The sequence below is a fragment of the Dermacentor albipictus genome, unplaced genomic scaffold (genome assembly GCF_038994185.2).
Source record: "Dermacentor albipictus isolate Rhodes 1998 colony unplaced genomic scaffold, USDA_Dalb.pri_finalv2 scaffold_14, whole genome shotgun sequence".
NCBI classification, from domain to species: domain Eukaryota; kingdom Metazoa; phylum Arthropoda; class Arachnida; order Ixodida; family Ixodidae; genus Dermacentor; species Dermacentor albipictus.
The window spans coordinates 6,287,162-6,575,519 of record NW_027225568.1 but is presented as its reverse complement, the minus strand read 5'-3'; the positions used below and the strand labels follow the sequence as shown (position 1 = coordinate 6,575,519).

General features: G+C 47.2%; 2 protein-coding genes across 2 annotated transcripts; both read right to left on the bottom strand.

The window, feature by feature from the left end:
* Positions 1–84,482: 84,482 nt before the first annotated feature.
* LOC139051796 (uncharacterized) lies at positions 84,483–110,884 on the bottom strand. The gene is made up of 3 exons (XM_070528786.1): positions 110,703–110,884; positions 99,561–99,768; positions 84,483–85,413 (listed from the first exon to the last, which is right to left on the bottom strand). The coding sequence occupies exons 1-3, from the start codon at positions 110,882–110,884 to the stop codon at positions 84,493–84,495; spliced, it is 1,311 nt and encodes a 436-aa protein (XP_070384887.1). The 3' UTR covers positions 84,483–84,492.
* Positions 110,885–156,624: 45,740 nt separating this feature from the next.
* Positions 156,625–276,689, bottom strand: LOC139051757 (uncharacterized). The gene is made up of 6 exons (XM_070528757.1): positions 276,625–276,689; positions 276,450–276,509; positions 260,674–260,830; positions 199,432–199,631; positions 158,777–158,990; positions 156,625–157,332 (listed from the first exon to the last, which is right to left on the bottom strand). The coding sequence occupies exons 3-5, from the start codon at positions 260,803–260,805 to the stop codon at positions 158,810–158,812; spliced, it is 513 nt and encodes a 170-aa protein (XP_070384858.1). The 5' UTR covers positions 260,806–260,830; positions 276,450–276,509; positions 276,625–276,689; the 3' UTR covers positions 156,625–157,332; positions 158,777–158,809.
* Between the last annotated feature and the right edge of the window lie 11,669 nt (positions 276,690–288,358).

Here is a 288,358-nt window from a genome sequence, read left to right as displayed (position 1 = left end):
GCACTGTATTCTTGCACATAGAAAGAACAAACAGCACGATGACGTGTATGCTGCATTAGTGTATTTTTTTATTTTCATGGTCCAAGAGTGGCACAGGTTGTCTTACGTTTTTGCCTATTTTGAAGGGACACCAAGTGCATGTTACAAGTCTCCTAATATGCACAGCACAATGTTTACTGCAATAATTTTATTCATGTTCTTGAATAATAAACAAAATATTAAACTGAAAGCTCCTTTATAAGGTGCCTTCTGTGGGCTCGACAGGAGAGCAGTGAGGGCACCGATACTACTGTTGCAGAGCAGCCCTCTGGACCTCTGCCACACTCTGAAGAGCACGTGCCTGGCGCTCGCCTACTGCCACCAGGCGGTTGAGTGCCTCCAGCAGCAGAATGTTTTGCTGCAAAAAAGTGTATTATAATGAATCAGCCGCATACAAACCATTATTTACAAAGAAAAATGCTCGTTGCACTATTAGTACAAAGTGCCCTTAACTGTGGAAGCCTCTAGTATAGTATGCATAATAAAACAATGCGTTGGGACAACGTTGCTTTATTTTTCATAACTGGGGTTTTCTTTTTCAGAGCCAATTGTCATGTTGATTAGTGTGCCAGCAGCTGAGGTGGCCCCGCACCTTCACAAGTCTCTACTGTCAGCACCACAAACCTATTTTTGTTCGCTGCAAAACAAATGCCTCACCCTACAATCCCGTCTTATACGAGCTGATTGCATCCTATGCCTACAAACATCATATTTTTGTCCCATTACGCAATTTTCTACCATCCTCGGCTGTAGTTCTCTCTCCTTGACATCCATTCTGTCATGCTTATGTAATCACCTGATATGAATTGGCAACAAGTGATCGAATACGTGCATGGCCTGCCTGCCGATACCTTTCTTTTTTCTTAATCTCAACTAGCATATCAGTTGCCATGGTTTACTACGCCACTGTCTTCCTGCCTTAATGCTATCTCCTCAAACAATTTTTGTTACTTCGCTTTCTGCACAGTCCTTGACATCTCAAGTTTCTTTGTTAACCTCCAGGTTTATGTCCCATATGGCACAACCGGTGGAATGCAATGATTCTAGACTTTTTTCAAGGATATCGGTAACGTGGCGATCACGATTCGGTAATGCCTTCCATGTGCTGTTAAACCCATGAAATTTTTGTATAAGTTTCCTGCTTTATATCAGTACTTGCTATTGATATTTCACTTGGATAAAGATACTCTTCCATAAATTTTGCTAGCTTAATGTCACTCATGAATTTCTGTTATCTCACCAAGTTAGTGAAGGTTACCTTCATCTTTTCCATATTTTCGCGGGCCCACTCGCATGTAAAAGCACGAACACTCATTGGTTCTCACTGCCTTCTTTAAACTGCTGGATACTTAGTTCGTTACTACGAAAGTGACACTTAATCCATGCACTCTTATTATGCTAAATATGAAACAGTAGAAATATACTTATCTGCAGTTTGTCGATGTCTCCTTCACTGTGTTGGTAGCGAGATCCATCGTCGGTACCACCTCCTTATCGCATCGTAGCTATATGGGATTGAAATCTGGGCCAGTTGGTACATACTTGAACGAAAAAACCAGTGAAAAACACAAGGACAAGAGAAGAAGTTCACGACACAACGACTGGGAAAAAACCAGTCAAAAACACAAGGACAAGAGAAGAAGTTCACGACACAACGACTGGAGGACAAGAGAAGAAGTTCACGACACAACAGGACAAGAGAAGAAGTTCACGACACGACCAGTCGTTGTGTCGTGAACTTCTTCTCTTGTCCTTGTGTTTTTGACTGGTTTTTTCGTTCAACTATATAGGATGTCTGCCTTTTGCCCACACAATGTAATGTTCGTGACGCTCGCAGTCACGCAGAGTGGAGGAACTCAGCGCACTCGCAGAAGCAGCACCGGACAAGTTGTTGCTTCAGCACTTCGCCGTGAACAGTAGGTGCGCGTTGCGATCTGTAAAATCGCCGAAGCTATTGGCAGTCTTACCGGGTGCACGGCAAGATTGCCCACGGAGGAACAGAACTATCCAAGAAATAGTGGCCATCGTCGAGCCTGATCACTACGTCGCGCACTGCAAGCTCGTTGTACGGGTTGTACGGGTTTGTTTACACTGGGCCTCTCTGATACTTAGCCGCCATGCTTGCCCGGTGAATGGATGTAATGACGCCACTACAGCGTTCCCTCGTGGTATAATGTGAAGCGTACTAAATTACAAATTAGTCTAAGACGCATTCAGTGCACATCTCGTAACCTTCAAAATGCTTCTAAACCACGTTAAAGTAACTAATAATATTGTACTAAATGCATTTGTTTTACAACTTGCTTCTGCATGTAATGCACTCGGTGGAACGACAAACAAGTGAAAGAAGGCACGACCATGCACCGACGGTATGATCACGTGAGCCCCAGTTTGTCGACCGCCCAGAAGGCAACGCCCAAGGAATGATAGCCAGCCAGAGTGAATCTAGATAAACCAATGAAACTGGAGGCTTGTCGAAAGATAAACTGTGTCTCGGTACCATTCGTGCTTTCATCTTGGGGTGTCGCCAGAGCTCGTGAAGATCCCGAGTTTCGCCAAACTCGGCGCATCCTGCATAGCTGGGCTAAACTATGCGCTCTCGCGACCTCATAAAAAAAAAAGCAATGTTCATCCCACGCCGACGAGAAACCAAACGACAGCAACTGGCAATCAAGATGTCATTAACACATTAAACGTGTCATCATTTATTGGTCATGTGGCCAGTAAAGCGGCATCTGGGGCCCTATAACATAAAACTATTCCAATATGCTTTTATTGAATTCTCCTGGCGTCAAATTTGCGTAACCGCCGACGCAGGCATCGAGCTGTCACCCACAGGGTTGTCTGAACAGACCAATCAAACGCTCTTGTCGTTCATAGGAGCTCACTTTCGTTTGCTTGAAAAACGAATAACATTGTCTAGCTACACTGAGCGGCTTGTCTTATCTAATTGGCTGACAAGAGGCGAGGAGCACGCTCAAGTGGAGAGGGATTCGATGGGGCTGAGTCACTGCACAGAAATTCATAACAGGAGGAGGAGGGTGGTGCCAGCGTCGGCGATTGGTCCGCTTTCTTTTGCATAGCTTGCGGTGGCTGGTTGAAAATTGCGGCAGCATGCAACGGAAAGTTAAGAATGCCGTCAAAACGGATCCTCAGCAGAGAAGAGTTGGCAGAGCGAGGTTGTAAACGTGCCGAAAGTGCTCAAAAGCGTTAGACGTTTACGCAGGAAGCTTTATTAAACGTAAATAAACCCATGCTCTCCGGCAAGCACTAGTAGCCAGTGCCTGAGCTATCGGCGGCGGCCATCTTTTATTCTTTTTGGAATGGGACAGCTTGCGGCTATTCAGAAGAAAATTCTGATTTGTTCGGTATATTTATGCATCTTCAAGGCGTACACGTCACTTTGACGCGGCGAGTTTTTGTGGCTGTGTGACGTCGCGTGACAGGCCGGTGAAGTGGGTGCAGCCCGAAAAGTTTTCACCAATAGCCGAGGGCTAATGGCGAAAAGGCGTCGCATCATAAGTAATTATTTTTCGTTTGTTCTGTCAAATCATGCATAATCAGTGTGTACACGTCATATCAGATGGGGAGCTATCGCGGTTTTCGTGACCTCGCGTAACAGACAGACGAAAGGGGGGGGGGAGTCCAAAACGTTTTTGACGAAACGCGGGGGGCTGATTGCAGAATTGGAATAGAAAAGTTTGGAATAGCTTTACGTCATAGCGCCCCTGCCTAACCTCACTCCTACCCGCGCTGCGCGCTGGCTCGTCCCGCTCCCCGGGGAAGGAGCCCTCCGTGTCGTGCTTTGTGGTAAAGCATACGAGAAACATGTACTGCAGAGAAGTCAAAGGCCAAAAATTATATGCAGGTTCATAGTAGTGCTGGTGCCGTTTTCGACGTGGCGTCATTAGAGTAGCAGCGGCAGAGCGATCCTAGGTGGCGCGTACTGATATATATATATATATATAAATATATATATATATATATATATATATATATACAGAGAGAGAGAGAGAGATGACTTGCCCCCCACTCGAAAAATAGAAAATAGTTGGTAGGTACGCCACTGCTTTCAAGCTCCGAGAGTAAGCTGTACACTCTTTCACGGAATAACTAGCATATAGCAAACTCGGATGTTTCGAAAGGTTCGACCGGGCTCACACGCACGCGTTATGCAGTATAGAATATGGTGTTATCACTTATCTTGAGGGCGCAGTAAACTCGCGTTGTATATGTGCTCATTCAACGCGTGTAGAGGACAAATGTGCTCTATACATCGGTATCCCATTTGTTCGACGCGACAGGGCCGTTGGCTCAAAGCTCGCAATGCGACATTTTTTTTTTGCTTAGCACTTTGGTGACCGTAGGAAAATCGTTAGTTTACGGGTGGTCTAGGAAAAGTGTACGTTATCAAATTGCAGAGGAAGGAATTATCTTTCGAGCGGTATTAATTTCTAACAACACATTTATGAAACATAGTAAAAAACTGTAGCAGAAGCGAGAACGATCGATAACAACTTGCTGTTAGAATGCTGCTTTGAACTAAACGAACGCACACACAAAAATCTGAATATGTTTTTTCAACACAAGGGTCATATCCGATAATGCTGCAGGGTTACGCTCTGCACGTAAAAAATCTTGTTTTCATGCGTGGGTAAACATTAGCGCTCGTGAGCCGGCTAGCGGCAAAGCGGCGTGCGATGCCAAGCTTCACTGCCGGCCGTCTTGGTGCACAAATCCCCGCTCTAAGCGCAGCCGGCGGCCCTCAGTTCCGTCGTTCGGTTCCTCCCGAACGACGTTCACAACCTGCAGATCAACGCGCGGCAGCCATGAAACGGTGCGAGAAGAAAGCGAAAATCACCGCCGGCTACCTGTTGACGTTCGGAGGCGGTTTGATACACTTTCGGCGTCCGTGCTGAAGTACGTCTGACAAATAGAAGGGTTTGAAAGATAATTAGTGAAAAAAAAAGAAACGCTGGCGAGAACTTCTGATAAATCAAAGGAAAAGTAAACGATATATTTTAAAATTTAGCAATGAAATTGTCTTCAATAGAATAGGAATTTCACCCCGGCTGCGCAAACATGCCTGTGTCAATGTTCCGCCCTCTAGGAACTCTCGCGCACGGCCGTTTAGAGCAGGCGAAGTTTCACCCTCTCCACTCCAAGGTGGCGGTGTCCGCCCTGCCGGCAGACGTGACAGGTTTCACCGCCGCGGCAACAAGGTGGCGTTCACTCAGCTTGCCGCCAGACATTTGACAATAGTGGCAGCAAGCGCCGAACCTTGACAGTCGCTTGCAGCACAGGTCAGCATATGCAACCTTTTTCAATGGGTACTAAGTTGTGTTTGTAGTTCTACCAAGTGACCTTAGGGACGGCGATCCTATATAACACCAGAACATGGGACTGCAGCACCACTATGGTAGTCGCTAATAGGTTGAACTGGCTGTCTTACTTCCACATTAGTGATACAACGGACAATAAGATATCCTGTCCCCAAATAATCAGAAACAAAGCGTAACCGTCATATTCATAAACGTTAATTTTGCAAATTCCTTGTGCAGTGTAGACAATAATCGAGTAGATGGTTAACGCTACTGAAATTTAACTTTTCTTACTGCTCGGAGATAAAACAGGACTGCAGAGCTTCGGACGCAGGACACTTTCCGAACGAATACTATCAATAATTCGCCCCACGTCTGTGAATGTATGTTCTCATATTTCGCCTCTACATGTGAATCATCGCCCGAATTCACAAAACGAAAGTTCTTACGCGAAAACTGTTAATAAAAGCAGATGCCAGCACAGTCCTGTAAATATTATAAACGAAGGCGAAGGGCGAGGTGCGCTTACGAACAAAAAAACTTCGTGAAGTCGACCCAGATTCGCAGTGCAGCCTCTCCTGGTTTAGGCCAAACCACTCGATGGTGAGTGGTTGGCGCGCCGCCCGTTGCGCTCCGGTTCATATCTGTCTTCGCCATTAGTCTTCCTCACTTTACCAGATGCCCTTGCATTACTAGATGGCTCTTTTTACCAGATGTGCTGTGACGGGCTTCAGAGCCTGCAGCACTTGATAGGTGGCGCTTGGGCAAAACAATTGCCGACAGGTTTTGCAAAGCCCCTCTGCTGCAAGCCAGAATCGTACTTCTAACAATATGTCTCTTTCCTTGTCTTTGAAAGAAAGTGGGTATGCGGGAATCTTCGGTTCTTCCTATCAAAATTAGGGCTCACACATTCAAAATCAACCATGCAGCAATAGTGCCAATATTCAGTCTATATAACCCCCCACATCAACCATTCCTGTTTCAGTTATCCCGGTATCATTCGTGCAATATCCACCCCGATTTGTCCTGGGTGCAATTTTCGATCACGGCAGCCGCATGCCGATGGGGGCGAAATGCAAAAAAAACTTTCGCGTAATTAGGTTTAGGCGCACACGAGAGAACGCCAGGTGTTAGAGGCGCCTTACTTCCGCCTCTCTCAGAGTCCCTGGGACATCTAAATTACCTCAGTTGGCATGTTTATTGCGCTGCCTTAATGCCACTCCTTTACAGCTAAGCACGCGAAGTTATGCCTCCTGTGTAATCGACTGCTTTCACTACAGAAGGCTACAAGCAATTTGTAACGAACTGTACACTCGCAGGTCGTTGATTGTATCTCAAACCATTTGTTTTATCGCTATCAAAACAAATATATATATAATGCAAGAAATTTCGACAAAGATATCGTTATAGGGTGGTGTGTGTGTGTGTGTGTGTGTACGTGCGTGCGTGCGTGCATGCGTGTGTGTGCGTGTACGTGCGTGCGTGTGTGTGTGTGTGTGTGCGTGTGCGTGTGCGTGTGTGTGTGTGTGTGTGTGTGTGTGTGTGTGTGTGTGTGTGTGTGTGTGTGTGTGTGTGTGTGTGTGTGTGTGTGTGTGTGTGTGTGGGCGCGCGCGCGGGTGGAGAGGGGTTAGGAGGTTGCCATGCTGAATGTGCGAGAACTCTGGCAAGTTCCTTGGCTAAGAAGGCCTCCGATGTTGTCACTGGAAAAGGCAGCGGTTTCACGAATGCACTGGCGCGACGGAACGTCGTTCTACTTTCCGTTGCGGGTTTTGTGGGCGTAGCTACAGGCTATCCGGGCAAACTGGCACTTCAGAGAACAGGGCCGATCGCCCCTTCTGCCGTAAACAAAATGGATACGTTGTTCTTGCAGACAGAAGTGAGACCAGGCGACCTCGGTGTACGAATAAAATCGTGAAGAGAGGCACATGGTGCACGGCCTTACGCCCAAGACCGGCTGCGTGAGGGATGTCATCAAGAGTCCTAGGGGCATCAGCGATGAGCAAGGCACCCCGTCGACTCCACACGATTCTCTCTGTTTATCCCGAGCAGTGCCGACGCAAGGCACAGCAGTGGTGTTGTTGCCTCAAAACATGGCTCGTACTCACAGGGGGGATTGGCCACATTAGGTCGATATTTAAAGAGCATCGAAGTACCAAAAGGTGTTCCTTGTCGAGTCAACAAAATGAGCTATCGTTGGAATGCACGCGTTCTTCTAATTCGTGTTCTTTGAAGGCACGAACTCGCGCGCTGGCGCACCGCGCATGAATTGATGTCACGGCGTCGTGTCATTGTTGTTGTTTCTGTTCTTTCCTACAAACATGGTAGATAGCCATCAGGACGATTGGCTCAGAAGGAGAAACGAAATTGCCAGTTGTAGATAACAAAACTTGGAAAAGAAGTGAAAAAAGAAGTCGCAGTTTAGACCGAAAGGTGAACCTTCGCTTGCGATGGACGGCTACACGAAATAAGGATAATAGTTTTATCGGCCGTATCGAAGATTCGCTCTCTGTCTAAATTAACAAGCATGGTGTCAGCGCGCACAGGCAAGCGTGAACGCATCACACTCGCTGGCCCCCGGATGCTCGCTGTCCGAACGCTGGCGCGAGCAAGCGCGTCAGCAGCAGCAAGCGAATTGTCCTTCGTGCTGTGTATTGCAAACTGAGCGGCGGGAACGCTGCACGCACAAAGGCAAGAGCTGCTGTCGCACCTAGACGCAGCCCCCGACGCAGTTGCTGCCGGGGTGCAACGCTGCCTACCCTCCCCCCATTCTCCCAGGCGCCACGCACGCGACGGAAGACGGCGGTTTTAACGCGACATCGTTAAGGGCCCCCGAGCCACAGAATATCTTGCGTCGGCGTCCGGCGTCGGACGATGTTTCGGCAAAAAGAATTTCGTACCACCCATAACCAGGACTTCCGTGTGCCGCAAGGAAGTTATGGAACGAATTGAATTTCTCCAGCTGAAATACGTAGAAAAATCGTGACGTACGACTTACACACAGCCTGCAGACATGACAGCGTCGTATGAACCTTAATGATATACAGATACTCGAAAATCGTCGTTCTATTTCACTTCCGTGCTAATTTCATAAATATGTTCGCACCCGCACTTCATTTTTGGATTTGGAATCGCCTCCCCGATCTTCACAGCGCTTACATAATCATCTCTGCTTTACCCGCGTATATGGAAAAACTCAATCATTCAATTGATCTGCATTGCCTAAAGCAATTAAGCTCTGGAATAATCTTACCGACAAGTTAATCTCTTTTTCTCACGCTGGAGAGTTCAAAAAACACATCTGCCAGCATTTCTCGCTTTAGTATTGCCATAATTGCGGTTTTCTGCTGTAGTACTTCTTCAGCTGCTATACATGTTGTTTTATTTTTGCACTACTGTTTCACTTGTACTTGGCTATCCGTACTTGCAATTTTCGCGTTTGCTTTGATTTGTAATCTCTATGTTAACATGGTATATTTACGCCCTTTTTTTTAATGAACTTTGCGTTTCTTTAGTGTATTTGCCTTGTACCGCGTCTCTTGTACCGTTACTCTGATTTATTATTTTGTACTGTATTTCTAACGATGTGCCCCCTCACCCAATGCTCTTCGGGGCATGTCAGGAATAAATAAATAAATATTGTAATTTGAATACACGAGAAAACATAATTTCGTTACGCAAAAACTCAAAGGAACCCCTTTCCTAGCGTTTCCACCATGCATAGACCTGCCACGGCGTCCGCCGTTTGCGAGACGGCACGCTAATATCTTGGAGGCCACGGAGTGGCGCGCCCGGCCGGTTGCTTGCAACACCTCCACATGGCGCTCGCTTCCACCGCATCGCGGCTCACGCAAGAGGCCGCGTTTCTACGAAAAAGCCTACCTTCATGCATGGCGTTCATCGCCAGCGTTTCCCAGTAAACGTTACGGTTTCATACGCTGCAGTTGCCCGGAAGCGGGAGAAGCAGGGGGGGGGGAGGGGGGGATCTTTGAATGCTATCGGGTTCCACTCTTAAAGGCGAAGATTAAGCGTCCTCCACATTTTCTAATCAGTCATGCAGAAGCTGAGTTTACATTTCCCAAGCTTGAAGCGTGCAGTTTGATGCGAAGTTGAATCAACACTCTTAAACAAAGTTACACCCTTTGGGTCGTATTTTGCCACACAATAATAATGGTCATCTGTCTTGCCCGCATTTCCGCTCTTTACCGCTCAGAGCCCGGCATTTCCAAGTCACGAACGGCATGCGCGTTATCAGCATGACATAGCATTCTCGACTGGAAAGTAGCGAGCGCAGCGTTTTCAAGAGAGGAAACGCAAGCAAGGCAGATGACGATTATCGTTCTGTGGCAAATATACACCCCAAAGGGTGTACACCTGTCTAAGAGTGTCGCGTTGAAGTCATTCAGCCACCATATTGATCATTGGTAATATATGAATGTTTCCGCCATCTGTCACGGATTCATTAAGAAAGCGTGTTGCTGATTCTTAATACGTTCTTTGTGTTTTAAATGTGTTGTGTCTTAACAATGCAACTTTTCCTTGGAGCAAAGACTTTTACGTTAGCAATTAGCACGCTTTATTGCATTATTTGTCTGGGCATGCATGTGTCTAAACATTAATGATGACTCTTAAGCAATAATGGCCATGTGTGACAATTTCTTACATACGTGAGAAATGTTTTTATCGTAACATTCTGAAAACTAATAAAGGGCATAAATAAGATCCTAAATCAGACTAATTAGAACGATAGAAACATCTTTTGTCGAAAAATAAGATTAGAAACGTAATTTACACTGCCTTGACAGTCACACATCACGGCACAACGCAGACCACCGAGCCACATTTTCACTCAGTATTGTAATGAAGGTCCGCGCTTGAATCTTCACGTTTGTGCTCAACGACACCGTTCTTATTGCCATTGAGCGCTGACAACCGCGGGGTATTACTATACTTTATACTTTCATTTGTGTCTACAGGATTTGTGTGCTACTTTACAACAACTTTTATTGTTATATGACGCAAGAATAAGATGTTCTTAATGTCTATGTAAGCACACATGCGTTGTCTTTTCGGCCGCAGAATATTGTAAATAAAAGAATAAGTTTATGTTGTTTCCGTCATTTACATGCTCGGCAAGACCGTAATACCGTCGGGACCTTTTCTCTCAACGTGTCACGTTTCGTCCAAGCTTCATTTATATTAACGTCAGGATAAATAATATCCTTAAGAAACTAGTCTTTAAACCAAGTTTTTGACCGGTATCTTTTCTGTATACGATGCGAGGCCATTTCACTTGATAACTGATTATAAGATAAAATTAGGATAACATCATCCAGCAGTAGATGGATATGGCGATGAAAGTCTCTTGAACTTTCAGTGATGTCGTAGCTTCCTCCGCACCTCAGTAACATAAACGTTTCCGCGGGGGAAATCGGTTCTGAGATAACAAGTGAGAGTTGAGATATGGCATGTGAATTCACAAGTGGGACATGCCTCATCAATTGTGCATAAATTGTGCAATCTTGCAAAGTGCGTAGTTGCTCTTTCATTCAGGAATTGTTCAGCTCGCGCTCAAAGACAGCAATGTATATTTTGCACTGACTGGTCGTAACGACAGAAAAACGTGTTAAAGCTGAGAGTATTTCCCATTGGTTTCACTGTTTTCTTATAGGAGCATAATTTTAGCATAATCACTTCTCTCAAAATTCAGTCAATTGTGGCAGCCGTTAAAGAAATTTACGTTAACCAGCTCACCCGATTGTCAATTTGAGGGCCGGTCAGGTGCGCTTCTTCATATATTTTAGTTACCTTTGCGCTGTTTAAAAAAAATGAATAAGTTAAGGTGTATGAAACAATGCACATTGAGCTGCTGAACACTCTCCATTTCCTCTCCATCCTCCCTCTTCTCCAGTTTAGGACGGTGAAGAAAACGAAAGCTCCAAGTCCGGCAGGGGGAAGGAGTACTCTGCTCAAGGTGCACCCAGCCAACGGAGATGCGATTTTGTGGATGTCAAGCATACGCATCAGGACCGATAGTAGGGTACTAGAGGCATTTATGAAAAAAAAAGAATCAAGTATGGTGTTTGCATGAGTGAGTATAAATACAAGCGGATGGAAGTTATTTGTTGATTTTCTTTTACTCGAGAATGAGCCAAAGACCACTATAATTATTAAGTAAATAATTGCACGCTGGAACTGATAACGCAGCTTTCTATATTACGAGGCTTAGTACGAGGGTTTATTATGCTTACGCAAATCATAATGCTTTTATGAATGGACCTCGCATTTTATGCAATCGCTGCAACCTTGTCTGTGCATCTCGGACCACTTTAGAGAAGGGCGAATTTCACTTTGTAAATAATAGTTACTGTTACTTATGGGCTAGCATAATACTCAATTTTATCCGCAAGAACATGCTGTTCGCATTGTTTCTATAGGCTTCTGGGAATTTTCTTCCACTGAACCTTTGTACTGTTTTCAGCACGCTTTGTCTTAGGTTGGCATAATATCACGCGACAATCACTAAAGCATTTACCAACGAAGAAACGTAGGGTGAAGGTCATCGAAACATTGAATCAGGTTGTTTTTATTTTTCATTTTCCTACCGCCAGAGCAGGATGTTATTTTCAATTTTGGTTGGCAACAGTAGTTGACTGTCGTCCTTCACCAGATTGTTAAACATATAATCAAGGGATGTTGCCGGCGCTCTAAGCCAAATGACTCACCGACTGCACCGTCACGGTTCTCACCCACGCTTCCATGTTAGAGCTTTACCTTGAACCTCTCTTCTGGAGCCTTGATCCCATCTACACCTCCCCACCTCCGGTTATTCTAATCACAGTTCTTCAGCTCGCGCATCCACACGCAAGAGAGCAACACGTATTTTGGATTAATTTTACCTCCGTCCTGCCTAAGTTGAAGAGGAGCGACGTAATATGTGGAGTAGTGGCGCTAGACGTGCACAAAACATAAGTTACAAGAGCAGAGGAACTGCGACCTTACGACCGGAACGGAGTACGACGTCTCGAGAAGCTTCTGGCTCGACTGACGACGTTTTCCCTTAAGGTACCGATATTGCAGGCAGAGTTCTGCATTTCAGCAGACATGTTGCGGCCTTCTAGGCACAGAAATCAAACATTTCCGCAATATAACGAAAAAAACAAATAAAAAGAAACGAAAACAAAACTAAAGGAGCTGCTGCCGCCACAGTGCGGAGCAGTGCAAACCACCCCATTCTTGGCCAATCCCCCACGGTGAGTATGCGCCACTTGTGCTGAACAACAACGACAGCAACTACGACGACAACAACAACAACAACAACAACTATAACAAAGCGATAACCGGTGCAAGATTATATACACACTACGTTAGCGGATGTGACACTCCTCGGTCATGCAGAAGTGGAGAGATGCGGACTCTTTGTTCTGTTTCCTGCCTTGCATTCCACTTCATACATCGTGTTCTTCATTATTATTATTTTATTTCCAATACTGTGAGCCCTGCCGGGCTCTTACAGGGTGGGAATATCGAGCACGAAGTGCACGCAAAGAGCGCAGTCAAGTTTTCTTCAAAAGAGTCAACCATGTTATTGCTCGGGAACACAAACGAATTGAAGTTATTCCACTCAACAGTTGTCTTGACAATGATAGAGTGCTTAAAAGACGTCAACTCTTGGCACATAACGCATTATAGCGTAATTGTGATTACTTCGTGGTAAAGCTTTTCCAGGAGGCTTCAAACAAAAACTGGAATTAAGGTTCAGCTTATTGTTATAGAGTTAATATAAAAACTTAAGGCGTGCGATTTTCCTGCGCACAGCTAACGTAGTGAGACCAGCCCTAACCAGCATGGAGGTTACCGAGTGCATTTTGCCGCAATCAGAAAAAATAAACCTAACCGCCATTCGCTGAATGCGCTGTAATTTATCTGTTGTGTATTGTTGATGAGGGTCCCAAATTATACAAGCATACTCTAAATTAGGGTGTAGCGCTGGCGTAGAGGTAGAACACCCGCCTCGCGTGCAAGAAGTCCGTGGTTCGAATCCCGGTGCCGCGCAATTTTCCACCGGATTAAAAAAAATCCGCGTGTTGATAAAATTGTCAAAACCGGCCTGGAGTGTGGCCTGATCCCGGTTACCAGAACAGGTAATGCACTCCCTCACCAGAGCAGGATTGGCCACCCTGGTGCAGTACTTGGCCACAACCTCCTATATGAAAAACACAATCAAACCCCGGCCCTCAGTCCCCAGCAGCTGCGACGCAACTGACACGGCGTCGGTCAGACCTGTGACGCAGTACAAGGTGCTAAGAATCCTTGGCTGCGGACAGGCCGCCATGGGAATCTGAACCTGGCAACGTGTAACGTTAGAACGTTATCTAGTGAGGCGAGTATAGAGTGCTATTGGAGGAACTAGAGGGCAGTAAATGGGATATAATAGGGCTCAGTGAAGTTAGGAGGACGAATACAGTGCTAAAAAGCGGGCACGTCCTGTTCTACCGCGGCTTAGCGGAAACACGAGAACTGGGAGTCGGATTCCTGATTAATAAGGATATGGCTGGTAACATCAGGAATTCTATAGCATTAACGAGAGGGTGGCAGGTCTTGTTTTGAAACTTAATAAGAGGTACAAAATGAAGGTTGTACAGGTCTACGCCCCTACATCCAGTCATGATGGCCAGGAAGTCGAAAGCTTCTATGAACACGTGGAATCTGCGATGGGTAGAGTGAAAAGAAAATACACTATACTGATGGGCGACTTCAATGCCAAGGTAGGCAAGAAGGAGGCTGGAGACAAGGCAGGGGGGAATAGGGCATATGCTCTAGGAATAGCAGGGGAGAGTTATTAGTAGAGTTTGCAGAACAGAATAATATGCGGATAATGAATGCCTTCTTCCGCAAGCGGGATAGCCGAAAGTGGCCGTGGAGGAGCCCGAATGGCGACACTAGAAATCCAATAGACCTTATACTTTGCGCTAACCCTGGCATCATAAAAGATGTGCACATGCTCGACAAGGAGCGTTGCAGCGACCATAGAATGGTCCGAACTCAAGTTAGCCTAGACTTGAGGAGGGAATGGAAGAAACTGGTACATAAGTAGCCGATCAATGAGTTAGCAGTAAAGAGGCAATATAGAGGAATTCCGGATCAAGCTACAGAAGATGTATTCAGCTTTAACTCAGGAAGAGGACCTTAGTATTGAAGCAATGAACGACAATCTTGCGGGCATCATTAAGGAGCGTGCAGTAGAAGTCGGTGGTAACTCCGTTAGACAGGATACAAGTAAGCTATCGCAGGAGACGAAAGATCTGAACAAGAAACGCCAATGTATGAAAATCTCTCACCCTACAGCTAGAACAGAACTGGCAGAACTTTCGAAGCTAATCAACAAGCGTAAGACAGCTGCCATAAGGAAGAATAATATGGATAGGATTGAACATGCTCTCAGGAACGGAGGAAGCCTAAAAGCAGTGAAGAAGAAACTAGGAAGTGGCAAGAATCAGGTGTATGCGTTAAGAGACAAAGCCGGCAATATCATTACTAATATGGATAAGATAGTTGAAGTGGCTGAGGAGTTCTCTAGAGATTCATACCGTACCAGTGGCACCCACGACGACAATGGAAGAGAGAATAGTCTAGAGGAATTTGTAAAGAAGTAAAGAAAGCCTTGGGAGATATGCAAAGGGGGAAGGCAGCTGGGGAGGATCAGGTAACAGCAGATTTGTTGAAGGATGGTGGGCAAATTGTTCTAGAGAAACTGGCCACCCTGTATACGCAATGCCTCATGACCTCGAACTTACCGGAATCTTGGAAGAACGCTTACATAATCAAAATCCATGAGAAAGAGGACGCCAAACACTTGAAAAATTGCAGACCGATCAGCTTACTAAGGTAATTGCAAATAGAACCAGGAACACCTTAGACTTCTGTCAAGCAATCAATCAGGTGATAGAGAAATCTGCGGAATATAACCAACCGTTATAATAGCTTTAATTGATTACGAGAAATCGATTGATTCAGTCGAAACCTCAGCAGTCATGGAGGCATTATGGAATCAGGGTGTAGACGAGCCATATGTAAAAATACTGAACGATATCTATAGCGGTTCCACAGCCACCGTAGTCCTCCACAAAGAAAGCAACAAAATCGCAATAGAGAAAGGCGTCAAAGAGGGAGATACGATCTCTCCAATGCTATTCACCACGTGTTTACAGGAGGTATTCAGAGACCTGGACTGGGAAGAATTGGGGATAGAAGTTAATGGAGAATACTTTAGTAACTTGCGATTCACTGATGATATTGCCTTGCTTAGTAACTCAGGGGACCAATTGCAATGCATGCTCACTGACCTGGAGAGGCAAAGCAGACGAGTGGGTGTAAAAATTAATCTGCAAAAAACTAAAGTAATGTTTAACATTCTCGGAAGAGAACAGCAATTTACAATAGGTAGCGAGGCACTGGAAGTGGTTAGGGGGATACATCTACTTAGGGCAGGTACTGGACGGAAATAATCAGAAGAATAAGACTTGGCTGGGGTGCGTTTGGCAGGCATTCTCAGATCATGAACAGCAGGTTGCCATTATCCCTCAAGAGAAAATCGTGTAATAGCTGTGTCTTACCAGTACTCACCTACGGGGCAGAAACCTGGAGGCTTACGAAAAGGGTTCTACTAAATTGAGGACGACGCAACGAGCTATGGAAAGAAGAGTGATGGGTGTAAGGTTAAGGGACAAGAAAAGAGCAGATTGGGTGAAGGAACCAACGCGAGGTAATGCCATCTCAGTTGAAATAAAGAAAAAGAAATGGGCATGGGCAGGACATGTAATGAGGAGGGAAGATAACCGATGGTTATTAAGGGTTACGGACTGAATTCCAAGAGAAGGGAAGCGTAGCAGGGGGCGGAAGAAAGTTAGGCGGGCGGATGAGATTAAGAAGTTTGCAGGGACGACATGGTCACAATTAGTACATAACCGGGGTTGTTGGAGAAGTGTGGGAGAGGCCTTTGCCCAGGAGTGGGCGTAGCCAGACTGATGATGATGATGATCTAGCCAGTCTTCCCGCTCCCTTAGATACGACTGCAAAATTGCGTAAAGAGAGTATATGTCACTAGCCATACGAAAAAAGGCACCGTCATCAGCATAGACGTAGTTACTGACACCTGGATGAACGGGGATTCTGCTCAGTAAAATATTAAACAATACTGGTGAAAGTACCGATCCCTGAGCCACACCTCTTGTTTGCTTATGTTTACTAGAAGAATAGCTGCTTCGAAAACAATAGAATTGCCTGTCTTTTAAAATTTCATGCACCCATGCTACAATATAGCCTGAAAAGCAATATCTCTGTAAACGATTTGTTAAAATTTTATGTTGAGTGCTGTCATAGGCTTTACATATATCTAAGGTAACTAAAGCAGCGTATTGTTTTTTTTGTGTTTGGTGATGGGAATGCGACTTTCAAGAACAACATGCGCGTGCCATATTGAAAAGCCAGATCTAAATCCAATTTCACAAGAACTCGACAATTGATTTTCGTCAATAAACTCTATTATATGCACGTGAAGCACTCTTTCAATAGGTTTCACTCTGTTTGATGTCAACGCAATTGGTTTTTTGATGTGTTCGATAGTATACCCTGCCCCTTGCTTTTTAAGTAACGGAATAATTTTGGCGATCTTCCATTCTTGTGGAATTCATGCATTACTAACAGGGTACTTTAGCAACTTCAGAAGTTCACTTGGAGCTTTTGGAAAGGAAATCTTTAACATTGCATTTGTTATTCCGTCCGGGCCAGGCGCTGTACTTGGCAACCGTAACATGACCTGTGCTGCTTCCGAATAGAATATATCTTTGGAGTCCGAGGTTGCAGGAGTAAAAACAGCAGTTTGAAAGCGCGGTGTGAACTGACTCTCCAATCCATTAGCCAATACGTCTAAGGGCTCCTGCATTTTCTGTGAGGTATATACGATTGAGTCTACATTGACGCTCATTGGGAGTCTGTTTCTAAAACGAAAGCGATTAAATAAAGCACGTTTGTTGTTGGATGTAGATAGATAATCAAAATGTTTTTTTATCGTGCTCATATTTTGAGTGTGTAATAGTACGTTTGAAGGTTGCCGAAATAAATTAATAATATTTCCGATCTTGTGGGCTCTGATTATGTAGAAGCTTTTTCCAAGCAGCTTCCCTTCTTGGATAAACTCGTGTGCACTCACTGTTCCACCAGGGACTACAGACGTACGCTTAGCTGTCTGATTTACGAATTCAGACTTTTGTCGGGACACCTTTAACGCTGAACAAGTATTCAAGCCAATTTCTTTGTCATTACTATTAGTTAATGATGCAATGGTGGTGCGTAAGCAGTCTAAGATTTTTGCAATTCACGAATATTCTGCCTTGTCGCGCAACTGATGTTAAAGGGCATGCAATTTCAAAGTATACCGGGAGATGATCGCTGTTTGTACAGAAATCAATCGTAGTCCAAGATGTCATGGCGACACTTGTGGAGGAAAAAACCAAATCGAACGCTGGGCGAGGTTGCTCACGGACAAATGTAGGTCTTCTAATATTAAGGTGAAGTATTAAGATTTTAGCTAGGGTCCAGTCCCATAGACGTGTCCCCCGTGCATGTGTTCTGTAACCCCATGACACGTGATGCGAGTTGAAGTCTCCTGTAAGGATGACTTCATTTCTGAAGCTGGCAATTGATATGTACTGTGTACACGCCCGTAGGGAAGTAAGCATATATGATCGAAAATTGATGGTAGTCTGGGATGCTAAGGTGCACTGCCAAAATTTCACATTCCAGAGACATTAACTAGAAAACTATTTTCGCCTTATGACAAAATTTAGGTGTCCAAAAAATCATTAAACCACCTCCTAGTGAAAGGCGATCTAATCGAAAATGTCGAAAATCTTTAAAATGATTTTTCTCAGGAGTAAGCCAGCTTTCTTGTAAGATTATGACGTCAGGATTAAGATGAGTTGTTAAGCAATTTGAGTCTGTTCAAGCAGAAAACAACGACAGTCCCACTGTAGCATTTTCTAAAAAGCTATGGCTTTGATCTAACTGATACATTTACTTCAGCGACTACCGCTGCAATGTACTTTCTTAGATGCCAGAATGAGAAATAGGATTGCCCTTTTTGTTTTTCGTATATGAACAAGACGCAGTTACTGGAGACTCAGTTCGCTTTTGCGGCCTGGTATCATGACCTGTATCCATGTCAGCCTGTGAGTCTGACTGACGCGACGGACAAGGATCGCATCCAACAAATGTTTGACCCGATGTGGTACTGGGCGCTAGGACTGAACGGACTACCTGTTCTGCAGCTCAAGATATCGATTTGGGGATTCGTGTTGCAGCTGGTTACAAGAGCTATCATCTGCGCAGTAAACACTTGGGAAATACATTCGGTAACACTTGTGACAATATCTTGCATAGCCTTTGTCATTGCTTTTTTTTACTGCTGATTCAATGAGTTTAGACAAGTTGTCTTATGTAGATTGCCTCGCAGTGACGCCAGAGTATCCAAATGCTCTTTCCTCGACGACTGCAATAGCTTCTCGCCGGGAACATCCTCGCCAGTCAATTATCTCGAGTACCTGTATTTCATTAACTTTTGGCGAGCAGTTTACATAGTGAGCCACATGGTTTTCTCCCCATAGGCAGCACGTTTCGGTTTCAGCTGTGCACTCAATGGGGGAATTATCTTCACCACAGACGCGACAGCGTGCATTTGATTTGCAGCCTCCTGCACTATGGCCAAAACGCCAACAGTTCCGACACTGAAGTGGACGGAAAGCGAGAGGTTCCGCTCTGAGAATAAGTGGCCACACTTTCAGTTCAGAAGGGCAGGACATGCCAGCAAACGTATCAATGACTGATTCTGTGGCAAGTTTTTCCACATCGGTATACAGCTATGACGCCAGCATAAGACAGTTTCTCCAGAGTCACAGCTGGGCTCAATCGAGAGTCTACGCCCCGGACAATGCTCCTAATGTGCATGCTAGATGAGGAGGAATAAACTCACTCACCGGGACAGATGCGAAAGTCTTACATTTTAGGAGGTTTTCAACACAGATCCAATCTGATGGCCTACAAACTATCCCACCTCTTCCAAATTGTCGAACATCGCTTATCATCTGGAAGTGACGCGTCATGGCTTGGAGCTCGGCCTGGACAGCCTGTGGGTTGCTCAGCCGGATGAATCTACCGCTCGAGGGCACCAGCGCGACAGGGATGCTGCTAACACCGCTGCGAAAGAAGGATTGCAAAGGTAAGTCATCAGGAGAAAGGGAGGCTGACCATGGGCTGGGCCCTTCCCAGTAGCGTGTTTAGACATCAGCGCTGCTTCAATCCTATATACGTCCTACAAAAATAAGATAATTAAGATAACTAGGTCAAATCCACCCAAAACTCGGCCAAACCACCAAGCAAATTTCAGCTTGGGCACATCAGGGCGTAGAATGAGGCCCTTCGTTTTCGGTAACAACGATCAATGGGGACACGTGGATATTTCTTCCTCCTTTTCCCTATCCTACCTATCGCATTTTACAACTGGTTACGTTTGTGTTCATTCTTAGTTTCTAGTTATGGATTGCAGAGCGTGACGTCAGCCAACCAGCGTTACTAACGGCAAGACCGCGGTCTCAAGGCGCATTGTGCTTCTCTACTGTGACATCGTTGGAGTGGCTGGGTGGTAAAGCCTCAAACTGCCATTCCACGCTGCCGAAGTTTGAATCACACAGCTCACTGCGCATTTTGGCTTGGTCCTTTTAATCGCAAAGTGCTTGGGAAATCGTGCGACAGACAATGCCCGGCCTGTGGACATCAAAATGACTATAGAGGAGCGAGCTCATAGCAGCTATAGCGGTAAAAGAGAAGGAAACATTAGTGTACGAGATAGACATGGAGACGAGGCGACCTGGGAATTGTACAGAGCTCTATTTACACAAGGAAGAGCGTCGGTGTTCCCGCGATCGAGCGCCATGGCAACGCGCCGCCATGTAAGTCGTTCTGTGCCATGCCCTGGCCAAGGTGTGGCGTCCTGCTCGGTCGCAACCGCACTGATAGAGACAGGTTCGTCACTGGATTGAGCGCCCGTGAACTCCGGCCTCTGCGAGATCCGAGGGCATGGGCGCCGTCGCCATATTCACCATGACGTATAGCTGTCGGCGCTGCATGACCCGTGCGTTGCTTGTGCTTGGCTCTCGCAACACTCGGGCTGCAAGCGGTGTTCGTTGCGGACGCGGAGTTGGAGCCGAGGGCTTCCTGGACTGCTCCCACCGTCCGGAGGAATGAACGCCGCGTGTGTAGACGCGCACGGTCTATCGCCTAACGACCTGGACCATCAGACTGAAGGACGTACAGGGCCTTCTTTCTGACGCATGGGCGGTGCGCGAGGCCCTCGGTCGCCTCTGCGCGAAGTACTCGCCTACATCCAGAACCTCACGACGCGAGTTGAAACACCAGAGTTGTGCGCAGAGCTGCGAGGTTCCTTTGCCGTGGACATGCGTGCGCTCTTGATCCTATACTTCGTTTGCTTTGAACGTGCGGAACTCGCGCACTCTCTCGCGGCGCGTCAAGTGCGGTTATGGCGACATGTCTTCGCTGGTCAAAATCCTGCACACTGATCAATGTTTTACAGCGAAGCTGTTCATGGGCTGGGGTTCCGTGAAATTTTCATGTGGGCGAGCAAAAGCTATTGTCATCAGCAATGGCTCGTGCCAGTGCTCGCGCGTTCGTCGCCCTCTTCATCCACAGCTGGCTTATTGCCGCCAAGGAGGAGGAGGAAAGAACTTTATTGGGGCCTGAGGAACCCCTTCCCACCCACTCTTGGTTTAGTGGTCGGCAGGGGTCGCGGGCCGCACCCACGTTCGTACGGGAAGCCCGTGAGCCTCCGCCCTTTCGTGAGCCCTCTGGACGGCCCGGAGCTGGGTCTGGTGGTCATCGCTTCGCAGGGCGTCCATCCAGTCTTCTTCTTTGCTGAACACGGTGCCGCTTAACGCGGAGCATTGCCAAAGCATGTGCGATAGCGAGAAGTACGATTCGCCGCAATCCGGACATTGCGGCTCTACGTCCGGTGAATAAAGGCTCATTCTGCCTCTCGAGGGGAACGACCTTGTTTGCAACATTCTGAATATAGATGACTGTGGTCTAGTAAGTTTAGCGTGTGGGAGCGGGAAGGTCCTCCTCGACAGCTGATAATGCGTTGTTATTTCGTTGAAGGTGAGCAGCGGGTCTCGGTGCTCCCCTCCCTCCCCGCCACTTCGCTCACCACGATCGCCGCGGTGCGTGAGTCCTCGCGCGCGTCCGTGTGCCAGCTCGTTGGCGTTGAGAAAGTCGGGGTGCACGTCGGCCCCCATGTGGGCTGGGAACCATTTGAGGATGTGATGACCCGCGGCTCCCTCACTGCCGAGGACGGCCACCGCTTTCCGCGATATCGAGCCCGAGGCGAATGCTCTGGCCGCCGATCGCGAATCTGTGTATACGTAAGGACGTTCGGGGTCCCTCATTGCCATGGCTATTACCACCTCCTCGGCCACCTCGGACGTTACCACCTTGACAGGTGCTGCGTTGATGATCGTGCCATCCCAGCGTATCGAGACGGCCGCGTACCGGTCGCTGCGCCCGTACTGGGCCGCGTCTACAAATGCCGCCAGTCAGTGGCGTAGCTAGGTCGTCTGGCATCCGGGGCCCATAGGTCTTCGGTCACCCCCCCCCGCCACCCGGTTGCAGCCGGCGGAAAGAGACGTATATGACACCCCCCCCCTCCCACTGGCCCCTTGCACCCGGGGCCCACGGCCCCCCGGCCCCCCCTGTTGCTACGCCACTGCCGCCAGTCCCGGACAGCTGGCGGTCGATTTCAGCAGTGCTCGGGCCCTCGCCTTTCGGCGCCCCTCGTTGAATTGTGGGTGGACGTTTCTCGGAAGCGGTTCTACCTTGAAAGTGCCCCTGACCGCCGCGCTGAGCGCGACGCTGCGTGCGGTGCACTCTGCCTCGGCATTTATCCCTGCTTCTTCTAGGATGCGTCTGCTGGCCCTGGTGGTCGACAGCCGCACGACCTGTGCCTTGGTCTGTGCTTCGATGATATCTGCTAGCGAATTGTGCACCCCTAGCCGATCGAGCCGCTCCGTGCTTGTACTGATCGGAAGACCTAGCACCCTCTTGATGCTCTTGCGCATGAGTGTGTCTATCTTGGCCGCGTCTCTCTTGGTCCATTTTAGCGCCGAGGCTACGTAATTTACGTGACTCATGAGGAAGGCGTGGTAAAGTTTGATGAGATTGCTCTCGCTGAGCCCTCCCCTGCGGTTGGTCACCCTGAGGATCAGCCGGAGCATGATCTCCGTTTTGGACGTGAGTCTCATGACCGTTTGGGTGTTACCGCCTTTTGCCTCAATTAGCAGCCCCAGGATTCTTATAGTGTCCACTCTGGGGACCGGCTGGCCGTCACTCGTGTGTAATTTGATTGGTATTTGATCAATCGGCATCAAATTCCTCATGCCTTGTTTCGAGGGCCTGTAGAGCAACACTTCCGATTTGCTGGGTGACAGACGGAGTCCCGTTTCCTTCAGGTACTCTTCCGTTGTGTCCAGCGCTTCTTGAAGAGCCTGCTCGACTTCTGCGTCGGACCCTCCCGGGCACCACACCGTAATATCGTCTGCGTACAGGGCGTGATTGACGTTGGTCACTTTCGTCAGCCGCTCCGAGAGCCCTCTCAATGCTAGATTGAATAATAGCGGGGAGAGCACCGCCCCTTGTGGGGTGCCTTTCGCGACCAGCGTGTACCAATCGGACGCGGCCTGTCCTATTTTGATCGTGGCTTTCCTGTCTCTGAGGAAGGAGCCTATGTAACAGTGGAATTTCCGGCCGAGCCCCATCACCGAGATCGTTTCCATTAGAAATCTGTTTCACCGTGTCGAACGCTTTCGTTAGGTCCAGGGCCAGTATGCCCCTGGTGTCTCTGGTTATGCCGTCGATTATGTGCTTTTTGAGTTGTAACATTACGTCCTGTGTGGAGAGGCCCTGTCTGAAGCCCACCATGTTATGTGGGAAGAGGCCCTCTCTCTCTATGTACCGCGATACTCGGTTGTGTACGGCATGTTCCGCCGTCTTGCCTACGCACGAGGTCAGCGATATTGGCCGCATGTTTTCCGCCGCAAGTGGTTTACCGGGTTTGGGTATTAGTATGACCGAGGCCTCTTTCCAGACCTCTGGTACTTGTCCCGTTTCCCACGCTCTGTTGATTTCTTCGGTGAGCTTCTCGACCGACTTTCCGTCTAGGTTTCTTAACAGTTTATTCGAGACCCCGTCAGGGCCCGTCGCGGAGCGTCCGTTGAGGTCTTGTAAGGCATCCCAAGTTTCCGATTCCGTGAAGGGCGCGTCGAGTTCTCCGACCTCTGTGCCGGCGTATTGCGGATAGTCGCCATCGCCCGACGGGCCCAGTGGCAGATACGTATCCGCCAGCTCCTTTAGGAACTCGCTCTCCGTTTTTCCGTGCTCATTTTGTTTGTGTAAAATCCTATCAATTGCCAATCTCTGATTGCCTTTAGATTGCTTGTCGTCTAACAGTTTCTTTAGGAGGTTCCATTTGCGCCCTGTTCTCATTTGTCCGTCTACCGACGCGCACACCTCGTTCCACTGTTGCTTGGAAAGCTCGATCGAGTGCGCTTCGATTTCCCGGTTTAGTGCCGCTACTTTCTTTCGCAGTCTGCGATTTAGTCTTTGCATTTTCCACCTGGCCGTGAGGGAATTCTTTGTCTCTGATAGGTGGGTCAATCTTGCGTCCATCCTTTCCACGTTCAGTTCAGTTTGGACAACCCTCGTCGCGATGCTAACGTCCTCTTTGAGACTTCTAAAAAGGCTGTCTAGGTCGGCATATTCGCTTTTGCCTTCCTTCCTTATTTTGCGGAAGGCGTCCCAGTCGGTGACCTTAAATTCTCTCGGTGGTGTCGCCTTGACGGGGATCGTCACCGCCAGTATGCAGTGGTCGCTGCCGAGGTTCTCGTGCAGGTTGCGCCACTCGGCCCCTCGCACGTTCTTTACGAAGGTCAGGTCGGGCGTCGTGTCCCGCGCCACCGACTTGCCTAGTCGAGTTGGATAGCGGGGGTCGGTCACCAGCTCTAACGAGCACATAGTGACCGCCTCCAATAGCCGTTCTCCCTTAGGCATTGGCCTTGCATAAACACAGGCTCCGTGGGGCGCGTTAAAATCTCCTGCCACTATCAGCGGTGCCCCCCTGGCCATTGAGGCCGCCTTCGTTATTATCGACGTGAACGATTGTCTGCGGTCAGACGGCGGGCTGTACACGTTCACTACGAATACGCTGTCTTTCAGCCAACTGTTCAGTATGATTTCGATCGTGGTCACCTCCGCTTTCACGTTGCCTAATTTGAAATCTCGTTCCTGGAAAGAGCATTTGTTCGCGACGAGCGTTCCCACTCCGCGCTTTCCCTGTTCGAATTTCGACGAGGCGACCCGGTAGCCGGGCAAGGTCGCCTCGCTACCCAAAGTTTCTTGTATGATTATGACGTGCGGTTTGTCCGCCTGTGAGGCAACGAACTGTAGCAGCGGAGCCTTGCGCTTTTTGATGCTAGCGCAATTCTACTGCCACACGACCAGCTCTCTAGTTGGGTTGTTCGCCATGATTGATACATTGGATTTGTTTAGCACCTGCAGGCGCCATGTGTGCTTCGATGCGCGTCGCTCTTGCTGCGAGCGCTGCTATGCTTTCCGCTAGTTGCTGGACCATTAGCTGCAAAGAGCTAATCGACTGCTTAATTCCCAATAGGATGCTGCTGGACTCGTGTTTCGCTAGGTTTCCCTCTTCCGTAAGGGGAGGGGCCCTGTGTTTGACCGAGCGAACCGACTGCTCCCCTTGCGGGGTCGGTGTACTTTGCGCCACCTGCTGCTGCTGTTGTTGTTGGGCTAGCTGAGAAGTGGAACCTTGTTTCCGAAACGATTCGAAATCCGCTCTCATTTTCTTAATCTCCTCTTTGAGGCGCGCGTTTTTTTCCGCTAGCTGAGCTATTCTAGGGTCTTCCTTGTTATGCTTTGGCAATGCTACCTGCGTTACCTTTGATTGTGATTTCGGTTGCGGCTTTGGCCTGGCCCGGTCCGCCCAGGTCGGCCCCTCTTGTATGCGCACTTGGGAGCGGGAGCGCCCCCTGGAGAGGGAACGGCCTCTCGATCGGCTGCGCTGTCGTAGTGTCGGCGTTGTCGAACGGCCCCGTCTGGGGGCGCTTGCCACGCTGGAATCACGTGATCTACCTTCCACCTGTTGCGGCTGGCTTTGCAGCCGCGATTTCTTGGCATTTCTGCGTTGGCGCCTCCTGCGCCGCACGACGTAAGGGATTTGGTATCGTTGCTTGCACTTGTTGTCCGCCGTCGGGTGTTGGCCCCCGCAGAGGGCGCACTTGGGCGAGCACGCCAAGGAGCTTCTAGCTATTAAAACCTCCTTGGTTCGCACCCCTAGCGCAACCGCGCGAATGCGCTCGGGCCACTGCTCGCGCCTTGGTTGTCGTCGTGCTCTTCCACAGCTGGTTCCGATGCCACTCATCATGCCAGCGTTCCCATACGGCCCTTGCCTCTGCAAAGGCGTTGAAGGCACTGGCCCACTGCCAGTCGGTGCGCTGATTTCGGTCTCAAGCCTCGATATATAGCGAAATGAAAGCGTGAATGGATATGCCGAATATATACCACGAGTGAACATGCGACCTGTTGCCTTGAGGTAGCATGTGTGGTTTTATTTTTAGCATGTGTGGTTTTATTCACCGGTTGCCTTCACCCAAAAATATCGCGTTCTCTAGACGCCTGCGGCAGAAAGGATGTTCCACGTCCGCCGCCGTGAGTGGTGGCGCTGGCTAACACTTCCAGGGTTCTACTAGGAATCATAAATACCCAAGAAAGTGGATGGGGAAACGGCGCCGCGGTAGCTCAACTAGTGGTGCATCGCACGCGATATGCGAAGGTTGTGGGATCGTTCCCCTCCTGCGGCAAGTTGATTTTTCATCCACTGTCATTTCCATTAACTTAATGTTTCTTTATTTCATTAATTAAGCACAAGTAATTCACCCTGCGTTGTCCTTGGTGTCAGTGTTTCTTGACTGCATATCATATGACTAATAAAAATCATTATCCCCCTTTCTTCTCATTTATATATATATATATATATATACATATATATATATATATATATATATATATATATATATATTGTTCAAATAACACACAAATATAGCAAATATAGCACAAATAACGCGTTTCACTGCCGGATCGTTTATTCTAAGAAAGGCAACGCCCCACCTCATGCGCGAAGAAGTCGAAGAACAGGGAAGATGATTATGGCTACGTACAAATGAAAACGACGAAGTACGTTAATAGCACCTACACTAACTTCCCCCCGTCACGGAAGCGGCCAGCCTAGCCGCAGATTAGAGGTTATCTAAACGGGGAGTGAAGGGCTTCATTCGCGAGACATGAACAATTTCGACATTCCGGCGGCGCAGGTCAGTGACGGAGTGCACTAGGCGGACGAGATAGTTCTCTGCAGATGTTTGTGGCGCAACAGTGTATGGGCCAATGTAGCATTGACGGAACTTCTCACAGAGGCCTGGAGTCACGACTGGAGTCCAAAGCAGGACTTGGTCTCCAGGGTGAAAACGGAAGTCGCGTCGTTTGTTGTCGCAGTGACGTTTGTGCTCAGCTTGGGTAGCTTTTGTGCTTTCCCGGGCGATTTGACGGCAATGTGCAATTCGGGCAGCAAAATCTTCCGGAAGTGACGCGTGAGGCGAAGAAGGTACTAAAAAGAATTCTCTGTCGAATATGGTGGATGGAGATCGTCCATATACAAGGAAGAAAGGGCTGTAGCCGGTAGTCCGTTCAATAGCATTATTATATGCGAATGTCACAAAAGGAAGAATTTTATCCCAGTCAGTGTGGTCAGGACGGATGTACATAGAAATCATGTTAGACAGCGTACGGTGGAAGCGCTCAGTAGGGCTGTTGGTTTGCGGATGATAGGTAGAAGTAGATTTGTGGACGGTATTAGCGGCCCGAAGACCTTCCTCGAGAACTTGGAATATGAACGCCTTGCCACGGTCACTGAGAAGAACGCGAGAAGCCCCGTGGCGCAAGACGATGGAGCGCAAGAAAAAGTCGGCGACCTCCGAAGCGGTACCAGATCGCAGAGAGGCAGTCTCAGCATATCTTGTTAAATGTTCAACCGAGGTCACAATCCAACGGTGACCGGAGGGTGTCAATGGCAAGGGACTATACAAATCAACACCAACAAATTCAAAAGGTGCGTCCGGGCAAGGGAGAGGTTGTAATAAACCGGCAGGAGGGGATGTTGAGCGTTTGCGGTGCTGACATTACGCACAAGAGGCAATGTATTTGGCCACCGTTGTGGATAAGCCAGGACAGAAGCAGTGGGTCTTGATGCGGTCGTAAGTCTTGTGAAAGCCTAAGTGTCCAGCCGATACGTCGTCGTGAAGTGCCTCTAATACTCGCAGGCGAAGGCAGCGAGGCAGAACTGGGACCCACCGGTGACCTGTTGGGTGGTAAACGTAGCGATGTAGCACGCCATCTTGAAGGCGGAATTGTCGAAGTTGGCGTCTCAACCGGCTGTTGGGTGGTTCGGCGAACAAACTAAGGCGATCCATGAGAGCTCGACAGTAGGAGTCGGCCCGCTGAAGCGACACGAAATCAGACCGTGATGATGGTGCGGATAAGAGCACGTAGATCTGGAGAATGGGGAACCTGAGGATCGCTGCTGTCATGTGGAAGACGAATAGACTGCAGCTCGTCTAGGCGTTGACACGTGGAAGTGATATCTTGGACAGAAGCCGAATTTCGCACGATTAAGGCGTTGAACGAGACAGACCCAATGCCTTTTAAGATGTGGCGAACGCGTTCGGCTTCCGTCATGCTAGGATTCGCACGGCGGCGCAGAGCCAAGACATCCTCTATGTATGAGGTGTTAGACTCTTGTGGAAATTGGAGGCGCGTTCCCAGCTTCTGTTTGGCGACTTCTGCACGGCCAGACGAGGAAGCGAAAATTTGCCACAGCTTGTACGTAAACGTGGACCAATCCACGGTGTCGGATTTGTGGTTAAAATACCACGCCTTGGCAACACCGGCCAAGTAGAATGCGACGTGCCTCGATTTCTGGGTGTCGTTCCACTTGTTGCAAGAACTCACGCGGTCGTAGTGGTCGATCCAATCGGCGACGTCATCACCGCGGAGTCCCGCAAAGACAAGGGGATCGCGCTGTTTTCATTAATTAATTCTGTTTTCAATAATTTCGCGGTAAGAGGTTCATTACCAAATAGAAAAATGAGGCCTTGGGCGAATAAAGTGCACAAAAGTATGGACACGGAACGGAGGAAGAGGTCAAGTTGTCAAATATGTAGAGGTTAAGTGAAAGTGTAAATGTGCATCCCAGAGTCATCCGAACGAAAGTGAGAAAAACAGAGACGATGAATTGTATGCAAAGAATTGTAACAAACAAGAACACGCAGATTTACAAATACGGAGAGAAAGAAATCAAGTAGGGAGAACCTGTACGATAAGAAAAAGGGCGATGGCTTGCTATGGGAGGCCCGACCTGGTTGCTTGAGCGCAAAACATTATGGAGCAAATATTCGCAACGGGCTGATGAATGTGTCTGTTGCAGAAAAAGCCCGGAAATGGTTCAGCACATCCTAATGGAATGCCCAAGATATTCTCCCAGCAACAGTCATAGGGAACGCCCTTCTTTCAGATATTTCAGAAGCGCTGGTATACAAAGCGAATGGAAGCTTTAACTGGTAAGCAGTCGAGATAAGCAGGATGCGCTTGGAGTTTTAGTGGAAGAAAAGAAGGGAAGATATTGATAGAAATGAAATCGTTGGAGACACAGGTAACTCTAAGATTTAGAGAGGCTGGTTCTAATGAAGAGAGAATTATCAAGGAGAAATCAGAAAAATGTTAGGATGCTGTAAGTGCATACCATGTGTCGCGGCTAACATTAGCCAAGCCGTCGAAAGAAAAAAAAGCAACATTTAAAAATCAAGCAGCAAGATGCGATTATAAGACCTACGGTGTTCGGTCATCAGAGGCCTGATCCCTGCTAACGTTAGCCAAGTTGTTCCCACGCGCACACACAAAGAAAGTAAGGAAAATATTAAGGAAACACTGTGCAAGGTATGATTTTAAGACCTACCGTGTTCGGTCATCAGACCTCTGGTGAGCGAACACCATAGCTGTTAAAATCGTATCTTGCACAGTAATATCCTAATCTTTGTTTGTGTGTTTGTGTCTGTGTGTGTGTGAACAATTCGGATAACGTTAGCTGGGACACCCTATATAATCGATTAGCTCAAGCAGGCCAGGTGACAATTTGCAGCCCCACCCCGTTTCGAAGGATATAACAAATATAAATCATCAAAGATATAACGAATTAAATCATCATCATCATCACCACAACCATAACCACCATAATTTACCTTGCTTGGGGCGCTGTGGTGCATTGGATGTTCAATCAGTGGCTAACACGATGTGGTCCATCTTTACCGACAAAACGTTGGCCAGGCCCTCGCAGCCGCCGTGAAAAACGCCACGTGGACTGGTTTTCTGAAGGCGGGGCGCCCTCAAGCACCTTTAGTTCTTGCGACTTTTCTAGCTTATATCAACCCTTTCCTTAGAGAAGTGTGGCACAATTATGTGATTACGTTTATTCGAGCGCATAAAAAAATTACGAGGGTTTCGGGTATTGACAATGCTCAGCGAGTGATACTCGGCCCCCGCGGCTATTGTGCCCCCGGTGTGCGATGGGGGCCACATATGCATTTCCGATGCGTCAAAGAAGAGGCCCTTGTCGCTGTTCTTGCACACCATAATGCTTCGGTTCGGTGTCTGCAGCGCGCCGGTGGTAGCCATCATACCGGTGGCGCAAGATGCAGCGGCCGCCATGAGGGCCGAGTAGCGCGTTTCAATCGCCGAGCACCTTACGGAAGTCTAAACGGATGTCCGAGAAATCCCAACTATGGCGCATTGTACTTTTAAGTGAAGCTCTCCTAGTGAACCCTCCCGGAGTTTCCTGACCATATGGCTGCTTCCGTGTGGTTGCTGTCTTGCTGAACTGCTCATACTAAAAAAAACAAAAAAACAAGGAATTACGTGTCCGATGGTGTGAGGAGGAGGAGGAGGAGGAGGAACTTTATTATTGCAGCAACCATTGCGCAGTTCATTCCTGGGTTGTTCCCTCTGACAGGGCTCCACTTGCGATCGCGGCTCGCCGGGCCTGGTCGAGGGTTGCCAGTTGACTTCCCAGGTCCAGTTCGGAGAGTCTCGCCTCCCAAGACCACGTAGTGAGTGTGTGTGTTGCGACTCGTGGCGAAATTGCGTCGCCCGGACGGTCGGTGCATTCGTGTGTTATGTGCGCGAGTGTCGCTGTGTGGTTTCTACACCAGGGACATGTCCGGGACGTATAACTGTCTGGGGAGATTGCGTGTGGACGAGACAAGTGTGGGTATGCGTTAGTTTGCAGGCGGCGCCAGTCCCTTGCCTGGAGTTTATTGAGAGCTTTGTGTGGGGGAGCGTATTGTGTTTTTCCGAGACGTTGGTCCTGTAGTATTTGTTGACTTGTCGTTAATAACTCGTGCTCAAACCTCGATTCCCCACCATAGCAGCCCGACGCTCTGACCTTTAGGCTACAATCACTTCTTCTTTCACGCGTGGTATTTAGCGCAGTGAGCTAACTTCGCATATATGTATTACACAATGCATGCCAGTTTAGAAAGAACCAAAAAAATGAGTTGTTATGTGGGTAGTAGGAGACAAGGATAACGAGCATGGTTGCCTATGAATTAGCTGTCTGTTGTTGCCTCTCTATCGGGCCACAATCAGACGTATACTTGTATCGTGCCAACGCCAACTGGCTTTTTGAGATGGTTGTCGCGTGTGTCACATTCCGCATTGCACCGGTGCGCGAGAGCACAAGGGCGCCGCGCCAGTTTCCTTTACGCCAAAGACGGAGCAATGAAATGGGCTGAGATTAGAAATAGATTCCAAGATGTACGCTTGATGCGAATAACTTTTCTTTCATTCGGAAACCACTACGTGCTTTGGTATCTAGGCCCTTGCACTGGAGGTTATTTCACGTTGGCAGAAATTGAAAGAAAACCAACCGATGGGACGACAAAGATTGTATGCGATGCTCAAACTCGTACGTAGTTGCCCATCATGACAGACAACGGCGAAGCCAAATATGCGCAATCTGCTATGGGTTTATCCAGCACATCACAATATTGCAGCCTGCAGCCACCAAAACTAGGTGGGAACAGACGCAAAACTAGCGGATAATTGTGCCAGTTGAGACCCACGAACGTCTCCTGGACATCTGCAATTTCACAGAGCAGACTGAAGTAACACGTATAATTTGACACCGCATTGCCTGTTTCCCTCCCCCTTCCCACCTTCTATGTGACGACTGCTTTATTTATTATGCATTTGTGTTCTTTGTGCTTCTGCCACCACATTCTTCATTTAGGTGAAAAAGCAATGTCAATAAAATAAATGGTTCATTCATTCATTCATTCAGCCATCATATAATATGCAGGGTAACTATCATTTTTGCAACATCCTAAAAACCACTGGATGATAGAAATTAAATACGCATGGCTGAAAATATTTGCAAAGACATTACGATGAAACATGAGCTTCAGGAAGATTGCAAAGGAATGCTATAGGCTTCAATTATTCCCTGCATATCAGTTCAGCAATCCCATTCTCATTGTGATTCCAAAGACCCTTCGGTTGGTCCAGGTAACGAACCGTGCGTTCTATACGAATACTAGGCCTACAAGTATCCTAGCAGTAAAATACTGACAGACGCAGTTACATTGACTGGCGTCTGTTATCCACCAAGAAGAAAGCCACTTTTATGGAGCCCTTTCCTGGTTTTTTACAGGACATGCCAACCACCGACTACTATTCCGGCCCATTTCACGAAGCGATTTATTTGGATGCTTAGGCCAGAGGCTTCATTTCGAGACCTCTGCCTATTCTAGGGTTCCCTAGTGTGAGTCGTGCCAAACAGGGAAGTATGCGCAGTCTTTTCATAAGCCCCAACGATTTCTAGATTCATCACCCCACCTGCTTGATATTAAAGGGGAAAGTTATACGTGAGCGTACACTGGATATGTTTGAAATACCAAAAGCTTTTTGGAAAGAAGACTTATTTTCTTGCCAGTGGAACGGAGGAGAGCTTATCATGATTTCTCTGACGCCACTCACTAGTAGAGGTTCAATGTGCCGTTAGCGAGGTCGCAGATGTAATGCAAGACTTAAGTAGCTGTGGCCACTTAAAGTAATGAGATAATGTTATTGTTCTAGCTAGACAAATTGCAAAGTAGTGCTGCGTCGTCATTATAGTAGAAATGAGACAAAGTAGCCTAGGCCTATGGCCGACCTTTATTGACATAGTCAAGTGCGTCCATGTAACCGCCATGAGAGCTCCGTTGCGTTGTGCCACCATGGGAATTACGGGTTGCAATGCCTGGCTACGGAGTCGCACCTTGCTCGGCCCTAGACACAAAGCAGGGTACAGTTCGGTACACACAAGAGCCTCCTTGAACCGCAGCAGCCACGTCGTCTGAGGGAACAGGCTTCGCCACGTTTGCCTTGGCAGCGTTAGCGCATGAGCATGGCCCCTGCCCTCACGTTTCCGGCTATGGGTAATACATTGGACAGCATGAGAGCTGCCAGAATGCGGCCATCTCCACGTCCGCACACACTGTTCGATGCGGCCGCGGGGAGTTAGCCGAGAATGTCATTAGCCGCTTCCGGCGTCCGGAAAACTGACAAAGAAGAGGCCGGTTGCAGGATGGACCCCGGCACACCTCCTCGGCGCAGCGTTGGCGAGCGATGGCCTAAACCGCCTCCTCTAGCGATATGCCTGCCTTCATCTGCGCAGGCTTTCTGGACCGCTCCTGGCATCCGGATGACTGACATACTCGAGGGTGGCTGCGGGAAGGATGCCGGCCCATTTCCTGCACGCACAGCTGGCGAATGATGACCTCTGCCATGCCCACTAGTGATATGCTTGACTTCTCCCGCACCAAGCTTCTTTGTCATTCCTGGAGTACGGAGGACTGGCACCCTCCAGGCCGACACTGATATGGATGCCGGCCCATCTCCTGCCCATGCAGGCGAAGAATGATGAGTTCCGCTGTGTTCTCTAGCCATATACTTGAGTTCTGCCACGCCGACTTTCTGGGCCGTTCCGGGAGTCTGGAGGACTGGCATGCTCCAGCCAGATCTCGGGATGACCACCGGCCCACGTCCTGTGCGAATACTTGGTGACTGGTGACCTCTGGCACGTCCTCTAGCGATAAATTTGATTTCTCCCGCACCAGCTTTCTGGGTCGTTCCCAGAGTCCGGAGGACTGGTGCGCTCCAAGTTGATGATGAGACGTACGTCTGCCCATTTCCTGCGGGTGCAGGCGACAAACAATGACCTCTGCCGCGTTCTCTAGCCATGCACTTGACATCTGGTAGGCCGAATTTCTGGGCCGTTCCCGGAGTCCAGGGGACTGGCATGCTCCAGGCCGATGCCGAGATGGACGTTGGATCACTACCTGCCTGTACCGGTGACAAACAATGAGTTCCGCCGCGATGTCTAGCCACACCCTCGATTTCTGCTACGCCTACTTTCTGGGCCGTTCCCAGAGTTCCAAGGACTGGCATGCTAGGGACCGATACCGGCATGACCGCCAGCCCACGTCCTGGATGCGCGGGCTTCGAATAACGACCTCTGCCACGTCCTCTAGCAATATACTTGACTTCTGCTACGCCGACCTTCTGGGCCGTTCCCGGAGTCCGGAGCAGTGGCACGCTCCAGGTCGATGACGGGACGACCGCCGCCCCAGGTGCTGGGTGCACATGTGGTAACTGATGACCACTTCCACGTCCTCTAGCGACATTCTTGATCTCTGCCGCGCCGACTCTCTGGGCAGCTCCCGGCGTCGGGAGGACTGACACGCTCCAGGCCCTCTGCGGGAAACACGCCAGCCGGCCTCCTGGGAATACCGACGGCGAGGGAAAACCTTCAACACGTTTTGTATCGATGCATTCACATTGTCTAGGGCCGACTTCCTTTGGAGCTTCAGGCGTTTCGAGGACTGGCGAACTCCAGGAAGTCTGCAGGAAGGACGTCGGTCCACCTCCTGTGAGCACATTCCGCGAGAGATGATCTCTGCCGCATTCTTTAACGATGAGCTCGTCTTGTTTCTCGCCAACTTTTCGGGCCATTACTGTCGTCCGGAGGATAGACGGGGTACTGGCTGTCTGTAGGAAGGACGCCAATCCGCTTCCTAGTACAAATGGCGATGAGCGTGAACTCTCACCCCGTGCTCTAGTTATATACTTGCATTGTCCCAGGCTGGCGATTCCGGTCGGCCCCGGCGTCATCAGGCCTGGTCGATGCGACCAGATGCTCACAGTGCATCGCCTTACGCTCGGTTGCTGGTTGCAGATGTAGCACGAGTTGTTTTCGGGGCAGCGGTGATGGGTAAGGCGGCCCGCCATCTCCGTGCTACGCACCTTGCTTTTCACCCAGACCGCCCTGATGCTACGCTAAGCACGGTGCTCTTCGTCGAGCTGATACGCTGAGGTGTACTCGGTATGATGGCGTTCGTTGTTGTTGCCTTCGTCCTCTTTCAAAGCATAGGCTCCCAAGGTGGTTCACGGCACGCGCTTGCTTTTCCTTGCTTGCCGCTTCCACCATGCATGGCGCTTACCCTCTACCGATATTGGCCAAAAAGCTGCCTATTAAGGGAGGATTCGGGGCTAAATCACGATTTTGACTTTAAAAAGCGCATTTTCATACTTGTCTTGTTTGGGATTCCTCCACTAATAAAGGAACTCCTCGATCAAGTTTGGATACTATCTGCGCTGTATAAAAGAAGAAAATGATACTTTTCACTTGGTGGCGCGTGCTTGTCAGCGAAAGCGTCGGTGAATGCTGTTGTAAAAGTGCGGCCGCCAAGCACGATAAGAACTGCACGCAGTTCTGGTTCGAAGAATTGTTGTTTGCGCTTTTTAGCCAAAAGAGCTTTGGCACACATAGAACGCACCAGAAAAAAGTAACATTTTCGGCTGTGGCGAGCAGGGATTAAGCGGGCAGGAACTGACGATAGTAAGAGAGTCCTTCACTATAGCCTTAACACTATACTGACGGGTAATAGGAGCCGATGCAGAACCTATATAATAACTAACATGACCGTGTGGTTTCATGGCGCCACATACGAAAAGTTGTGAGAGGATGCGGTTCCTTTCCAAGTCAGTTTACGAACACGCTCAACCAATGGCGGTGCGGTTCCTTCCTTTCAAAAAGACAGCCAGTAATCCAACACATGATTTGTTTATGTTATTAGGACTCTATTCATTATGGAGGAGCCGAATGATCGACTGACGTGCCGAGCCACCTCCCTCGACAAAGTCTGTCTTTCAAGAAGAGGCTGCTCAAGTGCGTAGTGTCTTTGCAACCTTTGATCCCGTTCCTGAATGAATTTCGCATATGGACGCTTGTTTTTGTTTTGCCATATTTTGTCCTTGCACTGGACTGCGTAGCATGTGTGCATTTGCGTTTCATGTGTGTGTCCAAGTGTAATGTAACGATTTTCGAATGACGCTACTCATCATTCCATGCAATAAAGAAAAAAAGCGCTTTCATGACGCACATGCTCACACACACACACACACACACACACACACACAAATATATATATATATATATATATATATATATATATATATATATATATATATATATATATATATATATATATATATATATATATTGCGGCGCGACTGGCCGCTCGCGGCACATTGCGTATGATCGCGGATCGCGGGCTTCTTCACGCCCGGAAAAACACTTCTACGGAGCACGTGTTGAGCAACAGAAAGCTGTATTGGGAGTTTCTAATGTTGCTCTACAATTTTATCATAGAGAGTTTTAATCTAATTATAATAATTACGAAATTAAGTAACACTAATTATCTAATCAGGCGAGGCCTGTCTCTTCTCGTCGGAAGCTCTTCCACGGACTTTCTGATGGAGTGTGAGGTGGAAGGGGAGTTTTTAGTCCCCGAGGACTTCACTAAAGACTCCGGGTGGTAGCTTGTTGCTTCCAGACGTTCAATGAGAATGAGAAACGCCCCCGATGCCAGTGCGATCGACGTTCAGCATAACTCCGGCTCCAATACTTGGGGCAGCGCCGACCGCGCGGGCATTAAAAGCAAGATCACTCGAGGGGGGAGGATGCCTCCGCTGCCCAAGGAGTAGGCAAAGTTGGTCGTGCGGCCCAGGGGAGGCCTGTGTATCAGCAAGTTAGGACCTACCGCAGTCGCCGACACCATATGGCAGGCTGCCGGGTTAGGTTCGGCATCGCGGGAGACCGAAACGATGTGTGCGAACTTTCAACAAAATATAATGGTGATCAGCAGACCAAACAGGCACTACGCTGAACGCTACGTCGGCATCGAGGGCATCTCGGCGGCCGGTCAACAGTTTGAGGTGAGCGCTTGCGAAGCCGCCCCCCACTCCACGTGCAAAGGCGTCATCCGAGGCATCTCCCTTACCGACGGGCCCGCGGCGATAGACAAAAAACTCGTCAACCCGAGAAATCCCACGGCGCTGCTTGCCAAAAGAATCAACAACACCGGCACCGTCGTGGTCCTGTTCGAGGGGTACCGGGTGCCAAATTTTGTATCCTACGGCGGCACTATTGTCAGGTGCACTTTATTTCGCAAGCAAAGGGAGGTGTGCTACAGCTGCGGCAGATTCGGGCACCGCTCCAACGTCTGCTCTTCGCCCAACGACGCCACCTGCAGAGGATGCGGAGAAGCAAACCCCCGATGCTCAGCATCGGTGTGCTCCCAAATGCAAGCTGTGCGGAGGCGACCACCTTACCGCCGCCAAGGGGTGCAAGCGGAGATTTCCCGCCCATGGAGGGCGCGAATCAAACCCGGCAAGCTCAAATTCTGGTTTCCTATATCAGCGTTGGTGAAGGCCATACGGTGGGACGTCACCAAAGGTCATGTTAACTTGTCCGAACAGCCTGTATACCGATTGTGGTAAGGCGTGAGATGAAGTAGAAAACCGGAGATACTGTAAAATTATTATTGCTTCAGGGTTACATGGCGTCTATAGATTGAATATAGACAAAAGTCGTTAATCTCGGCCTAACCCGTGTACGCTGTAACCAAGCGCAGGTACCGGTGGATAATACGGAGCTGTGTTTGATATAAGCCACTGAAGTTGTATACTGCTGAGGTTACTGTAGAGCCCAATTGTAGTATACACACAGTGTATATCTCCGCATTTGTTGAGCACATGATATGATCTACGTAGTCGCTCTCGGCATTCCAAAGACAGTCTTCACAGTTGCCATGGCATGACTTTTGCGGCAGTAGAACAAAGAAAACAAAACGCCGAGCCAATCGTGATAATAGCTGTTATGAACGCCCACTTTAGCTACAAGTATATTCCAAACAGGCATCAAGATAACAGCACAGAGACTCGTAATATTTGTAGCTGACAACGCAGGCTTGGCGATTGTGTGATGAACCAATGTCGCGCATGTGGTGTGCGCGTTCTGTGTCGTCCGATTATCAGATACCTTTCACATTGTCCTGATATCTCGGCTGCATCACAAACATCGGGTGGTTTTTCGTTGGCTGATATCCTGCACTATACAGTCATGAAAGTTTCTCCTTCACTTAAACTATGCGCCAAATCCACTGAGCCCAGGCAGTATTTCGCAGGCGGCATGCCTGCGCGGCCACCTATATGAGTACGTCATTGCTGTATAGTGATTGCTTTTACCTGTCATTGGAACAGAAAATTTACACTAACATACGTGCGGGTATCACATTTGGCGGTACGCTGGAAAATATGCTACAAATGCACTGTATTACTCATCGTTGCTGGCGATAATACAAGCGCCGGAAGGGCCTTGTAAAGGCTTTTACAAACAGCGCATTCATCCATGTAAGCGTTCCAGTTTCGTACTATAGGGCACAGCGTTTGTAATACAACTTGCCAGCGCATTTTCTTCATCCATGAAAAAAAACGAAAAAGGGAGAATAAAAGCAACCCATTCCGTGCGCATGGCGCGCAGAGAAATAGAAAGAGACACAAAAAAAATGGAAAAGGAAAAGGTGCTCGGACTTCTCGGAGAAATGCGCAATGGTGGTGCGCCATCTGTCCGCGTCAACTTGAACCCTCGAGGAGCGCGCGCCACGTAAACGCTTGTAGAGGTGTGCAGTGTCTGCCTAAACCTTGGTGCCTGCGTATGCGTATCATCTTTGTGGCATCACACGTCAACTACACTGAACGGTAAGTTTTAGCAAAGATGTTTTCCGTCAATTAGCGGCCAGAATTAGCAGTGGCGCCCTCTCGCGTGTGACGTCACGGCCAGGACGGCGCTCGCTCCGGCTCGCTCGGCTGCCGCGCGCGCTCGTTGCCTTCGTGTATGCTCAGGGTATGGGTGGCCCGAGCCTTACGTATAGAAGGACACGTCGGCTTCTTTTAGCTGTCATGCCTTAACCACAGTTTCTTCTTCAAAAGCGCGTGAGTCGAGAAACTTGCGGCTTGGATATCGCAAGCTATGTAGCGTTAAAGGGGTCTACTGGTTTTGCAATGCACATATGCGCCGTGACAATCCGTAAATATTGCGTAAAAAGAAGGTCTGAAAATTCAACACGCGAAGTTGTGTATGATGCCTCGCTGAACACTTAACATTCTTTTAGTATTTAGCTATGAGAGACATTGCATTTTACATGGAAGAAAAATCTTGGTAATTGGCGTCAGCATGTTATCCAATGTTAGAAAGACACTGCTCAGCGAAGCTGTCATCATGATTCTTATTACTCCGGTGTGGTGTTCTATTCAAATATGGCCATTCATTATTGAGTAAAAAATTGGCGCGCATTTCTTATAAAAAGTTTGCTGCTACTTTCATCCTCCTCTGAAACAGGCCTCCAAAAAACGAATTGCTCATGGCTGCTAACACGACGGCGCGTCATGTAGAGTATTTACATAGTTAATTCACAAACACCATAGTAGCAATCACCTGAGAGAAAAGTTTCGTTGATAAGATCGACAGCCAATCAATTGAAAGTGATGAATCGTTTCATAGTGGCCGTCAGTAGCCTTTATCGACAATAGGGCACACCCCTGATCAGGTAACGGTAGCAATCGACCGTCGGTATGGCGCGGCGCGCTATGTTCGCGAAACTCATCAGTTCACTACAACTTCGAATTGAAACCATAAAGCAGTTTTTGCAGCGCCAACTGGAATGGCTAAAGTATTCTCGAGCTACTACAGCGCAGCTTAGATTGCCTAGAAAAGGAAAATTCAAGCACCTTCTGTCTTACCATGTCTCGATCCACCGTTCTTTAATTATACAAACGGATAACTATTCGCTTCGTCGGTACATAAAAGAGAACCTTGCCCAAGTACAGGCTAAATAAAAGTTGCTCCAATCCAATCGCAAACATTCATAAAGAAAGCACCACAAGCCTTGCATATACTTTCACTTGATTTCTGACCCTCCACCGGGGGGGGGGTGAATTTTGATACCTTAATATGTCCCATACTACTAATGATTGACGCTTCAACTTTTTTCTGGCTGCAGCCATGCGGTCCAACAGGCATACTTCACTAAAAAATTTGGGCCGAGCAACCTGAGTCAGTTCGCCAAACAGATTCGTCAAGTATATTCCTCCAGCAACAAGCACCAGTAAGTTTCTCGAGTTGAACGTGTATCAAGGGAAAGGAAACATATATTGATACATTCCTATTTGCATTCTGTAAATAGCTGTAAGCATTCATTAACCTTACTTCAAATTTCCACCGCCTAAAATAAACACGGAAAGAACCGCCTAATGTTGACAAGCAGTTAAAGAAGCAAGTGCTGCTTGTAGAATCTAAACTGCAGTATTAGTTAAGTCCCCGTGTTACTCCCGAGCGTTTCTGTGAAGAAATGCAAAAATTTGATATTATATCATGAACTATTCGTCGTGAGCAAACCTGTTTTAGCGGATTAAAATCAGCGTAACTGTTGTAGAGGTTATGTATAGCCAGCGTTTGTGACATAGTTGTTGCACCGCGGCAGGTATGGTATCATAACTAGATTCCTGTATGCTATGTTTTTGCGATTGTCCATCCGCGCATGAAAAACCCGCAATGGTCTCTTTTGCGCTTCTTCGGCTGGCACTGTAGCGTTGTCTTTGAGAGCTGCATTGTTGTCTAAGACATTAGCTCTTTGAATAAATGTTCGCAAAGGAAGACGTCATAAAAATATATTTGAGACGACCACCATAAGTATACAAGCAGAGAGAACGAGGGCGAACAAACGAAAACACCGCAGAAAGCGCCCGGACAACGCCCAAACTGTAGCAGACGATAGGCGCGAGTCCTTGTTCTGACGTCACGCGAGCGGCGCTCGCAGCGCCCCTGTAGTTCGTTCTCGGGGCTAATAGCTCATGATTAGGTGAGCGCATTTTGTAGCGCGAACCGGCTGCATGTAGCGCAAGTGTCTCGGGCATAGTATCGCCTTGTCGTTCTCATGATTTGATAACGCGCTCTTGTCGCTTCTACTATACGAAATGTTTTACGGCAAGCGATCGCTCACGCTTGTTGATTTTAGCGTCATAGCTGATGTGCATAAAAAAAAGAAAATGCACCATGTTTTACTTTGATACCGAGCTGCCACTAAGCGGATTGTGTGTGCTGAGCAGCCAGTGTGTAGATCTCGTTTCGTGGCGTTTGATCCGGCCGCGATGAATGCTGCACCGCACGTGTAGTGAAATTCTCGTGACACGCTTTACGTATATATCTCGAAATTGTGTTAGCATGAAGAATTTTCAAACAGAGACGTATAGTTGAATAAATGCTAGCGTACTCGGATGAAAGGCAGTGTTTCAGGGAATGCATCAGCAGTGTGTGCGCTGCCGTTTTCGTATAGTTTAAGAGTAGCAGTAATTTTAAGGCACCTAGCAACCAATCTAAATAATTCTGGGAAGCTACCGCAAGCAAAACCCGAGACTTGAAAAAATATCTAGATTCACCCAATCTAGATATATGCACCCACAAAAGCTTTTGGAGCATGAAACCTGCGATAGGCTCAGTCACTCGCAGCTTCGCAACTTAGCCGGAAAAATTAGAGAACAATAAATTAGTCGCTCGGATAAGCACCTTCACACGTTTCAAGCTGCAGGCATTGCGTTTGACGAAAGTTGGAAGATTCCATTTCTTTGTCTCTTTTATAAACAGTTTACAGGGTGTCTACCAACCGGAAAAACCGGGAAAACAGGAATTCTCAGGGATTTTGAGTAGTCTGGAAAAATTCAGGGAAAACTCAGGGAAGGTGTGCCTCTATCAGGGAAAATTAGCTGTAAATTTATTGAAAGGGTCGAAAGCCGCGGTAATGTTGGCTTGAGTAACAGACAGGATTCGTAATGAATTCTCTTTGACGTCATGTCGTCGGCTGGAGGAGTTGCCAGTGTACAGTCAACGACCGATTATCCGGATTCCCGACAACTTGGACGGCTTCGCGGCACCACCCCGTGCCCCATAAAGTCAATGTATCAGAAGATCTAAAATTCTTCGCCATCCGATTTTGCGGATGTTTTCCCGTGACCGCAGGTCCGAAACGTTATTAACGCCACCTTTCCTGCCATTTTGATTGCCTCGTCGCGTCAAATCGGCGCTGTCGCACGCAGATACGCTGGCAGCCGTAGCCACCACTGCGGCAGCACTGCGGCCTAGCTGCTTCGACGTTCGCTATGAAGCTTCTTGCCGTTGGGTGCCGTGTTTTTTTATTGAAAGAATTCGCTGCTGTCAGCAATGGCACGGACTCCGCCTTTGCGGTCCTCGCGACTGGCTTAGAAGCTTGGAAAATGCGGTGCGTTGCATAATGCCAGTTCCCGAAAGCCAGCTTTGCCTCCGTACAGATATGTTACTTGCTGAAGCATACGCAAAAGTATTGCAGTGAAGCATAACAAGCGTGGGAGGGGGCTATTGCCACGGGACACAGTATGTATTCCTTAATTATACACGCGTGCACCCGGTATTTCCTGTCACAGTACGAGCACCGATATGCCTAATACGTGTACCGACAGGCTGTCAGAGCGTTTTCGAATGTGCCTGTGGCGGTTTGAGCCCTTAAAGGAGTACTGACACAAAAATTTGAAGTCGAGATAACTTGTGAGATCGATTTAGTGGGTCACACACACATCGTGTGTAAAATATAGCGGCGAATATCGCTTAGAACATATTTAAAATCAATTTTAAAGTACGTGCGCGCAGCCAACCGTAAAACAGAGCACCTCGCGACATTGACATCTCCCGGCTCTGTAAATAGCCAAGAAAACGCTACGTCATGTGGCTACGTCACGAATTTTCGTTGGCTGCCATGCGGCTTTACAGCGGGAGACACACGGTCCGATTTGGTGTCCGATCCGGCGTCCGACGCGCCGGAACGGCAGCCGGAATCGAGGTGTTTTGCCGTGCCGAAGCGCCGGATCGGACGTCCGGCGTGCGACAAACCGGGCAGATTTTCATCGTCCGACGCGTCCGACAACCGCACCGTCGTCTGGCCGCAGCCAATGACAGCACGGCTGGCATGTGACGTTCCCTCCACGGAGGCGGCGCTGGCTGGCCGGTTTCTCGCAGTGTTTTTAGAGCGCATCTCTTTGGCGTCCGTTCCTGGGTTTCGCGTCGTCGTCGGCGTTGTCGTCGGCCTCGTAACCAGCTCGCCGACGAATCTGCTCCGCCGCCGCGCATGCGCGCTGTCGGCTTTCCGGGCGAGGGAGGATGATGGAAGGGAGGAGGAGAGACTGTGGAGGAGGGCTGGCTACACAAATGGCTCTTTGGCGTCCGTTCCTGGGTTTCGCGTCGTCGTCGGCGTTGTCGTCGGCCTCGTAACCAGCTCCGCCCCCCTTTCATCCCCACAGCGCTAGCAGCGACCGACTGATACCGCTTTCGTGAGTCCGCTACCGCACTCACGAAAGACGTCGTGCACTTCCTGCAACTCGCATTAACCGTCCATCGATCCACACCGATGTTAGTAGTGGGGGACTTTAATGTTGACATAAAGACAAACAGCAATTTCCTAACACTTATGCGGGAGAACATCCTGTTCCTCTCGCTCGTAACGCGTCCCACGGCTGTGACAACCTCGCGAGGCACTTGTATAGATCTCGTCTTTGAGAATCAAGCATTCGTGTACCAAGTCTAACATATATCAGTCTATTTCTCCGACCACAAAGCTTCCTTCATGACTGTCAAGAACTGTTAGTGGAGTCTTTGTTAAAGGAATACGTGTGAAAAATAAAAAAAAATTCTGTGATAGCGCATACATGTGTTGCTCGATTTCTTTGCCTCAATCTATCGAAAAGGTGAAACAGCTTATTTGCTGCGCTCAAATTTCGCATTAGGAAGTAACGTAATCGTCGGTAATTTTTTTTTCCTTGCCTGCTGCAGTTTGTTTCCGACACGAAATAGTTACCAGTTCAGTAAAATTATCTCGACGTGTGCCTGTTATTCAAAGCAACGCCTAGTACACTAGGACTAAGCTACTGGCGAGATCAGGAGACGCGACGCGAGGGCATTTCGCGGGCAGACAACACACACCGACCGTCTGAGCGAGGCTGCTCGCTTTGCTTGCACGTTTGCCCTTCGCAACGACTGCGTCGAGTAAACCAATTGCATTTAATTACGGGCGACCTAAGTGTACAGTGTTAATTGTTTTGGCAAACATAAGCGCTCTTCGACGAGCTCGGGTTGGATCGTAAGCGCCGTCGGCCGCGGCGTCTGCCTAGCTAGGCCTACCGGCCCTATCGCTGGCTGTTAGCGGAGTCGTCAGTGGACGACGCGCCGTCGTGAAGTGTTCTGTCACTCGCAGGGGCATAACGTTATTGGCAGTGTTCGCGTAAAACGACGCAGTGTTGTGGAGAGTTGTTTATATTGCGTTTCTCGACGTGGCTCTGAAGTCAAGCTGGAGGGCTGGATCTGGGCGGAGCTTACGCGCCGCTCAATCTTTCGGATGCACGCACCGTGTGTCCCGAATCATCGTATGCCGCATGCCGGAGCATGCGGCGCCGCACGTCGGATCGGACGCCGAATCGTACCGTGTGTCTCCTGCTTTACACGTGCTCGCCGTCGCCGGCCGCAATATCCGAGTCGCTGCTCTCCAGTGGGTCAAATTGAAAATGATTGGCCACGTCTAATACGGCGGCGACTCCCACATGCAGGAAATCGTCGCCGCTGGACGACGAAAACGAGGACGACGACGACGATGATGGCGAGGACATGGCAAACCACGTGCAGGCGTAGCAGACGACTAGCAACACGAAGCTCGCGTGCCGGCGCGCCGCACGCTGGCTGCGTGGCAGAGCATACGTCATGGCTTTTTGCGAACACGTGACCACTTTGTTTACACTCCCGGTGGACCGTTTCGTTGCTCTCTGAAACCGAAACTTGGACTTGTCGCTACAAAAAAGACTGCAGATAATTACCTGTCGCGCTCTGAAGTAAATGAGGTCTCGTGCCGTGATTACTGGGTCATTAACTACTTATTAAAGCAGAAAAAACCACATTAATTTTTTGTGTCAGTACTCCTTTAAGGGCAGTAAATGACATGCATTTATATTTTTCCAACTGGCCAATCTTTCGGACGTTTTCGCGGCCCCTAAGGAGTTCAAAAACTCGGACGTGGACTGCGCAACAGACCAACAAGATGCTTCAAATGATCCGTGGGGCGAGCGAGCAGCGAAAGGAGTACAAGAACAGAAAGGACCAACGCATTGAAGAATGCACGGGAAAGTACACGTGCTGCCGCCATTTTGAAGGAGCTTGAGCTCAACAAACAAAGTGTTGGCTGATGCCAAGATGCAAGTGTCCCTCATCAAAACCAAAATATGTAAACTCTTTAAAGCAGTGAAAGACAACACTCAGGGGTCGTGCGCCAGCTGAGAGTATGTCAGGACAGTTGAGGTTGACTTACGAGCTGTTGAGATTGAATCTCAATTGTGACAAAGTTCGGGCCTCATACCACTGAGCTTGCTATCAGGTGATATAAATAGCTCATATTCGAAAATATTTGCTTTTGTATGCATCTCCATTTTTATTTGTATTTGAGAATGTCCGACTCGATTTGCAATCTTTTAATACATTTTATTTGCTGTACATTTTATGGACTCCTTTCTTATATTCACTTTTTGAATAACATAAACACTACTCCTTAGTATTCAAATTGGATTGTCTTTATTTTTTATTTTTTTCATATGCTTACTAGAGAGTGACAGCATCGGGCGATATGGTTTCAGTTCGTCTTGACAAAAAAACATAGTTTTGCATCACTCAGGGAATATTGCAAAGGCACTCAGGGAAAACCTGGAAAACTCGGGGAATTTGGAAATGTCAACTTGGTAGACACCGTGAGTTTAGCAGCAGAAGTTGTTTTTGTGGCTATTTGAAAAGCGTTAAGCGCCTTTCGATGCTTCGGCGTTATGCAGTTTACGTGCTGTTAATCACTAGGCAGCTGCTTGCGCAGATTCGTAACGCGCCAATCGTGCATGGTATGAAACCCTTGTCGTGCGTAATAAGTGTTCCGGTTTTCATTACTGTTGTATTTAGTGCCGTCGTCAAGGACAGACTGTATACTGCATGCACTGTACAAAAGAAAAAGAACCAGATTATCCATTCGGTGTTCTTTTCTTAGTAGATAACGCACAGATTGTTCAAGTAATTTAGTGGACATTGCACTTGTTCTACCGTTATCAACACACCTAAGAGATCGTAACATGTTTTAGCTGATAAGTAACCTTATCGATACGCCCCCATTCATGTGCATTTTACTGAAAGTGTTGCAAATGCATTTATCTCGGAGTATGAGAAAAGAGATATTGCAGACTGTTCTAAGCGGAAATAAATTGGAATACTTAACGTGATTGTTTAAAACTGCAATCATTATTCTGAGCATATTCGTTCAGCACGGGCATATTCCGTTAGCACCCTAAATATGTGCACAGTCCGGCCAGGTGTTTCTGTTTCAGCAATTATTATTATAAGAATCCTTTGGGATTCTCGCATTTGTTTCTTATTTGGATAAGTACTATATGTGTCACATGAACCTGTCTTGAAACGAAATCTACCGTTGCGGACACCGGCGACCATTACGGTTGTCTAAATTCTCATCATGCTGCGACATCACGAAACATCATAATGGTACTGATTCATATTCTCATGTAGTCTTTAGTCAGAGGCAAACCAAGTTTCGTCTCCTGCTATGGCAGGAGACGAAACATCTGATTAAGAAACGCCAATGCATGAAAGCCTCTAACGCTACAGCTCCAATAGAACTGGCAGAAAATCCCAAGTTAATGAAGAAACGTAAGACAGCTGACATAAGGATTGAAGTATAATATCGATAGAATTGGACATGCTCTCAGGAATGGAGGAAGCCTAAAACTAGGAATAGGCAAGAATCAGATGTATGCGTTAAGAGAAAGTGCCGGCAATATCATTACCATTACGGATAAGATATTTCAAGCGGATGAGGAGTTCTACATAGATTTATACAATATCAGTGGCACCCACGACGATAATGGAAGAGAGAACAGTCCAGAGGAATTTGAAATCCAAGAACTAACGCCGGAAGAAGTAAAGAAAGCCGTGGTAGGTATGCAAAGGGGGAAGGCAGCTGGGCATGATCAGGTAACTGCAGATTCGTTGAAGGATGGTGGGCAGATTGTTCTAGAAAAACTAGCCACCCTGTATATGCAATGCCTCATGACCTCGAGCGTACCAGAATCTTGGAAGCACGCCAACATAATCCTAATCCATAGGAAAGGGATCGCCAAAGACTTGAAAAAATCAGCCAATCAGACCGATCAGCTTACTGTCCGTTGCCTACAAAGTATTTACGAAGGTAATCGCAAATAGAATCAGGAACACCTTAGACTTCTGTCAACCAAAGGACCAGGCAGGATTTTGTAAAGGCTACTCAACAATAGACCATATTCACACTATCAATTAGGTGACCGAGAAATGTGCGGAATATAACCTACCCTTATATATAGCTTTCATTGATTACGAGAAATCGTTTGATTTAGTCCAAATCTCAGCAGTCATGGAGGCATTACGGAATCAGGGTGTAGACGAGCCGTATGTAAAAATACTGAAATGTATCTATAGCGGCTCCACAGCCACCGTAGTCCTCCCTAAAGAATGCAACAAAATCCCAATAAAGAAAGGCGTCTGGCAGGGAGATACGATCTCTCCAATGCTATTCACAGCGCGTTTACAGGAGGTATTCAGAGACCCGGATTCGGAAGAATTTGGGATAAGAGTTAATGGAGAATACCATAGTAACATGCGATTCGCTGACGATATTGCCTTGCTTAGTAACTCAGGGGACCAATTGCAATGCATGTTCACTGACCTGTAGAGGCAAAGCAGAAGGGTGGGTCTTAAGATTATTCTGCGGAAAACTAAAGTAATGTTTAACAGTCTCGGAAGAGAACAGCAATTCACAATACGTAGCGAGGCACAGGAAGTGGTAAGGGAATAGATCTACTTAGGGCAGGTAGTGACGGCGGATCCGGATCATGAGGCGGAAATAATCAGAAGATTAAGAATGAGCTGGAGCACGTTAGGCAAGCATTCCCAGATCATGAACAGTAGGTTGCCAGTATCGCTCAAATGAAAAGTGCATAACAGCTGTGTCTTACCAATACTCACGTACGGGGCTGAAACCTTGAGGCTTACGAAATGGGTTCCTTTTAAATTGAGGACGACGCAACGAGCAATAGAAAGAATGATGGGTGTAACGTTAAGCCATAAGAAATGAGCAGATTGGTTGAGGGAACAAGCGCGAGTTAATGATATCTTAGTTGAAATCAAGAAAAAGAAATGGCGCATGTGCAGGACATGTAATGAGGAGAGAAGATAACCGATGGTCATTAAGGGCTACGGACTGGATTCCAAGGGAAGGAAAGCGTAGCAGGGGGCGGCAGAATGTTAGGCGGGCGGATGAGATTAAGAAGTTTGCAGGGACAACATGGCCACAACTAACACATGACCGGGGTAGTTGGAGAAGTATGGGAGAGGTCTTAGCCCTGCAGAGGGCGTATCCAAACTGATGATGATGCAGATGAAACCAAGTTAACTAGAGAAATAGGTGATGAGAGCAAGTTATGTATAAAACTGCTACTGAACAGTAAAAAATAACTCGTTGAATACTTTCCCTCCCGTTATCGCATTTGCTTTACGTGTTTGTCTTCCATGCTGTGCTCGTGTGGCCACCAATCACGAACTTACCCAAGCCTGTGCCAGTTTATTAAACAAGAAATTCAATTCAGTTTAGTTTAATACTGCATGTCAAGTGACTGACGTGTTATTCGTTTTATCTAAGTATCATGGACTGGCAGTATTTGGCACGCATTAAACCACAATATTTTCTTATTGCACTTAAGCTGCGGGTGTCATAGATTGCCAGGGGATTTTCATGAAACAGCCAGGCAAGGCTTGCAAAAAGATGGGGGAATTTGAAAATGTCAACATGGGTATGCTGTCTTGTTATATGTCATACAAAGTTTGCAGAGAATCTCTATATTACATATTTCTTAAAACGTTTCACGTCATAAAATAAGGAGGCAGATGGGTCCGATTTATTGGAAAAAATGAAAGTCAAGCATACTGACATGGCATTTCTTACTCAATTTTTTTTCCGTTAACTAAACGTCCTGAACCTCGAAATCCTAGAAAAATTACCCATGTTTGAGGGCACCTTAGACAATTTACTGTGATAACATTCATTGAAACTGTAGTTTCAGTTTTGTACCCCAGGAGGTGCATATCTGTCGTGCCATGACTCAAAGTGCTCGCGTGGTATTTCGGGTGCTCATATGGTATACCAAACTCGTAACCGTGCTAGCATGCCCAAGATGCCTCATTATCTGTAAGGAACTAAGTGACCATATCAGTACAATCAATTCATCTTCCATCTGCATATCCCTTCAAAGCATATCCCTCGGCGCCGGCACATCCAATTACCAGCCAAAAATTGCACAGAGAGTTCCACTCGGTAACTTTGTTTCGGCAATGGATGTAGAGGTTATTTGGGAGAAATACAAAAACGTGTCATATATGAATTTGTCTTAAAAGCAACATACTGTTGCTGTAACACCAGCAGCAGTTGGAACTGCTTAATTGTTCATGATGCCATAAAGTGAAAAGTACTGATTTGTATTCACAAGCAGCCATTATTCATACTTAAACCGCACTGAGTATTGATTTTAGTGGCTTGAGTAACTATATTAAGATGCTTAATGAACATACAAATAATTCACAATTGTTATTTTTGCCTCACATTGGTGCATCTACTTATTTGCAGCACCTCTGGAACATATGACACGAAGGTCATATGGGAGCGAGGGTGACGTGGCGTCACGGCGATTCCCTCTTCCCTAACGCAACACCTGCCGCATGTGTTACCTTTAGCGCGGACTGCTCTGTCGAGGCTCGCTCGGGACGTGGCGTTGCAACTAATGGGAATTTAGGTGCCCTTTCGCTGCTCCAGACGACAGACGACGGCTTTTTCCTTCAATGAGCCATTTTGTGCTTCCGCATTAATGAAACCCTGTCCACCCTGGCTGACACTCAAGGAGTAGCCAAGGTTACTGTGAGCGACTGCACGACCAACGAGCCAAAACAATTCACCCAGGTCCAGCTGGCATTTTACATTAGTCACAGAAGCATTTTACGTTGTGATGCTGAATAGGTGCATCAAAGTGTTAAAGTTCAGAACGTATGGAGGCAATTCGGTGAGCGGAATTGCCTGCATACGAATTCTGCTCACGGAATACCGCCACACACACGGACGCAAAAATCGCACTGCCTCTAAAAGTGAACAAAAGTGCAATCTCCGCAGTGTGCAACTTTCTCCCCAGTCGATCTGGCCAATGAGTTCCTTACAGGCTGTCAAGCTTTCACTCATGCGAGTACAACCACTGAAGCCCGAATGCACCTTCACTGCACACATCGGTCGGCCCTCGCTGATTATGCCACGCCTGAAAGTCGCGTTGTGTGTTGGGGAAATGCTGCTTCTTTGTGGATCATAAATTAATATTCAGCAATCCGGGCTGTAGATTATCTAGGGGTTGCTTTTGTAGGCACTGCATTCGGCGCGTGGGTCGGCCGAAAAAGGGCTATAGATTATCTAGGGGTTGCGAACGGTGACCTCACTACAGGTGTCCTACAGTCGGCGGCCCTGCTGCTTTGCACCGAAATCCTCGCTGACAACGTCGCGCAGGACGGCGGGCAGCCTCGGGCAACGCGATCTGCGGCATAAAGCCCAACGGTGAACCCAAGAGAGGACTTTGATTTTACACTTGAGGAGATAGATGACGCCCTCTTGCAGAGCAGTATTGGCTCGGCGCCAGGGTTTGACGGCGTCTTTCTTCCCATGCTGAAGCATCTCTTCCACTTTCATCCCGGATTTTTCTTATTTATTTTTACTTCGGCACCTGAATCGGGGTATTTTTCAAAATTCTGGCGGCAGAGTAAGGCGATATCTATACATAAACCGGGCCGGCCACCCGACCAGACATCTTCCTACCAACCTACAGTCATGAATTCCTTATTTGGCAAAATATTAGAACGGCTTTTCAATTCACGTTTGTATTTCTTTCTTAATTCCCACGGCATTCACCATCGCAATCAATTTGGCTTCACGCATGGGAGGAGTGCCCTCATGGTCCTTGACGCCTTGCGCGAGAGTCTGGCGTGGCCCAAAAAACACAAAACATCGGCCATTGTTGTGGCAATTGACTTTAAGGGAGCGTTTGATTCTGTGTGGCACCCACTGGTGTTGTACTCCTTGCAAAAACATGGATGCCCTCGAAATATTTTTGCCCTAGCACGGAACTTCTTGTGCAGTCGCTTGTTAGTATATATAGTGGTCGCAGGTGGGGGTGGTTTCAGCCGAGACGACGCTTGGCAGCCCGCAGGGGTCGCCTTTAAGCCCTCTCTTGTGGAATATAGTAATTCGCCGCCTGCTTGACACCCCTGTTCCATCGGGCGTCGTGATACAGGCATACGCGGACGACGCAGTCATTTTGACACCGGGCAGGAACCGTGCTGCCATCGAGCGTACCGCTGGCGTGGTCAACGGTAGATCGCTGGGCGCGGGATGCTCGAGTGGAAATTAGCGCCGCCAAATCATTCTATGTGGTGTTCCCTAATGGATGCAGCGCATTGAGGGGTGACGCCCGTCACGTGGTTATAGGGGACGGCAGGCTGCAGCGTAAGGACAAAATGAAACTATTAGGCGTTGTTTTTGATTCACGATAAGGTTTTAAAGAACACTTGGACTACCCTCGGGAATAAATGGAAATTCTTGCACCTAAAATTAAAGCCTACTTTCAAATGCACTACGCTGTCAGCCCTCTTGCAATTCGAACTTTATATCGGCAAGTGATTCTCGCTGCCCTCACCTATGCCGTTCCGGTTTGGTGGTCTGACTTCCCGGACAGCTTTTTGAAGGCTGAGGTGGTCTCGCTCAATGGGGTGCCCTTAATTGCTTTTACCGGTGCATATCGCACAAGAACGGCAGCAATGCAGGTTCCCTATCGGGCACCGCCACTGCCACTTGAATTAGAACGCATTCGAGCGGAATTTCACCTCTTTACTTTTCGCCGACCTACATGTTTTGGCCCGAGGTATTATAATTCATAATATCGAATACCCTTACGACTTCTGGTAGGATCACCCGGCGGAACGAAGCAGGTGCTTTTTCACGCGTCTTACGGCTTCCGGAGCAGCACTTAAGTCCTCTGAGCCGGCTTTACGTGTTTACACAGACGACTCTTATACGGAACTCTCTGCTGGGGCGGCAAACGTGGTGATGGGTCCCCAGTACAGTCTTCGGAACGTGGGTAGGTTTAGGATTGAACAGGCGAGTGGCGCCTACGCTGCACAGACCCTTGCGTTCACTGAGGCGCTTAACTACCCGACTGCGTCGCGGTTCATCGGCCGCGTTAATCTCTGTTCAGATTGTTTATCGCTTCTGACTTCGCTGGCGGCACTTACCTCTAGCGATGCGCGTGTGGTGCAGATCAAGCGGGCACTGCGGGGTCTGTCCGCGAGAATTACTCTTGGTCTGTAACACGTGCGCCGACCTCGCGGCACCTTTGGTAACGAACTGACTAATGAGGCGGCGTCGGCTGCTGCGCGTTCTGGCCTGCCGCGCCAGTGTGTCCATCCGCTCTCTCCGACGCCAGTTTCACAAGCAAATGGAGTGCGATGGGTATCGAGATTGGAGGTCGGCCAATTCTGATGCAGAAGCCTTCTTATGGGTCCTCACCATATCAGCGACACCGGCCTACTTCCCTCCGTTCAAACCGTTAGTACGAATAATTACGGGACACGGTAGATTCCCTTACTACGTACACCGATTTGGCCTCGCCCCTACTATAGTATATGCCCAGGTGGCGTGGAATGTATTTCTATCAACACCTGACGGCATGCACCCGGCGGCGAATAATGTAGTTGCCCCGAGGGGCCCCCTGGCGATTGACGCATATCCGCGTGTTCTTTCAGACCGGCGGAATCGGGCCATTCTGATTCGCATGTTACGGCTTACTAGCGAAGCGGTGCCGGACTGACCGGGGGGCGTTCTCAGGATTGATTTATCGTAATCGAGGCAGCGCGCCTCTACCGCCGTGTTCACTAATCCCTGCTTTTCTTTGCTCATGTCGGACTATGTACTTTCAGCCAGTGCTCTCGGGCAGCTCACGCAGTGCCATTCGATGATTTGGCAAGTCACGTGCGTATGCGCAGTACATATCCTGGTCCGTTGCTGAGTTTGTTCCCCCAATACGAAAAGGAACCCAGAAAGAAATGTCGGGGTAAGCCCGCACCACCCGAAGGTATAACGGGATGAAAAAAACCAATCATAATATAAATGAAAAGGAATCGTCCATGCTGACAATCGAAAAGAAATTTAGAGACAAAAGCCAATAAAAGATAAATGCAAAAGTTTTGCGGAGCTGAAGTCACACATGGAAGACAGAGCAGAGTGAGAAGAACGAATAGGCCGCGAGTAAAGGGCAGCGCGGATCCACCGAATAGCGTTCTCCTGTAGGTTACATTAAAAGCTAAGCTTCGGCAGCGATGTGCATGCCTTGTGATGCTGCGAATTTATTGCAGATATCGTTGAAGATGTAATATGGGGCGGCGATCTGCAGTCCATAGAGAAGGGGATCGGCCATTTTTAGTCTAGAGAGAGCAGAGCACTGTCTGCACTGCGTGCCGCAGGGGGTCCAAGTACATCGCAAGGCTCCGTGGTAAGGTGACCTGGCCGGGAGCAGCATTGTCTAATAATATGAGTGCAAGCCAGATAGCACGAATAGCCAGGGCATCCGCCTTGCAGGCGGATATTAAAAATGTGTGCCAACAGGGAACCTAAGGCAGTATGGTATACAGCTGCAGAGGGGTGGCAAGAAGGCATTGAATAGGGGGAAAGGAAGGGAAGGTAATGTAGATGTAGCATGCAGTTAGCGCCGTGTGGCACGCGGTAGAGACCCATCACGGGAGGCATGAGCAGTGCAGCTGGCAGCGAACAGACATGCGAAAGTAATATGAAAATGTAAACATGAATAAAATATCGCGAGACAAAGGAAGGGGAGACAGAAAGAGGCCATGGGAGAACAAGAAGAGTTAGGAGCAATCCGGAAAAGTAGAAATGATTGGGTGAATAGGCACAGAACTCACGATGGCATGAGCTAACTGCAGAAGCAAGGCTCGCTGCTATTTGTTTTGAAGAAAAGCAGGCTACGCCGTTGGTGTCACGTGTAGAATTCGAGTCGGCGCACAGTTGAGCCACTATATCGCGCAGTGCGTGGGCACGCGGAAAAATAATGCTGCGTCCCCTCGCACTCCGCACCGCACCCACACAAATTCGTGGCACTGAGGTGGAAACATAGTAATAGGGGAAGTGCCCATGCCCGGTAAATAGATGAACAATTTACCGGTTTGGGGGGAACCAGCAGGGTCTAGAATGGACACTGCTGACCCATGTGTAAAGACAGGTACCCTTCCCCTCCCTCTGCCAGTATTGGTGCCACTGGTTCGTGGCAATCACATAAAATCTCGTTCGGACCAATCGAATGGAGAGAACGCTTGTCCGAAGAGCACCAGTAGAGCATGCAGACGAAGAGGCGCTGTCGGCAAGCTCATTACCCAGCACACCCTGATGTCCTGGTACGTGAAATAACAGGATACCAGGACCATTTCGTGCCAGGGAACGTAGCGCACTTCTGATCCACCGTATCTGCTCACCCTCACCGCACTGCCGCGACAAAGTCAGCAGCAACGACAGACTGTGAGTGTAGAAGTATACGGTGCTCTTGAGGGTAGCTATACATGCGAGGGCCTTCTCAAATGCACACATCTCAGTGCCGATCGCAGTAGAGGCATTAACAACTTTGAACTTGTCTACATGGACGACACGACCACACCGAACAAGTGCTACGAACGCGGCACCCGCTGCGGTGGGGGTGAAGACACCGTCCGTGTCAACATGATGAACGGGAACCCGGGAAAGCAAATTAGCCTGTTCAGAGGTGAGGTGCGTAAAGGGAAACCGCATTTCGTCGCCAGAGTGCTCCTTCCACGGCTCACGGGGAAGTCGATTACGTGGGGTGTGACAGTTTCAGGGCCATAATGCGCCACCTGGCGAAGTGTGAATAAACAAAACTCCAACGCCAAGCGATCCAAGGGCAACTGGCTAAAACATGAAGAGCCGACATATGCGTCGTGTGACAGGCGCCTGTCGTGGCGACGAGAAGGGACCGCTTCGCAGATAGGACACGCGTGGTAACGTGGGCGGAGGGGAAGGAAGGCCACCAAACTGGGGACGCCTATGCAATTGCAGGTAGCAAAACCTGTCTGTATGGACGACGAATAATTGCCGCAGGGAGCGTGCGATGTAATCGTATAAAATTTAGTAATCGAACAGCCGATAACCTCAAATATAGATTTAATATATTCAACGTGGGCGAGGAAGGTAAGTTTATCGTCAAAAACCACACCAAGCAATTTGGTGCGGTGTTCGCATTGCAAGAAAGCGCCATCCAATCGGATGGACCGCCGCCGTTTCCAATGTGACGGTTGTTAAAAAAGACTAAAAACGATTTTGGATGACTGATTTGGACCTTGTTCTGTCGAGACCAATTACAGACCAAGGTTTGGCTCAGAGTCGTGGCTGACACTGCTACCCCGCGACTGGGACAGCCACTAGAATTGTCCTGACTGGGGACCGTGGCTGGCCCCACGCATCCAGCTTCTTGTGGGCAGACGTTGCACTGGAAATGACGGAAAATTCGGCGTCTCTTCTTCGCCAGCCGGCTGGGGTGATCGTGGCTGACCCTATGCTCCAGCGCTTTGGATGGCCAATCCCATGAAAAGGAAAACTAACAAACATACAATCATCTGAGACGCGCAGCGATGCGTCAGAACGTCGTCTCTTTGCTCGCGGATGACGACTGGTGCGCGGGTCACCACGCTCATGGATGGGTGGATGGCGGCTACACCCTTTGTAACGGGCAGCGGCTGGCACCACCTAGCCTCTTGCTCCCCCTCCTATTTTTTCCTTACTTTATATCTCCTTAAACTAGTTTTCACCCCCCTCCTCCCCCCAAAATAACTATCTAAAGAAGTATAGAAAACAGTATCTCCCCGATCTATGGTATTATTTCTCTGTTGACTTTCTCCACCAATCATCTAGCCTCCCCTTCGTTACTGCCACTCTTTTCTCGTCTATTTGCCCTCGTTCCCCGGGAAAACCTAATGCCCCTTCCATATCTGCCACTGTTCCCTCTCAGCACTATATGCTTTGTGGTGTTACGACTTTGCACCGCTGCCACCACTATTACGACTTTGAGGTGGTCCCGTAGCGCTCGTCACCCGTTTCGTGACAGCGTTGGTAGCGAAGACTCCGAGTCAGGTGTCGGTGAGAATAACGAAAGGGACTTTATACATTACATACAGGTAATTATACAGGACAAGATCGGATCGGCACGGGGGCCGAGAGCTCACAGCAAACGCGACTGTTCCCGCACGGCGACGTCCGGCGAGATTGCAACGCGTGACACATCTCACTCCAGTCGAGAGCGGCACTCAGCTCCCGGTGGGTCGGCGGATCCGGTTTTCCAGGCGGCGGCGTCGGGACTTATAATGCCCCGAGAAACCACTGTCACTCAAGCGACCCAATACAAAGCCAGCACTCGACGGTCGTCCGAAAGGTCCAACCAGCGACCGCGCTGGCCATCCGGTTCAATGTTGGCGCGGGCGGTGACCTCCAGGCAAAAGGAGGTACGGCGCCGGGCTGTCGGGCACTTTGTTGCACATTTGGACATGTCACTCGCCGATGCTTCTCCACGGGACACCGCTGCCTGACGGCTCAGCATCTTGACTTGTCAAGGGAGAATTAGGGCGCTGTGCCTTTCGGCGCAGCCCCGAGTTTGTCCAAAGGGCATTCGCAGGATAAATTCTGAATCTTGTAGATTCGGAATCCGGCCTTGTGGTAATGGCACAACAGCATCCCCGCCATCAGATAAGGCGCCGGGAAGACGAGCTGCCTCCACGTGGCTCGGATGCCAGGCGCGCACGTTCGTCAGGCTCGTCCAAGTTCACGTCCAGTGTCTGGACGCCAGGTAACTTCACGTGCCCAGGTCCCACTCGCCAGGACAGGAGCTCTGCTCACCGCGTTGTCGCCAAGGTACCTCGACCCGCTCCGCTCGGGTCGTTCCTAAGCCCTTGCTTCTCGCCACTGGTCCCGGTTGGTCGTTCTGCAGCTTGCAAAACCGGCCGGCAAAAGGCAACACCCAACACGAACAAGTGCGCTCTGTCTCCAGTCAAACACCAGACAAGGCCATAATCCAAATCAACCTAACTAAATTGCTATCCCCCATTTTTGCTCCCGCTGCAACAAGAGGCAGGTGTACGATCTGGTACACAAGGCTCAAACCACCAGTTTTCAAATTAACAACACACCAAAATATCAGAAACAATTAATAATCAGCAATAATAATGACAAATGGAATTGTCCCCTTGAAATCACTAGGACCGAAAACATACTACTGAGGAAGCAAGTGAGGTCATTCATTTTTCTCGGTGATATTGTCGCGGAATCAGAAGCTGCTTATATTTGCGACCCTGCTTATCCGTGTAGCAGCGGTACTATAAGCCAGATTCCTTGCAAAATGAAAGCCTCTTTTTTTTCATTCCCCGTTTGACGCTCTTCCTCAGATCGGCTATTGAACAGTCTTCCTGTTGCTCGCGAATCAGAGTTTCCCTTTAAACTGCAGCCTGCTCCTGCCAGCTGGCGGAAACCGGAGCGAGTGTGGAGCCCGCATCGCCTAACTGCGGCGTCGCGTCTATATCGCGGCTAGCACTGCACGTGTCACTCCCACTCCCTTCCAGGTCACGCTCGCCCAGGCCAGCCTCCGAGCACTGCCTCTCCCGTGCCTGCTCGCCACTTAAGTTACCTTGATCGGTCCTTGTGCAGCACTGCTGTTCGCTCACCGACGCAAAGTCAAGTTCCCTCGACAGCGGGCGCGCTTTGGATCGCGTGGGTGCCATGTACGCCACGTCGCCAGCTTCAAGCTGGAACCGCATGGCGCGTTTTTCGCGAGCGAAAAACGCGACGGGCGGCAAACGCCCGCGTTGCCGCCGACGCGCGAGCACCCGTACGAAAAAAAGGAGAGGCGCTTTCGCGCCACGTTTTCTGGGTTGCCAGACAACATAACTCTCAACGACATGTATTGTCTCTGTTACCGCATATATAATATGCTCTTAAACTTACAGAACACTACAATAAAAATAATCTGAGTGTAATTAGACAGCGACGTTTCTTTCGGAAGTGTATTTATCAAGCTTAATTTCAAGCAGCAATATTGTGTGCGAAACTGCGACTATGTACCTTCCGCATGCTGAGAAGCCGCTGCTTGTTTACAACTTCACATATAAAAAAGAGGGTCGGCCGCCTACTACCGAGCAGAAGAGGCGACTGCTACTATTAAGGGGGATGCCGATACTGAAGCAAGAAAAAATGCGGGTCAGGAGGTACAAGTGGGTGCGGGCTGCCTGGTTGAGAAGAGAGCGAGCACCATACACTGGTAATATTATTAGCAAATTGTCTTGCCAGTATTAGCGATGAGACGCGACGCTTCTCCACTTCAGTTATTAGGGCCTCGTTCAAGGTTGCTTTGTTTATTTTAGGTGAACACGATGCGCGAACCAACACGATGCGCGAACGAAATCACGGTAGCACATGTTTTCCTTGACGCGCGCGCCAGTTCTGCCGAGAAAAAAAAAGAAAGTTCCGCCAAGGAGGTTCCGTCGAGATGCGCAGAGAGTAGGGCCATCTGGTGGCCAAAAAGGAACCAAAATGCCACGTGACCAAATGTCACGTGACTTGCCTGAACTGTGATTGGTGGACGCGCGCGCGCGACGCGTTTTTTTCTACTCCGAGCAGCAGCACGCGGCGGCGCGATTTCGTGATGGATCCTGCTGCGCACGCGTCAAAATGACGCGCGCGTCCCACCATCCGCGCGTCAATCGCGCCTGAAATCGCGCCATGCGGTTCCGCCTTTGAGGGCCATGTACGCCACGTCGGCAAAGAATGATTTCCCTGATCCTTCAGCAGCTGCTCCGAGCTACTTCTTCTTCTTCTTCTTTATTCAATACTGCAAGCCTTGTACAGGTCCAAGCAGGGTGGGTCAAATGACAACAAAACAATATACAATAATAACAAAGTTAAAAAAAACAAAACATCAAAGTGTGGCGAAAGGCAATAAGGAATCATTCCAGTCCGTTACCGTGCGAGGGAAAAATGAAAACTTGAATAAATCTGTTCGCGCAAAATACGGTGTCAGGGAATTAGGATGATGGTGGCGTGTATGCCTTGACGTTGAAAGCGACAGATATGGAGAAGGGTTAATAGCTAGATAGTTATTCCAAAGCAAGAAAAGAAATTGCAAACGTAAATTTTTTCTTCGTTGTTCAAGACATTGTATACCGTTAATCTGCATTAATTCAGAGGGTGAGTCATACGGGGAAAATTTAGAGTAAATAAACCTTACAGCTTTTCTCTGTACCTTTTCTAGGCGGGTGATATTGTGTTTATTAAATGGGTCCCAGACAACGCACGCATATTCAAGTTTAGGTCTAATTAGTGAATTGTAAGCAAGTAATTTTACGCTAGGGGGAGAACTTCTTAGCTTATGTCTTAAAAAGTACAGTTTACGGAATGCGGAAGAACAGATGTTATCTATATGTAAATTCCATGATAAAGTATTAGTTAGTGTGACACCCAAATACTTATATTTAGTCTCTTCCAGCAAGGGTGACGAACCAAGTCTGTAGTTAAAAGAAAGAGGAGCTTTTTTGCGAGAGAAGCGAAGAAAGACGGTCTTATCTGTGTTAAGTTTCATGTTTCACGTTTCACACCATTCAAAAATCTTAGCAACAGAGGAGTTAAGATGGATTTGGTCGTTAATAGAGATTTGGAGTTAAGATGGATTAATAGATTTGGAGTTAAGATGGATTTGGTCGATAGAAGAGGTAGGGAAGGTGCTCCGGGAGGGCGGCACACAGCGGCTTCTGTGTTAAGTTTCCCAAACTCTCCTTCAATGATAACCGTTGCGATCGGTAAACAGACACTCTCCTCCTCGGCCACTTGCCGTATCCTAGCGCACTCTCCCGTAAAATCACTCGAGGAGACGAAAGACGGGTGGACAACGTCAATAGTTGCTGCAGAGTCCCGAAGTGCTCGGCACTTCTTACCGTTTACCTTAATTTCCTGCACATAGGACTCCAATAGTCGTATGTTTTTGTGCGTTTCCTGTATTGTTGCAAAAGCAATTTTCTCTTGGCAGTTCGCAGCGATGTGCCCTTGCTTTTTGCAATTGTAGCAGGTTAACGGTTTCCGTTTTTCAAAAGAACGCGTTGTATCGTTTCGCTGTTTGGGACCATAGTTATCTTCCTGATATGCATTTTGTCCTTCCCTTACAGTTTCTTTGGTAAGGGACTCGTCTTCCTGAAACTCGCGACGCGTGATTTCCTTCCGTTCGTCGGGCTCCCCGGAAAACCCACCTTTCCTATCTGCTTTTTCTACGCACGCTACCTTGCTGTGCAAGCTGCGACGGGTGTAATACTCTTCCCCTAACTCTGCTGCCTTGTTTAGCTTAACCTCCTTTAACCTCCTATATTGCAGCCAGAGCCTGACCTCCTCATCAATGCAACGGTAGAACTGCTCCAACGCGATGCATTCGACGATTTTGTCGCGGTCGTCCATTCCAGCAGGTCCGCTTTTAGACGAAACGCGAAGTCAACATTCGACTCCCTGCCCTTTTTTGCATACCGGAACCTCTGCCGGAAAGCTTCGGGCGACCATTTGTACTTCCGCAGTAGCGCTTCCTTCACATCACTGTAGCTCTCTAACGCCTCTTTCGATAAGCGTCTGATACCTCCCTAGGAAGCGAGGCTAACAGATTCTGTGCCCAGAGGGATCACTCAATGCTATTCCGTTCGCACACGTGCTCAAATTTCACAAGGTATTTGGTCATATCCTCTCCGAAGACAAAGGGTGGAAGTTGATCGCGTATTCTTGGACCGCTAGAAGTGAGACTAGGAGCCGGCGAGCTATTTCGGGTCTCCAACTCTTTCATTTTAAGCTCGTGCTCTCGACGCTCCTTCTCTTTTCTTTCCTCCTCGCAACGTTCCTTCTCCCTCTTTTCCTCCTCGCGACGTTCCTTTTCTGCCTGCCGCTCCCGACGTTCATTCATATCCGCCCAGGCCTCTTCGGCTTCCTCAGCCGTTACGTCCCCAGTCCTCATGACCTCAAGAATCGCATTCTTTCTCTTGGTCGAGCCCAACTCAATGCCCAACTCCTCACAAATTTGAGTTCCTTGACCTTGTACTTCTCCATCGTTCACACTGTCCTCCTGCTGTTTACCCTTTTTGAATATACCTGCCGTACGCTACTATAACGCTACTAGTAAGACATTCGCAAGTATTTCACACACTGCCCTGTTTACCCCCTCAGCATCCCCTGGTTTTCAAAACGCTCTCACTAGAAACTTATTGTGCGCAACAAACAGGGACGAAGAATAGAAGAAACACAAGGACGAGCGCTTCCTTGCGCTCGTCCTTGTGTTTCTTCTATTCTTCGTCCCTGTTTGTTGCGCACAATAAGTTTCAAGATGAATTTGTTCCAACTAGGCCGACTCGCAGTCTCGCTCTCACTAGGCTTGAAACACACAAGGTTAACACAATGCAACACCAAATTTTTCCCTAAGCTACTATAACCTGTGTCAGAGAAAGTCTGGTGTTTGAAGTAAACTTCAGGCACTCACCGCGCCGAGGTAGCCGTCCGGTCAATCCCGTAGCTGCCATCCACTGTTACGACTTTGCACCGCTGCCACCACTATTACAACTTTGAGGTGGTCTCGTAGCGCTCGTCACCCGTTTCGTGACAGAGCGTTGGTAGCGAAGACTCCGAGTCAGGCGTCGGTGAGAATAACGAAAGGGACTTTATACATTACATACAGGTCATTATACAGGACAAGATCGGATCGGCACGGGGGCCGAGAGCTCACAGCAAACGCGACTGTTCCCGCACGGCGACGTCCGGCGAGATTGCAACGCGTGACACATCTCCCTTCAGTCGAGAGCGGCACTCAGCTCCCGGTGGGTCGGCGGATCCGGTTTTTCAGGCGGCGGCGTCGGGACTTATAATGCCCCGAGAAACCATTGTCACTCAAACGGCCCAATACAAAGCCAGCACTCGACGGTCGTCCGAGAGGTCCAACCAGCGACCGCGCTGGCCACCTGGTTGAAAGCTGGCGCGCGCGGTGACCTCCAGGCAAAAGGAGGTACGGCGCCGGGCTGTCTGGCACTTTGTTGCACGTTTTGACATGTCGCTCGCCGATGCTTCTCCGCAGGACACCGCTGCCTGACGGCTCAGCATCTTGACTTGTCAAGGGAGAATTAGGGCGCTGTGCCTTTCGGCGCAGCCCCGAGTTTGTCCAAAGGGCGTTCGCAGGATAAATTCTGCATCTTGTAGATTCGGAATCCGGGCTTGTGGTAACGGCACAACAGTCATCTCCATTTCGGCTCCGCAACCTGTGCACAAAAGGTCCACCTCATCAAATTTAGCCCTGTATGTTTTCGTTCTCAAAACCCCCGTCCTAGCTTCGAATAGTGAGCTGCCCCACGAGTTATAAAAGCTCTCTTAATCTCCTGTTTTTGTGACCTATGCATAGATAGCGCTGGCTTTCCGAGCATTCTTTCTTCCCACATTTTTCTTTCCGTCTCCTTCACCTCCTTTCCCACGCTAGAACCACGTTGGACCTAAAGCCCCTCAATTTTTCAAAAGTAGAGCCATTCTTAGATTTTTCCGCCATCCCGCTCACCCTGGCGCGTCCTTCTCCACGCGTCCTGTCGCCCCGGCCTCCTCCGCTCTCCCATTGGCCAATCTGTGTCACGTGGAAGCAGGCGCGCGCTTTTGTGTATTTTTTTCTTTCTGGCACGCGCCGACCTCCATTGTTGGGCCTGCGCGACAAAAGTACGGCAGGCGGACTGACGGAGTGCGTTAGCGTAATATAATGTGTAGGGCTGAGAACTTAGTTGCGATGCCATGCTGCTGCGCCTTCGGTTGCCGCAACAGACACAGCGAGGGCAAAATGCTTTTTGCTTTGCCGTCCGGCGGGGGCAACGCAAAAAGAAGCGTGGATTCGCAGGATCAGGCGGGCTGACTTCGAGGAAGTCGCAAAGAACGCACGGCTTTGTGAAGTAAGGGCCACGGCTACTCACATCTTTTGAGCCTAGTTCACGCCTTCCGCTTCGAAAAAGTATGTTCATGCTCTGCGTGGTTTTTAGCGCGTTGGTTGGCTTTTCTTTTCAAATGTGCTCTCTTTGTTTCATGTAGTTTCGTCTTGCGGTGAAATGCTCGTATCTGCAGCTGGCCTGTGACATAAAAGCGACTTTATTCTGGGTTTGTTTTGAGCTCCACCAGAAGTTAGCACATTCTCGACGCTTTTGCAAGGCTATGACTTACGATGCAGTCTTTTAGCTTCGAATGTACGCCCGCATGTATTTGCCGTCGATTTGGTTTGTGATTTATGTTTTTAACGTTCCGAAGCGACTAAAGCTCCCAAGTAACCACGGATATCCGTGGGACGTCCACCATAAGTCCCAACGTCCATCCATCCGGATATCCAACATGGACGTCCGTGGGACGTACAGGAGAAGTCCATATCCTGTTTGGATGTCCGAAGGACATCCCACCGGGATGTCCATGGGACATCCCATTTTGAACGTCCGCTGGCTGTCCATAAATAGGCATGCCCAGGATATACACTAGTGAGTTATATATAAACTAGCATAAATATATTGCCGGAAATTTTAGTTTTTTCATATTATATTTGTTTATTTTTGTTCTCTATCGGACACAGTTCATTCTTTTTTCAAAGCAAAATAAATATCTTTCTAACTTGATATAAATTGTGCCCACTTTAACATCGCAGTATTAAAATACGATTTTTTTTTCTATCGGTGGGTCATACAAACAATTTGTAGTTTGCTTTAAAAAAATGCTTGTGGATGACTAGCAGAAGATATAAGCGCCCATTTGAAGCCACTTATTCGACCTAGAGCCAAGCACTCAAGTTACCCCTCATTATGAAAAGTTCCTGATCATAGAGTTTTGGTCCTGACCTCCGAACATGTAACTTGGACTTAGGCTATGTAGGTTCAGGTTCACTCTAAGAACAGTTTACACCCTTTGGCTTGCCCCTTCTGCCACACAAAGATAATCGTCATCTGCCTTGATGCGTTTCCTTTCTTTATCGCTGCGAGCCCGGAACTTTCCAGTAACGAACGGCACGCGCGTTATCAGCATAGAACAGTTTACACCCTTTGGAGTGCCTCTTCTGATAACGCGCGTGCCGTTCGTCACTGGAAAGTTCCGGGTTTGCAGCGATAAAGAAAGGAAACGCATCAAGGCAGATGACGATTATTTTTGTGTGGCAGAAGGGGCAAGCCAAAGGGTGTAAACTGTTCTTAGAGTGTTTATCATTGAAACAGGAAGTAAAACACGTTGTTGGGCTAGTTGGTGCATTGTATTAAGAAAAAACCAGCAAAAAAAAAAAGACGGACACAGGAAACATACACAAGCCAGGCCTCTTCCAGCCTCTTTTCTGTCTTCTCGTATGTTTCCTGTGTGCGCCTGTTTTTGGCTGGTTTCTTAAAACAGGAAGTTGTCTGCAGTGTTCAATTGTGCATACAATAATATCATTATAGGTAACAAAAACAAATCTCAAAGGCTACGCTTTTGGTGGCTGCGTGCGTTGAAAGCGATTACGAAAGCTATAATGCGTCAGAGCCGCCATGCATTGACAGTAATCTCAAAGGCTATGTTTTTCTGGCGCCGACAGCTTAGCAGAAACTAAAAACTCGAAAATCAGATACCGAATATTCCCAGAATAAGTAAATATTTAACTGTGTGATAATAGAATATTTTAAAAACCTATTTATGTTTGCGTAGATGCACGTGGAAGTGTTAGAACCTTGGCAAAGCAGAACGCTGTACTCATCCAATCCAATCCAAGCTCTAGCCATCGTCGTCACGCCATTTTTCATTCTGCGATCGTTTTAAGGGCAGCGGAGCAGCGTTTGTGACCTTCCGTGCCTGCTGAAGTCTCCTACTCAGCTACCAAGGTATGACAGCTACATCGATTTCTTTTTTAATTCGTTTGGGTATTGAAATGTGTTTTCTTCACAGGTGCCAGGATGCCTAGACTGCGGGAGAAGCCGCACGCGCGAAAACGAGCATCGCTGGAAACAAAGACGATATTCGAGGACTTCGGATCTCGCACCGGCAGCCAGCAGTCAACAGCTCGAGAATTCGCAAGTCTAGAACTGTGCAGTGGCGCGTATACCCCGCACGCATGCATTAACATGTGTGGTCGGGCTGTCCCTGCAAACATTTGTACGCCTTGTGATGCTGGTCGCTGCACCGAGGTGACATCGGAAGTTCAGGACGGTGGTTGTGAGACTACGCGCACTAAGGACAATGTGCCTTGCTTCCCTGATGGATATACTCTACATGACGCTTCGGATGGTTCACTTCGCTGTGAGAACGGAACAGGATCCCTTAGGAGAGGTGCACGCACAAGTCAATGCGGGTTTTCTGGTAAGCAGGACCCCGGAGTCTACATTTGCTTTAGCTACCGCGGACTCTTCATCGGCGCCCTTTGATTCTCCTGGCAAACAGCTTCTCCTGGCTAATGCGCTCATGATCAGAGCTGTAGCCGTCAGTAGCGGCAAGATCGCCTGCTGATCTCTACGAAAATAAAAAGCTCCTTTTAAAAAATTGAAGAATATATTAGTTGTTTTTATCTACAAGTTTGTTTAATATCGTGAGAATATGGTCACTACGGCCACGGCGGGGACATTGTAAACAAGAGTACGCATTCGATGGCCAAGTGAGTTTTAATAATTGTAAGAACGCACTACGCCACGAGAAAGAGCTATTGTTAAAAGAAAGTGAAGAATATATTGATTGTTCTTCACTAATAGTTCGTTTAGCCACGTCAGAATGTCGAGACATTGGGAACGAGAGTACGCATTTGACGGCAAGTTGACTTACGAGAACGCACTACGTCGCGAATAACATTTAAGCTGCAATACCATTAAGCATGTCCGTGTGGCACCCCGCGAATGACATTAAAGTTTAAGGCATTAGCCAGTTAATGTCATTTTTTGTGCCCGTGTCGCAGAGTGCTAGTGAAGTGATCTAGTCCAGATTAATTCCTTCTTGTCATTTCTGTTGCTTTCGCTGCTTAATAATGCTAATTGATGTATTTTTGCTCTTTCTTTTTATTCCATGCTGCAAACTCAAATGTCAAAGCAGGGTGGGCAATAAGTAATTTTGTTCTGCTGTTCTCTACCTTGTGTTGTGCTATTGAAATTGCAAGTTTTCTTCTTTATCCGTGCATTTATTTGTTCTTTGAACAGTACGCATATATCTGCTTATTGGTCTTTTTATGTATATGTATAAGGTGACAATAAACGTTTAATTGTATGTGGAAGTTGGTGTAAGTTCATTTCTCGTTTATTTAAGACAAAAATGCATTCAAGCATTAGACCAATGTAATATATATAATGGTCCGGTGCTTGAATGTGTCCCGGCCACTATTGTCGCTTCAAGGCATGTGTATATCTGGAATATCCCCGGGAAGACACACACACACACACACACACACACACACACAAACACACACACATACATATATATATATATATATATATATATATATATATATATATATATATATATATATATATATGTATATATATCCTGAACGTCCCCTGAATGTCCATGCTGGATGTCCGCGTCGGACGTACTACGGATGCCAAAGCGATTACCTTTGGATTTCCCAGGGACGTCCCTCGGACGTACGTCGGACATTCATGGATATCCCACGGACATCCCGAATATCCAGAAAGGACGTCCGTCGGACGTCGCCCGGATATCCGTGGTTACTTGGGCTAAGATGCAGGTCGTAGTGGGTGGCTCCGGATAACTTTATCTAGCTCGCCTGGGGATGTTTAACGTGCACTTTGATCGTAGAGTCGTACGTGGGCCGGTAAATTCCTCGATGGCGTTTCATAATACTCGCACGGGCGCGCTAGCGCTGCTTTAGAAGTTGGCGCCTCTGCGCGATTGTATTTCTTCAATAAATTTTATTTACTAGTTGTAACACCTTGTCATTATTTCGTATTATTGACGGCACCTCCAGGGCGCCAAAGCGGCAACGGAAACACCAAAGCTAGAAGCAGGGCTGGATGGGGCTCGCCGAAGCCTGTGCATGTCAAGGGGGTACAAGATCGCGGGCAGCCAATTTTGCATGTGAACACTCCCTGCGACGCCTGCATTATTGTAATGTCACGTGCTCTTCAGAGGCCTCCGTTAGCTGTGCCCTCCTGGAGCAGTACTTGTTCACCCAGCCGCACACAGCCATTCCGGCTGTGTGCGGTGCAGCAATCTCTCACGCACCGGCCGAACAAAAGTATCCTGCAGGTACGTAAATGAACCTACGAAACCACGCACACATACTTTCACGCCATCAACACCTGAAACTTTGGTAATTACGCGCGTGTTTGAGTACACTGCGAGCTTGCGTCGTGCTTCAGCAACACGAACTATCAACGTCGCGCGCTTTACGCCTTAAATACGCCTTGAATAATGGTCCTTTTCTCTATTTCTTCCACAATTCCAACGCGAAATTCTTAAGGCCAGTTACCGACTGACGAAGAAAGATCTCGATTGAAAAAACTGCTCCGCAGGGCTCGAACGAACTTTTCTGCGGATTTCCTCCCGTAGCGTGTTAGCCGTCGTCTGCTACGGCAGGCCCAGCACCGGCGGCGCCACCCTCGAGGCCGCGCCGAGCGGAGGAGGGAAGTGAATGGCGCTACTTTGGGAGATTCAGGGGTTTTAGTTGGACCCCCTCCCTCGGCTGTAGGTATGTATTCCTCAGCTTCCTCGTTCTGAGTGTCCACTTTGTGTTCAAACTTTTCATGTATAGATATTTGTACACTTTTCCTGCCCACCTTTTTTTCTCCAGTGCTGGGAGTCTGCTAATATTTTAGCTTACTTATTGCCTCTTTACCTTCGAATGACGTCCATCCCATGTCCCCCTGCACTCCCTCATTAGGAGTGTTCCCGTGCGCTACTAAGGCCAACCTGCCTACACTTCTCTGTCTTGTTTCCATGCATGCCTGAACTTCCGATTTCATGCACAGTGATGAATTTCCGAATGTGAGGCCAAGTACCATAACCCCTTTCCATACGCCCCTAACCACCTCGTATCTATTATAGTTCCATAGTGCCTTGTGTTTCATTACAGTTGAGTTCCTTTTCACTTTTTCAATCATAGATTTTTCATGTTCTTCCAAGTACTTTTTGGCCTCGTTTAGCCATATGCCCAAATGCTTGTATTTTTCAACATGACCAATCTTCTTCATTGTATACTATTATCTCAGCCTTCTCTCTACTGAATTGCAGTCCCAATTTTTCTCCCTCCTCTCCACATATGCTCATTAGTTCCTGTAGCTCTACTCGGGTGTCAGCAAGCAGTACCATATCATCTGCATACATCAGTCCGGCTAGTACTCGAGCTACCTTCTGCCCTTCCAGCATATAGCTTATGTCGGTTCCTATCGTGCTCTGTTCTAGTCTCTTTTCCATTTGGCTCGTGTAAATCATAAAAAGCAGGGGCGACAATGGACAACCCTGCCTCAGACCTCTTATTTTAACTGGCTTTGTAGTTTCCCCCTCCCATGTTATCTCTACCTCATTATCTGTATAAACTTGTTGTAGGAACCCAATCACCTTTCTGTCTAGACCACGACTTGCGAGGATGACGATGATGATAATGGCAAGGCCTCCGAGCCCAGTGGTTGCATTCCTCTGCAGGAGCATGTGCTTGCGCATCCTGCTTTACCCTTATCAGGGAACTGCGGGACCAGGGTGGAGTCTCCTGGGCGGTTTGGAACTGCTGTGCATAGGTATGCTGTGACTTTACATGCTGTTTGTGCGCGGATGTGTGGCACGTTGGCTCGGGCGCCTCATCGAGCGGGGATCCGCGCTCGCTGCCCTCAGGCCGGGCCCGGCGTCCTGGGCCGCGGCGCCGCTGTCCGCCCGACGGCTGTGCTATGATCCTGTGCACTGGGGTGCCGTTCCCTGCACCCTCCTTCCAAACATAGCATCCCCCTCCCCTGATTCGGCTGGGGGTGATGCCCTCGGTGGCTTTATTGCCAGCCTCGTGTCTTTTACGTAATTTTTTCCTCTTTTCTTTTTCTCGCGCTGTACAGGTATTTCTCAACTGTTTTCTGTTCTTTCTATTGTCAAATCACTTTTCTACCATTCTGAGGGACGGCTAGCGTTGCTGCTATTGGTAGGTGCCCTCAATACACTGCACTAGTCATACATTTTTTTTTGTTACCACAGCAGATACCACTCCCGCTCCATCTTTTTCTGTTTGTTCCCCTCACCCCTTTGGTCATTACTTAGGAAATGTCACCTGGCCTATCTTGCAATGGGTAGGTATTTCCTATCCTTTGTCAGTGGCTGCCCGATTGGCAAGGCATTTCCAATCTGGCGGCTACTGACCTGTGCTAATCATTACAGGCCTGAAGGCTGTTTCAGACATCTTCCCTGTCAAAGGATATCAGGCAGGTGGGATTACATGGATCATCGGACAAACCTACTACCATCATCGTCATTGGGGCACTTGGATCATGGGTCTTCACGGCACTTTTGAAGCGCATCTCTGGATTCTCATCTCATTAAACGCTCTACGCGGGGCCTTGTGCCCTCTTGCCCTCGCTGACCGGACCTCAGGACACTAGTTCTCATGCCCACATATTACTTTTACAGTTGGTTTTTCTTTCAAAATTTGCGTTTTGGGTTACCTTTACAGACCCTTTATTTATTTAGTGTCAATTGGCTTTACACCCGTTATTGCATACCGGTAGGAACGGGTTTCCCCACATTTATTTATGAGGCCTGGGGACCAGAGACAAAACAGGGCCAATGTTTTCCTATGTATCTAAAGAAATTTTGTACCTGTAGAGGGCATATATGCAGGATTACAGGATATGGCACTTGTGTTTAAAATGCAATATTTCGATTTTTTATCTTCATTTAGCTCAAAGTAGCATGGATGTTTCTATCAATCTTTATTTCATTTTTGTTCCAATTTTATCTTTTTTAATAATTTTATTACTGTTTTTAATATGTTGTTTGAATGACTCTGGGAAAGATGATTGTCTTCTCTACAATTTTATACCACACACTTTAGCATCAAGAATTTTTTGTGGCAGGAAAAAACAATTATTTCTTAGACCACCCGAAAACTAACGATTTTCCTGCGGTCACGATAGTGCTAAGTAAAGCAAAAAAATATCGCATAACGAACTTTGAGCCAATGTCCTTGTCACGTCGAACAAATGGGATACCAATATAGAGCACATTTGTCCTTTACACATGTTGAATGAGCACATATACAACGTCAGCTCATTGGACCTTCCAGATTCAGTGATAACACCGTCTTCTTCACCGCCTATCGCGCGTGTGTGAGCTTGGTGGAAGGAACCCTCCGAAACATCCAAGTTTCCTGTATGCTATACTTATTTCGTGAAAGAGTGTACAGCTTACTCTCAAAGCTCGTAAAGTATTTTCCTCACACCATTCACCCGCTCCCACACGGCTATACAGTGTACTCCCGTGAAGCCCTTGACACATTCATTCGTATTGCAGCTGCTTTCTGTGACTTGCGATATTCTTCAGAGTTGTGAGAACCACCATCGACGTCTGTTGCTCCCAGAGAGGAGAGAAGCCAGCACTACGAAGGGAGTTTTGCGTGATGTGTTTAAATGACAACAGTGTTGCAGCATGGATAATATAATTTCAAGATTTGTCTAAGTTTATTGCTTGCATCTTGACATCAGTTTGCGGCTTGACCCTTCGGATGATGGCTTTTCCAGCGTCTAGCAAAACAAGAATAATAATAAGAATAAAAAATAAACGGGGGGCATAAAAATGCTTGAGTTATATGTTGATATCCAATATACAGTGAAGAAAATCATATATCATGAAAATACATGTTTCAAATACTGTATCTTACAGTGCTGCGACAATCGGTAAGGAGGGCATACCCCGTTCGCACGGCTGCTAACATTTGTTTCGTCAAGATTGAACTTGAGAAAAAAAAAAGGGAAGTGTTAGGAGATGTGCACTCAAGAATGTTTCTGGAAGTTCGTCACTTGAACTCACTTCCTGGTTTATGAGACGACAGTACAAGAAAAAGATTGAACTAAGTACAGAGACACATTCTGCATAAAAAAATGAATAAAATTCACTGCTCCAAAGTCCATCTACAAGTGTGCTTCTGACTCATACATTTCCCACCAGTTTCTCCGCCTTAAAAGAAAAAAAAATATAATTGTACAAATTAAATCATTAATCGCAATCAAGTGTCAAAACTTGAATCAAAGCCAAACTTCAGAATTTATTCGGCCTAATTATGTGAAATTATGTCATGATTATATTATACATAGGCTTTGGTACAACTGCTGTGATTTTGATTACAGAAGCCTGCCTGCATGCTGACAAACACACGGACGAAGTAAATTGATGCGCAGGTGAGGTGCAGTTACATTAACGCCATAGTTACCCGGGCTCTGCAAGCTTCGGTTAAGCCACACCGCACTTATGGTCTACCGTAGCACAGACACACCCTAGCTTCAAATAAAATGCCTAGTTACCATGGGTAATGAAGACAAAGATTTTCTTTCGTATACGTGCTGTTTGCTACTGGCCTTCGCTGATAATGTGTCCAACATATCCACTGTGGTGGAGTAGTGGCTTTGGCGTTGCTCTGCTATGTCCGGGGTCATGGTATCAAATCTGGCCCGCGGCAGCTGCATTTCGATGTGGACGAAATGCAAAAACGTCCGTGTGCCGTGCATTGAGTGCCCGTTGAAGAACTCCAGGTGGTCAAAATTCATTCGGAGTTCCCCAGTACGGTGTCTAATAAATTAAATTATGGGGTTTAACGTGCCAAAACCACTTTCTGATTATGAGGCACACCGTAGTGGAGGACTCTGAAAATTTCGACCAACTGGGGTTCTTTAACGCGCAACTATATCTAAGTACACAGGTGTTTTCGCATTTCACCCCCATCAAAATGCGCCCACCGCGGCCAGGATTCGATCCCGCGACCTCGTGCTCAGCAGCCCAACACCATAGCCACTGAGCAGCCAAGGCGCGTCGGTGTCCCTAATAATCATATCGTGGTTTTGTTGTGTAAAACCACACAATTTAGTTTAATTTTGGAGTCCGTTATCACGATTGACTGGCACCTGTTTCTCCAAAGAGTTTTAGCATAAGAATGCTTCTTTTTTTTGTGTGTGTGTGTGTCTGTTATTTTTATACAGGGAATTTGTACCTTTATATTGCAGGAAAGTTATAGATTTCAGTCGGAAGAGTGACCGACACCAAATAGCACATAAAAATCGCCCAAGACAGAGACTGAAATCTCTTCTTCATGTTGTTTACATCCACAGCAGAAGCTATTGCTCACAAACTGCATTTATTCTTCTTCATCCACACCAGATATACGCTGCGCATCTTGCTGACGGCGTTCTCGATGCCCAAAAACACGCGTGTCCTGCTTGCGGCGCATCGGAACTGCAAGTTGGACTCGCACAAGTACCGCTTCGTGCATGGCCTACGTTTCTTCAATATCCTGTGGATCGTGCTGGGACATTCCCCTATGGCTCTCGACCCAGTAATTTGTGGGTTCTAATCTTCGATGATTTGGTGAAAAGCTTATTTCTATTTTGAGGCTATTCCTTGAACTTGTTGTGATAAGCTGGGGCCTAATTAACAAACCTTTTCGGTTGTAGGTGTTCAGCATCAAGATTGGCTGGAATCGGTATTACGAATTAAACCGAAAGAAATGTTTGGGAATTCGGCCTTGAAAGCGCCGGTAAACGAGCATGCTAGCTTTTCCTGTCGAGGCTTGTATGAATCTATACCATATATCCTGCAATACAGGCCGGCTGATGCTTCTTTTATTCAGGAAAGCTACATAAGAAAGTTAGATTCGAGGATTTGGTTTGGGCACAACCACCGTACATTATATCAACTCGCGGCCGCGATATCATGGAAACAATGGAACAAACTTTTCAGTTGTGCTGCGAAGCGGATGGCTTTCATCTTACCGCATTTAGGTCTACACCATGAGGTGAAAAAACAAACAAACAAATAAAATATTGCTAATGTTCTCTGCAAATTAGAGTAAATGCGGTGTGTTTTTTCGACAATTGATGGTGGAATACTGCCTCCCAGCATCCGTTTCCCTTGTTTTTCTCGTCATTATTTTTTTATAGTTACTCTAGACATTGGCATTTTCAGTGCTTGAGCTGTGAGGCTAGCATGCTAACTTATGATCCGCACGTCGTTTCACCTTGTTCGAACTGAAAGTGAAGCTACAGCTAAGTTACACACCTCTGAGATCAGCTCACTACGTGGAGAGTGCGAGAACGCACGATGCAGAAGGAACATTAGTTTTAGGCTGAGGTTTGTTTTTCTCACAAGTTATGGCTGTTCCACGTGAAGGTTTAAAGGAACCCTGATACGATTTTGATGATTTTTGCACCAACCTACTGAGTCGTTAGAGTGGGTCCGCTTGAAGGATGTAATTTATTATAAGGTCTTAAATATTTGTACATCTCTGCCAATCGCAGCACACCGCTCGGCTGAATTTTGAGCCCTCCCTACCCATTTGACGTAAATTGCACTAATGACGCTAGTAGGGTGAGCTATCCGACTGGCTGCCCAGGGCGCGTCATCGATAATTTTTCCAACTGCATCTTGCACCGACGTTGTTCGCAATAGTTGCAATGTCAGTTAATTTGTTTCTATAGAAAGAAAGTAACAGAAAGGGAATGCTCAAGAACGATTTCTCACTACACTTAAGCACTTCCAGCACACAGCAAGCGTTGTGTGCTTGTGCTACAACGTGCTCCGTGTTGATGAAAGCTCCGCGGTCAGTGTCAGTCTGAGTCTTTTCGCGAGCACCATGATTCGCCATTGTTGAGTTGTGGGCTGTAAACGTAGCAATTGGCAATATGTCAAGCTGCAACACCATGTCCCTCTGCAAGGCAGCAGACGAGCGGACTAGCTGCAGCGCATCGAACTCCCGCTACCGTATCGGCGCCAGGATTTGCGCGTTTGCGGCCGTCACTTTACACCAGAAGATTACTACCACAAGAGCATTTCGGGAGTCCAGTATTCGGGGCTAAACGCAAGCGCAAAAACACAGAGCCTGGCCGCCTGGCCGTGCTGTTTCATGGGATGAGCAGAAGGGCAAATGCGAATGGTCTGCACGGGGCAGCCACCTGGTGGCACAGAGCTCAACCACACATAGCAGCAGTAATGAAATGTATTCTTCGCTGCTGGTGTAAATTTTTCGCAGGAGTGTATAATCACCAACAGGTTGTTTTTGTAAATATTTAAAATGTTTTACACTTTGTTAGAGGAATATTAGCGCTTTGTTTCGCTGCTTAAGCTGTGTGCCAACAGGTGGCTGGACCGTGCAGACCGAGCAGGCCGCTCACGCAGTTTCCTACAAAAATTACTAGAGGGAACTCTGGTGCTGCAGTCGTTGTCCTACCATGGGAATGATGGGAAGTACATGGATTTGTCTGATCTTCGTGCTTGTGGATTCAGACGTTCTTGTGGCTTTGTATATTACGCTATATAAATTTTATTGTCGTATATTTCAGCGCATTCTATATTCTTCAAAGTGCAGAAGACGCCGGGAACGCGTACAATTGCTATTAATTGCAACGATTGAGCTTGCACAGGTGGCCAAATCAAAACGCGCCAAGCGTCTCAAGGCACTGGCATGCCTGCGATAAATTCATAAGGGCGTTTCATTCGCTTGTCGATACATGCGTCCGTGGCTTAATGGTTTCATTATCGGGCTTCTGTGTGAGAGTCCCTATGTTCGAATCCTGCCGTCGGGCAATTTAAATGATGTTTATTTAATTATTTATTACGCAATACACTGTTGAAAATGACGAGTTTACAAAGTCACGAAGCCGTTTGAAGCCAAAAGAACGAAGTTTAGGAAAATCCATGTACTTCCCAAAATTCCCATGCTGGGACAACCACTCCCATTGAACAGCCCCCTTGTCCGGGAAGGACCGTTGGCCCGAACCAAGTCCCCCCACCCCGTCAACCCGGGTTGTGGGGGAGAACCGGGGTCAATGTATCGGATGATGATGGGTTGATGAGTATATGTACGCTCATGGACGCAGTGCCTTCAAAGGTGCCAAGTCCTCTTCCCATCTGACAACGGTTCCCGTAGAAACTAGCGGCAGAGTTCCCTCTAGTCATTTTTGTAGGAAACTCTATGCGCTCACATACGTACGTCTACGCGAAAGTTCCTTCATCAGCTTGAGTTTATGCCTCCAGCTATCCGTCGAAATGCCCTGCTCGCCTGTGGTTACCAGAATACCAGACATATTCGGCGCTGTGACACAATGCTCGTACCGCACGCTGCTTCGATAGCTCTCGCTTCGGCTCATGTGCCATCATGACGTAGAGCCAGTGAAGGCAGAGCTTGGTGCCGATCACTCAGCGAACGAGTTTAGGGGGAAACGCATAACTATGGAGGAGGGTAACTTGTAATCGTCCATAGCTCTCTTATTGTGAGACGCTTCACACAAATTGTGGTGCGAATGGTTAACTTTAGTTGTACCCTACGCGCCTACAAAATTTGTCCCAGCCGTTTCAAGGGCCCTTTAAGCTCTGTGCCAACAGGTGGCTGGACTGTGCAGACCGATCAGGCCGGTCACGTACATCTACGCTGAAGTTCCTTCAAAAGGTTGAATTTATGCCGTCACCCGTCCGTCGAAACGCCCAGCTCGCCTGCGGTTACTGGAATATCAGACACGCTCGGTGCTGCGACAGAATCCTCGCAATGCACGCTGCTTCGAAAGCTGTCGGTTGGGGTCGACTACCAAGCAGCTGGTGAAGAGATTGGAGAGGCTTTGCTATGGGGGCTAGAAGGGGTCAGTGTGACGGGCGGTGTATCTGCACCATGCGAGGGCGAGGCGCAGTGAGCCATGAAATTTCCTGGTCACGCTAGGGGTGCTGAAATGCGCTGGTGTGCAAAGACAAGCCGCGGCACGGCCGTTCCCAGTGTAGCGCAGGCGAGGTCTGCCCTTGGTCTGCCGGGCAAGCGTAGGTATGCAGACCACGTAGACTGCACTCATTGGCACGTCGATCGTGATCACAGGGAAGCTGGGAAGCATCGCACATGTGCCACTGTGATTATATTGAGATGCGTAGTCACCAGAGAAGCAGCTGAATGCCATGCAGTGTGTTCATGCAAAAATTTGAGTGTGGAGGCCTATTGTAAGAGTGCTGGAGGGTGCATTCACATTGTTTTTTTCAACAGAGAAGCTTTATGCTTTCAGTGTACACGATTTTATGTAGTTCTTGAGCAGTTTAACACTCTGCCAAGTAGGATGTGAGCTCCATAGCAAAGAGCTCACTGCATAACTGATGCAATTTGTGGTGTTAACTAGGCTGCACTTTTTCACATTGAGCACGGAGAAGGGTCTTCAAAGGGAGTGCCACAAACATTTGAAGTTAAGGAGAGTGAAGTAGAGCCTACTGCTAAGCTCACTCTGATGTGTGCATGTTGATTACTGTACTATGTAATAAAGTGTTTTGTCTTGTGGACCTGTACAACAAAAGCAGTGATGGAAAATATTTAGTGCATGTTAATGTTCGTCAAAACACCCACATATGTTCCTAATTATTTTTTACAAGACTAAAGCTTTTTAATGGGCATGTTTCTGGCGCATACAGACACGATTAGTGAACTGAATGACGCGGTAATATTCCCTGGTTTATTGCGCGCAGCCCCAGCATTTTTTTCTGTTCGCATGTACGATTTTCTCCGCGCCGACTGGCTACATTTGCGGCAGATGACCGAATGACAAAAATTGAAAGTTGGTGTTTCAGGTTGTTTGGGTTGACGGTCCACATTCACTTGCGCTAACACCATACAAGCATATTAGTAAAAACAAACTCGACTAGAGTGGCCTTCAAATGTGATCTTTTAAATCTCCTTTTAAATCGCATTTGACGTGCATGCCAGTGTTGCAAATAAGGCATCTTTTAATTGTTTGCTCTCCAAAGAAGTGTCACCTTTACTAATAATACATCTATGAGCTGTGAACACTTTGTGATGTTTGCATCACGCTTTACATTAAAAATTCCTATGCAATCTAAAGTGAACGCAACGCGTGTGCCAGCTGCCGGGCATCGCCCCCTGCAAAAGCTCCAAAAGCTGCACACCAGCTGCAAATAGCGCCATCTGCGACTTTCATCGCTCCCCTTTGCAACACCAGCTCCCGCCCGTCACACTGCCCTCTCTTGCCATCATAGGTTCAAGCATGGTTCAAGCGCTCACTCCTCTACAACCGGGAAGAGACGACAAGACGTGCCATTATGATGTGGAGCCAGTGAGGGCAGAGCTTAGCCCCGATCACTCAGCGAATGAGCAGCGAAAATGCATGGCTATGGAGGACGGCAACTTGTAATCATCTGTAGCTCTATTATTATTAGGGCCTTCGCACAGTTGTGGCATGAATGATTAACTTTACCTGTATCCTACACGTCTATAAAATATGTCCGAACAGTTTCAGGGGCCCTTTACGACTTTGCACAAAGCTCTTTACATAGGCTGATGATCAATATAAACTGTATGTGTCAGCACGAGACTGCAAATTTTGTGTATACTATATTGTCACGTGGTGGTGACGTTGAAGAACACAGTAGCAATACGCAGTACTGTGAAAGACAAACCTAACTTTTATTGGGCGAACCTGTGCCCACAAAAACAGGCTACAATTATAGCACAACGATAGCGGCGAACACGATCGGCGATCGGCGAAAATCTGATCAACGGGTCAAGCGCGTCGGCTTTTATACATCAATCATCGAATGTTCCAGACTAATCGTTGGTACCCGCGTGCCTTCCACAAAGTTCTACACCATTCGTGTCAGGCGATGAAATTAGATAACATAAGGTTCGGCGACAAGGGACAGCGGATAGAAGCATCGATACCTTTCCAGAAACTTCGGATTCATGCAGGCGCATCCCGCGCTGTGAGGTAACATTTGTAAGGCGGCGAAACGTGGTCGCCCAATAAAGATAAGTACACGTGTCAATGTGTAGTGTACTTACTTTATGTGTACTATTGTATGTGGCATACTTAGCTCGGTGTAATGAACCATTTCCAGCTAGGTACGCCAACATACTGCATGTTACCTGAAGCTGGATCTTCTGCATCATTTTGACTTGCATCGTCTCGACGTTTCTGAGCATTGATACTTTCTTTTTTCTGCGGTTGGTGCTGATGCAGATTGTACTAAGCGAAGTATGCTGCCAGATTGTGCGAGTTGTGAATGTTAAAAAGAAATGTACAAACGCAAGGGAGTACGTAGCTAGAGAAGATAGTGCTTTTTGTAGGGAGCGTCAGGATATTGTAAATGAGTGCTGTTTATGTCTCCGACTCGTTGAATCGTCTGAACTTTTGCATGATGCCCATAGCTTGGAGTCACAGTGAGGTTTATAACCTAATTGGTTTAGACAACAGAACATATACCACTCCATTTCATTAACATATATTTCGTGTAAGTCTATGGAGCACATCATTCCACATTTTATCACTAATTCCCCTTGAAACCAACAACTTTTTCATTTTCAGAACGGTTTCCATATGGGACCTTCTACCGATATATAGCTTGTAACACTAATTCATGAGATTGCTCTTGCTGTAGATGCTTCAAGTCAGGTTGACCTTATCTTCCTTGATTTTAGAAAAGTGTTTGACTGTGTCTGCCACAATAAGCTTGCAACCCAAGTACGATACATCGGGATTTCGACATTGCACACAGACTGGGGAACCATACCCAGCTTGTGGAAGTTGGAAGTTCCAAAGCACAATCCCAGCCTGTAACATCTGGCGTCCCCCAGGATAGTGTCCATGGTCCCATTCTTTTCTTAGTACATAAATATTTGCGATACGGCAAATGCACTTCTTCTAAATGTTGATACTTATTTCTGTGCCAATAATTGTATTCTTTACACAAAAAATAACTTATCACACTGATCAAATCACTGTGAATACATGTTAACTCGCATCGTTGAGCAGTGCAAGAAGTAGTTCATGGCATTAAATTCCAATAAAACTGTGCTATTATGGGTGAGTCACTAAATTATGTATTTCCTGTATTCTTACAATATCAGTAACGTGTCAGTGAAAGAATTATGTGATTGTAAGTTCTTGTTGTTAAACATACCGAAAACATCTGCGTATCAGCGATGCGCCAACTTGCTTTTTTGAGATTGAAACTAAGAGCACCACTTTCCCAGTCTCCTGAAGTTTGAATGTGCTTGTATTACGCGGGATGCTTTACTTGTTAAAATCATGTATGGAAGTCTAAAATGATTCAAAGGCATGCAGTCCGTTTTATCTGATGAGTAGAAGTCGATAGATTCACCAATGAGTCTTATGGGTGTGAAAGTAACATTCTTATATTTTAGCATAAACGAAAAATCGCGAGACTGACATTTTAGTATGCACAGCACAAAAATATCTAAAATCAATGTGCATGTGCACATCAAGCGTTCTTCTCCCCTTCTTCCCGGCACCATCATGCACAGAACTAGTTCACGTACTCTACCTGCACAATATTGTTAAAAATTGCATTTTTTTTACTGAATGGAATGCCCTGTTCATCTGACAATCTATTCACGAGTAATTCCACAAGCAGTTTTGAATGTGCTTTACAATATCTTTTCCAGTGGTGTTTTTATTTCCAGTTATAAACTCATTGAATGTGTGTGGCATGTAACAGGCTTCTCGTACCACACATTGAATATATAGTGAAATACTTTATTTCCTGCATGTGTGAAGGTTTTAGTTTTGCACGAAGCGTAAAATTTCAGTGATGTGTGGTTTTTACGTGTAATCAAGCCCACTAGCTAAGTCTTTCAATAGCCAGCAACATTCTATTACATTCCGCTCAATAAAAATTGGTAATTCAACCGAACCACAAACCACTGACTGCTATAGGAAGGTATAGCGTTGCCCTTCAACTTATTGGATGGCGTTGTGAGTACAAGAATGTGTACGTGCCATATGTGGGCGTGCGAGAAGTTCCGAGACCCTTAAACACCTTAAATGCGCCATGTAGAGCCTGTAATGACATCGCACAGGCGTCACTACGCTGCTTGCTCAGAATGAAGCTACCAAAGAGTTAGCCTTCCAAGGTGTGCACATTTACGTGTTGTTCAAGAGCACCTGCTTTGATGGTTACCTTTTAGTCTTTCTTACAACACCTTGCATATAACCATGTGGTTTTGCTCAAAGTACAGTTTAGATCGTGTCTATCCTATTTGCTATTGTATAGTTTTCATGCTTCACCTCTAGACATTAGCGAATACTGTAAACACACATACCAATAGAGGTCTGTTGCGCGTCGTTGCAGTGACCTATGTGGTCAGTTTTTGGTTGCTAAATCGGTTACACATTTGCCCTGAGCGAACGCTAACAATGTGTATTTCCCGGTTATTTTGACCGCTTTATGATTTGATCGTAGTTCCTTTATTACTTGCTGGAGGCATAATCATGAGGCAAAAATTGGAACAAGCAGTGAAACAGTCAAGGATGCTAATCAACAAAATGTATAATCTTCTTTCAATTTGCTGCTAGAATTTTCTAATAGCCAGTTCTGAAGCCCTCTACATGCATCTGGTGATTTCTTTACAAAAACGGACTCCAGACAAACCTTGTATTTCACTTTGATGAGAAATAACATATCTGATACATGATTCGATATTTGAAGGTCATTTTTTTCACAAATATCTGTATTCAATTCGGATCTGGAGTTTCGGTATTCAAACTCCATTACTTTTTATGTGTGCATATAGCAGGAGAGTTGGTCTAGACTACATATATATTTAAGGCAGGAAGTACCATCAAGAATACTATTTTTGCATTCTTTGCTAGTGACTTGCCCACATGCCAAGAGGCCACTGATCCAAGAAAAAGAGCTGCTGTGATTCCTTTACAATGCAGGTGAACAAGATTCTTTCACCGCAATGGCTTGCTCAAAAGAAGTCCACTCGCACACCATTAAATTTGCCGAGTATCGTAGTGGATTGCCGCATTTTCCGTCTTAGCCAAAAGCTTCACCTGTCATGTAGCGTTATAGTTCCCATGTTTTTTGTCCTGATGTGCTTCTGCCTGCTGCCACAGGCAGACACTGGTTCGAACGCCATCATGCTGTTCACCAAGTTACACAGCGAGCTGGAACGACACTGGTGGAAACTGATCCTTCAGATCCGGAACTTTGCCAACGCCAACGAATTGGTTAGTGGGCACTATAGCATCATTCACATGACACTGTGCACCAAACCTTTTTTTGTTGCTGTTCTTTAAAACCTCGCTCAGAATGAGTTCTAAGACAGGTCTTATTTATTTATTTATTTATTGTCATACTCCCAAGGCCTGGAGGCATTACACAGAGGAGTGGTGATTACTGCAAACAAATTCATTAACAATATTCTTGAAGTTGGTGGCTTCAGAAATGGCAGTGATGGAGGCAGGGAGGCGGTTCCAGTCATTCGTCATTCTTGGTATAAAGGAATCAAAATAAACGTTGGTGCGACAAGTTGGAACTTCAACCTTAAAACGATGATCCGTGCGTGACGATATGTATGATGGCGGGGAGATTAGTTCATCCTTAAGTGTTTCGTTAGAGTAATAAATCTTGTGAAAAAGGCATAGGCGAAAGTATTTACGATGTAACTCTAGGTTAGGCAAGTCAAGGGTTAGTTTCATTGATGAGACACTTGCATGACGAGAATAATTCGAAAGAATAAAACGAGCAGGTCGGTTTTGAATGGATTCGATGTTGTTTTTTAGCTTTAGAGTAGAAGGGTCGAAAATGGAGCATGCATATTCAAGTTTAGGCCTCACTAAAGATTTGTACAGAAAGAACTTGACAGCTGCAGTTGCCGATGAAAAATTACGCCGTAAAAACCCAAGCATGCGATTAGCGTTACCGTAAATGTAATTTATATGAATGTTCCATGTAAGATTGTGTGTAATGTAGATACCAAGATATTTATATGATGATACATTTTCTACAGGTATGTTGTTAATATTGTATGTAGGAAGGGTGGTATTTCTTACAACACGGGACCCACGCATCGCCTTACATTTATTAGAATTGAGCTTCATTTGGGATCTAGCACACCATGATGTTACTATGCCAATGTCTGATTGAAGAGTATCGCAGTCGCCAGGGTTAGAAATGACACGATAGAGAACACAGTCATCGGCGAATAACTTAATTGATGATTTAATTTGGTCGGGGAGGTCATTAATAAAAATTAAAAATAATAATGGCCCTAGAACCGAGCCTTGCGGTACACCGGAGGTTACTCGACCAGTGGAAGAGAAGTATTCGTTAGCATAAACGAATTGGGAACGGTTAGACAAAAAACACTTGATCCAAGCAAGCACGTTAGGATCAATGTTGAGGTTACTTAATTTAGTTAAAAGTAATTCGTGTGAAACAGTATCGAATGCTTTGGCGAAGTCTAAAAAAATGCAGTCAATAATAAAGTTAGCATCCATCGCCTGGAATAAATCATTAGTGAATGACAAAAGCTGTGTTTCGCAGGAATAGTGTTTTATAAATCCATGTTGGTAGGGGGTGAAAAATAAGTTTGACTCGAGAAATGAAACCAGGTGTGAGTAAACTATGTGCTCCATTAATTTGCAGGGAACGCTAGTTAGGGATATAGGTCTGTAATTAAGTGGGGAGTACCGACTGCCAGACTTATGTACGAGAATCACCATCCCTGCCTTCCAATCATTCGGAAGGATGGTAGTTTGAAGTGACTGAGCAAAGATTTCGCTAAGAATTATAGATGAATACGTACTAATAGTTCCCTTAAGAAATGTCGTGTTGATACCATCTACTCCACTGCATGCAGAAACTTTTGAGGTCTGTATCAACTTTACAACGCCATCAAGGTCAATGGTAATGGGGAGCATTGGAAAATAATGCACATAAGAAAAAACAGCGCTTGCGCACAGCACAGAATCCGAAAATACAGAGATGAACGCGTCATTCAATACTTCATAACAGACACTCCGATCGACAGGTTCGTTGTTAGGATCACACAGTTCAATGGCACTAGATTTTTTACCGTTGACCACACTCCAAAATTTCTGTGGCTTGTCTTTCAAAAAAGAAGGCAACGTGTGCTCATAAAATGTTTTTTTGGACTCTGCTACAGCATTCTTGTAGTCGATCAGTGCTATTGTGTAAGCATTCCAACGATCATGATTGCCAGTTAATTTTGCTCGTCGGAAAAGCCTTTTCTTTTCGTTCAGTAAACGTTTCAGACGCGAGTTGAACCAGGGTGCGCAAGAATTAGAATAAATACGTTTTTGCGGGATGTACCGGTTAATTAAGGAGTTGGCTTTTTCTTTGAATATTGACCAGTTTTCTTCAACCGATCGAGTGTGGAAACTTGGAATGTAGTCAGTGATGAAAGTTTCTAGTTCGTTATTAATTGCGGCAAAATCAGCATTTTTGTAATCACGTATAACTTTCGACGAGGTAACAGATGGCATGGTTAACTGCAAATTACACTGGATTATACAATGGTCACTAATACCCGGTAGGTAAGTTAGGGGCGAAAAAAATTCTGGGGATGTAGTAAGGATTAAATCTAGGATATTAGCCGAGTGTGCAGAACATCGAGTAGGCTTCAGAACAAGCTGGTGCACGTTAAAATCAAGGCAAAGGCTGATGAATTCGGAATATTCAAAACAGCACTCTTGGGTTGAAGGGGGATCAGTATGCCAGTTAATGCCAGGAAAGTTAAAGTCCCCAAGGAGTATTAGTGGCGTGGAAGGGAACCGTAAAATTAAACTATTTAAGGCATCGTGAAGGTCTGAACAAAATGTGTTAGGTGAGGAAGGGGGCCTGTAAACGACGCAAATGATAAAATTTTTTCGTTCGAAGCCTACGCGCGTGCACACTAGCTCTAATGGTGAGGCAAGCTCAATTGCAGCAGCGGTACTCGAATCACGAACACCGATAAGTACACCGCCACCACACCGCACATCGCGGTCATGTCGATAGAAACGGTAAACACCCTCGCATTCCAAAATTTCACGGTCTTCAATTTTGCTAGAAAGCCATGTCTCTGTCAGGATAACAATATCGGCACTGCACGTGTCAACGACAGAACATAAAGCATCCCGCTTGTTGCATACGCTGCGAATATTTGAATACAAAAGAGAAATATTTTTTGCCACCGGACCATGACTCCGCTATGTTTGCGAATTGCTAGGGCCATCAGAAGGTGCATTTGGGACAGAATTTGTTGAACGAAGCTCGTTTGTGTGGATTTCGCACACACGATCAGTTACCGGACAGTAAACGTAAGTTTTTTTGTCGATTTGTAGACGGTTGAGCCGTAGCGCGTATTTCTGTCCGCTAGCCTTTCCGAATTCAATCAATTTTTTCTGTGACAAGCGTGTGGCGCGGCAGAAGTCTTCGCTAACAGAAATGCCAGAACCTTTGAATTTTTTTCGCTCAGTGAAAACCTTTTGCTTAAGTTTTGAGGACGAGAATTTTACGATTATGGGCCGGTGTTTATTTACTGCATAGGAACCCAGCCTGTGGGCGCAGGAAATGGCTTCGTCTATTAGAGTTATCTGTAGTAAACTAGTAAGGCAGTTTCGAATTTTAGTTTCAGATTCGGACCAGTTCTCAGCTGGGACGCCAGGAATCCCGTAGAATATAAGGTTGTCACGGCAAGAGCGGTCTTCCAGCTCATCCAACCGAGAAGTTATTGCTGCAGTTTGGTCCCGCACAGCTTCATCGACTACTCTCGGTAGATCAACACCATTCTGATTTGCTTCATATGATTCCACCAGGGATTCAACTGTTGTGAGCCTACTGGCTAAGCTGGAAACTTTTACCTCAAGTTTTTGCTGATTAGCTCGGACCTCTGATAGCATCCCTATTACCTCGGTATGGCGTGCGTCACTTTTAGCCGAAAAGGCCGCAATGGCGTCTAGAATCTCTTTTCGAGGACCAGGGTTCTGTTCCACATCCCCAGCTAACATAAGCAATTTGACAACATCTATACACTCAAAAAAATCACAAAGAATCACCAGTGGGCCTGGGAAGAGCAGCAGACAGATATTACTGTATCGCTTAGCGTGCAACGACGGGTGTTTACCAACCTGTACAACAAATAAGAACGGGTTTTGAAGCGGTTGCATGGCTGCCGCTACGTCCAGCCCACTGAAGTGGCCCGATGAAAGCGTCGCTCTTAAGTACGTCCGGCTGACTGGTGCCATAGGCGATGGGAATGGCCAGCCAAGTCGGGGCAAGCTGTACGCCGTGTCAAGGGTTGATGATGTGGCGTTTCCGCCATAGTGTTGACCTCTGACGTAACATGGTGATAGAGGCAGGACGATAGCTTCGCAAAAGGAATCCAAGGGCTGCCACGTGCCGAAGAACGCCAGAATCTGTACAACAAACAAGAACAGGTTTTGAAGCGGTTGCATGGCTGCCGCTCCGTCCAGCCCACTCTGGTTATGTCTGGTTATTCGATCCTTCAGGATCATTTTATCTTCTCTAGACTGCACTGGCAAGAATTATCAGTAGGCGAATTTGCAAAGGTTTTGTTTCGTAAGTGCATTTTGCCTAGCCAACTTCGCTAATGACATATCCACCAACGGGCTTGGTGGCCATTTTCCCTTCCGAATAGTTCTGGGGTAAAAGCTTTCGTGTGAATAAGGGCACACATTTTAGCCAGTCGCTATATGCTTGCTTCTAAAATTCTTGAATCGATGCTGTGACATTCTTTTATTGAGTTTCTTCTGTCTTTTTGTTAGATTGCTCGCTTATTCATTTCTTCAAAATGCCTCATCTACGAACTTTATCCTGGGCCCGTATTTGGTTGGCTTTTAGTTCTTAAATACTGTTTAGTATTGGCCAGCCGCCTTTACTCCGACATTGCAATTGACTGATGTTTGCTCATACAAACAGTTGTTGCATAAGAACGTTTTTGTGAATACAGACCTTGGATTTCATCATAAAGCACTACAACACTCACCTTGAGTCTCGAAAACCCGGTAGCGCTTGCAGTCTTTCTAGTCTGGTACTCTAATAACATACCTGCCAACTCTCCCGAATGTTTTGTTAACTTCACGATTTTGGGTTTGAGTTATGATTTTACGAATGTTGCCTCAAGTTTTACAAAAAAATGCTGCTGGCGAAAACCTTTCGCTCATAGGTCTCCGAACCTCCCGCTCAAAGTTTTTCGATGGTGAAAGGGTGGAAGAGGGGCGCTTGCTTCGAGCAAGTTGATGCAGACAGAAGGTCGCATCTGTACTGTGATGTCCAAAATGGTCTGTTACTTGTTAGTCTTGGTGGTTCAAACTTTACTGCAGCTGCTGCTTGTGTTCTGCGTCTAAAGTTAAACCATCGTTCCTAAAGTGCATGTTTCCCCACGAAAGGCAAGCTAGCAAATTATGAAGTCAACGACGAGGAAAATTAGGCTGCACACTTTGAAATATATCTGGCAATTGATCTATAGAACTCTTGTGCAGTGCAAAATAAAAGGACGCTTCATGTTCAAATTTTGTACTAGGAGAATTACAGCAAATTTTAAGGGCAAAAATCAGAAGCCGACATAGACAAAGTGACAGGAAGGTGGCAGGACAAACAACTGAACTTTATTGTTGAAAGCAACATCCCCCATGTCCGTACTGAGCATGTGCAAGTCACAGCATATCATATAAACAGTAATCACCTGATCTAACACGGCAACATTGATCCAGAAATTGAAACTGCTTCTTGGTTGGGAACGTCGATGGTGTGTTTCCACATTTCTAGATGCCAAGTTTATAGATATTACAGGTTTCAATCAACTCTCTTTCCTGCCGAGCCTTACTCTTGCCTACGACTGATATGTTGCTGAAGAAAGGAGTGCACCCCCACGCTTTACAATGTAGCGGAAGATTACCCCCGTGTTTGTGGGTACCAGATTAGCCTGCTGACGCGTACGATCACTCGCATAGCAGCTAGTTGGCCTTCTGTAAACTTTGCCACATTTCAGCCAAACACAATTCACTACACATGCGTTGTACATGCAAAACTTCTTGACATGCTTCGTATTGCGCACATTCCTTCGCAAACTCTAGTGCAAGACCCTTATGCAAAGCTTTGCAAGCCTACAGGGCTCAGAACAAACCAAACTGACGTCGTTTCTTGCCGCAACCTCTCTCAGTCTGTGTGAAATACTATGTACATATGACATAACTGCCATATTCTTTTTTCTTTCGTCCCACACTTCGCAATCCCTTGTTTTTCATCTTCAAGTGCTTGGCCGCAGATTCAGCCACTGAAGTGATCGAAGTCTTAGGATAGCCATTTTCCTAAAAAACTCATAGGCGAATTGGAGTATAGGAGAGATAGGTGCAAGCAGAAAAGGGCTGCACACAGTCCGTTCCTGCCCTACCACCGCATGCGCTCAGGCTCTGCCACAATCCGCCATGGTTGCATAGCGGCTTTGGTGTTGCACTGCTAAGCAAGCATTTACGGGGTCAAATCAAGGCCGAGCCGGCAGCATTTGTATGGGGGCGAAATGCACGAACACCTGCGTACCATGCATTGGGTTCATATTAAAGAGAACCACAGGTGGTTGAAATAATTCCGGAGCTTCCCACTACGTGTCTCATAATCAGATGGTGGTTTCGGCGCGACAAACTGCAGAATTTATTTTATAATTTTCACGCTATGCCCTACTCTGACGTAAGGCTTTATGTATTGTTTACAGACAACACATTGAGCCTAACGGTGAAGATACATTACGAACATGCTGTCAAGCGTGCTCTGCCACGCGATTGCAAGATAGTAAAAAAAAAAAGAGAAGGGCTTCTGCGGGTGATATGGCACTGGTAGCAGGCGCTCGTAGGGCAATATCCTTTTCTTGAATAAGAAATTTATTTTGCACTAGTGTCACTAAAAGAACAATGCATGGTCGACACAAAGCATAATTTGCTGTACGCGAATTTGTGGTTACCGTAGTTCGACCCTACAAATCTGTACCTTGCCTACAAACTGTTGCATTTTTCGCCTTTTCGCGTAGAAAGCACCTGCAACATAAAATTAAATTCTGGATATATTACGTATCATAGCCACTATCTGATTATGAGGCACACAATAGTGCTGTAGTCCGGAATAACTTTGACCAGCTGGGGCTCTTTACCATGCACCAAATGCAATGTACACGAGCATTTTTTTAATTCCGACCCCATCGGAATCGCAGCCACCAAGGTCAGGATTGAACCTGCAACCTTGACCTCAGCAGCGCAATACCATTGACACTGGGTATGGTAAGGTATGAAGAACTTTATTTAGGTCCTGAGGGATCAGTCTGGGACTGATGCGGGCCGCTCCCACATCGGTACAGAGAGGCCGAGCCCCTCTGCCGTCACACGGGCGCTCTGGACAGCCCCGAGTTGGTCCGCCAGCACCTCACTGTGCAGCATCTGCTGCCACCACTGTTCACCTCGAGAAGCATCACCGGCCAACGCCAAGCAGCGCCAAAGCATGTGTGCCATCCCGAAAATTCTGGACAACTGGTTTAGTTTGGCTGCTGAGTCAGAATGCAGCATACCATGTTCTTTACTGCCTCTAACCAAATACTTAAAAAGGTATAGTTCCTGTCATATGACGCATACTTTGACGAAGATCTTTCTGTAGTAGCAACGTGTGACCGGTGTGGTTGCCTGTGTGGCCATGAAGTCGTGAAAGGCAATGTTTCTCTATAGAAACAGCACTTCTTTTTTTTTTATGCGGCCACTGTAGCAGCAGGCAGCTCCGCAGTTCATGCCCATCAACATGTTCCAGCAAAATAACGGAAGTGCCAAACGAGGTAACAGGTAAACCACAACATCATGCCACTGAGCAACATTAATACTTAACGTTGGTTTGGGCACTTGCCGAAAATACAGGTTCTATAATTTATTATTACATGAAACTTGGAATCTATTTTACACCAGACAACTGAATCATGCATATATCCTTTTTTCTCTCTGTCTCTCTCACCTTGTAACAGGAGTGCTTTTTGCATTTGTGGTACCTATCGACCGACTTCCAGCTTTTCTTCGTCTGTGTCATTATTCTTCTACTCTTCAAAGGGTGAGTGGACAATGCCTCGCCGATGAGTTTTGCACGCGAAGAGTTAGATTCGTGGCTGCGATGTGCTAGGCACATTCGACCGATGCACATTGGACAGCGTCTGAGGGTTACTATAGTGCAGAGGGCTACATGTTGTCGCTGCTTCTGTGTCGTTCACTCGTTGTGAAGAACTAAATTGTGGCACGAAGGCTTTCTTGGGGAGCATATGAATCTGATGCAAAAAGAACGACAACCACATGTAAAATGCGTTTCTATGCTGCAGTGTAGCACATTGCAAGCGTGCTACAGGGAAATAGCAATATAGGACAGCGCATTATATTTCAGTGCGGTATAGCACAGTAGTAGAGTAAAACTTCCCAGTGTTCTTCGATGCAATCCATGCCCTTCTTACTTGAGATTTGAAGCCAAAATGGGTGGAAAGTGAAATGATTTTCCGGTGAGCGATTGGTGGCTATGTATGCTACCAAAATATTCCAGGAAATTTGGCATGCGTATACCCTGCTACCCACAAAGAGGGGGGGGGGGGAGTATTACTTAAGTGTCCACCTGGTAGACATGTCCATTTTGTCCGCTGCTGAAGTGCCGATTGGCTGGGGGCGCTCGTTTCTTCCTGATGCTCACCCCAGCACAGCCACTCAGAACTTCAGCACGTCCCCCGCTGCTCCAGGAATGATGCAGAAATGGGTGGTGGTGTTCAGCCCAACTACTTCCGTCCTGTTTGTGTGTGTCGTAGATGGAGGAGGCAAATGCACATAATCTTCCAGAGTTCGAGTAAATTTTAGGCAGTACGAGTTTGTTATTATTCCAAGTACTGCTACCATTACGTTCAGGGTGATCAGTAATTAATTTGGCATAACAGAGCCCAATTAGGTGACACTGCTTGTTCGAAAATAATCCAAAACATGTGCAAGATTTTATCCTGGGAATCTTTTAAATCATTGCTTCTGCTTTCAAATGTATTTTTGAAAATAATTGCAAGTAACAATACATTTTATCCGTTAAACGTGTCTGCGTGTCGTGGCAGCGGCCTAGTTTCCTCGAAAACACTGAAAAAAATAGTAACAAAAAATAAAACAAACCAACATTGTTGACATCAAAAATTCAAGCGCCACCACTTGGGGTACTATATTTCCACTATCTCATTAAGACGACATTTTTAAATCTAAACTAATGTACGAGCTCGTCGCACAATTAAAAAAAAAGAAAAGAATCAATTTGGCATATCTTGCAAGGAAGAGCCGTGAAGGTCAGAAAGCGCCCAAAAAATGCAAAAGCTATTGGGCGAAAATGAGAAGCCTGAATCCAGCGGTTAAATTTGGTGCGAGTGCTCCTCAGTGTCTGTCCTTCTCACCCGACTGCTTGCCCGCTTCCTTGCAATACTGTAGCGAAACAGGAGCGGCATTAGGTCGCTTTCTTGTTTTTTGCATTCGTGCATATATTGTTCCGTTGCAGCGGTCCTTGATTTTCCATTCCTCGTGCAGGAAGCTAGAAGGCACGTAAGCTGTTCGTGTGCGCACGAATAAACAGTCCCGTATGCCTAACTGTCTTCCTGTACTGCTGCTGACGCAGGCGCACCGCGTGGCAGCAGTGGTCGTTCGGCACCCTGTCCGTCGGGTGCTGTGCCTTCTCTGCATGGCAGATTATCAGCGGCCGCTACGTTCCCGTCATTCCACACATCGTGTCCGACATATCCTGAGTGCGCTGCCTTGAAATGAACTCCCTACGTTGGCACTGAACGTATTTAATTGTGCGTCGCCGTCATTGAGAAACGACCGGGCGGTTGCGACGTAAAGTCTAACAATGTCACCGGAAATCCCATAACATAAATTCATTCAAATGTGCTCCCGTCATTGTGACTGTGCTTGTAATTTCTACGACATTTCCGCCTAAGGTAAGAGTAGTGCTGACAGAAAGAGCTTCATTTTTAGCCCTGAAAAAAATACGGCACGCCTCCGCTAAGGGTGGGCGAATATCTTGACTGTATTACAAGCGTCGGCGTATGAATAGGGTACATTTCTAACGTATCAGTGTAAACGTGGCTACCATCGTTGCTGCTGGTGATTTGTTGTGTTCCCACAGTGCAGAAGAAAAGAATCGAATGGCATCTTTTTTGTTGTTTTTGTTGACCACAACCACTATAAAGCCTACAAATAATAAATCCAAGGCGTGTTTGGTTGTAGCTTCTTTTTCAAGGAAGTGCGGGACAGTGATGAAAGGAATGAAATGGGGCATCTGCTGAAGAATGTTCGTTGCGTGCAGACCGCTTGGTATGTCTTGAAGAGTCGTCCGCATAGCATTCGACAGCATTCAACAGATGGTAAGCGCGATCATCATTAGCTAGGCTTGGCACACGACATATCGCCGGGGCAAGTTCGGGGTGCGATCATTAAAGGGAAAGGAAGAAAATCAAATTTTGACAACAAAATTCAGGGGTGCGATCATTATGCAAGTAAATACGGTAGTTTTCTTGCTTCAGTTCTGCGATTCTTTACAAGGCACTTTCCACACCAAAAAACATGGGCTATCTTGAGGAGCATGATGAGCTCCACAAACACCAAAATAGTAGCGAACACCACCCTCCAAGAGATAAGCAGCGAGTTAGAGGGAGCAGATGCAGAACTCGTAGAACACTTCAAGAAAATTTATCTTAACACAAAACAGACACCCCATACAGACGCCGTGTCACGGACATACTGGTGTATAAAAAATTACAAACTCATAGCCCTGTAAGGGTGGCAGAGGCTTATGCAGCACTAGTCATTCAAAAAGAACACTGCCCCAGGTAGTGATCTAATCACGAACGCTATCATTTGCAACTTAAATCACAGCACATTAGATCAACTAACAGACTTCTTAATGAAAATGTATGGAACCCTGGCACAGTGCCACGGAAATGGAAGGAAACTAACATAATTCTCGCACCAAAACGAGCAAAACCCAATAACATCCGAAATCTATGACCTATATCACTCACTTAATGCATAGGAAAACTTCAAGAAGGTAGTCCAAACGTGCCAAATTAAAGATTGGGGAGTCTTTCGACAATCCATGTTCAGCTTTTGACCACACATTTCAAAGCAAGACATCTTTCTACTCTTAAGAGAGAAAGCACTCAATCCACGAAATGGAAGCGAGGATAGTATAATCCTAGCACTAGACATCAAAAAAAAATTTCGATACTATCTCCCATCTAACTATTCTCAAGGAACTTGAGAAAACTGGATGTGGAGAACGAACATACAATGACATAAGACCTTTCTTATCAAACAGAACAGTAACGATAGGTATAGGGTAAACGAGATCCACACACATCACACTAACCAACAAAGGAACTCTACAAGGCGCCCCAACCCAATTCAGTTCTTATAGCGGTACAGCCCTCTGTCCGCTTGTACCGCCTTAAAACAAACCGCGCAGCTCTATTCTGAATTTTTTCAAGCTTATCTATAGACCTGGTGCATCAGGTCCCATACAGGGCACGCGTACTCCAAAATCGGCGTAACAGATTTGAGGTAGGCAGTGTTCTTTAAATTCTGGGGTGCCTATCTTTGGTTCTGCTGGATAAAGTTAAGAGCCCTTGCTGCTTTACCAACAACAATCAATATTGACAATCCATGAACAATCATGTGATAAAACAACACCAAAATATTTGCATGTTGGTTCGGTAGTGATCACATACATATTTATGGCATAAGCTGTTTCTATTTGTTTCTTTTTTTAACATGCATGTGCACGCACTTTTTTGGATTCAACATCATTTTCCACTTCTGGCGCTATTTAGGACGCAGGCAATTCACATTGCCACATTCAAAACTGAACAGGGCTCAGGCAGTCTCACTGCACTTATTGCAAATGGGTACATATCCCACACCGTACCCCATTAATAAAATATATCCAGAGAGGGAGATTAAGATGGACTGCAACGATTGTAATGGCATCATTGGAATCAGACATATGCTGGCGGGGTGACGCGACTCTCCCCAACCTCGTTGAAGAATGGACACAGTGGGAGAAAAGGATTCAAAGCCCATTGTTTCGGGACCAACTAAGGGCCGTCCAGAGGGCCCATGATGTCGATGAAAGGCTTGGCTTGACAGTGCCAACGTGGGAGCAGCCCGCCTTGGCTTAAGAAGTGGAGCCTCCGGACCTCATTACAATAGAAGTTTTCACACACACACACTACCTCGTAATAGGATCCAAATCGTCCTACAAAGAAACGCCGTCACTTGCGTTCCTAATCTGCCGATATAAAACAGACTCATCGGCAAATAAACGTATGCGCGATGAAATACTCACAGAAATATCATTAACAAAAATAAAGAATTAGAGTGGTCCAAGGACGGAGCAATGTGGCATGCCTGATGAGACATCAACATAGGATAAACACTTCCCCATTTAAAAGCCCGCATTGACGTCTGTTGAACAAGTAATTGTTCATCCAAGTTAGTACATGTTGGTAAAAATTTAGAACCTGCAGTTTGTCGAGGAGAAGGAAGTGCGACACAGTGTCAAAGGCCTTTCGAAGACCTAAAAAGAAACAATCTGTTTGCCCACCCGCGTGAACGTTGGAAGCCAGCTCATGAAATAGCTCTAGAAGTTGCGTGGTACAAGAAAAGCCCTTGTGAAAAACTGTGCTGCTCATTTATCAGAACATTATTATCTGTAATATGGGTCTATATGTGCTTAAATAGGATATATTCAAAAAGCTTACGTGATATCGATGTGAATGAAATGGGCCGGTAATTTGTTACATCTTTTTTTGAGTCACCCTTATGAACCGGAACAACTTGGGAAACTTTCCAATCATTGGGTAAAGTGCCTGTTGAAAGAGACTTAGTGTAAATTGTGTAAAGATAAAGCGAAGTGGGCGCAGGACATCGCTTCAGCACACGTGAAGAGATACCACCAGGACCAACTGCTTTGGATTCGTCATGTTTTTCCAGAAGACAACGTATGCCGCGAACACTCAGTACCACTGGAGGCATCAGTGGAAACATGCTTGGGTGCAGTTGGGAAGGAGCGTCATGGGCTTGAGTAAAAACACGGATTGGAAATACCTATTTAAACATGTGGCTTTAGCTTACTCATCGACTATAACCACATAATTAAAATTCAGTTCGCTGACTCCAACATTATCAGACTCGCACTCTTCGATATAATGCCAGAACGATTTGGGGTTATATAGTTTTCATTTTACATGTATTATTGAGCCCCATGAAATATCTCTCTTTTTCCACACTTGCTTTATACTGCTCCGTTAATGCTTGTAATTCTTTCGCGTGCTCACTGCTTCCAGTTTTCTTTAATTTATGGAAAACTCGTCGCCTTTTCTTGATTTCTCTCAACATACCTGACGTCATCCATGGCTTCTTACATTTATTAATCTTGCCTGCTTGTATCGCTAGTATATACTTATCCACAAGGGCTAACACCTTATCCCTAAACTTAAACTATAAATCGTTTACACTATCATTTTCAGCAAGGCACTCAAACACGGGCAAATAATCTTCTAGCTTTTGAGCTATGCTTGAGTAGAAAAAACTTTCTTGTTGCACAACTTAAGGTTCTTCTACTCCCCTTTTTAATGTCTGTAACAACTGCCATGTGGTCACTGATACCTGGAATAACACTGACATTATTCACTAAAGTGGGGAAATTTGAGAACACGAGGTCCAGAACGTTATTTCCTAGTTGAGCAAGTAACAAACTGAATAAGACCAAAATTGTCAATTATATTTTCAATTCCTATGTTTACATGGCACCTAGTGCTGCTTACACATATTCTATTACGCTATCTAAGTCTGGCATGTTAACATCGCCAGCAAGAATGAAAGGTCTGCTTAAAACTTTCGAGACAATTTCATTCAGCGATTGAAGTGTACTGTAGTCCGAGTTCGGTGGTCGGTAAAATGCACCTACGGCGAACAAAGAATTATCATCAAGGGTAACTGTGCACCAAACGGACTTGCCATCACACGAGATGTCTAACGTGGCAGATTTCAGGGAACTTAGCACAAGTAAAAATACACCGCCCCCATGGCTCTGTCTATCTCTACAATACGTGACAAATTCGCTTGGAAACACCTCACGATCGCCAATATCACGGTTAAGCCATGATTCAGTGCCAATAACTACGTCAGCTCTCACCAACTCAATTAGTCCTGCCAATTCTTCCGTCTTATCCGTTACACTTCTGCAGTTTATTAAAACGGCGACCAGGTTGTGCCATGTTAGTTTTTTGAGGCAAGCATCATTCTTTTCTTTGTAGGGGAGCAACTACCTTTTTTTCGTCATCCCATACGTAAGCTTTTTCACCAAGAGTAAGCCTATCAAAATTCACTTTAACTTTTGTTTTCTCGCCCTTGTGCACCTAACCGTATTCCCGTAATCGCTTTTGCACTTCCCGAGTAGCCAGCGCATAATCCTGATCAACTCTGAACTCTGACCCCTTAAATTTTTTCACGTTTGACGAAATTTCTTGTTTTTCTTTATATGAAGAGAGGTTTACAATAACCGGCTTCCTTTTTTGTTCTCGGTATACACCAATCTAATGTGCCCTTTGTATTGATGTAACTTCAGTTCCCAGTTTTTGCCAACAATGTTTTTAATCAATTCCTCTAATTGGTCCCATGTTTCCGCCGTGTTGTCATCCACTCCGTAAACAAAAGCTTTTGTCCCCAACCTCTGTTTTATAAGTTAATAATCTTAACCTGCGAATCCCTGAATACTTTCTGAAGAGTTCGAAGTTCATCCTTATGTTCTGCAGCTACTCTACCAAGGTGCTGAACTTGTTTCTTAGTTGCTCCAAGGCTGCCTTTTATGTCCGCTATCATTCCTTCATGTATGGCGATTCTGGATTCAATAGAATCAAGCTTATTCAAGATTGCAGTCTGCCCTTTTTGCAGGCTTTGCAATATTTCCATTTTGACAGGACCCGGATTAAATTCGATTTGGCCGGAAAACAACAAAAGCAGGAACACATACAAAAATCTGTTGACAAATAGAAAAGACCTACTTCGAAGGGCATGCGCTCGTTTACGACAATAAGCATCAGCAAACACCATAGTGGGAGGAGCCGGCAATGCACACAATAGCCGCGAGACTCGAATAGGGTAATGCAAACCAACAAGGGTGAACAACAGGAAAATCAGCTGCATGTCGGCCAGTGTGCCGGCTCCAAATCTCACGCGGCAGAAGCGTTGCTATCTACATAGTGTCCACTTTGGTCACGTGGGCGTCGATTTCCAGTGGCAATTGGTCAATGGCAATCCCTCAAATTCCACCACGCACCGAGCACCGCACTGATGATAATGGGCCTTGAATTGTCGATGTGGCTTGACAAGTCGTGGGATTTGATACCCGTCGAAGATGGTTTTGAACACCTCTATTGTTAGGAGATCACAGCATCACCACTTCCTGCGTTATCAGCTGCTTTTGCTCATTTTAAGCAGAATGGGTGAGTGATGTCACTCAAGTGAACACCAGATTGCCTCCACACACAACATCATCAGGAATGCTGCCCCATTAAGCTTATGTATAATAGCATACTCACACATACCAATGTGCTCACTTGCAAAAATAAACACAAAGAATAAATGTAGTAAAACTAAAGAAGTTAGGCATGTAGATGTTTCTTGAAACCAATGACACACTTCCACCTGAGAATGCAAATCATCTGCTGAAGCTGTTGTCTGTACATGTGCATTTGCACATGCACGCGAGGGAAGGGAATAACGAGTTTCTTTAAAAAGTTTGGCTCTGTGAAAGAAGTGTGAAACAGCAGGTGAGGTGGACAAAGAATGCGACAAAGGTTAACAATATTGCAGTGGTGATAGCAGCTTATGGGATGTGGAGGGATTCTCACATGAAAAGTAAGTGTAGTAATACATATCTTTTTTGGTAGCAGAAACATGAATGGTACCAGCAGTATGCTGTGCTGATCTTCTTGCATTGCAGACGCGTGTAGGGAATCAACTGCAGCGACTGCACGCTGTGAGAAATGTGAGTGCATCCATGTAAACTCGTTGAGGCTGCGATCATAACAGTAGTGAGATGAAATGTGAGAGATATAGATGTGGAGACACAAAGTTCAAGTCAACTGCATGACGTGTCTAAGGAGGCAGGACATGGCCTTAAGGTAAAAAACTGGGAGGGGAATACCATGGCTTGAGACGAGGGCAAATTTTTTTGTAGCAGATTTATTATAATGCACTGCCAGGAAATTTTTGTGAGAAAGCACTCCAGGCGATACACTCTCCATGTATAGGCCAAAAACCATTTCAGGGACCCTTTAAGTTTGAAAAACCTTGTCTCTTTGAATAGGAATATGTAGGGCCTGCTCCACTGCTACAAGCATGGTCAAATAGAAAGCTAGCCTTTCAATATATGAGTCTCTAAAGAAAAAAGAATGCAGTTTTTAGTACACGAGAAAATCTACAAAATGCATAGATGTCAAATGGGAGGAGGAAGGAGGAATAAACTTTTATTTTGGAAACAGTTTTCCAGGGTAAGCCCTGGTTCAACTCTCGGTGGGAGGTCTCCTCATTCCAGGAACCCTCTGGCCTTCGCTGCTTCCTTGGCCCTGGCAACGAGACGTCATTGTTGTTCCAGGTCCTTGGAGACTAGCTTGGCCTCCCACGTTTCCATGAGGTCTTCGCTTTGTCTGGCGTTGCAACAGTCTCTCGGTGAAGGCAATGCGTCTTTGTCTATATGCCATGGACATTCGATGATCAGGTGCGCTAAGGTGTCCGGTACGCCGCACATTGGGCAGTGGTATCCTTGTAGCGTTGGGTACAGTCTATGCATGATGATTCCATGGATATAAGTATTACTTTGCAGTCTTCTGAGTGTAGTGCTTTCTTCTTTGTTGAGCTTTGGGTGAGGTGGTGGGTACACCCTGCTGTTGAAGCATCCCTGAGTACGTGATGGGTACGGTCTCTGCCTCCGCTGGCGCAGACCGGGCGTCTCGAGAGTAGGAAGGGTTGGCCCGGCAGGTGTGGCCTTGGGCCGCGGCGTGTGCCGCTTCGTTACCCTCCAGCCCCTCGTGCCCAGGAACCCATGTCACGCAGGTGTAGGGGATCGGAGTACTGCGGTGCTTCAATAGCTTCAGTGCTTGTGTTGACACGCCACCCTTAGCGTAGTTTCTGACGGCTGCTTGAGAATCGGAGAAGATGACAGCTGCGTCCATGCACGTGGTAGTCGCTAGGGCGATCGCTGTCTCTTCTGCAGTCTCGGGGTTTTGTGCACGGACTGTGGCAGACGCTAGCTCTCCGCCCTGAGAATCTACGACGCTGAGGGTGTAAGCGTTTCTTTGCGGGTATTTGGCTGCGTCGGTGTATCTGGCGTCCGGATCTTGCCTGTGTCTTCGCCGTAGAGCATCCACTCGGGCTTGTCTTCTTTCCTTGTGGTACGTGGGGTGCATGTTGCGTGGAATTGGGGCTATGCACAGGTATTCGCGGATGTTTGTAGGAATTTTTTCTTTTCGGTCCGTGCTGGCTATAAAGGTTTCACCGTAGCTCAGCCGTTGCAGCACTGATCTTCCGGTGGGCGTGAGCTTCAGTCGTTCTAATTGACTGGCTTTGTGAGCTTCAGCTAGCTCTAGCCAGGTGTTGTGTACGCCCATCTTGAGAAGCCTCGTAGTCGAAGCCGTAGATGGTAGGCCCAGGGCGATTTTGGTGGCTTTCCGTATTTGAATGTTAATTTTTTCTACCTCTACATTCTTCAGCGCGAGGTAGGGCGTGCCGTATGTTATTCGACTGGTGAGGAGTGCTTGCATCACGCGTAGCGTGTCCTGTTCTTTAAGTCCGCTTCTATGGCTTGCAACTCTCCTGACGAGATGCGTGAGCTGTGATAGCGTTCGCTGTAGTCGCGGGAGGGTGGCCGCCCCGGACCCGTCTTTGTGTATGTGTAACCCTAGAACTCGTAGGGTTTCCACTTTTGGAATGGGCGTTCCATTGAGGGTGACGTTAGGATCGGGTTCATTGTAGCCGGGTGGTCTGCCTCTCGTTCTTGACTTGAGGACGAGGGGTTCGGACTTCTCGGGAGCACAGCAGAGGCCGCATTTGTGCAAGTAGCTCTCGATGGTATCTACTGCTTCCTGTAGGCGTGTTTCTTGTGTTCCAGTGTTTGAGGCCCTTGTCCATAACGTGATATCATCTGCATAGAAAGCGTGTCTTACGTCTGGTATCGCGTCAAGAAGGCTGGGTAGTTTGATCATTGCGACGTTGAAGAGCAACGGCGATATGACCGAACCCTGCGGGGTGCCTTTGCTCGGTAGTCGGAAGCTGTCGCTGCGCAAATCTGATTTAGAAGCATCAGGATAGATATCAGTGTTGAACACTGCTGTGAAGTAGGGAGGTGAAGTGGTGAGGAAGTAGGGAGCAAATCTGATTTAGAAGCATCAGGATAGATATCAGTGTTGAACACTGCTGTGAAGTAGGGAGGTCCGAGCAGCCACAAAGGTGCCATGGTTGGTGCTGTGCCACATGCCAGGGAAAAGTGAGGTCCAGTGCGATGCCCCAGAGATGAGAAAAAAGGGTCTATATACAAATTTACACAATAACAAGAAGGGCTCTATGGCCCACCACATGTCAGTCTTTTCATGTCCGAGGCTCTCCCACAATACTCCAGCTCTGCTTTTTATCCGGTTCATTTCCCTCTTGCACTCGTAGAGGGTGTTCACTGTTCATCTTGGTCAATCACAACTGTTGAAACATTTGCAAAATCACCCCTTCATACGAGGCAACCACGTGGCCATTTGGGAACCTCAAGTCTACGCAGTTCCCTAAGAAGTCATCAACACTGGCTCCTTTATCAACTAATGGGATCTCCATGATGACCAGCTTGTGAGCTCTGGGTGGTCGAACAGCCGAAGGTACAAACATAATTGCTTGACCATCAATCTCGGATAACACTGACTTAGTTGCCAGCGTCCTGGCCTTGAGAAAACGACGAAGTGTGAATAGCACTCCACAGCTGCATGTCTGCCAGAGAAGCATCCTTTGTCCCGAGCGACCACCAGACACAATGCAGAGATCTTGTGTGTTTAGTCAACATCATTTAACCTATTGCATCTGTTCGTGTGGCTATGTTTGCAACATTTGAAGCAGGACCTACCCATACCTTTTCAAAGAGACAAACATTTAAAAAGTTTTTTTACAGATGATATGGAAGGGCCGTGCACATGTTTATGAGCTTGTACTCGCAAGTAATTCATGAAAGGGAGAAATTGCCATGCACTCGATTAAAATCTAGCGAAAAGGGAAACTCGTACAGGTTTCTCTAAAAAGAATGCTTCAAAGTTGAAAAATACATTCTGGTCATAGGTTTGAACTTGGAACCAACGCTGTTCTAGGGTGGTCGCTCTACCATCCGAGCTAACCAGGAGGCTAGAAAATTACACAGCAAGGCCTAATTAGTCGGCAACTTGAAGTACAGGCACGTACAGTATGGCAAATGAGTTCTGCAGAAGGCCACAAGGCAACAGAAGATTCATGTAAGGGAAAATTGTGAACTACGCCAATGGAATAGAAACAGAGTGGGGGCTTCCAAAGCTGCAGGACAGAGCACGCGATTATGCGAGTTTCCAGATTTCCAGCGTCACGTGATGTAATAATAATTGGTCTGTGTCTTGACGAGAGCATTGTGCACAGGCCAGGTGCCATACCGTGTTCAAAGAGGCCCAGAAATGTTTTTCTAAAAAATCGTAGAATGACACCATTATTAAATTACGTCCCCCCCCATGGATCTCCTGCCGCAAAAGCTTTTCGTATGCTTCAAGCACAGCTGAATTTAGACAGGGTTATCGGATCGATGAGCGGCTTTCTATATCATTTCATTTACACCAGCATGCTGGAAGCTACAAGAGGGAGACAGCAAGGTGGTGCAAGAGAGCAATGCCGTGCTCAAAGGTTGAATGTCGCGGTGGCGAGACAGCTCATGGTGGCTGCAGTATCCATGCTATGCTTTTTATCTGGAATGCCACATGCAGCAGATACACAACGTGCATCATTTGTGTGTATTTTGGCTGTGCAAATATGAACTGGTTTTTCTGTCTGTTTGGAATTGCAGACACATATACTTTTCATTTATTTAACTCAAATAAGTAATCATTGTATTACTGTGAATATTCTCATGATTACAAAATCAGCCAATAGCGGTTGTGGGTGCAGTTGCTTGCGATGACGCTGAAGTTTAGCTGCCCGCTAAACTTCAGCGCTTCAAGTGCGGGCGCAGGATGCGTAAACTCCTCATTAGTGCATCTAAAAAGCAATCAATTTGGTCGACAGATTTTTCTACGCATTCTTAAACATTTCCATTGGAATTATTCTACCAGCAACATCATGCACCGTGGGAAATGACACGTGAACCTTAACTATTTGTTATTGGACAATTTTTCACACGTTGGGGAGCATGTAAAAATAAACATTCGACTGGAAGCATCGTCGAAACTTGGTGCCAGTGCTCCTAGCACTTCTTCAAGAAAAAGACCCCGAATTTGCACTTTGGTCCACTCGGCAAGATAATTTTTAAATGACAGCAGCAGGGAAGACAGAAGCTTCTCTCGGGCTGCCAATTTTCCGATCCGATGTATAGGCTATTTTAACGATGTCTCACACAATGGTAGATGCTTGTCAGTAAATGCTATTTTAATAATTCTGCTTGACTAATATCAAGTGCAACGTTATTTTCCCCATCGGGAATTGCTTTTATCCAACGGTGCTTCCACAGCGCATGTACAAATAATTACGAGCCATCATTCCCGTCGTGTGGGGTTCCCACTCACACAAGAGCACACAGTAGAATTCAGACCGACCTTCGACCAAAGCTAAAAATTATGATGTTTTACATGCCAAAACCACTTCTGATTATGAGGCATGCCGTAGTGGAGGACTCCGGAAATTTTGACCACTTGGGGTTCTTTAACGTGCACCTAAATCTAAGTACACGGGTGTTTTTGCATTTCGCCCCCATCGAAATGCGGCAGCCGTGACCGGGATTCGATCCCGCGACCTTGTGCTCAGCAGCCTAACACCATAGCCACTGAGCAACCACGGCGGGTGACCGAAGCTAGGCTAGATGCCTTATCTCTTACACCTTGATCACCACTTGCGCATGTACCCTTTATTCATGACAGTACAATGTTGCGCAACACTCCACATTACTGTAAAGCACTGTACAGGAACTGACCAAAGCATGTGGAGGCTCCTGCGAACGCACTGATGATGCTGATACTGACGATAATGATAATGAACCACTTTTATAAAAGTGGAGATAGGCATTTGAAGTGAAAATAGGGTTTTTGAGAAATATTTGCCGCAAGGCCTACTTCAATACATTCAGCAGAAACGAAGATATTGGCAATCAAACGCAGCACCTGCTGTGCTCCCGTTCATTCTTCAATGACTTGCACTGTGGAGACTATGGCGCAGTGGGGCGTGCCCACAATGTTTCGCCTTCTAAATTTACCCGTGGTGCGCAGTTCAAATTTCATTTTGGATGTTAATGTAGATGCCCCGACTTCCGCCTTTGGTGCGCCATAATCATCACCATCATCATCATCATCATCAGTCTTGCTACGCCGACTGCAGGGCAAAGGCCTCTCCCATACTTCTCCAACTACCCCGGTCATGTGCTAATTATGGCCATGTTGTCCCTGCAAACTTTTTAATCTCAGTCGCCCACCCATCTTTCTGCCACCCCTTGCTACACATCCCTTCTTTTGGAATCCAGTCCGTAACCCTTAATAACCATAGGTTATCTTCCCTCCTCATTACATGCCCTGCCCATGCCCTTTTCTTTTTATTGATTTCAACTAAGATGTCATTCTCTCGCGTTTTGCCCTCACCCAATCTACTCTTTTCTTATTCCTTAACGTTACACCTATCGTTCTTCTTTCCATAGCTCCTTGCGCCACCATCAATTTAAGCAGAACCCTTTTCGTAAGCCTCCAGGTTTCTGCCTTATAGGTGAGTACTGGTAAGACAGCTGTTATACAGCAATAAAAACAGCGCTAAACGACGGGACGAACGAAGGGACACAGACAACAGCGCTGACTAACAACCAAAGTGTCTTTATTCCTTCAGTCAGCATATATATGCTCCGCCGCTATCTGAAACCACAGAATCTACAACATTGGGTATGCGCAGGGGGAATTGCAATTGATGTGATAGGAAAGCAGTCTCCTTCGGAAGGAGAGAAATGGACGGAAGGCTCACACATGCTTCGCCACTAACATGAATGTGGAATGCTTCGGATATAAGGCGTGCGCGTTCATCACAATATTTTGACAGATAGGTCAAAATAAGCTTCGAAAATCAAGTAGCCAGGCTGAAGCTTGCAGGTTTCTCGGTACCACTTTTGACCAGCATCGCTGAAAGCCTCGCAACGAAGCTTAAATGAAAGCAGTCGGCAGCTGCTCTATCCAAGAATCGCTCACGGCAAATGGTTGCGGTTATACCATATTTTCACCAGGTTGCGCACAATCTCAAAAAGGTTGTCAGCACGGCAGGCGTCAGGTTGCTGTTTACTGCCAAAAATAAGTTAGGTAGCCTGTGCCACCAAGTCAATAGGGTAAGCAAGAACAACAAAAAAAGTTGTAAAAAACAGCACAGACAGAGGTTTGTTGGTGACTGTTGTGACGGTGTGGTGTATAAGATCCCCCTTTCATGCAAGCGTTTTTATATCGGCCAAACGGGGCGTTGCATCAATAACCGCATGCGCGAGCACTTCAACAAATTTCAAAAACGGGCAAAAGATAGTCAGTTGTCACTGCATTGCAATGAATGCGGCTGCAAGCCATCTTTCGAAGGTGTACCCTATCTGTCAAAATATCGTGATGAACGCGCACGCCTTATATCCGAAGCATTCCACATTCACGTTAGTGGCGAAGCATGTGTGAGCCTTCTGTCCATTTCTCTTCTTCCGAAGGAGATTGCTTTCCTATCACATTAATTGCAGTTTCCCCTGCGCATGCCCAATGTTGTAGATTCTGTGGTTTCAGATAGAGGTGGAGCATATATATGATGACTGAAGGAATAAAGACACTTTGGTTGTTAGTCAGCGCTGTTGTCTGTGTCCCTTCACTCGTCCCGTCGTTTAGCGCTGTTTTTATTGCTCGTAATCATGAACCAACCAGCCCAAATGAGTACTCTTTAGCTGTTATACACTTTTCTTTTGAGAGATAATGACAACCTGCTGTTCATGATCTGGGAATGCCAGCCAAACGCATCCCGGCCCATTCTTATTCTTCTGATTATTTCCGTCTCATGATCCGGATCCGCCGTCACCACCTGCCCTAAGCAGATGTATTCCCTTACCACTTCCAGTGCCTCGCTACCTATTGTAAGCTGCTGTTCTCTTCCGAGACTGTTAAACATTACTTTAGTTTTCTGCAGATTAATATTTAGACCCACTCTTCTGCTTTGCCTCTCCAGATCAGTGAGCATGCATTGCAATTGGTCCCCTGAGTTACTAAGCAAGGCAATATCATCAGCGAATCGCAAGTTACTAAGGTATTCTCCATTAACTTTTATCCCCAATTCTTGCCAATCTAGGTCTCTGAATACCTCCTGTAAACACGCTGTGAATAGCATTGGAGAGATCGTATCTCCCTGTCTGACGCCTTTCTTTATTGGGATTTTGTTGCTTTCTTTATGGAGGACTACGGTGGCTGTGGAGCCGGTATAGATACCGTATTTACTCGCATAATGATCGCACTTTTTTTGTCAGAAAAATTGACGCAAATTCAGGGGTGCGATCATTACGCGGGTTAAATTTCCCGCGAAAAAAAAAATTTTTTTCGTCCCGCGTTTGCTGCGAGATGTGAGATTGCGGGTGCGGGACACCAAAACAAAAATGGTGGCTGGCGGAGCAAGCCGAACGCGCCGAACGCGATGTTTTTTTCTTCTCGTGAGTACATTACGTGCATTGAAACAGTTTCTTCCGTATCAGTGATGAATAATATCGTTAATATCGGCAAGTTTGCGCAATAACCTAGCCATGTCCACTTTGAGTGGACAGAAACAGGTGGGCGCGCTTAGCTGCCAGTGACATATAAACACGTGATGGGCATGCTGCGGAAACTGCGGCATCTGTCTTCACTACTATCCTAATACGGCACGTTTCCGCTAAGGGTGGGCGAATATCTTAGCTGTTTTACAAGCGTCAGCGTATGAATAGGGTACACTTTTAACGTATCGGAGTAAACGTGGCTAATATCATTGCCGCGCGCGATTTGTTGCGTGCTCACGAGTGCAAAAGCAGATGAAAAGAATCGAAGTGCGCCTTTATTGTTTTTGTTGACATCAGCCATCATAAAGCCAACCCATAATAAAGGCAAGTTTGGTTGTACCTCATTTTGTCACAGAAATGCGGAAAGTGATGAAAGTAATGAAATGAGGCATCTACTTTAGAATGTTTAGTGCGTGCAGGCCGCTTGGCTTGTCTTAAAAAGAGTCGTTCGCGTAGCATTCGACAGATGGTAAGCGCGATCATTATTCGCTAGGCTTAGCACACGACATATCGCTGCGGCAAGTTCGGGGTGCGATCATTACGCGGGAAATAAAAAAAAAATAGAATTTTGACGACAAAATTTAGGGGTGCGATCATTACGCGAGTGCGATCATTAAGCGAGTAAATACGGTATCTTCCAGTATTTTTACATACGGCTCGTCTACACCCCGATTCCGTAATGCCTGCATGACTGCTGAGGTTTCAACTGAATCGAACGCTCTCTCGTAATCAATAAAAGCTATATGTAAGGGTTGGCTATATTCCGCACATTTCTTTATCGTCAGATTGGTAGCGTGAATATGGTCTATTGTTGAGTAGCCTTTACGGAATCCTGCCTGGTCCTTTGGTTGACCGAAGTCTAAGGTGTTCCCGATTCTATTTGCGATTACTTTAGTAAATACTTTGTAGAGAACGGACAGTAACCTGATCGGTTCATAATGTTTCAGGTCGTTGGCGTCCCCTTATGGATTATTGGATGTTCTGCCAAGATCCCAGTACGCTCTAGCTCATGACGCATCGCGTATACAGGGTGGCCAGTTTTTCTAGAACAATCTGCCCACCATCATTCAACAAATCTGCTTTTACTTGATCCTCGCCAGCTCCCCCTTTGCATAGCTCCCAAGGCTTTCCTTACTTCTTCCGGCGTCCCTTTTGGGATGTGAAATTCTTCTAGATTGTTCCCTCTTCTATTATCATGGTGGGTGCCACTGGTACTGTTAAATCTCTATAGAACTCCTCAGCCACTTGAAATATCTCATCCCTATTAGTAATGATATTGTCGGCTTTGTCTCTTAACGCATACATCTGATTCTTGTCAATTCCTAGTTTCTTCTTCACTGTTTTTGGGCTTTTTCCGTTTCTGAGAGCATGCTTATTTCTATCCATACTATACTTCCTTATGTCAGCTATCTTACGGTTGTTGATTAACTTGGAAAGTTCTGCCAGTTCTATGGTAGCTGCAGGGTTAGAGGCTTTTACACATTGGTGTTTCTTAACCAGATCTTTCGTCTCCTGCGATAGCTTACTGGTATCCTGTCTAACTGAGTTACCACCGTCTTCTATTGCACACTCCTTAATGATGCCCATGAGATTGTCGTTCATTGTTTCAACTCCAAGGTCCTCTTCCTGAGTTAAAGCCGAATACCTGTTCTGTAGCTTGATCCGAAATTCCTCTAGTTTCCCTCTTACCGCTAACTCATTGATCGGCTTCTTATGTACCAGTTTCTTATGTTCCCTCCTCAGGTCTAGGCTAATTTCATCCCATGGTCACTGCAGCGCATCTTGCCGAGCACATCCACATCTTGTATGATGCCAGGGTTAGCGCAGAGTATGAAGTCTATTTAATTTCTAGTCTCGCCATTCGGGCTCCTCCACGTCCACTTTCGGTTATCCCGCTTGCCAAAGAAGGTAATTCATTATCCCCAAAATATTCCGCTCTGCAAACTGTACTAATAACTCTCCCCTACGATTCCTATAACGTATTCCCCCACTGACTTGTCTCCAGCCTGCTTCTTGCCTACCCTGGCATTGAAGTCGCCCATCAGTATAGTAGTGTATTTTGTTTTGACTGTACCCATCGCCGATTCTATGTCTTCATAGAAGCTTTTGACTTGCGGGTCATCATAACTGGATGTAGACGCGGAGACCTGTACGAATTTGTACCTCTTATTAAGTTTGACAACAAGACCTGCCACCCACTCTCTAACGCTATAGAATTCCTGCAGGGTTCATGCGGGTCCTTGAAACCCTTGAATTTGAAAAGATTGTTTTCAAGGCCTTAAAAGTCCTGGAATTTTCGCAGATCCTTGAAAATCCTTGAATTGCCTCAATTTTTATTTTTAATCAACTTCCAGTGATTGTATTTGATAAAATTGCAACCCACCTGAATTCCCGCTGCGATTTTGTTAAATATAGAGTGTAAGTTCTGTACAAAGTGAAGCAAGCACGTGCCTAGCGGACGCTCATGAACGTCTGGCCACAATGGCGCTGGCTTGTTCACCGTTTCCTCTCGCCACGGAGGAAGAAAACTCAGGAGAGGCCCTGACGTCACTCTTTGTGAAGCTAAAGTGAAGCAGGAAGTTGGTATTGCTCATGGCGTTGCTCAGCTTCTCGGGCCAGCTCTCCTCTCTTGTTTACATTTCTCGCGCAACCGGTCTGCTGGGACGCGCACGCTCCGCAGCAATACTAAACAATCGTTAGCACATTAGCATGATTGTGCCAAAGAGGGCAAAATTTCCAGCGGATATTTTTTCGTCCGTTGTCATTGCTGTGGTGCGGTACATTGCGTACAGTGTTGCATGTGCGTTTATTTCAAGAACTTTAGTTCCTCCTGTCCCACCTAGCCACAGCAACATCAGGTAGAGCACGGTTCAGATAACGCAGCGCAACAAAACACGGAGACCGACGCAAACCTGCCCGCACGGCGCCTTTGCCACGGTAAGAAACCTACGGAGCAACACGTGTGAGCGCACAGAATAACAAAGGCACCATTGTGGCCCGAAAGGCGTGGCCGCTACAGCAAAGAAAAAAAACAGCAAAACAAAAGTACCTACTACGTCATTTCCTCCACACTTTTCTCCTAGCGCGCGAAGGGGGTAGGGCCTCTCCTCAGTTTCCTTCCTCCATGCCTCTCGCCCATTTCCTGTGTTACTTTCCAATTGAGTAGAGAAATGGCCACCACTGTGTCTGCGGTTGAATTGTGACATTTTGTGTGTGTTTATAGCTTGCGTGTGCAGTTGAATCATCATGTTTTGTGCACATGTAATGCTCATGCGTGCATGTGCAGTTCTATCGTGACATTTTGTGCACGCGTAGAGCTCATGTGTGTATGTGCGGTTGTATCGCGAGGTTTAGCGCACGTGTAGTGCTTGGGTGTGCATGTACCGCAGTATCGTGACATTTCGTGAATCTGGGGTGTAGTGTGTGCCAGTAAACATGCATGCCAACAATGCCCGGAAAATGGAAATTTCAGCGGTCGTGGCTGAACAACAACTACCGAGAGTGGCTTGCGCCGAACATGTCAAATTCGCACATGGTAAAATGCAAAGTTTGCTATAAGTGTTTCGACATCACTGCCATGGGAGAGTCGGCACTAAAAAGCCACCTAAAAAGTGCAAAGCATAGAGAGCACATGCAAGCCGCCAGGAGTAGCTGCATGATAAGGAGCTTCCTGACAATATCTGAATGTCAAGCGAATGAACCACAGCCAGCTCCATCGCAGTCGTCAAGCTTGATGGATGCGTGCAAGAAGCATGAACTCGTGATGGATGCAGAAATTCTGTGGACATTGAAGGTTATAACATCTCACTATTCATATCATTCATGGGATACTGTGCTTGCACAGTCCATTCAGCTGCTACACGAGTGCAAACATGAGTTGCAGCTATATGAAAGGAGCTCGCATACACTTGACAAGTTTTTCTATGAACTTTTAAAGGATGCCTCCGCAAATGCTGAGCTTTGGAGGGTTGTAAAACTGCTGCTTACACTTAGTCATGGCCAAGCAAGTGTAGAGAGAGAATTCAGCGTGAATCGCCAGGTTTCAGTAGAGAACATGAAAGAAGTGTCTCACATTTCACAGTGCATTATCTGTGATCTGTGGCTTCTGCGAGCAACCAATACCATGCCTTTTTGGAAACACAGATAAAGCAGGAGCGTGAAGAAGCGAAACAGAGGAAGAGACGCTGCATTGATAAATAGATTGAAACTCTCAGAAGGAAGAAAAAGAAACCAGAAGCCGCTGTTGCAGGATTGACAGCTTCAGCAGACTCTATGCAGAAAAGGCGGAGGCAAGCAGTGACTTGACTTGCATGATGAAGTCGAACAGCCTAAGAAAGACAGCCAAGAGCAAGCAGCAGGATATCTTGGACATTGACATCAAAATTCAGGAGAAGCAAAATGAGGCCACCTAAGAACTGAGTGAGTGTTGGCTTGGTGGATCTTTAGCAAGTAAATGTTTGCATCTTCTAACACATTGAAAGTGGTCATCCATGTAACTCTAACAAACAATGATGAGAAGCGGTCGAAAAAGGAAATATCGCTAGAGCCATCGTATTGTCTGAAGACAAGTTTCCTTGTGAAATTGTTGGCTCCAGCAACAATCCCCTTTTTCAGGGAATTCTCACCATTCCAAGCCTTTGTCTACCCCTGAACATCTGTCTTAATTGGATTTCTAACAGGGAATGTGGTCCTTGAAAATCCACACACAGGGCCTTGAAAGTCCTTGAAAACCCTTGAATTTTTCTCATATACACCAGCATGAACTCTGTCCTGTATGTTACCGCCTATATCCTTATTAATCAGGAATCAAACTCCTAGTTCTCGTCTGTCCGCTAGGCCTCGGTAGTACAGTATGTGCCCGTGTTTAGCACTGTACAACCTTCATGTTTCCTCCTAAACTCAGTGAGCGCTGTTATATCCCATATAATAGCTGATAATTCCTCCAATAGCACTGCTAGACTTGCCTCACTAGATAACGTACTAGCGTTAAACGTTGCCAGGTTCAGATTCCAATGGTGGCCTGTCCAAATCCAGAGCTTCTTAGCAGCCTCTGCTGCGTCACAGGTCTGACCGCTGCCATGGTCAATTGCTTCGCAGCCGCTGGGGACTGAAGGCCGGGGTTTGATTGTTGTATTCGCAACCTTGACCGAAAATATATCGAACACAATATTCTAGTATGAGAAGGCTTCTGCATGCTTCCTGACATGACAACCATTGCTTTGAGAGCTTAAAGAATGAAATAAAAAAGAAACCATGGTGCCTGCTGCCTTGAGTAAAAACAAATCTTCCCTGTACACTAGGACATTACCTGTTTTCACATTTGTGAAGCAGGTAGGTTATGAAGTTAGGCAGCATCTCGTCCAGGAATGAGGCGTCATTGGCCATCTTGGCGTAGACGTTGCGGTACTGGCCGCGCGCCACTTTGCCGCCGTTCCCGTCTCGGGCCACGGTCTCAATGCACTCGTCGAAGGCGCCCAGGTTGGGCCACATGCCCTGGAACAGCCCCGCCGGGTACTTGGCGCTTTAGTCGATCACTGCGAGGGAAGACGCACCATGGTCAGCCGGTTAGTATAGAACAATTACTCTAGAAACCCAAATGCAACTGCGCATTGCTAAATGAGACAACAAGAACAAGGAACACCCAGGAAACAGCACGTGGCCCGCCTATTGCCACCAATAAAGCAAAATTGAGAAGTAAACAAGGATGGCGTGGTGGGCTAGTTGGTAAATCATCCTAAAGGATTAACAGTGCACACATACGGCGACAGAGAGAAGAACAACAGGGCACAGCACTAATTGTAGCACTGTGTCCTGTTGTTCTTCACTCAATCTGCATATGTGTGCGCCGCTAACCCTTTAAGGTGGGAAGTTAACTTCATCCTTTTACCGTTGCATGTCACTTAATTCCCGTTATTTCAAACACTAGGTAACACTCTTAAAGAGAAACGTAGCGAGGTGGTCTGGGATAACGCAAATTCACTAGTGACAAAATAGCTTTACTGAGAAGAATGCTACCAAACATATGAAATCAAATGCGTGCCAAGGTACTGCACCATACTACCAATGTTTGGTTTGGTTTCCCTTTTCAAGTGGCGCGGTATGCAGTAACGTTTTCTTTCTTCATTTTGTTTACCTCGTTGCGTCAGCTGGGGAGAGAGGGGCGGTGGTGGGGTGAGGTCTGGGGCAGAGGCTGTTCTTGCGTTGACTAGATAATACGAATGAAGCGCATATTACCTTGTCAATGAAGCAAAGCACAGTGGTGCCTGGATGTTGTGGGACCAACTCAGACGTAGAGATCAGCACTGATCAGCAACACAGTAGTCTGCTTACACTCTTTCTGCAGGCCCAGCCACACCTGCATTAAAACAAGTGAGCTTCGTGTCACAAGCGTATAATATAAAAAGTGACACTATGAACAAAGTAATTCTTATTAGGTATAATTAGGAATGAAATGCTGATATTCGCCCATAGAAAGCTTTTAGTAACAAAGCCTGCAAGATAAGAAAAATGCAATGTATGAGCCTTCTATGCAAAAACATTAATCGAAGGTCCCTTTTTTCGCTTCTGTCCTCCTCCTCGTGCACAGATGGTAGACAGGTTAAGTAAAGTGGACCAGACTGCCACGTAGTGTAAGCAAAGGTGGTCACTTCTTCAGGGAGCAGCCTATAGGCTGCTCCTTGAAAGAGTATTAGAAAATGCGAGTAATTTCAGGGTGTCTATCAAGTTGACACTTCCAAATTCCCTGAGTTTTCCAGGTTTTCCCTGAGCACCTTTGCGAAATTCCCTGAATTTGCCAGAACTTTGCTTTATGTCAAGACGGGCTGACACCATGTTGCCCGATGCTGTCACTCTCTAGAAAGCATCTTGAGAAAAAAATGATTTAATCCAGTTTGAATAGTAAGGAGTAATATCTATTTTCTTCAAAAAGAAAACAGAAAGGAAGTGATAGTAAAATGCACAGCTGAATAAATGGTAAAGCCCATTCCGAATCGAGTCGAACATTTTCAAATACGAAAGAAAAGGGGATGCATATACACAAGTAAATATTTTCGAATATGAGCTATTTTTATCAACTGATAGCAAGCTCATCGGTATGAGACCTGAACTTTGTCACAACTAAGATTCTCTCTCAGCAGGTGGGAAGTCAACATCAACTGTCCTGACATACTCTCAGCCCGTATGCAATATCTCAGTGTTGGGTTCCACTGCTTTAAAGAGTTTATTTTGGTTTTGATGAGGGACACCTGCATTTCGGCGTCAGCCAACACTTTGTTTTCTTGAGCTCAAGCTCCTTCAAAGAGGCGGCGGCACGCTTCCTTTCTTCTTAATTCCTCAGTGCGTCGGTCCTTTCTGTTCTCATCCTGCTTCCGCCACGCGTTCGCCCCATGGATCTTTGAACCATCCTTTTGGTCAGTTGTACAGTCAACGCCCGATTTTTCGAACTCCCTAGGGGCTGCGAAAACATCTGTAAAATCGGGCAGTCCGAAAAATATGAATCCATGTCTTAAACTGTCCCTAAGGCAACAGGCAGGCCCTAACAAAGCTCTTAAGGTCTGCCAGTACACTTATTAGGCATGTCAGTGCTCTTACTGTAACAGGAGACGGGGGGGTGCAGGCGTGTATATTTAAGGAATACATAATATGTCATGTGACAATTGCCCCTTGACATGCTTGTTATGCTTCACTGCGTAACATTTCTGTATTGAGGCGAAGCTGACTTTTGAAGACTGGCATTACCCAACGCGTTGTGCTTTGCAAGCTTCGAAGCAAATCGCGAGATTACAAAGGCGTAGTCGGTGCCGTTATATATTGCTGACCGCGGCAAATTCTTTCAATGAAAAACACGGCACCGCACGGCAAGAAGCTAGCGAACGTAGAAGAAGCTAGGCCTAACGTTGCGTGGTGGTGGCTACGGCTGCCAGCGGATCTGCGTGCGAGATCACCTATTCGAGGCGCAAGATGATCAAAATGGCGGCGGTGGTGGCTTTCAGTAATGCCATTTCAGACCTGCAGCCAGGGCAATATACATTGATTCTATGGAGTATGTGGTGGCGCCGCAAAGCCGTGCGAATTATCGGGCATGTCCGAAAAATCGGCCGTATGGAAAAAATTGGTCGTTAACTATACTCTGGCAATACCTTGTGCCGATGACACGGCGTCATTGACGATTCGTTGCGATTCGTCTGTTACTGGAGCCAGCAATAACACAACTTCCGTTCCCTTTCAATAAATTACAGCTCATTTTCCCTGATAGAAGCACAAATTCGCCGAGTTTTCTCTGAGTATTTCCAGACTACTCAAATTCCCTAAGAATTCCCGCTTTTACCGGTTTTCCCGGTTAGTAGACACCCTGATAATGCATATATGCATTATTCACAACAAGAGGCCTTGTTTCTCTGAAAATGCCACAGCCAATCACGTATTTAAAATTGACTATTTTAAAATGCATGTCCAGCATGGCTTTGATGGTACCACAAACTACTGAAATTCACATCAGCCAAGTTCAGCAGACAACACCATAATCAAGCCTCTAGAAGTTGTGCATATTATTGCAAGTTGACAGAATAATGAGGAAGAGAAGGTGAGGGAGATGGTGCCACTATAGCATAGTTCAAGCTCTATCCCACATCATGTGCAGAAGGGCAAAGAATGACCATCTTTCGGTTATACTCTCACCTGTGACCACTGCACCAGGTTGACTGACATGCGTAACAAGCAGTTCGTGATACCACGTTATTACATCTTGCAACTGATGTGACATCAGAGATCAGCTTCAAGCTTGACGCTACGCTATACTAGGGGCACATATTGAACTGGCTACATTAAAATCTAAAGCAAAAGTGTTGAACATTTTTTGCCAAACCTGCCAGCCTGTGCACTTTATATTTTGCAAAAATTCTAGACAGAAAGCCTATGTTGGAAAGACAGCACGGACTTCCCTAAAGCTTTCTCTCAGCACCCACATTTTTCTATGCATACATTATTGTTTTTGTTCTACATATTAATGATATTGTTAACACGGTTGAAGGTGGTGTACAGAATCGATTATTTGCCTATGATTGTGTGCTCTTTAAGGATATTGTTTCTCTCCATGATCAAACTAGTTTATGTTGTAGTTTAAATAATATTCTTCCATGATGCGGGTGCTGGGGAATGACACCAAACACAGATAAAAGCGCACTACACCCTTAGCTGGGTAACCCTTAGTATAAGTGCACAAATTCGCATTTATAAGGTACATTGTAACTAATATATTATAAGTTACATTGTAACTAATACAAAATATAGGGTACGTTGTAACCATTATATTACAAGGTACATTGTAACCAATATAAAATAAAAGGTACATTGTTACCCTTGAAAAATATGCAGCTTTAGAGGTTATGCTGTAGTCCTTTATTTTCTAAAAGCAAATGTAACCTCTAAGGGATGTGTTAAATTTAGGGGTTACTTAATTCAGTAACTTATACGGATATTTGCACTGTTCCACTACAAGATATTGCCATCTTGAATTGGGGCGATATTGTCATGCCTGCCAGCTGGCTAGGTTCTCACCTCAGATTATAGTTATGCTGGTGTTTATATTGTGGGACTATAAAAGAAGAGACTTTCACTGTCAATGCATTTCATTGAAGCTTTAAAGAGAGCATGTAATTTGCACGGATTGGTATCGACCCAAACATTTTTCTTTCAGTCCCATAATTCAAACTTCTACATGACAATCTGTGGCGAGAAGAAAGAGGCAACTGACAGGCATCACAATGTTGTCCCCATTCGAGATGCAGAACATTTTGAATCATGACGCCATGATACATTTTATAGGTTAGCTATAACAATACAGCGCAATCACAATAAAGACATCTGAATAAATAGCCGAAGTAACTCCTAAATTTAACATAGCCTTTGTGGGACAGTTCCTGCTTGACTGCCAATATAACTCAGCTGTAAGTTTCTAACAAATACTGCCTCTGAGTTAATGTCCCTCTAAAATATGTGGAAGCCAAAAATACCTTCAGTTCCTAGAGTATTACATACTTGTGCAGAAAAGCCACTATTTGTTAAAAATCCATCTTCCAAAGGCACAAAATTACTTGAAGTACACTCAATGAACAAAAACACTTGGGGAAGCAACATATGCATGAGTATTGTACATTGGCCATGATAATTTAGTTCAGGTGAGCAAAAGCATACTGCAAAGTGCTGCTGGCAATAATATTGTGACAATGAGTTGTTTTAATGTAGTTGAAGGCAATGTCATTATTTCACTTCCTAGCTATGCACCTAGCCTTTGTAATAAGCTGTTCCGTTTAATATTCTGTGCATGTTCTCGAAAAATAAGTTGGAGTACTCTCAGGTACGGAATTCTTTATTACAAGTTTTTTTGTTCAACAAGGTCTGATACAAAAATGCCATCCATGAGACCTCCCATATACAGTCATTGAAGCACAACTGTGTGAAATGACAAACATCAGAATTGATGCTATTTAATAACTGCAATACTAGATTTCTGCACAGGCACAGAGATATATACCGATCTGCTCACTGAGCAAAGGGCAAATAGAGTGCATTACATTTTGCAAAACGACCATCTACGTGGGTGAGTTAAATGCTTAAGCTATGTTTATAAGAAATTCTGAGGCCTATGAATACACAAATGAAATAAAATTAACCAGCCTTCACCACAAGGGAGAGGAACAAATGACTAGAGCAAGTAAATGCACTGCTTCTGACTAGAAGTAAATAATGTATGACGTGAAAAAAACAGCTGTTTGTGGTGTAAGCCTCTCCCACCTTTGGAGCTAACCAACCGCATTGAAGTAAATCACACACTATGTTGTTTTTTTCTTTCACTTCAGAGTTGGTGAAAAACATGGAAAGCAGCGCGAACAGCACTACTCCCTAGATTACATTTTTACTGCTTAGGAGCGCAAAGAGACGTTTCAGACGGGTAGAAAGCAGTCCTTTCACTAGCTTGTCTCCTGGCAGCACAACTTTTTGCACGAGAGCAAGCATTTGGTAAAATGCAAATGGATATTCTAGGTTCTTAACATAAAATGCCAAAAGGCAAAAAATAAGTGCCCGTTGTATTCCAGACGTGGAGACAGTGATGACTTCGGCTTGGCTGCCAGCAAAAATACATATCTTGTCAGGAGCGCAGTAAATGTGAGGTGCTGTTACTTGGAGCTCATCAGCTGGCAATGCCATCTATGAAAAGAAATTAAAGATGACATAAACCACTGCCCGAAATTTATTTATGTAGTTTAGAGCACGGCATGCATGTCGCATTTTCCCACATAATAAAACAAAGAGATGTACGAACAAGGGCAAAAGGAGACAAGTCAGCTAGGAAAGCTGGCACTAGTAAACCGGGCAGGTGTGTTACTCACAGTCAACATGCATTGACAGTGCCTTAGTAGTTTGGATTTCCTAACTCCCTGAAAACAACTAACGCTCAAAACTTGCATCTGTAGCCTAGTGTAGGTTGAGGCAGTTCCCCTGCGTTGTTCTCTTAAAAGTTTGCATCTCTTTAGGCAACACAATATCCACTGTAAAACGTTAAACAAGAAGGAGAGCACGGATACCTGTCCAGCTCAGCTGCACTGCACGGCTCCCGACGGCAGACGACGGGCGCGGCTGTGCTCGCATCACTGCCAACGGCGCCGCTGATATTAGCGTATTTTCAGCATTTTGTATAATTATTGCGAAGAGCGACAGCAACGGTATGAAATATTGCGGCTTGAGAGTGTCGGTGATTCATTCCGAAGCGCCATAAGCCTTCGCTTCGACGTGAACCGGAAAAGGCCTAGCGACGATATCGGCGCCGCCCAGCGATGAGCGGCGGTAAGGCTGCCGACGTTGCCAGAATGACCACTCCTCGGTCGCTACTTCGCTGTACGGATGCGACACAAATGGGTCCCGGTAACATCATATGATCACATCCTATCTACGGGAAGTAAATCTCGCTGTACGCGAGGAAAGCCGCCGTCGAACGGCGGCCCGCGGACGGCGCGCGGCGGCCTGCCGTGCCGGTAACGTGGACGAGCCCTAAAGTGTCGTTTTTGAGCGTGGAAGAAACACGGATGCATTTCCGCGCAAATCGCTGCTTACCCCTTTGCTATCTCTCCTTTTTTTTTGCACTTCCCTGACCTATAATGAAAGAAAAGCTGCAGCCTAGCTATATGCTGAATACAGACAAACCAGTACAATGCAAGAACACTTACCAAGTTCGTCTATTTTCCCATGCGATCCGGGGCTGTGGTCGCAGCAGTCACAGCAAATGTTCGCCGAAATGAGGACACTGAAGCGCTCACAGTCACAAGATGGCTCTTTGCGGCGGCCGCGCATTATCCCAAAGGAGTCTCTGTTCGTCACTGCCATTGCCACTGACAAAATTGGCGCCGAAACTAGCCTCAAAACACACACACACAGCCTAGTAAAGGAGGCATTGACACAGCCCACAACCCCACAACGCCATGTCAAGGTAAATATTATAGTGCCTAGAATGTACTGGCTAGTGTGCCGTGCACCGGCTCTTTTCAATGAACGAGCGTGGCGCCGCCTGCAATGAATGCCCACGATGGCCGGCAGAGGTCGCTGCCACATGGGTGGGTGCAGACTGCGCGTGTCGTCTGCTTCGCACATCAGTTTCGCAGTTGTTGCATCGGTTTCTGTGTTTGCGTTTTCAGTGTTATTACAGCATTGCGTGTTTGTTCTTGGTGTTGTCAAAGGGTGAGTGCGTCGCTGCTGTGTTCGTGTGCCTGTCATTACAAGAACTACGCGGCGGCGGTGAAAAAATGCCGTAGAGACAGTGCAAGGAGAGGAGCTGGAGGAGCTGCTTTGTGCCGTTGTGTCGAAGCGGTTACCGCTCGAACAAAGGGCGTGTATCCTTGTTCACTCCACCACTGGTACGAAGCGGCAGCAGAACGGGCAAGAATGATCAGGAGAGCGGACAGAAGGCCGGTACCAACTGCTGTGTATTGTGAAAAACGTTTCGAAAACAGCTTAGTTCGACGCGCGTTGTCTATCACCGTGAACGGCGTTGTCCACGAGATTCCCCGCGCTAAATCACGCCTGAAGCCCTACGCTATACCCACGATATTTCCTGAGTATCCTAAGCATGCACCTTACTTTTCGTGAGTACCAGGGGAAAAAAACAAGAAAAAAGGAGCAGTAGTGCTTTGATCTACTATACTGTTATGTTGCACGAAAGATCACTGCCCAAAATTCTTGACCACAGTGTACAGGCTTCCTTTGCGTAAGCTGAAGCTAGTGCCGACGCTGCTTTACTATTGCAATACGCATTTTGACAATGGAGGCCTTGTCTATCTTAGTGACCTTGTCAACCGCTGTGAAGGCCGTGGAAGATGCTTTTACTGTGTTCTTTAGCAAAAACAAGTTAGATGTATCGAGTCTAGCTGATTTTTCAGGTCAGCTGCAGACACTGGCCTTTCCCCAACTAGGTTGCCCAGAGCATGAAAAACCAGCTTCGACAACACTTGTGAAGTTCTGTTTTCTTGAGGTTTCGTTTTTTTTAAAAGGCATCAACAAAGAGAGGGAAGCGCAAAGGCAACGACAGAAGCTCTTTAAACTGCGTCACTGCCACTAGATCTATCTTCATGTATGTGTGCATTATCTCATCTAGGCCTGTCTTATATGCCCGCGTTTGACTGTTGTTACCATAGAGTTAGTAGACCAACTCTAGAGAAAAAGCTGGGCCGGAAAAGTGGGAACCTCTAGTAGGGTGGCTAGAATTGGGAGGTGTGAAGACCGCGGCGCCGCCGCCATTGCCTAGGGAGGCCCCGCTACGCGTTCCTGCCACTGGGGTCAAATTTGGCGCTTCCGTCGGGGGCGCGGGTAGGGTGGCTAGCGCGGGGGCGCCGTGGGCTTGTCAGTCTCGTAGGCCACGGTGCAGTGCAACGTAACTCTCGCTGTATTTTTCTCGCGTTTCCTAAATTTCGATCGCTTCACAACACAGCGAATCTAAGTGGCACAGAATGGGATGACGTGAAGGTCAGAGTGCGTGAGTGCTTCAGGTCTTGGGGCAAGCTTCGAGCGCACGAGGAGCGTAGGGAGATAAAAATCGTCTCCGACGCGATCCTCCTGCTCTCGAGGCCACTGTCCGGCGGGCCTGGTGTTGCTTCGGCTCTGGCTTCACTCTGAAAGGAACTTAGGATTCTCCTGCAGCGACGCTGGGACGGCTTGAGGGCCACAGCCTGAGCAGAGCTGTGGGAAATGGAAGCGTGGTGCAGCAGAAACGTCCTACGTAAGCATCTTTCAAGGAAGAACACAACTCTCTTTTCCCTAATAGATCCAAGTGATGGTAGCATAGTCGACTCACCAGATGGAGTTCTTGCACTGGCGAGGCAGTTTTACATGACCTTGTGTGCCTCTCCAGTTGCCTCTCCAACTGTCTTTCCGTTTGCTTCACCAGCTGAGCCGCCACAAGCGTGCGACTCAGCCATAGATGAGGACGAGCTATTTTCGGCCTTGAAGTCTATGAAGCGTAATCGCAGTCCAGGATCCGATGGTCTGACAGTCGAATTTTATGTTAAATTTTGGACACTGGTAGCGAAGCCATTCATATCACTGGTGAACTGCGTCTCAACGAGAGGGGCTAATCACTCTCCTTTGTAAGGACGAGTCGAGGAGCTCCGATCTGAGAGCATGGCGTCCAATCACGCTTCTGAACTGCGATTATAAGCTCATAGCAAAGTGCCTGTGTACGCGACTCACACCAGTGCTCAGCACTGTTTTGGGTCCATACCGGGCATGTAGTGTCCAGGGGCGCTCTATTCAGCTTCATGGTTTAGCAGTGAGGGACCTTCTCCTGGAGGGAAATACCAGGAAACTTCCTGGTATTCTTTGCTCCTTCGATGAGGAGAAGGCTTTCGACATCATTAGCCATAGGTACATTTTCCGTGTTCTGGAAGAGGCTGGTTTTAGTGCAGGTTTTCGACAGATGGTCGAAGCTTTGCATTCTCGACCGACTTCTGCTGTTGTCATACGGGACCGCGTTTCGGGGGGGGGGGGGGGGGGGGGGTAGGGGGTAGGGTCTTCTGTATCCCTCAGCATGTCTATAAAACCTCATTCAGACACTCGAGGACATGTTCACTCGTGCATTTAGCACTACGCGACGGCACGCAAAAGTTGTCAACAATTTCTTGTTTCTAGCAGCCAATGTGCCACAGATTGGCTGCAGAAGGCATTCCGCTGATCTAACAGGATCGGTGCCTAGGTTTTACTGTATAACACATACTCACTTTTTCCTCAAAAGCTTAAATCAGTGTGTCATCCACAACAAAGCCAAGAAGGTTAAGCCCTGCGTTTTGTAAAAATGTGATGTTATGCAATAACTGTGTTATTTCCAATAAACATGTATTAAGTCGCAAGCGCTTTGTACTTTCTAGAATTTCTTCACCACAAAGCTGATATATTGCATGAACTTCCTCCATTTAAAGTAATGTTACAATCCCAAATATGTGACTTATGTGCGGGCGACACATTCAAGGTTATTCCAATGCGCTGACCTTGCGCGGCAATTCCTATGAACTATATTTTCGGTAAGGCATAAGCGCGCTAATCTCGGTAAGAGGTGGTCGCAGAAACCGTTGCTGTGTCGGCTGCGTAGTCGATGCTCGCTGTTTCCATGTGGAATGAGAGCAGCGAGACATCATTAAATTCTCTCAGCATCTACAATGTAGAGAAAAAAGTCTGGTCAGATTTTAACGCATTCAAACGCAAAAACTAAGCGCCACCAAATAATTTTCCCGCTCGGAGGTATGCAGACGCCCCGATAAACTACGGCGCCCCGGCCGGCAGCGCCGTCACGTGGCAGGAACGCGTTTTGGGGCCAGCTTGCGGAGGCCGGTCTTCACACCTTCCCATTCTAGCCACCCTACCCCTAGGGCGCCGCCCTGTTCCTACTGGTCAATGTGGCCAGCGCAATTACTATTGAAAGAGTTGAGAACAAGTACAGGTCACCTTATGCTTTGTCATCTAAAAACGCATACCTGATGGCTTTATGAAGGTGGTACGGTAATATTAAGTTTACAGAAAGCGATCGCTTAGTCCGTGACTTATGTAAATCACGATGTACGCATTCATGCAATAAAGGATGACGCGAATTTCGGTTTCGAATCTGTTTTTTTGGATGCGTAGTAGTTTCGTTTAGGTTTGACATGCGATCGCGCGTCGACATCGGACGCTATGGCACACTCGTGCCTTATGTGCCACCGAAGCCCCGAAGGGCTCTGGCATATACCTTCACATGTAAGTAAACGAACGTATCTCCTTGTTGAGAATATCACGCGAGTAGGCAGCTCTTGTGGTACATCACAATCGTTTGAGAAGCGTCACAGTAGAGCATTTTTCTGCATGCGGAGCGGTGTTTTTATTTGCAGGTTTCCCTTCAGTAGGAAATTGCTGGACAGGTGGACCAGCGCACCGAAATTGTACTGGCGAAGCCACAAGCAACTCAAAGAATCTGTTTAATTGTTGCACTTTGAACAATCATGCTTCTACAAAGGCCACAGCAGAAAAACAGCCTGATGCCGAGTATTTCTGTGCCACGAAGTAATCAAGAGGCGAGTGCCTAATGCGGACGAAATCGAGTGCACCGAGACTTAGAACGACAGAAAGCTGAGCTAGTTCGTAAGGATTCATTATGCAAAACAGAGGTGAGGCGTGCAGAGAGGACACAAGAGTAGAGAAGTGGGCGGCGCTCGTGTTGTTTGCTCGTAAATACTCTACTCTTGTGTCCTGTCTGCACGTCTCACCTCCGTTTTGCATAACGAGTGCATCAACCCATATATTAAGAGCTTAGGCGTTTTATTAACTGTACAATATTTTCAACACTTCCTTGCACGCCATTTCATGTGGAATATCTTTTCTGGTCACAAATTTGTGCAGCGAATCTATTTGCATGATCGACTCCGGGCCTGTGGGACCGTTCACTTGCACTTGATGCTGAGTCTTTTACATGTATCCATAAACTGCAGATATGCACATCAGATCCCTGCGAGCATTTTCAAAATTCAATTATTTTCGACAACAGGCACATATGCAATACTGACATAATCCCGAATACCACTAAGCAGCTGGGACACATTTTTGTTGACCATACTCGCAGGTAAAATAAGTACATCATGTGGACAGCTCCAGCTCATTTTCCTTAAGTCAGTGTGTACAAGGGTTATGCAAAAATAATTTTTTTCTCGCGCACCGATTATTTTCCTGTATAAGCAAGAGAACCCACCACGTTAGTGTAACGTATCTTGTGCATCACAGTAATATGTGCTTTCATTTACCAAGTGAGATGAGTTACTTTTATGGCTCATTCAGTCATATCACACTGCAAGCTGTATTCATCAATCTTCAATTGGATTTTGCAAATGTTTAATGAAACATGTTTCCCTTTTATGCAGATATGCAATGGCAAGCCCTTCCATGTGTTCCAAAAGTAAAATTTAAGCTCTAAATTAAAGAAGATATTTCTAGTCAGAAACAAGCAAAAATGGTGACTGCAGAGTATCAGAAGCCCAAGGTACAGAAATTATGAGAAGTGTCGAATGATTTTAAGGAAAGAGTCGTATTTGAAAATGCATGACTCTTTAGTGGAGGTCAAGCAAGTCAATATAGGTAGAATACTCTGCAAAATTATGCGAGTGAGGGGATGTCAAACAATGGGTCAGGAAATGCATTGTTTTTCTGCAAAACAAAAGCTGATTGCCATTACATAAGTCACTTTAGCATCATGATAACTTCAGAAATAAACCAAAAAACAAGACACGCAAAAATAAAAAAAAACCATTTAATGATATTCCAGCAGAACTTTTTGTTGGGCTAGTTGGTGCATATTACTGAAGTACTATAGCGCCAAACAGACGACACAAGAAGAAGAGACACGGACATAAGCGCTCGTCCGTGTCTCTTCTTCTTGTGTCGTCTGTTTGGCGCTATAGTACTTCAGCCATTTAATGATGCTCTCTCCACACTGGGATAAATAAAAACAAACACATCACATCTAATGTGGACATATCAGATGCCTTGTGAAACACTAAAGGAACAATTCAGTTTCGAGCTATGGCACTTGCCGCATAGATGTGGGGGTGCCTTGCACCAATAGTGATAGTTACCACTGCATTTAGAAATTGAAAGCATTCGTGCAGACAAGGATGATTCTTTATATTTTTGGCTAGCACTTCAAATGCCTCCACCAAGTGTTACAATGCTGCACGCAGCCATACTAAGGATCTCGCAGCAACACCTGCAGGTAAAAAGCAGAAGCAGTCAAAGTGCTGGTGTGTTCTGGACACTATGTTTGAAAACATTTAGGCAAAAAGAGTGCAAGAAGCAGACATAACAACTGCATTTATTTCCATAATTCCCCATTTAAATGGCTTTTTCTTTTTGCTTAGACAATGCCTACGCCTAGCCACAGCAGCTCCCTCATACAGACTCCGCAAGCCAAGAGGCCGTGGAGGCAAATGCAGGTAAGAGGCAATAAGCAATAGCACTGGTATCTACATTCATCTAATTTCTTTTTATTTCGTTTATTTCGTGAATGGAGAACCAATCAGGCAGGTGGAGACTGTTAGAGTGCAAGGACTTCTCCTGCAAGCGAATGGATCTAATTCCAGTATGATACAACACATCTCAGAAGAAGAAGTCAGAAGAAGTCATTAGGCTTCTGCGTAGAGTTACCAACAAGCATAAGGGGCTAGGAGAAGACAGTGCCTTAAGATTGGTACATGCATTCGCCGTTTGCCACTTCTCGTACGTGGCTGCCATGCTACAATGGACACAGGCTGATAAGAACAAGCTAAACGCTTTAATCAGACGACTTATAAAAACTGCACTAGGACTTCCCATCAGCACGGCCAATGATAGTTTATCGCGCCTAGGACGGCATAACACACTAGAAGAGATAGCTGAGGCTCAACAGGTGGCCCACCAGGAGAGACTAATGGGGACACGACCTGGGAGGGCGCTACTTGAAGAAATTGGGCGTAGAAATTACCAACCACACTAATGAAGAAGAATTATTAACAGAATTGCAAGCGGGACTACGAGAAACAATAAAGACGACCCCGTTCCCTAGGAACATGCACCCGACACATAACCTCGAGAGACGGAAGGCAAGGGAGAAGGCACTCCTTCAAGACATAGATCAACATAAGCAGTAGGCGGTGTTCGTTGACGCTGCCTGGGTTAAAAATAAGGATGCGTATACCTCCATTGTTGTAGACACTCAAGGTAACATACGGGATGCCACCACCGTCTATACCAAGAACCCAACAGTAGCAGAACAAGTAGCCATTACCTTAGCCATCCGGGCTAATTGGTGGACACGTATTTACTGTGACTCTAGAACAGCCATACACAACTTTACCAACGGATATGTGACACGGATAGCAACAAAATTACTAGAGAAGGTCAACAGTGAGAGGATTGAAATCCGCTGGTTTCCTGCACATCTGGGAGTGGTGGACGGAGCTTGGAGAAACCTCAACGAGGTGGCAAATGAAGCATCACGAGAACTTTCTAGCCGTGCTGTTCAAGACCGAGCAACTTACACTTCACCCGGGGAACACAGGGATCGATTATTAACTCGGTCCGAAATGAGGGGAATTTACGTCTTTTTCTTACGATAGAGCATGTTTACTTCGCCGTCTGTGGTTTCGGTAACCGTGATTGCATGGGTTGCGTGGGTAGTAGAGGTGTATTATTTCCATGTTTTTGCCTGTTTTAGGCGGTCTGTTTCAACAACTTTGCTGACATTGCTTTCAACAGCGAGGACAGCCTGCGGAGCAGCCGTATCAACCGGACAGGGCCGCAAAGTCTGTTTGAAGTTCGCAGCACATCGTCGTTTGGTTTGGGAATGTTAGAAGGTGTTCGTGTTTCTCAGCGGCTTAATCGACGACGGATTTGGGGTCGAGTGGTGTACTCTTTGTTCCGGCTTGTTGTGCGCCGTTCTACGGATGTGTACTGTTAATGAGTGGTGCTGCTTGTGCATCGGGCAATGGTGCCACGCCGGCGGGATTTGCTTTCTTGTAAAAACATTGGTACAGTCTTTGGCGAGTGCTTTCGAAAACTCCTCGCCTTTTGTGCGTGTGTGTGTGTGTGTGTGTGTGTGTGTGTGCGCGCGCTTCTGATATGCGTCGAACGCGTAGGAACGTCCGTACAGTCTTTCGCGAGTGCTTTCGGAAACTGCTCGCATTCTGTCTGTGTGCGCGCGCGTCTGACATTCCTCGTTATTGCGATTTGCAAAGGTGTTTTTCATTTGGTGACTGCGTCTGCGAATGCCAGGATGTGATACATGTTCGTCATTTAAAGACCCTGCTTCAGTGTAGGGGTCACTTACATTTTGGTTGCTTCGAGGTCAACTTTCAACGCATGGCAAGGCATTGCAGTGCGCTTAACCATCATTAGCACATGAACTCCTTTGTCATTTCTCCTTTAATTTCAAATTCAGTTTTGTGTAGTATGTAGGCAGATAATGGTCACCAAGTTGCGACACCAATCTCGTTTTTTGCCATTGCTGTGCACATATGAGGATTTTTTTACTAGGCCAAGCTCTCTCAGCAAGTTGCGAAAGACTTAGTGCAAATAATGTTTCACAGCAGTAACTTTGCATTGATCACATGACATTTTTAGGGATCGTTATTTAATTACATTATATTTGTATTTATTTGTGACAAAGTGCGATGGATTTTGACTGCTATTTTGGCTATCTCTTCACCAACTTGTTTACACTGTTTTGTGGTTCTGCTTTTTATTTTTATATGTGGGCATGCATGGCCAATTTCATGCCTGCCTTCTGCAATTTGACATAAACAGGCACTAACATGCTCTTAGCATGGCTAATGAAAAGAGGGCATATTTGTATTCGACAGTATTGTGGTTGACACACTTGGATATTTTGAAAATATGCAGGTTCAAGTTCGCCCATTACTACCTCTGACTGACTGACATCTCTGATCCAAGCAATATTATTAGGATGTGACAAAGTGCATGCATAATCTGTCATTGATCAAACTGCCTGCAATAAACTCCTTTGCCAACTCGTCCTTGTTTGAAGTGTTTCCAATGTGCTATAATCACATTGCCAGATTTTTATTGTGTGCACAAACATGTAGAATTTTATTATGAAACTTTGATGGTACCCGACTCCTATATTGCATTGAAATTTTAGGCAGTTCTACTCTGAACAAGGGATTCAATCTCTGATTATAGCTTTCGACAATATCATTGTGCTACCCAGTGGTTATTGGCTGGTTGAGGAATGCGTCATGCAAAGGCAGTAGTATTGCCATACGCGTTCATCCGAGAATATGTCTCCAAGTGAAAATCATTGCATCAAAAGTACTGACACCAGCTTTGAGGGGGATGTATGTGTTCGTTGCATGAAATTCCAGAAGTTGAACTCTGAACATCTCATTTACTCTGTAGTTTATGCTGGTGTATATGTGTCACAATGGTTCAATGTGATCATACAGCACATTGATCACGCTCTTGCATGTACTACAAACAACTCATCATAAATCTCCGTGTCATTAATGAGCTTTTGTATGCACTACGACTTGAGTACCCACACTTTGTATGTAGTTCATAGTCATCCTCAAAGATCAAGTTGCTCATACGACTACAGTGCGTACACATCACACGCCACCTCACACACGTCATACATAATCTCGTCAGGTCTACACAACTCATCGCACACATGTCATACAAGCTCTACGCATTCTTATCGCACATCGCATAAATCTCGCGCACTTCGTAAAACTCTGCGTAGCACATCATACAGATCTCGCTCGTTTTCTATGAGAGATCGTTCAATACGCATTTCATATCGTTCATTTCTCGTCAAATCTTTGCGACATGCATACATCTCGTTCAATTTCTAATACAAATTTTTCAATAGGGTCACACCGGGCCTCGCTTCTCCGCCGAGTGCTAAGCGGACAGGCGGCGGCGTCATCGGCGAGCGGGCACGTGCCGTGTGCATGAACAACGGGAGCACCGGGACGTCGCTCGGACCGAGGGGCCGTCGCTCCTGTTGCTCGCCTGCGCCCCGGGCCTCCTACTGGCGGCGAGCCCAGTGCACCCATCCGCGGCGCCCCCCGGCTTCCTAAGCAAGACTGCCGATGCTTGGCCGATTGTTGAGAAATGATCGGAAGCCAGCTTCACTGGCCACCCGACTTCTGAAAACAGTCGGCCCGACGTCTACTTCCAGCTACATCGGTACGCGGCCGGCCACACGTGCTCGGCCTCCGTCAGAGCACGACTGGACGCCGAGCGCGCCAAACGCCCGTCGGTGCGACAAGCCGGCAATGCATCGGGCCGGCTTGAGTTGCCGACTGAACTTTGGCTCCACGTATCTTTTTTGTTATACAGCATAAAATGTATTGCACTAAGTAGATAACTACAATAATAAGCATTTTGCATGCTGCCACAGCTGATGCACACTGCAGAAGCACCAGACGGCGACTCTGGGCTTCTTTAAGTTCTTTTTAAAGACTTTGCTCGTACTGCTGCTTGATTTCAACTCACGTTTCGCTAAAAGGTCGCATTTTTTATTTGTCCGCATCGGTAAAACGCTTTGCATTGCTGTTAAACTAGTTAGTTCGTGGAGCTGGTGCGGTTTGACTGAGTAGGAGGTGCCTTTTCGCATGAACGGTGGTAAGCAGAAATACTAATTAAACACTGTGAACAACGCAAGAAGAATGAATACGACCTCATTGCGAAATGTGAGTACGAGCTAAGAAGTAGTGTAAATGATTCTTTTAAAGCTTGTTAGAGCAAACGCGCATGCCTACTTCCAACGACAAGCTGATATACCGTCTGGTGACTCGGGCTAAGCGAAAAAAAAAATGGTTGGGAAGTAAAACAGTCCAGCGGCGGTGAAGAATGCGGTCAAGAGGGGAGAACCGAGCGCAGGGCCGGCTAGCGTGGCCGGGTGGAGGGGAAAAAAGAAAAAAGAAGAAAAAAATGTGCGCTACCAGGGAAGGCAGGCGGAGAAGCGCGGGAAGCTTTTCTTTTCGACCGTTTTCCTTTTGCCTCCATGTTTTCGACTAGTCTCTGTAGCTGGGTGACATGGCCTGGAGTTGTACATTCCGCTTGCGGCAGGGAAGCCAGCGGTGTCTGTCGTCAGTAAATATTGAATAAACGGTGCGATCTATCTGAGCCCAAGATGAGAAATTCATAAACATGCCCAAGGCAGCACCACAAAAGCACTTGACGCGGAAAAATTAACATGAAGGCATACGCTATAGTGCGTCGTAATAAATGTACAGACTATTTGGAATATCTTTTTTTATTCAGTATAGTTTTACCTATGCAGCTTTACCTAATATAATTATAAATTTGTCTGAAACCATGAAACGGCCTACAATAGGCAATATTATATACGTTTTTTTTTCTTGTCCACCAAAGCTGCTGTCAACTTTATATGCTTTCACGTATAGCACTTTCATACATCGCTCTTGCGCAAGAGGAAGAAATGACACCACTTCCCAAATGGCGGACAGCGCGCTGCATGTGGCGCCTACGTAAGCTATATAGCTCCCACGCAACCTATAGCTCCCATGTGAAAGAAAGCTTCGTCTTTAGAATATCGGACTCGTGCATGTACTGCCCCAGTATACGAAACTGCATCCGTCGGAAGTCTCATTGTGGATATTTTATATATGAAAGACGTCCCGTAGAATGTTACCCTGCACTTCTGGAAAAAAAAAAGAGAGAAAAAAAGTAGTTCAATGTGCTCGAACTTTCAGTTTCTGCGTTAGAATATATATGTCTTCTGGTTCGTACATGGGGCTATGATGTCGTATCGCGCTCAATAAGAGCTACAACGCGAATGCGCGAGGTAACGCGGTCGCGTGTTAATTGTAGCTCGCACTGAGCGCCATGGTAGTACGTGTCCAATCGAGACAACCGCACATCCGAAATAACGTCTACTTGTTAAAAACATATACCATAATGCTAAAACGCAGGTTTACACGTAATTGAGCATTTGTAGTTAATGACAATGTAGCGAATGGGTACAACCACACACAAAGACACACGTAGCTGGAGTGCCTGGATGCTGGCGTAAATTGGCCATTGTTGTTCACTTTGTACAAAGACAAAATAATAATAATAAAATAACAACACTATAAAAGGAGGCGGTATTTACGTGCTGCTACCAGTATCACCGGCTATAGGAGACATTGGTAGTCGTGTAGCGTGAGAGCACGTGAGCCACAGAAGAGGCGACACACGAGAGATACGCACTTAATATATTTGCGCGAAAATAGCGCGAGTTTTTCCCCCGAAATTTCCAGCCTCGGAAGGCGCCTCGCTATATATTTGGGCTGGTGACATAAACATAACGTGTTCTATTTTTCCTTTACTTTATCTAGCGCTGCGATTTCACCGTGCGCAAGAGGGCGCGAGCTGGGTGTTGCCACTGTACATTTCGCGCCGCCTTTATTCTCCCCACTTTAAGAGGTTCTTAGTGCCACATGAATGTGGTTACAGCGTATTAATCAAAAGCTTGTGCAAGACGAGCGGTGGTGATGTGTAGGCGCGCCAAGCCAGCGCCCTTCGTCACGCAGTGCATGAAAGGCTTCGCCGTGTTCGATACCGTTGCAGGTATTTCTGGAGTGCTGCCTGTACAATAATGTTGGTCACATGGCGGGCAGAAACCGTTCTCGCCAACGTTGACAAAGAAGTCAGTAGTAACAACGAATAATTCTTCAGGCACTCGTCCTTTCACTGTATTTTGTGACGGCAGTTCGCAGTAACGAAGAATAAATTGCGTCTAGCGAGCACCCGCTTTTATGCGTCGTTTCCGGTTTCCTTGCGGCATCACTTCGCGTAATATATATATATATATATATATATATATATATATATATATATATATATATATATATATATATATATATATAGGCAAGTTGTTTTTTCATCCACTTTAATTTCCATGAAGTTATCGTTTCTTTATTTCAATTATTAAGCACAAGTAATCGGGTCCCTCGGTTAACCCCCTTTCTTCTCGTTATATATATATATATATATATATATATATATATATATTTATATATATATGCCGTCGCGGATGCACGATGTGCGTACATTCATCAAACTTCTTTCTGTATATATACATGCATATATAAGTACATACATGCATACATATACATACATATATACATATATATATAAATGTATGTATGTATGTATGTATGTATGTATGTATGTATGTATGTATGTATGTATGTATGTATGGTTTTTTCTGAGACCGCAAGTCCATTCTCACGTTATATTTGTGTTCGCGTCATATACGTGCATATACGGTAAGTGTTTAATTGGTTTCTCAGCGACGTATCACGCGGGACCATGCACACAGTCCGACAGCCGTTGAGCCGTTTCTTATATTTAAGAAGCTGCCTAGGTGCAGCTTTGTCTTGCAGAGGCCAACAAATTTAATGTCTTGTCGTCGGTCACAAGAAAAGCGAGCATAATAAAGTAACGTGGTGCGAAAAGGCTTCGCGAGTGGTTCAGGCAGCAACTGAACAACACTTTCAAATTGAGCCTTCAGGCCATGCGTTCACATGCGCCAGCGTGTTCCGACAGGCTGCGCAATGCTTTGAAGAAGTGAGAGGCAGCAGTTTCTTGTTGTTGTTGCTTTTGCGTAACAAATCTTGACGGAGGAATATATATAATGACGGAATATATACCAGCTATACAAAAACGATGACGGCGGTTCATCACACGGGGAAAAACAGCAACCATCACATACAGACGTTAGTGACAGTTCGTCTGGCAGTTAGACCAGCTTCCGGCTAAAGGATGGTGCTGTGTTTTGTACTGGACTGATCTAACTCAAGTAATTAGAGCGAATGATGAAATCAGAATCAAATTTCTTTTCGCCATATATGCGGGTGCGCATCCAAGGACCACTATTATGAGAGCAAGAGTACGTGGAGACCAACCAGTGTACAAGTCGAAAGAAGAAGACATATCGCTTAAGTATTACATTTCCTTTACCAAAAAGCGCAATATTTCAATACTTCAAAAACGGATATGTTTTAACACTATTGTATCGTTCATTATTGCTTTCTTCTTTTGTAGGTAAACTATCGAGAAAACTATTTAATGGGGAACAAAATTTAATCAAGTGGATAATGGGTCAGACAGTTCTTGTAATAATAATAGTCGTAATAGCACAGCGGAAAGAGTCAAGCAAAATTGTTCGCAAACGGCGTGTTAATTGTAAACGGCCCTGTCGCGTCACACCAAAAAATCGTCAGACGATATAAGCGCACATGACCTGCAGACTATACAGTTCAGGAAAACATTTAGGTTGGTTGTTTTCACTGGGGAGTATGAAAGAAGTGATTATACGAAGCCAAGAAATGTCAGAATCTGCAAGTTTTGTAGCTATTGTGAATTCATCTAAGAATAATTAAGGCTGCATGCCAATCAATGTCAGTCATACAAATGGAGTATTTCTGCTGACGACGTGTATTTGATTGGGACGAACTAGAGTTAGATCAAATTCTTCCAATTTTTGGTCAATTAACTAATGACATTCAACAATCAAGCAGTTATGAATTAATAAATTCATGGTATATCATGAGTGTTTTTTCAAGCGCTTTCTCCTGTGAAGCATATATCTACTATTTTCGTGCAAAGCTCCCTGGAAGGCGTATTGACTGTGCATGCATGCACGCACATTTCAAACTCCGTGCGTATATAGAAGCAATGCATTGAAGATGAATATTTATTAAAATTCAAATTAGGTATTTCTGCCTTGGTAAAGGTACAGACAGCGGAGTCGCAGAAAAAGCTGTCAGATGCAGATTCACAAAGCCGCAGCCCCCTTTCGCTTGGCAGCGTTTTCACAGCGAGACTTTTAAAACAAAGGTAACTGCACAGTGTAACAACCGTTATACAATAATCAGCAAGAACAAAAGGAAACAAAATAAGACTATACATTATTTAAACAATATTCACAAAAAGGAAAACAGAACCTACATGGTAACAAACGTAGCACCTAAACTACTGTTTGACGCATCGAAGAGGTCAAAATTATTAGATATATTAGCTATTACGTATTCGTATAGAGCTACCAATTCCTGCAAAATCTAGATCGCTGGTGTTCATTACACACGCATGCACGCACACCACTCACGCACGCACACACACACATACCAAGAAGGAAACAGCAAGAAAAGAAAGGAAAAGTATGGGGAACCGCGGTCGTTTTGCACCGTCGCATCTCCGCCTCCGTCAGCTCCCACCAGCGAGGACGGGGCGAGGAAGCGAAGCGGGGCTTTGCTATTCGTCAGGCGCAACGCCGCCCGCTCGCGGGGCCGGAGGCAGGGCAGCTAGGGTGCGAGTTCCCGCCAAATGCTGGATGCCAGCTCGTTTCGCGTCTCGACAGCTTAGTGGACTAGTTGGTGCATTTCTGTTATCATGGACTGCGCATATAAACGCAAACTACACAAGGTAGCATGGGCAAGAAGAGCGCAAGCCCTTTCCATGGAGTTGTCTCGCCGTTCAGAATATGCGTACTCGTAAGTGGCATGTTCATTTTACGTTGTGTTGTACATGACCGCCTTTGTCAAGTGAACAAAACTCGCTTTGTATTGCGCAAATGGTTTTGCAATGTATCATGAACTCCTTGTTTTTGTGTTGTTGTTGTTTTTCTGGCAGGAAGAAAAAAAGAAGAGCTTTATATGAGAACGGATCAAGCCTTCGAGAGTTGGGACAAGGAAATGTGAGACGTACTTTCATCTATATATTTTTAATATTATTTTCTCCTATTGTAAGCGTGGCGTATTTTCCTTTATTTTTTCTAGGAAACATTGGAACAACACTGCTTAAAGTGAAGCATGGTGTGCGAATGGCCTGCTACGCTCGGAACTGTTATCACCATTCGGGAAGAAATCAGGTAAGACGCTTGTCTGGTTGTCATTGCAGAAGAGTCATAATTCAAAGTCGCTTTTGTTCCCACAGATCAAAAATAAAATTGTAAATACCCAGTACTGTACGATATACGTCTGGTACATTCCAGGTAAGAATGGATTGTGTGTGGCACTTCTCCGCATATGGACTTGAGTAGACATAGGAACATCAGACAAAAAGGCATTTACGTGAAACATTGTGGAAAACCGAGATGTAAGTTGTTCCTCAATTGTCCTGTTGTCACATTTTCATAGTTTACGTGTGAACCTTTGTCACTGCAGTCTCGACGTTGTGTAAACCTATATACTTTGATCTCGTGGCTCTTTGAGTGCTACTTTATTTGTGCCATCATGTGTTGTGGTATTCATCGATCGCGTTGCCTAGATGTATATTTTTTGCAACAATATCCTGAGCCAAGTCAGTAAATCGATCCTTCCTGTCCTCATGTTTGCTTTGGCGGTTCTAAAGCGTGAATCACGTTGCAGAAGTTCAACACACTAATTTTCACTGGAAGTGCACATGTATGAGTTTATACATACATGTGCAAAGACGAAATAATAATTTGGTCTGTGGATGTGCCAGGATCAGGATTTCTTGCTCACAAGTGTGAAAAGCTCCACTAAATCCTCTGCATGGTTCACAGAGTTATTCATTATTATATTATTTGTTTGTTTGTTTGTTTCAGTTTGTATGATCACTGTAGTTGTCCAAGCTTCAATCTCGATGGGGACAGAGAAATACCGGATGCTGTACCGTTCAGAGCCAACAGCATGGAACGGCTGAAGAAGAGACTCCCAGGCAGTATGCAAAACTCTCAGTGAACAAAGACTGCTTGCAAATTGTTAAGACTGCTGCACGAAAAAAATGATGTATTTTATGATTGCAAAATAAACCCTTAAAAGAGAAAACATTGCGTTCACGTGTTTCTTTTGTTGCGAGTTACGTATTTATACTAGCGAGTACAGAGAATAATTAGTGGCGTTTAATTATGTTTTGCATGTAAATTATACGCGCATGTCGCGTATATTAATTGTCAGCGCGAGTTAAACACCTTTCATAAACTGTATATCGCTGACCTGAATACGTAACACGCAGCAAAAAAAGAAAAACCTGTGTTTTTTTTTTAAATTTCATAAGATATAAAGAAAAAAAAAGAAACGTACGCACCCAGCCGATGGCCAACGGCAAACCGGTGCTTACGAAATGTTCGGCCAGCGTGCAGTGCGCGCTCGGCCATGCCGCCTACAGTGGTCGGGACTAACTCGCTTGCCGATGGTCGTTAGATGTGAGGCCAGTGTAAACCCCGTTAAGGCCGATCCACACGACGGACCAACTTGCTCTTTTGGACCGTGGTCCGCGCATCACGTGATAGGACGTCATCAGTTCGTGCGTACCGCCGTTGGCCCGCGCAAGACCGCGGCCCTCGCGGTCCAACAAATCGCCGAGGCTTTTCCCGCTTCAGTTTTGGCGGCGGACCGCATGCAAACCGCAGCAATTTTGGCGTAGTCAACGATTGTTGTCCGGCAACAGTGTCTCCAGCCAAATCCAATCTAGTTTTCTGCTCAGCAAAAGCCAGTCCAGCCAGTCGCTTCATGTACGCCGTTCCGCCTACATGTGCGTGCAGCAGATATATTTTTGAAACACCGTGTCCTCTTGGAGGGACGAGGAGGTTTTTTTTTATTTTGTATCCCTCGTTGAGCAGTTCCCAGCTTGGTGGGACTCGAGCCGGAATGATTACAATGATAACGCGAAAAAGCGTTGGTGTAGCTGGTTGGTCTCCTCTGCCGTCTGCTATTGCGGTCCGCCGTGTGGATGTGCTCTGCGCCGGACCTGACCGCGGCGGGCCGTGACGTCGCATCACGTGACCGAGTGGCCCGCGGACTTGGTCCGTCGTGCGGATCGGCCTTTACCGCCCCCCATCGTGTGCCGAGGCCGGGCCAACCGTTTTGCAGTCGGCCAGAAATGTTGGGCCGATTTTGTAACGGGTACTTTCTGCTGCTTGGATTATGCTCTCCATCACACCGGGGGTGCCTCTGCCGATGACCTGACCGCGCTGGCACAGCTCGCCGCAGCCCAAACCTGCGCGGGCCACGTTGCAGCGGCGGTGGGTCCTCATCCACCGGGCCAGAGGGTGACGTCGCGGGCCCCGTTGAGGACTCCCTCGCCTTGCACGGCGCGGCCTTGGGGTGTCGGTGCTGCCGTCGGGCAGCATCAGCAGCCCGATGTTTTTTGCGAACATTGAGTTGACTAACTTTTTTGGAGTGTGTTTTTGTGTAATTTTATGTTTTTCTTTATTTTTTATTTTTCTCTTTTATGTTTTTCTTTATTATTTTTCTTTATTTGAAATTGTACATAAAACGACATCTATGGCAATGGCGTCTTCTTATTCTTCGCATGCGACGGTCTGTTCTGAGACCGTTGGTCCTTGGTTTTCCTAGCGCCGAGACGATATACTAGTGGCGGAGATTTGGGTTCTGAAACTTGCTGCGTCTTATAGTGACAGTGGAGCAGCAGTGCCCGAAACGGACTAGCTGTCATCGTAACAATGGCAATATATCGTGTAGCTTGCTGCGTCATCTAGTGACGGAACAATAGGCCACGAAATTTGCCGCGTCATATAGTAACGCAACAGGACTCCAAAACTTTCTGTGTGATCTAGTCGTCGGCGTGCTGTGCAATTAATGCATTTCCACAACGTCTACGTACGTTGGCGTCGTATCCGGAATCGCTGCTCTTCCACAGCTGAGGTTAGCGCAGTTTCTGCATTTTAGCACTACTGATTTTATATAATAAACGTGACTTCAGCAATACAATGTGTCGCTATATTTCTTGAACGTTAATCTCATTATTGTTGATAGAAATCGTGACAGGTAGATGTACAGCCTAGATGTTAGTGGATAGAATTCTGCCGTAATTCGTTTTTTTATTTTTTTGTTTTTTTTTGCGGTGTCCGTAGTTAGCCAATTTTGAGGTTGACTATTTGTGGGCAGAACTAGCGTCATTGCGGTGCTCAAGCGGACAGGATAGCTCCATAAGAGTTTAAAATGATGACGGTGAAGATAATGACGATGATGATAATGACTAGGAGGAGAAAAGTTTTATTGGAATATTGATGGGAGGTCTACCAGCCTACTGAGCGCAAAGGGTGGTGAAGGGGATCGCGAAACGAAGACACTGCCAGTGATTCACTGAAAAATGCTCCTCCGCTCAAAGCGCCTACGACAACGCTGCGTCTGTAGCGGATGCCCGGCATCAGCTCTGGACAAGTGCTGGGACAACGACAGTCTGTGAAAGTGTACTCGGGAATGAGTTACGAACTGAACAACGTGAATAATGTGGCTCTTAGGCAATGCTTTATAACGCGACAGCGTTAAGGAGCTCGTGTCGCAGAAAACCCGGTGTCGTCATTGTCGGCGTCCGCGGCGTTGGCCATGAGCGATAAATCCCAGAAGGCACTTTATAAATGAAAAAAACATTTTGGTAGATGGGCTGGTGGGAACCGAACCAGGGTCTCCGGAGTGTGAGACGGAGACGCTACCACTCAGCCACGAATTCGTTCCTTCGAAACGGGACAAAATCACCTCTAGTGAATGCGGTGTTGCCTTAGAAACGTGCAGAAGAAAGTTATACTGTGGTGCATATCGGTAATTATGACCATGTAACTTACAGAAGTCGCAGTTTCACGAGTAGCGAAGTAGGTTTCCGCTAAATTTCTTCTGCGCTCTGCGCACACGCAGAGCCATCTTGCGGCAAAAACAGAAGACCCATTCCTCGCAATGTACGGCGCTACCCCGACACGTGGCGCGCCACTCGCCCCATGATCGTTTCCGCCTTCATGGCGCGTCGGGGCCCGGCTATCTGTGCCGATCGCGACGTTTGGCTGGCGTAGCGCGTTTGAGTAGGCGATGCGAACGGGGTGCGATAACGCTATCGCGTTCCACTCTTGAAGGCGAAGCTTAAACGTCCTCCAATTTTTATAAGTCGCTCATGCTGTATTTGGATGAAACTGGCCTCCATCTTTAGATATTGACAGGTGTACTTATCTTTATCGCGCAACCACGTTTCGCCGCTTAATAACTGTAATCGCAGAGCGAGGGACGCGCCTGCATGTATCCGACGTTTCTGGAAAGTTATCGACGCTTCTATCCGCGTGTCTGTTGTCGCCGAACCTTGTGTTATCAGATTTCATCGCGTGACACGAATGGTGTAGAACTTTGTGGAAGACACGCGGGTCCCATCAGTTAATCTGGAACATTCGACGACTGATCTATAAAAGCCGACGCGCTTGAGCCGCTGAGCAGATTTTCGACGATCGCCGAGCGTGTTCGCCGCTTTCGTTGTGCTATAAGTGTAGCCTGTTTTGTGGGCACAGGTTCGCCCAATAAAAGCTAGTTTTGTATTCCACCGTACTGCTTCTTTCTTCACCGTCACTACCACGTGACATCTGGTGGAGGTGCTTGTGCGTTCATGTACCGAACGCCCCCGCAAAGCCGCGATCCAAGCCCAAAGCCCGAGGACAAAACTAACATCGCCGAAGACCAGCGTGCTAGCCGCAGACTGCAAGGACTGCCCCCAGAGCACGGACTTCTACCTGAGTCGACAAAGAAGATCGTGGTCGAAACAACCCCAATGGCTGCCCCAGCGTCCCCCGTTATCCTACAACAACCTCGGGACCCACCGACCTTCCATGGAGCAGCGACTGAAGACCCAGAATCCTGGTTGGATACCTACGAACGAATCGCGACTTTTAACAACTGGGACTCCGACGACAAGCTGCGGCATGTATACTTTGCCTCAGAAGATGCCGCCAGAACGTGGTTTGAGAACCGGGAGTCGACCTTGACGACATGGGACCTCTTCCGTACCGGCTTCCTGCGCACCTTTACGAGCGTCGAGCGCAAGGAAAAGGCCGAAGCCATGCTGGACGCCCGAGTGCAGCTACCTAACGAGAACGTCGCCATCTTCACGGAAGAAATGAAACGTCTGTTCCGCCATGCCGACCCGGATATGCCTGAGGAGAAGAAAGTCCGCCTTCTCATGCGTGGTGTGAAGGAAGAACTTTTCGGCGCAATGATACGAAGCCCACCGAAGACCGTAGAAGAGTTCCTTCGCGAGGCCACCAGCATCGAGAAGACACTCGAAATGCGGAACCGGCAATTCAACCGCCGTACAAGCTCTACCCACTACGCCGGAGTTCAGTCACTCGCCGCCGACGACCTACGCGAGACTATCCGAGCTGTCGTGCGGGAGGAGCTACAAAAGCTGTTCCCATCATCAGAGCCTCAAGTGGCTTCGATTGCCGACGCCGTGCGTGAGGAGCTCCAACAACAACTTGGAGTAGCCCCTGAATCGCCGCAGCGTGAGCCGCAAGCGATGACCTACGCCGCCGTCGCACGCCGTCAAGGACCCCCTCCGCGACCGCGCCAGGGCCCTGTCACGCCACAGTTTCGTCGTCCGCCGCCGCCGCCGCCAGCACGACCACCCGTCGCCCAGCGCACCTACGCGAAGAAGACGGACATCTGGCGTGCTCCTGACCACCGCCCGCTCTGCCACCACTGCGGAGAAGCGGGTCACGTCTACAGACGATGTCCGTACCGGGAGATGGGACTGCGAGGTTTCGCCGTCAACGCGCCGCGTCCACAGCTTGGCGAGCGCCCACGTGACATCGCCGATTACCTCGCCGCTACTCAGTGGAGCCCTCTACGGCCGTCCCGTTCGCCATCACCAGGCCGCTACCTGTCGCCGCAGCGCCGACCATACACTGGCCCAGCCCGGGGCCGGTCAGCGAGCCCATACCCGGAAAACTAAAAGCAGCAACCGATGGAGGTGCGGTTGCTGTTCGTCGAACTGACGAAGATCCTCCGCCGCCGACGAAGACGACGAAGAAACCATCTCGACGACCTAATGACGACACGCCGCCGTCCAGACGAAGTCTGGAAGCCAAAACTACACCAACGAAAGACGACTTGACGACGTGACGTTCCAACTTGAATTCAACACGACGCAGCCGTGATCCAACGCCAAGACCTAACTGCAATGCCAGACAAAGAACAACCGACCTCGACGTGCTTCTCGACGGCCACGCAGTCACTGCCTTAGTCGATACAGGGGCCGATTACTCCGTAATGAGTGGACACATCGCCGCCCAGTTGAAGAAAGTGAAGACCGCATGGGAAGGCCCTCAGATTCGCACCGCTGGAGGACACCTCATCACGCCGACTGGGATCTGCACGGCAAGAATAACCATTCATGACCGGACTTACCCTGCCACCTTCGTTATCCTCCAACAGTGTTCACGAGACGTCATTCTCGGTATGGACTTCCTGGACCAACACGGCGCAATCATCAACCTCAAGTCGAAGTCAGTAACGCTGTCGGAAGATAAAGCAATGCCGCCGGAGAGCCCTCGTAGTCACCACGCCTTGAGTGTGCTTGAAGATCCAGTGAGCATCCCGCCTCGCTGCAGCATTGTTATTTCGGTCAGCACCGAAACATCCGCTGACGTAGAAGGCGTCATCGAAGGCGACCAACGTCTACTGCTAGACCGTGAAATTTGCGTCGCAAGAGGGATCGCTCGACTGCATGGAGGGAAAACTGAAGTGTTGTTGACAAACTTCAGCCAGGAGTTCAAGCACATCAACAAGGGCACGACGATCGCGTACATCGAGGAAATTCTGGAAACAAGTAATGCGTTTGTCCTATCGGATTCCGCCGCATCTACCCCGACGACCACGGTTCCCGAACCAGACTACGACATTAATCCAAATCTCCCTATGATTAAGCAACAGGAGCTGAGAAGTCTGCTCCGACGATACAAAGGCTGCTTTTCGACGTCATCGAGGATTCGACAAACACCAGTCGCCAAGCATCGCATAATCACCGAGGAATGCGCTCGACCACTCCGTCAGAGCCCTTACCGAGTTTCGGCGCGAGAACGTGAAGCTATAAGAGAACAAGTCGACGAAATGCTGCGCGACGACATCATCCAGCCATCGAAAAGCCCGTGGGCATCCCCTGTTGTTCTGGTAATGAAAAAGGACGGAACCCTACGTTTCTGCGTCGATTATCGGCGTCTGAACAAGATCACGAAGAAGAACGTATACCCCCTCCCACGGATAGACGACGCATTGGATCGGCTCTGCAACTCTAAATACTTCTCGTCCATGGATCTCAAGTCTGGCTATTGGCAAATAGAAGTCGACGAAAGAGATCGCGAAAAGACCGCCTTCATCACCCCAGACGGCCTATACGAGTTCAAGGTTATGCCATTCGTACTGTGCTCGGCGCCTGCAACTTTCCAGCGCGTGATGGACACGGTTTTAGCAGGATTGAAGTGGCAGACCTGTCTCGTATACTTGGATGACGTCGTCGTCTTCGCCGAAAATTTCGACGTTCACCTTAGGCGGCTGGCAACAGTACTAGAGGCCATCAGGACATCAGGACTTACTCTGAAGCCGGAAAAGTGCCGCTTCGCTTACGAGGAGCTTCTATTTTTAGGCCACGTCATCAGCAAATCTGGAGTCCGCCCCGACCCGCAGAAGACAGCTGCCATAGCAAAGTTCCCACAGCCCATCGACAAGAAGGCAGTGCGTAGATTTCTTGGCATGTGCGCCTACTACAGGCGATTTGTCAAGAACTTTTCACGCATCGCTGAGCCGCTGACGCAGCTAACTAAATGTGACGTCGAGTTCAAGTGGGAAACGCCGCAGGCCGAGGCATTTCAAGAACTCAAACGACGCATGCAGTCGCCGCCCGTACTTGCGCACTTCGACGAGAACGCCGATACCGAAATCCACACTGACGCCAGTAGCCTAGGCCTCGGCGCCGTCCTGGTCCAGAGAAAAGATGGACATGAACACGTGATAGCTTACGCTAGCCGGTCGTTGTCAAAAGCGGAAGGCAATTATTCTACAACCGAAAAGGAATGCCTCGCCATCGTTTGGGCTACAACGAAATTTCGCCCTTACCTATATGGCAGGCCATTCAAAGTCGTCAGCGACCATCACGCCTTGTGCTGGCTAGCTAATTTAAAGGATCCCTCAGGACGGCTAGCACGGTGGAGCCTCAGACTACAAGAATACGACATCACTGTAAAATACAAGTCCGGACGAAAACACTCAGACGCCGATTGCCTATCACGCGCCCCCATTGACCCGCCGCCGCAAGATGACGAGGATGACGACGCCTTCCTTGGTATAATAAGCGCGGAATACTTCGCCGAACAACAACGAGCGGACCCGGAACTTAAAGGCCTCGTCGATTATTTGGAAGGGCACACCGACGTTGTCCCCAGGGCATTTAAGCGCGGATTATCTTCCTTCACGCTTCAAGACAGTCTACTCGTGAAGAAGAACTTCTCACCAGTCCGCGCCAATTACCTTCTTGTTGTCCCGTCAGGACTTCGTCCAGAAGTATTGCACGCCCTACATGACGATCCGACCGCTGGACACCTCGGTTTTTCCCGGACACTATCGAGGATTCAAGAAAAGTATTATTGGCCGCGCCTGACCGCCGACGTCTCCCGTTATGTCAGAACATGCCGAGACTGTCAGCGACGCAAGACACCGCCGACAAGGCCAGCCGGATTACCACAGCCAATCGAGCCTCCTTGCCGACCATTCCAGCAGATCGGGATGGACTTGCTGGGACCCTTTCCGACGTCAACAACCGGAAATAAGTGGATCGTCGTGGCGACAGACTACCTCACCCGCTTCGCTGAAACTAAAGCACTGCCGAAAGGTAGCGCAGCCGAAGTGGCGAAATTCTTTGTCGAAAACATCCTGCTTCGACATGGCGCCCCAGAAGTCCTCATCACCGACAGAGGAACGGCCTTTACAGCGGAGCTTACCCAAGCCATTCTGAAATACAGTCATACAAGGCACAGGAGGACCACGGCCTATACCACCCGCAGACGAATGGCCTTACGGAGCGGCTGAATAAGACCCTCGCCGACATGCTAGCGATGTACGTCGACGTCGAACACAAGACCTGGGATGCCGTCCTGCCGTACGTAACATTCGCTTACAACACGGCGGTGCAAGAAACAACACAGATCACGCCGTTTAAGCTGGTTTACGGCAGGAACCCGACGACGACGCTCGACGCCATGCTGCCCCACATCACTGACGAAGAGAATGTTGACGTCGCTAGCTATCTCCAGCGCGCCGAAGAAGCCCGACAGCTCGCCCGCCTACGGATCAAGACCCAGCAGCGTACCGACAGCCGACACTACAACCTCCGAAGACGCTTCGTCGAGTACCAGCCCGGCGACCGTGTTTGGGTATGGACCCCGATACGCCGGCGAGGACTGAGTGAGAAGCTGCTGCGACGCTATTTCGGACCCTACAAGGTCATCCGACGCATTGGCGCACTAGACTATGAGGTCGTGCCAGACGGCATTTCGCACTCACAGCGGCGCCGCGCACGATCTGAAGTGGTCCACGTGGTGCGCCTTAAACCATTTTACGGACGCTGATGAACTTCCTTAGTTTGTTGTTTTCTTTGCTAAGAGTGCTTTTCTTTGTTACTTTCGTTTGTTTGCAGCATCGGGTCGATGCTTTTTAAGAGGGGGGTAATGACACGTGTACTTATCTTTATCGCGCAACCACGTTTCGCCGCTTAATAACTGTAATCGCAGAGCGAGGGACGCGCCTGCATGTATCCGACGTTTCTGGAAAGTTATCGACGCTTCTATCCGCGTGTCTGTTGTCGCCGTACCTTGTGTTATCAGATTTCATCGCGTGACACGAATGGTGTAGAACTTTGTGGAAGACACGCGGGTCCCATCAGTTAATCTGGAACATTCGACGACTGATCTATAAAAGCCGACGCGCTTGAGCCGCTGAGCAGATTTTCGACGATCGCCGAGCGTGTTCGCCGCTTTCGTTGTGCTATAAGTGTAGCCTGTTTTGTGGGCACAGGTTCGCCCAATAAAAGCTAGTTTTGTATTCCACCGTACTGCTTCTTTCTTCACCGTCACTACCACGTGACAATATGATGGGTGTTGCAGCGAACTCTTTCAATTTTTTTTTTAGATTCAATGTGGCAGATAAACAATTCTAGTCCACGACCTGGTCCGCTCGAAGAGGCGAATATTAGTTGCACTAGAAATTGAAGTGCCTCATCGACTAATTAGAAAAAATACTAATTAAGCGTTAACTAATTGCCTTATGGCCCATATTGATTTTCATAAATTCTAGCCAGAGAGTTCTCAAGGCGGGTCCACTTGGAACGAATTGTGAGGATGACATCAGTTTCGAAATATTCATTCCCGAACTTTGCGCAGAAATGCATCGGTGTTCTAGTTACTTTTATGCTTCATTGTATAAAGAAAAGTTTTGTTAAGAAATTAAGTGAAACGAGAGTGAATTTTTACTGCAAGTTGGACGGCGCTTATCTCGTGAATGGTGTCATTCACACAATTCTTTTCAAGTGTATATGCCTTATAGTCTCACCCGATAGAATTTGTAAACTGCAATATGTGACATATGGTAAGTAGCTATAACTTTATTAGTGAATGTTTGTTAATTAGTCGATTATTCGTTTCCGTTTATTGTGCAAATAACGTACGCCTCTTCAAGTAAATCGGTTCATGGAATAAAATTGTGCCATCGGCTACAGGTAATCTTTTTTTAATTGGAAAGTGTTCGCTGAAGCACCCTATTACATTCTCGCGTCATGCCGTGTGGCCCAACCAAGGCGAAAAAAAAAACGCTCAGCAAAAGGGGCAACAGACTAGCTCGAAAATGACCATCTTGCTAACCTTGGAGCTATGCGCTCAGATTAACAAATATGAACGGCTCAGTGTAGGCAATGTTATTCGTTTTTTAAGAAGAGAATTGTGACTTATGAACGAGGAGAGCGTTTCATTGGTCTTCAGACAAACCTGCGGGTGACCGCCTGATGCTTGCGTGGGCGCTTACGCAAATTTGACGCCAGGAGATTGGAATAAAAACTTATTGGAATAGTTTTACGTTATAGGGCCCCAGGAGAACAAACATCATATGATGGTCTTCTCAGTGGAAGAATACCTCTGTCACAGTAAATGAATTCATTGCCGAAAGAATCACTGAAGTTTTTCTAATGATAAAGCATTATATGCTCCATTATGCGCAGTGGTGTAGCTAGGTCGTCTGGCACCCGGGGCCCATGGGTCTTCTGTCACCTCCCCGCCCCGGGTGTAACCGGTGGAAAGAGGGGTGTCTTCAAACGTATATTCGTATATTCAATCGTGTATTCAGACAAGGAACTAAATAATTAAATTCTGGGGTTTTCGCAGCGTTGTGACACTCACTCAGTATAGCTCGTTATAACTGCTGCGCCGACAGAGTAGTAGCTCGATGAGTAGCTGCATAACCGTAGCCCAATGGCCCTGGGGTTGCGCTGCTGAGCTTGAGGTCGTAAAGCCTCTTAAACTTCGTAAAGTAGCGGCACGCTTTGAAGAATTCCGCCTCCCCCTCACGCGCTCTGGCCGACGCCGCGTCGCTATTGGCCTAATAGCATCACGTCGGCCCTCGCGCCGTGCATCAGCGCCATTTTTGCTCGTGAACCGTCTACGGAGTGGCGAGGAGCGCATGTTGGCGCCGTTGCTACGCCCGAGCAGTGTAGATGGCGCCACGGTCGAGGAGGGAGCGTGAAAGAGAGGAGAAACGAAGGAAAGTGAAGGCGGGGAGAAGAGTGTCGCTCGTTTGCGAAGTTTAAGGTGCTTTATGAGGTCGCGGGTGCAACCGCGGCCGCCGCATTCAGATGGAGGCGGAATGGAAGAACGCTCGTGCACCGTGCATTGGATGCACTTTAGAGAACTCTGGGTGGTCAAAATTAATCTGGTGACCTGCCCACAACTACGGCATGCCTCATAATAAGAGCGTGGTCTTGGAACGTATAACGCTATCATTTAATTTAACGAGTACCGGCATAACAGATGAACGAGCGAGCCTGGGCTATAGCACCAAAACGTTGCCGTGTGATGACGCCACGACATACCATAGACCCATATTCGGGGAAGAAACCGAAACTGGCCGTAAAAAAAACCTACTAGGGGCGAGCTCCACCACTGGAAAACCTGGCGCCACCGTCGGCGTGACGTGACATGAGGGATCATGTGGACACAGCGGCCGCGTCGGCTGCTTCGGAAGCGCCGAAGCGAGCTGAAAACGAAAGTTTAAAGTTCCACGTGCGCTGCGGTTCTGATGAAGTGGTGAAACTTTCCCGCCTTGGGGGTGTAGCTACTGCTCGATGCCGCAGTGCCGGACGTACGCAACGGAGCTCGGTGTCAGCCTTATTCACACTTATCCGCAGGACAAGAAGCTGCGTGAAGCTTGGCTCGCGAAACTTAGGACCGGCAAACAGCCATCGGCTGCAACTTGGGTATGCAGCAAGCACAACTTGGGTATGATGCCGCAGTGCCGGACGTACGCAACGGAGCCCGGTGTCAGCCTTATTCACACTTATCCGCAGGACAAGAAGCTGCGTGAAGCTTGGCTCGCGAAACTTAGGACCGGCAAACAGCCATCGGATACAACTTGGGTATGCAGCAAGCACAGACGCGAGGAATATTTCTGCTACGGCACCGGGACTGCGATGTTCGGTAAGTAGCAGAAAACGCGCACTGAGACGTTCGCCCGCGCTCGCTGCCCGGCTATATCATGTCACGAAGTTATGGTCTATGAACTCGTTGATGCTAGACACTGGCAAGTTTACAGGAATGAAAAGGGAGTGGTAAGAAGCATATTAAACAAAGGCATGGTATATGGTCAAGTTTGTGTTATGAATTAACGCACTGAATTACGAAAAAGAAGCAGCCTCGAAATCCCCCGCTGAGTGCATACAGTGCGACGCAAGTTTAGAAATAATATTGAAACTTCCAAGAATTTAGAAGAAAAAAAATATTGAATCGTAGCGACGGCACATCACAGTCGCAGTAGACGTCGAAGTTCCTTGTTAAAATGAAATTGTTTTTGAGCAGCTGTGATAACGTCCATGCAGCAATGGTTGCTTGTGGAATGTCACAAGCTCATATTCTGCGGCCTAAAGCTTACAGCCCGGTGGGAAAACGCTCTCAGTGAAAGCGAAACATTGGGCGCGGACATGCACGCAGACGCGCAGTCAGTCTCCGCGAACCCGTGCGATCGCTGCATGCATTGAGGCTTTGTTCTGTTATGCGTCATTGGCTATACAGGCCACCCACTATAAGAACATATTTCACATAGCTTGCTTTCAGCGATTGCCGACCTTTCACGCAAGCCGGTTCAGGAGATTCCATCGCGGTGACCGCGCGCAGTGGCGTTCACTGTACGTGTTCAGTAAAGAGATGGCGTCTGTAAACGATTCTGTGCTTTCAGTTTGCCCAAGATTATTATTTCGACAGTAATGAAGTTTCCTCGTTTTGAGAGTACTTACAGAAATGTACAGGAGGGCTGCCGCGGGGTGTTATTATTAAGCGCTGTAAGCCAGACCTATGAGGAGCGCGCCGCGTGATCCCTCATACTACGCAAGGGAGTGCTTCCGACAGATGGCGACTCCGTAAGTCCTCGCCCCCAATACTAGTGTAAATTCTTTACAGCGTTCGGAGACTTGCGAATATTTCTTTCTGGGATTTCATGGTCTGGTACATTAACTTATCGAGAAAAAGAAATTGGAAGCAGAAAAAGTTATTGCAGTACTCCTTTGCGGTACTGCAATAAGAACGGAGAGAGGAATAAGAGAGGAACGAGCTGAGAGATAGGAAGAGGCACACTTTCCAGGTCGGTTGAATCGCGTTTCTTTATCAGCGTGCATCACAGCGGATCCGTTTCGAAGGCAATCCCATGTACACACGCCGAGGTCGTACGCTCCTGTAGTATCAGCACCTGTTATTTCCTCGACACATCGACTTTTCCCAACGCGCAGGTACTGCGTGCTCCTGCTTGTGAAACTGAGTAACTGCATTTACTTATTCAAATGTTATGATCATTAAACGATTCATGCCGCTGGAATTATGCTGTATTTTTGCACAGATATATAGCACAGGTATATAATAAAAATAAAGAGGAGAATCATTCCTCTCCACTCTGGCAACTGCTGCTCGACTTTAGAAGAGTACTTTTAGAAAGCCCTTTAGAGGACTCGGTCTTATTTCGACAAGTCGTCCTGCGTCTCCGACCTAAAGTCTTACGCCAAGTCCAGAGTTCAGCCGCATGAAAGTTTCCGCCGCCCTCCAGAGTATTGCTCCTGATTTCAACAGCTTGACTTGTTAATATGCCGTTTAATCTTACAACGAGTTCGCATTCAGGATGCATAATCCTATTTGTTCTCTATTTGATCCAAAACGCCGGATCTGACCTTTCGCTACGATTCTGATTTGGGATAACTTAGTATTTATTACGATTTATTACGATAATGGAAGAGAGAATAGTCTAGGGAATTTGAAATCCCACAAGTAACGCCGGAAGAAGTAAAGAAAGCCTTTGGAGCTATGCAAAGGGGGAAGGCAACGGGGGAGGATCAGGTAACAGCAGATTTCTTGAAGGATGGTGGTCAGATTGTTCTAGCGAAACTGGCCACCCTGTATACGCAATGCCTCATGACCGCGAGCGTATCGGAATCTTGGAAGAACGCTAACATAATCCTAATCCATAAGAAAGGGGACGCCAAACACTTGAAAAATTATAGACCGATCAGCTTACTGTCCGTTGCCTACAAAGTATTTACTAAAGTAATCGCAAATAGAATCAGGAACACCTTAGACTTCTGTCAACCAAAGGACTAGGCAGGATTCCACACAGGCTACTCAACAATAGACCATATTCACACTATCAATCAGGTGATAGAGAAATGTGCGGAATATAACCAACCCTTGTATACAGCTTTCATTGATTACGAGAAAGCGTTTTATTCAGTCGAAACCTCAGCACTCATGGAGGCATTACGGAATCGGGGTGTAGACGAGCCATATGTAAAATACTGAAAGATAATCTATAGCGCCTCTACAGCCACCGTAGTCCTCCATAAAGAAAGCAATAAAATCCCAATAAAGAAGGGCGTCAGGAAGGGAGATACGATCTCTCCAATGCTATTCACAATGTGTTTACAGGAGGTATTCAGAGACATGGATTGGGAAGAATTGGGGATAAGAGTTAATGGAGAATACCTTAGTAACTTGCGATTTGCTGATGATATTGCCTTGCTTAGTAACTCAGGGGACAAACCTGCAATGCATGCTCACTGACCTGGACATGCAAAGGAGAAGGGTGGGTCTAAAAATTAATCTGCAGAAAACTAAAGTAATGTTTAACAGTGTCGGAAGAGAACAGCAGTTTACGATAGGTAGCGAGGCACTGGAAATGGTAAGGGAATACATCTACTTAGGGCAGGTAGTGACTGCGGATCCGGATCATGAGACTGAAATAATCAGAAGAATAAGAATTGGCTGGTGTGCCTTTGGCAGGCATTCTCAGATCATGAACAGCAGGTTGTCATTATCCCTCAAGAGAAAAGTATATAATAGCTGTGTCTTACCAGTACTCACCTACGGGACAGAAACCTGGAGGCTTACGAAAAGGGTTCTGCTTAAATTGAGGATGACGCAACGAGCTATGGAAAGAAGAATAATAGGTGTAACGTTAAGGGATAAGAAAAGAGCAGATTGGGTGAGGGAACAAACGCGAGGTAATGACATCTTAGTTGAAATCAAGAAAAAGAAATGGGCATGGGCAGGACATGTAATGAGGAGGGAAGATAACCGATGGTCATTAATGTTACGGACTGGATTCCAAGGGAAGGGAAGCGTAGCAGGGGGTGCAAGAAAGTAAGGTGGGCACATGAGATTAAGAAGTTTGCAGGGACAACTTGGCCACAATTAATACAAAGCCGCGGTGGTTGGAGAAGTATGGGACAGGCCTTTGCCCTGCAGTGGGCGTAACCGCGCTGATTATTATTATTATTATTATCGTTATTATTATTATTATTATTACTATTATTATTTTCATTACTCACTCAATTTATTGTTACGCGAAGGTCGAGTCAGTAAGACGAGCAACTTTTTGCAGGTTATATTTACAAAGCGGTTGCAGCGCTGACCGGTTAGATTCACAGCGTGAGCCCAGTTCGTTCTTCCTCCTTTTTTCTCGAGTGATGGCGCCTACGCGCCTCGTTCAAACAATCAAGTACCATACGCGTGTACCGTAATGCTACGGCGGCAGAAGCGACGTACCGGAGCGTGTAAATGTCAACACTGGGAGGGTGATACTGCTTCAGTCGTGTAACGTGCACGATATCACTGGACTGGGTCTCGCAGGTGACGGGAGTCACGGCACAAAGCACTCGGTATGGGCCTTTGTAACGAGACAGCAGTTTTTCTGATAGGCCGACTTGACCCGATGAAGACCATAGAAGCACCCATGAAGGAGGCGGGAAGTGCACGTCTTGGTGTCGCCGGTCGTACAAACGCCGTTGACTGTCGGGATTTCAGAAGGTGGTCACGGGCAATTTCCCTTGCGTGGGCACAGCGGGCGATGGCGTCAAGTGCATATTCACCAGTCGGTGCCGCGTGAACAGGGAGGGTTGTGTCGAGGGGCAGGGCTGGTTCTAGGTCGAACAGAATAAAAAATGTGGAATAGCCGGCCATGTCGTGGCGCGAGGAATTATAAGCAAATGTGACAAGCGGTAGAGTGAGGTCGCAGTCAGTGTGGTCTGAAGAGACATATTTCGCGAGCATGTCTGTGGGAGTGTGATTGAGAAGCTCTGTGAGGCCATTGGTTTGTGGATGGTATATCGTGGATAGCTTGTGCCTCGTGGCACAGGACTGCAGGATGTCCGTGGTAACTTTTGACAGGAATTTCCGTCCACGGTCTTTGAGAAGTTGCCTCGGACCTCCATGTAATAAAATCACGTTGCGCAGAAAAAAATCGGCGACATCTGTGGCAAAGCTTGCAGGAAGCGCTCGGGCGATGGCGTAGCGCGTGGCGTAATCCGCGGCCACAGCGATCCACCTGTTCCCAGAGGTAGAAAGAGGAAAAAGGCCAAGTTAGTTTCAAACCAACCCGAAAGAATGATTCCGCGGGAATGTCGAGTGGTTGAAGGTACCCAGCAGGGAGCGTCGATGGTGTATTGCGTCGCTGGCATTCGTCGTATCTTCGAACAGGGCGACGAAGCCCTGGCCAAAAGAAGCGTCGGCGGGTCCAGCAGTAGGTACGTGACACATACAGGTGACCGGCAGTGGAGAGGTCGTGAAGTTCGTGGAGAACTGCCGAGCGAAGGTGTTTAGGGATCACGAGTACTAATGCAGGTCCGTTGGAGTGAACGTTTTGGCGGTAGAGTACGGTATCTTAAAGTGTGAATAAGCGAATGGAACTGTCGGCAAGTGACGATTCCAAGCGGTCAATGATGATACGCAAGGACGGGTCACAGCGGTGCCCGTCAGCGACGTGGAGCAGTGGAAAAACAGAGAGAACACAGGCGTCGGTGTCAGTACCAGACGTAGAGGTCGTGTCTTCGACTGGGTAACGAGAGAGGCAATCTGAGTCCTGGTGCAGGCGTCCCGACTTGTCACTATGTAGGGATATTCTTGTAGTCGGAGGGCCCAAAGACCGAGCCGGCCAGTAGGATCCTTGAGCGACGAAAGCCAACAGAGCACATGTTGGTCTGTGATTGCTGAGAAGGGCTTGCCATATAAATATGGGCGGAACTTTGAAACAGCCCAGACGAGAGCAAGACATTCACGCTCGGTAATCGAATAGTTGCGCTCTTCAGTTGTCAGGAGCCGCCTAGCGTAGGCGATAACACGGACATTTCCGTGTTGGCGTTGCGATAAGACGGTGCCGGTCCCAGAACCACTGGCATCGGTTCAGACCTCTGTAGGTGCGGACGGGTCAAAGTGGGCCAAGACCGGTGGATTGGTGAGAATCGTGAAATGCGGCAGCCTGAGGAGAACCCATGTAAGAGGCACATCTTTCTTCAGCAGTTCAGTGAGTGGTCGAGCGATTGCTGCGAAATTGTTTACGAACCGTCGGAAATAAGAACAGAGCCCCACAAAACTCCGGACGCCTTTCACAGACTGAGGTACAGGAAAAGCCGTTGCTGCTCCAACCTTGTCCGGGTCGGGTTGTACTCTGGAAGCGTCGACGAGATGGCCTAGCAATGTAATCTGTCGGCGTCCGAAATGGCACTTGGCTGAGTTTAATTGGAGCCAGCCTTGCGGAAGACGTCAAGGATAGCTGCGACGCGCTCAACGTGCGTCTCAAATGTAGGACAAAACACAAGGACGTCGTCGAGGTAACAAAGGCAAGTTGAGCACTTGAAATCTTGAAGCAGAGAGTCGATCATCCGTTCAAACCTGGCGGGTGCATTGCATAAACCAAACGGCATAACCTTGAATTGGAAGAGGCCATCTGAAGTGAGGAAAGTGGTCTTTTCTTGGTCTTGCTCATCGACGGAAATCTGCCAAACCCCAGATCGAAGGTCGATGGACGAAAAGTATTTGGCACCATGAAGGCAATCAAGAGCGTCGTCGATTCGTGGTAAAGGGTAAACGTCCTTTTTAGTGATTCGGTTTAGGTGACGGTAATCAACACAGAAGCGCCACGTGCCATCTTTCTTTTTCACGAGCACTACCGGCGACACCCAAGGACTCGACGAGGGCTCAACAATGCCTCTGGCGAGCATCTTGTTTACTATCTTCTGAATAACTTGCCGCTCTGCCGTGGACACGCGATACGGTCGGCCGTCAACTTGTACAGCATCACCAGTGTTTATCCGAGGCTTAACAAGGGACGTCTGACCAAGTGGTCGATTGTCAGTGCCAAATATGTCGCGGTAGGAAAGCAAAAGGCGATATAGGGCGGCTGCTTGGTCAGGTGCGAGGTCCGCAGCGACCATGGGACGTAATGGCCCGTTAAGGTTCAAGGCATCTTGTGGGTAATCAGGATGATCTGGAGACGCGTCGGCTGCAAAAGCAGTGACGTGGTCGTCTGTCACTGGCCGGAGCGTGGGCACCGGTATGCCTTCAGGTAACACTTGCTTCGTCAAGCCAAAATTGATAACGGGGAGACACATCCGATTAGCGGCAAGGGTTATAACGGAGTGGGGCACAGAAATGTCGCGCGCCAGGAGAACATCACGAATAGGTGCGACGACATAGTCGCCATGAGGCACGGTTGCCGTTGAGGCCAATTCAACGAAGGCTAGGGTTTTTGGAGGTAAGCGAACAAACGCTGTAGTGCAGAGGGTGTTCGGTTGTTCGGGGAGAACGTCTGAAAGAAGAGGAAGCTCGAGGCACAGCGTACCAGTGGAAGAGCCAATGATGGTGCAATAAGTCGTCAGAAAGTCGAGCCCGAAGATTAAGGTCATGAGTGTAACTGGTCAGCACAGTGAACTGGACTAGAACTTGGCGGCCAGCAATTCCTATGCGAGCAGTGCACATGCGCCTGACGGCAACAGTGGTGCCATTGGCGACGCGTACGGCTCGAGTGATGGCAGGCGTAAGACCTTTTTTGAAGTGACGACATAGGTTAGCGCTCATTATGAACACATGGGCTCCAGTATCAATTAATGCTGTCAACAGAACAGCATCTGCGTTTACTTCGATTAGGTTCGTGTTGGTAAAGAGCGTCAACGGAGGATTTCGACAGGACGAACGTGATGCAGCCCTACCTCCAAGAGCTGCATGGCCTGGTTTCCCGTCCATCGGTTTGGCGAAGCGGCGAGGTTGGGGTGACGGGGAGCGACGGCGTTGAGGCGACGGCGATCGCACAGAGGAGCGGCTGTCAGGGGCATCAGAAGTAGGGCACAGACGGCGAGGTGAATAACGGCGAGCGTCGGCGTATGGGCGAGGACCAGGGAATGAGCTCCAGTATGTCGGTATCCAGGTGGTGCGGCAGTGGCGCGGGACATGACCAACGCGGTGGCAGCGGAAGCAGGTCGGTTTGTCGTCTGGGGTTCCCCATTGTTGTGACTTCGGCGTGCAGCACTAAAGACGGACTCATTACGTAGACGAAGAAGAAGCGAAGAACTTTTACAATATTTACAGATAGTGGTTGATAGCGTACAGGTAGCAGTAGGAGCGCATCAGACCGAATGAACGGCTGCAACCGACTCTGTCTTCTCACAATGGGCCGGTTCTCCCTTAAATCCGTTCGGCGACCCCTCGTCGGCAGGGACCGGTTTGGGCGAGTTCTCGTCGGCAGGAACCAGGTGGGGTAGGGTGATGACCTCATCCGCGTCGAATTCTTGAATCGTCGTGGAGATGGCTGGGCGCTTCTTGAAGTTGCCTCCCGTGTCGAATTCTTGATTAGTCGCGAAGTGGGAGCTCTAGTTGCCTCTTGGTAGCCACGTGGTGCATGTAGTATGGCAGCTCCCGTCGCCTCGTGGTCGCCACGTCGTGCTCGTAGTATGCAGAACACCATTCAGCAGGATTGCGCGGTCTGGGGGTGAAATAATGGTCATTGCAGGTTGTGGACATGGGAATGGGTGCGGAATCAGGTCGGGAGAGATGGAAGGCGGTAGGGATGCCAAGTTTTGCAATTTTTTGCCGCACAACGTACTGCTTAGATAACGGAAATAGTGGGGGCCGCTTGGTCAAGGTACCGTCAGGGGGCCGTGGATGAAGGGGGGCCGGACTCGCCGCTTGAACCTCACGGCGAACGATATGTGTGACGGTTTCTTGAAATGGTCGTGTGGCGGTAAGAGTTGTGCAAGAGGACGTGGCAGGGGTGTTTGGGAGCCGCGAGAATTGTGGGATGAGGCAGCGGCTTTTGGCTACCTCGAAGCGGCCGCATTCTTTGACCATGGCGTCGATGGTAGAAACGTCGTTAAAGACGAGCAAATTGAAGGCGTTGTCCATGATGCCTTTTAGGATATGGCCCACCTTGTCAACCTCGGTCATGTGCTCGTGTACTTTCCTGCAAAGCGCGAGCACTTCCTGTATGTAGAAGACATACGATTCGGTCGGCGACTGGACACGGGTGGCAAGCTCTTTTCGCGCAGCCTACCCGCCGTAGTTGCTCAGTGGCTATGGTGTTGGGCTGCTGAGCACGATGTCGTGGGATCGAACCCGTCACGGCGGCCGCATTTCGATGGGGGCGAAAATACCCGTGTGCTTAGGTTTAGGTGCACGTTAAAGAACCCCAGGTGGTCGAAATTTCCCGAGTCCTCCACTACGGCGTGCCTCATAATCAGAAAGTGGCTTTGGCACGTAAAATCCCATAATTTAATTTTTTTTCGCACAGCCTGTTGGTGACCTGATGGGTTGCCAAATAGGTCCGGAAGCCGCTCTTTGAAAATGTCCCAGTTGGAGAGCTCGATTTCATGGGTGCGAAACCAGACACGCGGTGCCCCGTCCAGATAAAAATCACAATGGCAGGTCTGATGGTAGGGTCCCAGTGGTGGCTTTGGCTAAAACGCTCATACATGCTGAGCCAGTCGTCGACGTCAACGTGATTTTGGGCGGAGAACGTCCCAGGATCACGGAGACTAGGAAGCGTAACGTACGTTGTGGTTGGCGCTGGAGGTGTAGGTAGGTGGCGACGAGGTGGTTCCATCGGAAGCCATGGCTGAGAAGACGGTGCGGCCAAGGAAAATATACCTAGTAGCGAAGCTTCCATAGGAGCCTATACTTTCAAAACATGGCGGTCCATCAGCGGTTCATGGGGCTTGGCGCCATTTGTATGTGGTGGGAACACTTCCGGCGGAAGAAAAAATAATGTGATGACATGTCCGTTAAGAGCATAAGTGACGTCATTTTGTTTTCGAAGGCGCGAAATTTGTTTTGTTGGCCTGCCTTTGGAGCTATATTCAAATGCCCTGCCATTCGACTTGATGGGCGTTTCGAGCTTTCAGCGCGGAAACCGATGCAAGGCCAGCCGTACGGTTGTCGAAATCGCACCCCACACAAAACATACTTTCTTTGGAGGCCGACGAAAGCTTTAGATGTGGAGTGCTAATCCTATCGTCGGATGCCAAGCCCGTCGGCCAGCGCAGTCGCACGAAAACAACTCCACAATTATCTGGCGGTCGCAACTCACTAGTTTTGACGGAACAGATTAAGAAACGATGAAGCTACCCGCGTCACGAAATTCATACAAACTTCGGCAAGCAAAAAAGCACAATGTGTGAGGGGGGTGTAATTCAACAGGGGAACTTCACGAGCGCACCTTTCTGCTCATTTCAAGACGTGCATTGCATAGCGAGTGATAGTGGCGTCAACGCCCCCTACAACAATGGGCGCTGAAAATAAATGCATTCATTAATAATAATAAAAACAATAAACTTGTATTTTCTTAACTCGTCAAGAATATATAAAATTGACCAGGAATTTTATTTTCGTTGAAGGAATCTAACTGTGTCTCGCTTGAATTAAAAAACGGTTTTTTCTTTCCAAATGTTTGTACCCTCCAAACATAGTCGCGCTTCAATCGTTGCTCCCATAACCGCCCTTGCTGATGTCGGCAACAATTTGTACTGAACCTCTTTTCGCCCGAAGCTTCGCGACCTATCTGGATCGACCTTGGTGCGGCCGCCTCGGAGCTCCGTGTCGAGGACGGGGAACGTCCCACCTCCCTCACAATGGTGCGCGAAAAACGAGTCAGTAAGACGAGCAACTATTTACAGGTTTTATTTACAACAGTGGTTCTAGCACTAACTGGTTAGATTCACAGCGCGAGCCCAGTTCGTTCTTCCTCTTTTCTCGAGTGATGCCGCCCACGCGTCTCGTTCAAACAATCAAATACCACATGCGTGTAACAATATTGCATAATTTGGATTAACTATAAGGATCACCGCTGATCTACTGTAACTGACATGTGCCACGGGTCAGTAAGTAAACAAAAAATAAATCTATGTGCCCTTCCACTGTGTTAAGAAGGATGACCAGCGAAGCTGTGCATGTGGGCCCCTTAATGGCGAACTGCACCTCCGACGCGGGTCGGCCCGGCATTACACTGACTTCGGAATTGGTCCAAGTATGAGGAGTGCTCAACGCCTGCTTCAATTCCACTGCTGGTCGGCCCGGCATTGCACTATCTTCGTATGGGCCCACGTATGGGAAGTGTTCAACGCCTGCATCACCTTCACCACGCGTCGACCTGGCGTTGCACTATCTTCGTATGGGCCCACGTATGGTAAGTGCTCAAAGCCTGCATCACCTTCACCGCGCGTCGACCTGGCGTTGCGCTATCTCCGGGATCGGCAGGTATGGGGAGTGGTTAACGCCTGCTTCACCTCCTCCGCCGTTTGGCCCGGCATTGCACTATGCTCAGGATCGGCCCACGTATGGGGAGTGCTTAACGCCTGCTTCCCCTATTCACCTCCAACTAAATTTAGTGGCCACCATCTCGGCTATAGCGTGACACCGAAAGCCGCCATAATGAATTTCGGAAACCGAAACTATGGCGCTATTTCATCCCATGACTTCATAATCACGTGGTTACACATCTACCCGCCATATTGGACAGGCACGTCATCAATTGCACCCGAATTTGGCCGTCATCTTCAACTTCAGATTCCAAAACTATGCAGCCATATTTGATTATGATGTCATAATCACGTCGATTCACTTCTATCCGCCATATTGGATGACGACGTCATCATTGGCACCAGAATTTGGCCGCCATCCTGAATTATGATGTCACCGTCTCGTGACGTCACCAATCAATCACCAATTCGATATATTAAGAACGTCACCAATCAATCACCAATTGGGTTGCTATATCAATTTACTATAGGGGCCGCCATCTTGAATTCCGGATACTGAAAATTTCACGCCAGAGGGAGGAGCAGACCCCACGAAATCTAGAAACGTGATGAGTAAGCGCTAATGCTTTTAAACATTGAAGTACAGAACAGAAGTTGCAATGAAAGTGGAAACATCACAGATGGGCAGTGGAATCGAAAGCAGTGCCCATGAATACAAGATGGATGGCAATACTCTCTGCATTCGCAACCCTTCTGTCGATGTTGGGGTCAGGTACTTGGGTCCAGGATGATTTCGTGTTCCACCAGCGCGGCAGTCACAGCTTCTGTTCACGATGGGAGAAGGCAAAGGCAGGCCCGATTACTATGTGCTGGTATATACCGGATGTTTCAGCGAACACTTTCAAAACTTTTTAAATATTGCCTTTGGCAGATAGCAGAATTCTAGTCAATGAGCTGGTCTACTCGGAGAGGTGGACATTACTAAACCAATAAATTTAAATACATAATCGACTAATTAATATAAATGTACTCATTAAATTTTTAGCTAATTATGGCACATATTGCAAATTCTAGCCGGCGAGTTGGCAAAGGGAACAAATTCTCCGAATGACACCAATTTCGAGATAATAATTGCGTTCCACTTAATTTTGCGCTTCAAAGCAAAAACGATGTTTTGTTATGAAAGTAAATGGAACGACAGTGTATGTTACCATAATGGTTTACCATGGTTTTTTTACCATAAGCTTGATGGTGTATACCTCGTAAATACTGTCATCCACGCAATTCTTTACAAGTGGACATGCCTTGTAGTCTCACCCGCTGGAATTTGTAAACTGGAACATGTGTCATAAGGTATTTTGTTAAAAACTTAATTAGTGAACGCTTGGAAAGACTGCACTGCGCGACACAAATTAGTCTTATAGTGTTTCGGAACGTAGCAGAATGCTAACGCTAACACATACATATGCTGCTCCATCTAGATGTAAAAACACAAAGTACTTGCAAGGCAAATCCATACGAAATGTACAGTTAACCCAAAGCTTACTGCGCCACTTATTGAGAACGTGCCTAGAAAACAATGCTAATTTGTCACAAGTACGCTGCTGCTGCAGCATCATGATACAAATCTAAAGCAAATACGGACAGTAGTCGGGAACGAATGTGGCGAACAGTTGAAGCAGACGACTCGATAGATCCCAAGTGGGCAACCCGCCATGGTTTCTTAGTGCTTATGGTGTTGGGCTGCTAAACACGAGGTCGAGAGACCGAATCCCGGCCACGGCGGCCGCATTTCAATGGGGGCGAAATGCGAAAACACCCGTGTACTTAGATTTAGGTGCAGGTTAAAGAACCCCAGGTGGTCGAAATTTCCGGAGTCCCCCACAACGGCGTGCCCCAGAATCAGAAAGTGGTTTTGGCACGTAACCCCACCTGCGAAAAAAAGAAAGATCCCAAGCGGACATCTCTCGCTTTGACTGGCGCCACCATGTTGCCGTGCGTAGGGCTCCCCTTGCGTGCGTAAGCGTTCAATGCTAGATCCCGAAAATAGCGTACGTACGTGAGAGATCCAGTACTGTTTACGTACAACGCATGCTCTTTGTGGAGCACGTAACGCTGACACTAATGCTAGCTCCTTGCGTTTGCTGCTAGACGCAATACTGAAACTGTCTTCTGTGTGTGAGTCCACGTTTAGTAACACAAAAAGGTACACCCGAGCTCGCAAATTCAAGGTAAAAACTTCATTCCAATGTCCTCAAATTTATGTACTCGTGAAGATCGAGCGTTGCCGTTCGGATGGCCTCAGCGATACTGCTGAGATATGTTGGATGGGCCCGGCTGGTCTTCTTGGGCTTCCTCGGACCGGGCAGTAGCTTGCGCGGCGCTGACGTTGGGCACCGGCACCGCGCCCTCGCGATTGACTGCTGAGCATCGATGCCACGAAGAGTTGCCCGCAGAGATCCCCTTCAGCACGGGCGCAAAACTGCAAGCACAAATGTTCGAGCTATGAGATTTGACAACCGTTTCACCGAGACTGTCGGATGTTTGGGCAAGTACAAGCTACCTGCGCGAAGGGCACCGGAGAGCTTACTGCTGCGTGTACAGTCACGAGCGATTGTGCTAGTAAATACAGGAGAGCGAAGATTAAACGTTTCAACACGCCGTGTTAAGACGGCGCGAGTGTCTCCATAACGATGGCAGGTCACCATCTGTGGGCCTCGTATATATATATATATATATATATATATATATATATATATATATATATATATATATATATATATATATATATATATATATATATATATATATATATAGGAGTAGGCAAAGAGGGTTTCTTCAGGCTACCTTTCAAACGTAAAGAACTTGAGTGGTGCTACAAGGTAAACAGAACAAGTATTTAATTTCGACAGTTTCGATCGGTGGACCGATCTTCGTCAGGGTTTACAATATATATATATATATATATTCTAAAGGTGTTTATTTGGCAGGGCTCGGGAGCAGCGCAACGTCGACGGGCAGGGCAGTCAGAGCTTCCAAGCACGAGAGCCGTTGCTGAGCAGGAGCGCTCGACCCACTAGCGTTTAGAGCCAGTAGCGCTGAACCCACTAGCGTCTCTTCTAAAAACTCTTCGCTACAACTACCCCCCGGGAGCGAGAAGGGAGCCGTCCGGCGACCTAACAGTTCGTCACGATGAGCGGGTCGTAGTAAGGCTTTAAACGGTCGACATGGACAAGGTCGCGTCCCCGGCGGCGCATGTCTTCAGATGGCTCAACTGGTTCGATGACATAGTTTACAGGAGATGCGCGTTCGAGAACACGATAAGGGCCTTCATACTTAGGGACCAGTTTTGATGAGAGGCCAGGGGCAGTTAAAGGGACTGAGAGCCACACGAGCGCTCCCGGATCGAAGGTGACCGCGGCAGTGGCGTCACCGCGAGTGCTCCTCTGGCGCTCTTGAACATCGGAAGTAAAGGCCCGTGCGAGGTCACGGCAGTCTTCTGCATATCGGACTGTGTCAGAAATAGGGACGTACTCGGATGCATCCGGCCGGTACGGAAGAATGGTGTCGATGGTGTGCGAAGGGTGTCGACCATACAGCAAGAAATAGGGTGAAAATCCAGTGGTGCTCTGCGTAGCGGTATTATACGCGTAGGTGACGAATGGCAGAATGGCGTCCCAGTTCGTGTGGTCGGAGGCAACGTACATTGAAAGCATGTCGCCGAGCGTACGGTTGAAGCGTTCTGTGAGGCCATTCGTTTGAGGGTGGTACGCCGTAGTTGTGCGATGAACAACGTGGCACTCTTTGAGAATCGCTTCAACTACTTCCGACAGGAAGACGCGTCCGCGATCGCTGAGCAATTCTTGAGGTGGACCATGCCGCAGAATGAATCGGCGAAGCAGGAATGATGCAACATCGCGCGCTGTAGCTGCGGGGAGAGCGGCGGTTTCGGCGTATCGTGTCAGGTGATCTACGGCCACAATGGCCCAGCGGTTACCAGCCAACGTCAGGGGAAGTGGTCCATACAAATCGATGCCAACGCGCCCGAAAGGTTGGGTAGGGCAGGGTAGAGGCTGCAGGCCAGCTGGCGAGAGGTGGGGTGAAGATTTTCGGCGCTGGCAGTCGGGGCATAAACGAACAAACTTTTGAATGTAGTTGTACATTCCTCGCCAGTAATAGCGTCGTCGGAGGCGCTGGTAGGTTATATATATATATATATATATATATATATATATATATATATATATATATATATATATATATATATATATATATATATATATATATATATATATATATATATATATATATATATATATTCTAAAGGTGTTTATTTGGCAGGGCTCGGGAGCAGCGCAACGTCGACGGGCAGGGCAGTCAGAGCTTCCAAGCACGAGAGCCGTTGCTGAGCAGGAGCGCTCGACCCACTAGCGTTTAGAGCCAGTAGCGCTGAACCCACTAGCGTCTCTTCTAAAAACTCTTCGCTACAATATATATATATATATATATATATATATATATATATATATATATATATATATATGCCGTCGGGGATGCACGATGTGCACGTACATTCATCAAACCTCTTTTTGTTCCTAGTACAGACCGCTCTAGCCATCAGCCCTGGCCCCCATCAAGCGATGCCTGTGACAACCGCTCGGGAATGGTTGTGACCGAGTGAACCTTACGCTGGCAAATCGATTCACCGAAGAACAATGCAGCCCACCTGTACATACGCATCTGGACTGCTCATTTTGGAAGACTACTAGCAACACCATCGTCGACATCACCGTGTGCACGTAGTATAAGAACAGCGGCGGCACCTGCCTTGGCTAGTGGGCAGTGCGGAAGAAAGCTGACCGTACTACATTCATCAAACCTCTTTTTGTTCCTCGTACAGACCATGCTCGCCATCAGCCTGGACCCCCGTCAAGCGATGCCATGCGATGCCTGTGACAACCGCTCGGCAATTAGAGAGTTTTAGCTTGAGCGTTTTTACGGCCAGCGGGGCGGAGCGGGCGAGCGGATACACCAGCGGAGAGGCGCGCGAGAAAATAGTTTTAGCCGGGCAGATCGCCCGTCTTTTCGAGCGGAGTAGAGTCACTTGCTCTGCTGCTCCACCTATTGGTCACAATTCGAGTTAGAGTGAAAAGAATATCAATTAAACCTGCTAATAATGCGCTGAAACTGTTTAATAAAGGTAGGTTATGTGTTTTTAGTTAGTTATTTGGTTAAACTTCTAAACGGGCCTGAGCAGCGGTCGCCGTCGACAACGCAGCAGCGCCGGCGCTTGTGTTGACGGCTGCCATCTTGAATACCCATACACGCCCGCGCGCTTTTACGCACGCTCGCGCGCTGCCTATCGCTCCGCTGGAGAGGGCTTCCCAGCGGGCGTAAGCTGCGCTCCGTAAAAACGCTGGCCGGCCCAGCGACGTGCGCATGCGCAGTGGCGTCTGCGCTCGTCCGCTCCGCTCCGCTGGCCGTAAAAACGCGCAAGCTAAAACTCTCTAATGTGTGTGACGGAGCGAACCTTCCGCTGGCACATTGTCACGTGTACTTGTCTTTATCGGGCTACACGTTTCACCGCCTAACAAATGTTATCGCACAGCTCAGGACGCGCCTGCATGTATCGGAAGTTTCTGGAATGTTATCGATGCTTCCATCCGCTGTCTGTGACCGAACCTTGTGTAATCTGATCGCATGTGTGCGCGACGCGAATAATGTAGAACTTTGTGGAAGGCACGCGGGTCCCAGCGATTACTCTGAAACATTCGCCGACTGATGTATAAAAGCCGACGCGCTTGACCCGTTGATCAGATTTTCGCCGATCGCCGACTGTGTTCGCCGCTATCGTTGTGCTTTAAGTGTAGCCTGTCTTTGTGGGCACAGGGTCACCCAATAAAAGTTCGTTTTGTCTTTCACAGTGTTGCTACTGTGTTCTTTAACATCACTACCACGTCACATCTGGTGGAGGTGCTTTTCGTCCATGTACCGGACGCCCCCGACAAGCCGTGATCCAAGCCCGGACCGCAAAGATAGCACCAACGTAGTCCCGGACAATCGAGCAAGCCATCGTCTACAACTGCTGCCCCCGGAGCACGGACTTCTACCTGAGAAGGCCAAAAAGATTGTGGCCAAGACAACCACAATGGCAGCCCCAGTGTCACCCGTCGCACTTCAACAACCCAGAGAGCCCCCTACCTTCCGTGGAGCTACGTCGGAGGATCCGGAAACCTGGTTCGAAACCTTCGAAATGATCTCGACCTTTAACAACTGGACATCTGAGGATAAGCTACGACATGTTTACTTCTACTTGGAAGATGCCGCGAGGACTTAGTTCGAAAACCGGGAGTCCACCCTTGCAACATGGGACCTGTTCCGCAGTAACTTCCTGAGGACGTTCACGAGCGTTGTCGGTAAAGAAAGGGCCGAAGTTTTGCTGGCAACCCGAGGTCAGCTACCCAATGAGACCATCGCCATCTTCACAGAAGAGATGACCCGTCATTTCCGGTACGCCGACCCGGAAATGTCTGAAGAGAAAACGTGCGTTTCTTGATGCGAGGTGTAAAGCAAGAACTTTTCGCCGGACTAATCCGAAACCCACCGAAGACCGTAGCTGAGTTCCTGACAGAGTCTACGACGATTGAGAAAACTTTAGAAATGCACACTAGGCAATATAACCGCCAAGTGCTCACGCCTCAGTGCGCCATCCAAGCACTGGGCTCCGGTGATCTCCAAGAGACCATGAGGGCCATTGTGCGAGAAGAACTGCGCAAGGTCTTGCCTTCGTCGGAGCCTCAAATAGCCTCGATCGCTGACATCGTGAAAGATGAGGTTCAGCGATCACTTGGAGTTCCTGAGGTGCAACCTCAATTACCGCAACCCCAGCCAGAAGCAGTGACCTACGCCGCCGTCCCACGCCGTCAAGGTCCCACTCCGCGACCGCGCCAGGGCCCTGTAACGCCGCAATTCCGCCGCCGCCGCCGCCAGCACGACCACCCGTCGCCCAGCGCACCTACGCGGGGAAGACGGACATTTGGTGCGCCCCCAACCACCACCCGCTCTGCTACCACTGCGGCAAAGCCGGCCATGTGTACCGCCGATGCCCATACCGCGACCTGGGATTAGAAGCTTCGCCGTCAACTTACCATTTAACTTACCATTGTTTCGTAGACTTACTCTGTTCTTGTGGCGATGTGGAACCTAATCCTGGCCCTAATACTACTGAAAGTGTGCTTAAACAAATTGTTGATGAACTGATTGAACTGAAAGAAACCACACGGTCTGCAAGTCAACAACTAGGCAAAATAAATGACAGGATAGCGTCTATCGAAAGGAAACTGGACAGGCTCACCTCAACTGTCACTGGTTATTCCTAGAGAGTCGATGAACTGCAAAACACTGTCGAAACTTTGCTCCGGAAAGTTGACGACTTAGAAAACAGGAGTAGGAGAAACAATCTTACTGCTTATGGCGTGAAAGAAAAAAAAATGAAGAGCAATACCAGGGCATAGAAGCATTTGTTTAAAAAATATGTTGAGTGACATACTGCAGGTTTCTAATGTATCCATCGAGCGAATCCACAGAATTGGAAGGCCCGCTGAAAAGAAACGTCGCCCAAGAATCTTTAAGCAGTTGGATGGAAGGGACAAGGGTAGGATTCTTCAAAACTGCAGCAAACTGAAAAGCACAGAATACAGCATCTCTGAAGACTTTTCGCCACGGGTTCAGTCGATACGGAAGAAGCTTTGGTTCAGCACCCAACAGCAGAAAGCGAACGGTGAAAAGGTCGGGTTGGTTTTTGACAAGATAGAGATAAACAGAAAGCTGTTCAGATGGGACGAAACTGGTGAGGAGAGGGTACTTGTAATGAATGACAAGCTTGCCAGGTTTCTCGTAAACATGGCAGACATGCGCAGACTGCGGGATTACCCAGCCAATGACTAGATGTCCACCCAACTACAGGCCCTCTTTCTTTTTCTTTGTTGAATATCAATGCCAGAAGCATTTGGAATAAATGCGATGACCTAGACGCTCTTCTTATCCCACACGACCCAGGCGTCACAATGACAACTGAAACGTGGCTAAACGAAGCAATTCCAGATACAGAAGCAATACCCAATACCCACGAGATAGTACGGCATGATCACAGCACAAAGGGTGGGGGCGTAGCTATAGCGATAAAAAAGGAATTATATTACACAGTTATTCCCCATACCATAGGCATCGAAATGGTTTGGATTTTGCTTCGGTTTCGTCATTTGAACATTTTCATCGGTTCTCTGTACAGACCTCCCGATGCTAACATTTCGGTTCTTGAACGATTGCACGATTTTATAGAAGAACATCGTAGACGTTATACTCACATTATGATGTGTGGAGACCTTAACTTGCCAAGAATTGGGAACTTCTGGCGGGAGTAACTTCACGTCAACATGCCAATCTTTTGCTCGACATTGCCTTTGCATTCAACTTAAAGCAGGTCGTGCAGGGGCCGACACGTATTGCATCAGGAGCAAGCTCACTTCTGATCTTGTGTTTATTAGCGATGCCATTGAGAGGCTCGGTTTCTCTATTGTTATCATCCCAGGTATTTCTGACCACGAGGTAGTGCTGTCCAAAAGCACTATGGTGCGGCCGCCTGCCCTTGATTTAATAAAACCGTTTTTCGACTTTAACAATGCCCTAGACGAAAGTAAATTTAGATTTATTGGAGCAAGACTACGACCAATTCATCGAAAAACACGCGGCTGGTCTCATGAATGTCAATGACCTATGGGTGCACTTCAAGACTATTCTACATGAATGTATCACAAGATACGTGCCGAAGACATATAGTAATATGAACCGCACTATTCATGGGTTACGCGTGAAGTGATCCAGCTTAAACGTCGCATCAAGCGCCCAGAATCCACACGATTTGGAAGAGGTCACGTTTCTTTGCAGTCCCTTCGCATAGAGTGCGCATGAAAATAAAACAATGCAAGTATAACTTTTTTAATGTTAAACTGCATAAGTTTCTGACTACAGACCCCGCAAGATTTTGGACAAACTTAACACAGAAGAAAGATCCAGTCAATGAAATTCATTCGGATCACAGAGAAATTAATTATCCTTATTGCATTGCATCAGCTTTCAATGATTACTTTTCTTGAGTGTTTACAATGGATAGTACGTACCCCCAGAATTTCAGTCTTCGTGTCTTATCTTGCCAGACTTACTAATATCTGTCGAAAAGTGTTGTTGCTGCCCTGCCTAATTTAAACGCAAGAAAGTCTCCTGGACAAGCTGCCATCCCAAATACGTTTCTCTCCCGCTACGCAGAATGGTGTGCTAGATACCTTGTAGTCATTTACAATGAAAGCCTTTTAAATTCGGATGTTCCAACTGACTGGAAGGTTGCGAAGATCGTCCCCATTTACAAATCCGTCGACAAACTTTGTGTAATTAAGGAACCACAGGCCAGTTTCACTATTATGTACATCGGGTAAGATTCTGGAGTATTTCATTTTCAAGCACTTGAGTTCTTTTTTAGAAAGTACCAACTTCTTTTCTAGTAGCCAACATGGGTTTCGGCGTGGCCTGTCCACTGTAACACAACTAATTCACACAACCAATGAATTCTTGGCATGCCTTGATAACGGTGGGCAAATAGACGCAATATTTCTAGATTTCGAGAAGGCCTTTGATCGTGTTTCGCACCGTAAGCTGATAGAAAAACTCCGACATCTACTGCGAAATCAGCGTCTTGTTCAGTGGCTTGACTCCTACCTTTCTGAACGGCACCAGTACGTCCAGATCTCTGGTTCCATTCCTCCACCAGCTTCAGTCCTTTCGGGAGTCCCCCAAGGCTCCGTGCTTGGTCCACTTCTGTTCCTTATTTATTTAAATGACGAGTTTCGATTCCCCAGTACGATGCCGTTTTTTTCGCAGACGGCTGCGTTGTATACCTACCTATTCAAAATGCTGAGGATTCCCAGCATTTCCCAGGACTTCGGAACCTGTCAGAGGTTCCGAAGTGGTGTCTGTCCTGGGAAATGTCTTTAAATACCTCAAAGTGGTGCAAAAATGACAATAACACGCAAGAAGCATGTTCATAATTACACATACGAAATTAATGGCACAGCCATTTCTCATGTAAATGAATACAAATATCTGGGGGTTGTATTTGGTAGTAACTTAAGCTGGAGCTCGCATATCGGGCATTTGGCTTCAAAGGCGTACAACAGGCTTTGGCTGTTAAGAAACCGCCTAAAGCACTGCACAAGTAAAACAAAATTAACAGCCTACACTGCATTAGTGCGCCCATTGCTGGAATATACAGACGTTCTTTGGGATCCGCACACCCAAGAGATCCTTCAAACAGCAGTAAACACGGTGGAAGACTACATCAAAGATAAGGGACTGAGATGCTCCTCGCGAAACTCAGAACTTCTGCTCTATAGGCCCACATGCCGGGGTCGAAAAAGCATTAGGGAAAGGCCGGGCATTGTGGTCACAGTAGAAGGCACCACAATACCGATAGTGGAGAGCCTGAGAATACTGGGACTCCGCATATCCGAAAACGACCATAACGGAGAAACCATCAGACTACTTGACAATAGTGTTCAACAAACAATAAGACTAATAAAGCGGATATCCAACAGGCACTATGGCATGAAAGAGCACAATCTCATCCGATTAATAGAAACATTCGTAATCAGTCGTATTGTATATGTGGTTCCTTACCTCAAGCTCTACGCTGCGGAGAAAGCCAAGATATACTGCATAATTAGAAGGGCGTATAAGCATGCCTTGGGACTTCCGGCAAATACGTCAAACGAGAAATTCTTGGCGCTCGGCGTGCACAACACATTAGAGGAACTTATTGAGGCCCAGAGAGTAGCGCAGTATGAGAAGCTTACACAGAGTTTGACGGGCAGACACATCTTAAATTACATCGGAATAACCTACGAAGCACAGCACGGAGTGCGGAGAGACATCCCAAGGAAAATAAGGGAACATCTATCAATACCCCCGATTCCCAGAAACATGCACCCGGAGTTTTACCAAGATCGAAGAAACGCACGAGCGAGAGCTCTCCACAAAAGATTCCATAGTGCCAGGGACGTGGTCTATGTGGACGCGGCGGAGTACGCAAATGGACAGAGTATGTCGATAGTTGCTACGAGTCTAAAGGGTGACTGCAGAGTTAGTGGGACGGTAAAAACATGGAAGGCAGAGGTGGCGGAGGAAGCTGCCTTAGCACTGGAAATAGCCTCCACGGAAGCTAACATCGTAGTAAGCGACTGCAATACAGCCGTCAAGAACTATGCAAAAGGAAGAATCTCACCGGAAGCACTGATAATTTTAAACAACTTTCGTGAAGATCGTGACATTCACATCATATGGGCACCCGCACACTCCTAATAATATTTGGGGTTTTACGTTCCAAAACCACTTTCAGATTATGAGGCACGCCGTAGTGGAGGGCTCCGGAAATTTTGACCACCTGGGGTTCTTTAACGTGTACCTAAATCTAAGCACACGGGTGTTTTCGCATTTCGCCCCCATCGAAATGCGGCCGCCGTGGCCGGGATACCGCACACTCCTCCCTTCCCGGGAACGAACTAGCGCACAACCTGGCTCGAGAACTGACGGGCCAAGCAGGTGACACGCAACAAATACAGGGAACGGAGAGAGACCGGATGACCAGCTTTAACGAGATCACAAACACATAAATTGGGAAGGGCCCATTTTCCCCCGGCACACTCCTCGTTAAATAGACGGCAAGCGACAGCATGGGGCCTCTTACAAACAGATACATATCCGAACCCAGTGGCCTACCACCGCTACTACCCGGACCTTTACACGGATAGATGTAGATTCTGTGAAGAAAGGGCGGACCTACAACATATGGTTTGGGCTTGTGCTCGTACACCCATACAGAATAAAATAAATAAGACCAGAGAGCAGTGGGAGACCGCGTTGCTCAGCTGTGTACCGGAAGACCAACTCAAGGCAATCCAGCAGGCCGAAGATGCTGCCAGGGCCCAAGGGCTCGATGCCGTCATTTAGGTAGACGCCTAGGTTTCAAGTCTGCTGTGCACAAATAAAGTTTATTCCTCCTTCTCCCAAGTAGATATAAATCACATCGAAGGAGTTCAAAAGAAAGCACTAAGATTAATCTAGAACGCATATGATAGACATGTGCCTGTCACTAATCTACTAAGGCAATCTGAACTCCAGACGCTTCAATCCCGCCGCAAGTCACACCGTTTAAAACTGCTGCATGGTATTATTAATGATTTAACAAACATTAATTTTGACTCTTACATGGAATATAATACTTCTCGCCCAACACGCGGCAAACACAACTCAACAATAGTAGTGCCACGATGCCGAACTAAAGCTTACCAGTTTTCTTTCTTTCCAAAAACAATATCAGAATGGAGCGGGCTTCGGCGTGACGTCGTCAGCTTGACAAACCAAGATTCCTACTTATCTGCGGTCGTGTCTCTGGTATAGACGCAGTGTGTTTGTTCATGCTCTTATTTTTTGCATTTTTTTAGAAACTTTTTTAAAATATTTGTTCTTGCTCCTGTGCTCGCGTTTTTATTAAGTGTGCGCTCGCTTTGTTGCATCGCGTTGTAGAGCGATATATACTTGTTCCACTCCTGCCTTGGCTACCAAATTGCGGCTGGTGGTATTGAATAAAAAAATTAAAGAAAAACGCACCCCGCCCGAGGGAAGGTGAACGCCCTCGTGACATCGCCGACAACGTCGCCGCTACTCAGTGGAGCCCTCGACGACCGTCCCGTTCACCGTCACCAGGCCGCAACCTGTCGCCGCAGCGCCGACCATACACTGGCACAGCCTGGGGCCGATCCGTGAGCCCATATCTGGAAAACTAAAAGCAGCAACCGATGGAGGTGCGGTTGCTGTTCGTCGAACTGGCGAAGATCCTCCGCCGCCTATACGGAGACTACGAAGAGACTACCTCGACGACATAACAACGACACGCCGCCGTCCCGACGCAGACTGGAAGCAAAGAATACGCCTACGAAAGACCACCTGACGACGCCACGTACGTACCAGCCGCAGGTCAACGTGACGCAGCCGTGATCCGACGCCAAGGCCTAACTCTAGCGCAAGACAAAGAACCACCGACCTCGACGTGCTTCTCGACGGCCATGCAGTCACCGCCTTAGTAGACACAGGAGCGATTACTCCGTCATGAGGGGACCCATCGCCACCCAGTTGAAGAATATTAACACTGCATGGGAAAGCCCGCAAATTCTGACCGCTTGAGGACACCTCATCACGCCGACTGGAATCTGCACGGCAAGAATATCCAGTCATGACCGGACTTACCCTGCCACCTTCGTTATCCTGCAACAGTGTTCACGAGACATCATTCTCGGCATGGACTTCCTGAACAAACACGGCGCAATCATCGATCTGAAGTCGAAGTCAATAACGCTGTCGGAAGATAAAGCGATACCGCCGGAGAGCCCTCGTAGTCACCACGCCTTGAGTGTGCTCGAAGATCAAGTGAGCATCCCGCCTCGCTCCAGCATTGTTATTTCGGTCGGCACCGAAACGCCCGCTGACGTAGAAGGCATCATCGAAGGCGACCAACGTCTACTGCTCAACCGTGAAATTTGCGTCGCAAGATGGATCGCTCGACTGTACGGAGGAAACACGAAATGTTGCTGACAAACTTCAGCCAGGAGTTCAAGCCCATCAACAAGGGCACGACGATCGCATACATCGAGGAAATTCTGGAAGCAAGCAATGCGTTTGTCCTCTCGGATTCTGTCGCATCTAGCCCGACGACCGTAGTTCCCGAGCCAGACTTCGACATAAATCCAAGTTTCCCCGTGATAAAGCAGCAACAGCTTAGAAGTCTGCTTTGACGATACAAAGGCTGCTTTTCGACGTCATGAGGATTCGACAAACACCAGTCGCAAAACATCGAATAATAACCAAAGAGTGCGCTCGACCACTCCGCCAGAGCTCTTACCGAGTTTAGACGCGTGAACGCGAAGCTATAGGAAAACAAGTCGGCGAAATTCAGCGCGACGAGATCATTCAGCCGTGGAAAAGCCCGTGGGCGTCTCTTGTTGTTTTAGTGAAGAAAAATGGCGGAACCCTACGTTTCTGCGTCGATTATCGTCGACTGAACAAGATCACGAGGAAGGACGGATACCCCCTCCCACGGATAGACGACGCATTGGATCGGCTCTGCAACGCTAAATACTTCTTGTCGATGGACCTCAAGTCTGGCTACGGGCAAATAGAAGTCGACGAAAGCGATCGCGAAAAGACCACCTTCATCACGCCAGACGGCCTCTATGAGTTCAAGGTTATGCCATTTGGACTGTGCTCGGCGCCTGCAACGTTCCAACACGTGATGAACATGGTTTTAGAAGAATTGAAGTGGCAGACGTGTCTTGTTTACTTGGAGGACGTCATCGTCTTCGCCGGAAATTTCGACGATCACCTTAAGCGGCTTGCGACAGTACTAGAGGCCATGAAGTCGTCAGGGCTTACTCTGAAGCCAGATAAGGGTCGCTTTGCTTACGATGAGCTTCTGTTTCTAGGCCACGTCATCAGGAAATCTGGAGTCCGCCCCGACCCGCAGAAGACAGCTGCCATCGCAAAGTTCCCGCAGCCCCTCAACAAGAAGGCAGTGCGTAGATTCCTTGGCATGTGTGCTTACTATAGGCGCTTTGTCAAGGACTTTTCACGAATCGCAGAGCCGCTAACACATCTAACCAAATGTGATGTCGAGTTCAAGTGGGAAACACCGCAGGCCGACGCATTTCAAGAACTCAAACGACGCATGCAGTCGCCACCGGTACCTGCTCAATTCGACGTGGACACCGATACCTAAATCCACACTCACGCCAGTAGCCTAGGCGTCGGTGCAGTCCTATTCCAGAGGAAAGATGGACTTGAACGGGTGATATCTTATGCTAGTCGGTCGCTGTCAAAAGCGGAAGGCAATTATTCTACGACTGAAAAAGAATGACTCGACATCATTTGGTCAACTCCAAAATTCCGCAGTTATCAATGTGGCAGGCAATTCAAAGTCGTCAGCGACCACCACGCGTTGTGTTGGCTAGCTAACTTAAAGGACCCTTGGACGGCTGGCGCGGTGAAGCCTCAGACTGCAAGAATATGAAGTCACGGTAATCTACAAGACCGGACGAAAACACTCTGACGCCGACTGCTTAACACGGGCCCCCACCGATCCCCCGCCGCAAGACGACGAGGACGATGACGCCTTGTTTGGAATAATAAGCGCGGAAGATTTCAATAAACAGCAACGAGCAGAGCCGGAGCTAAAAGGCCTCCTCGAGTACTTGGAAGGGAACACCGAAGTTGTCCCAAAGGCATTCAATCGCGGATTGTCTTCGTTCACGCTACAAAACAACCTGCTCGTGAAGAAGAACTTCTCACCAGTCCGCACAAACTTTCTTGTTGTTCCGTTAGCGCGGCGTCTAGAAGTACTGCACGCCCTACATGACGATCCAACCGCTGGGCACCTCGGATTTTCCCGGACGCTGTCGAGGATGCAGGAAAGGTATTACTGGCCGCGTCTGACCGCCGACGTCGCCCGTTACGTAAAGACATGCCGAGAATGTCAGCGATGGAAGACACCACCGACAAGGCCAGCAGGATTACTACAGCCGACCGAATCACCCTGCCGACCATTTCAGCAGATCGGGATGGATTTGTTGAGACCATTTCCGACGTCAACATTCGGAGACAATTGGATCGTCGTGGCGACGGACTATCTCACTCGCTTCGCTAAAACTAAAGCTCTACCGAAAGGAAGCGCAGCCGAAGTAGCGAAATTTTCGTCGAATACATCGTGCTGCGGCATGGTGCCCCAGAAGTCCTCATTACCAACAGAGTAACAGCTTTTATAGCAGAGCTCACCCAAGCCATTCTGCAATACAGCCAGATAAGACATAGGAGGACAACTGCTTACCACCCGCAGACAAATGGTCTCACGGAGCGCCTGAACAAAACCCTCGCCGACAGGCTAGCAATATACGTCGACGTCGAGCACAAGACGTGGGACGCGGTCCTGCCCCACGTAATCTTTGCTTACAACACGGCGGTGCAAGAAACAACACAGGTCACGCCGTTCAAGCTGGTTTACGGCAGGAATCCGACGACTACTCTCGACGCCATGCTGCCGCATGTCCACGACGAAGATAATCTTGACGTCGCCACCTTTCTCCAGCGCGTCGAAGAAGTGTGACAGCTCACCCGCCTGCGGATCAAGAATCAACAGAGGACCGACAGTCGACACTACAACCTCCGACGACGCTTCGTCGAGTATCAGCCCGGCGACCGTGTTTGGGTTTGGACCCAGATACGCCAACGACGACTGAGTGAGAAACTATTGCGACGCTATTTCGGACCCTACAAGGTCATTCGACGTATTGGCGCACTGGACTATGAGGTCGTGCCAGACGGCATTTCGCATTCACAGCAGCGCCGCGCACGATCTGAAGTGGTCCACATGGTGCGCCTTAAACCATTTTAAGGACGCTGACGAACTTCCTTATTTTGTTCTCTTTGCTACGGGTAGCTTTCTTTATTTCGTTTGCAGCATCGGGTCGATGCTCTTTAAGAGCATCGACCTGTACCTGTATAGTCACGTGTACTTGTTTGTCTTTATCTGGCGCACGTATCACGGCCAAACAAATGTTATCGCACAGTTCAGGACGCGCCTGGATGTATCGGAAGTTTCTGGAATGTTATCGATGCTTCCATCCGCCGTCTATGACCGAATCTTGTGTAATCTGATCGCATGTGTGCGCGATGCGAATAATGTAGAACCAGTTGAACTTTGTGGAAGGCACGCAGGTCCCAACAATTACTCTGGAACATTCGACGACTGATGTATAAAAGCCGACGCGCTTGACCCGCTTATCAGATTTTCGATGAACGCCGTCTGTGTTCGCCGCTATCGTTGTGCTTTAAGAGTAGCCTGTCTTTGTGGGCCCAGGTCCGCCCAATAAAAGATAGTTTTGTCTTTCAGAGTACTGCCAAGGTACTGCTACTGTGTTCTTTAACGTCACTACCACGTGACAATATCGATTCACCGAAGAACAATGCAGCCCACCTGTACATACGCATCTGGATTGCCCATTTCGGAAGACTACTAGCAACACCATCGTCGACATCACCGTGTGCACGTAGTACAAGAACAGCGGCGGCACCTGCCTGGGCTAGTGGGCAGTGCGGAAGAAAGCTGACCATACATTCATCAAACCTCTTTTTGTTCCTCGTACAGACCATGCTCGCCATCCGCGTAGTCCCCCCTCAAGCGATGCATGTGTCGGTCGCTCTGAGATAGATGTGACAGAGCGAACCTACCGCTGGCGCATGGATTCAACACAGTACTGTGGAGCTGACCACTACATGCGCATCTGGACTGTACCTTTCGCAAGACTACTAGCGCCACCATATTTGACGTTACCGTGTGCACGTAGTATAACAACAGCGATACCTGTCTGGGCCAGTGGGCATGGCGGATGCGCGGTGATGATACATTCATCCAACCTCTTTTTGTCCCCGCACAGATCGCGCTTGGCATTTGCTCGGTCACCCCCTCAAGCGATGCGTTTGTCGACCGCTTTGCGATGAATGTGACGGAGCGAACGTTCAGCTAGCACATCAATTCACACAAGCACAATTCAGCTGACCTGTACATGCGCATCTGGACCAAGGTAGATTCAAATAGGTCGCGAAGCTTCGGGCGAAAAGCGGTTCAGTACAGATTGTCACCGACATCAGCATGGGGGGTTATGGGAGCAGCGATCGAAGCGCGACTATGTTTGGAGGGAACAAACATTGGGAAAGAAAAACGCGTTTTTAATTCAAAGGAGACACAGTTAGATTCATTCAACGAAAATAAAATTCCTAGTCAATTTTATATATTCGTGATGAGTTAAATAAATACGTTTAATTTTATTATTATTAATAAATGCATTTATTTTCAGCGCCCATCGCTACAGGGGGCGTTAACGCCACTATCGCTCGCAGTGCAATGCACGTCTTGAAATGGGCAGAAAGGCGCACTCGTATCACCTGTTGAAATACGCCCCCCTCACAATTTGTGCTTTCTTGCTTGTCGAAGTTTGTCTGAATTTGGTGACGCGGGTAGCTTCATTGCTTCTTAATCTGTTCAGTCAGAAGTAGTGAGTTACGACTGCCAGATAATTGTGTAGTTGTTATCGTACGACTGCGCCGGCCGACGGACTTGGCATCCGACAATAGGATCAGCACTCTACACCTAAAGCTTTCGTCGCCTCCAAAGAAAGTATGTTCTGCGCAGGGATGCGATTTCGACAACCGTACGGCTGGCCTTTTCCTGCATCGCTTTCCACGCTGAAAGCTGGAAACGCCCATCGAGTCGAAGTCGAATGGCGGGGCATTTGAATATATAGCTCCAAAGGAAGAACAACAAAACGAATTTCGCGCCTTTGAAAACAAAATGACGTCACTTCTGCTTTTAACGGACATGGCGTCACGTTATTTTTTCTTCCGCCGGAAGTGTTCCCAGCACATACAGATGGCGCTAAGCCCCATGAGCAGGTGATGGACCTCCATGTTTTGAACGTATGGGCTCCTATGGAAGCTTCGCTACCAGGTATATTTACCTTGTCTGGACTGCACCTTTCGCAAGATTACTAGCGCCACCTTCGTCGAGGTCACTGTGTGCGCATATTGACACGTGTACTTATCGTTATCGGGCGACCACGTTTCGCCGCTTGACAACTGTAATCGCACAGCGAGGGACGCGCCTGAATGTATCCGATGTTTCTGGAAAGTTATCGATGCTTCTACCCGGCTGTCTGTTGTCGCCGAACCTTGTGTTATCTGATTTCATCGCGTAATGCTATGTTCACACTACGGTCGTAACGCGCGTAACAGCTCTTTCGGCGTATCGAACGTAACGGCTGTAAAAAACGTTACGGCAGTTAAGCCGGCACCTTTGTTCACATTTACTGCTGCTTAAATTACGGCTTTTACAACAGGCCAATCAAATTTGGAGCTGCAGAATCGACGTCACCAGCGGTCCAATATGGCTCCTGCCAACATGCGAGCGCTGGCCGAGATCGAAGAAATTCACGCTCAAAACAAACTTATAGTCATGTATTCAATCGCCCAAAGACGACGAAGGCGACGGAGAAGGGTTTGGGTGCGGCAAGTATTTCTCGACAGGGCCGCGGACGGCGATTTTCACAACCTTTTCGCCAAGCTCCGAGTTGGTGACGCTGCGATGTTTCATAACATCATGCGCATGTCGCCCCAGCAGTTCCGCTTCCTTGAAAACCTAATGAGACCACTTATCGAAGTTCGGAGCACGCAACTGCGGCCAACGATTTCCTCGGCGGATAAACCAGATGAACTGAAAACAGTCTCGCAAGGCGCACTGCAAAAATTTTCACGAACACAGCCAATCGTGCGCACGGAATGGCGGAATGGCACTTCCCGCGCCCGGAGCTGTCTGCAGATGGGAGGACGGAAGTGTCGTCACCGGTTGTTGAAAGCCGAAAGCTTATCGGTCATTGGCTGTGTCGCAACGGTCGTAACATAAGAGTCGTAAATGTTGCCGACCCTATAACACTCTCACCCACGATTTTTGCGAGAATTGCGCACGTTGGTACCTTTACGTTCGCAGTCTGAACTAGACGCATACGCTTGTTGCGCTTCCGCTTACGTATGTTACGAAAAATCGGCGCCTTACGAACGTAGTCTGAACATAGCATAACGCGAATGGTGTAGAACTTTGTGGAAGGCACACGGGTCCGAACGATTAGTCTGGAACATTCGACGACTGCTCTATAAAAGCCGACGCGCTTGACCCGCTGATCAGATTTTCGACGATCGCCGAGCGTGTTCGCCGCTATCGTTGCGCTATTAGTGTAGCCTGTTTTGTGGGCACAGGTTCGCCCAATAAAAGTTAGTTTTGTCGTTCACAGTACTGCTACTGTGTTATTCAACGTCACGACCACGTGACAATATTACAAAAACAGCAGCGGCAGCTGTCTGGGCCAGTGCGCATGGCGGAAGTACGAGGACCACACTCACTAAACCTCTTTTTGTTCCTCGTGCAGACCATGTTTGCAATCAGCCCGGTCCCCCATCGAACGACGCATGTGTTGACTGTTCTGGGATCGATGCGACCGAGCGAACCTTCCGTAGGCATATCGATACACCGAAGCACAATGCAGTTGACCTGTACATGCGCATCCGCACTGCACTTTTCGCAAGAAAACTAGCGCCAATTCTGTCGACGTCAACGTAGTATTAGAACACCGGCGGCACCTGTCTGGGCTAGTGGGCATTCCAGAAGCACGATGATCGTACGCTCGCCCACAAAATATTGCGGGGTCCGGGAGCACGTGGCGAAACGACCCTCCTCCCCCACTAGCGGGGAACCCCTGGTGTCGAGACCGGCGCCTGCACGCTCGCGCGTCCCTCCGAGAGTGCAAGCGTGTATGCTTCCGCGCTTCCTCCTTGCACGTCGGCGATATCGGAATCAGGGGCGTAGCAACAGGGGGGGGGGGGGGGGGCGTGGACCCCGGGTGCAAGGGGCCAGAGGGAAGGGGGAGTGTCATACGCCTGAAGACACCCCCTCTTCCGCTGGCTTGACTGGGCGCAAATGGCAAAGAATGCTCCGGTATCCAGTAGCCCGAGCTCATGTACCCGATGCGTTGCGCCGTAGAATTGTCAGCTGCAGCTCTATCAACACCCCATGAAATAATTGCACGAATATGCGGGCTAAAAAATTTAATTCCCAAAATGGTCGCTAAACTATTCGCCTTAGCGGAATGTTTCATGTGGGGTGTGCCGTGCGTTCATGCTGGGAGCAGGAGTCGCTAAACATACAGTAAGGCGTTGAGGCTCTTGGGTCCCTCTACCGTTCAGAACGCGCAGCGAAGACGAACAAAGACAGCAGTAAGAGGGCGTTCAACGAGCGCGCCCGGCGCTCTCGTTTACGGCGAAGCATTCTTTGAGAGCGACGTTGCATAAGTGCGGCCGTTAAAAGTCGCGAATGGTATTCTCTGGATCGTCTTCAGACTCGGTGCGGCCGAAGAGTTTGGTGGCGTATGACTCGACAGGCTGTACATAGTCGCGGGCGCCGCGATGTTCAGCACGCTTTTACTTCCCCTCTCCCGCTCGCTCCGAGAAGCCGCTGCGAAACCTGCCGTTAAAGGGAAGCTGAAACGGTTTTCAATTTCCATGAATTGCTGGGATTGGGAAGAACAGACCTAATAATTTACGGTTCCGAAAATTTTTTTTTCGTTTTGTTAATATAAGCAGCGGAAATCGCTTTCTAAATCACCCGCGCGGACACGCCCCCATCGCTTCCCGGAGAGCCGGGTAAGGTTGTTGCCGGAGGAGAGAACCGGCGAGAGCGACGTCAGGGGCGGAGACCGAGCCAACCGAGCTGCGGACCGGCGTGCTGACATGTGCTGGCATGCCTCTTTCCGTCCTGCGCTTTACTGAACGACGCTACGAGAGATCTGACGCCGCCGCCGCTCACGTTTGTTTTGCGATTTTCGTAAACTGTTCTTTCCTTCTGTGCTGCGTGAGTGGCTACAGCCAAGGGCGCCCAACATGCCCTCGTTCTGTGCAGCATTCGGCTGCGCGAACACAAGCGGGCGAGACGATGTGGTGTTTCACAAATTCCTGAAGGAAAAGAAGCTTGCAGCGCAGTGGGTACGTGCGGTGAGGAGAGATACGTTCGTGCCGACGAAATCAACTGTGCTGTGCTCGGACCATTTCCGCGACAGTGACTATCATCGGAGCTTGACAACGATGCGGGCAATCGGTATTCCAGTTAAATCGGCGCGACTGAAACCCGGCGTTGTTCCGTCTATATTCTCCTACAAGAGAATATACCATCCGTGTACTTATACGGCTGCTAACACGTTCTTCTAAAAAATTTTCTTTTCGGTATTTCTTAATTGCAGCCCGTCGCGGCAGCTTCACGTGCATGCTCGCGCGAGCAAACGCCGCTGCACGCTGCGAAGCATAGACGGAAACGCGCGCAGTAATAAATTTTGGTGACCGGACTTCGAGCGTAGCTTCCACAGCGTTGCACCTGAGGTATGAAATGGAGTGTACGCTTGCCTAGTGACATTCGACGTACGGTTCAGTTATCGTGTTTACCACACGGCAGTGCTGAAACTGCCTACTATCTTTATGTCAACACTAGCATGGAGCACGCATACCGATTCTTGATCGAGCCACACTCGCAAAGTCGTCGAACCATAGTACGAATATTGCACATATAATACCTCTGGTCATCTCTGGCTGTGTATGATAAGCAATTTCCATGAGTGTACCTCACAGCACTGCATGTGCGCACTTTGAAACGCGGCACTTATGTTCGCGATCATTGTATCAACACTGAAAAAACCACGGGACTTTAGATAAGCAGCGGCAAGGTGCTTGACATCGCGGAATTGCACCCGTGTTTAGAATCTAATGAGAAGTTAGTGCTTCGGCATTCTTCCAGCAGCATGTTCCCAGTGACACTTTAGCGCATTTTTTCTCCCGTCATTGCAACGTGCAGCTACATGAAAAAAAAAAAAAACATACGTACTAGCTCAGATTTCCAGCGCGCGAGAAGGTGCACACATCGCTCTCCCTGTTGGCACACTCAACATTATATTCTAGTACACTATACTCAACATCGTCGTTGCCGCCGTTGCCGCCATCGCTTTCCGTATCGGCTGTGGGTTCAAACATGTACGAGGAAAATACAAGCTGTCGGAGGCAGCGAGAACGTTCCGTCTTACAACTCAGCTATGAAGCCAGAACAGCAGAACCGCGTGCTACCAGAGAGAAAGGAATGGTGCTACGCTCTGAAACGGAGACATGCGGCGGCGCCGACCGGCGACTACCGCCAACGACGTCACAGCGGCCCCGACCAATCACGGGCAACAGCAGCGTTCGCGCGATGCCCTGAGGCGCTGGTGCGCGTTTTCTTGAAAAAACAGCCGCTTGCGTTTGTTTCCGCCCTTTTTGAACCAGATATTCGTGTTCAGGGGACTCAAAACTGTAGAATGCCGCAGAGAACTCATTTTTTTCGAAAGTGTTTCAGCTTCCCTTTAAGTTTCACGCTTTCCTTCTTACCCTCGAAAGTTTCAGAAAACTGTTGCTTGTGACTTCATGTCATAAGTACAGTGTCTGTGTCAGCTTCACAGAATTAAAAAAAAAAACGTGAATATTGTAAGGATATTTCCGGATATTCTATAAAGTTATGTCATTGATTACTAGGAACTCGGTAGCGAGAAAAATATGGCAGGTAAGTAATAACCATATCCCTAATAATCCCCTAATTAGTACTTATAGAGGAAGCACTTCAATTCCAGAAATGAGGATTCAAAGTCATATTATTAACTCAACAAAAACTTCTTAAACAAAATCGTTTTGGGTGCTACAACCTACAGTACTTTGACACTGCGGGCGGCGCCCAGTATGGCAGTAGCGAAAGAAATAAGAAATAGTGGACCAGTGAGGTTGATCCCTCAACCCTCTCCATTGCGAGTGCAGACCAACAGGTTTCGCTGGCACAGGCTTCATCGAGGTCCTTTTTTTTTTTTATGGTGACGCCAAGAATCGATGCGAAGCGTGCTCTATTCTGTTGTCATAGTCGTAATTGTCATAACATTGGCGCCCGAGCAGCAGGGAGGCAGGTGGCGCTTTCCGTTTTTCTAATATAGTGGGGAGATCAGCGTCACTGAGACACAATTTAATTTTCGTTTTCGTTCAGGGCTGCCCACAGTCAAAATACTGCGGGCCATAGTACCTACGACGATTTTTGTGAAGTTGTTGGGTAAGATATGAATGTCGGCCTTCAATTTTGCAAATGCAATGTTGCCGCTAAAATTGGTAATTAAAATTTTATAATTTTTTTTTACTTGTGACGTGAGCCGTATTTGCCACGATGCCGCATTTGTATTGGTTGCCAAGCGTTACAGTCAGACAGAAGATGTGCACACGCGCTTATCACAAGTTATCAGTGCAGCACACTGTGTTATTTGGCGCAGAAAAAAAAAAAAACAGCGTGTATTGGTCTCGAGCTCCACCACTGGAAAAGCTGGCGCCACCATCGGCGTGACGTGCTATTAGGGATCACGTGGACATAGCGGCCGAGTCAGCTGCTTCGGGAGCGCCGAAGCGAGCTGAAAAGGAAAGTTTAAGGCCCGTATTCAGAAACAGAACTTAAGTAGGGCGTCAATAAGTGCGGGAAAAGTACAAGTTTTAGCAAAGTTTTAGGCCAGTACTTCAAAAACGACACTTAAGTATCACTTTCGAAAGTAACACTTTTCGATTCCAGTATGTCGTCTGGTGTCGAGGATACGTAAATATTTTACGTGTACGATAGGTTCAATCGCAAAAAAAAAGTAATTTTTGCAGCAGAGGAATATGGGTATAACTGTTGGAGTGCTTGCTCTCGCATTCTTCTGAGTAAAATACAAAGAACGGTTTGGTTTTAACGCTTTACTCAAACTCGTCTGGCCACAAGTTCACGTTGGTTTTCGCAGCCACTGCGGTTCTGTGTCTCGCCGTCCCGACTTTTTTTGGTTTTGCTGCTGAAAACTTGCGGCGTTCTTGCGCAGAGAGCGTGTGGGCGTTGCGTGTTTTCAACCCGCGCGGACGATGGAAAAAAGGAAAACAAACTTTTCCGAAGAACGCGCCGTGCTCCGTGAGTCCGTTTCGCGCCATCGCAGCCTTTCGACAGCGAAAAACCTCCGCGTCATCTCCTCCGGGACTTGTGATTGGTACATGAGTGCAGTCAATGCACCCGCTCACACCAAGAAACCGTGAAATGGTGTAGAACTCCTCCATTACGGATGCCGAATCATTAGCATTTGGCAACTTCACGAGCTGCGGGAACAAAGTTTCGGCAGTCATTCTTGACATTCGTGCAATGATTTGCGACACAGTTGCTTGCGAAACGTTAACGAGGTTCCCGGTGGCAACCTGAAATGTTCCGGCGCCGTAGAATTGCAGCGCGATTAGAAGCTGGAGCTGCGGCGGCACGGGGTGACCGCGTTCGTTGTTTTTGGGGACCAGTGGCAGCATTTCCAACAGCCGTAGCACCACCTGCTTGGAAAAGTGGTAGCGCCACGAGAATTCCGCGTCATTGTATACTTCCATGGGATTCGGTCGATCCTTAAGCCGTGGCCGTAATGGCGACACGTATCGGTATGCCTCATCCTCCGTAATATTGCGCACACGTCCGGCGAAATCGGCAAAGTCGTCGAGGCTGCCGTAGCAGGCGGACATCTCACTTACTAGGCGAGAGTAGCCAAAGTCGCACTTAAGGTTGCCAATGATCATACTTTACTTTCCGGCACTCAAGTGTCGATTAAAGTTTACTTTAAGTACAAGATTTGTCCATGAAACGCGTTAAGCATCGACCGGCTACTTAAGTCATAAGTTAAGGATAAGTTCCGTTTGTGAATACGGGCCTAAGTTCCCTCGTACGCTGCGGTCCTCATTTATTGGCGGGATTTTCCCGCTTCGAGTATCTCCTTTACAACGATTGAAAGCACTAGAATAGGTAGTGGCTGCCTTTGAAGGTGCGCAACATGGTAGGCTACTGCTCGGTGCCGCAGTGCTGGACGTACGCAACGGAGCCCGGTGTCAGCCTTATTCATACCTAGCCGCAGGACAAGAAGCTGCGTGAAGCTTGCCTCGCGAAACAGAAAACCGGCAAACAGTCATCGGCTACAACTCGGGGTATGCAGCAAGCACAGACGCGAGGAAGATTTCTGCTTCGGCGCCGGGTCTGCAATGTTCGAAAAACGCACACTGAGACGCTCGCCCGAGTCCGCTGCCTGACTAATGTCATGACGGTTTGGTCTATGAACTTCTCGATGCTATAGATACTGGCAAGTTCACTGGAATAGATAGGGAGCGGTAAGAAGCACAAAAAAAAAACGCATGGCATATGGTCATATTTGTGTTATGAATTAATGCACTGGATTACAAAAAAAAGAAGCAGCGGGAAATCGCACGCTGAGAACACCGATAAACATATAGTGCGACGCAACTCGAGAAATAATATTGAAACGTCTGAGAATTTAGAAAAAAAAAGAAGATTGAATCGTTGCGACGTCCGGCACATCAGTCCCCGTAGGCGTCGAAGTCTCTACAATGAAATTATTTTTGAACAGCTCTGATAGCACCCACGCAACATTGGTTGCTTGTATACTCTCATATACTCATATTCTGCGGCCTAAAGCTCATGGCACAGTGCGAAAACGCGCACGCGGCGAAAGCGAAACAGTGCGCGGACAAGCATGCAGATGCGCAGTCGGTCGCCGCGAAGCTGTGCGATCGCTGCATTGAGGCTTCATTCTATTACGTTCCATTTAGATATACAAACACTATAAGAACATATTTCACATAGTTTGGTCTCGGCGTTTGCCTACCTTTCATGCAAGAAGCTGGTTCGGGAGACTAAATCGCGCCGACCGCGCACAGTGGCGTTCACTGTACGTATTCGGTAAAGAGATAGCGTCTGTAAACGATTCTGTGCTTTCAGTTTGCCCAAGATTATGATTTAGATAGTAAAAAACTTCTCTCGTATCGAACGTACTTACAGAAATTTCCGGGAGAGCACACGGGTGGTGTTTTCAGTGAGCGCTGACAGCAAAACATATGAGGAGCGCGCCGCGTGATCCCTCATACTACGCAAGGGAGGCGCTTCCGATAGATGGCAACTCCATAACTCCTCGCCGCCAATACCTGCTGCATTGGCGACCCCTGGGAAAGAAAGCGAAGGAGAGGGGGACCCTGGGGACGTGCGCGGTGTCCAAGGCGGCCGTACCGGAAATTGTTGATATCCTCGCCTTCCTCGACTACACCCGGGGGGGGGGGGGAGGTGACAGAAGAACTATGGGCCCCTGGTGCCAGATGACCTAGCTACGCCACTGAACGGAATGCAGCCGTGGGCTGCCCCTCTTGCAATTGGCGCTGTGGCGGCTTCGACGGGCACAACTATCTGAAGCCTGTTTAGAAGCCTGAGCTTGCGCGCGCCGCTGCGGCCGCTTTTTGTCGAGTCACGAGCGCTGACGTATAGGGCCCGGTGGTGAACGCAAGTCTTTTTTTTCTGCGCTGCACCTTTTCGTTGCCAATCTTCGTTGTTTCCTTCTTTATACGAAGGGCGTGTTCTCCCGCAGAAGAGCTGGCAGAAAAGGCGCTCTATAGAAAGAGACAGGCAAGAAGAAAATTAACTCTTTATATCTGTTGTGTAAACGATGTTTTGCCCGTCGAAGGCACCACAGCGCCAATCGCAAGAGGGGCACCTCGCGGCTGCATTCGGATACCCCCGGTGCGCAAGGAGGAACCGCGGAAACATGCACGCTTGCAGTCTCGGAGGGACGCGCATGCGTGATGGCGTTGGTCTCGACACCAGGGGTTCCCCGCTAGCAGGGGAGGAGGGTTGTTTCGCAACACGCTCACGCACCCCGCAATATTTTGTGGGCGAGTGTATATTCATCAAACCTATTTTGCTCCTGGTACTGATCGTGCTTGCCATCAGCCTGGTCTCCCCATCAAGCGATGCATGTGTCGACTGCTCTGGGAAGGATGTGACGGAGAGAACTTTCCGCTGGCATATCGATTCGCCAAAGCATAATGCAGCTGACCTGTATATGCGCATCTAGAGTGCACCTTTCGAAGTCTACTATCACCACCATAGTAGACGTCACTGTGTACACGTAGTATAAGAACAGCGGCGGCACCTATCTAGGCCAGTGTGTATGTCGGAAGCATGATGCCCGTACGTTCATCAAACCTCTCTTTGTTCCTCGTACAGAACATGCTTGCCATGAACCTGGTCCCCCATCTAGTGATACACGTGTCGAACGCTCTGGGACGGATGTGATGGAGCGAACTTTCTGCTGGCATATCGATTCACCGAAGCAAAATGCAGCTAACCTGTACATGCGAAGCTGGACTGCTCCTTTCAGAAGACTACTAGCACCATCTTTGTAGACGTCACCATGTGCACGTGGTATAAGAACAGCGGCGGAACCTGTCTGGGCTAGTGGTATAGCGAAAACGCAATTACCGCACATTCATGAAATCTCTTTTTGTTCCTCGTACAGACCATGCTTGCCATGAACCTGGTCGCATATCTAACGATGCATGTGTCGACCGCTCTGGGACGGATTTGATGGAGCGAACATTCCACTGGCGTACCGATTCACCGAAGCACAATGCAGCTTACCTGTGCATGTGCATCTGGACGGCACCTTTCGGAAGGCTACTAGCGCCACTATCGTCGGCATCACCATGTGCACTTTTACGAACAGCGGTGGCACCTATCCTGGGATAGTGGGCATGGCGAAAGCACGATGACCGTACATTGCACAAACCTCTTTTTGTTCCTCCTACTGACCATGCTTGCAACCAGCCTGGGCCCCTCATCAAACGATGCATGTGTCGACCGCTCTGGGGCGGATGTGACAGATCGAACTTTCCGCTCGCATATCGACACCGAAGCACAATGCAACTGACCTGTGCGTGCGCATCTGGACTTCACCTTTCGAATTACTACTAGTGCCACCATCGTCGACGCGACTGCGTGAACTTTGTATAAGAACAGCGGCGGCAGCTGTCCTGGGACAGTGCGCATGGCGGCATCACGATGGCCGTACATTTATCAAGTTTTTTTGTTCCACCTACAGACCATGCTTGACATCAGCCTGGTCCCCCCATCAAGGGATATATGTGTCGACCACTCTGATATCGATGCGACGGAGCGAACCTTCCGCTGGCATACCGATTCACCAAAGCACAATGCAGCTGACCTGTACATGCGCATCTGCGCTGCCTCTTTCGCCGGAATACTAGCGCCACTTTTGTCAACGTCAACGTAGTATTAGAACACCGGCGGCACCTGTCTGGGCTAGTAGGCATTCCGGAAGCACGATGATTGTACATTTATCAAACCTCTTTTTGTTCCTGGTACGTACCGTGCTTGCCAGCAGCCTGGTCGCCCCGTCAAGCGATGGATGTGTCGACCGCTCTGCGAAGAATGTGACGTAGCGAACTTTCCGCTGGCATATCAATTCACCGAAGCATAATGCAGATGACCACCTGTGTATGCGCATCTGGACTGCACCTTTCGGAAGACTTTAGGGGTACCATCGTCAACGTCACTGTGTGCGCATAGTACACGAACAGCGGCGGAACCTGTCTGCCTAGTGGGCATGGCGAAAGCACGACGAACGTTCATTGATCAAACTACTTTTTGTTCCTCCTACAGACCATGCTTGCCATCAGCCTAGTACCTCATGTAGCGATGCATGTATCGACCACTCTCGAATAGTTGTGACGGAGAGAACGTTTCGCTGGCGTGTCGATTCACTGAAGCGCAATGCTGCTGACCTTTACATGTGTAGCTGTACGGCACCTTTCGGAAGACTATTAGTGCCACCACCGTCGACGTCACATTGTGCACTTATTATAAGAAAAGTTGTGGCACCTGTATGGGCCAGTGCGCATGGCGGAAGCACAATGAGCTTTCATTCATCAAACCTATTTTTGTTACTCGTGCAATCCGTCCTTACTATTAGCCTGGGCCCCCCATCAAGCGATACGTGTGTCAACCACTCTGGTATCGATATGACAGAGCGAACCTTCCGCTGGCGAATCCATTCATCGAAGCACAAAGCAGCTGACCTGTATATGCGCATCTGTTCTGGACCTTTCGGAAGACTACTAGCGCCACCATTGTCGACAACAACATAGTATTAGAACAGTGGCGGCCCCTGTCTGCGCCAGTAGAAATGGCGGAAACACGGTGACCGTACATTCATCAAACCTCTTTTTGTTCCTCGTACAGATCGTGCTTACCATCAGCCTGGTCACCCATCAAGTTATGCATGTGTCAACCAGTGTAGGTGGATGTGACGGAGCGACGTGACGCGTATCACTGCTTTTGATTTGCTGGCTTGTAGCGGTGATGTAGAGAGAAATCTAGGTCTGTCCACAGAAGAGATGCTGATGTAATTGACGAAGGATATGCGTGAAATCAGAATGACAATCAGTACTAGTAGCGCTAAATTAAACGAAAGAACAGAAAAGTTGACCCCCATTGAAAACAAATTAGACAGCCTCTCGTCTACTGTATGCGACTATACTTCTAGGGTTGACGACCAGCGAAAGAGAACTGACGGACTCCTTTTGAATGCCGACGACTTAGAAAACAGGAGCAGAAAGAATATCCTTTTTATATGCGGTAATAAAGAGCCAATGGGAGAACAACTTGAGTTGTGGCAAGTAGAAGTTTCTAAGAAAATATTAAACGATATTTTTAGGCTTCCTGAGGTTACAATGGAATGCATTCTTCGACTTGGGAAGCCGAATCCGAAAAAATACCGTCCAGTAATTTTTAATTTATTAGACTGAAGAGATAAGATCAGAATACTGAAAAATGATCGAAAGCGTAAAGGTGCCAACTAGTGCATCTCGCAGAATTTTTTACCACGCGTACATGAAATCCGGAGGAAGCGGTGGGCGAACACGCAAGAAAACAGAGATAGGGGTGAAAAAGTTGCTCTCGTTTTGGCAAAGTAAAAATTAATAACAAACTATTAAAATCGGATGGTAAAAGTGACATCATGATACCATTATGCTCTAAATGACAGAATTTTTCCATGTACAATGATGAAGTGTCTCAAAAGAACAAGACGAGGCCACTGTCAATATGTACTAACCGGAACACGTTTTCTGTGATGAAAGTGAATGTGCGAACATTTTGCCTAAATCGCACGATCTTGAGGGCCTTCTTCTTGCGTATAACTCAGCCATGACGGTGATTTCTGAGACGTGACTTTACGATAACATATCTGATGAGGACATAGTACCCTCCTCGCGTAAAATTGTTCGCCACGATCGGGGAATCGGGGAGCTAAGGGCGGTGGCGTCGCCGTTGCTCTGAAGAAAAGCACTGAGCATACGGCAATACCTCACAATAACAACGGTGAAATGTTATGGATGCGTGTTCGCCTCTGCCACTATAACGTTCTTATTGGTGCACTTTACAGGCCGCCTGATGCCGATCATTCGGTTCTGGAGGCGCGGCATGACTTAATGCATGAGCACTGTAAACGAAGTACTCATATCATGCTGTGCGGTGATTTCAACCTACCAAAAATTAACTCGGATCTACTGAATGTTGCGTCGCCTTGTCAGCATTCTGAGTTGTTGCTTAATAGTGCTTTTTACTTTTGATTGAAACCGCTTGTCAATCAGCCCAAACGGGTAACTACCTCTGGCACACTTCTTGATCTTTTTTTGTTTCATATATGATTTGTAACCTAAACTATGACATGTCGTATTTCCCTAGATTATCAGATCACGACATTGTCCCTTTTACTGGCCATATGTGGGTCTTGCGTCCTGAGAGCGAAAAAGTCGTTAAAAAGTTTCATGACTTTAATCGGGCTCAAGACGTGAGTATACTGGATCTCTTGGAACAAGACTTATATTTTTTAGCATAAGCATGCTGCCGCAAAATTCAACTGTCGACGACTTGTGAATTCACTCCAGGGCTACTGCGAATGAATGCATTAGAAATATGTTCCCAGTGAACAAAAAAAGAAGGGGGGGGGGGCAACCGTCAGAATCCTTGGATCTCGTGCGAGGTAATGCAATTGAAACGTCGTGTTAAGCGCCGATCACGCTCTGCTGCAAACAGAGGTGCAGTCTCACTACAGCTGCTGCGTGATCAATTGCGCACAAAGTTAAAGCTGTCCAAGTTCAATTTTTTACGTGAAAATGCACAAGTTTCTTGTGAACGACCCGAAAAAGTTCTGGTCGCACCTAACAAGGAAAAACGAAACTATTGGCAAATTGAAACTTGACGCTGTCAGTAATGATAGTAACCTTATAGCCAAAGCATTCAATGATTACTTTTTGTCTGTGTTTCTTCGCGCCGCCACTCAGCCCACACCTTTCCAGAAAACCAGTTTTGCTATTCCGCATCTAGATATAAACGAAAGGGCCTTTTTGGCTCTACTTGAATTAGACACCAGAAAAGCTATCGGTCCGGATTTCCTACCAAACGCATTTCAGAGCAGATACGCTGAGTGGTCTGCAAAGTATCTGCATATAATTTTCAAAGAAGGCTTAAGGAAAGTGGAAATACCTTTGGAATGGAAAACAGCCAAAGTAGTGCCAAGTTATAATAATCGGGCAACCGACTATAGACCGGTCTCATTGCTGTGAAGCTGCAGCAAAATCTTGGAGAACTTTGTTTTCAAGCACCTTGCGTCTTTTTTAGAGGACAAGTTTTTTCAAGCAGTTAGCATGGGTTTCGGTGCGGCCTATCAATTACGACACAACTCACTCACGCTGCAAAGGATATAATGACAATAATAGGCAGAAGCGGACAATTTGATATGATTTTCCTTGACTTTGAGAAAGTTTTCGACCGAGTGTCGCACGTCCATTTAATGTTGAAGGTCCGGTGCCTACAAGACAATCGTCATATTGCACAGTGGCTCAAATCGTATCTCACAGAGCCCAAGCAATATGTTCAAATAGGCAACTCGAACTCAAGATTTGTATCCGCTCTCTCAAGCTCTCTCCAGGGATCGGTGTTCGGGCCGCGCCGTTTTTCAATTTATATTAACAATTTACAAATTAACTTTCCAGTGCGTTGTTGTTTATTTGCAGACAATTGTGTTGCATACACGCACATTGAGTCAGATGAAGATCAACAAATACTAAAAAACTCCTTATTAGAAATTAAGAACTGGTGCTTATTATGGCGAATGCGTCTAAACGCTTCCGAATGTGTCCAGATGAGAGTTATACACGACGAAGATACCACTCGTCTACACCTACAACATCCACAATGTTGCTTTGATTGCTGTAGAAGTTAAATATCTGGGAATATATCTAAACTCTACGCTAGTCAGGAACAGTTATGTGAAATGCATAGTTTTATATGCTTTGATGAAACTTATCATGCTAAGAAACGGCCTAAAACATTGCACTTTTAAAACTGTTTGTGGGCTACACATTAGTTAGACCATTATTGGAATACGCAGACGCCGTTCGGGATCCGCACACCAAACCTGATATTACTTACATTGAACGTGTTCAGAAAAAAGCGTTAGGATTCATCTTTAACGCCTATGGCAGGCTTGTGTCCATTACTGACCTTAGGCAATTAAGCGGCCTTCCTACTTTAGAATCACGTAGAAAACTAGACCGACTACTACGAATGATCTTTAATATTCTAAACAGTAGAACAAAGATGGAATTCATCAGTTACATGCAGTATAACAGCGCAAGGCCAACGAGATGGAAACAAAGGAAGACGATTCAAATGCCATGAGCGAAAACAAACGCATACCGTTTTCCCTTTTTTCCTCGAACCATAGCAGAATGGAACGCGCTCTTTTGTGACGTAGTTGGGTTATCATCAGCCGATGCCTTCACATCTGCCGTGCAACCTCACCTGTAATATTTATCGGCAACGTTTTTTTTTCATTCATTCATTGTGCATATAGCTTGTATTGTATGTGTGTCACTGTTTATTCCCTAGGCACTCCTCTGCCACTGTTCGCGGAAAGGTTCCGGGAATTCTAACCCTATACTCATGAATTAGTTTCTGATTAGCTATTGTTTGCTTGTTTACCTTTTTCTTAGATTTCCTTTGTTGATGGTTTCAGTTAACTTCGAGAGTATTGTTTATTATCTTCATTGTGGATAGCTCATTAGTGTCTTGGCTTATGGCTACAAACAGGCGCATGTTCGTCGTTTAGTCACATCTGCTTTTCAGCATTTGTATGCAATATTATTATTGTTCTCAATTTTGTCGACTTCAATGATAGGAATGTGCAATTTATTCTTTTAAAATTGATGTACCCACTACCGCCGTGACTTCCAAAAGGTAGCCGGCAGTATCTGACTAATAAATAAATAAATAATTGCGCACCTGCACTTCTTTCTTAGGGTGCCCGAACGGGGTCTCCCTCTCCCTCTCCAACGCAGTGTGGGTACATTCTTGAACTCGTCATTTTGTATTCGTCATCTCGAGCGGTTTTTTCCGACGGCCGCCGCCATTGCGGATCTCACTTTGCATGCCGAGAGGCGGTCGCTTTGAAGTTGGTCACAGAAGGAGCTGCGGCCGCTTGGTCGCTGCATTTTTCAGTGAAATGACTGGCTGCTGCGTCTCCATGTGCACGAAGAGTTCCAGAAACCGTTAAAAATTACGTTTTCCGACAGAGCCCGCGAGAAAGCTGCAGTGGATCGTGAAGATTAAGTGGGACCTCGTCGACATGCTGTCACATGGTAAACAAGAGAGCGGAAAAGTAGAGGTGAATGTCATCGATGTCTCTGAAATTTTATGCATCGAAGAACCTGAAATAAATGAATGCAACATCTTATTGTACATCGGCACCTTCGGGATACTGCGAACTGTTGCAGGATGTGAGCAGTGTGTATAATGCAACGGAGGAAACATTGTGTTCTTGGGCCTCATTGAAGCTCTGATATTTGCAAGGCGGTTATTATCAGGAAAAATGATGATTGTCGGAGCGATACAACGCACAGCGTTCATGAGGCGGAATGCGTCAGTAATGATTCGATCGGGCGCTTATATATATAAAGCAAGTTCAAAAATGCAGGTCCATGACAGTAGCAACATGGTTATTACTCTTTTTCACTTTGTACCTTCCTAGAGATCTGTAAAAAGCTTGTTTTTTCCCCCTCTGTATTGTCGCGCAAGAAAAAACACAAGATTCCTTTGTGTGAACTCAGTTTGACATGCTCCGTCAGCTTAAAGAGAACAAGAGCGATCTGATACGCCTTGACACTCCCTCCGTCAAGATTTGTCAGAGCTACGAGAGTATGCAGCATATGTGGTGAAATGAGGCAAGGTTTAAACCGTGTAAGATGAATCCCAAGCGCACAATGGGAAACACTATACCGAGTAGCTGACAGGTTGCGCAGCCACCGAGGAGTCCACTGAGGAGAAGTTGCGGCGACAGGAGACAGCGTGCGACAGCTAAGTGAATGTAGAATAAGCATGCCAACAGTATGTGAGCAGAGACATGCATATTCTGACCAGTCTCTTTTGCGCGAAATGCCTTTGCTTGCAAAAAAGATGCTGTACACACACGCGGGCAGTGCGCAGGTATGTAATGGAGGACGTAGTAGCAGACGACGCGTCGTCCCCACCCTCTACGGAGCGGCGGCAAGGGAGGGACCATTCAGGCATCCTATTCTTTCTAAAGCCCCTCAATTTTTCAAAAGTAGCGCCATTCTTAGATCTTTCCGCCACCCCGCTCACCCTGGCACGTCCTCCTCCATGCCTCCTGTCACCCCAGCCTCCTCCGCTCCGCCATTGGCCAATCTGTGTCACGTGGAAGCAGGCGCCGCGCTTTTGTATATTTTTTCTTTCCAGCGCACGCCGACCTCCATTATTGGGCCTGCGCGACGAAAGTACGGCAGGCGGACTGACGGGGAGCGTTATCGTAATAGAATGTGCAGGGCCGAGAACTTAACTGCGATGCCATGCTGCTGCGCCTTGGGTTGCCGCAACAGACACAGCGAGGTCAAAAAGCTTTTTGCTTTGCCGTCCGGCGGGCGCATGCAACGTAAAAAGTGTGGATTCGCAGGATCGGGCGGGCTGACTTCGAGGAAGTGGCAAATAACGCACGGCTTAGTGAAATAAGGGCCACGGCTACTCACAACCTCTTATTTTGAGTCTAGTTCACGCCTTCCGCTTCGAAAAAGTCTGTGTTCATGCTCTGCGTGGTTTTTAGCGCGTTGTTTGACTTTTGTTTTTAGAATGTGCTCTCTTTGTTTCATATAGTTTCGTTTTGCGGTGAAATGCACGCTTCTGCAGCTGGCCTGTGACATAAAAGCGACTTTATTCAGGGTGTGTTTTGAGCTCCACCAGATGTTAGCACATTCTCGACGCTTTTGGAAGGCTCACTGTGACTTACGATGCAGTCTTTTAGCTTCGAATGTACGCCCGCATGTTTTGATTTGGTTTGTGGTGATTAACGTTTTTAACATTCCGCAGCGACTAAAGCTAGGATGGAGGTCGTAGCGGATGGCTCCGGATAACTTTATCTAGCTCGCCTGGGGATGTTTAACGCGCACTTTGATCGTAGAGTCGTACGTGGGCCGGTAAATTTCTCGTTGGCGTTTCATAATACTCGCGCGCTAGCGCTGCTTTAGAAGTTGGCGCCTCGGCGCGATTGTATTTCTTCAATAAATTTTATTTACTAGTTCTAACAACTTCTCATTATTTCGTATTATTGACGGCGCCTTCAGGGCACCAAATCGGCAACGGGAACACCAAAGCTAGAACCAGGGCTGGATGGGGCTCGCCGAAGCCTGTGCATGCCAAGGGGGTATAAGATCGCGGACAGCCAATTTTGTATGCGAACACTCCCTGCGACGCCTGCATTAATGTAATGTTACGTGCTCTTCAGAGGCCTCCTGGAGCAGTACTTGTAAAAAAAAAACAATATATCGTCACGATTACCAAAGCACCCCGCAATGAAAAAAACGGCCCTGTTGCGAGGCATTGCTGACCGCACACAGCCGGAATCTCTCACGCGCCGACCGAACAAAAGTGTCCTGCAGGTACGTGAATGAACCTACGAAACCACGTACACATGCTTTCACGCTGTCAACACCTGAAACTTTGGTAATTACGCGCGTGTTTGAGTACACCGCGTGCTTGCGTCGTGTTTCAGCAGCACGAACTCTCAACGTCACGCGCTTTACGCCTTAAATACGTCTTGAATAACGGTCATTTTCTCCATTTCTTCCGCAATTCTAACACAGAATTCTAAAGGCTAGTTACCGACTGACGAAGAAAGATCTCAATTGAAAAAACTGCTCCGCAGGGCTCGAACGAACTTTTCTGCGGATTTCCTCCCGTAGCGTGTTAGCCGTCGTCTGCTACGGCAGGCCCACCACCGGCGGCGCCACCGTTGAGGCCGCGCCGAGCGGAGGAGGAGGAAAGCGAATGGCGCTTCTTTGGGAGATTGAGTAAAATCCCTCAATCATTTAAAAGTACCGCCAGGCTTTGATCCAGCCGACAACGCCCGCGATAGGCTGATCGGTGACATGTGGCCTTGCTCCGCCCCTTTGCCGCCATGAAAGTTCCTGCGCGCCGGGCGAAGTGCGCGCGTTTGGCCTGTTGTGCTATGCACATCGCTGCGATAATTTCGTTCCGGCTGGTCCGAAATGCCTTGTTGCTGTGCAGTTGGGTGCCGAAACCGGACGAAGGATGGCAAGCAGTTATTTTGCATCGCGCGCGGCAACCAGAACCTAACAAGACGAAAAGTATGGTTACGCAGAATTGCATGGACGGACTTTGAACCGTCGGTAACAGGGTGACCATGCGAGGCAAGTAACATACAACGATACAAAGGTGCGATAGAAAGTATACACGTGCGTTTGTCGAGCGGTGATAGTATTTCACTCGCGTGCATGAATGTTAAGGGCCGATGTTTGTGGAGAATATTTATTTTAGTTCGCTGTGAACCCGCTGAATAGATCGGTATGACCTAGGATGCGAAGGACCGAAATGCCTTGTTGCTGTGCGGATGGGTGCCGAGATCAGACGGAGGACGACAAGAAGTTATTTTGCATCCAGCGCAGCAAACAAAACCTAACCAGAAGGTAATTCTGGTTGCATAGAAATGGATGGAAAGACTGAACCATCGGTATATAACTGCATGACTATGCGAGGAAAGTAACGTAGAGCGATATGAAGGTGCGAGAGAAAGTATATACCTGTGTGTGCAGAGCTGCAGTATTATTTCATTCGCGCGCATGAATGTTGACGGCCGAAGTTTGTGGAGATTACTGTTTTTAGTGCATTACGAGCCCGTTGACTTAGCAAGTGCAGTATGACCTAGCATGCAAGTAAATAGTGGGGCAGAAACGCATTAACTCACTGACAAATATCCGCATTGCGTTGCGTGTGATAAAAAATAAAATTCAGCAGCGAATTCTACTTTTACACTTTCCTGTGTTTGTGCGCGCGTTGTTGACTGCGCTTTACAACATGTCCAAAAAGTAATTTCCAATATCCTAATCGTATCTTGTGCATTGCAAATGTGAATAAATATATTGCTAAGTGCCTGCATTATACTATTTTTAAAAACGAATACTGCATAGCCACAGCTACTGGCCGTCAAATAATAAAGCGTAATACAGTATACCAAAGTACATTACATACAGCCTGTGAGCTCGTTCCAAGTTCACCTTACACTCGAAGATGTTTCAGTAATCGGCAATGCCATTTTACTGATGAAAAACACACAACTGCAAATGAACATAAGAAAAACGCCACAAGCGATACACGGATTGCCAGCGAAACACAGTGCAGTAATAGCTGGGCCAATCCGCGTGCGTTTCGCATAAGGGATCTCTAATTCTTATGGGGCTTTAGCGGTGCACGGAGGCGAAATAGGATAAAGACAACAATGCGCGCCACGATTCGAGTTGACGCGGCGACGTCGCACGGTTCACGAGAACAGTCAAACGCATTCACACACGCGCAAAACTACGCCTGATATTGGTGTGCCGCGAGATCAGATCGCGCTGGCAGCCCCAACACGATCGAGGAGACACGCTGACACGATCCATACCGCCTCTTCATCATGTCACGACAGTTGCACTGGCTCGTAGCATTGAACCACAAGACACAGGAGTCGTCGTGTAATCGCTACACGATAGACACACTCATTGGCAAGAAGACTGTTGGCGCACTCGTTTCCACACACACACAGGATGTTGTTTAGTTGCCGTGAGGGTCGCACGCTTTGAGAATCGCGCGTTTGAGCGACGTTATGTCGAAAGTTTTTCGGTCCAAGCAACTGTCAGCCTTCATTTTTACACGACTTCTTCATTCAGTGCAACCGCTCTGTGTACGCAGCACAATTACATGCAAAAGATTTCACTGAGCATACGGGTTTAAGCGCAAGCAATCACCAAGGCTCGCGCGGTGATTGAGCGCAAACGAACGAAATGTAAACACGCGGAATCGAGGCGATCCAGCCCTCATTACGCTCTCTTGAGCTATTTTCTTGGAGCGCTCATTTGAAATTAAAGGACTAAATTTAGCAGTTCGGGTCCTTCTTTCGTTTTTCGCCAGAGTCAGGCACCAGTAGGTTTTGTTTCCGCGCGTATGCAGATATTTTTTCACCTCCCGAATGCCGCGGCGCCGCGGATTAGCGTGGGCGCCGTCTGCTACAGGAACTTCCTAGGTGGTGCGCGCGGCAGATGGCGCTACCTTGAAAATTATAGAGGGACCTTGAGATTGAGGGGCTTTAATTCTTTCTAGACACGCTACGCCATCTAGTGGCAGTGCCGAGAAGTCCATACGTGGCGTGGGAGACGAGAAGCGTGGCGCACCGGTGCCTGCGAACGCTGAGAATTTTTTCTTCGCTTGCCGCATACTCAGTGGCACTGACTCAGTAACCCTACTTGGCGAGAAGTTCATTAAAGAGTAGCACATACCCAGTGCTTACATAAGGGAGCTGGCGAAAGCGTTGGCGTCACAGGCGTTCATTGAGAGCGGCACGTACACACAGGGCATTTGTGGCGCAGCTCGCTAATACGTCGGGTTGCTGTCCTTGAGCAACCATAGTAGCGTAGGTACGATTATGCTCAGCATCAGAGAAATTCAGGGGATCTTTTTCATCTTGTAGAGCGGCACATTCCCAGTAGCACGTCCCATGTTACCGAAGTTGGCCTCAAAGAGGTGCATCGAAAACCAGCACATAGCGAATGGCGCATACCCAATGCTACAAGTCAGAGTCGTAGATTTTTGTCGAACAGTGCTGCCTATCCAGTCCCGCATCTACAGTGACCCATGTCGTCGTGTGACGTTTGTCGAAGAGCAGCGCGTTTGTACACATTGCCTCATGCTCAGTGACACAAGGTGATCTGATGGTTGGTTTCGAACCCTCTTAACTCAGTACAACAGTCCGATGTGCTAACCATTCCATCGCGAAATACCCAGTGATCCAGGTATGCGAGAAATCGCTTAGGTACAAACATAGAATGATAGATACAAACATAGATTGGTAGACACAAATCCCAGGAAAGAGCATGAAGTACCCTAAGAATGCTGAGGCATTGAAATGAAATAAATGGGAAACAGTTGCGGCGTCCTGCGTACATCTTTATCTTCGTTCGGAACATTGAGGAAGGAAAGAAAATAAGGGGAATCATTCCGTCTTGCAGCAAGCCTTGGCAAGCGAACACTCTGTGAAGCCATTCCCTTCGCTTTTTCCCTCGAAAAGTTTGCATAACACGTGACCTTGAAGACTCTGCGTATTCATTGAGAACGTTTGGTTACCGGTAGTTTTTTATTCGTTTAGGCACTCGTTCAGGTGCCCTGCCGTACAGTTCGCAATTAAAAAAATTATTTCAGCCTCTCAAGATTACTATAAACAATACGCTGTTGGTTTCGTTCATTGAAGGTGTAGCACTGATTTTTTAAAGTTTGGTTCAAGTTACACTGACACACTCGCTAGGAATAGATACACATACAGACATTTATTACCAATAAAACGTTGATGAGTTGGTCTCAACCCCTCTGTTCTATGGGGGGAAGGCAGCTTCCTAACATTGGGCTAAGTGAGCAAGCGGACAAAAGTATAGGAGAAAGTGACGATGATGATATCTGGAAGAGATAACTACGTGCGCACGAATAAAAAGAAGGATAAAACGTGAAAGCACTTTCTTTACAATGACCTTCAAGACCTGATGAGTACAATATTTCGACAACGGAGACAAAAGCGGACTTTTGGAAAGTAGTCGGTTGTCGATTCGTGTAACAGATGCACTCACTGTATCCCGCGAGTACAGCGGGCACGGTCAAAATACGTCGAGGCTCTTCCGCATGGTCAATTAGAGGGTAATAGTGCTGAGTAATGTGCACTCCAAGTCTGAGTCTCTATATGTAAGAGGCACGTAGTCGCTAATGCGGGTATGAGTGCCGCTGGGCCACGAATGCCGCTGTGAGGAACTGGAGGAGAAAATTCCTGGAGGCGCTTCTCATTAGCTTCAAGCTGCCTTTTCGGCGAAAATTCAGTACATTATAAGGTGTTGGCGGTCCGTACTTGCGACAGAGGGACGCCGGTGTGAGCAGCCAGCGAACTTCTTTAGGTCACCACACCAGCGCTAGTTAATCATCTGTCATTATCGACTGCGTTTCCATTCCTCCTTGGTACCGATTATGTAACTCTAATAGTCGACTGGTGATCTGTTTCACGTACTACATGGCCCATGCAAAACGTCATTTCTTCCTCGTAATCTCAAAGAATATATGCTAACCGTGTTAGCGCTCGAATCTACACCGCTGCATTCCTGCCTCAGATAGTAGAAAACAAGAACATGCCTAAGGTACTGTACTTCCGACAACCAATCCAGGGCAATAAATCCAACCTCAACCGCAAACTACCTTCAACGATCGATACACGTAGTTGTTCTGAGCCCTACCGAGCCATTTTTGCTGTCCGGGCTGACTTCAGTCTAAAGGATGGTCGGGGTGCAAGGCTCCAGGGTCAGTGAGGATACGCTCAGAATGATCTTTTTTTTTTTGCGGATGCAATATAACTGCGTGGCAAATTATTTCAACATGGGGCAGTCCATGGTGAAGATGTCGTAGTCGTAACCGATAACAACTGCTTGGTTATTCACCTAAGCTTACGCTTTCTTACCACCGGTTGGAAAATCAAAGACGAAGCAATGGATCTTGACATTCTCTTATATATCAACAAGAACGGTGGTAGCGACGGAGGAGCACTCGGAACGGGACGAAATGGAAGTCCGAGAGCTTGCGTAGATCACGGTTGTTTGAAGGGAATTGATGTCGAAAAAAGAAGCTAGATATAAGCTCTAACTTAGGAGACTAAGCCGTCGCATTGAGCCGTAGAAAAATAAAGGGGCGAGGTAATTGTGCAAACCTAAGAAAGCATTATGCATATGTAAATCGGTTATAGTTATTCATGATAATTTTAGAATTTTTGAAGATATACGCGCTGCTCTTTTAAATGCGTGAACATTTCTATGCTTACCCAACGAGAAAAATCACCCGTCCGTCCAGCCCGAAAATCGATCGCTTTTCGAGCGAATCCATCTCCGGGCTGCCTCTCACTTCAACGCGAACTAAGCGGAGGGAGCACAGCGCTCACGAAGCTAACAGCGCTCGCCAATCTGTCGGCCCCCATCGCAGATTGCTTTCAAGATTGTGGCCCGCGCGGCCACGCCATGCGCCGCTGCCGCCGGAGTACGGTTGATCGCTGTTCATAATGGTTCGACGCAGATGGACAATGTGCTAAAGAGCGATAACTGCTTAAAATGATCGGAACGTAATCAGTGCAACTGGAGCCGCCACCAGCAGTGGTATGCTTGCGTCATCGATTCACCTTGCGCCGGCATCCGCAGCAGTTCGTGTCGCCGCAGCGCTATCGTTGACACTGGTCGGATAAAGTTTCATAACATTGATAGTGACACCGGGCTGCGTGGAGGAGAGCAAGTGGCACAATGCTTACGCATGCTTTGCCAACCCCAGAAGAGTTTCTACGTGACTTTCTTGTATTATGAGTTTCTTTGTTCCTCTAACAATTATATTTGCATCTTACATTCCCCTTCGCGGTGCCTGCCTTGTAGTGTCTACTTGGGCCTCCGTCAAGCTGTACCTTTAAGCTAAAGTTACCATCCACAACTATGTAGTAAATGATGTGAATCGAATTGAAAAAAAAAAGAATATTTGTGTTAACCTAAACTTGCCTCTTTTTCTTTTAAAGAACCCTTTAATGTAAGGATGATTACAAACATGCCACTTCTAAGACACATATTTCAAAAAACTGCGTTACCGATCCATGAGCGACCACGGGAGAAGGAACGGCGTGGCGACGCCCACAGGCCGCTCTGTAGCCTTCTTTGTGGTTGGACATTGCGCTGTCCAAAGTCTACCCTTGCCATGCGATGTTGATGGCGCCTCGAGGTCTACAATTTCAGCCGAATTCTTTCCAGTACTACGGTCGCCAGGTGCAGGCTCCTGAAACAATCCAAGCTGTCGGTCGCGTTCGCTTACCGTGCAGGCGAAAACAAACAAACGCGCACACACGCCACAAATAATAGAGTAAGTCAAAATGAACGGCAAGAATGGTGACGACTATTCGTGACACCACTTCTAGATCAACATCGGCTCCCACTTAACCCCTTCATCGCAGGAACAATATTATATGTGAGAGAATATTCTTCATCGAGCTCTCCACTGTGAAAAAGTGGATTCACGGACGGAGAGCAGCAGTCACAAATGTCTGTAATCTGAAAAAAGCTCGGGAAATGGAGCGCACGCCGAATTGGGGTAACTGCCGAAGGTCCGCACTCATTAAAGTCTTCAGCTACGGTTGACGCAGACGGGATGATCAGTTTTAAGTTTTACGGATTTTTAAAAATTATCTGTGTGGATAATTCTTGTCCTTGAGCTAGACTATTCGAAGAGACGGATATTACTAGGACGAGAAACCGAGACACTTACTCAACGAATTAACAAAAAATGCTATAATTAATTTCTCCATTAATCACTTTACGGTACATATTGCAATTTACGAATTGTAGCCGGTGAAGCTGCAACACGTATCCCATCCACTTGGAATGAACTGCCAGGATGACACCAGTTTCAAGATAATATTACCCAAAGTGTGAAACAAAATACAAGGTCGTTCCAGTAACTTTTGTGCTTCAATGCATGACCGAGCGTTTCATTAAACAAGTAAGCGGAACAGCAGTGTATCTTTACGCCTAGCTTGATGGCGCACACCTCCAAAGTGGCGCCATTCTGGAAATTCATTCCAAATGGGTACGCCTTGCCAGCTCGCCAGCAATAATTCGCAAAGTGCAGTATGTCCCATAAAATAATTTATTCAGAAGTTAACTAGTGAATATTTTTGAAATGGTTGTACATTCGTCTCACTTCTCGTGCGAGTAATGTCCGCCTCTCTGACTAGCCCAGCTCAAGGGCTAGAATTATGGTATTTGCAACAGGCTATGTTTAAAAATTCCGTAAAACTTAAAGATGATCTAGTACGTGACTCCTGTAGTACTTGCCCTACAACCACTCCCATAGCCGTGAGGGGTGGCACTCGCTAACACTCCCAGCATTAGTTCTGGTGTACATGCGTAAATAGCCATGAAAATAAATGGAAAGACGGCGCCGTAGTAGCTAAGTTGGTAGGAGCACCGCCCGGTTAATGCGGAGACGCGGGTACGAATTCCACCTGCGGTGTTTTTTTTTCATCCACTTTCATTTCCATTGATTTATCATTTCTTAAATGCTTAACCCCTATGCTTTCCTTAGTACGTGTACACACACACACACACACACATATATATATATATATATATATATATATATATATATATATATATATATATATATATATATATATATATAGGGTTGATCAAGAATCACGGTTCCCAAAGAGCCTCAGCCACACGGGGAGGTGCGACGCAAAATCCGGCAACACTGCTGCGCGCGGCTGTTCCCCCGATCTCGATTCCCCCCGGCCGCGCTTCGCTGCACCGTTCATTCTTGGCTCAGCGGCCGTCCGATATGGAGGTTCCCGTTGTTGACCCCGCCAATTTCGAGATTCGTTCCGTAATTCGCTTTTTGCGCGCCAAAGTGATTCCACCCGTAGATATTCATCGTAAGTTGACAGAGGTGTATGGCGACAAGTGTATGTCCATTCAGCACGTCCGAAAGTGGTGCAGGAAGTTTAATGCCTGTCGGAAGGAAGCCCACTATGAAAAACGGAGGGGAAGACCGTAAGTTTCGGAGGCGGTTATCGAGATGCTCCAGCGCGAAGTGCTTCAAAAGTGGAGGATCACCGTCCGTGAACTTCTTGCTCAGATACATGGGAGTTCTTACAATACAGTTGAAAGAGCTTTGACTGAAAAATTGGACTATCACAAGTGTTGTGCTCGATGGGTACCACGGCTATTGACATCAGACCACAAGGAGAAACGCCTTGACTGTGCTTGCCAGTTCTTTAAAAGTGTCAAGAAGATTAAAAAAATATTGGTGGACTTCGTTGTTACGGCAAACGAAACGTGAGTGTTTCATTTCACTCTCGAAACGAAACAAAAATCCAAACAGTGGCGTCACCCAGAGTCACCAGTCGCAAAAAAGTTCAAACAAACTCCTTCTGCTGGCAAAATCATGGCCAGCTTTTTTGGGGATCGTAAGGGAATACTGGTCATCGATTTTATGGAACGTGGGACAATGATGAACTCAGACAGTTGTTGCGCAGCACTAAGAAAGCTCAGGCGAGCAATCCAGAACCGCCGTCGAGGACGACTGGCAGCTGATGTAACGCTGCTTCACGACAACGCCCGAACTCACGTCTCCCGTCAAGCCCAGGAACTTTTGACAAACTTTAGGTGGACGGTCATGCCCCAGCCACAGTACAGTCCAGACCTCGCGCATAGTGATTGTCACTTGTTCCCCAAGTTAAAGGAACATTTGAGAGGCCAACGCTTCCGGAGCAACGATGAAGTCAAAGAAGAGGCGAAACGCTTCCTCAACCGGTAGGCGGTGGAGTTCTACGACACTGGGAGACAGAAATTGGAGCACTTTCTACAGAAGTGCGTAGGATAAGATGGCGATTTAGCAGAAAAATACAGCAACATTTGATCTTTTGAATGATGTAAATTTGAATAAACGATGTTGTGTATTTCTAAAATTGATGGGAACCTTATTTCTGGATCAACCCTCATATATATATATATATATATATATATATATATATATATATATATATATATGTGTGTGTGTGTGTGTGTGTGCGTGTGTGTGTGTAACATTGCTCAGCTAATTTGCAAGGAAGATGTTACCAAATGAAAAAAATTACAAGCGACAACTTCATACAATTTCTTGTTCTCAACATAGTTGTGAAACACTCGCAGGGTTCTACTAGGACACATATATACCCAAGAAAGTGGATGGGGAAACAGAGCCGCGGTAGCTCAATTGGTAGAGCATCGCACGCGAAATGCGAAGGTTGTGGGTTCGGTACCCACCTGCGGCAAGTATTTTCATTTACTTAAATTTCCATGAATTTATCGTTTCTTTATTTTGTTCATTAAGCACAAGTAATGTCCCCTATGTTGCCCCTGTATGTTGCCCCTGCAAACAAGCCCTATACTCCAAGAAGCCACGCTCCAGTTATCGTCAGTTATAAAAGAAGGCACTTTTCAAGAGGACATAGTGATTGTCTGCGCGTTCGGGTAATTCTGGCACTATACGGTACAGGTGGGGTCGGCAGCTATCTATTACAGCAAAATAAGCAAGGCGAAAAAAAAAAAGATTTCTCAATACTTCGTTAATTGGGTCGCGCTCGTTGTCCACCTTGCCCTGTAAAAAAGAAAGAAAAATAGAAATATACCTCCCTTAACACTCGAACTCGCCTAGTTTAAGAGGATGGATGGATGGATGGATGCGAAACTTTAATAAGGTCCTGAGGTACGCGACTCAGCGCGCTGCGGGCCGCTCCCACGTTGGGACAGCCAGGCCTTGCCCGACCGCCGCATCGTGGGCCCTTTGGACAGCCCATAGTTGCACCCCGGCATCAGGGCTCTTGATAGCGGAGAGCCACTTGTCTTCATTGATTTCTTCCGTGCCTCGTAACGAGGGGCAACGCCAGAGCATATGATCTAGGCTAGCGATGTCATTGCAATGCCTGCAAGAACTAGTGGCATAGGTGTCGGGATAAATTTTGTGGAATAAAGCCGGGCTGGGATATGAGCCTGTTTGCAGTAATCTGAGGGTCAATGCCTGCGCTCTATTTAACTTCTTGTGTGGAAGGGGAAACTCTCTCCTGCCGAGATAAAAGTGCTGCGCAATTTCGTTATATGTGGTCGGTTGATCTCTATTCTCCACCGCTGCGGGCCGGCGTTGGAGTTCTCCATGGTCGCGGAAAGTGAGACCTCGCGCCTTGGAGTGGGCCAGTAGTTTAAGAGGAACGGAATACTTTTAAAAAGTGGGCCGTCGCAACAAAGACAACTTTACAAATAGTTCCTATATCATCTTGGTGAATACACGAATTTATGGTTGAAATATTTAGAGGAGACAAATTTATACCGCAGGCAAAGCACTCAACAAGTATACCGGGCGTTTCATTTAGCTCGACGCAAACTTTAAATATTTGCAAAAGCTACGTAGATGGACAGAACTAAGGTGATGTTATTTATTGTCACTTTGAGATAGCCTGATTAGCTTTTTTTTACATTCTGCCAAGTACATAATTAGCCTTAATTAATAATTTAATCAACTTCTGATTTATTATCCTTACTTGAAAAGTGCCAATGAGAAAACTGTAGAGTAACATGAAAAGCTCCCGATAAAGCTTTCTGTTGCTCAATACGTGATATTTAAAAGCCATTTTACGAGCGTGAAAGAAGCCCGCACATACGCACAAAGATCCTCGAGCAGCCATTTGTCCGCCCAGTCACAGGGCAAAGATCGCCTTGGCTCTGTACAGCTACTTGGCATCTGCATATCTTTAAATCTTGGCGCACGCTAGTTGGGTCACACTGTGTATACGAGAACGCAGAAATTCCACAAAGTCATCGGGGTTCGTGGAAGCGGCGCAAGCAACAACTGTTTTGAAGGGAACTGCTCTGTGGTAGGACGTCCACCGTAATGCAGAGCCACGTTCTTGTAGCGATGCCTTATGCTCGACATTATGCCTCTCTTATACACCATTCAGGATCAGCTGATCCCATTGATACAGGGGGCAGAGCGTCGCTCTGACCCCTGACGAAGTGCGAAACGGAAGAGCTTTGAAAAAGGCCTCGTTACAAATTCGCGGCCCAGGAGTCTAGGCGCAAAAGAGACCCACAGGTAGGTCGCACTGCGGAGGCCACGCGTCGTTCACTATTGCGCGTCTAGAAGACGCAGAAAAGACAGTCTTCGCTTCAAAATCACGGGCTACAAATAAAAAATGAAATTACTGACGTGGCTACGTAAATTACTTACGTGAAAAAAAATCCTTGGCATTAGTTATTGTCTTGTTCGATTTGCCAGTGTGCAACCGGTAATGCTCACTTTCAGAAGCAGGAGGGAGAAGGGGGGGAGCGGGTATGCCATTTGCCGGTCCCCCTTTCCCAATCCTTCCGTTGCCATTCTCAACGGTGATTACCCTTATGCCATCGACCTCCTTGCTACCAGCTAGCGGCTACAAAATCGTGGACCAGCCGTCAAGGCACAAAAGTGTCCCACAGGTGGGTCGGACTGCGGCTGCCACATATCATCCTCTATTGCGCATGGTCCACTATTGCGCGTGCAGGAGAGGCACGAAAGATAGTCCTTGCATCAGAAGCAGGGGCTACATAATAAATAAGATGACTTACGGGGCTGCCATCCTGAAAAAAAAAGCCTTTGAATGAGCTTTTGTTTTGCTGAATTTGTCAGTGTGCAGCCGACAATGCCCACTTTTAGAAATAGGAGGGAGGGGGGGGGTGAGGTATGCCATTTACACAAAAAACCACCCCTTTCCCCATCCTCTCGTTGCCATTCTCAACGGTGGTAACCCTTATGCCATCGACCTCCTTGCTACCACCTAGCGGCTACAAAATCGTGGACAAGCCGTCAAGGAGCAAAAGTTTCCCACAGGGGGGTCGGACTGCGGCTGCCGCATATCATCCTCTATTGCGCATGGTCCACTATTGCGCGTCGTGCAGGAGAGGCACGAAAGATAGTCCTTGCATCAGAAGCAGGGGCTACATAATAAATAAGATTACTTACGGGGCTGCCATCCTGAAAAAAAAAGCCTTTGAATGAGCTTTTGTTTTGCTGAATTTGTCAGTGTGCAGCCGACAATGCCCACTATTAGAAATAGGAGGGAGGGGGAGGGTGAGGTATGCCATTTACACAAAAAACCACCCCTTTCCCCATCCTCTCGTTTCCATTCTCAACGGTGGTAACCCTTATGCCATCGACCTCCTTGCTACCACCTAGCGGCTACAAAATCGTGGACAAGCCGTCAAGGAGCAAAAGTTTCCCACAGGGGGGTCGGACTGCGGCTGCCGCATATCATCCTCTATTGCGCATGGTCCACTATTGCGCGTCGTGCAGGAGAGGCACGAAAGATAGTCCTTGCATCAGAAGCAGGGGCTACATAATAAATAAGATGACTTACGGGGCTGCCATCCTGAAAAAAAAAGCCTTTGAATGAGCTTTTGTTTTGCTGAATTTGTCAGTGTGCAGCCGACAATGCCCACTTTTAGAAATAGGAGGGAGGGGGAGGGTGAGGTATGCCATTTACGCAAAAAACCACCCCTTTCCCCATCCTCTCGTTGCCATTCTCAACGGTGGTAACCCTTATGCCATCGACCTCCTTGCTACCACCTAGCGGCTACAAAATCGTGGACAAGCCGTCAAGGAGCAAAAGTTTCCCACAGGGGGGTCGGACTGCGGCTGCCGCATATCATCCTCTATTGCGCATGGTCCACTATTGCGCGTGCAGGAGAGGCACGAAAGATAGTCCTTGCATCAGAAGCAGGGGCTACATAATAAATAAGATGACTTACGGGGCTGCCATCCTGAAAAAAAAAGCCTTTGAATGAGCTTTTGTTTTGCTGAATTTGTCAGTGTGCAGCCGACAATGCCCACTTTTAGAAATAGGAGGGAGGAGGGAGGGCGAGGTATGCCATTTACACAAAAAACCACCCCTTTCCCCATCCTCTCGTTGCCATTCTCAACGGTGGTAACCCTTATGCCATCGACCTCCTTGCTACCACCTAGCGGCTACAAAATTGTGGACCAGCCGTCAAGGCACAAAAGTGTCCCACAGGTGGGTCGGACTGCGGCTGCCGCATATCATCCTCTATTGCGCATGGTCCACTTTTGCGCGTGCAGGAGAGGCACGAAAGATAGTCCTTGCATCAGAAGCAGGGGCTACATAATAAATAAGATGATTTACGGGGCTGCCATCCTGAAAAAAAAAAGCCTTTGCATGAGCTTTTGTTTTGCTGAATTTGTCAGTGTGCAGCCGACAATGCCCACTTTTAGAAATAGGAGGGAGGGCGAGGTATGCCATTTACACAAAAAACCACCCCTTTCCCCATCCTCTCGTTGCCATTCTCAGCTGTAGTAACCCTTATGCCATCGACTTCCTTGCTATAAACTAGAGGCTACAAAATCGTGGCCCAGTCTTCAAGGAGAAAAATGTCCCACAGGTGGGTCGGACTGCGGCTGCCGCACATCATCCGCTATTGCGCATTGTCCACTATTGCTCGTATAGGAGAGGTACGAAAGACAGTCCTTGCATCAAAAGCAGGGGCTACATAATAAGGAAGATAACTTACGGGGCGGCCATCCTGAAAAAAAGCATTGGAATTAGATTTTGTTTTGCTGAATTTGTCAGTGTGCAGCCGACAATGCCCAAGTTTAGAAATAGGAGAGAGGAGGGAGGGCGAGGTATGCCATTTACACAAAAACCACCCCTTTCCCCATCCTCTCGTTGCCATTCTCAACGGTGGTAACCCTTATGCCATCGACCTCCTTGCTGCCACCTAGCGGCTACAAAATCGTGGACCAGCCGTCAAGGCACAAAAGTTTCCCACAGGTGGGTCGGACTGCGGCTGCCGCATATCATCCTCTATTGCGCATGGTCCACTATTGCGCGTGCAGGAGAGGCACGAAAGATAGTCCTTGCATCAGATGCAGGGGCTACATAATAAATAAGATGACTTACGGGGCTGTCATCCTGAAAAAAAAAAGCCTTTGAATGAACTTTTGTTTTGCTGAATTTGTCAGTGTGCAGCCGACAATGCCCACTTTTAGAAATAGGAGGGAGGAGGGAGGGCGAGGTATGCCATTTACACAAAAAACCACCCCTTTCCCCATCCTCTCGTTGCCATTTTCAACGGTGGCAACCCTTATGCCATCAACCTCCTTGCTACCACCTAGCGGCTACAAAATCGTGGACCAGCCGTAAAGGCACAAAAGTGTCCCACAGGTGGGTCAGACTGCGGCTGCCGCATATCATCCTCTATTGCGCATGGTCCACTATTGCGCGTGCAGGAGAGGCACGAAAGATAGTCCTTGCATCAGAAGCAGGGGCTACATAATAAATAAGATGACTTACGGGGCTGCCATTATGAAAAAAAAGCCTTTGATGATGTGTGGTTTTTTGTGGCGCAAGGGCCAGGTTTGGCCAAAGAGCGCCATGACAAGTTGTAATGTTGACGATGTATTATGGAAGATGTGACTTGGCTGTAAAGTGGCCTTAAAATATTCGCTGTAAAGTGCGTAAAATTAACTTGTTATAAAATTATGGCGATGACAGATGACGAATACTATGAACACTAAAATCCATCGTGAAAGAATGATGCAGAATAGAAAATATATGAGATGGTAAAAATGCCTGGAGCACTGTTGCCTCGCCAGAGCCCTTCAAACACAAGGGCCTAGAGGCACGTGCTACACGAAAGAACTATCGCAGCGCCATCCTCTGAAGAGAGGAGACGCTACGAACATGTTGGGCTAACAACATGCAACACAACATCTTTCAGATAACTTAGGACTGCGTTAGGGTCGAAGAGCGGTTCTGGGCCGAGTAACATTACAGGATGAAGGGGAATATGCTGCCGGTATGCTAACGGAAAATGTTTCTTTCTGTCAGATTCGGCTTTGCGACACTCCAGGAGGACATGGAGGACGGTCAGCCTCTCCCCGCATCTACCGCAAGTTAAAGGATCATTTTCAGTGAGTAAGAAGTTGTGTGTACCAAATGTGTGTCCTATTCTGAGGCGACAGAATAGGACATCTGTTCGCCGTGATTTTGTTACGGAGGGCCAAGAACCTAACTGTGGCTTTATCACGTGCAGTTTGTTATTTACTTCTACGTCCCACTTACGTTGCCAGTGGTTTCGCAGTTTCCTTCTTAAGAAAGGCTTCAGGTCCGTGACAGGGACCGAAGCAGTAGGACTGACTGTATGCAATGAAATTGATGTGGCCATCTGGTCTGCTAGAACGTTACCCTCGATGCCCCTATGTCCAGGCACCCAGCATATAATGACATGCTGGTTAGACATATACGCTCTACAGAGGACGGAATAGAGCTCAATAATTACGGGGTTTCTGTGTTTACAGTGTGACTTCAAGGCTTTTACCACGCTTAAGGAGTCTGTAAATAAAATTGTTTTTTGAACATTTGATTTTCTGATATGTTTCATAGCCGACAGTAGTGCATAGGCGTCAGCCGTAAATATGCTTGTTTCAGGGTGCAGTACACCGGATCCCGAGAAGGATGGGCCAATGGCTGCGTAGGACACCCCAGCATGCGACTTAGAAGCGTCCGTATAAAACTCTGTGCACGAGTACTTGTACTGGAGCTCCAAGAAGTGCATTTTGATATGTGTCTCTGACGCATGTTTAGTGACCTGTACAAAGGATGTGTCACATTCTATCAGCTGCCACTCCCAGGGTGGTACTAGCTTAGCTGGAGGCATTAGGCGTTGGTCGAGAATTGGGACATCCATTTCCGTGCTAAGTTCTCTTGCACGCAGTGAGAAAGGACGTCTCACAGAGGGTCTGTTATGAAAAAGTGTTTCACATGTCAAGTCGTTAACGGTTGTGAAACACGGATGTTCCTTATTAGAGCGCACTTTCAGAAAATAGTTGAAGCTGATGTAAGTTCTCCGAAAATGGAGTGACCACTCATCGGACTCAACATACAAACTTTCAACAGGGCTTGTTCTAAATGCCCCAGTGGCCAGACGGATTCCCAGATGGTGTACGGGGTCTAACATCTTTAGCGCGCTCGGGGCGGCAGAGTGATACACTGCGGCTCCATAGTCTATTCGCGACCGAACTAGGCTCCTGTAAAGATTCAACAGGCACCTCCTGTCACTACCCCATGTTGTGTATGATAGGATTTTAAGTAGGTTCATTGTTTTTAGACATTTTTCTTTAACATGTTTTATGTGAGGAATGAAAGTGAGCCTAGAGTCAAGAATAACACCAAGGAATTTGTGTTCTTTGCTGACAGGAATTTGGTGTCCGCCCAGTTCTACACAAGGATCTAGGACCAGGCCTCTCTTTCTTGTGAAGAGAACACAAGCACTTTTGTGGGGGTTGACCTTAAATCCGTTTTCGTCTGCCCACTTGGAAACCCTGTTCAAGCCCTGCTGTACCTGTCTTTCGCATACTGTAAGGTTGCAGGATTTGAAGCCTATTTGTATATCATCTACGTATACGGAATAAAAAATGGCAGGTGGTAGTGAAGCACGTAGCGTGTTCATCTTTACGATAAAGAGAGTGCAGCTGAGCACGCCTCCCTGGGGTACACCAGTTTCTTGCGTAAAGGGACGTGAGAGTTCATTGCCGACTTTTACTCGGAAGGTACGATTTGACAAATAGCTTTCAATTGTGTTCAGCATATTTCCACGGATGCCAATTGCCGACAGGTCTCGTAAGATCCCGTAACGCCATGCCGTGTCATATGCCTTCTCCATATCGAGGAATATCGATAGAAAAAACTGTTTATGTATAAAGGCATCGCGGATATTTCCTTCCATGCGCACAAGATGATCGGTTGTGGACCACCCTTCTCGGAATCCACACTGATAAGGATCGAGTATATTGTTGAGCTCAAGGAAATGTATAAGTCTGCGATTTATCATTTTTTCAAAAAGCTTACACAGACAATTAGTTAGAGCTATCGGACGGTAACTAGCCGCCAAGGAAGGGTCTTTTCCCTGCTTTTGGACAGGAACCACAATCGCTTCTTTCCATGTGGATGGGAGGTACCCCGAAGCCCAAATAGTATTGTATAGTGTAAGAAGTGTAACTTGTGCGTCAGTATGTAGGTGCCTGATCATGTCATACATGACTCTGTCTGGTCCCGGTGCAGTGCTTTTACATGTGTTCAAGGCAGCTCTCAACTCGGCAATACCGAAAGGCCGGTTATACTGTTCATTCTGCCTGGATTTCCGTATGATTGGCTGACGTTCTATTATTTCTTTATGCTTAAGAAAGGACTGGGAATAATTGATTGAGCTTGACACAAGCTCAAAGTGCTCCCCTAGTGAATCTGCCTGGTCTTGCAGGGTTTCGCCTTGTGTGTTTACTAAAGGGAGGGAGTATGTTTGTCGCCCTCTTATTCTACTAACCCTGTTCCAGACTTTGGCCTCATCTGTATACGAGTTGATACCTGTTAAAAAGTTCTGCCAGCTCTCTCTTCTGGCCTGTCGGCGGGTTCGCCTGCCTTGGGATTTAACTTTTTTAAAATTGATAAGATTCTCCGCAGTGGGGGAGGCGCGTAGCAACCCCCACGCTTTATTTTGTTTCTTACGAGCGATCCTACAATCATCGTTCCACCAGGGAACACGCCGTTTGCCTGCCAGTCCATTTACTTGTGATATACATTTAGTTGCGGCATCTATGATGAAGGCTGTAAAGTACTCCACAGCTGCATCGATTTCTAAAGAAGACATATCAGCCAGCGAGATGTTAGTAAGTGTTCGAAATTTCTCCCAGTCAGCTGTGTCTATCTTCCACCTAGGAGCTTGCGGAGGATATTCGTTTTCTTTAGATGTTCTTATCAGTATAGGGAAGTGGTCGCTCCCGTAAGGATTGTTCGTGACTTCCCATTCGAGTTCGGGTAGTATGGACGGGGAACTATGGTAAGATCTATTGAAGAAAAGGTTCTGTTTGCTAGGGAGTAATACGTGGGTTCCTTCTTATTGAGCAAGCAGGCACCTGAAGAAAAAAGGAACTGTTCAACAAGACGACCTCGCGCGTCTGTACGAGAGTCGCCCCACAGGGAGCTGTGCGCATTGAAATCGCCAAGAACAACATAGGGTTCTGGCAACTCGTCTATAAATGACTGGAATTCATGTTTGTTTAATTTGTAGTGTGGGGGTACGTAGATCGAGCTAATGGTGACGAGTTTATCCAGAAGAACAGCTCGAACCGCCACTGCTTCAAGGGGCGTTTGTAGCTGTAAAGGCTGACACGCAATACTTCTATGAGTAAGAATCGCAACACCACCCGATGATGCGATGGCATCATCGCGATCTTTGCGAAACGTAACATACGTACGGAGAAAGTTTGTGTGTTTAGATTTTAAGTGTGTTTCCTGTAAACACAGCACTTTTGGATTATTTTTGTGGATGATTTCCTGCACATCATCAAGGCTTCTAAGAAGACCTCTGACGTTCCACTGTATGATTTGTGTATCCATATTTAAAGAAAGTTGGTGCTGTGCTTACGGAAACGGCAGTGATGCCTTAGATTACAGAGCTCTTTCGAGGCCCTATAACCGGGGTTTTGCTCTTTCTGGAGCGTTCGAGTGAGCCTCGCCGCTCCTTCGGCGCTTGGTGCGCCTTGAGGTTAGGTGTGGTGTCCATTGCCTCGGGTGAGGCGCCGGACACGTGCTCTTGCGAGCGAGAAGTAACTAGAGAGGGTCCCGCCTTGGAGGGCAAGACCCTTGCGCCCACCAGCCCGGAGGTCGATGGGGCATTTTGAGGAATTTGGGAGCGCCGGCTGTTGCCAGCGCTAGAAGGGGCCGGGGAGGGTGGGGCAGCCTCGGCTGCACCCACCTTCGGGGTCGATGGCCCCGTCTGCTGGGTAGGCGGAGCAGCGCTAGCTGCAACCGCCGCGGGGGCAGATGGCGTAACTGCCGACTCACGGCTTGTGGGTCGGACAGCCGCCGGAGGCCGTTGTGACGCTGCCCCCTGACGCGCCACTTCGGCAAAGCTGGCCTTAGGAAGGTATGCAACCCGCCTGCGTGCCTCTTTGAATGATATGTTTTCTTTTACTTTGATTGTGACTATTTCTTTTTCTTTCTTCCAAGACGGGCATGACCGCGAGTATGCGGCATGCTCGCCATCACAGTTTACACAGTGGAAAGCATTCTCACAAGATTCAGAGGAGTGTTCGTGCGCGCTGCATTTGGCACAAGTTTGGCGGCCTCGGCAGCTCTGCGAACTGTGGCCAAAACGCTGACACTTGAAACATCGGAGGGGATTTGGCACGTATGGTCTTACACGGAGCTTGATGTACCCGGCCTCGATTGACTGGGGCAAGACACTTGAATTGAAGGTGAGTATTAGGTGTTTGGTCGCAAGTTCTTTTCCATCTCACCTCATCTTAATTCTTTTGACATTTATAACATTCTGTTCGCTGAAGCCCTCCAAGAGCTCAGCCTCAGTGAGCTCCAGCAAATCATCGTCCGAGACAACGCCGCGGGAAGTGTTCATCGTGCGGTGCGGGGTTACAACTACTTGGGTCTCCCCAAATGATACTAGCTGTGGCAGCTTCTCAAATTGCTTCTGGTCGCGGAGCTCCAAGAGGAGGTCACCGCTAGCCATCCTTGACACCTTATATCCTGGGCCAAAAACTTCAGTAAGAGACTTAGATACAAGGAACGGGGAGATTGTTCGCACTTGCTTAGCTGGTTTTTCTGCGTGGATCACATGAAAACGGGGAAAATTGTGGACTTGGCGTCCGAAAAACTGAAAAACTTCTTCGGTGCGCCCTCGTTTGTGAGGGCGATCAGGTAGTTGAGGAAAAGCATGTTCCATAAGTAATGTTGGGTTTTCGGCCGCGATGCCGACCACCCACCATGGAGCCCAACAGGGGGACGTGACAGAAGTTGCTGCTAGAGAAACCCTGCCAACGCCAGCCGTACATCGCTGCTATAACCAAATACAGCATAGCCAAGGCTGGCTAGCTACACAAGGTTAACCCTTGCCGCCGGGAAACTAGGAAGTGAGGAGAAGTGATGAGAAGACAGGAAAGATGAAAAAGGCGAGAGAGAAAGACGAAGATTGGAGAGGAGGACAGGAAAAGGCGACTGCCGATTTCCCCCGGGTGGGTCAGTCCGGGGGTGCCGTCTATGTGAAGCAGAGGCCAAAGGGGTGTGTTGCCTCCGCGGGGGGCCTTAAAGGTCCAAACACCCAGCATCAGCTCAACCCCCAGGATCCCCCTTTCCCCAGACACGGCTAAGCCGCGCACGGCTACACGCGGGAGGGTCCAACCCTCATGTGCTCGGGTCCGTGGTGTCGCAACGCACCAAACGCCTGCTGACGCAGACGCCCCTGCGGGAAAAAAAAAGCCTTTGAATGAGCTTTTGTTTTGCTGAATTTGTCAGTGTGCTGCCGACAAAACCCACTTTTAGAAATAGGAGGGAGAAGGGAGGGCGAGGTATGCCATTTACACAAAAACCACCCCTTTCCCCATCCTCTCGTTGCCATTCTCAACGGTGGTAACCCTTATGCCATCGACCTCCTTGCTATAACCTAGAGGCTACAAAATCGTGGCCCAGTCTTCAAGGAGAAAAGTGTCCCACAGGTGGGTCGGACTGCGGCTGCCGCACATCATCCGCTATTGCGCATTGTCCTCTATTGCTCGTATAGGAGAGGTACGAAAGACAGTCCTTGCATCAAAAGCAGGGGCTACATGATAAAAAGGATAACTAACGGGGCGGCCATCCTGAAAAAAAGGATATGAATTACGTTTTCTTTTGCTGAATTTGTTAATGTGCAGCCGACAATGCCCACTTTTAGAAGTAGGAGGGAGATGGGGGCGAGGTATGCCATTTGCACCCCCCTTTCCCCATCCTCTCATTGCCTTTCTCAACAGTAGTAACCATTATGCCATCGATCTCCTTGCTATAAACTAGAGGCTACAAAATCGTGGCCCAGTCTTCAAGGAGAAAAATGTCCCACAGGTGGGTCGGACTGCGGCTGCCGCACATTATCCGCTATTGCGCATTGTCCACTATTGCTCGTATAGGAGAGGTACGAAAGACAGTGCTTGCATCAAAAGCAGGGGCTACATAATAAAAAAGACAACTTACGGGGCGGCCATCCTGAAAAAAAAGCATTGGAATAAGGTTTTGTTTTGCTGAATTTGTCAATGTGCAGACGACAACGCCCACATTTAGAATTTGAGGGAGAAGGGGAGGGACCAGGTATGCCATTTGCCCGTCCCCCTTTCCCAATCCTCCCGTTGCCATTTTCAACGGTGATTACCCTTATGCCATCGACCTCCTTGTTACCACCTAGAGGCTACAAAATCGTGGACCAGCCGTCAAGGCACAAAAGTGTCCAACAGGTGGGTCGGACTGCTTCTGCCGCATATCATCCTCTATTTTGCCCATTGTCCACTATTGCTCGTATTGGAGAGGTACGAAAGACAGTCTTTGCATCAAAATCAGGGGCTACATGATAAAAAAGATAACTTTCGGGACTGTCATCCTGAAAGAAAAGCTTCGAAATGAGCTTTTGCTTTGCTGAATTAGTCAGTGTGCAGCCGACAATGCCCACATTTAGAAAGAGGAGAGAAAGGGGGGTGCGGTATGCCATTTGGCACCTCCCATTCCCGATCCTCCCTTTGCTCCTCTGAACGGTGAATACTCCAATGCCATCGACCTCTTTGCAATCACCTACAGGCTACAAAATCGTGGCCCAGCCGTGAAGGCACAAGAGTGTCCCACAGGTTGGTCGCCCCGCGGCCGGCGCACATCATGCACTATTGGCCATTGTCCACTATTGCGCGTACAGGAGAGGCACGAAGACAACCATTGCTTTAAAAACAGGGGCTACATAATGAAAAAGAAACTAAAGTGGCTGCCATCCTGAAAGAAAAGCTTCGAAATGAGCTTTTGTTTTGATGAATTAGTCAGTGTGGAGCCGACAATGCCCACATTTAGAAAGAGGAGAGAAGGGGGGGGGGCGCTTTGCCATTTGCCACCTCCCATTCTCGATCCTCCCTTTGCTCCTCTGGATGGTGAATACCCCAATGTCATCGACCTCTTTGCAATCACCTAGAGGCTACAACATCGTGGCCCAGCCCTGAAGGCACAAGAGTGCACCGCAGGTGGGTCGCCCCGCGGCCGGCGCACATCATCCGCTATTGGGCGTCGTCCACTATTGCGCGTACAGGAGAGGCACGAAGACAACCATTGCTTTAAAAACAGGGGCTACATAATGAAAAAGATAACTAACGTGGCTGCCATCCTGAAAGAAAAGCTTCGAAATGAGCTTTCGTTTTGATGAATTAGTCAGTGTGGAGCCGACAATGCCCACATTTAGAAAGAGGAGAGAAAGGGGGGGGGGCGCTTTGCCATTTGCCACGTCCCATTCTCGATCCTCCCTTTGCTCCTCTGAACGGTGAATACCCCAATGCCATCGACCTCTTTGCAATCACCTAGATGCTACAACATCGTGGCCCAGCCGTGAAGGCACAAGAGTGTCCCACAGGTGGATCGCCCCGCGGCCAGCGCGCATCATCCACTATTAGGCATCGTCCACTATTGCGCGTACAGGAGAGGCACGAAGACAACCATTGCTTTAAAAACAGGGGCTACATAATGAAAAAGATAACTAACGTGGCTGCCATCCTGAAAGAAAAGCTTCGGAGTGAGCTTTTGTTTTGCTGAAGTATTCAGTGTACAGCTGACAATGTCCACGTTTAGAAGGAGGAGGGACAAAGTGGCGAGGTGTGCCATTTGCCCCCCCCCCCCCCCCTTTCCCCATCCTCCCGTTGACATTCTATACCGTGAGTACCCTCATGCCATCGACCTCCTTGCTATAACCTAGAGGCTGCGTTTTAGCATATAGTTTGCAGCAGTTCGGGTAGCGGAACGCAGAGCCTACTGGTCATGCTATGATGGCTAGCCACGACGCAAGGGAAAACGAAGGTAGGCACAAGGTGGCTATAGTCGCTGTCAGCACTGATATGTGTAGCGAGCGCCCCCCCCCCCCCCCCCCGCGACGCGGTGTGCTTGACAGCACCGGCAGCGGGAAAATTGAAGGAAGAGCTTCGCGTTAATATCTACGAGAGTAATTGGAAGTTACAGTTTTGTACAAAAACAAAACACCCCTGAATGCGTCTCTGGTGGCTACTATTAAACTTCGTTACTGGCCGTGTGACACGACCACAACTTCCTTGAGGTCGAACTCCTTTAAGAAATCTCGCATTCCCTTATCTTAAAGGATTTATTGGTGTCCGTGCGACACGAGTATTAACTTCACCCTTAAGAGGGGAACGCGATAACATTCAAATATCCCTGACTGCTTCTTGCACCCGCGAGAGACAGTTGATTGTTGCGCGAATCGAGCATATACCCCGAGAGAGGTCCGTTTCACCCTTCCCGGCCACTGCAGCTTATGTAACCGTAACGTTTTCCTGGAAACGTTGGTGGCGAACACTATGCACGAAAGCAGTTTTCAGGTTCTTTTCTTGTTTCTTTCACCACACGGCCGGCGCCGCGACTGCCGTGGATGCGCGGAGACGAGCGCCAGCTAGATGATGTTTCAAGGAACCCAGATAGGCGCGCCGCTACTACTACGAAAACTTTAAACGGCCGCTGCAAAAGCGGTTTGTGTTTGAGTTTCCGCGTAATAGAATTATGGTTTCTCGTATATTCAAAGTACAGACCGACGCTATCGTGTTTTTCGGTTATGTGTAAGTCGTATTTTATGAGTTTTCTGGCTTATGTTTAGAAATTAAATTAGTTTGGTAAGGCCTCTGCGCCACGCGGAGGTTCTGCGTGGTTCCAGAAGATTTTTCTCCAGCGGATAACGCCACCGACGCCCACATCGCATTTTCTGCGCACGGGGCCCTCATTGCTATCGCGCTAAAATCGCGGCCTAGGCGTCGAGGCAGAAAATCATTACAGAGGTGGGTCGCACCGCGGAGGCCGCGCATTGTCCATAACTACGCGTCTAGAAGAGGCACAAAAGACAGTCCACCACGCAAGAGCAGGGGCTACATAATAAAGAGGCACAACCTACATCGATGGCATCCGGAAAAACCAACCAAAAACCTTGGCATATACTGTTGTTTTGCTAGATTTGCTAGTATGCAGCCGACTATTCCCGCTTTCAAAAGGAGGAGGGAAAGGGAGGGCGAGGTACGCAATTTGCCCCCCATTTCCCATCCTCACTTTGCCTCCCTGAACGGTGAATTCGACTATGCCATCGACCTTCTTGGTAGCACCTAGAGGCTACAAAATTGCGCCCCAGGCATCAAGGCACAAAAGCGTCCGACGGAGGGTCCCATAAAATCATCCCACGATGTGCGGAGGCCGCGCATCGCCCACTACTGCGCGTCTAGGAGAGGAATGAATGACAATCGTTGCTTCAAAAGCAGAAGTAGCATAATCAAAAGACATAACTTACTTGGCTGCTATCCTGAAAAACAAACCAAGAACCTTGGCATCAACTGTTGTTTTGTTGGATTTGCGCATATGCAGCCAATTAAAAATGCCAACTTTCAAAAGTACGAGGGAGGGGAGAGAGGTATGCCCATTGCTCCCGATTCCCCATCCACCCGGCGTCTGCCCTCAACAGTGAACACCCCTATGCCATCGACCTCCTTGGCAGCACATAGAGGCTACGAAATCGCGACCTATGCGTACAGGCACCGAAGCGCCCCCCAGGCGGGTCGCACCGCGAATGCCGCGCATCGTCCACATCTGCGCGTCTAGGAGATGCACGAAAGAAGTCCTAGCTTCAAGAGCAGGGGCTACATTATAAAAACGAAGGCAAGTTACGTCGCAGCCATCCTGAAAAAAAAATAAACAAGCTCCTTGGCATTGGCTATTGTTTCGTTGGATTTGGAAATGAACAGCCATTCGACAATGCCCACTTTCAAAAGTAGGAGGAAGGTATGCCATTTACGACCAATAAAAACAGCGCTAAACGACGGGACGAGTGAAGGGACACAGACAACAGCACTGACTAACAACCAAAGCGTGTTTATTCCGTCAGTCAGCATATATATGCTCCGCCGCTATCTGAAACCACGGAATCTACAGAATAGGGCATGCGCAGGGGGAGTTGCAATTAATGTGATAAGAAGGCAATCTCCTTCGGAAAGAGAGAAATAGATGGAAGGCTTACACATGCTTCGCCACCAATGTGAATGTGGAAGGCTTCGGATATAAGGCGTGCGCGGTCATCACGATATTTTGACAGATAGTTTACACCTTCGAAAGATGGCTTGCAGCCGCATTCATTGCAATGCAGTGACAACTGACTATCTTTTGCCCGTTTTTGAAATTTGTTGAAGTGCTCGCGCATGCGGTCGTTGATGCAACGCCCCGTTTGGCCGATATAAAAACGCTTACATGAAAGGGGGATCTTGTACACCACACAGTCACAACAGTCACCAACAAACCTCTGTCTGTGCTGTTTTTTACAACTTGTTTTGTTGTTATTGCTTACCCTATTGACTTGGTGGCACAGGCTACCTAACTCATTTTTGGCAGTAAACAGCTTGGCAGTAAACTTCGCAGTAAACGGTTACGCCCCTCGGTCTCATAAGAACCTTCTTCCATTTTCGTCCGCGCACTCAAAGATAGTCAAGCGCGGTATAGCAAGATCCTGCATGAAGGCTGCTCTCATCCGGTCATGTGACCACCAAGTGGATGTAAGCTTCGAAAAGCAAGTAGCCAGACTGAAGCTCGCAGGTTTCTCGGTACCACTTTTGACCAGCATCGCTGAAAGCCTCGCAGCGAACCTTAAAGGAAAGCAGTCGGCAGCTGCTCTGTCCGAGAATCACTCACGGCAAATGGTTGCGGTCATACCATATGTTCACCAGGTTGCGCACAATCTCAAGAATGTTGTCAGTAGGGCAGGCATCAGGTTGCTGTTTACTGCCAAAAATAAGTTAGGTAGCCTGTGCCACCAAGTCAATAGGGTAAGCAATAACAACAAAACAAGTTGTAAAAAACAGCACAGACAGAGGTTTGCTGGTGACTGTTGTGACTGTGTGGTGTACAAGATCCCCCTTTCATGCAAGCGTTTTTATATCGGCCAAACGGGGCGTTGCATCAACGACCGCATGCGCGAGCACTTCAACAAATTTCAAAAACGGGCAAAAGATAGTCAGTTGTCACTGCATTGCAATGAATGCGGCTGCAAGCCATCTTTCGAAGGTGTAACCTATCTGTCAAAATATCGTGATGACCGTGCACGCCTTATATCCGAAGCCTTCCACATTCACGTTGGTGGCGAAGCATGTGTAAGCCTTCCATCCATTTCTCTCCTTCCGAAGGAGATTGCCTTCTTATCACATTAATTGCAATTCCCCCTGCGCATGCCCTATTCTGTAGAATCCGTGGTTTCAGATAGCGGCGGAGCATATATATGCTGACTGACGGAATAAACACGCTTTGGTTGTTAGTCAGCGCTGTTGTCTGTGTCCCTTCACTCGTCCCGTCGTTTAGCGCTGTTTTTATTGCTCGTAATCATGAACCAACCAGCCCAAATGCGTACTCTTTTGCAGTATGCCATTTGACCCACATGTGAACACCATTATGCCATTGACCTCCTTGACAGCACCTTGAGGCTACAAAATCGCGGCCCAGGCGTCCAGGCACCAAAGCGCCCCAAAGGCGGGTCGCACCGCGAAGGCCGCTCATCGTCCACTACTGCGCGTCTAGGAGATGCACGAAAGAAGTCCTCGCGTCAAAAGCAGGAGCTCAAGTCGCGGCCATCTTGAAGGAAAACAAAACAAGAACCTTGGCATAAACTATTGTTTTGTTGCGTGTGCTAGTGTGCAGACGACAATTCCCACTTTGAAAAGCAGGAGTGAAAAGGGGGGGGGGGGGGGCTGAGATGTTGGTTATAGCAAAGTTATAGCTCGCACAAACGAAGGAAGAAAGAAGTTCGGCGATCAAGCGCGTCTGACGCCGGTGTTCTTCGTCTTACAAGAATAAACGGAAGCGTAATACGTGCTTCTCTCTTCGCTTCTGGCGTACTGCACTTCACGGTACTTACCCGTCGTGGTTGCTCAGTGGCTATGGTGTTGGGCTGCTAGCACGAGGTCGCGGTATCGTATCCTTGCCACGGCGGCCGCATAGCGATGGGGGCGAATTGCGAAAACACCCGTGTACTTAGATTTAGGTGATGGTGGATCAACACGACGGACGAAATCCGTCTTTTTCCTGACGGACGGCGCACCACGTGACTACGCGTCACGGATTTGTGCCGTCCGCGTGTCGTCCGCGACCCCTACGGACGGAAAATGCCGAGCTGTTTTTCGCATCCGGATTTTGGGGGTCGAATGCTGCGGATTTAGCCTAGCATGCTCTACACTCTGGCAACAAGCACGGCTTTGGGATCTTTCTGAAACAGCTTCATCGCTGCTGACACCATTCGTGTCCAATTCGGACAAAGCAACAGCCATTGCGGCCAACCGTCGTTTCCGTTCGATCTCCATTTTCATTCGCAGTGAAAAACATCTATGACAAAGTGTTTGTTACACCGATGGCGCCATCTAGATTGAGTAGAAACAAGCAATCATGTTAACTTATGGCCACTGAGATCCGCCCGGGCCGCCGCAACATCTTCGGGGCCATGTTCAGCCAATACAGCCACTCTAAGCCTACACGCCGAGAATCTGAGTATCGCTTTCGGAAACGGTGCCCACTCATCACGAATACATTGCTGTCGAAGCTTCTGGACACAAATTTAAACCAAATACAATCCTCAGTTTGAAAGTTACGGGCCACACAGTGGACGACGACGACTTGACAGGTTCGAGGTGGACGGCAGTCGCTTCGGGTCGTGCCGCCATCTTTATTTTTCCGGCGCGGTCGTCTGCTGAGTCCGTCCGTCGTCTGGATGCGCTTCGCAGCCGGACGGGCGGCGGAATAAGCGTCCGCGGCACAGATTTGCGCGGAGCCGTCCGTCGTGTGGATACACCATAAAGAACCCCAGGTCGTCAAAATTTCTGGAGTCCTCCACTACGGTGTGCCTCCTAATCAGAAAGTGGTTTTGGCACGTAAAGCCCCATAATGTTTTTTTAACTTCACGGTACTTGAAACTGGTCTATCGGACAACCTGGTCCTAGTACTTTACACGATGTATGTCATTTGCCCCCCATTTGCCGTCCTCACGGTGCCCTCCACAATGGTGAATACCACTATGCCATCGAGCTACTTGCTAGCACCTAGGTGCTACAAATTTGTGGCCCAGCCGTTAAGTGTTAGGGTTGGCTTCTGGAACCACGTGTTCAAAGGAATTTCAACCGACCATCTCACCCTGCCTCATCGAAATGAGACGTGACTTCGCCTCCTATTGTTGGCGTCCCGCTCCACGTGCAAAAAGAACTTTCTCTCACCCGACCTTCTTCCACCAGGCCTCGTCGAAATGAAGCGTGACTTTTTAATTCGCCATGACCATTTCGAGTGTCTGCCTGTCTGCCGGAAGCCCCGCGGTGTACAGGCCTCTTTTGCTTGTGTATGTGTGTGTGGGTGTGCGAGTTTAGAGAGACCCTTTTCTCGAATTGGACCTAGATGAGAACTTCCATGAACCCACAACGAGCAGAGGAGGCGGACAGGCGTCCACAATTCCAGGAGGTGGGACGACTTCTTCCTTTCAGCAGTCTCGTATAGACGACCGCACGCCAAGTTTCATCCTAGACGCCAGCGCTCGTTTCTCCCCTGGCGGCACGATTTCATCTCCAACGGGTGTACGTTTTCGCCGCCGCTTCCCTTCACGATCGCGCCCGCGTACAGTTCGCGCTGCGCGTGAAACGTCTCTTGCTTGCAACGGCGTCTCTTCGGATGACCGGAAATTATGATTGTGTTGTTAACTGTCACGACAGCAATGTAAACACGAAAGGGTTGCTGCCACCAGTGAAATTCTGCCGATTCACAAGAAAATGGTACGATAAAAGCAGAAGAGAGACATGTATGCGGTGCGCCGAGCGAAGTAAACTGGCAGATGAAGCGAGCTCGTTCAATGATCGCTCCTGATTGTATGACGGTTTTTATATGTAACCCACACGAATTTAATAAATACTCGGTACATAATCGTTTTATTCATATAAAACCTTTAAGTTGTTCGACGAGCGCTTGTCCTGTCTTCTTTCTCGTGTTACGTTTGTGTGCGCGCTGCCCAAGAAATTAATGGAAACTACTTCTGTTGTATGCGCTAGCAGTGGCCGAAGTTCACGCGTGCAAAGAAATTGAATATGTGCACGATGCATTGAACATGACCGGAGTTCATTACCGCTTCACCACTGCACCGATCCATTGAGTTACTGGACGATACACGCCCGCGTCTTAGTCGCGCCAGCATTGCTGAAGCAGGAATGATTACTAATACTTTCAACTTCCGTCTATTGAGTACTGTTAAAAAATGGCCAAGCTGTCTGCATTGCTGCCTCTATTCCATATCGTAAGAGGCGTACTAGTTAAAATTGTGTGCGCATGTCGTACTTGTGCTATGCAGCGATATATTTTGTTTATTTCCGCGCACTGTCGATGGAAATCCGTTGTCGCCATCAGAGACAACACGGATTTGTAGCAAACATGTGGGAAACTGCAAAAATGACTTTAGCTCGTATGCGCGGTATGTATGTGCCGCATCTTATGTGTTGACGATTTTTCCGGCGGCACATACGATGTCGTTTCCAATTACCTGCTCAGAGTCACTTACACGGTTCAGCAGACGCTGCCCTTTCGCCGCATTGCAGCCATTAAAATAATCGTCAAGCGTACCGATCTTCTTCAAGTCAAATAGAAGTGTGTACAGTCTGTTTCGGACTTAGGGGAAAACTCGGAACGTATTGCATCGCGACGCGGCAAGCAATGGAGTCGTGCGGCGGCAGCAGCTCGAGCAGGGGCAGACGCTCAATGGGCGGAGTCGTGATCTGCGTCGTCTGCTACGGTGGCGCGCGCTGGCCGCATTGTCGGAAAGCGTGCTGCTGTCAGGGGCAGTGCACCGACTTCATCGGTACTTTACTAGAAGTTGTGCGTCGCTAAACCCTGAGCCTCCATTGGCGATAATGGAGTTCCACAAACTTCTTTTGACAGCAGGACGGGGTACTGAGCGCGTGCACGTATATTTCTTCACTGTGTGTGCTACTGTAATAATCAGCGACAAGACGCACCAAGATGTGTGCGCAACGTGCTCAGTCTTTGTTTGACTCGAAAGGAAAACAAAGCACTCAACAATGATAAATGTGGGGGTCGAACACGATGAAACAAACGGATACGATTAAAGGAATGTTTTACATTAAGACAATGAGCTGGAAGTGATTTTTCTCGACAATCATTCACTACACCAAACAGACCCTGCCCACCGGTGGGGTATTGGACACGTCACGCTCGGAACGTCAGTTAGTATCTCGTCATGTCCCCAGCGACAGCGATGACAGCGCACATCCTGGAAAGCAGTGTAGTGTAGATTGACTTGATCAGGGATGTGTTCATTCGCAGCACGTCTCAGTGGCTGGCGATGGTGGATCGAAGCATATATCCTCGGGCGACTGATAGAGGAGGTCGTGCGGCAGCGATACTTTCAACGAGCCCCAGGCATTTTAATTAGGCTGGCGCCCGGGGATTGAGGCGGCCACTCCAAGAGAGTGACTGCGCGCACTTCCAGCAGTTCTTGCACAACACCAGCAGTGTGGATCGGCAACTTATCGCGTTAGAATATATAGTCGCTTCCAGAAACAGGCCGTCAAGAATGCATGGAATCAGTAGGTCGTCTATCACTGTCCTGCAGCGATGAACTTACCTTCCAGGCGTATCAGTGGGCGTCGCACAATGCTTAGTAAAGAATACCGGCTCATTTCACGCAGTAACGATGACATCGGCGCCCTGCAACTGACAGTAGAAGGTTTCCTGGCAATGCGGCCAGCGCGCGCCGCCATAGCAGACGACGCCGTTCAAGATCTCGCCCCTCGACCACTTTGCGAGCTGCTGCCGCCGCCTGACTCAAGCGCTCGCTGCATCGCGATGCAATGCGCTCCGAGTTTTCCCCTAAATGTGAAACAGACTGTACATCGCCATTTCGAATCAAATGTCCACGCGCACACACGCAGGCACACACCGCGCGTGGCACGAAACGTGCCTAAACACGCGCAGTGCAGGAGGCAATCAAGGCGGTGCGAACGAGAGGTGGGAGAGGGGTACCACCCGCTAATAGAATTTTGCTCCGCATGCGGCGCTCTCAACGCCGGCGCAGCAGCGCCGCTCTCGGTGCCGTTCTTGTCTATAACAAGAGGAGGAGGGGCCCTCTTTCTGTGTCGGTCACGTGACGTCGACGGAAGCAAGATCCCGCTCAGAGAGCCTATTTAACGGGCTTCGAAATGTACTTTTGGACACTTCATGCTCTTCTCATTTTCTTTCATCTAACTTTGAAGTTTCGCACAAGAAAATCGTCTCACCCTTGCTTCCTCGCCATGGTCTACCGGATGCCTGCAGCCCGATGACAACGCCACGCTACCCAATAAGTAACGTGGGTCGAGCTTCGATAGGCAGGTGCCGCTACTACTTGGCAGCAGTACGATATGCTACCCTGGAGTACGCTACACAAATCACAAGAGGATCCCACAGGCGGGTCGCACCGCGGACGCCCCGCATCATCCACTATTGTGGATCGTCCACTATTGCGCGTCAGGAGAGGCACAAAAGACAGTCCTTGCTTCAAAAGCTGGTCTACATAATAAAGAAGACACAACTTACTTGGCTGCTATCCTGAAAGAGAAACAGACAACCTTGCCATAAACTATTGTTCTTTCGGATTTGCCAGTGTGCAGCCGACAATGCCAACTTTCAAAAGTAGGAGGTAGGGGATGGGAACGAGTTATGCCATTTGCACCTCATTTTTCATGCTCCTGAAGCCCCGCTCAATGGTGAATACTCCTATGCCTGCGACATCCTTTGTAGTACCTAGAGGGTACGAAGTCGCGGCAGAGAAGTCCAGGCACAAAAGCGCCCCACAGGTGGGTCGCATTGCGAAGGCCGCGCATCATCCACTATTGCGCATCGTGCACTACTGCTTGTCTAGGAGAGGCACGAAAGATAGTCCTCGATTCAAAAGTAGGAGCTACATTATAAAAAAGAACACATAACTTACGTCACTGCTATCCTGAAAAATAAAAACAAACTTGGCATCGGCTACTGTTTTCTTTGATTTGCCAATGAGCATCCAATCGACAATGTCGACCTTCAAGGGTAGCAGTTAGGTGGGTGAGAGTTACGCCATTGCCCCCCCTTCCCCGGAACACCTGTGAAAGGTTAATACCCCTATATCATTGACTTGCTTGGTAGCGCTTAGAAGCGGTTTGACTTTGCCGATAATGAGGAGGTGGTATGTTTGTTTCTTAGCGTATTTGCGTCTTGCGTACATTACATACATAACATTACATAACAAGTATGCGCGTAGGTTGCGTCGGTTTAAAAGCTTCAGTGACGAATGCAGCAATATGTCATCTCGCAATACACGGTCGTTTAAGAAAGAAAAACCGCAGTTTCACCCGAAAGACGAAGCATTGATTGCACTAGCAAATTATTGTATGGTTATACGAAGTAAAGATAGTAGTTTTATCGGCCGTATAACTTTGTAAAGATAGGCATACTAACTAAATTAACAAGCATGGTGTCACGTGCGCACAAACAAACATGAACACATCTCATTCGATGTTCGCTTAAACTTGCTGTCAAAGCACTGGAGTTATGAAGTGCGACAGCAGCAGCGAGTGAATTGACCTTTGTGTAGCCTCTCGCATCAACTCGAACTAAGCCGTGAAAACACAGCGCACGGTGGCCTGTGTCCTCGTCACAGGTGGCTTTTAAGATTCAGGAGCCCGGGCGGCCCGGGCCACCCGGAGTAGAACAAGCCACCTCCCCCTACTCCATAGCCTACCTCCGGAGCCTTGTGCACGACGGAAGACGGCCCACTTCCTTCGCGCTTTCCTCCGTTGCGTGCGCGAGACTCAGCCGCGATCGTCAGCTCACCCTTGCACGCTTTCACTCGCACATACACCACACGCGGCGACGATTTTGTCGCTCGTGGACTTTTTACGATACCTCACGGCAATGGCAACAGCGTGACGTGCCTGGAATGTCTATATGATGGCTATCGCAGTAAAACTATCTACCAATAAAGCTATCTACCTTATGTAGAAAAGTAGGTTGAACATACACAATGTTGACAATATGAAACGCCAACAGAAGTGAACAATACAAGTAAACAAAGTAAGAGCTTATGCATGCCGCGCTGTCCAAAGTCGTCCGTTTGTGTATGGCACCCATACTGTTGCAGTTTATAAGCGACTACAGGCGTGACTCATTCACATACGCTTAGTTTTGCCACTAAAACATATGCATTTGACGCCTATAGTTCTGGCCCGATCAGCCGAATTTTAATTAACTAAGCGTTCGAGCTGTGCTGCTTTGCTTCCTTCGAGCTTCACTCCGCTATGACTTTCCCATCGTCATCACTTTCTTTTATGCTGATGCTATGATATGTGACAAATTATTTCCTACTTGGAGGTTCATGTAAGCCTCAGGCGAAGTCGACGTGCGCAGCACTGACTGGGCCAAAAGCAAAGGTGCCGCTCCATGTGTTAAAGGTGTGGGTATGTATGCAATGGGCTCCGTCTCTTCAACAAACCGGCTGTTATTTTCACGTCCGGACGAAATGCGCAACGTCGCTTATGGGAGCACCATGTGCAGTGGCAACAGGCATGACCTGGTCGTTTTGCAAATAACTGAAAAATACAGTTTGGCTGACCTGAGTTTCGCAAAGCGAATTTAATAAAGGGACACTAAAGAGAAAATATATTCCTTCTGTATCCCTAAATTACCCTTCTACAACACCAAATGCACCTATCTTACTGCGAGAAGACGCTCGGTAAGCAAAAAAAAGGGGGGGGGGGAGGAACGGGAAACACGAAAAACGAGGGGCGATGCCGCCTTGAATTTGCCGCACCAGTTCACCTCGGCGTGAAAAATTTTGACATCGTCTGTTGCGGCCCATCTAATTCTTTAATAATAAATATCTTCTACCTTGCGTTTAAAAGGAGCCAGAGATTAAATATATCCAGTTTCGCGATGCTTTACTGATCCAACGCGTTCTAAATACGAAAGAAAAGTGTTGAAATCCGTGATATCATAGTGACGAGTGTTAGAGTTTCCGCGTGAAATTAAAACAAAAATTTGGCTTTAAGCTTCAGTTTCTTTACTAATAATTGACGTATTATCGTGAAATTTACGACAACAAAGCTGTCAGAGAATACTTTATAAGTCCAAACTTATTTATTGTTTTGCTTTAGTGGTCCTTTCAATCAGGAAGCTAGAAGATTGTGCTCAAAGCGATTGCATCCAAAAGTTAGGCGAAAAACGCTGTCATCACTCCTTACAACTGCATCTTACTCGAATATGACTGTTTCAGTTAAAAGCTGATTCTGACGTGTCGAGTGCTACTTATTTATTTTTATGCATACTGTATGTCAGATTTCGCGTTTTGCTGTTCGTGCAGTAGTTTATCACAAGTTTTCCAAGCAACAGATTTGAATATTGTGGCGCCCGTCCATTCGTATGACCCATATAACACGTAATGTGGGTAGAACAAACAATCTTCTCAGCCTTGGCATTACTCAGCACTATGCAGCATGAAGTAGTAGGAGCCTCCGGATAGAAGATGAAAAAGCGCAGGAGCCTGGGGAGGGGAGAAAAGGAGGATGAAGTTGGAATAACTGTTGGCAAGATGGACGCCAGTTCCAAAGCAAAGCTTTAAGTCTATTGTGTCCATTTACTAGGAATGGTACATTACATTGGCGCAGCCGGCAATTGGCTCCAACATGTCATGGACATTTTTTCTTGAGACCTCCGCAGAGAAGCTCACCTTTTTGAGACGCCAAACTCGAGATGAACCAGTAGTGGAACTACCTCGTGAACTCAACTCTACAAAACTTGTGAACCTTGTTTTGGAGAAGGCTTCGGTGGACACTGCTGAAATACGTCAGAAGGGTGCTGCGAAAGTGAACTTCCCTCTTGCGACCTTCGACGAACTAGTTCTTCAACCGATGCGCTGAAAAGACTCTAGATCACGGTTTTCGACGGAAGAGGTGAGCCTCGTTTTGAAAGCTATTCAGATACAGGAGAAGCAGATTGTGCAACAAAACGAACTGCAGACATAGCTTATATGCTCTCTAAATACTCAGAAGCCGACAACATGGTGTTTGACACCATGTCCTTAAGTCCAGAAAGCTGGCTCGAATTCTATGAATATGCAGCTCGGAAGAACAAGTGGCACTCTGATGAGGACAAGATTACTAACATGTGTAGTTATTTGCGCTCATACCACTTGCATGCAAGTGGTATGAGCTGCACATTATTGAAGAAGCTGACAACACTTGGATCCAAGGGAAGGACAAATTTTTGACGACAGTTCGAAGAAACCCAGAACGAAGATATGGGACACCGCGCTTAATTTCAAATTCAAGGAGGGCTCGGTTGTGGAGTATTTCTTGGAAATACGCCCCCGTTTAAAGCTGGTCAAGCTTATGCTTCTATCTTCAGCCGTGATAGCCCTAATATTACAAGGACTGTGCTCTAACTCTTGATGCAAGAACAAGTATACGTTCGCCTAAAACTATAGACGGGCTCCTGTAGTGCCTTCAGGACATACCATTTACTTCAGCACAAATAACTCCTTAGTCAAGCAGTCACTTTAGTTGGACCAACGTGGATTGTTCAAGCCGATGAGCAGGAACCGAGTCACCTTGCAAGAACTTGGGTTGGCGCGCTCCCAGAGGTCGGGTGAATGATGTCAACAACGACGCTCAAGGCTTTCCGACGACAACAAACTAATAAACAAGGCGGATCAGTCCGACCCGATGACCCCAACGAAGACTGTTTATTTAGCTTGCTCTAGCCTACTTCGTGTTGCCGTCAAAGTAGGAAATAAGCGTATGATGGCTGTGTTTGCCAGCGGTGTTTCTGTGCCTAAAATAAATGCCAAGCTGGTGGATGCAAGTCGCCTGCGTAGTGGAAGCGTGCTACGGGTTCACGATTGCGATAAAAAAGCGACACTGCATGATCAGTGGGCCTCAGTAAATATTGAGTTCCAAGGTCATAACACAGAGAGTGAAGTATTGGTGATAGAGGGCGTGGCGTACGGCTTCTGCCACTAAGACCAGACATAAAGAAGCTCGGAATCAACGTATGTCGGGACGATACAGTTTTAGTCGAAGGACTACCAAGGGACGAGCCATAGCAGAATATACAAGACAACCTAGAGTTGTAAAGTGCGCGCAGGATATTGCAATGACCTATCCTGAACTGGTATGTACCGGAACCTATTTACAAGCGATGAAGTCACACAAGGTCCCTTTCGAACTAACTGACAAGACCGTCATCCGCAAATCACCTTATAACATATCAAAAGAGCCAAATATATGGTTGACGAAATAATTAAAGGAGGTGCTAGACGTCGACATTATCTCACCTTCGATATCACCCTAAGCCTCTCCTATAACTATTGCGCCAAAGAAAGATGTAAGTCTGAGACTGTGCACAGATTACAGGGTTCTCAGTCGTCAGACAGAACTTATACTATTTCCCATCGCGAATATAGAGACGATTACAGATGAGACACGTGGCTGCCGTCACTTTTCACATGTTTACTTGTGCAAAGGTTCCTGGAAGATCCCGCTAACCGCAGAAACAGAAAAAAATCTACACTGATTTTATCAAACCCTTCAATCTCTACGAGTATAAGCGGCTTCCATTCGGTGGAGGAACTTGCCAGCATGGTTCAAGAACATAATGAACAAATTCTTGAAGCCTTTCCTAAGTGTCTTTTGTAATTGTTGCGGCTAGGGTGCCGTTCAGGGCATGGAATCCACGAAGCCCTTTAACTACTACGTCAGCTTGTAGAAAATGAAGGAAGAGGGTTGATTTAGCTTAGAGAGCTCCAGTACGGCAGCCCATTCCATTCACGAGCAAGTTAACCGGCCAAGTTAGCATCTGGACCCTCTGTTCTCACTCTCGAAAAGTCTTCGCTTTTATACCATCGTCTTCCCTAGGCTTGTCGACTACGGAATTCTGAAGACTGTCCAGAGTATATCACTCTCGTTGACTCCGTTGCGATACCACGCCCATGCTCCCAATAACCCGCAGTAATTCCGCCTCCGAAGAGACTGGTTTGAAATATGTGGCAAGAAAGCAACGGGCGACACCCCGTTCATCGTTGTTGTCCCCCTGATTAATGAGAACCGTGTTTATCATAAGCAGTGTAGAGGTGCTCTTTATCCTTTTGTTTTTTTCTATCATTTGTTTATGTGTGTTTTGTTTCCACTTTCTATGTATAAGTATGCATTCTTCTTTCACTTATGAAATCAAACGCTCTCATTCTTCATTTCAATAGAAAACATGGATAGCGATATTATTTTAAGTCGTTTTCCATAAACGAACCGTGACAAATTGCGGTCCGCGATAGGACTTCAGGGTTTGATACAGTTGGTGTTTTTCATAAGAAAGAAAGAAAAATGGGCACGCGAGAGTTAATGGCGCTGGCAGAACATTTTGAGTGGGAAGGAGCGGCACTTCAAGCATGGTTCGATGAGCGAGAGGTGCGAGCGCTTAAGGAACGAGCTGTGGAGAGAGAGGCGAAGAAGGACCAGCTGGAACAGGAGGGCCGCAACTTACAGTTGCGCCATAAAGTCACAGAAACTGAAGGTCATAGTGCAGAGGCAAGCCAGCGACGTTTGGAAATTGAAGAACGGACGCTTCAACTGCGCCTGAGAGTAGCGGAGACTGGTCCCGCGGAGCGAACGGTGGTTGACTCTGGGCTCCAAAGAGGTGCGTCTTCAGTCGTGAATCCGCACAATTTTATACCGGCTTTCAAGGAGGAGCGGGATGATCTTGACGCCTACCTGAAGAGATTCGAGAGGGTGGCGACAGGTCAACACTGGCCTCGGGAAAAGTGGGCAACGGTTCTTAGTTTATGCCTAAGCGGCGAAGCTCTGAAAGTATTTGGGCGATTGTCGCCTGATGCCTCTCCAGTGTACGACACGGTCAAGTTGGCATGGCTCCAGCGTTTTCCTTTCACGGCTGAGGTCTACAGGGAGAAATTCCGGAAGAGCAAGCCTCAAGACGACGAAATTGGAAGGCAGTATGCCACAAGGCTTCTAAGCTTTTTCGACCGCTGGATAGAAATGTCCCGGACAGGGAAGGAATTTGACACTGACCGTGACTTAATTGTGGCCGAGCAATTCATGGTCAACTGTCGCAGTCAGCTGGCGCTCTTCTTACGAGAGAATAACTGCAAGACTTTTCAAACCATGGCAGAAGCGGATGATATTTTCATGGAGGCAAAAAGACTACGGAACTTACTAATGGTTCGGGATAAGGGTGAAAACACAAGGATATAGGCGACACGGTTTCAAAGGTGGAAATCAGATTTTTCGTTTGTGGGCGTACGGGACACAAGACTTCTGACTGCCGCAAGAAGGTGAAGCAACTATATTGCCCATAATGTCGCAAAACGACATGAACCCAAGAGTTGTACCAAAAATAACAGCACATCAAGGCCAGCTAACTCTTGCCTGCTGCTGCCCAAGGACGACACCAGTCCGCAGCAGCCCATAAACGATTGCAACGTCTTGAAACAAGACGAGGACATCACTGGTACGGTGAAGACGGAACCGCTATCTAGTACACGTCGCATGCCGGTTTTGCTAGGAGAAGTCAGTGGACAAAGGGTTCGCGTCTTAAGGGACACCGGAAGTAATACTTTGGTTGTTCTCCGATCACTCGTGCGAGATGAAGCCCTCATTGGCACTACGGCTACTTTGTGGTTGGCGGATGGAAGTAGCACTGTAGTCGCTAAGGCCGAGGTGCAAATTAGGTCTCCCGAGTTCCTTGGGACAGCTATTATCAAGTGTATGACATCACCGCTATACGATGTCATAGTGGGAAATGTACTTGGGTCGCGTGTGGCTAATGACTCCCATGAATTCTGGAACTTTTTTTCTCGGAAGGACTCCAATAAGAGGGAAGTTCACTCTGCGGACAAAGGTAACCGGCCAAATTCACTTCTAGTTGGTATAAAAGGCACGAAGAACTTGCAAAGATTGCCCGCCGATAAATTCCCTTGGCAAATAAATGTCACAGGAATTTCTGGGAGCCAGAGTGGGCAAGAACTTTGCGTTCGTCATCAAGAAAGGGATTTTATATTGTCACTACTTTCTATCCCCTGGCAAAACTTTTCAACAAGCAGTAGTCCCAAAGTTCTTACGAGGTCAAGTGTTACTTTTGGCTCATGAGAATGTCATGTCTGGACACCAAGGTATCAAGACGATGACGGATCGAGTTCTTGAGGCTTTCTACTGGCCTGGCGTACAAGAAGTCCGCAGACACGTCCAATCCTGTCACGCCTCTCAAAGGACTTCGTCAAAAAGCAAGGTGGGCGAGGTGCGTTTGGGACGGATGCCGTTGATCGACACCCCTTTCGAACGTGTGGCTGTTGACATCATTGGACCTCCAACTCCCACTTCCGCCAAGCGATCATAGATATATACTCAATCTTGTGGATTTTGCGACTCGCTACCCAGATGATGTACCTTTGAGAGCAATCGACTCAGCTACAGCTGCGGAAGGACTCATCGAGATATTTTCTCGAATCGGCTTCCCACGTGAAGTTCTGTGCGACCAAGCTTCATGTTTTACATCGAAGCTCATGAAGGAAGTCAATGAATTGTTGGCAATCAAGCATCGTAGTTGCACTCCGTATCGTCATATGTGTAACGATATGGTCGAGAGCTTTATTGGAACATTGAAACAGATGTTGCGAAAGCTTGTACAAGAGCAGCCAAAATTTTAGGATCGCTTGTTCGCACTTCTGTTTGTATATCGTGAAGCCCCGCAAGCGAGTTGCGGGTTTTCGCCTTTTGAACTTCTTCATGGACGTCATATCTGAGGGCCCCTGAGCATACTGAAGGAGCTCTGGACTCAGGAGCAAGAAAATGAAGAAATCAACACGGCATACGGATATGTCCTAGATTTAAGAGAACGTCTCGAGAAGACGGTGGAGCTGGCACAACAAAACTTGAGCCGAGCACAGAAGTTGCAAAAGAAGTATTGCGACCGCCGCAGCAAACAACGAGGACTCAAAGTTAGCGAACGGGCCCTGATTCTGCTGCCCACAAAGAACAACAAATCACTAATGCAGTGGAAAGGGCCATTTCTTGTCACAGAAGAGAAGATTGATTACGATTATTGGCCTGACCTGGGACACAGCAAAATGCTTTTTCACATCAACATGCCAAAAAAATAAAAAGAACGCCAAATGGAAGTGCTTCCTCAAACACAATCTTTTGTGGTGGTTGAGGAAGAGGAGTCCGAGAAGCCATTACCTACCTTCAAGGTCCATGAGAGCTGTGCCATTGACTCCGTCACGATCGGAGATGGTATCGAGGAGATTCAGTGCGCCGAGATGTGTGATGTACTAAATACATATAAAGACATATTCCCGGAGATTCCGGGTAAAACAAACCTGGTGGAATGCCGATTCGAAATGACCACCCCGGAACCAATTCACACTCCGCAATACCCTTTACCGTTTGCCATGAAAGAAGTAGTTGAAAATGAGGTCCAGGACATGTTGACGCTTGAGGTTATAGAGCGCTCCGAATTGCCATATAATTCTCCTCTCATTCTAGTTAAAAAACCATGCAAGAGCTACAGAGCATGCATAGATTTTCCCATGTGTTCTAGTCTCTGACGCAGAACCTATACCCAGAACCGATCATTTGTTTACCGGAGTGGGGACGAAGAGATTGTTTTCCAAGTTTGATTTAACCAAAGGATATTGTCTGGTACCACTCGCAAAAGAGTCGCACCGGAGTACTGCTTCTTCAACTTAATCTGGGCGTTATTATTTACTCTATATGCCTTTTGGCATCAAGATCGCATCCGCGGTGTTCACTCGTCTGATGAGAAGACGGCTTCTGGGAATCGCAAAGTTTTTCATTATATAGACGACGTGCTGGTGGCTACCACAACATGGGAAGAGCATTTAGCCACGTTGCAAGAATTGTTTTCCAGAGTGCGACAAGCAGGATTGAAGATCAAGCCGCAGAAATGTGAAGCGGCTATGACCCCAGTCACCTTTTTGGGTCACCGATTGGGAGACGGTAGCATCCGGTCAGTCGAAAGTACAATAAAGAAAATTGCTGGCTCTTCCAAACCAGAGAAAAAAAAGCAACTTCGCTCATTCCTTGGGTTGGCTGGTTACTACCCCGACCTAATATCCTGTTACGCCGAAAAGGCAAAGCCCCTTACCGAGATGACGAAGAAGATGGAGAAAAACAAAACGACATAGAACAGAGAAAGAGAAGAAGCTTTTGAACCGCTCAAGAAGGCGCTATCTTCTGGACCAATTGTTAAAGCACCTGACCTTGAAAAGGAATTCGTGCTCCGCTCAGACGCCTCAGACCCCTGTAAAGGCGCTATTCTCATGCAAGACCATGATGGTTTCCTCCGCCCTGTGTCGGATGCCAGCCGTTAACTTTAGCCTCGCGAAAAGAGATACTCCACAATCGAGCGCGAATGTTTGGCGTTAGTTTAGGCAATTGAGAAATTTCACGTCTTCCTCTATGGAACCTCATTCGTGGTGCAAACCGATCACCAGCCCTTGTAGTATCTCTTAAAAGCGAAACACCTGAACAGCAGAGTGTTGCGGTGGAGCCTTGCATTACACGAATATTCGTTTAGGGTAGAGCACATTAGAGGCTCGGAAAATGTTGGTGCGTATTATATGAGTCGGCTATGAACATGCCATCTATAATAACTGCCTGGTGTCCCCTTGACTGAGGAGTTTTGTGTGTATGTGTGTAGTTTTATTAACAAAGTAGTGTCTTGTCGCACACTGAACTGCAGTTCATTTTTCTCCGAAAAACAAACTTTTAGAAATGGGGGACTATTTGTTGTGTGGTAGTGAGTGACAGTGCGCGAAGTCAGTGTCGTAGATAAAGGGAGCGCTGCGGCGAAGAGAACTTAACATCGAGAGCGAATGGATGGGGGCAAGAAGGCGACGACGAAGAAGCGACGTGCGTGATATCTGACGCCCCATCAAAACAAAATACTAAGAAGAAAAGAACATTTAGAGGCTGTGCACGATGGGTGAGGTAGGAGAAAATTAAGGAAGAAGAGATGGGGGGAGACCCCAAGAACGGCGTGGTGGTGTTCGGACGCAAATGAGCTCCGAAGAAGTCAGCGTCCGCCGGCAGCAGGAGTAAGCCGTCGGGCCGTGGGCACGAGCTTGCAGATTCCTACCGGCAGAACCTGCACTGCCTAGCCTCCGAAGCTAGGACAACGTCCCACCGGGGGACTGGAATGAGTTAACGGGCCACGGGCTTGAGCTTTCAGATTCCCACAGGCAGAGCCTGGACTGCCTAACCACCTGAGCCAGTACAAGGTCCCATCGCGTGACAACCTGTAGTTCGCTCAAGGTGCGACCACTGCCTTCTGTCGACGACGGCTCGGCGCTCTTCGCCTACGCGACCATGTGCCAGAACTGTTCGTGAGCCGCACCCCACTCTCAGTGTACTCTCCTTGTGTATTCAGACACACCTAACAACTATAGGATTAGAATAGCGGTGACTGATTAATGAGAACTGTGTTTGTTATAAGCAGTGCAGAGTGCTCTTTATCCTTTAGTATTTTTTTGTATCCTTTGTTTATGTGTGTTTTCTTTCCCCTTCATGTGTATAGAGATACATTCTTCTTTCACTTCTGAAATCAAATGCTCTCATCCTTCATTTGAATAAAAAAACATGGACAGAGATACTATTTGAAGTCGCTGTCCATAAACGAACCGTGACACCCCCTTTCTTTACTTCACTGAAGCTGCTTGGCAAAGGGCGGGGTGACGGCTTTTCGTGGAACCCTGCCACAGTCAGTGTCCACGCTGCGTTGACGTCTGGATAAGCGCTGAGGGATGGGTGGTGATTTGACCCGTCACCAACGTCTAATTACCTGCACCTCTCAGTTAGTTGTCGCGGTGCCCTCCTTTTCATCCTCTGCTCATGTTTCTATATAATGGCGGAGTGAGCGCCCATCGTAGGACCCTTCAATCGTCGGTGTCCACGTTGCATTGACGTCTCGAGAGGAGGGGTGCTGGTTTGACACGTGGCAACGTCCAATTAACGCCTTGGTGGTGTTCAGACAAAAAAAAAACACCTCCGCCGCCCAAGACATCCGAACTGAAGGTCACCAGGCGTCAGATTGCCCGAAGCGTCGATGTTCGGTCACGGCCTTGGGGATCGTTCTAGTTGTGATGGCTCGTGCCACACGGCAGCTCCGGGCACCGCCCTCGCATACATGTGTCCAGCCTCACTGGGAATACACAGGTCCACACACACTCATTGGCGCACCCGAGCGACGCGCCTACCGGACGCTATATATGATCCCCGTATCGCTTTTCAACGCTTTACCCCTCTATCGGTATTCCTCCTTTCTAGTCATGGCCAGCTTTCGAAAAGACAGAAACGGGGTTGCCTACCTCAATAACATCACTAGCAATAGGTACAAATTAGGATTTAAAAAACTCTGAGCCCGTGGCCCCGGCCCGGCTCATCTGCCTTCTGATTCCGGCCAACGTCTGCCATCTCATCCGTCTCGTTTTTATCCGACATTTGCTTCAGCCATGCAAGAGGGCCTTCGTCGCTGGCTACCGTGAATTTAGCGCCTTGAATATCGCATCCTAGCTTTTGGATCACCGATTTCACGAGAAACATTTCTCCAAGGTTCTAACCACCTCTTCACTCGGTGTCAGTTTTCGACTGAGGTACCGCAAATGATGCACTTGACCGCTTTAGTTAATTTGGGCAAGGACGTCGTCTGGACCACGGTTGCTGCCGTCACACAAGAGAATGGATTGTCCGCAGAAGTCTGGTAAGACAAGTACAGGGGGTGAAGACAAAGCTTTCATCTCGAGCAATCCACATTTTCCGAATAAGCTCCGCGAACGTTAAACTTTCGTGCGACTCATGCACTAGGCTTTTCTTTCGCTGGTCCACAAAGCACCCGCACTAATGAAGAAGCCAAAATATGTTGCGTAACTTATGCACATGAAAGCCAAGATTCGAGCTTAATTCGAATTTGTAACACGCACGCACTAAGCGATACTACAATGCTGCTGTTTGATGAATACACGTGCGAGACACGCACCAACGCTTTGCTTCTTTGTGTCCAAGCATGACACACCTCAAAGGGATAGTACTAACGCTTATAAATTGTGCGTTTCAACGGCTCCTATAAATGAAGCGGTTTACTTTAAAAAAAATATTCCACCAGCGTTTCTAAAAGCGAGCTGATACTCAAGCGTGCCACTACTGATTTCTAACTAACCTAAACTTGGCGCTGCAATCGTATAAAAAATGAAGACCATCTGCTTAAAAAAAGACATATCAAAAACGAAGTACCCAATCTTTACGCGCACAAAAACCGCCTCCTTAAACCGTACTCGAGGTGGGTGCTTTCTGAAAGCTCCTGTCAAACTTGTCAACCCTGGAATACAAAGGGCCCTTATGTCATTCCCCCCGCTGCAAAGCCCCGAAACTTTTCGTACTGTCCACCTGCCTTTCTGGCATTGCCATCGGATTGCTCTGCCTGGCATGACTTCGTGGCGTCGCCTGACCGCTGCGTTCTCTCCTGTCAGACAGGTTACACCTCGAAAAGAACTAAACGAAAGGGAGCGTACTTGCCCCCTGGCTTTTCTCCTCCTCCGGGCCGAACGTCACTTTCTTTTCAATCTCTTCCGACTACTCTGGCGTGTGACTCGGAACATTCTAACCGACAAACGCGCCTTTCTAAGTCTTCCATTGCGCTCTCCACAGGTTTTAGTGGCTTTCGATTTATTCGGACTCATTGCCATCTATGCCGCCTTTCTGCATTTGCAACGCCTCTTTCTCTTAGCACTGTTGGTACTCATTTCCGAGTGCCTTTTTTTTCTTCCAGTCGATGGTTCCGCAGCCTGACCAACTTCATGAATTTCTCTCGGGAAAATCAGAAAAATTTCCTCCTCCGGCCTTAACTATGCCTCCCGAGCTAGCGGTTTCATCCTCTTTCTGTGCCTTGTGTTCCACGTGGTAACATAGCGCTTGATCCTCTTTCTGAATTTCTGTCGAGCAAATCGGAAGAATTTCCCCCTCCGGCTTAACTACGCCTCCCGGGCGAGGTACTTCATCATCCTTCTCTGCACTATGTTCCATGTCGTAACACAGCGCCAGACCTTCTTCCTGAATTTTGGTTGAGGCAATCGGTTCCTCCCAAAATTCCTCTGCGGAGAGCTTTTATTTAGCGGACAAACCCGGCTTCACTAAACTGTACCTGCCTGCTTCGGCGGCGCTCAGTCTGACTGTGACTTGCGCGACTTCTTCCGGCATCAACTCAAAACAACCGCTCCGGCCATGTGCCCTGGTGAAATGATCGCCTGTCAGAAATCCGTTCGAAATTAATCAGGTCGAGACCGATGTCAACACCTGTTTTGTACGGCTGAAGCAAACTCGTCCTTTTCGCGCTTTCTGTTTGTCGCGGCGCCCGATGTCAACACCTGACCGATGTCAACACCTGTTTTGTACGGCTGAAGCAAACTCGTCCTTTTCGCGCTTTCTGTTTGTCGCGGCGCCCTGCGCCTTAATCTACTGATGTCTAGTCTTATGAGGAAGCTTTAGCTCGGGCCCAACTCCGACGCGGCCTATCAAATACATGTAAAAACGCAAAAACGTTTTTCTGAGATAACCCCTGGACCGATTTTGATGAAATTTGTTGCATTTGAGAGAGTAAGATAAATTCTAGTGACTGTTGGAAGCAGAATTTTGATTTAGGGCTTGAATTTTGTTAGAAAAATTTTCAAAAATTCCGAAGTTTGAAAAAAATAGAAGCATGACGTTTACAAACTAATAGCTCTGCATCAAGAACAGATATCGCGGTTTTGTAAACGGCATCCATTAGATCATTCAAAGCGGACAAATATTAAATGTCATTTTACATCTTACGTGAATTTGTTACATTGTTTACGAGGGTTGTGCAAAAGCTGTAAATACATATTAATAGATTTTTTGAGATTCATGTGTAACATATCAATTTTCTCCGCTTTAGATGTGCTATCAGATACAATTCACAGAATTGCGATATCATTTTTTCTTATTGAGTTACAGAGTTGTAAACTTGGTAGTTTCGTTTTCTGAAAATTTGCAATTTTCGCCAATTTTTAATAAAAAATTGGCGACCTAACTCAAAAATTCGGAACCAACAGTCACTGGATTTTAAGTTTTTCTTTTAAATGCAGCAAACCCAGTCAAATTTGGTGCAGTGGTTGCCGAGAAAAACTAATTCTCCTTTTACATGTATTTAGATAGGAGCACCCGAGCTAAAGCTTCCTCTTATTTTCGCAAGCTCGATTTCATGCGGCCTCCTCTCTTCCTGCTACTCTTTCTCTTCCTCCCCTTTTTTTTCTCGCGTTCCTTTCTCTCGAGCTCCTTCTTTTCTTCTCTGCGACTTATCTTTCCCAGGCATCTGTGAGCTCGTCCTCATCGAAGCCCACTTGGTTAATCGCCGTACGAATTACCGGTTTCGTGAACCTAAGGTTATTCTTCATACCGAGTTCTGCTGCTAAGAGCAACAGCTCCTCTTTCTTTAACACTGTGATATACATGCTTCTAGAGAACGGACAACTTCCCCCGTATTGCCGGCACACCCGGTGGCGATCAAATACACCGCATTACCCGATATAACCCTGTCCTTATCGTTCGGCAACAGGTAGTCAGTCGCTCAAGCACTCACCCAAAGTTGAGCTTGCGAAAATCGTGTCTCCCGGAGCAACATTCTCAGGTCCGCCGATCTTAGATATTGGAACTGCCTTCTGTTGCTTTTCCTTGAAGATTCCTCGAGTCTTCCAACACTCCACACCGCTACTGTGACGGTTGTGTCTCCCTGAGCCCCGAAGAGGAGGTCTGCGGATCCCGGATCCACAGAAGTCACGCTTCCGTCGTAGTTTCCCTCGATCTTCGAAATTCGTATCTCCCGGAGCCTCGTACAGAGGTCCGCCAATCTCAGATCTTCAGGATTGCCTTCTTGATCTCAGCGCGGCCGACGAATTTGTCGTGGCTAGGGTGGCACTCAGGACATGGAATCCACCAAGCCCCTCGACTACTACGTCTGGTTGTAGAAATGAAGGCAAAGGGTTTATTTAGCTTAGTTACGCGGCTCCAGTACGGAAACCCACTCCGTGCAGGAACAAACTAAACGTCCAAGTTCACATCAGGACCCTCTGTACTCACTCTAGAAAAGTCTCCGCTTTGAATACCGTCGTCTTCTCTAGGCAAGTCGACTAGGCAATCTGAAACTTTCCAGCAGCAAATGACCCTCAACGACACCGTCACGATACCACACACATGCTTGCGATAATCCGCAGTAACTCCGCCTCCGAAGAGACTGGTTTGGAATCTGTGGCAAGAAAGCAACCGGTGACACCCCGTTAGTCGTCGCTGTCACCCCATTATTTTCTTCGCTCAGGATGCTAGAATGAAGGGCGGGGTGAGGGCCTTTCGTGGAACCTTGCAACAGTCGGTGTCCGCGCTGAGTTGACGTCTGGATAAGCGCTGAGAGATGAGTGGTGATTTGACTCGTCGAAAACATCTAATTAACTGCGCCTTACAGTTGTCGTGGTTCCCTCCTTTTCACCCTCTGCTCAGGCTTCCACGTAATGGTGGAGTGAACGCCCTTCGTAGGACCCTTTTATCCGTCGGTGTCAACGCTGCATTGACGTATGGATAGGAGGGGTGGTGGTTTGACACGTGGCAAACGTTAAATTAACGCCTTTGTGGTGTTGAGAGGTAACAGTGTACATAAATGATATTATCTTCTCCAGAACAGAAGCTTAGCATCAGGAAGACAGGTATTATATGCCTTGAGCTTGGCACACCTCAAGCTTAATTTTAAGAAAAATGCAATCTTTCAACGAAAAGTTGTGTTTCTTGGAAGAGTCTACCAAAATCGGACTACCAAATCGAACTACGAAAAGCACGAAACAAGAGCTCGTTGAGAGGATCTCCTAACTCCTATAATACCATATGACGTACGCTCGGTGCATGTGTTTATGGAGTTGCAGGACATTTCAGACCTTTCGTAAAAGACCTTTCCGTCGAAACTATATGCGTTACGCGCCAAATACAGAAAGAAGTTGCATTTGAGTGGAATTATGAATGTGAGAGTCTACTATGATCTGGTGCACAAGATCTCTGCGGATGCTATTTTACGCATAATAGAGTCTACTTTACCCTTTGAACTGAACACCACTGACGCCTCGCACTATGGGATAGGTGCAGTCTTGTATCAGGAATGTCGAGAAGCATCTCGCCGAGTAACACGACACGTAGTAGGTTACCACAGCTATACCCCGAAGCCGTCTAAGTTATCTACACCACTACTGAAAATCAAAGCACCCGCAGTCCTTAAAGCAATTCAGTGCATCCGTGCGTACCTACAAGGTACGAAGTTCACTTTGTTCTCTGATCACCAGGCCCACATTTATCTCTTAAATATGATCTAACCTAAAGGACCTATCCACTAGATACGCGAACTACTTGCAGCAGTTTGACTTCACTATTTTCCGCTGACCTGAACCCCTTTTCACTGATGAAGGTGTTTTGTATAGAGTGACAATACAATCCGATGAAGAACAATCGAAAGAAATTAATGAGGTAAAGTTGTGGGAAGGCACTGAACAACTAAGTTTTACTGAAGGTCAGTGCTAAGTACCGCCAACGCTGGTTTACAGGGTGCTTTATTTGTACCACAATAGCCCCAGAACCTGGAGAACACAGCCGATTTTGGCGCACCTGCAAAAAGCAAGTTAAGAAATTTACGTGGCGTCACATGAACAAAGAAGTCAATCAGCATGTTCATTCGTGCCATATTTGTCAAGTCAACAAAGTGAAATATAAGCAGCCTACGGACGCCATGATTTTGCCTTTAGAATTTATATACCTGGATTTAGCCAAGCTAAGCAACAAACGAGAAGGAGTCAGAAAAAGGCAAGCTTTTCTTCTGGCCGTAGATGAATGCACCAGGATGGTTGTGGCACAAAAAGGAAAGAAAGATGCCAATAGCAACATTGCTATTTGCATCTCGTCGTATGTGACTCGTATATGGCATCTCCTTGTATGGGACAACGGTCCAGCGTTCAACAGTGAAAAACTAGCCAGTTGGGCTCGAGACCAGAACATATCGACCAAGTTCTGAGCCCCATACCATCCCGCGGCGAATGGGCTCGCAGGTCGTGCTATACGAGGTATCAAACAGTGCATCAGGATGTATGAAAGTTTCCCTGGTGGATGAAAATGCCCTTTAGAAGTAGCACATCACAATCGATCCTACACCAGTTGCTTGTGATGCAGTCCACAGTTAGCTTCTTCAGGAGAAACCCCTATTCTGCAGGCGAACCGTGAGTTGGGACTCTGAGATATTCTCAAGATCATCGAGGAGAGGAAACGTAAGTTCTAGAAGGAGAGGTACTATAGGCGAGTGAAAAAAAAATTTGATAAGAGGCACCGCACGGACATCCCAAACATTCGCGTCGCCGATCTCGTTCCAGTTAGGAAAGAAGTAAGATATTCCCGTGCGAAATTTTATAGCCGTTACTCTATGGTAAAAAGAATATTGAAAGGAATATCGAAGACTGATTGGTACATCGGTGAGCGTGTCTACGCTGAATGTGGTTGATTTGGAAACGTTTTCAAGCGTTACCAAAGGAGGGGTCAGCAAAAGAAACCTAGAAGGGTGCAGCGGTATGAGCCTCCAGACACAAGATGAAGAAGCGCAGGAACCTCGAAAGGGGAGAAAAAGGAGGGTGAAGTTTAAATAAATATAGACAAGATGGACGCCAGTTCCGCAGCTAAGCTTTAAGTCTACTTTGTTCTTTTAATTAGGAACGTCATACTGATGTGTCGGCATTGGGGCTTCGGTAAGAAAAAAAAATAGATATTGAGCTGCATTTTCTTTTCTTACAGTCGACGTATTATAGCGAAATTAACGGCAACAAAGTTTTCGAAGCATACTTTATCAGTCTAAGTTGATTCATAGTTTTGCTTTAGTGTCCCTTTATATTAGAGAAATAGAGAATCGTGCTCAAAACGATTCCATCCGAAAGTAAAGCGAGAGATGCCGCCATCCCTCCTTACAATTGCATCTCACTCGAATTTGACTGTTTCATTTAAAGGCTGATTCTGATACGTTGAGTTTTACGTATATATTTTATGACATGCTGTACGTCACGTGTCGCGTTGTGCTTATCGTACAGTAGTTTATCAGAAGGTGTGCAAGCAGACGCCTTAAAGAGTATGGCGCACACCCGTTGATATAACGCATTTAACACGTCATGCGCGGTAAAAAACCAATCTGCTGAGCTTTGGCGTTACTCAGCACTATGCAGTATAAATAGAGCATTTTGTTTGAGAATATACCATCCTAGGCAATGTAGAAAATGCGCCCACAGCCATCACGGCTCAGAAAACAGTAGATTCGCAAGCAGACGCAGTGAACAGAATCAGTCTGAGATCAACAGGCGTGTAGATAGCGCGGAAAAGACACTCACAAAACAGCTTGAAATTGATTTGTGAACATTTACCATATCTCAAAATAAACGCATCAAAGTAGCCGTACTGCGTCATTGTAGGGCCCTGCTTTGTCCAATCCTGACAATAATGATGGAATGAAACGAATGCAACGTAGAAATTGAATATTAACGTTTTTTTCTGCAATAGCGCAGCCAGTGATTCTAATAAGCAAACAACTTAAATCGGACACATAACATAACTGCAATAATTAATTATGGAATTAAATGCCAGGTGCCCATTTCTCCAATTCGGTGGGTCTGTTAAGCTCCGATAAATTCGCATATGGCGGCACTTCTACGTAACGAATTAAAAGTAATTACTTGTAAATTAATAATTTTTTTGGCATTTGCGTGAATTCTAAATGGTATTTTCACTTGGTAACGTTCAGTGTAATTGAGTTACATATTTCAGTAACCAATTACATGTAGTTAGTTACCTTGCTGGCGAGACAAGCAGTAGCAGCTGACGCAGTTTTAGAAACCTGACTTTGATGAGAACTGCAGTATTACGCCCGTGATCGCACCCCGCAGCAGCGTCGCGGATGCGCATGTTTAGACATGCAGACCCGGCACATCAATATTTTCTTCTTCCTGATAACGCTTCACCACATGTGGGCCAACGAATTGAACCTGTGTTCGCATGTCTCCATAACAATGACCAATTTAGGATATTAATGCTAAGAAATCGCCTATTTACAGTTTGTACAGGTTTGCCTTGGCCCTGCCGGGAGCGTCTTCTCCAAGTGCCAGCGACAATGAAACAATGAAGCGCTGTGCTTCGCAGAGTACCCAGAGTAACGACCATCTTGTGCGCAAGATATCCGTGCGCTACAGCACTGCCTCATCCCTCGGCGCGGACGTCAAGCCACCGTTCATTGTCACTGCTGATTAGGACAAATACGAGGGCAGATGACCAATGCCTTTTTTAAAGCCGTTTTAGTAAAGATAAGCAATCTAAATATGGCTGCAGAGGAGGCACTGAATGCGCCAGACCAGCTCGCTTTGATTACGGTATCTGTACAATGTTATAAAATTTGCGAACGATAGTAACGTAAAAGTGATCGATTAGTTTTATGTAATTTCTCAATTATTTTCATCGCGCTGTAATGGGTGAATGTAATCAATTAGATTTCTGTATAAAATAATTGTAACTCTATACGGTACGCTTTTTTTTTCTGTAACCTGCACAAGTCTGACTTGCACCAAGTTCCGTTCAAGTAAAAACTAGTCGGCGTTCTGTCTTTATTTTTTTTTGCTTCCTACTTTGACGAGATCAGATTGTATCCGGATTATTACCTCAGAATCTGCCGCTTTAGATTAGAAATATTGTCAATTGAACAACAACGAAAATGGAATTCTCGTTTCCATCCGACCTGGCCTTCGGAACTTTGCATGGCCAACAATGATTCTACATTCTACCCGTCTCACTGCATTGGGCAGCATGGGCCCGAATATTTATCGAAGGAACAACGCTCAATTATAGTACAGTGCCTACGTGATGCAGTTTAATGTAGTCGCTGATACGAGACTTGAGGCTTGTTCGAAATAATACTCTTTGCGAAACATTTGACATTTCATCAAGCATGTGGCATTCATCGACAAATGTTTTACTGCAGTGTCCTTTGCATCGCATTTGTCGACATTTGGGGTCTCTTGATGCTGTTACCACAGTATACTGCACTTTCCACCGAATCATAGATAACAAAAAGTACGAGCCACGGTTCTTGCAGCGCTTACGCTTTTGCCCCGCAGTGACAGGTGCCATGCCTTTCAAGTTTCTAGATGATGTTTTATGACGTCTTGCGTGCGAATGAATCATCTCAAACGCCCAATACAAGGCAGGCATCACACCGCCGGTTTAACGCTCCTCACTCATTCGATTACTCGCTTACTTTCACTATATTACTCAGTTTCTTCATACGACGCACGTTTGAGAACACTTAGTTCGTGGCGTGCATGCATGTGGTCACAATGTCTTTTCTTTTCTTTTCATATTTCGTGGGCTTCCTTCATGATGCGGGAAAAAATTACTGCATGAGAGGTTGGTCATTCCATGCTGAACGTACTAGAGGTGGCGCTGGACCATCACGAGTTTTGCACAAAATAAATCATCGTTATTAAGAGTATTTGATGAGTGGTTTGTCCGCGAAATATAACCCGAAAAAAGAAGATTTGAAAAGGCGTGACAACATGAGCGCCATTTTAACTTCAGACTCGAGGGCAGAACTTGGGGCGAGAGAAAAAGTTCTAAAAAGTTGTTTTTTCACACGATGAATATAAAACTGTTAATGTCTTCTAGGAGCACGGGGCTTTCGAATTAACCTATTTTAACGGGCGTTTCTGTTGTGATTTGTGTGGTTGTAATCGGAGAAAATTCAATATGAGGGATTGGAGATATTGCATAAAATTGGTGTTTTTATTTATATTTATAACACCGGGATGTTGCCGCTCACAATATAAATAATCAATTAAAAGTGGTTTGCTATTAGGCAAACGCAAAACGCGAGAAAAATTAGGTTTAAATTTGAATCTCCCAAACCACCTGGCTCGCTTGGTTTTTCATTATGTGGCTTTTCTCATGCGACTGATAAAAAAGAAACACAAACTGTTTGCGGCATTCATAAAAAGTAAATCTCCTGAAGTTTTGGCCAGTTATAAATCCCTCCGGAATTGTCTAAACAAGGACAATAAATCATCCAGGACTGCCTATTATACCAATCTAATTAAAATGCATCTATACCACAGCCCTAGAGAAAAGTGTAGACGTGTAAATACTCTCCTAAACCGAAGTAGTCAGCCACAAGACATAATGAGCCTGGTTATCGACGGCAAGGAAATAGCTGGCTCATCACTCGCTAATGCCTTCAACAAATACTTTTCTGAGGTTGGAAACAGTCAGTTTTCCAGGTGTGTCTCGTTTTTTTAGCGACACACAAGAGGACGCAATGTTTCTTAATCCAACAGACAAAAGTGAGGTTTATTCGGTTTGCAAAAGTTTAAAGAATACATCGAGTCTCGGCTCATGTCATGTTCAAACTCTACCCGTACAGTACGTACTACCTTTCATTGTGCCTTGCCTCACGCGTACCTACAATACCGCGCTCAGCGCAGGACATTTTCCCACAGTCATGCAGGTAGCTTAAGTCGTGGTTATTTATAAAAAAGGAGATAAGAATGCTCTCGGAAACTACAGGCCGATATCTGTTCTTGCTTTCTTTTCAAAGGGGCCAGAAAGAATAATGCACCGATGGTGCTACAATTTCTTACTAAAACACTCTATAATAACGAACTCCCAATAAGGATTCACAAAACATAGATCAACTGAGCAGGCTTTGCTAGACCAAAAAGAATACATACTAAATAACTTCGAAGGTGAACTTCTGACCTTAGGCGTCTTTGTCGACTTCAGCAGAGCGTTTGATACATTGAATCATGAAACTATGTTTATGGAACTTGACCATTGCGGCATACGAGGGCATTCTCTCAGTCCCATTCAATCACATTTTAGCGCCCGCCGCCAGTATGTTATTCATACGAGCTGTTAGCAATAACAAATGGCGTACCACAGGGAAGCCTGTTGGGACCGCTTCTATTCAACGTATAGATAACGACATATGCAATATCAGTCCTTTTGTTAAATACATCATACACCCAGACGATACCAGCATGTCTTTCTCCTCGCCCAACATCAAAGAAACAACTGAAACCGCAAATACAGTATTAGCTTCACTATCTGACTGGTAATCATTAAACGCATTAAAAATAAACAAAGAAAAAACAATGCTTTGTTATTCCATCCGAGGGCGCTGAAAATAACCAGTGTGCCATCCCTGATTCAGGACGATGCTCCCATCAAGTATGTGGAAGCTTTTACCTCACTTGGTGTTGTATTTACCGCTACCATGGCCTGGGACGACCACACCAGCAAAGTCTGCGTAGCTCTTTAGGCATACCTTGAGATAATTTCGCGGAAAAAGCGCATTCTGCCTGCTAAGACAAAGCTGAATCTTTAGTATGCATTCTTTTATTCTGATGTGTCGAATTGCTTCCTCTTCTGGGGAAGTACTACTGCATCCACCATCCAGAAGCTTGTATATTTGCAGAAATGAGTACTTCGCATAACTGCTTATGTACCGTATGACGCTCCGACACGCCCTCTCTACCTTGAATACAAAATAATACACATAAACAGATTGATCGACCAGGTTTGCGACCTTTTATAAATAATAACAGTCGAAAACGACACATTTTTTTCTAGCATTGTAGTACCTACATCACATGAGACTCCATACGTGGCACGAAAACACATTACCTATGCATTACCCCGTTGCAGAACAGACTATACCTTTTCAACACTAAAACATATGCTTTCTAAATACCTGAACACGACATTATATGACATCTTGCACAATATGTCTGCCGTGACTGTCCGGAACGCGTTTGTAGGCTAAGTCCTGCAATGTGTGTAAATATGTGTGAAATTGTAACTCATATGAACATTCATTTTTTCACTATATCTAATCATTACTTGTGAGCACAAAGAAAACAAAAACTTGCTGATGCGCAATATACCTTGCTTTTCCATGTGTCATCAACTGATATGTGCGAACATTCATGTACCTATTGTAGTCGCTGCAAAACTGCCTCTTTGTAGGGGTGGCGAGGCTTGTCAAGCGGTCGTAAACACTGCTTTTTTCTTGCCGCCCTCAGTTTCGTAAGAAAACTGGTATTACCTGATTTGATTTTGTAATGACTACTATTGATTATGACACGACCAAGATGTCTAACGACGGCTTGTAATGACAACAATTGATTACAAATGGCTAAAAATGCTTCGTAGGGAGCCGTAATGACTAAAAGAAGAGAAAGAGAAGAGGCGAACAGAAAGAGGCGTATGATAAAGGAGGAAGAGTAGGCATTCGCTGTTCACCTCTAAAGAGGGATCTTAAGAGAGCCTGTAATTTTTTTGTTCCATTCCTCTGAGCGCAACAGTAAATATATATATATATATATATATATATATATATATATATATATATATATATATATATATATATATATATATATATATATTGGGGCCTTTCTCCGGACAGGCCGCCATTGGAATATGAACCTGGCAACGTTTAACGCTAGAACGTTATCTAGTGAGGCGAGTCTAGCAGTGCTATTGGAGGAATTAGAGGCCAGTAAATGGGATATAATAGGGCTCAGAGAAGTTAGGAGGCCAAAAGAAGCATATAACAGTGCTAAAAAGCGGGCACGTCCTGTGCTACCGGGGCTTAGCAGGTAGAAGGGAACTAGGCGTCGGATTCCTGATTAATAAGAATATAGCTGGTACAGGAATTCTATACAGGAATTCTATAGCATTAACGAAAGGGTGGCAGGTCTTGTTGTGAAACTTAATAAGAGGTACAAAATGAAGATTGTACAGGTCTACGCCCCTACATCCAGTCATGATGACCAGGAAGTCGAAAGCTTCTATGAAGACGTGGAATCGGCGATGGGTAGAGTGAAAACTAAATACACTATACTAATGGGTGACTTTAATGCCAAGGTAGGCAAAAAGCAGGCTGGAGACAAGGCAGTGGGGGAATATGGCATAGGCACTAGGAATATCAGGGGGGAGTTATTAGTAGAGTTTGCGGAACAGAATAATATGAGAATAATGAATACCTTCTTCCGCAAGCGGGATAGCCGAAAGTGGACGTGGAGGGGCCCGAACGGCGAGACTAGAAATGAAATAGACTTCATACTCTGCGCCAACCCTGGCATCATACAAGATGTGGACGTGCTCGGCAAGGTGCGCTGCAGTGACCACAGGTTGGTAAGAACTCGAATTAGCCTAGACCTGAGAAGGGAACGGAAGAAACTGGTACATAAAAAGCCGATCAATGAGTTAGCGGTAAGAGGGAAAATAGAGGAATTCCAGATCAAGCTACAGAACAGGTATTCGGCTTGAACTCAGGAAGAGGACCTTAGTGTTGAAGCAATGAACGACAATCTTGTGGACATCATTAAGGAGTGTGCAATGGAAGTCGGTGGTAACTCCGTTAGGCAGGATACCAGTAAACTATCGCAGGAGACGAAAGATCTGATCAAGAAACGCCAATGTATGAAAGCCTCTAACCCTACAGCTAGAATAGAACTGGCAGAACTTTCGAAGTTAATCAACAAGCGTAAGACAGCTGACATAAGGAAGTATAATATGGATAGAATTGAACATGCTCTCAGGAACGGAGGAAGCCTAAAAACAGTGAAGAAACTAGGAATTGGCAAGAATCAGATGAATGCGTTAAGAGACAGAGCCGGCAATATCATTAGTAATATGGATGAGATAGTACAAGTGGCTGAGGAGTTCTATAGAGATTTATACAGTACCAGTGCCACCCACGACGATAATTGAAGAGAAAATAGTCTAGAGGAATTCGAAATCCCACAGGTAACGCCGGAAGAAGTAAAGAAAGCCTTGGGAGATATGCAAAGGGGGAACGCAGCTGGGGAGGATCAGGTAACAGCAGATTTGTTGAAGGATGGTGGGCAGATTGTTCTAGAGAAACTGGCCACCCTGTATACGCAATGCCTCATAACGTCGAGCGTACCGGAATCTTGGAAAAACGCTAGCATAACCCTAATCCATAAGAAAGGGGACGCCAAAGACTTGAAAAATTATAGACCGATCAGCTTACTGTCCGCTGCCTACAAATTATTTACTAAGGTAATCGCAAATAGAATCAGGAACACCTTAGACTTCTGTCAAGCAAAGGACCAGGCAGGATTCCGTAAAGGCTACTCAACAATAGATCATATTCACACTATCAATCAGGTGATAGAGAAATGTGCGGAATATAACCAACCCTTATATATAGCTTTCATTGATTACGAGAAAGCATTTGATTCTGTCGAAACCTCAGCAGTCGTGGAGGCCTTACGGAATCAGGGAGTAGACGAGCCATATGTAAAAATACTGAAAAATATCTATAGCGGCTCCACAGCCACCGTAGTCCTCCATAAAGAAAGCAACAAAATCCCAATAAAGAAAGGCGTCAGGCAGGGAGATACGATCTCTCCAATGCTATTCACAGCGTGTTTACAGGAGGTATTCAGAGACCTGGATTGGGAAGAAATGGCGATAAAAGTTAATGGAGAATACCTTAGTAACTTGCGATTCGCTGATGATATTGCCTTGCTTAGTAACTCAGGGGACCAAATGCAATGCATGCTCACTGACCTGGAGAGGCAAAGCAGAAGAGTGGGTCTAAAAATTAATCTGCAGAAAACTAAAGTAATGTTTAACAGTCTCGGAAGAGAACAGCAGTTTACAATAGGCAGCGAGGCACTGGAAGTAGTAAGGGAATACATCTATTTAGGGCAGGTAGTGACTGCGGATCCGGATCATGAGAGAGAAATAATCAGAAGAATAAGAATGGGCTGGGGTGCGTTTGGCAGGCATTCTCAGATCATGAACAGCAGGTTGCCATTATCCCTCAAGAGAAAAGTGTATATTAGCTGCGTCTTACCAGTACTCACCTACGGGGCAGAAACCTGGAGGCTTACGAAAAGGGTTCTACTCAAATTGAGGACGACGCAACGAGCTATGGAAAGAAGTATGATAGGTGTAACGTTAAGGGATAAGAAAAGGGCAGATTGGGTCAGGGAACAAACGCGAGTTAATGACATCTTAGTTGAAATCAAGAAAAAGAAATGGGCATGGGCAGGACATGTAATGAGGAGGGAAGATAACCGATGGTCATTAAGGGTTACGGACTGGATTCCAAGGGAAAGGAAGCGTAGCAGGGGGCGGCAGAACGTTAGGTGGGCGGATGAGATTAAGAAGTTTGCAGGGACGGCATGGCCACAATTAGTACATGACCGGGGTTGTTGGAGAAATATGGGAGAGGCCTTTGCCCTGCAGTGGGCGTAACCAGGCTGATGATGATATATATATATATATATATATATATATATATATATATATATATATATATATATATATTGTATTGTAAATTAGGGTGTGGTGCGGCTGTGGCTATGAATGAGAGAGACAACGACGACGACGAGAGTGAAGGACCTTGTTTCGGTTCTCGATCGGCTATACCACCTTCGCTGCTCTGTCGTTCTAGTCGCGAACGCTTACTGCCCAAAGGGCCTCGCGACAATATATATATATATATATATATATATATATATATATATATATATATATATATATACCTTTTGCATCCGCGATGTGGCAGCAGTGCGTTCATGACCCCAGGGAACTTCCGGTCAGCCAACTTCGACAGTCCAGTTAGCCAAGACAAAAGAAGTATTTTGTCGCATAGTATACTCCAGGCACATATTCTTGGTCTTTTCAGATATAAGGAACGTGCGCTGATCATCAAGCTCATGTAGGGGCTTTTTTTTGTGGCACTTAACACAACAATTTACCTGTTATAAGTTCCAACTCTGCAGCAAAACTGGTTGCAGCTGGAGGGTCCTATAAGTTTATAGGCTATTGTAACATATGTTGCTATTGAGGGCTTAACCCGAAATCTTCTGGGAACACTGTTTGTAAGCATGAAAAGGGTCTTTATATATTCTCTCAACGCCAAAAGCAACGGTCTACGCTTCCTGCTTGGTACCTTCAGCCAACCGACGTCCCACCTGAGCCCTTCGTTCCGTGTACATTTGGTATTTCTCGGACCCTTTCCTACATCGGTTTCAGGAAACGAATGGGCTGCCGTCGCTATCGATTACGCGACGCGATATGCAAAGACACGAGCGCTGGCTTTCAGCTGTGCTGCATATTTGGCGAACTTCCTCCTTCGTGACGTCATTTTATTACACGGTGACCCGCGTCAATTCCTGACTGACCGAGGCCGTACCTTCTCGTCCAAAGTTTTCGGCAATATCTTGCGCCGCTGCTCTGCGCAGCACAAGATCACCACGTTATACAATCGCCGGACCAACGCGTAGGCCGAGCGCTTGAATCGGCCCTTCACAGACATACTTTCGTAGTACGTGTCGGTTGACCACCATGACTGGATTTCGCACTGCCATACGTGACTTTCGCATATAATTCCTCCCGCCATGACACTGCTGGATAGTCTCCCTTTTACCTTTCGTTCGGACGTGATCCAGCTTTACCGTTGGGCACCATTCTTCCATCCCTTGCAACTTCGACTAGTGCATGTGCACGCGACGCCATTGCACGAGCTCATAACGCGCGGCAGATAGCCCGTAGTAGCCTTGCTACTCCCAAGACAATCAGAAGCGCCTTTGCAGCCTGCGACGAACGTTTTGCTCCAGGTGCCCTCGGGCTGCTTTGGTCCCCTTCCCGACGGTGGGCCTTTCTGAAAAGTTGCTTCCTCGCTACACGGATCCATACCACGTTCTTCGACAAGTGACTCATGTCACGTACGAGATTGTGTTCACCGGTTCTAATACACCTCCCATTCGGTTGTCCAGCGACGTCGTCCACGTTTCGAGACTCAAGCGTTACCCCGCTTCCTCTGCTGTGGCTCCTTAGTGACGCCGGGCCGGTGCTTCTGCCGCCTGGAGGCATCCTACGTGCTACTAGAAGACGATGGTATTGACCTTTGGATTTAATGGGACCTACCCATAAGCGGCCACTGCTAATCTGATGAAGACGATGTGCTTTTCTTTGATGTTGGCTGCCTTCCATGTTGCCCAGTCCATGCTACCCTGGCAAATACACCCTGTAGATAGTTTCACCGTTATACTTGAATGTAAGAATATTTTGACGTAAGCTAATATTAGCTGGGACACCAGACATAAACGTTTAGGAAAGTTTACCAGTGCAAGCACCGTGCTAGCCTCCTTGCCTCTTGCTCGGCACCACTAGGAAAAATTGCGGTGTCTTCTGGACTTGGCAGACAAACGGCGCGGCGCCCAAGGTACCGCACCGGGCACGACACACCGCACTAGTTGACTGCATATGCGGGAAGCTATTGAACAAAGTATGGATTTAGGCGAGCTGGCTTTCTTGCCTCATGTGTCTGCTCTAAGCTTTCCCATATACACGCGTATTTAGTTGGGGATTTTGTTAATGCCGACTATCTAGTCAATTTTGGGCTCGATCAGGGCCTGATAGGCATTAATTATGGGTCCCCCCTTTATTCAGTGTGCATCTTGCGGTAGCTGTCTGGACCTTTCCTTCATTTTGAAAAGCTCTTCATCTACCACCTCTTCGTGTGTGGGCATAGAAACACCCGCAAGTTGCTACCTTCTGACATATACTCTTCAAGAAGTGAGCACCGTTTGGGGCTTATCTTGCCCCAAAAGAATAATCGTCATTTATCGTGCCCGCATTTTCTTTCGCTAACACTGCGTGCCTGGTACTTCCAGGTCACGAACAGCATGCGCATTATGAGCGTAACTAAGCATTTTCGACAGGAAAGTAACGAGTACACAGTTTTCAAAAAAAAAAGGAAATGCAAGCAAGGTAGATGACGATTACTGTTGTGGGGCAAGGTGCACCCCAAAGGGTGCAAACTTTTTTAAGAGTGTACATACAGCCTAAATAGTTTCAAGTTCAGTGCAATGTGTAGACGGCAATCGTTCTAGGCGACTGCGGATGCTCATTGAAGCGGCATCCAATCTATATTCGAAATAGTAAGTGTAATTGTTCCTGCCCTAACTGCAAATACAAGATACCAAAAAGTACCAAAAAGCCAGATTGCAGATTGACGCGCAATACGATAACCTTCACGGTAATCCGCCACCACGCAGAGCGAAAGTGCAGGAGCACCAAGCCACCATCAGATTTGTGTGCTTCTAGCCGATCCCTACGACATGTACCTCGGCGCCCCGACAAGCTCGACAAGCAGTGCTACATTTCGTGGCTTTCTGGGCCCAAAGAAGGCCTGTCCACAATAAGGTAGGTTGTACAGAACCTTTAGGCACTTGCGCGACAATTGTACCCTTACCTATCACTGGTCCTAAAGCAAGGACAAAGTGAAGTGAAAGTCACTGAAGATTATTGTCAATTCCTCGTAAGTGGGTCTCGAATTGCACCTCATCGCCACCTTGTGACGATCGTCTCGATTTGACGTGCACAATGCGTAAGCACGACGCTAAGTTTTCTACCTCCCGACGCTTGTTTGTTCCAATGCCTCATGACATCACCTACTCTGCTCTAAGTAATCTCAGCCAAGAAGCGTGAAAAGTTGTTCTGCAATTCTGCAGTTCCACGTGATATAAGGTGGCCGTTCCGGAGAACTGCAAGTGCAGCCGCGTAGTGACCATTTGAAATCAGGCAAAAGCTTATACGAGCGCTCTCCCCATAGGTCAATCGCTCTAGCCAACTGCGTCGGCAAAGTAATAGAACGCATAAACTAAACGAGACTGAAATGGATCTCGGAGAAAAATGTTTCCTTACCAGGTTTTATGAATGGATCAACATAGAAAGCGTCATCGACCTAGTTTCATCATTGCAAATAAAAAGACGACGTCATTGGCTAGTGGGCGCAGTTTTCTTGGAAATAAAAAGCGCTTAAGGCAACGTCCTTCATAAGGCTGTTCTTGATGCACATGCAGATTGTTGTGCTTGTGGCCGACTGTGCACGTCGATATTTTACCACCCTATGAAGGCACCATTTTTTTGTCGGTGGCTGGCAGTACATGGTCAGGCGCGACGTTGACCATGGCGTTCCACATTGGTGTGGTCCTCGGTCCCTTATGGTTCAACGTCATGCTCATTGGCCTCGGAGATGAGTTCACTGGCACTATAAACGATACGTATACGAAGACGATACATACATACCGGCATCTTCGGTAACGTGTCCGCAAATGCCGGCATGAGACTACAACGGGCCACAATCATAATATCGAAGTACTTGCGACGTCAAGGCCTGCAACTATCGACAGAGAAATGCGCTGCCTTCTGTTGGCCGCTATAAATACTAAGGTGTCTCCGTTGACCACAGCCTATCCTGGTCGAAGCATGCCATTGGACTACGTACAAAGCTTTTCAGTTTGATACACGTTCTTCGCTTTCTAAAGGGACTGAGATGGGACCCCTCATAGTCTTCTGCAGCCATACCAGGCGCTGTTTGTGCACTGTCTACGCTACAGCAAGCATGTCTGTGCTTTCGAGTATGTGCACGACCTGCCTTCGTACTTTGGAGCGCCTTCAGACCAAAAAGTGCGAACGCGCCTCTGCATGCCGCCCTTTACATCGACCTTCGCCACGATACAGGAATCACGGACATATCTAATGAAAGTATACAGGTCCTGTGAGCCTTTTCTGCTCACCTCCGACTGCTCACTCGACACGCACACCATTTCTTGCCTTCACGTCGAGAAAACCTCCAAGGCTGTAGCTGTTAAGATGAATCACTGCTCACAGGGATGTCATTCCCTGGGGCTTCGCCCTCACAGTCTCCTCAGAAAAAAGTGTCACCATCGACATTTCATAGAGCAATGGTGGGCCTTCGAATGCCTGGGATCGCAGAGAAATCGTGTCTCCCCTGCGCTGGCCTCAAGCAGCTCACCTTAGCGCATCTAGCCGCGTTGTAGTACGGTGGCTCTCTGCACATATATGCAGACGGATCGCGCAGCGCCTCGACGGCGGCCGTCGTGATCCCTCAACTAGACACTTCCTGTCAATTGAAATAAAACTGCAAGTCGACTTCAAGAGCTGCATAACTTGTTGCGATACTAGAAACTGCACCCCTCGTTTCCTGACGGTATCAGAACGGAATATTCTCACACGAAATCAGCGCTGTGAACAGTAGATTCTTTCTCAAGAAGAGATCAGTACTATAAGTTGGCCTGAGACGTTCCACGGCTATTCGAGCTTGCGTAGAGGAACGGTACTTTCATAGCCTTTCGATGAGTACTTGGACACAGTGGCTTGGCCGGCTACGAGCTCCTCGACGTGCAATACGAACCGCTGTATCTAAATCGACCAAAGTAAAGTTTTCTAAAGCATTTCACAAAGTTTGGAACTCATTAATTTTGCACAAACTAAGGGCTCTTAATATCGATAGGCGAATAATCATCTGTATTCGTGCTTTCCTCTCATCTCGCGTCCAATTTTTTAGTACTAGTGGATCTACCTCCGAGATGGCCCCAGTAGAATAAGGCGTTTCCTAAGGGCCGATTCTTGGTCCTCTTTTATTTTTTATTATACAAAAATTGCTTACCCAATAACACGTATCTGCATAGGTTTGTTTATTCGCAGATGAGTGTGTTATTTATCGCAAAATAACTAACACTTCTGATGTCGTGTGCCTTCAGGCTGACATAAATAGCGCCCATGAATGGTATCACGCTTGGCAGATGGAACCTAACATTAAAAAATGCAAATGTGTGCCGATCACCCTTAAAACACAGCCTACAAACCTACGGACTGAAGTATTTTCTACTGTGGTCTGTAATATTGTAGTACGGTAGCTGGCTGGGCGAGTCTGTACATCTGCGCTATTAATACTTACAGCGTGCACAAAAAACACGGGCGAAGAAGAGAAGCGAAACACGAGCGCTGACTCACGACTAAAAGTTTGTTGCACTCAAGCAGCCATATAAATCGGAAAAGTCACCACATGCGTACACCCGCGCACCATACATTCTCTTAACCAAAAGTGAAACAAGACAGGAGAGTGGTAAAGCAAGAAGTTCGATAATTTTAATGATTAGATGATTCGAAAAGCATTTTTTTTCTTCTTGTGTAGCGCAAGTGACGCCTGGGTTACGCACCTGTCACCACATTTATTGATTAGGTAGGCCTCTGAAATGAGGCGGGCCTTTTCATTTCTGCAGTAGTGCGGCAGGTTGGGCTACATGGTGGAAGTTCATCAAGCGCGCATCCTGTCCAATTCTATACTTCTATTGTCCGTGTGTTTATAGCGCAGTAACCCGACTTATTACACGATGAACTTTTCATTTCTATTTATCCAGACTACGCGTGTGCGTTCAAAAACGGGCTATAAGTGTTCTTTATTCTGGAGGAATGTTCTTGCAACCTTTTGTTTATACAGCTGCCCGTTTGGCCGATGTAACAAAATCCACATGACAAGGGAATCTCGTACACAACATGGTTGCGTCACGCCACGAATTTAGGTCTGTGCTCTACTTGACATGAATTGTGCGCAACCGAATCTGACATTTGTGCTCGTGATTGCACGACCTGGCGCAGACTGGATAATTTCTTCGGACAAGAGAAAGCAACTCACCATAATGGCTGGCGATGTTTTTCAGGCCATGTGCCAGCCTATGTACATAAGGAATAACTGCTGGCCTTTTGCGATCACCAATGTCATTTCCATCACTTGCTCTTTCTCTGCTTTTTAGTCCAGGCATCCCTTGCACTCCCCAAGGAAAAATGTTTTTCGAATCATCTAATCATTAAAATTATCGCACTTCTTGCTTTACCGCTCGCCTGTCTTGTTACGCTTTCGGTTGAGAGAATGTATGGTGCGCGGGTGTACGCATGTGGTGAGTTTTCCGATTTATATGGGTGCTTGAATGCAACAAATTTTTAGTCGTGAGTCAGCGCTCGTGTTTCGTCTCTCTTCTTCGCCCGTGTTTTTAGTGCGAGCTGTAAGTAATGAAAATGTCTGTAATAATGCCTGGTTACCTTGGCATCCACATAGCTAACAACCCGTCCTCGAAATGACACGTACAACACACAATATCTATCTGAAATCTACTTAAAGTTAAATTATTACCTCGGTACAGTTTCTTTAAAACTACTGCTAAACACCAATACGTCCGTCCAAAACAGGAATACACTTCATCTATATGGGACCCACAAAGGCCACATTAATAGACGAACTTGAAGGAGTACAGAATTGTTTGATTTGCTTCATCTTGTCAAATTACCATCCAACTGCTAGTGCCACAGAAATGAAGGACTCCCTTGGTGTTTCGTTACTTTTTGTTGGTCGCAAGCAATCTCACACTTCGCTTTTGCATAAGATATAGCATCATAACAGAGCTGTTTACTCCAGATGGATTCACCCAGTGCCATTTCTTTCAGCCTGCCGAGAACACCGGCGTAAGATCAACATACCCCGATATGACACCGTCATGTTTGCACGGTCATTCTTTGCATGAATATCCAATGAATGAAATAATAGACCCGCGTAATCAACATTCCAGGCCCTCTTCTCTTTAAGATTGCATTGAATATGTAATCCTGCAATTCTGCCTTCTTTTTCTTTGCACAGGAGTATTTTATTGTTTCGTTAATTTGTAATGATGCCGTTTTATCTCTTCAGCATGTTCTCTGTATTTTTATATATTTTATATATTCTTAACGTGTTACTGCATACTCTACTGCTTCTAAAATACATTCTTGTATATGTGCCATATTTGCAGATTTTTTTCTTCAGCCTTTCCTTTCTTCGCCCTTCGCCTCTATTATGTACTCAGATGCATTTTAAAGCTATTACAGATAATGTTTTACTAAATATACCACTATCGCGTATCGATGTAAACCCTTTGCTGACTTCATCCGAGCGAAATTGCACAGTGCCTTACTGAACTCAACTACAGCATCGTTTTTGGCGCCTGCGGGAAGTCGACCCTGCCAGCACTTTTCACCTCCCAGCTAAGTCAAGCGTAGCTACGAATGTGTGCTTCGAAAGCGTAGCTATGAAAGTGGTTGTACCTGGACGTCGCCTTCACTCGACACTACAGCCTTCGCACAAGTCGTGCGGACAGCGCGAACTGGGAATACTGTCCTGTGCGTGAGACTCTGCAACATGTTTTTGGCGCCTGCCCTCAATAAATGCCACAGCGGAAGGCGCTGGCTTCTACGCTGCTGGGCATCGGAAGGCAATGATTGTCCGAATCAAGATTCTATTTTGACTGTGACGTGTAACTACTCAGCAGAAAAAGCAGCTACCTATGGCTGTTATAGACTATTTGCAGATCACCGGACTTAACTCTAGACTTTAAGGTATTCCTTCCTTCCTATTCTCATAATAATCTTCAATCGCTCTTTTTTTTGCCCTCTTTCCCTTGCGCAGAAGAGCTAGCCTGAGCATACCAACTCAGGCCGACCTATCTGCCCCTCCAATAATAATTTCTCCTCTCCATCATAGTTGACAACTCACTGTAAAAGATAAACAGCTTGAGCAAAAGGCAAAGGACAAAGAGACGGGCCGGAGAGGCACTCGTCCAAAGCGGCCGTAGTTGCGCAATGGCTTGGCGTTGCGCTGCTGAGCTCGAACTCACGGGTTCAATCCAGGCCGCATTTCGGTAGTGCGAAATGCAAAAACTCTCGTGCACCGTGCATTGCGTGTACGTTAAAGGACCGCAGGTGGTCAAAGTTAATCCGGAGTCCTCAACTACGGCTTGCCTCATTATCAAATCTAAGTTTCGGCACGTAATACCACAGAATTTCATTTTTAAGTGCTCATCCCGTCCTTTTTTTTGTCCTTTCCACGTGCTGTTATTCTATTACGATATGCTATCGATACTGTGAAGCGCTGTAATTCGTCGGCAAATGGTGCGCTGTACAGGGAAGATTGTGCGAGAGCTATGAGCTCACGCTTGCGTAAATGTCGGACACAGACTTTAGCTAACACGGGACGCACGCGTGCAACCACAATACTTCGAACAGCGGTATACAAATACCTCTCGGCGCATACTGGCGACATCACGCATAATTTTGTTCCGACGAAAAGGTTCTCACTGCCTCCAGGGCTACTCACGTTCTCCTCCAGCCACCGCCAGTCAATAGGGCCGTCAACGTTTCGGCGCCTGGTGAAGTTGAGCGGTCCTGGTGAAGCTGAGTGCGTCCTCTTCCGCCCCTGCTCGCGGCAACTTCCATTTCTTGGTTCCATTCTAGGTCTTTTCGACGCCGACGTTCTGGTAATCAGAACATGTAAACAACAAAAAGCAAAACATATGAGCTTCGAGCAGCCAACAGCGAAGTGCCAGACTATCACGATAAGGTGTAAGGACATCGACAGAGCAGTCGTCCCTATCCGTTGTACACAAATTGGTCACTCGCATGCTGTTTTATGAGTTCACGGCGACAGTGGCCAATATTTCTCACGCTAGCAGCCTCCCGAAAGTCAGCACAATCTTCTCGATGTGGCATGCAGTGTTGACAGGCTCTTTCATCCCTACCGTAGCTTTAGCAAGAACCGTTATCAAAATTCGGCCCATCCTCAAATGAAGCACATGTAGTATTCTCTCTAAGCGTCCAGATTTTAGGGCATTTGCGGCTCAGTTTTACTCCATCTGAGTACCATGCAAGGGGTCCACCTGTCTGGCAACTACGTAGTCTATATATCTGTTCGACAACGAGCAATGAGCGTAGCGATGGTTTCTGGGCGGAAAGTCGTGCTTTCGGCACACCAGTTATTGAATCTGCATCCGATTCTCCAGAGTTCGCTCGTGGTAGGTATTGCCGTAGTCAGCATTCATGCGCAGCCACCGACCGATGTTTTTTTGTTCCCGAAATCAAGATTTTTGAAATGTGTGGCAGCACTGCTGCAGTGTGATGAGAACACGGCACTTAGAATGTTACGGGATTGCTGTAGCATCCGCGCCAACATACTGCGCAAGGAAATTAAAAGTTTATGCTTGTTGAACGACGGATCTGCACTTTTGTTGTGTGGTTTCAAATAACGGCTCAATGGGACTAGATGTTAGAATTGTCCTCCAGTGATCTACTGGGCCTTCATTCGCACGCTTGCGCCCAGCTCTAGGTGGCGTCACCATTCGAAATGGTAGATGCCGGAAGCAGCTACATCGTCGGCCAAAACTTACGCTAAATTAAGCGATTTACGAGACCCGAAAATGGGGGTCCGCCAATGGGCCACTCAGACCCAGATAAGCCGCGGTGCCCGCACTTGTTAGTTTCGTGCAAGTAATTACATTTCTCCTCCCTCCCGAACTATCTCTTGTCCCGAGCTGTATTTGCCTCGATTTGCTCGCCTCTCCTCGGGGCCTGCGCAGCGACGGCGCAAGCAGCGAGGCGCCAGTGATGATGATGATCGCATCTCCTCTGAAACCGGACGAGGAAAAATACACCCCTAGCCTGCTTGATTTATTGAGATGTTTCAATCGATGTCTAGTCGTTTGCCCACTTGATCTCGACCTTAACTTTCGTATTTGAAAGCTCAGTCTTTTATACTGCACCATTACCTACACTTGCAATGATTTCGGTTCTGGATGGATGGATGGATGGATGGATGGATGGATGGATGGATGGATGGATGGATGGATGGATGGATGGATGGATGGATGGATGGATGGGTGGGTGGGTGGGTGGGTGGGTGGGTGGGTGGGTGGGTGGGTGGATGGGTGGATGGATGGATGGATGGATGGATGGATGGATGGATGGATGGATGGATGGATGGATGGATGGATGGATGGATGGATGGATGGATGGATGGATGGATGTTATGAGCGTCCCCTTTGGAACGGGGTGGTGGGTTGCGGAACCAAGCTCTTCCTACTAGACTGCCTAATATTCCACCTAGGTTAAACAATGAAAAAAGACAAAAAAACAACCAAATTTTCTGATCCCCTATTGCGAACTGTGCTTTTGTACGTCTCCGTCTTTTGTCGTTTCCCTACTTTTCTTCCACCAATCCTCTAGTCGCCTCTTACTTATGTCTTTTGCGGACACGTTTGCTTTACCACTGCTCCCTCTGAACCCAAGGGCTTCAAGGAGGCCAGTGGTGCCTAAATTGAGCGCTGGGTAGACGTCTTCACATTCTAATAAAACGTACTCCGTAGTTTTCCTAGCTTTATCACAGCAAGCACATGCTTCTTCTTCCTTCTTATATCTCGCTTTATAGGTGCGTGTTCTAAGGCATTCTGATCTCGCTTCGAAAAGTAATGAGCTTCCCTTTGAGTTATCATAAATGGTTTCTTTCCTGATTTCGTTTTTTCCTTTTAAGTAGTTACTCATGGCAGGTTTCTTTTCCATTGCCGCCACCCATGAGATTAATTCAGCTTCTCGGACTTTCCGCTTGACCTTTGTTGTTGTGTTGTCCACTCTACAGGCCGCATACTTGCTGGTAAGCTTCCTAGTTCTTTTCCTCCACTGTGAATCAATGTTTTTCCTGTACAGATACCTGAACACTCTCCCAGCCCATTTACTTTCTTCCATATTCGTCAGCCGTTCCTCATACTCAATTTTACTGCGAGCTTGCCTCACTTCAAAACTAGTCCAGCCCATATAACCCTGCACAGCAGCTTCATTTGTAGTCTTCCTGTGAGCGCCCAATGCGAGGCGACCCACTGACCTTTGGTTCCCGTCGAGTCCTGATTGTAACCCTGATTTATAGCAAACAACCGCATTTCCAAAAGTAAGTCCTGGAACCATTACACCTTTCCACATACCTCGGAGGACCTCGTACTTATTGTATCCCCATAGCGCTCTGTGCTTCATTATGGCTGCATTTCTCTTCCCCTTTACTGTTATGGTTTTTTCTTGTGTTTCCATATATCCATTGCCTTCATTCATCAATATACCAAGGTATTTATATTCTGTTACCCGAGGTATTTTTTGGCCCTGTATCTCTACTGTCTGTTCACTGTTTTCATTGAATACCATAACACCTGATTTTCTAACACTAAACTTCAAACCTAAATCATTGCCTTCCTGTCCACAGATATTAGCCAGACGTTGCCAATCACTTTGCTTTTTAGCTAGCAACACAATGTCGTCCACATAAAATAAACCTGGGAGTTGCTGCTGTATTACTTTACCCGCCTGTTTGTATGAGAGATTAAACCCCATATTACTTCCTTTTAGCGCCCTCTCCATCCTCACCATGTACATCATAAACAACAGCGGGGATAAAGGCATCCCTGCCTCAGTCCCTTGTTGATATGAACTTTCTCCTCGCTCCTCATCCCTTCCCATTCAACGCAAACGGTATTTTCTAGGTAAATCTCTCTCAAAAGCTGTATACAATCGTTATCTAAGCCTTCCCCTTCCAGCATATCCCACAATATGTTGTGGTCCACGTTGTCGTAGGCTCCTGTAATGTCTAAAAAGGCCACATACAACGGTCTGCTTTCTGCTTTTGATATTTCAATACACTGAGTAAGAACAAACAAGTTGTCATCCAAACGCCTACCTATTCTGAAGCCGTTCTGAAGCTCTCTTAAAATGCCATTATTCTCTGTCCGTGCTTGAAGCTTTAATTTGATTGCCTGCATTGCTAGCCTGTACATTACCGATGTAATGGTCAACGGTCTATACGAGTGAATTCTGTCGTTCTCCCCTTTTCCTTTATAAATCAAATTCATTATTCTTTGTCGCCAACTGTCTGGTATTCGTCTATCTTTTAAAGTTCTTACCACTGCTTTCACCAGAGCTTCCTTACTTTTTGGTCCTAGTTCATTTATCAGCCTAACGGGAACCTCGTCTAGCCCTGTGGCTGTACGCTTAGGAATTTTCTCTTCCGCTTTCTTCCAGTTTAAATTTTTTAGCACCAGCTGCTTCTCCCCTTGGGTCTCTTTCATGCTCTTTTTTTTAACAAGTGTAACCTCGTCATTGCCTTGGAAAGATTCGGCTGTTGCTTTTCGGAAGTAATTTAATGCCGCTTCTCCTTCGAGTCTGTTTTCATCTTCGTCTAGGATATGTTGTTGTATTGTTGTTGACTTCCTGCCTAATAATTTTATGTGGTTCCACAATATTCTAGGTGCGGCCTTCCGTTTCTCACATATTTCTGACAACGAACGTTCACTTTCACCTTTTAATTTTGCTTGCACCAGTATTTGAACCATAGACTTTTTCTCCCGGTATAATTCCCATTTACTAGTTACTTCATCCTGTGACAACTGCGCCTTCTTTGCCTGCCTGTGCTCTCGAGATGCTTTCTGTCGTTCGGCGATCGCTTCTCGTATCTCCTTGTTCCACCAGCTTTTCGGTTTCTTTTTTCCTTTTCAACGAACATGTTGGTTCTCTTTCCGTATTTCTGTCTTTATTACACTTATAAGCTCACCATATTCCCACTCTTTACTTGGCCATTTGCCAAGTTCTTCCTCAACTCTAGTGACTGTATTTGCTATTTGTTCAGCGTTCAAATTTGAACTGGCCATTTTGCTCTCCTTGCTCTCTTTCCCAGCTACATATCCCACTTTCAATATGATGCGTTTATGGTCACTCCCTATGCTGTTACACCCTTCCTCATCGATGACCATTTCTCTCAACTTATCATGAATTTCTTCTGTCATCAGACAGTAATCAATGGTCGATTGCCGGTTTCCCACTTCCCATGTGATCTGTCCTTCACACTTAGGCCCTGTATTCACGATCACGAGGTTATTTTGCTCACAAAGGTCCAGAATTGACTTCCCGTTATTGTCGGTATAGCCTTCTAAATCCTGTATGTGGGCATTCATGTCACCTAATAGGACAATTTCAGCACCACTCCCGAAACCCTTAATATCAGCGCTTATGCATTCCACTAACTCTTTATTCTTCTCTGTGCATTTTTTTCCGGTCCACAAATACGTAACGCCCAGCCAAGTTTCTTTCCCACTCATTGTACCTGATAACCAAAGATGCTCTTGACATTGTGAATTTACTCTTTTCCATTTGGCTCCCTGATGGATGAGCGTTCCGACTTCCCCTCCCTTTCTTTCCGACTTAGTTCCGTTGCACCCTTCCCAAACATAATTGTCAATAACTGGTGGCTCTTCTGAGTCTCTAAGGTGCGTTTCTGTAACCGCATACACCCCTATTCGTTCTCTGTGTAACTGCTCCTCAATCTCTGCCCACTTTTCCTTTCTTCTGCCGCCCTGCATGTTTATGTAACCTATTGCATGGCGAGCTCTTTTTCTTGTTTTCCTCCATTCCTGTTATCGACGGCGATGCTCTTCTGATGTTCCCCTAGGGGACCTTCTTCATTACTATCTACTCTGACCTCCTGAGCGCCCGCGGGCCCCCTAAAGAAGCAACAGCGCGACCACCAAGTCGCCAGCCCACTTCTCGTGCTAACCTGTAATTCAAATGGATCCCCTCTTGTTTAAAACCACCGCAACTTCTCACTTTCCTGTTTACTTCGACAACCTCGAAGCGATTCTCTCGGCCATTTTCCATATTGCCTCATTAGCAGCCACTACGGCTCTTTGTACGTGACTGTCACGCACAGGCACCTCCGGCACCATGCACACCACGATCTGCACCTGAGGGGATAGCTCACGTAAGTCGTCCGCCCCCTTCGCCAAGCGCTGGGCTAGTCCTGGCCCTTTCCTGTTTAGGACGTCATTTAGCGCACCTGCTACTATGACGAGGTTGCGCACGTGGGCATTTTCCGCGAGCTTTTCTTTTGCTCGCTCCATGACAGAACCCAGTGTGCGCCCTGGAAATGTCCCTACCACCACTCTTTTGTCGCCTTTCACCCTCTCCACAATTGCTTTTAAGCACCCAGCCAGGTTTGAATTGCTGCAATAATCACCCTTTCACTCTCTCCTACCTCTCCCTGCTTCCCTTTGTCATTTTCCGCGTGATTCGGACTCGACAAGGGGCATTGTCCCCTCGGTTCCTGCTTTTTCCGTGTAGCGGCGTTAAGGTAGGTGCTGCTCTTTCCAGCTAACCCATCATCACCCTGCCTGCGTTTCACGTATTTCTCTGACCCTTCCGCACCTGTCGCGTTGGGGGTCTGCGTTCCATTGTCACGCACATTCTCGGTCACAATGGCATCCCTGTTCAGCTTTTCCTCGGCTGCTTCCAGTCTCTTTTCAACTATGTTCCATGCCTCACACTCCGTGTTTAGCTCATTTTTGAGCTCTTGCACCTGTTTGAGAAGCTCTTCCTGGAAACTCTCCATTTTCTGCATCCTAGTATTGACATCACATTGTGTGCCGGTTTATTCGACGCCCTCTCCATTCTCACCCGTCTCCTCATCTGCCTTGAGGGTCGCCCCCCGTACTGTCTGCTTTACCGGCTTTCTCGCCATGTATTGCACGGCTTTTTGCAAATACTATAATACTATATCAATGCAGAGCACGTGCCTTCTAGAAAAAACCGATACGCACAGGATCCAAATCCTCAAAATGCCGCAAAGAAAGTCTCACCACTGTTTCAAAAACAATAAATGCCGCGGAGACCAAAGGTATGACGCGCTCAACCACGCGGTCACGCTCTCACTTTTCTACCAAACACGCACAGTAAAACCACTAATAGCTATTTCTCGTGCCACTTCCAAGCTACTACTTAAAGACTACAAACACTCAACGTCCCACTAGGCTGCACATGTTGGAACACGTGGCACGAAAGACGCTCTAATCATCCTGCAAAACAAACGTACACGAAGCACACCCGCGCACCCGAAATACGAGAGACAAATAAAAAAAGGAAAGAAACGGAAAAAACCCTCAATTACTATTTAAATGCAAAAATCCAGCAAATAAAAACAGAAGCAAGCTCAAAGCATGCACAAAAACTTATGATTTCGTCATCGCCACGGAGCCTCGAAAAGCACGTCCATTCGCCCCAAAATCCAAACCAACTCCCTTACATTACATCTCTTATACACACTCTTACACTGCAACTCTCTTATACTGCACCATTACCTACACTTGCAATGATTTCGGTTCTAACTCGGACACTTCGCGCCATCTGGTGGAGGGCGGGGCAGATATGTTAGATGGCACTTGATGGCGGCACGGCGGAGTGTGACAGCGACACAGAGACTCATATCCCCGGCCGTTTACAGCTACTTGCACCTGTTTTGAGATCGCAGCTCTTAGGTGACCGTTCGTGCGGGGAGCATAGGCGTCACGTGTAACCTAACGAACAAGTACAGCGAGAGAGCGAACGCATTCCAGAGCGGGGTGATGAAGAAAGTGAGGCGAGCGAAGAACCACAAGGAGAAAAGCGGAGTTGAGGGTGCAGCGCAATCATGAGGGGGAGAGCGGAGGAAGGTATGACGAAGGGGGGAGGAGGAAAGCGGGGTGCCGGCGGCGAACAGGCATGTGGACAGCGTGGAAACAAAGTACTGACGTGCGCTTTGGACGCACTGCGCAAGCGCTACTTTGCCTGTGGCACTGCCGCGGCCGCTAGAGAATGTGCTCCGCGCGAGCCACGCCTTCCCGTGTTCACGCTTTCTTTCTGGACAATGAGCGGCGCAACCGGTGGAAATGGTTCGTCTACCGCTGATGCTAAACGAGCTACCTGAGTAAGGCTAAGCACCACCGCCGAGAGCACCCTGTTGTTCAGAATGAAATTCTATCCTATATCGCGAATTCAAAACACCTAAGCAGCTGCGCTCAAAATTTGCGTCAGGGAGTATCGTATTTGTCGATAAATGTTTTTATTATATACTTAGTTGCTGCCTAGTGCTACGCGTTCTCTGCATGACGAGGTATAATTTAATGTCATTTCTATGTTTATACATCTACAAGTTACCTAAGCGAGCACGTTTTTTCTTCTTCTAGAAGTGGTTGCAAGATACCCGGATCCCAGATACGCCAATCCGCCTGAAGTCGGCTAAGAAGACCTTCGAAAACAAATAAGAATACAGCTATCTAGAAGGCACCTGCCATTTCTAGCACCCTTCCCAAGTGTAGCCAGCCCATCGGGCCGTAATGTTTCCTGCTTAAATGCATCGGGCTAACGCGCATCAAAAACAGGCACGCGGCTTTGCCCGGGCTGCTCTCTTTCTCAGGCGCCTCACGTGGAGTCTGCTCCGTTTTGCTACTCTCCTACTAATGGTACAGCTAATTCTAGGTCCCTCTCGCACATTATACTCGCTATATAACACCGTACCACAGCACAGTAATACTTTACAATACAGCGCGTTTGGATATCGGCTACAAGTGAAGGCATAAACTCACCATGCTCTGCCCATAACAAGCCCTTACTCTTCCAACAGTAGATGTACTATGGCTGCGGAAAGACCACGGTTAGAGTGTGCTACTAGGGGGAGGGGGTCCAGCGTGGGCTCCCCGCTGAGGCGATGTTCATTGAAATGTTGGGGCGCTGCGAGTTGTGAAGGAGAGTGGACGTATTTCACGTCGGCTCCATCGAATCGATGTCCTTCCGCCAAAAAATTTGTTCTGCACCGCCCTAAACCAGTTGGACTACATCCGTGAAGTTTCCAGGAACCCGTGAACACCATTATCATCCAGGTGGGCTAATTTTTGGTAGTTCTACGGGACTCTATTCTTCAACCACGCGAACGCCGTAGGCGCGGTAGCCGCGGACGCGGCACCAGGCGCGGCGTCCATGGCTCTCGTACGGGGCTATGACCCAGACAGCATGCGAGAAATGGAGCTTTCGACCGCGGAGACGCCAGTTTTAGATGAAACTACGGAGTATACCATCCAGAAAAAGTTGGAACAGTGGGAGCGAGCAACCTCGAAACGCGCCCGTTCCGAACATCAAGGCAGCCACGGTGGCCGCAGTGACGGCCACGTTACCACCCTGGCTCTTGGCAAGCAAGCTCAAAGTAAACGCTGGAAGCCACAAGTCATGCCGAAATTCGGAGCGGAAGACGCTGTGGTCATCATCAAGCCAAAAGGAATTCTGAACCTCACACAATTTAAGGGCAGCAACCAGATCGGGGAAGCAACGTGCGCTGCCGCCGGCATTCAGCGGGTGTCGCAGGCGCTCGCTATTTGGGCGGCCTGGGAGCAGAATTATTATTGGCATCAAGAACGCCCCACTTACTCGTCAGGTCCTTACGATCAGACAGCTCCAACTCGGAGGACAGGCCCGAGCGGTTCAAGCCTACCTCAAGTCATCGGACAACACAAGCCGTGGTGTTATTCAAGTGGATCCCACAGCCACTGAAGCGGATATTACTCAAGCCATTTATTCGCCAGAGGCTCCAGTAGTAGGAGTCCGTAAATTGGGAGAGACCAACGTAGCGGCGATCACATTCGGGGGCCGGAAGGTGCCTTTCAACGTTTATTATTGGGGAGAAGCTGTGCCGGTTCGCCTCTACCGCAAGACGACGCCAGCCTGTCCCCGCTACGGCACGATTGGACATCGCGCCGATGTTGGCCCTAATCCACAGGCCGGTCGATGCTAGGCTTGCGGCGAGAGGGATCGAGAAGAGGGCCACGATTTTCAACTCAGCTGCCTCATTTGCGGGAGCCCTCATGCCACGGGATCAATTCAGTGCACGCAAAAGTACAGGAGAGGCGGTGCTGGAACTGGGGCGAGGCGGAAGCCCGTCAATGGGAAAGCCAGTCAGCAACATCACTGCAGGAACGCTGGAGGGAGCGAAGCCCCTGACCTGCAAGCTCGGACGCAGGGGGAGACCACTTCGCCTCTACCGCATGCGGCAGCCTTCAGAGGGGGCCCTGAAGGAGACGGTCGTCCAGCAGACAAGCACGATGGGCCAGAGCCAGAACACAGTCCCGGAAACCAAAGGAGCAGCAACAAGTTTAGCTGGGCCAGTGTGGTTGCCTCCCCTCCGCTCACGTTTTCTAATGAGAAACTTAGGGCTGAGAACGAAAGGCTCAAACTAGAAATACAACTTAGAGAGAAGACAGCAGCGAACGATCCAGGAAACTCTAGAGAAGTTCAGTTACCCTCAGCTCAGGCGATGGGGGAGTACAACCCTCCACCGCTGCCGTCAGATAGTGCAACTGAGTCACCCCCTCGTATGTCAGAATTCGGCCGAGGAGCGTCGGGCGGCAGCGCAGCGTTGGCGGCTGCACCCTCGACAGAGGAGTGTGCGACACGCGCAGATGTGGACGCAATTACAAAGAAATTCAGTGGATGGATGGAAAGCATGGAAAAGTGCATGCGAGAGGAAATCGAGAAAATGGAATGTCGCATGCTACCAAGCCTACAGGCTAGCGTAGAAAGAATTGAAGAGACGCTAAGCAAAAAAATTGAGCAGAACTTACAAGGAATGATAGACCAGACAATTCATAAGATGTTAGAGCCGCATCTCTCAAAACTACATGCTTACGAGATTAGCATTGACCGTAAGTTACAAGAATTCGCTGAATGCTCGCGCACTAAGACACCCAGATTGACAGGAAAAATGGGCACCAGGCAGATTGCGTCTGATGATGCGCTTGACCTGAGTAAAGAACAAGGAATGACCTCTTTCAGTTTACAATATGGCTCGTCAAACTAAGTTAACAATATTAAAATTGAACTGCAGGAGTTTTAAACGTAAACGGGAATCTCTGCAACAGTGTGTGGGCTGTATAGCTGAGAGGCCGGGTGTAATCGCGTTACAGGACGTTAATGTGGCAGTTAAACTCAGGTCGTACAGTACGCATCAAACTAACGCTTCGACTTGCATACTTGTACATAAAGACAGTATGGCTTCAACTATAGACCTCGAACTTAATGCTGAAATAGAACACGTGTTTATTCGTAACCTCCTTAACACTCGTTCCAGTAAAGAGGCGTAGGTACTTAACGTAACCAGCTGTCCTAAACACAGGACAGCAGTCCTTGACGAAATTTTTCGGAAAGCAATGCAGGCTGCAAAAACCACGCCCCTCATTATTGTGGGGTATTTTAACGCGCACAGCTTTCTTTGGGGTTACAACAACGAGAACGTAAAAGGCAGGAAATTGGCAGCAGCAATATCGCATATGGCTCTTACTATTCTGACAGATCCTCAGCATCCTACAAGAATAGGCAATAGCGTTTCAAGGGACACATGCCCCGATTTAACGCTAGTCAAAAATGTTAAAAATTGCGAGTGGCAAAATACGCTCGAAACCTTAGGCAGTGATCATTATATACTACGAATTCGCCTAGACCACAACAAGCATCGTAAACACAGGGGACAAGCCCGGCTTACGGATTGGTCGCTTTTTCGAGAGTCCACGGGCCCTCAACTCGACTCGCCTATAGAAGATTATGAGCAATGGGCTGAGTCACTGCTAGCTGCCAGAGAGAAAGTCACGAGAACGCTGCACACCTCAGAGAATGTCCCGGCAGTCGACAACCACCTGCTCCACCTCAGCGAGGCCAGGAGAGGGCTCACCAGAAGGTGGAAAAAGCAAAAACACACTCACAAGCTTAAAATCAAGATCGCTGAAATTACACGACAAGCAGAGGAATACGCGTGGACCTTAGCCAAGAACAACTGGCTAATCAAGTGCGACTCATTGAGAGACGGGCTTGGCGTCAAGTAGACGTGGAGTCTCCTGCGATGCCTCATCGAGCCTAGCAAGACGAGCGGAGAGCAGCAGCGGAACCTCAAGAGAGCCCTCCACCGCTATGAGGGTACGGATGAGCAGCTGGTGGCAGCCTTGACGAGCAAATACCTCTGTACGACCAAAGATGACGAGCCTGTGTTGCAGTATCAAGGCAAAGATAATCCAGAATTCGACAGAGACTTCGAAGTAAAAGAAATACAGGCGGAACTACTAACCATGAGAAGAGGTACGACGCCAGGAGATGCCAAAACTACGGTCGGCTTGCTCACCAACATGAACAAGAAGATGCTAGGCCAGCTGACGGATTATATCAATGAGTGCTGGAGAGCTGGCAAGCTGCCCCTGGGGTGGAAATCGGAAGACGTGAGCTTTATCCCTAAGCCGGACAAAGAGGTAAATATTAACAACCTCCTTCCGATTTCACTCACTTCATGTGCCGGCAAGCTGATGGAAAAAGCAGTGCATGCCAGATTTTCAGCGTATTTGGAGGAAAACGATTACATGCCCCACACCATGTTTGGCTTCAGGGAGCGCCTATCCACGCAAGACGTACTGCTGCAGCTCAAGATGGAAGTTATTGACCGACCCAACAAACACAGTATAGCAGATCTATCTTAGCCCTAGATCTCAAGGGCGCTTTCGATAATGTGAAGCACTCAAAGATCCTGGAGAACCTGCGGAAGGCACAGTGTGGAAGAAGGACTTTTGAATACATCAGAGATTTCCTACAAGACAGACAGGCTCATGTAAAAATTGGAGATTTTAGGTCCCAGCCAATGCCTATCGGCACCAGGGGTACGCCGCAAGGAGCCGTCCTCTCCCCTCTGCTCTTCAATATTGCTCTTATAAGTTTGCCTGAACAACTCGATCGCATGGAGGGAATTCGGCACGCCCTCTATGCAGATGACATCACGGTCTGGGTGACGAAGGGCAGTGTGGGGCAGATGGAAGAGGCGCTCCAAGAGGCTGCCTCGACAGTCCAAAAATGTGCCGAGGAGTCCGGACTACGCTGCTCTCCCGAAAAATCGGCACTTCTAACCATGCGAAGACGAGAAGATGAAGCCCCGGTCAAAATTAGGGTGCACGACGCTGCGATCCCTGAAGTGGAGACAGTGCGTATCCTGGGACTATTGGTTAACAACAAGGGTGTCAACGCAGCAATGATTAGTCAACACCATTCATCATGCGAACAAGTAATGCGAATGATCACACGTATCACCAATAAAACGAGAGGGATGATGGAAAACGACATTCTTCGGTTGGTCAAAGCCTTTATACTATGCAGAATTGTGTACGTAGCTCCGTACCTTCGGATGAGGAGGTGCGATTTAAAACATTTCGATGTCATGCTCAGAACAGCATATAAGAAGGCACTAGGACTATCGGCCAAAACATCTACAGAGCGCTTATTTCAGTTGGGGATGCACAATACAACAGATGAGATAATTGAAGCCACCTATTAGGTCAATATGCCAGATTGGCAGGAACAAAAACGGGACGCAAGGTACTAAAGGACCTAAACATCAGCTGTCCTTACTATACGGCAACAAGACAAGACATTCCGAAAGAGTGGAGGAGCAAATTCGCGACACTGCTCCTTGCTATAAACATGCACCCAGAATATCATCAAGCAAGGAGGAGGGTAAGAGCCAAGAAGATGGACCAGATCTATTCTAAATTAGAGGGAGCCTTTTTCGTGGATGCTGCAGGTCCGGTGGGAGGAGTCTCCACAATATCGGTGGTGCATCAAGGGCAGACGGTCGATGGACTTTCTGTTCGGCACGGGGAAATTGCAGAATTGGAAGAGGTGGCGATCGCCATGGCGGCTTCGAATCCTAGTTCCGAATACCTAATTACAAGGGCGTGATCGGAGATACTTTGTTCGATACGCGTTCTGTTCAGTTGCTGCAACGTCACAAAGTTGCAGTATGAAAAATTTGTGACAACGGGGCGGAGAGAGTAGCCAATCCGGAAGCGGTGACCTCCCGGGAAGTTTACTTCCATCGTTTGTCGTCTGCTTGCAGACAGTATCCTACAAAACTAAATGTTTCTCGTCTTCCAAATGAATGAAATCTTTATCTAAAAAAATGCATTTTTTCTTTTTAGGCCCTAACACGTTTTCAAATAGTAGTAGGTGTGACTACTGCAATTTATGACAATTACTTTATTTGCGTCGTCCCTAGGTGGTGTCGCACACAGCGAGAAGAAAAAAGAAAAAAAATGACGGGAACAGTGGCGCACTTTTCAAGAGGCAGCGACAACATTCCAGTGGCTCGCTGGCACCGATGATGGGGTCGATTTCTCTGTACAACCAGCGAATTATTTGTTTCGAGAAACAAAAACGACGCCGGAATTCACTTTCTGCTATTTCTTCAAACGCGTTTCGCACCGCCACCCACTCTCCTCCTTCGTCTAAAAACACCAGCGCAATAACCTAAGTTCCCAATGGAAGCGCCATATTCTTGAAATAAACTATGGATTGGATTCAAACGTGCCATGCCGCAGCCGCCTGCTGGATCCAAACCAATGCACCAGACGCGCCATGCGAAGCCATGTGATCGCTCCAAACTTCCCAGCTCCGGTCGGGTTCGGCGCCTAGCAGACGAAATGCTCGGTGGGAGGATGATTGACAGGAGCGTGTCGTCATTTTGATGTCACCAAAAACGTGGCCGCGCCCCGCGGCTGGCGACGTCGGCGCGGAGTAGGCCAATTGCACGCGCCGGTAACCGAACGAACGCGCCGAACAACCATCTCCGATCGCACCCCATACTCGCAAAGTGCATATAGAAATTACACGCGGGGCCGAATTACACCGCTAACTTGCAGAATCCTCAAGCAGTCTGGGGTCTTCGCTTCGCGTAAAGAGCTGACTTGGGTGCCAGGTCACGAGGGTATAGAGGGAAATGAGCGTGCACATGCTGCCGCCCGAGCTTTTCTCCCCCCGGGGTCCCTCCTCCTTCCTCCCCGAAGACTCGGACTTCCCAGTGCCATTAATAACTTATACAGACGTATTACAGCACTTGTGCTTATTGCGACGAAAATACTCGGGCCCAACTAAGGGATTAGACAAATCAGAAGGATGTCATTTACGAAGATTACATGGTTCATTTAATAACCCAGTCAAGCTACATGCTATTGAGCCACAATCCTTTTCGGCCGAGTGTAAATTCTGCGGGTAGAAAGCAGATTTGTGCCATATGGCATGGGCCTGCCAGGCTAATAGTGCCTTAAAAACTATGAAACAGCCAACGTGGAAAGGATGGGAGGCAGCCCTGTCCAGCTCAGCCCTCAAGGACCAGCGAGCCCGCGTGGAAAAAGCTAGGGCTGCGGCCTTAGCCAACGGAATTCCGGAATAAGAATCCGCCAACCCTTCTCCTAACTCCCCTCCCCTTTTTCTTTAAATAAAACGTTTTCATCATCATCATCATTGAAATGTTGGTGTCGTCACCGTCGCCTTCACCTGAATGTGCGATCCCACACGTCATCCGGACGCGTGTCGCGTCTGGGACCCTACCGCAGCTGCATCGAGCTTGGACTCTGTTATATACAGGTCTGTTACTCGGTGGCGGAAACGCGGAGTTTATTCCCCGCCGGCGTGTTGTAAATAAACTGGAGAAAGAGCGACGGTGCGTGGAGCCACTGGTAGAGCAGACAACAACGACTCGGCCCGCTAATCGGCGCAGCTGAAATAGCCGCAGCTTCAGGATAAGGCAATGGCAGCGCCGCCGCACTTTCAGTGTTTTTGCATCACTCTCGGTGCATGCTATGACATCCGCTGGACTCCACTCTCCCCTTGTAGTGTACTATACCACGGCTACGCTTACGCAGCGGGCATCTAAGCGGAGGCCACGAGTGCCTCTGTTATTGCGTGATGGTGGCGCACCTACTCTGACTCCTTGCACCTTCTTTTCCTTCGGCACCGACAAAATTCGCACCATTAAATGTCAGAATGTTACGACTCGCGAGGTTGACGAGCGGTGGTAAGGTGCGGAGAACGACCTAGTGCGGAGCCCGGCCGACGGAGGGGAGATTGAGGAGAACCAGTCAACAATAAGCATCCGCCGATAGGTTCTTGAACAAGAAGTTTCCAATGGCCGAGAGATTCGCAAAGCTCCAAGAGCTTCGACCCCGATGCTAAATGGGCGAAGCATGCGAGCACTCCGATTGTTGCCCGCGCTAAGCCATTTTTGCATGGCGATTAGCGCCAGAGATGGAACAATGGCAAGTGTCCCGACCGAACGTTCCCGAACAATAAAATGCGTGGTCGCATCCCACTGGCACTCACAGAAACATTGACGCTCTTCACACGACGTGCCTCAAAACCCGAACCTCGCAAAACATTACTACATCAGTTGAAAGACAGATTACTTACACTGGCAGCCGCCAAACTGAGCACAGGTGAAAACCACCAAGTCCGCTGAAACGAAATCCGCTGAAACGAAATGAGCGTTCGTGAATAAGTGCAACAATTATCGAGCAAGTAATTGGTGGGCAATCGTTAAGTCCCCTATGCTACCTGGACTGCAAGCAACCTGAAATAAACTCACCCCTTTGCTAATTGAACCTTCACAACGTCACGGAGCTTTTGATTTTGCTTTGGTTTGGTGCCTGTGCTTATAGCACAACCCACTACGGGGGATTGTCCATGAATCGGGCGGCGGTGGGTTGAAAAAAGAATAAATACCTAAGTAGGATTTTTTTACTGAAGATGAGATATTAAAAGAATTCTAATCGTTATTAATAATTTTCATGCTATAGTTTCTTAACATTAGAAGTTAATATTTTTTGGTTTCTTGTTGTGGAAAATGAAACAATAAAATTAGCATGGAAGTCTCCTTGTTTCCATTATAAAATTATACGTGGCATCGCATACGTTCCTATTACAGGGTCCTAGTGCCGACGCCCCCAGAGACAGAATGATAGGTAGCGTAATGGCTAATGCAAGTTGGCGGAAGGGACCTCCTAGAAGTTATTTTCTATGCACGTTGAACCTACGACACTTTATAAAGAAATGATCCGTAGTTTCGGGTTCATTGCAGTAAAAACATTTAGGAGAAGGTGCCAAACCAGACCTATGGGAATAGAAATTAAGCCGTGGTATTCGGCAACGCAGACGCGTAAATGAAATTTCAAATTTTCTTGTTGCACACCATTCGCTGTGCCAAGGAAATCTAAGGTGCTGAAAATCGGCGTTACCTAATACATATAATTTCGCATGTTTTTCTTGAATGGAAATTTTTTAAAACCTTGCAGAAGTTACGTATGCCGAAAGTTTTAGGATCCTCAATACCGGGCCTTTAAGAGGTGCCGCTGCTAGTGCGTCTGCTGACTCGTTTAAAGTGAGCCCCACGTGCCCTGGCACCCCTACCAGGTGGATGAGGCGTAAATGTTGGGGAACCAATGACTGAAATTCTCGGAGAATGATACTTGAATTGGGCGCAGATAAAGCGGAGCAAACAGACAAGGAGTCGGTTAAGATTACGGCTGAAGAAATAGATGTGGGAAGTTTCCGTAGAGCTAGGATGATCGCCAATAGAGAGTTTTAGCTTGTGCGTTTTTACGGCCAGCGGAGCGGAGCGGACGAGCGCAGACGCCACTGCGCATGCGCACGTCGCTGGGCCGGCCAGCGTTTTAACGGAGCGCAGCTTACGCCCGCTGGGAAGCCCTCTCCAGCGGAGCGATAGGCAGCGCGCGAGCGTGCGTAAAAGCGCGCGGGCGTGTATGGGTATTCAAGATGGCAGCCGTCAACACAAGCGCCGGCGCTGCTGCGTTGTCGACGGCGACTGCTGCTCAGGCCCGTTTAGAAGTTTAACCAAATAACTAACTAAAAACACATAACCTACCTTTATTAAACAGTTTCAGCGCATTATTAGCAGGTTTAATTGATATTCTTTTCACTCTAACTCGAATTGGGACCAATAGGTGGAGCAGCAGAGCAAGTGACTCTACTCCGCTCGAGAAGACGGGCGATCCGCCCGGCTAAAACTATTTTCTCGCGCGCCTCTCCGCTGGTGTATCCGCTCGCCCGCTCCGCCCCGCTGGCCGTAAAAACGCTCAAGCTAAAACTCTCTAATAACTCTGCTTGAAATATTGGCGTAAAGTTGGGTAGTCGAAGGGAGAAAGACCAATTTAATGATGTCGAAAAAATGCCCACTCCGGCCTTCTCCTCCTGACAGAAGCATCTGTGGCTATTACTGCATTTATTTCGAGGTTTTCAAGAAGGTCATCTAATAAACCTTTTAGGTATCGAATAGGTAGGAGCTTAGTGTTATTGAGAAATATATCGCCAGATTCAACACTTACTGTCGAAGTAGGTAAATTTTGAAAAGCCACATCACGGATTGATACTTGAAATGGCTCTAACAGCTTCTGCACAAAAACTACCTGGGGACAATGAAGTCTGGACCATTGATTCTCAAAGAATGCAGTTGGTTCTTGAGTAAAAATACAGTGGGAGCGTCTCTGGGGAGAAGCATAGATGTTCAAAAATGTTTGGACTGTCAGTATACGAAATCGAATTTGGAGAGAAGGCAGGTGAGTTTCATGACATAAAATATTATTGGCTACAAATTTTCGAAGGCTGAGACACAGGCGTAGTGATTCCCGTTCTAAAAGAACCAGAGGACGTAACTTATACGTAGGACCTCCTGAAAATAACACGCATCCAAACTCTAGAATGGGCCGGACATACATACAATAAATCATCAGCAAGGTCTCCCTGCGCATTCCAAAATGACTGTTGCAGAAATTTAGCGACATTTGTATTCGTTTTAGTCAAATTTCAATCTGATTCAAATACGACTGCAAAGTTTTATATAGGCTATGTATATCGTTCGATACCGTGAAAATGCGATATCATCAGCGTATACGTATACCTGCACGTCATGATTTGTCGGGATGTGATTTAGTAAAATATTGAATAATACTAGGGAAAGTACTGCACCTTGAGGAATGCCCCTTGTCTGTTTGGAACCTTTAGAAGAAACACCGTTTTGATAGCAATAACATGTTCATCCGCTTAGAAAATTTTGCATCCATGCAATCAGGTACTGTGGATCATTTACACTATTGAGTCTGTTGATTAAAGTACTGTGGTCGACACTGTCGTACGCCTTCTTAATGTCTAATGTCACTAGCGCGGCGTACTGGTTGTTGCGGTGAGCGAGTTGAATTCTGCTCTCCAAGTCAACATGAGCACACGAAATTGAGCAGACGGCCCTGAATCCTATTTGAGAATGACTTAATATTTGGTTCTCGCCTATCCACCTATCGATGTGACCATAAAGAACCCTCTCGATAAACTTTACAAGATTTGAGGTCAGAGAAATAGGTGTAATGTTGTCTACTGAATATCCATCGCCTGGCTTTTTGAGCAGTGGAATTATTTTGGCAACCTTCCAATCTGGATGAGTCCATGCATTCTTAATCGAGTAATTTATAAAATTAAGCAAATCCTGGGGAAACAATTCGAATAATTATTATAGCATTGCTGTAGTTATGCCATCAGGACCTGGGGCTGAAGCTGGCAGCATCTTTACCTCTCTCATTAATTCTTCTAATGTGACCCTTATGTACTCGTTAGCTGGTTCAGAAAAAAAATAATTTATGGGACTTTACGTGCCAAAACCACTTTCTGATTATGAGGCACGCCGTAGTGGAGGACTCCGGAAATTTCGACCAGCTGAGGTTCTTCAACGTGCACTTAAATCCAAGTACACGGGTGTTTTCGCATTTCGCCCCCATCGAAATGCGGCCGCCGTGGCCGGGATTCGATCCCGCGACCTCGTGCTCAGATAATACCATAGCCACTGAGCAACCGCGGCGGGTTAGCTGGTTCACGTGCCGGTATATGATAGGGGCGAAGTGATGTGAATCGACGCTCTAAGCCTATTGCAATATCCTCCAGTGACCACACTAATTCAGTGGAAGTTAAGCTAACTGACTCTACATTTATTGGGGCTGAAACAATCTTTCTAGACCGCAGAAACCGAAATAGGGCTTTTTTATTACTAGACTGCGATAGGTAGCTCTAACGTTTGGTGTTATAATTTTCTTTCGCTTTGTCAACTGTCTGCTTAATGTAGCTGCAGCAAACTTACAGTCATTGCAATTACGTGGACGTCGATTATACAGTAACTTTCTCCAGGCTGCCTTTCTTCTTCTATATTCGCGTGCATAGTCCGGATTCCACCATGGGGAATAAGTAACACCTTTAGTTGACTGCATACCGAACTTGCATTTTTTATAACTGTCGCTTAGCACTTGACACAAATTAACAGCCTTAACTTCATCATTTAAGCCAACCTGTTTTTCTAAAGCTGATCGCAGTGAAATTTGAAATTTACTATAGTTAACATAGGTGCGGACATGCTTTTCAACCAAATTACTTGGGCGCATTATTTCAAAAGTTATTGAAAGATGGCCGCTATTTGTCGCAGAGGTAATAGCAGACCAGGAGGAAATTACACAGCCCTAACTTGAAAAAGTTATGTCTAACACCGAACGCGATTTGCCGGATACATAAGTTGGGGTTCTCGAATTTACAGAACTAAGGTAATTTGACGAAACCCAGTCTAACAATCGTTTACCACAAGAGTCGGACCGATAACCCCATGATACGTGGTGAGATATAAAATCACCAGCTATGATTATATCCTTTCTGCATGCTGCAACCGCGGCATCAAGAGAGCCTGTATTGCGGACTCCTGTAGGGAAATAAACATTGATTATAGAAAATGGGGTGCATCCAGGAAGCGTTACATCCAATGCTGGAATCTCACTTTCAGTAGAGAATGACTGGTGACTAATTTTAGCTCTATGACAAGTTTTTGTTGAGATGACAAATGCTAATCCCCCTCTACGAGAAGGAAGATCTAGATGAAAACTGCAATAATTCTTTGAATGATCTCTTTTCTGTGGATAACCAAGTTTCTTGCAGAATAATCAACTCAGGAGAAAGATCTTCACAGAGATATAAGAGATCAGCAGCTGCAGCAAAAATGGAACGACAGTTCCACTGCAGCACTTTCAAGCTCCCTATGTTGACGATATTCCGCCAGTATTAACTGCGGTCTGTAGAATGTTATCCTTCAGGAAATCATCCTTTGATGAGCTCTTATCATCACTCTTTTTAGCTTTTAATTTGTGGAGTGTAGTAGCTCTCGGGGAGTATGGAAAAGCACGACGTTTACAAGTTCTAGCATCCAAATCCATGTTCTCCATGGTATCTGAACCGGATTCGTGACTGTGAAAGCCCTCATGTTCTACATGAGTTGCGGGAGCTTCGGAGGCATCAGTAGTGCGAGGCGAGGCCTCTGCCGATACGTGTTTCTCTATGTTCTCATCGTAGACTGTGATTTCAGAGGCAACACTTGGAGGCGCAGTAAAATGCAAAAGTTGCGACAACTGAGAGGCGAGAACTTGTCCAACGGTCACTGAAAGGTTCATAAATAAACTGTCGAGGGCGTTTGCCATAGCTTTCTCAACGGCGGCAGCTACAACATCACCAAGAGATGCATCCATTGCTTTGGAGTGACGAGCAGCAGCTTCAGCATAGCCATATGATTTCTCTGATGAGAGTGGACGAGCTTCACGACGCGAACACCGTTTCCGTTCTATTATTTGTAGAATTTCGAGCACTTGGTCTCTCGCACGGCATTGCGCACAGTCCGCAGGGTGGGAACCTTCACAGAAACAGCATCGTTCGCTCTGAGAGGAACACGTTTTTCCATCGTGGCCTTCTCTGCAAATTCGGCACCGTAGCTTTGATCGACATCCCTTAATACTGTGGCCATATCGCGAGCACTGAACGCATCGCAATGGGCGGGGAGAAATTGCTTCCACCCTGTATATTAATGGCCACGCCTTGATCTCGGAGGGCCTATTTGTGCCTGCAAAGGTGAAAATGACCGACTCTGTGGGGGTCCTTTGAGTCTCACCAATGCGTGAAAATCGGTAGACGGAGACGGCACCTGCCGGGGAGAACATCTGCAGGACTTCGGAAGCACATAGACTCGCGTCGACTCCATGAACTAGCCCCTTAACGCAAGCTAGATAAACAGGAATAAAAGGTCTCACGGGCTGGTTCGCGAACATTTCGCACTTCAGAAAGTGGGAGCCGCAGGTCTGGTCAGGCGAACAGAAAAGAATGCCCCCACTGCCAAATTGTCGGACATCGGTTATGCTTTGGAAATGCGGGGTTGCTTTCCGCAGCTCTTCTTGAATCACCTTGGGATTCTTCACGCGGATGAATCCCCCATTGGTCGGCACTAGGGCCACTCGAACGCTGTTAATGCCACTGCGCAAGAAAGCCTCTATAGGCATGTCATTAGTGGGAAGCGAAGCCATCCAGAGGAAAGATCTCTGGCCGGGAGAAGAAAGAGACATTAGGAACTCACAATAAGAGGAAAGTACAAAACAAAAGTAAAGAAAGTTAAACCGCCCGATACTTGACCGATTCCCTGCAGAGAACACAGGGCCACCGCTCCAGGAACGATCGACGCAGGAAAGCTTCTCGACGTGGAAAGGTTCTTTTGAATGCCTCAACTGCTTTCGGCGTTTTCTTCTTCCCCGCAATCACGTATTTAGCCACCCGTTGTGTCCCCTCCTTCTGAACTGCGTTCTCACAGGGAGATTGAGAAACAATGAAGCAATGTGAAATGCAGTCGACAAGAGAAAACTCCTACCATCTCACGAAAATATTAGGCATTATATACACCTAGAATCTTCAAGATCGCAGTGGTGGGACCCGCAAACTGATATTAAAACCTTATTAAACTGAAGAATTGACAAATTGCGCCCTCGGTCACCAGCGAAGTGGTGGAGCAAGTCAGTGGGGCGCGTCTTCGAAAAACTGACCACCGATCAGCGCGTTCGATTTCCTGAAATCTCTTCACTCACATAAAGTACGGTTTGTTATTTCACTATACGTCGCCAGGCTTTTTTATTCCAGTGGCTCTACTAACTTTCTGGAGCGCTCTTGTGTACGGATCCCCTTATAGCGCTGTGTTTAGACGGCCTATATGTTGCGAATGATAGTTCGTCTGCACTATGTCTGCTCCAATAGGTGTTGATCGTAGAGTTTCTTGCCACCTTAATGAATGAGTGACCTCTCTGTCGACAAGGCTGGCACTTTGGCGCATGCTGTGGGGCAAAAGGAATGCGTAAGGACTAGAACCTAACTGTGCAATGTTTTAAATGATTTTCTTTTATTGTTGCTTTCCTACTACATATCGTGGAGCTTCTCGGAGCGCTCTTGTGGGGTGACATTGCACTGAAGCACTATTACAGAGGCACACGTGCCTTATTTGCGATCGCGAGTCATACCAGAGCACAGAATCTGCGTAGGCACGCTGCATGAAGTAGCCATTCTTGAGTTGAGAAAAAAGTCTAAAATTCTAAAATTATAACAGGGCATATATATATATATATATATATATATATATATATATATATATATATATTTTGCATGCGAGTTCCAGCATCACAACGCTTTCGTCGAGAAAGTAAGCACAGCAAGCGTTCCGTTTATATTTAACTTCTGGCTGTCAGTTAACGTGAGCATTTGGTAGGTTACGAGAGCAGTAATATCTTGTGTCGTACGGGCACTTTTGATTGCGATCGAGCCCGATCGGGATAATATTTTTCGTTTACGATTGACTACATGTGGAGGCTCGCGAGAAGGAGACAATAGGGCTTGCAGATTTCTAGCATCGTCTATTTAAGGCTTTCTTTTTTAGCATGTGCGTGTGGCAGGGCTATAAGCGACCGGGGTATACAGAAAGTAAACGGAACTCGTGTTTGAGGCTCTCTTTTTCAGGATGTACAACAAAAAAAAATGATCTTCTTTGCGCGCTAAGACTAAAGCGCTGGTATTTAGCGACCGTTACAGATCTCAGAACTACCACGAGCTGAATAATCCTGTAGCTTGATTGCTAAGAAATCAGCAAGGTCTCGTGGCTACAATTCAGCTAAAAGTAGCAGCTGAAAGCCCTAACTTTTACGTAAAAAGTGAGAACGTGACCGATGGGCTACGCTGCCGAATCGTTCCAACTCGCTTCTACACGATCGTGATTGGAAAAGTAAGAAGGACACCCGGTGGTAAAACAAAGTATTGTACACGCAAATGCGTACTCTCGTCCTCTCCATGTGAACAATACACTCATCAAAGGGGAACGTACGAAATCAAGGAACAACAATTAACCGCAACAACAGCAGCAGCATAATACGAGCATTGTTTGAAGCACTACCGACCCCTTCAACGCAGGTGAAGCACCAATCGAGAGACACTCCAATATTTCAACATTAGCCCATAAGGGAAGCGTTCTTTTAATGCTCCTCAGCACATGTTCTCATCAGCTGTACGTAATCTCAACGATAAAATGGCTAATTTGTGGAATTGCTATAAGAGAAAAACGCAAGGTCAGAGTGGCACTGGGACCAGCATGAAAGCGGGTGAGACGCACTGCTGCCCATTAGTTAGACAAAATCTGAAGCGTAGACTCAAAATAAATAAAACATGCAAACAGTGCGTCTATGTGCAATGCATCACAATGGCAAATTTGTTAGCAGTGGCTAAGGATAATCTTAGGAGGCACGCAGCTTGCATGCTTTGCCCGGGAGGCGAAGCGGAGGGAGGGAGAGGGGAAGAGAGAGAGAGACGTACATGTACATGGTCGTCCACTTCCAATTTGAACACGGCTCTGGGCGGCCGGCGTAAAATCCCTCAATCATTTAAAAGTACCGACAGGCTTTGATCCAGCCGACAACGCCTGCGATAGGCTGATTGGTGACATGTGACCTTGCTCCGCCCCTTTGCTGCCATGAAAGTTCCTGCGCGCCGGCCGAAGTGCGCGCGTTGCGCCTGTTGTGCTTTGCACATCGCTGCAATAATTTCGTTCCGGGAGGGCCGAAATGCCTTGTTGCTGTGCGGTTGGGTGCCGAAACCGGACGAATGATGGCAAGAAGTTATTTTGCATCGCGCGCGGCAACCAGAACCTAACCCGACGAAAAGTATGGTTACACAGAATTGCACGGACGGACTTTGAACCGTCGGTAACAATACGACTATGTGAGGCAAGCAACATACAACGATACAAAGGTGCGACAGAAAGTATACACGTACGTGCGTCGAGTGGTGATAGTATTTCACTCGCGTGCATGAATGTTGAGGGCCGAAGTTTGTGGAGATTATTTATTTTAGTTTGCTGTGAGCCCACTGAATAAATGGGTATGACCTAGGATACGAACGACCGAAATGCCTTGTTGCTGTGCGGATGGGTGCCGAGATCAGACGGAGGACAACAAGAAGTTATTTTGCATCCCGCGCAGCAAACAAAACCTAACCAGAAGATAATTCTGGTTGCGTAGAAATGGACGGAAAGACTGAATCGTCGGTAACTGCACGACTATGCGAGGAAAGTAACGTAGAGCGATACGAAGGTGCGAGAGAAAGTATACACCTGTGTGTGCAGAGCTGCAGTATTACTTCACTCGCGCGCATGAATGTTGACGGCCGAAGTTTGTGGAGATTACTGATTTTAGTGCATTACGAGCCCGTTGACTTAGCAAGTGCAGTATGACCTAGCATGCAAGTAAATAGTGGGGCAGAAACGCATTAACTCGCTGACAAATATCCGCACTGCGTTACGTGCGATAAAAAATAAAATTCAGCAGCGAATTCTACTTTTACACTTTCCTGTGTTTGTGCGCGCATTGTTAACAGCTGCGCTTTACAACATGTCCAAAAAGTAATTTTCAATATCCTAATCGTATTTTGTGCATTGCATATGTGGATACATATATTGATAAGTACCTGCATTACTCTGTTTTTAAAAACGAATACTGCATAGCCACAGCTACTGGCCGTCAAATAATAAAGCGTAATACAGTATATCAAAGTACATTACATGCAGCTGCGAGCTCGTTCTTTCCAAGTTTCCCTTACACTCGAAGATGTTTCAGTAATTGGCAATGCCATTTTACTGATGAAAAACACACAACTGCAAATGAACATAAGAAAAGCGCCACAAGCGATACACGGATTACCAGCAAAACACAGTGCAGTAATAGCTGGGCTAATCCGCGTGCGTTTCGTATAAGGGCCCTCTAATTCTTACGGGGCTTTAGCGGTGCACGGAGGCGAAAGGGATAAACACAACAATGCTCGTCATGATTCGAGTTTACGCGGCGACGTCACACGGTTTGAGAGAACAGTCAACCGCATTCACGCACGCGCACACACTACGCTTGATATTGGTGTGCCGCGAGATCCGATCGCGCTGGCAGCCCGAACACGATCGAGGAGACACGCTGACATGATCAATACCACATCTTCATCATGTAACGGCAGTTGCACTGGCTCGTAGCATTGAACCACAAAACACAGCAGTCATCGTGCAATCGCTACACGACAGACACACTCAGCGGCAAGAAGGCTGTTGGCGCACTCGTTTCCACACATACACAGGATGTTGTTCAGTTGCCGTGAGGGTCGCGCGCTTTGAGAATCGCACGTTTGAGCGACGCTATATGGAAAGCTTTTCGGTCCAAGTGACTGTCAGCCTTCATTTTTACACGACTTCGTTCAATGCAACCTCTATGTGTACGCAGCACACTTACATGCAAAAGATTTCAAAGAGCATACGGGATTAAGCGCAAGCAATCACCAAGGCTCGCGCGGTGATTGAGCGCAAACGAACGGAATTGAAACGTGCGGAATCGAGGCGATCAATCCCTCATTACGCTCTCTTGAGCTTTTTTCTTGGAGCGCTCATTTGAAATTAAAGGACTAAATTTAGCAGTTCGGGTCCTTCTTTCATTTTTCGCCACAGTCAGGCACCAGTGGGTTTTATTTCCGCGCGTATGCAGATATTTTTTCACCTCACGAATGCCGCGGCGCCGCGGATTAGCGTGGGCGCCGTCTGCTACAGGAACTTCCTAGGTGGCGCGCGCGGCAGATGTCGCTACCTTGAATATTTTAGAGCGACCTTAGGCCGGCGTAGGGTGCCTCGATGTCCTCCTCGCCCGCCGCTCCGTTCAGGGTGGAGGCATTCTTTGACGGCACCGGTGCCGCCAGAACCGGTTCGTTCTAGCCACCGCCGCCATGTTCATGCCCGCCGCGTGCGCTGCACGGTGCAGGTGGTAGGACGTTGCTGCGACGAGTTCCCTGGGTGTCGTCGGCACAAAATGCCCGGCTGCTGCGTGCCGTTGTGCAGTAATCACTCAAAGTGTTTGTGTCAGCCAATTCTTCCACACACCGTCAACGACTAGCTACGATGTCGATGACGCACAGTACCTGATCGACCTGCTGTCGGCAGGTATGCGAGAAGAAGCGGCAGCCGATATTGAAGCTATCGACGATGCGGAGATCCCGTTTGTTGAAGAGCTAACATCAGCTGAGTGCGAGATTTTGTTTCATATCGGTGGGTTTCTTATAAAAAAATTCCTCAAATCTATTGAACACTGCGAGCAGTGCAAGCCTGCATTGTTAGGCTCAAGCAGCAGTGAGCATGCGTACTTGACGTCCCTCAAGGAATTCGTCTCTGAAGGCAGCAACCTTCACTACCCAAGTGATGCAGTCATGCTAGTTCTCAAACCTTGCGAGGAACATTTTAATGGTATCACCACCTGGACGGAAAGCGTTTTCACCATAAAATCTCCTTTGAAGGCTGTAACCGCATACTTGACAAATATGTTGCGGTGAGGCGTGACGGGCGCCTGTCAGGAACACAAAGAAACAGTGGAAAAGATCTTTGTGTCAAACTATGCGAGACTGGGGCTGCGTTTGCACCTGCGTCAAGCCACGGCAACGGGATTTGACGGGCATGCAAGCAAGACGTGTGCAGGAGTGAGCCTACAGTGAACACTGAAATTATATTTTAATGCATATCGCCAGAATTCAAAAGCGTTCGTTTCATTTGTGTTAGAATTTAATATAGTTTTCATTCATGTGTTTATTCTTACTTTGCTGTGCGTGCTGATTTTTCACCTTGTGTCTGTACAAGTTTACAAGCTGTACAAGCTGAGCTGCAAGCTGACATTCTAATGTATTTTGTTCAAGTTAACTCAAGGTTTCTTTGTAGTTTTTGGTCGTTCGTCTGAGATCTACGAAAGACATGTGGCAATTGACACCTCCTGAGAGCTGATATAATAAAAACCTGCGTGGTGACACAAACGTCATGACTGAAATCACGTATCTACTCGTCACTTATTGACCTCTTTTCTTTACCACCGGCATCTTCTTATGCAATAGGAATTTCGAGGGCTGCATACCAACATGCT

Excerpts from the sequence above, each read along its gene's own strand:
- LOC139051796 (XM_070528786.1), bottom strand. The coding sequence starts at position 110,884 with ATGTGGCCCAACCTGGGCGCCTTCGACGAGTGCATTGAGACCGTGGCC. Across the intron at positions 99,769-110,702 it reads CTTCACAAATGTGAAAACAG|ATTTGCTCCCTACTTCCTCA; the intron begins GTAATGTCCTAG and ends CTTCTAAATCAG. Across the intron at positions 85,414-99,560 it reads TTCTTGACGCGATACCAGAC|GTTGGTAAACACCCGTCGTT; the intron begins GTAAGACACGCT and ends TTTGTTGTACAG.
- LOC139051757 (XM_070528757.1), bottom strand. The coding sequence starts at position 260,805 with ATGGAACCAAGAAATGGAAGTTGCCGCGAGCAGGGGCGGAAGAGGACG. Across the intron at positions 199,632-260,673 it reads GGCGGTGGCTGGAGGAGAAC|CTTGGATTGTTTCAGGAGCC; the intron begins GTGAGTAGCCCT and ends CGCGACCGACAG. Across the intron at positions 158,991-199,431 it reads CCGTGGTCGCTCATGGATCG|TTTTGCGCCCGTGCTGAAGG; the intron begins GTAACGCAGTTT and ends TTGTGCTTGCAG.